This window comes from Apostichopus japonicus, chromosome 16 (assembly GCF_037975245.1).
Source record: "Apostichopus japonicus isolate 1M-3 chromosome 16, ASM3797524v1, whole genome shotgun sequence".
NCBI classification, from domain to species: domain Eukaryota; kingdom Metazoa; phylum Echinodermata; class Holothuroidea; order Aspidochirotida; family Stichopodidae; genus Apostichopus; species Apostichopus japonicus.
Genome location: NC_092576.1, coordinates 34,334,680 through 34,613,632, shown reverse-complemented (window position 1 = coordinate 34,613,632; position 278,953 = coordinate 34,334,680). Strand labels below are relative to the sequence as shown.

Sequence of the window (278,953 nt, the reverse complement as noted above, 5' to 3'; positions counted from 1 at the left end):
TGACTTATGGTTCTCACTCATAAATTCACCAGGTGAGTGGTTCCTTATAATCGTTCTTGTTCAATAAATATGATAAATTATGATACTATGAATCTTAAAGTTATGCAATTATCGGAGGAAACGTTTTGTTGCAGAAATAACAACAACAGAAAAAATACTAAGCGAGTAAAATGTTGGAAGATTTGGTACAAACATGCATTGACAAGAAGACAATCGTCAGCATTTCAAAGGCGATAGTAATTAAAATTGTCAACAATCCATATCATCAAGCGCTTGCTCAATTTCAACCATGTTTCGTCACGGTCATTTCAGTTATAATAGTAAACTGCGATTGTTACTTATTTCACTGTTTGTGCATGAACAATTAAAATTGTGCGTTTTCTTTTATCATGTTTAGTAGACTAAAGGAAAACAAATTGTTAGGTAAGTTTTATACTCTGATTTTTAATTGAGCAATCTTGCCAAGAGAATATTGGTGATGAGTGTCGGTTATTAATCATATTTTCACTATAAAAATTTGACTTTTAACAAAAGTAACAGTTCAGTTTGAATAAAAATAGATCAGCAATTGAATATGTTCTTTTCATTGGACATTCACATTTTAGTTGGAAGTAATGCTGGGGCACAGTTCTCTGTTATTGTTTTGTTTTGTATGCACGTGACATCATATGAATATTAAATAACAGTGTTTTAAACAACTTTACAACTGTAATAGTTTTACTACAACTCTGCAAAGACAAGAAGTGTTAGCCCATTGGTTAACGCCGGTGCCTTCTAATCATAAGGTCCCCAGTTCGAGTCACTCCAAGATTAATGTATGCCGTCCAGTTACAGAGTTGTTGACAATTGGAAATTCATATCCATAGACGTTAAAAATGATTCTAAGATAATGACTTTGGTCAGCTTGCGGCTTTGATAAGCCAATGAGGCTTCTTTGCAAGTTCCTGCTTGCAGGGGGAAGTAAAATACATACTTCAAAAATCGTCTTTGAAAGTCAAACATTAGTCGATATATGCTGATAAGTTAGGACATAAAATATGGAATTCAAGTGCCATTAAAAAATTAATATTTAATTATAGACACGCTGTTTCTCTCGCAAACCATGTTGACTCGTGTCTATATTCAATGTAAAACGTACTGACAGCTTATAAATTGTTGAATTTTCAAGGAAGTTGCTGTAAAAGAAGATATGAAACAGTAACATCATACTTCCCCTTTCACATTAATAATGCTTCATTGTTTAATTTTTTTAATTTACAATTTAGCCTGTTTTCATTTTCATTCATTGCTTGTCACGTTAAAGTGAGTTAACCGTATGAAAAAAGGTGCAGGCTTATATCATGTGCTTTATCTTCCAATTTTGTTTTTGACTTCCCTATCTGTTGCTTACACATGTTCCTGATTCAAATAAGTTTGAGATTTTGGTTCATTGACAATATTAGGTAACATTAACAATATATATATATATATATATATATATATATATATATATATATATATATATATACATATATATATATATATATATCTCACATACCCTAGCTTCAAGACAATGTCACAAATTGAAGAGGGATAATGTCACGCAAAGAGTTAAGTCTTCTGGTGAAACCCAACTTGAAACCTCAAAAAGAACCAGGTCTCGCAGATTCCGTCGGAAAGAGATACAGACCGCATGCAACACCACCAAAAGTGCAGTTGTTACCATTGATTGCCAACTCTCGGCAGGAGAAACAAACCTACTCTCCAAAGGTCTAAATTTTTGCCCTAAACCACGGCAAGTAAACGCTCAGAAACTTTCTCTTGACCTAAATCTGTTCTATCGACGCTTACGTCTCCGTGAATTTTTTGCCGACGAAAATGGCAATAACACCACGCAAGAAACCAACGACTTGCATTCCAATTTTAAGCCAAAAAGCTCGTGGAATCCACCCAAGGCCCATTGTGCGCCTCTTGAATCATTTATTTCGGCCATTGAAGAGGATGTCAAAACACACACCTCCGCCCCAGACTTCCGCGACAATCTCAACAAAACTGAGAGACAGGCCATTCATGAACTGCGGAAGCGCGATGACATTGTCATCAAGCCATCCGACAAGGGTTCTGCAATTGTCGCTATGGGCAAACAATTCTACAGAGAGGAAGCCAACAGACTACTCGGCAACCCTCAACACTACAAACTCCTGGATTCTGATCCAACTCAAGAAATCACACAAAACGTGAAAAGAGTCATCCAAAAGATAGTCTCTAACGGTTCCATTGACCGCAAGTTAGGCCAAAACCTCCTGGAAAACGACCCAAAACCTGGTCGCTTTTATTTTCTGCCTAAAATTCACAAAGAAGGCAATCCCGGGAGGCCCATAATATCGGGTAATGGCACAGCGACTGAAAAAATTTCCAAATTCGTGGATCTCCTCATCCAACCTCTCGTTTCGGCCCTACCGTCCTATGTGCAGGACACTACGGATTTCATCCGGAAAATTGGGGAAATAAAAAATCTTCCCTTATCTTCTCTGTTAGTTACCTTGGATGTGTCTTCGTTATACACAAATATCCCTAACGAAGAGGGCATTTCGGCCTGCACAAAAGCATTCAAACCGATACGTGGCAAAACCCCCACGAAGAAAGAATTGGCCGAATTAATGCAACTTATCTTGACCAACAATAATCTGGTATTTGGCAACAAACACTACCTCCAAATTCATGGCACCGCAATGGGTACCAAAATGGCACCGTCTTTTGCCAACATCTTTATGGGAAACCTCGAGAAAGAATTTTTATCTCGACAAAACTTGAAACCACACACGTGGTTACGTTACATTGACGATATCTTTATGATATGGACCCATGGTGAGGCTAATCTAAAACTCTTCATTGATGACATAAACTCGTTTCATCACACTATCAAATTCACTGCTGATTTTTCTGGACATGGCGTTCACTTTCTGGACACCACCGTGACCCTACAAAATGGTTCACTCAAAACAGACTTGTTCAATAAACCTACGAACAAGCACAACTACCTCTTACCAAGCAGTTGCCATCCACGTCACTGTACCAGAAATATTCCGTACAGTCAAGCGTTGCGCATTCGACGCATTTGCTCCTCTGAAGTCGATTTTGATTCACGCACTAAAGAACTGTCACAACACCTCCTAAACAGACAGTATTTTCGGGGTACTATTGAAAATGCCATCAAAAAGGCTAAAAGCAAACCCCGTACCGAAACATTGACGTACAAAACTCGTCAAACCAGTTCCAAAAGGGTACCATTGGTTACTGAATTCCACCCTGGTCTCCCACCACTGGCTAATATCATTCAGAAGAATTTTCACCTACTTCAAGGTACCGAACGCCTGAAATCAGTATTCCCAGAATTACCTGTCATCGCTTTTAAAAGACCCAGCAACCTACGGGATATCTTAGTTCGGGCATCCTTTCGGGATGACACCCCATTAGGGGAAAGCAAAACAGAAAATACAGGATCATCGCCCTGTACACAAAATTGCAAAACGTGCTTACTTGTCGATTCGACCGGGGCCTTTCAGAGCAACCAAACCAAACGCACGTTCCAAATTCGGCACAAAATTAACTGCCTATCCAAAAATGTCATTTACCTCATCTACTGCAATATTTGTAACTTACAATACATTGGAGAGTCAAAAAACACTCTTAGAATGAGAATGACACAACATAGATCGGCGATCAAAACAAAAAAGATCAACCAACCTGTTGCAAATCACTTCAATCTCCAAAATCATTCAATTGAGAATTTGCGTGTTATTGCCATTGACCAGAACGATTCTTGGACAGATAAATCTAGGAAAGCGAAAGAAAATTTCTGGGAACTAAACCTAAAGACCACGGCACCATTCGGTTTAAACATCAGAAACGATTTGCCGTCCCAGATAAACCAAAACAATTCCTTTACAATTACGACGGAATCGGATTAAAATAATCCGACGCGGATTAAAATAATCCGAATTTCTAAAACTTCTGCTCTATTCAGCAGAAATCAGTAAGTCGCTTTGCCTTTACAACCATGCCGACATCTTCTCTATAAAACAGTTTCAATTCCTGCTACTCCTTGTCACTTTCGGTGATCATGCACTGAAGAAGAGCTAGTTTTGCTCGAAAGCTCTGCAAAAACCAAACATTGGCTGTTTTACTTCCAATCACTTACCTAATTCAATTATTGTATCTCACTCGAGATCCAGCCTTTCTCTAAATGCAGCATAGTTGTTTAACAGTTTTTCCGTTATTCCTATATATATATATATTAATATATATATATACATACATACATAAAAATATATATATACATACATACATAAAAATATATATACATATGTATTCCGGCTTGCTTTGAAATCACTTTCTGTAGCCGTCAAAATACGTTGGAATAAATACTATCATGACAAAGACGCAATGCCCAGTTAGGGTTGTCCGAATATGAAAGTTGGGGGTGTCCGTACATACAGCGGGGGCCTGGGCTCAAATCCCGGTAGAGACTGGAAGTTTGTTCACTGTTTTGGAGTTTTCAACTTATTACAATTTCAGTTATAGATAAATATTCCTTTTCATTTGTCATTTATTTCCAAGTCATTTAACAGATTCGGTTCAATGTATCGCTTTCGAGGTCCTGCGCTAGGAATGAAAATGATTTCGAGTTGGATAGCACCATGTTTGATATATAGAGTAAGGCAAATTACGTCACTAAAAACAGAACTATAGTATTGTTCAATACAGGTGACAAATTCGAACCTCTGGACGTACTGGACGTATAGATATATTTATCACATATTTATATAAAATATATATATATATATATATATATATATATATTTATATATATATTCTAAAACAGAGCGATCATCAGACAACTTTGAATATGGTATGAGTAACAGGAGAATCCTGACAGACTACCCCACCTTTAAATTGATGAGTTGTGACAAACAGTACGCAGTCTACCCATATTGATAGCCAATACACAAGCATTACCCGAAAGTTCCAATCTATTTTCTAAAACAGTACTAATTTTCAATTATGGGTCATTTGTTATTTATCTGCCATATATGACACGTCGTGGTGAGGGTCTTAGTCTTTTTTATGTTATCATTTTAATAGAATCTCTAAAATGAAGATTGCCTTTAGTCTGTTATTTCTGATATTGGTGACGGAAAATAGTGCCGTGACTAACGACGCAGAAGAAGGCTACGATATATATCGTCTGAAACCAATGGTAAAGGTTTTCTTGTATTTCTAAAATTTACACGTGACCATTCATTTTTCTTGCTAACTCAATTATATTTTCAGTGAATAATATACATATGCTTTTGATATGTTATACACAACATGGTAACAATTATTAAAATTGTTGTTTTTAAGTTAATATTTAATGTGATTTTAAGCAAACCTGAATGAAAGTTAATTACTTCAAAATGGGTGCTGGTAATCGGCAAAATACACATGAGTACAGTTCCTGTGATATCTTGGAAGCTAGGGATATTCAATGGTCGTTCTGAGGGAGTGCAAAGTCGCCGAAAATAAACATTTATTTTAATATCACATGACTCGAATATATGTTTTTTTTTCAGCATACCTTCCCCTTAAAAATAAAGTAAATATATATCACGTTTCAATAAATACCAAATCTCGATAAAATTGCAAAACATAATTACCTATACGGAGTGCATGATACTTTGATTTGTCAATCTTTAGAACTACCATATGCTTGCGGTTCCAAAGGAATCTGTAGATGTAACGAAACGAGGAAAGGTTATAGTGTTGATTGTTCTAGAAGAAAACTGCATAACTTGTCACTGGTTATTCCATCAAATGTTACATTTGCGTAAGTACGTCTACCTCTCTAATGGTTTCTTCAGCGAAAGTAATTCTACATCTTTAATGGTTAATTATTATTCAACTCATTCAAACTCTCCAGAAATTAAAAGAAACATGGATAGTAACTGCATACATGGTACGTTATACATAATGTAATAACCCCACACAGACCAGTTTATGGAATGGTTGACAATCAACAATTTATTTGAATAAATGGTGAAAAAAGGGACTTATCAGCTAAGGTAGGATTCGATCCCTGTCTGTGTCACAGACCGAAGTCCGTATCACTCGACTACAGTGACTTTACTGGTGTGTGAAAGCGTATAAACTGGCTTCTTATAACTACCGATGAGGGCGTATCACCCAGTGCTATGATTGTACAAAATACACCCCTGTTGTATATGTGTGTGGGTGTATTAATTTTGTCGGAATAATATTCTAAAAGTATATGTGGTTTTTATTTATTAAGAATCACTTGTTTGTAGTCTTTAAACATCAATACATCTTTGTAGCAAATACAAAACATTTTGTTCTGCATTATTATTAATATATGATGATGCATTTCTTATTACACTGTTCATCTCTTATCAGCTGAATATACATACCATAACCTAAAACTTTCACAAAAGTAAAAGGATAGAGGTGTCCGTATTCATTTACCTGTTTTCTAATGTCTCAACAGTGACTTCTCTAGAAACTACCTCAGTTTGATTCCAAAGGACACCTTCAGATTGACCACCTCTCTTAACCTGTTGTAAGTTACTGTTTCCTTGTCTGATTTATATCTTAACAATATATTAGTTCTGTGTTTCCTTCAACAACAACTACAAAATTATTGCCTTTTCACCCGTTTTTCATGCCTTTATTATTTTTAAACTGTTAAAGGTATGCACTCGTTAATCACTTGAAAATGATGTGTGTAATAACTTATTAACACGTGTCAGTTGCTGCTGAGAAGGACCTATTTTTAAACGGAAAAGACCAAACACACAATCCTCTGCATAATGATTGACTGGACTAACCAGACATCTCTAAAGGTTTCGTCAGCATTTCGTTCACATATTTACAACAAGCGGATGACAGTTTACTTTAAAACGCTGAAAAGCTGTCATTTGACCCATCTAACCAAGGTACACTCACTAGTCAGACATTTAGGGACATTTGCTTTGACTCCTCACCAGCCATTCGTAAAATAGTCTTTGGGTAATGAATTAGTATGTTAGTATTTTTTTTCCACAGTAGCATCTGCTGACAGGTCTATCATGTGTTACGGTTTTATAGCACACTTCAGTTTATACTGATTAACGGCTTTGTGTTATCCAAAAAAAAAAAGAGCAACAGTCAATAAAAAGTTAGTACCAGTTTCGTAGAATAACAATGAACGTTTCTTTCCTTCACAACTAATAAAACAAATGCTATTCAAATCCAAACAATGTTTGAGAGAGAAAGTGCGATAATTATTTAATAAAAAAAGCGTGAAACCTGTCAACAGTTATCTTACTTTTCATTAATCTTTCAACGTTTGATTATTATAGTGTCTCATCCCACTTAAGTTGATTCATCATCTATTACAAACCGTTCCTAACAATAACATATATTATAAAACATGATTACATGGTGTGAAGATGATCAAGATGATGATGATGATGATGATGATGATGATGATGATGATGATGATGATGATGATGATGATGATGATGATGATGATGATGATGATGATGATGATGATGATGATGATGATGATGATGATGATGATGATGATGATGATGATGATGATGATGATGATGATGATGATGATAATGACGACGACGACGATGACGATGACGATGTTTTGTAAATAGTTTAGTTAATTGCATGCTGGCTGATATCTGCAATGTCACTCTCTTTATTATTTTTATTGTGGAACATCATAATCGTTTTGATATCACAGAATTTTTTTCTAATGACTTCGATACTCTACACGTGTTACGGTTTTATAACACACTTCAGTTTATACTGATTAATGGCTTTGTGTTATTCACAGTACAAACGTATCAAGCAATTTACAGTGGCCTCTCTTAACGTGGCATAGGCTTCTTTACAGATGTGCAAGTGATTTGTCATTGGTGGTATTGGGTTTATAAAAAAAAGAGCAACAGTCAATAAAACGTTAGTAACAGTTTCGTAGAATAACAACGAATGTTTCTTTCCTTCACAACTTATAAAACAAATGCAATTCAAATCCAAACAGTGTTTGAAGTGAAACCTATCAACGGTTGTTTTACTTTTCATTAATCTTTCAACGTTTTGCTATTATAGTGTCTAATTCCACTTTAGTTGATTCATCATCTATACAAACCATTCCTGACAATAACAAAATATACCCAATGCACAACGGATCTGACAGTACTGTTGGTAGTGGTAATAACCAGTATTTGTATTTTAGCTGAACATATGTACGAATTAGTTTAAACCAGTATTGTTGAAATTCCTCTGCAGAAATATTTCAAGAAACAAGATATCAGAGCTTCACGAGGAAACATTCTATGACACAACCCAGCTAACAGCCTTGTAAGCATACTCTCGTTACATTTATTAAATTTTAAAGTTGTCTTCTTTTTTTGTATATTCATAACAGCATCTAACTTTATTTTGGTTTACTTCATTACTTAGTATTAATGATACCACAATTAAATGATAATGTATCTTGACAGCTCTTTATTTACTGCTAAAAGTAGTATACAATCATGTATAATTTAATTTAAGCTATTCATGACTATAATTGGTTTATCTTTAATATTTAACATATGTCATGATGTTTCAAAGTTGTTGTCAGCCTAAATGCTTGTAATAATTTTTTGTCTTCTTTCTATCTCATTTGATTAGTTAATGATTTGGTATAGCTAACGACTAATGATTACAATTTTGTTACGCCTTTGAGAACAAACCAAATACATGATTTTCAATTTAAATTGATAGCATTATAGAATAGTAAGACATATTTAACTCTGCTACTAAGAGCACCTAACACGGATATTTGGTAACATAACAAGATTAGAATTAAATTGACTATGCAATACATGTTTTTATTACTATATAAACTGTTTTAACCCATACTTATTGCTTAATTAGTGTTGATTGCATATATGGTATGTTCTTTGGAAGGTAATATGGATTTCTATCATCGTTACATATCATTTTTACAGTTTGTTTCCATTTTCTTTTACAAAGACATATCAACTACAACGTCTTGACGAAATTACCCACAACAATTTTCAAGAAACTTATACATTTGTCTTTGTTGTAAGTAAATATTAAGGAAATTGCTTGCTGGCAGATATCTGTTATATCACTCTCTTAATTATCATTTTATTTTGGAACATCATATACGTTTTGAGGTAGGACCCCAACGTAGATAAAAGACACCAACACATGTGCTGAATATTCAACAAGTTGCGACACTTTTCTAATGCTAATGTTGTACTAAACTCATGTTTCAAAGCATTCGTATTGACAGTATGCACAGTTCCTAACATTTATCTGGAATTATATATATATATATATATATATATATATATATATATATATATATATATATATATATATATATATATATATATATATATATAATATAATGTAACGAAATCCACGTTTACTCCGAAAGAAAACATTATTAGAGAAAACCAGAGAAATTAGATATGACTCATAATTGACAAATAAGGAGTAAGTTTTAGAAAATATATTGGAATATTCGAGGCAATTAAAATACATTTTACGTTTTTTTAGAGAATGACTATGAAGATTGAAATGTTCGGAAACTGGGAATCCTGCAAAATTATCACGAATAGATTTGTTTGTGAACGTAAAGAAATCGATTGGATCTTTCGTATTAAGTCTCACATCACCGGCCTCAACAAAGACTTGGGACCCCTTAACAACTATCAGTTCTACAAGCATATATAATCCGTTCTTTGCTCCTTAATCCGCTTCCTGTATAGTCATGGTTTATTTGGTTTTAATTCCATCACTGCAACTTACACTTATCTAGCGTCATACTTTCATTGTGTCACATTTTGTACTTCTCATTCGACTGCCAAGTATTGCTGACGAAGGTCCCAGGGGGACCAATTATGAGTCATATCTTATTTCTCTGGTTTTCTCTAATAATATATATATATATATATATATATATATATATACATATATATATATATATATATATATATGTGTGTGTGTGTGTGTGCTGGTGTTTGTGTGTGTGTGTGTGTTTATAAAAACATCTTTAATATTGAAATACAATACCGAAAATGACACAATCGACGAAATTTCACAATCCTAATTATATAAAATAGATCAATGATACTGATCATGATCGTGATCATCGCCATTGTCATGATAATTATAATAATAACGATATTTATAAAAATTATAGCGATTATTATGACGACGATGATGATGAAGGTGATTATAATGATAATGATCGCCGATATCACAGACACATTTGCTAATGAATTCGATACTCTGTCTAAAGTGAGTGGTTTAAAATATCAACATTAATCAAACTGACACTGTAATTTAATGATAAATGTTTGTCTTTCTAGGGATTTGTCGTATAACAACCTGAAGAGTCTACCGAAAGGACTTTTTGATAACACTACAAGCTTGAAATTGTTGTGAGTTATTTAATAAGCTTCATTATTCAGGATTAACAAAATATTCCTGAGATATTATCATAGTAATCGATTCGTCACTTGGATATAATCTACAAGTTAATATCACTTGATATGTCACAGCAGGTATGATGGACTAACAAATAACAAAGTAAGCGAGACCGAAAGATAGATATAGATATATATATGTATATCTATATATATATATATATATATATATATATAATATATATATAAATATATATATATATATCTATATATATATATATATTTATATATATAAAAATATATGAGTTTATGCATTTTCGAAAAAAAGTTTTGTTACTTGTAAGTCTATCATATCTGCATTGAAAAATCTAGTAATATTAACTATCAGAATTTTATTTTTCAAAGTGAAGTATTGATTACTATGAGAATATCTCAGGAATGTATTCGTCAGCCTAAATGCTTGCATTATTTCTCATTTTATCTTTTTTATTTGATTATTGAGTGAAATATTAAAGCTAACAACAATAATATTTACGATTTTGCTACGCCTATAAGAAAAAAAAACCAACAACATGCTTTGCTAATTTGAATTTGATTGCATCCGAAAAGGGTAAGACATTTAACTCTGTCTTTGTGCTACTGAAAGCACCGAACACAGATATTTCCTACCATAACAAGATTAGGAGCGAGTTGACTATGCAATATATGTTTTTTTTATCAATATAACAACTATTTTCAACACATATTTATCACTTTATTAGTGATGATTGTATTCATTGTATGTTCTGTGTGAGGTTATATGGATTTCTGTCATGGTAACATACAATTTTGTTCCTTTCTTTACTTAGATATATCAACGACAACCTCTTGACGCAATTACCCAAAAACATTTTCCAGAAACTTGTACATTTGTCTACCTTGTAAGAAAATATTAAGTAAATTGCATGCTGGCAGATATCTGTAATGCCACTCTCTTTATTTTTATTGTCGAACATCTTATACGTTTTGATGTAGAACCGCGAATTTAGAAAGGAAATATACCAGCACATGTTCTTAATATTCAGCAACCTTGCGGACCTTTTCAAATAATAATACTTCACTAAACTCTTGATAAAATCAGTCGTATTGGCAATATGAACAGATCATATCATTTATCTGATAAAAAAACATGTTACTCGAACTGCTCATACTAACAATACAAGTTCTTTGAATTGGTATATAAAAGTAGAGATTAGAACAAATAAGGACACAATTGGGTGTTAATATCAAATGAGAGGTAAAAGTAATTAACTTTTTATGAAGCTTTAAGACCAAAGTATGTAAATATGCTCATAACATGCGCAAGAAATTGCATTTAAGTGAATACTTTGTATCTTAATCATTTTAGGAGGTTGTGTTATAACAACATCAAAGAGCTCTCAGAAGACATCTTCAATGGAAATTCGAACCTTAAAGAACTGTGAGTAACCTACTTCAATATATATATATATATATATATATATATACATATATATATATATATATATATACAAACATATATATACATATATAAATAGATATATATATATATATTAATATAAATGAACATCGTAATGAGTTGGAAAATCAAGAACAGTGAAAAAAATTTCAGCCTCCACTGGGATTTTATACATATGATAATGATAAAGAATATGATAATGATAATAATTATGATAAAAACAATGATAATGACAATGATAATCATGATGAAATTATGATGATCACCGATATTACAGAAACATTTTGCTAATAATTCCGATGCTCTGCTCACATCGAATTGTTTGTAATAACTATGTGGAACACACTTACACTGTCAATTAATGACAAATGTTTCTTTTACTCAGGGATTTGTCGTATAACAGTCTGACGAGTCTACCGAATGGAATTTTTGATAACACTACAAAATTGAAATTTGTGTGAGTTATTTACTAAATTTAAGTATATTTGATTCTGCATTTGTGCTCTATTTAGTGTAGGGAAAGAGACTGATGGAGAGAAAATATAGTTATGCTATAGTAATTTGCTCAAAGTCTCAACAAAACCCAAGAAAAGGGAAAATTAACACGTGTTACCGTGCATTTCGAATCATTTGATTTGATTTATTTTGTTTTTTTCACGTGCAAATATACATACAAATATACATACAAAAAATCATAATAAATCAAAATAAATAAGAGTAAGAAAGACAGCGATAAAAGACACAAAACATGTGCGCATGTTCTGCATACGTATATCTGGTACTCAATTTCACCAGACACATAACAGTTAGCGGTTTCAGGTCCACGCTCTCTTCACCTCTCTCTTTTCTCTGATGCTCATTTTTATGGTTTGCCTGCAACTATCATTAACGCATAACGATGACTTAGATAACACTGTTACTACAGTTATAACTGTTTTAAGTTAAAAGTCTTGCTTCAATGCCATGTTTGAAATTTTCTTACGATTTTAATACAGTAATCACTGCTCATTAGTTACTTGTCTCATCCACACGCCCGGTACATTGTACACATCACACACCTATACCCACCAAATGTGAGCCTGGTTAATTCTACACACCAGCACATATACTCACTAAATGTGAGCCCTGCAAATAGTACATACCAAACACCTATACTGAAGGAAAAAAGAAACCCTCGTAGCTGGTCAATATTAACAAATGTAGAAGGTACCTCAGAAATTCTTGACATAACAATCACAATGATGTTGAAATATTAGAGAGCGGACGCGTTGTTCAAGTAGAAGGTATTCAATTGCCATTCACTCCGGGCGTTCTTCGTCAGATTTAGATATTATAGCAGACTCTGTAGTAAATTTAAAATAATTTGTAACATTCCATTGATGAATCGCTTAGCAACATTCAATTGATGAATCGCTTAGCAACATTCTATGATTTTCTTTCTCTGACAGGTCAATTTGCAACACCCAAATAACACATCTCCCGCCGGACTGTTTTCGACAAATTGAAGCTTTGAAAGTTTTGTAAGAAACAGGAAAAGGAAACAAGAAGTCGTTTAAAATTAAAACATCATAGGGTTCTTCTTTATTCCTTTGAAAATATTATTTTTCACAATTTATTTGTAATGCAAGCGATATCTGGGTACCTGTGTACAATGTGTTAAATAACACATCGTGAAGGGAAATGCAAGAAATGAAAACAAAAAAACTTATATGTGTCTACTAGGTCAAAGTTTTGAAATGATTAAAACAGAACTCATGACTGTTAGATCTTTCAGAGGTACCTAGATGTACATTACTTTTATACCATGTTTAAAATAACAATTAATCTTTTACACTAATTTTCGTACTTGCTTTGTACAATTATTATGTAAGTTCCATTTGGACAAATATCATATCTGGTGGCACCGCATGAAAATGTGATTATGGTGGCTAATTTGTTGATGGTTAGGTCGTATTAAATTGTTTCTCCTTTTGTCATTTCAGAAAACTACATGAAAATGAATTGACAACATTTTCGAAATCTATGTTTGCTAAAAATATTTCGTTAACACACTTGTGAGTACTTCAATGTCTAAGAACTAACAGTAAGCATTGTTGTATACACGTGATGTTGCCACTAGTTTCTGACTTCCTGCTATCAGGTATTTAATGATTGTAGATGATTTACACAAGGCTTGTTATTTCATATATAAAATATCATACAAATATGCGGTATATTAAATTAATACACATGCACACATCATCTTCTCTTCGATATATTTAAGCTTCCAATGCCTTTTCGATTGGTAATGCACCAGTATTTTCAACGCAAAGTTTGATATCAGCATATATGTACATACATACAATGTGCTCAAAATGTTGAAAAATGTACAAGGAAGTTGGACATTGATAATGATTAGCAGTAGTGGTTCTCGATTTGTTTTGACATGTGTGCATACTAAGAAGTTTTTTTCCCAATCCTTGAAACGAATGTTAATTTTGGTGTCTTTATCTTCCAACAGAGATTTGTGTGATAACAATATAGCACGACCAACTGCGGACTTCTTCCCCGAGACTAAAAGATTGTAAGACAGTAGTTTTAGCTGTGTATCTATATTACTCCATTTATGTGAAATGTAAATATTGCGTCATTCCTATAAACTAACATACTGTAAAACCCACATATGACTAACTGTCTCACTGAGAGATCTAAAAGTGGTAAAATATAATTGCCTGCTGCTAATTAGCGAGATAGTATAATATGTGTCACAGGGATGTTTAATCCACGCATAGAGAAATTTGTGTCAGACAAGGATTGTTTGCCTTATACTCTTGTAGTTCATACCTTGTTAAACCTTTTCGCCTATTCATATCACATTGACTGATACGTTGCCATCAGCATGTACCTGATCTAAAAGTGTCCAAATGTCTAACGAAGTTCACACGGTAACAAACAGCGGTGCACACTTATCTTTTCGATTATGTTGTTATGAGGGATGCTTAAGAATAACAGGAGCACAGATACTGTTGTATATTACGTTGATGATAGTCATTGTATTTAACAGCACTGTGTGTTACAGATTCACTTTTCTCATGGAAATATTGTTTGCAATAATCGTTATCACAATATAAAATGACGCACCTCTTTACAACTAGGGCAAATAACATATTCCTTCGGTTTACCTCTTTCTCTTAATTTTAAAATGCTTGTTTCAAATAACATAGCCTACATACCGGAAGGCATGTTTCAATCTCTCAAAAATCTGAGCGACATGTGAGTAATAATATCTTACAAACTCTTTGTGCACTTGTTTACTTATTGCTGCTGCTGCAATTATCTTTATCTAACTTTTACCAAACACATTTGTTTTTCGACAGATACCTTTCAAACAATAAAATTGAAACTCTATCGAATACCTCATTGCTTGGTTTGAACCTTGTTCACCACATGTAAGTTCTACCAGCTGTTTGCTTTATAAGGTTTCATTTTCATATTTAACAAAATTCGGTTGTCTATATTTGAAATAGGCAAATCATTAATATTACCCAATATTACACAAACTAATATATTGCGATCTTCCTTGAAGATTTCACAAGAATTATAATATTGAGACCTTCTTCACAAGAAATGTACTCATTATTTCGTTTAGAACCTTTTATGGAAACAATCTTTCATCTCTTCCCGCCGGGCTGTTCGCGACAATCAACTTGACATTCAGTTTGTAAGTTCAGTGTATATTTGATTCATTGCGGCAACTGGTGAGCGTAATGTCCAATGTATTATTATCTTTCTTAGCAGAGAAAAATATTATCGACCACTGTTGACATTTACTCGCAGTAAATGTTAATTGCACTTTATATTTTCTTTGGGCTTAAAAAATGATCGTGTGCGAATATTACTAGTAAAAATGTATTCTTCCATGTGTTAGTTGTGATGACACCGTTAAGCAGTAGTTACTTTTCACAGATGAGTGGTGTCTCCTTACAACAGTGCAATACATATATGTACTCTTAGCTCCTATAAATCGTATTTCTTTTTCATTTTTTCGAATATTCAGGGACTTGTCGAACAATAGTCTATCGATAATTCCGAGGGGACTCTTCAGTGCTTACGGTGGAAATCACGGGCTGTTGATATTACAACTGCATAGAAATAATCTTACTTTTCTATGGAATGATACTTTCCAGGGATTAGGCAGTTTAGCATACCTGTAAGAATTCAACGCTATCATGATTTTATACCAAATGGATCGTTGTAAGCTAGTCTCTTTAGACATAGTTGAAAAGACACACACATATAAGTTTTTCAAGTTTTTCTTAAGTGATATATTTAGTACTATGGAACACACATTTAGCAGATCATCAAATACGTTCTTCACTAAAAGATTTCGTAACGCTTTCTGACAGAATACTATATGTTAGTTGCCGTAGTTTGAAGTTTCAAAGTTTGTATATTACTAAGGATCGTTGGGCTCCGCTACCACATTCATTATTTTGAACACGGTTGCTTAAGGAATTTACAAGAGTGGTATTGGATGAAATGCCCGTACATGTTATTTACTCTCATCTGCCTGCAAGATAAATGGATGCTTCCACAGTAATCATTTTCTATTATGTTTTTGCAGAGTTCTTAACAGGAACCTAATTCATTCCATCGCAGAACGAGCCTTTTTGGGCACAAATCTCACATGTTTGTAAGTAAACTTTATTTTTCTGTACATCTAAGCTTTAGACGAGTGCTGCAAAATCCTTGTAAAGTTATGAATTATTAACGTTATTGATCTCTAATACAGATACCTGGTTGCGAATAACATCTCGAATGTTTCCAACAACTCGTTTGCTCTCGAAAACATTCATATGTAAGTATACACGTGCTTGGGAACAAACAGAGTTTCACAATGTTTATTATATGTAAACGTTTTAATATAATTTAAAGTTTTATCCCAAGTCCTATGACAAAGGTGACACGCGTTAACGGGTCGTTGATACCTGAATTTATACTATAACTAACTGGTTGTACATTATTGATAGTTGACATTTATTGATTACAAAAAAAAAAACTATATTCGAATGACACTGTTATCTTCCATAAATATTAATAATATTTTATTATGGAATGTAATGATGGTTGCATTGTTTATAATTTACAACTCGTATCACATTGTTCATTTACTTAATTAAAAGCGGGATTTCTCTTGAAATCCCTTCCCTGTAAAGCTGTTTGATTTGTAAACGATGAAACTGATGTGTGGTTCTTAGTTACTCGGTATTGCATTCACTGTGGCTTCTGACTTACATTCCAACGAACAATGACTATTAGGGATCGCCATAAACTAAGGACTGGATAGCTCAGTTGGGAGAGGACAGGATTACTTACTTGAAATCATAGGTTCGAATCCCTTTCAAGCCAAAGCATTTCCTAGGCAATTTTCCGATGTTCATATACTTTGTAATTGATTACATGGGGACATATGACATATTTTACTACAATAATATTCTAATGAGGAGTACATACACCATATGATTATACCCGATAATATCTGTATGGAAGTTACGATGTGTGTTTTTATATTCCATAGCCACTTGTACAAGAACAAGATCCTGAATATTTCCCAAGTAGCGCTGGACGGAGTTGGAAATGGAAGCACCTTGTGAGTGCTTTAAACATGTATCAGCTTGATCATATCATTGTTTAATACATTTTTCTTTACAATTCAATTTTTGTTCTTTATTCTAAAATCAATACATATTTTCTCAGGAACCTTATTCGAACGACAAAAGTAAAGAAGTATAAAAAAAAATCATCTGAGATAAATCTGCAGACATGCTCAAGACGATTCATTGTATGTTAATGAAACAGAGCACTATCTTGTGCTACGAAATATGAGAGGGCTTCTTTTTTTTGTCTTGTTAAGATATATGAACTGCAACCAACTAGGGAGACTACCTTTGTCTACAAACGACAATATGTAAGTTTTATTCGCTTTCTCAGTGTCTTTGGTTCACTTTTGCATTATCTTTGAAAGGGAATTGAAGGCAGCACGCAATCATAATCCTAATTGTTGATGTGAACATAGGTTTTACAATGGAAGCACTTCTTGATCCCAAGAACTAATCTAAAATTTAGCACCGACTTTTTGAAAGTTGAGAATTGTGCCGTTGGCGCTCATTGGGGTTGATTGAACAAAATCGCTGGAGATCGCCATAGATAGTGTCTTTGGTTTAATTTTAATTGTTTTATCTTACCCTTTCTCCTAACATATCAATATCATCAAAACATAAAAGCCGGTTCCCAAGTTTATAGATATATGCGTAATTTTTGTTGACAATACAGAAAATTATTTGCCAAATATTTACTAAACATGTTCACTAGTACATATCATTTATAAATCGAAGGAAGCAATGATCTTAGCATAGTAAAAGACAATTTTCTAATATCAAGAAAAGCACTTCCTGCCTGATTTTTATCCCATTTTACTGATTTTCTAAGTATCGTCTAAGCATGCACTGGTCTACATTTTCAGAGTTATCAATAATTCATTACATGTAACGTTAGTCTTAAGTCTAAGTTTTAAGCTCATGTACTTCAAATATCATTTAATTCAAGCTGAGCAAGTATGCACACAGTTCTTAACATGCCACTAAGGACTGGAGATGTACTAATATTACCCCAATTTTCAAAAAGGGTGATAAGTCTAAGCTCTGTTATTATAGGCCCGTTAGTTGCACTAGTGTTGTTTTTAAGGTCATGGAGTCTATTTTTAAAAAGTCTATGGTCTGTCACTTCAGCAGTCAGTCTTTGATCAGAGAGTCTCAACATGGCTTTGTCAAAAAAGGTCTTGTCTCACTAAATATCCTTGAGTTTATGGAAGATGTAACAAGCTCACTCAATAGGCAGAAGTCTGTAGATGTAGTGTTACTGGATTTCCAGAAGGTCTTTGATAAAGCTCCCCACCAGCGTCGTTTACTTAGGTTGAAGAGCATGGGTGTCAATGGGAATTTATTGTCTTGGGTCGGGAATTGGCTTGGTAATACGGAACAGAGGGTGGTAATTAAAGGCTGTGCTTCTTCTTGGCAGGACGTTACTAGTGGGGTTCCACAAGGGTCTGTATTGGGTCCCTTGTTGTTTGTTGCCTATATAAATGACATCGACGCAGATATTTTGTGTACAGCTAAGAAGTTTGCTGATGACACCAAATTGTATTCTGAGGTATCTTCCAAAAGCGATTCTGAGAAGTCTCAAACGGATTTGGATAACATTTTTGTGGTCTCAGGGGTGGCAAATGCTTTTTAATATTGACAAATGCAAGTTAATGCACATTGGTGGTAGCAACCAAAAGTTTCAATACAATTTTAATGGTGTGGAGTTACAGGAGGTCTCTATTGAGAGAGACCTAGGTATCTACATTGACTAAACTCTGCAACCTTCTAAATATTGCCTTGAAGCTGCTAAAAGAGGTTATAGGGTTTTAGGTATGATCAAGATGAATTTCAGTTTTCTGAAAGAGGACATCGTAGTTAGGCTTTATGAGCAGTTGGTTAGGCCTCATCTGGAGTATGCTGTGCAGGTTTGGAACCCATATTTTGCTAAGGATAAGGATGTACTTGAAAAGGTCCAGAGGAGGGCTACTAGGATGATTAGTTCCTTAAAGAGTGTTCCTTATAACAGGCGGTTACAACTGTTGAATCTCACCACAGTGGAGCTTAGGGGGTTACGTGGGACTTGATCCAGGTTACCAAGATTGTGTTTGGTTTCGACAGTTTATCCTTTACCGACTTTTTCATAATTGCTAACAGTAGTTGTACCATAGGTCATTGTCTTAAACTCCAAAAGTCACATAGTAGGATTAATATTCTAATAGGGTTGTGAATGAGTGGAATGGTTTGCAAGTAGTGTCAATGGGTTTAAGAATGCTTTGGACAAGCACTTAAAGCATTGTTATTGGGACTGAGTGTTTGTGTCTTCGGTTTTTTTATTTTCTCTCTTTATGGTCCTTGATTGGGACTTAAGTGTCCCGCCTGATCCTTTTTTCTACTAAACTAAACTAAACTAAACTAAACTAAACTAAACTAAACTAAACTAAACTAAACTAAACTAAACTAAACTGAACTGAACTGAACTGAACTGAACTGAACTGAACTGAACTGAACTGAACTGAACTGAACTGAACTGAACTGAACTGAACTGAACTGAACTGAACTGAACTGAACTGAACTGAACTGAACTGAACTGAACTGAACTGAACTGAACTGAACTGAACTGAACTGAACTGAACTGAACTGAACTGAACTGAACTGAACTGAACTGAACTGAACTGAACTGAACTAAACTGAACTAAACTAAACTAAACGATTATGCGGAATGATAACATTGTAACATAAATAAACAACATTGACATAAAATTAACATCATAAATTAAAAGATGACATTCACATCCTCCCACTCTGTCTGTTTCCTTCGTTTTTCTTCTCTCATTATAGCATATGTGTCAACGATGAAACTTTTCCCTCTTTGGAATTTCCTTCGAAAGGTACTTTTGCATTGTTAGTGTCATCCTATGAGAAGCAAGGCTTCGAATGCCAAAATATTGGTAAAGGCATGAGTGAATGTAGACCATGTCCAACGGGTACACTTGGTGGAGGATTTCGCAAGAAGTGTAGAGGCTGTCCGAAAGGTGCCGTAAACATTTGAATTTCAATCTAAAGTTCATTCTAACCAATTATAAAGCCATTTAGTCCCACTTACCCGCTTCTTGTGTCTTAGATATGACGTATATCATTTATTTCATTTTGTGTGAGGTAAATTCTCCTTTTTTTATTTTTATAGATGAGCATGTTATTTTGTATCAAGTATAAAAATCACTTCGTTTCCTAAACAGCTGACTAACTTATAATATCTTCTAATGCCCTGCACTTAAAGACATTTTTCAAAATTAAGATGCTAGATCGACTAAATGATCTTCCATTCTAGTTCAATTACTCTACCCCGAACTTAAATCAATCTCTGCATTTTTACGATTAGGTGGATTTTACCAAGACGAAATAGGAAGCATTGAATGCAAAACCTGTAACGATGGAAATTTTGTAGAAAAAGGCAGCGGTTCTTCTTTAGTCCAATGCAAAGTTTGCCCTGAAGGAACGGACAAAAATGTATCCGCTGGCTATCGAGCTTGTGTATGTAAACAAAATTACGCTCGAAAGCATCGGTTTGGGGAATGTTTTCTTTGTATTGCCGACGGCTTAAATTGTTCTGAAGATTACATATCAATTTTACCCGGCTTTTACTGGAACTGGTCTTTTCCGAATACAAAACCAGATCAGTACTTGAAATTTGTGAAGAATCTAGAAACTAAGACCGACGACTATGATAACACAACGATGCAGTATGGATACTCTATGCCGTTTGTTTATCGTTGTCCTCGAAATAGGAGTTGTGACAGTAAAGACGGTCTTCCAATGTATGGTAACGACAACTGTGCTGCTGGTTACACCGGTTGGATGTGTACCAAATGTCGATCGGGATATTATTCGGTTCTGAGTTCCTGTCATCCTTGTCCCAGTAAATTATGGGTGCTGGTAGTGTTCCTTTTTGTTGTTCTCTCGTGCGTTGCTCTACTTTCGTTCATTGTCTGGAAGAAAAACAAGATAAGCAACCAAAGATCTGTGATTGACAAGCTATCGTCAAGAATAAAGATTGTTCTCGGCTTTTATCAAGTGATTGGTGATTTATTCGAGACTTTCCACAACGTACAATGGCAAGGTCCTCTATTAATTTTCGGTGAATTTCTATCAATGGTAGTTGCAGATTTCTTTCAAGTCTTTGTTCGTCCTCAATGCATCAATGAACAATTTGAGATAAATCCTTTGCTTCAGTTTACAATTGTTCTAATATTTCCAGTTGCATTAGTCATCACGTACCTTTATCTAAGTTGTACAGTCTATTTCATATCAAAGTGCGGATTCTTCTCACTCACTCTTCGACAAAGGGCCAAACAGACAGTTTCAAAGCTGTTCACCTTAGTTGTCCTTGTGCTGTTTGTGACGTACACACCAACTTGCAATTCCATTTTCGCGGTATACCCAGCAGCGTGCTCTACGTTCAAATTATACAGCGTCGGCAATGAGTCCATAACTCTTCTTCGAGCAGATTACGGCATCAATTGTAAAGATCTTGACTCCTATCATGTTGCGGCATACATTGCTACAGCGGTGTACGTTGTTGGGTTTCCATTGTCGCTGTTGATTTTGCTACGAAAATATCATTCCAAAGGCAAACAGGCTACAACTTATGCCGATTTCGATTGCAGTTATGGTGGCTCTATTGACGAAACCACTCCACTGGTCACCGGGACCGAAAGGAGAAAATATGACTCCCCAGTTTGGTTCAGTTTTCTCTGTGAGAATTACAAGAGTCAGTTTTGGTACTGGGAGGTCATTGAGTTGACCAGGAAGGTCACACAGACTGTGATGGTTACACTGCTTGGATGGCATAACTCATTGACACAGCTCTCAACCATCGGGATGTCGGTTCTGTTTCTGACTCTTCATGCTAAATACAGTCCAATGAAAAACAAATTTGAACAGAGGTTACAGGTAAGTCCAGATAAGCAAAGCCATGTCACCATCTTCGTTGCATTATCATTCAGATGTTATAATTACTAACATCAAATCTTTTATGAAATTGATTCAGTGTAATGAACACGGAACACGGATAATAATAATAATGATGATGATGATGATGATGATGATGATGATGATGATGATGATGATGATGATGATGATGATGATGATGATGATGATGATGATGATGATGATGATGATGATGATGATGTTGATGATGTTGATGATGATGATGATGGTGATGATGATGATGATGATGATGATGATGATGATGATGATGATGATGATGATGATGATGATGATGATGATGATGATGATGATGATGATGATGATGATGATGATGATGATGATGATGATGATGATGATGATGATGATGATGATGATGATGATGATGATGATGAATACTAAAAGGCCCTTAGGCCCCTTACCAAACCCAAAAATAAAAAAAGAAAAGAATAAAAAAAACAGAGAAATCAAAGGAGTAAAAAGTCTAGAAAACACATAAACGAAAAATAAGCAGTATGTTAACTACGAACACAAAAAATTAAAAACACGAGAAGATTGTACAACAGACCAAAACCTATAAAAAAAAGGATAAGCACAAAAAATAGAGTTGTACAAGTAAAAGTTTAGATAAAAAACAAGTATAACACAGTAGCTATATATATGAAGTAATATTTGGTCTTGAATGTAGGCTAAATAACTTTATTCATTCGTTCATTTGTCTCGAAAGTATTTCAAATATGTTCTTTTCTAGTATCACTGTCAGTAAAAAAAAGAAGGAAACTATAAATGGAATATATGTTAAATATGAAGTTTATAGACACAATACCTCAAATTTCATATAACAACTAGTAAGTGAGCATTCTTTGTATTGATTACATTTTGGTTCCTAGTTCTTCATTTGTCATCAAAAAAATAGTCAGTGAACAGTCATTATATTGATTAAATCTTGATTTCATTGCAGTTTTTTTCTTTGGCTGCGATATTTATAAATATCATGATTGTGTCTGTACGAGTGAGCTCCGAATACGGTACAGCAATATATACTGGTCTCTTTGTTCTCGATATTTTTATCATATTTATCGTCTCAGGTGAGTAATGTTTAAATAAATGTCAACATAACCCAATCACATTGAAACGAGCTCTGAGTGTGTTTTCGGTCTGAAAGTAATTTGCCCTGTAACCTTAAAGTGAAATCAAGGAATCGAACACATATTCCATTGGTAATAATGGATAGTATCGTTATATTTCTTCTTTGTCGGAGGCTAATTCATATGCATTAAGAAATGCATGTTGCATTCGATATCGTCATAACATTTCCATGATACAATGTACAAGTGTGTTTGATTGTTATCTTATTTAGACACTCCGACCATTCTTGAAAGAAAAAAAAAAACATAATGTTGCTCCTGCTTTTCTATAACAGCCGAGTTTTTATTAAATCTTTTTGTCAAGTGTAAATCTTGTCGCCACGTGGTATTATTTTTCTCAAACTAAAGTTCCAACACGCGCTAGGGCTGCTAACACACATCTGCGTGCTGCAAATACAATTGTCCATTACGTTGAGTAACATTGAAGAATACAAAGTTTAAAACAGAGTTTTTACATTTTGAGAACTGTGTTATTTGATTGGAGATCATTCTTTAGTGCATTCTGAGACAACTTCTGTTGAAAAGAAAATATCGTGTTATGATATCGGACATTCATTTTTCTTTATAATTACAGCTGAGGCACTCCTTCTAATCATCCGATTCCTCGCTCGAAACTTTAAACGTTCTAACAGTGATTAACAACGACGTTTCTAAACTGATGACTAATAAGGCTCATGCATATCTGTATTTTAAATAAGATGTATATATTAGCATTGACCACAGTTTGTAGAAATATTCAAACCAACATATCACCATGGGAGAGAAATGGTCACTCTCCGTGAGATGTAGAGGCCTTTTGAATGGCTGTCTTTGCATTTCATGTACCTCCAAGTGCACTGTTAGAAAATGGTTAGTTTTTGCAACAATTCTATACGTACACACGCCCATTTTTCAAATAAATAGTTAAATATTTAGTAAAATATGATGTACTCGAACACTTTCTATAAAGTCAGTTGTAGAGAACATACGTCAGAAATAGAACTTTGAAAATAACTGTATATATCTATATTGGGCTGGCTTTACGGAAAACATCTGTACATACATTTTACTTTGTAAGACTGTGTATAATTATAGTTGTTTCATTTAGCATACATGGTAGAACCTGCACGTTGAGACCAGTCTCTACATTATTACACTAGCCTATATATAGCCTATGGCGCCAAAACATTTCCTGTAATATAATGTTTACCCACTAACCTGTATGCAATTCACTCTATATAACACTATATATCTATATGGAAAAATTTACAAATGTATATGTGAAATATGGTAAGAAGACGTCTAAAGATGAAAATCTGCAGTTAACCAAGGCGAGGAAAACAATTTCACTCGGATCTTTTTTTATCATTTCTGGTGACAGATCACCGTTTATTAAGTCGTGTAATTCAGAAACTGTTATCACAAATCTTATCGTAAGGAGAACTCTTTTTCATGTTTAATAACGTCTTCACGGAAATTATAAATCCGTTAAATGGTCATTTTCGCTATTAAATATACATGACGGCATCCGGATAAATTTAATTATTTCCTGGTAAGAATCAAATTCTCATGTGACGTAGACCCTTTCCTTTACTGCATTTCTTCGCCAATGGACCCTGTTGGATCTTCAACATTAGAGCTTGTGTTTCATATAATATATCAATGTACCCTGTTGGATCTGAAACACAAGTGCGTGTGTTTCATTTAATACATCACTGGAGCCTGTTGGATCAGAAACATGAGAGCGTGTGTTTCATTAAGTATAACACTGGTACCTGTTGAGTATGCAGCATGAGAGCGTGTGTTTCATTTAATACATCGCAGGAGCCTGTTGGATCTGAGATATGAGGACGTGTGCTTTACTAATTATATCACTGTTCACTGTTGGATCTGAAACATGAGAGCGTGTGGTTCCTTTAATACATCACCGCACCATATTTATATATTAAGGAAGAATCCCCTATCTTTACCGAAATGGTTAGTCTTCTGCTTAGGCAACATCAAATCTCATTTCGAATACTTAAACATTAACTAAATTGTATCCACGTTTATTATTCGTTGTATCATTGGGATAATGCTGTTAACATAGAAATATTTGTATATACAATAGTCAAACATTGTCGAATTTCACAATTACTGACCTGCAGAGCGTTTGCCTACGATTCAATTCTGTCTTTTTGATCATGCTTTTTACCGTACTTGCTGTGAGTTAATCTGAATGAAAGATATAGCAAAGCTTTGCTAATTAAATCGTCACTTCTTTTACACTCTCATAATGTAATTATAATTAATGCTAAGTCGTCTTGCTTAACTATTCATTATTAAGTAGATCAATATAGTACACTTGATACCCAATAAATTTAACCAGTCAAGAAACAATTTCTTTTCAATGATTCTACTCATCTTTGTGTTAACCTTCTTATAAATGCATGTATAATATTGTCTTCTACACGTTCTTCCTCCGAAGGACACTAAATAGCTTAATTGAATCAAAATTAGAAATGTTGATACCGTTTAAACATTCCTAATAAAAGCCACAGGAATAAAATTCCGTGTCCCACATACACAATGGACAAACCTTTCAGAGGGGAGATTTTTTGAAAAGAGACCAGAGCTTATTAACTGCTCAATCGGTAGTTACTTTATGAAAGTCAGAAAACCTAATACTGACATAAAGAAAAGTAGGTCATTTAAGAGAAAATGACGTTTGAAAGTATAACCAAGCCCCCCCCCCCAAGAAACATGTGAAACGATTGAATAAATATGTGGCTTGATGATATAATAATAGACTTGCTAAAGTCTTTGAACTTGCATGTCATTGCCAGTAATGAAAAAATGAGTAATCGGCAGGTGAAATTAGGACTTCAGAAACTTCAGAAAACAAATGGTATACACGATATCATAGCAAAAGCTGGATTCCTATGATTTCCTAATGCTACCGACTTGAAATTTGAGTAAATCATTTCTCATAGCTCTCTTCTACCCTTTTTTTCTCCACACCTTTCTGTCTTTGTCCTTCTCCAGCTGATTCCCTACCCCCTTTCCTTAATCCTCTCGTTGTCCCTCCACTGTTTATCTCCTACCTCCCCTCTTCCCCTGTTGGCTTCGTTTTTTCTTCTCTCCATCCCTTGTCTACTAATCCCCTTACATCAATCTCTGTGTATTCACCATGCCCATTAACATGTCTGTATTCTGTGCGTGTTTTTGTCCCTTTTGTTACTGTTACTTGTCATTTAGCCTCTTAGTAAGATCCTGCAAGGATCGAAACGTTCGGCCAACTTACGTTTACACACTAAATCATTTTCTTTAAGGGAAGATAGTCGGGGCTTAGCCAAACGTACAGCATTTAACTTCTTATATGCTTTAGCTTACTGACATAAAACAGTGCCTGCTTCATATATTTATATGTGTAACTTTTGAAATACACATCTCTTTGTTATAGACCTATTGTTACAAGCATGCAATGAATTATGCAACGAGACTAGGATAATTATGTTCCATGACCTGTTTGCGATAAAGACAGTCAATGTTTACATCCTTCACAGCTTTCGAGAAGACAAGAATATACTTTGCCGAGATCCTACCAAGGATTATGACAATGGAAACGTCAAAAATGGAGTTGTTGGTGTAAGGGGTAGGCTGAGGCGCACGCCCCTTCCATAATCCTCGATCCGTCGATGGCTACCCTGTGTATATGTAATAGGGATCAGCGCTGTTATTATGTCACTGTTCCTCTTTCTCTTCCCGGTGTCTTGGCGTTTTTCTTCTGTTCCCTCCTTTTCTCATTTTTCTCTTTCTTCTCTTTCTTTTCCCTTCCTTCCTCTCCTTCCTTTTCCCCCTCTTTTTCCCTTTTTTCTTTCTCTTTTTTTCTCTCCTCTTTTTCTTACCCGGGGGGGGCGCCCCTAACGCCCCCTGGATACGCGCCTAGTATTGACCGCAGCTGTATGTACTAACTGTACACTAGTGTCTAATTACCGACGGTAGCAAATTGTGTGTATTTTCTGGGATCGATGGTGATGTTTAACACTTTTGCTTCACCTTATTCGAAACTAGGTCAAATTACCGGCATTAGACGTTTCTTTTGCGCGAGTCTTCACACCCTTTAAGAAAGCCTAAGTCATTACTTCAGCTTTATCATATTTTAGTCTATTAATATATCTACAATTATGTACAAATATGCAACACAGCCCCCATTTGCAACATTTTCCCAACGATTTACACTTATGGCATAAGCAGTATGGCCATAGCCAGTAATCTGAGTTTTGAGATAGGCCAAAGCCTTCTCAGTCTAGCCAATATGTTCTGGACGGTAACTCTATCTATAGGCTATTCAAATTTACTTAAAGGGTGTGAAGAATCGCGCAAAAAGAAACGTCTAATGCCGGTAATCTGACCTAGTTTCGAATGAGGTGTAACAGAAGTGGTAGACACCACCATCGATCCCACAAAATAAGCACATAGCTTGCTACCGTCGGTAATTAGACACTAGTGTAAAATTAAGTCAGTACATACAGCTGCGGTCAATATACCCACAGCACAATGTACAAACGAGACATCGATGAACATCTCAGATCCAGCTAAAGATTACACGTTATCACGTTTCATTACTGGCTGCATTTTGTAGCGACACGAACAAAACGTCACTTGCAAGCAACAGTAAGATAACTTTTTCAGATGGCCGCGCGGTTTGGGGCGAGTCTTCAATGTCTTTTACTGTGATTTTAAGGCCAAATGACATGCACTTACCATGTTCGGACAAAGGTTTGTAGGAAAAACGACACACTGAAGACATTAATCGTGGTAACATATCACTCATTTGATGACTGTGACTGAATGTATACATGCATCGAACTTTGTGTACTATTACTTCATAAGGTGGGATATTTTGAACTGCATAAACTGCTACATACTTTTCAACATTAACATTTAATTGAGAAATGCATCCATGCACATACCAATATGGAAGTATAACACAAAAACAGGTGTTTGTGTGAACCGGGGGGAGGGTGAGGGGCTGCCTTTTCACATTATTTTCCTTGGACAACTATGACAATCTCACGGTAAAATAATACAAACAAGTTAAATGTTTATTATGTTCTTTGCAGATACCGGAAATGACACTTTCAAAGACATTAATACTTACATAAAACAATCCACTTACTCGAGTCAGTAGAAGAAAGAAAAAAGTTTTCAAAGTTATTTCGTGATTACTAGATTCACTTATATCTCTCTTAAGTCATTGGTAGAAAGACTCATGCAAAGTTCCAGTGATTAGCATTAGTCTTTGATTTTAACTTTTCAATTATAATTGTAGGTCTGGAGAGAGTTATCTACCAGAAAGTTAACGACGTCCGAGGCTTCCCCAAAAAAACATCTACAGTACTGGTTCCCTTTGTCCGCGAAAGGTCTTTTCTTACACCTTTCCATCACTGGTGACACACATAACTCGTCCGCATGTCGCAAATGACGACTAAATATTTAACACTCTATCTGAATATGTTTCGATCTAAATAGCATAATTCGTAGGGCAAGACCATGTGGCAATGATTTTTTTTCTTTCATATATGAAAGTTACTTTTGGTTTCTGAAAGTAGCTGTCTGAAGCTCATTCAGCTAATAATGATTAGCCAGCTGTATGCTTGCATTGTGGTTATCCACACAGGTAAATTACTAATTTACTAACATTGGATCACTGTAAACAGTTTAGTTTACGCCTATATAGCTATCGTAATAGTAATCGGTGTTGCATCTCAAGTTTTAGTTATATAATACCATAGTTATTTAAAAGTATTTCCGAGGACATCAGGAATCGTGCTTGTATCTGCTTGTATCATGTGAGGGTCTTCAATAAATAAAAAATCAATAAAAAATCAGGCAGGACCCAACACACCCTTTGTTTGAACACTAGATTTACAACCGCTCTGGATTGCGTTTACGCCCACCACGCTATAGATTATCATGTGTGCCTAATTCTATCCATATATTTAATTCAAAAGTGAGAAGATAAGTTTTTTATTTTAGGACTTGCTGTATATATGTTTGTATTACTGTATGTATATCGTAGTCTATTGATACTTATACTATTGCTTTTCTTATTTCCTTTTAGTCTTTTTCGTTTACGACCTGTGGAAAGCCGAATTTCCGATTGTGGACAATAACCAGTTCTGTTTTTTTTTTACAGTTTTGTGTTTTACAGTTTTACTTTCTAACAATACCTAGGGGCAACTGATGACCCTTCTGAATCTAATCCTTCCTGATCAATTGGATTATAGTGTTGTATAGGTTGTCCACAAGACAGTTGAATGAATATCGGAATAGATTCACACAATGTTTGCTCCAGAATAGATATTGCGAATCGTTGTGAGCTTTGGGTTAATCGTGTCCTTTGGGTTCATAATAGGTCATGGTGAAGTTCTGTAACACGTCTTTCGTATAACACACTGTCGAACCTATACAGACTTAACAGCTTCGGCTTTTATTTCAGCACATATTTCACTTGTTGGAGCGGTGATTTCCAAGAGTGGAGGATCGGGATCTAGTGGGAGTGTGGGGGGGGGGGTAGTTCCATCCATACCCGTAGCTTGTTACTCAAACGTATAAGCACTGTGGAGGAAGCAATCTTTGCATCATAACATTTCGTTCTTGTTTTGTCCGACCTTTATTGTGTTTCGAACGAAAGTAAATTTCCATTGTGCTTTTGTTGTCGACATCATATCTTTCACTTTCGTAGAAAACAGTGTCCAGTAGCTGTCATCGCTTCGATAAACAGTATGTCAGTCGAGAAAAGAAAGGGGAAGAAAAGTGGAAAATATATCAAGGAGGATACATCAGTATATGTATCCTTGTCAAAGGAATGTTGAATTTCCTTTCACGAGTTGCGGTAACAAGCTACAATACCTTTATCACCACATCGAGACCCGCCTTCAAGTATCAAGTGTCCATCGTGTGCCTCCGTGAAAGGTAAGTTTAAATGGGATATTCACACGATAAGTGTTTTACTTTCGCTAAGCATATGTTACTATACCACTCATTAGTGCATGTGTTGGATCTGCGAGAGCATTTTTTGTATGACTTATGGTTCTCACCAGGTGAGTGGTTCCTGATAATCGTTCTTGTTCAATAAACATTATAAATTATGATACAATGAATCTTAAAGTTATGGAATTATCGGAGTAAACGTTTTGTTGCAGAAATAACAACAAGAGAAAAAAATACTAAGCGAGCAAAATGTTAGAAGATTTGGTAAAAACAGGCATTATAAAGAAGACAATCGTCACGTTTTCAAAGGCGATAGTAATTAAATTTGTCAACAATCCATCTCATCAAGCGCTTGCTCAATAAACAACCATGTCTCGTCACGTTCATTTCAGTTATAATAGTAAACTGCGATTGTTTCTTATTTTATTGCTTGTGCATGAACATAAATATATTGTGCGTTTTATTTTATCATGTTAAGTAGACTAATGTAAAACAAATTGTTAGGTAAGTTTTATACTCTGATTTTAAATTGAGCAATCTTGCTAAGAGAATATTGGTGACGAGTGTCGGTTATTTTTCATAGTTTCACTATAAAAATGTGACTTCTAACAAAAGTAACAGAACAGTTTGAATAGCAATAGATCAGCAATTGAATATGTTCTTTTCATTGGACATTCACATTTTAGTTGGAAGTAATGCTGAGGGATAGTTATCCGTTATTGTTTTGTTTTGTATGCACGTGACATCATATGAATATTCAATAACAGTGTTTAAAACAACTTTACAACTGTAACAGTTTTACTACCACTCTGCAAAGACAAGGAGGGTTAGCTCAATGGTTAACGCCGATGACTTCCAATCATAAGATAGTTCGAGTCACTCCAAGATTAATGTATGTCGTCAGTTACAGAGTTGTTGAAAATTGGCAATTCATAATCATAGACGTAAAGTATGAATCTAAGAGACTGACTTCGGTCAGCTTGCGGCTCTGATAAGCCAATGAGGCTTCTTCGCAAATTCCGGATCGCAGGAGGATCTCAACTACATACTTCAAACATCGTCTTTGAAAGTTAATCATTAGTCGATATCTGCTGATAATTAAGACCATATTTAGTATATAACTCAAGTGCCATTACTTAATAATTAAAGATCACGCCTTTTTTTCAAACCATGTTGACTCGTGTCTATATTCAATGTATAATGTACTGACAGCTGATTAATCTAGAATGAATTTTCAAGGAAGTTGCTGTAAAAGAAGATATGAAACAGTAACATCATACTTCCCCTTTCACATGATCAATGCTTCATTGTTTTACTCTTTTATTTTTTATCCACCATTTAGTCTGTTTTCATTTTCGTTAATTGCTTGTCACGCTAAGGTGTTATAAACGTATGAAAAATTAGATGCAGGTTTATATGATGTGCTTTATCTTTCAATTTTGTTTTCGACTCCCATTCTGTTGCTAACACACATTGCTGATTCAAAGAAGTTAATGGTTCATTGTTATAGATAAATATTCATATTCATTTGTCATTTATGTACAAGTCATTTAACAGATTCTGTTTAAAGTATCTCTTTCGAGGTCCTGCTTTAGTAATGACAATGATTTGGAGTTGGATAGCATCATGTTTTATGTCTAGAGTAAGGCAAATTACGTCACTAAAAACAGAACTAGTATTGTGTAATACAGGTGACAAATGCACACAGTGGCATTGCGACCTTTCTTACCGGTTTCGAACCCCTGGACGTACAATATATCTTTGGACACACACAATAGATACATATATATGTATATATATATATATATATATATATATAAATAAATAAATATATATATATATATATATATATATATATTATTAGAGAAAACCAGAGAAATAAGATATGACTCATAATTGACAAATAACGAGTAAGTTTTAGAAAATATATTGGAATTTTCGGTCACCCTGGGACCTTCGTCAGCAACACTTGGCAGTCGAATGAAAAGTACAAAATGTGACACAATGAAAGAATGACGCTAGATAAGTGTAAGTTACAATAATGGAATTTAAACCGAATAAACCATGACTATACAGGAAGCGGATTAAGGAGCAAAGAACGGATTACATATGCTTGTAGAACTGATAGTTGTTAAGCATATGCTTGTAGAACTGATAGTTGTTAAGGGGTCCCAAGTCTTTGTTGAGGCCGGTGATGTGAGACTTAATACGAAAGATCCAATCGATTTCTTTACGTTTACGTTCAGTGGTTGATTTGAAGTTCCAGGCAATTAAAATACATTTTAGTTTTTTTTTTAGAGAATGACTATGAAGATTGAAATGTTCGGAAACTGGGAATCCTGCAAATTATTATGAATAGACTTTTTGTGAGTATTAAAACGTAAGCGGAACCGTGAGCCTGTTTCACCTACATAATTGCCCTCTTTGCAAAGTACACAATAGAAAATGTAAATAACATTAATAGAATCACAAGCGAGGGAAGGGGGTCTTAGACTAAAGTCAACATTTAGAATCTTGACCACGGTGCCTGGGGTAATATGGGGACATATATAGCATCTAGGTTTACAGCAAGGAAAATATATATATATATATATATATATATATGTATATATATATATATATATATATATATATATATATAAGATATATCCACAAGAAAAAATGGGGGGAAAATGATACTTTCATTTCCAACTTTATTACTTAGAACGTTAAGTCGGTTACAATATATTTCGAGCGTTAACACGGCTGTTCTTCAGTTGTGCTAATGAAATGGAAGAAACTAGAACTTATTGGTATTTAGCTTAGCATGTATAGTCCTAAAAGAGAGATCCCTGTTGAGCCCATTGTTGTGTGTGTCGAGGCGTTTTTAGTTCCCGGGTGCTTCGTTCATGAACGGTTTTGAAGAAGCCGTATAGAATGACAAATTTGAAATCAGATAAGTTGTGATTGGGGAGATTAAAGTGTTCAGCAACAGGGAAACCTGGATTATTTTCGCGGATACTTAGTTTGTGATTATTGAAGCGAAGTCTGAACTTAGTGCTGGTTTCGCCAATATAGGTGACCTGGGGGCACTTGCAACAATATAGGAGGTAGATGACATTGCTGAGTCGCAACCAAATCTACCAGGTCTCAGAGTAGTGCCTGAGGCCCGGTGGAAGAAAGCGGGGGGGGGGGAGGTGTCGAGGTGTGTGCACACCAAGCATCTAGGTTTGTTACAGGGGATGTTACCACTGTTAGGCTCATTATACTGGGTGGGGCGAGATTCGTGCGAACCAGCACTGAGCGGATGTTACGTGGTTGTCTATACCATGTCCATGTCCATTGTCCAATATATTTTCTAAAACAGTACTAATTACCAATTATGAGTCAATTGTTATTTATCTGCCTTATACGACACGACGTGGGTGAGGGTCTTAATCTTTTGTATGTTATCATTTTTATAGAATCTCCAAAATGAAGATTGCCTTGAGTCTGTTATTTCTGATATTGGTGACGAAAAATGGTGCCGTGACTAACGACGCAGAAGAAGGCCACGATATACCGTGTGAAACCAACGGTAAGGTTTCCTTCTTTTATTTCCAAAGTGTAAATGTGCCCATTCATTTGTCTCGCTAACTCAATTATATTTTCTGTGAATAATATACATATGTTTTTAATATGTTATACACAACATGGTAACATCTTTAAAATAGTTGTTTTAAGTTAATATTTAATGTGATTTTAAGCAAACCTGAATGAAAGTTAATTACTGCAAAATGGGTGCTGGTAAACGGCAAAATACACATGAGTACAGTTCCTGTGATATCTCGGAAGCTAGGGATACTCAATGGTCGTTCTAAGGGAGTGCAAAGTCGCCGAAAATAAAAATGTATTTTAATATCACATGACTCAAATATATGTGTTTTTCAGCATACCTTCCCCTTAAAAATAAAGTAAATAGATGTCACGTTTCAATAAATACCAAATCTCGATAACATTGCAAAACATAAATTACCTATACGGAGTGCATGGTATATTGATTTGTCAATCTTTAGAACTACCATATGCTTGCGGTTCCAAAGGAATCTGTAGATGTAACGAAACGAGGAAAGGTTATAGTATTGATTGTTCTAGAAGACAACTGCACAACTTGTCACTGGTTATTCCATCAAATGTTACTTTTGGGTAAGTACCTTTACTCTTTTATGGTTACTTCACCGTAAATACTTCTAAATCTGTAATGGTTAATTATTATTTAACTCATTCAAACTCTCCAGAAATTAAAAGCAACATGGATAGTAACTGCATACATGGTACATTATACATAATGTAATAACCCCACACAGATCAGTTTATCGAATGGTTGACAATCAACAATTTATTTGAATAAACGGTGAAAAAAGGGACTTATCAGGCTAAGGTAGGATTCGATCCCTGTCTGTGTCACAGACCGAAGTCCGTATCACTCGACTACAGTGACTTTACTGGTGTGTGAAAGCGTATAAACTGGCTTCGTATAACTACCGATGAGGGCGTATCATCCAGTGCTACGATTGTACAGAATGCACCCCTGTTGTATATGTGTGTGTGTGTGTATTAATTTTGTCGGAATAATATTCTAAAAGTATATGTGGTTTTAATTTATTAGGAATCACTTGTTTGTAGTCGTTAAACATCAATACATCTTTGTAGCAAATACAAAAACATTTTGTCCTGCATTATTATCAATATATGATGGTGAATTTCTTATTACACTGTTTATCTCTTATGAGCTGCATAAACATACCATAACCTAAAACTTTCAAGATAGTATAAGGATAGAGGTGTCCGTATTCATTTACATATTTTATAATGTCTCAACAGTAACTTCTCTAGAAACTACCTCAGTTTGATTCCAAAGGACACCTTCAGATTGACCACCTCTCTTAACCTGTTGTAAGTAACTGTTTCCTTGTCTGATTTATATCAAAACAATATACTAGTTCTGTGTTTCCTTCAACAACAACTACAGTATTTTTGCCTCTCCAGCCGTTTTTCATGCCTTAATTAGTTCTAAACTGGTAAATGTATGCACCCGTTAATCAGTTAAAATTAATGTGTTTAATAACTTCTTAACATGTGTTAGATTTATGACCAGTTGCTGCTGAGAAGGAGTTATTTATAAACGAAAAAGACTGAACATAAAATCCGATGCATAATGATTGACTAGACAAACCGGATTTCTCGAAAGGTTTTGACAATATTTCGTCCACATATTAACAGCAAGCGGATGACACTTTACTGTAAAACGCTGAAAATATGCCATTTGAACCATCTCACCAAGGTACACTTAATAGTCAGAAATTTGGGGACAGTTGCTTTGACTCATAACCAGTCATTCGTAGAACAGTCTTTGGTTAATGAATTCGTATGTTAGTATTTTTTCCACAGTAGCATCTGCTGATAGGTGTAACACGTGTTACGGTGTTATAACACACTTCAGTTTATACTGATTAACGGCTTTGCGTTATTCACAGTAGAAACGTACCAATCAATTCATTGGGTGGCCATAGGCGTACGGGGCCATTTCGCTTTGGGGGGATAGGAACTTTTGTGCCCGAAATTTTCCGTGACACTATCTAAGCGGAGCGCCAACATCGGTTGGCGCGTAGCGTACCAGAATGTTTTTGGCAAAATATGCCTCTCAGATTGCCGGAAATGGCACTTCTGAGGCCTTACAAGTTGCATCTAAACATTCATTATTTTATAATCTCACGTTTAGAAATTTATACTTCCCCAAAATTTGGTAAATTAGAAGAAGAAAAAATGGTAACATCACTTTGACGGGGAAAACTAGGACAGTATATTATTTAACTCCTATTTAGTTACGGTATTTATTATTTTAACACAGTACTCAGCTACCCCAGAAAAACAAACATTGTTCAACGACACGTAGGCGGGAAAAATGTCGCTGTGTCGGGTGAGACTGCGATTTGTCTCAAGTATAAAAAATAGCAAAGTAGATGATAAACCTGTACTTTTAGGCTCGTAGGCACCCACCCCCCACCATCTATGAAAAAGAAAATGTTTGTTATATACACTCATGTCTGGGATGTCCAGGTATACAGTTGACTAGTTAGAAAAAAATGTTTACTGCGGGTTTTTTTTTCACTTCAGAGACTGCTAATCTCCATGCATGATTGTCACCACGATTGTGAGCGGCGTTCCCTGTTAATAATTTTGGGCGATAGTGCAAAAAGCGTGGTAGCCCAGATGAGCTGCGCTTACGGTGGTGTTACACGGAAATATTCGGGCATCATGATGCTAAATAAAAAAAGGGCCTATATTAATACTAATTTCACAAAACAAATAAAACTGAACGCTCTCCACGGAATCTTCGGGCAAAAATATGAAAAAGATTCGGGGAAGCTACTACATATTTATATATATATATTTTTTTCTCCTCTTAGCCTGCCCGAATTTTTCAGGACTTTTGCCCGAATTTCTCGTCCTCTGGAAATTTGGGGGAGGGGGCAGTCTGCCCCTGCCCCCCGCCTCGTACGCCTATGTGGGTGGCCTCTCTTAACGTGGCATAGGCTTCTTTACCGATGTACAAGTGATTTGTCATTGATGGTATAGGTAATATCACAAAAGAGCAACAGTCAAGAAAAAGTTAGCACCAGTTTCGTAGAATAACAACGAATGTTCTTTCCTTCAAAACTAGTAAAACATCTGCAATTCAAATCCAAACAACATTTGAAAGAGAAAGTACAATAACTTTTTCATCACAACAACCGTGAAACCTGTCAACAGTTTTTTTTTTCTTTCCATTAATCTTTCAACGTTTTGTTATTATAGTGTCTAATCCCACTTAGGTTGGTTCATCATCTATGACAAAACATTCCTGACAATAACACAATTAACCCAGTGTACAACGGATCTGGCAGTACTGTTGGTAGTGGTAAAAACTAGTATTTGTATATCAGCTGAAAATATAAGCGAATTAATTTAGTGTTATGGAGTTAAATCAGTATTGTTAAAATTCATCGACAGAAATATTTCAAGAAACAAGATATCAGAGCTTCACGAGGAAACATTCTATTACACAACCCAGCTAACAGCCTTGTAAGCATACTCTCGTTACATGTATTGCATTTTAAAATTGTTTTTATTTTACACTCATGACAGCATCTAACTTTATTTTGGTTTACTTCATTAATTAGTATTAATTATACCACTATTAAAAATGATACTATATATATATATATATCTTGACAGTTCTTTATTTAGTGTTAACAGTAGTAGACAATCATGTTTAATATAATTTAAGCTATTCATGACTATCATTGGTTTATCTTTGATATTGAACATATGTTATGATGTTTGGTATATATATATATATACACATATATATACACATATATATTATCAATATATATATATATGCGAAACTTCTTTTTCCCCATGAATGTTCTCTTTTCTTTCGGTTTCGTTGACGTTATTTGTAAGTCAATTATATCTGTTTTGTCAAATCTAGTGATATAAACTAGCAGATTGTTTCAAAGTGAAGAATCGATTATTTAGAATTAGAATATATCAGGAATGTATTCGTCAGCCTAAATGCTTGTAATATGTCTTGTCTTATTTCTATTTTATTTGATTAGTTAATGATTTGGTATAGCTAAAGACTAATGTTTACGATTCTGCTACGCCTTTGAGAACAAACCAAACACATGATTTTCTATTGAAATTGATAGAATCATAGAAGAGTAAGACATATTTAACTCTGCTACTAAGAGAACCTAACACGGATATTAGTGAATCGCCTATGCAATACATGTGTTTTATTACTATAAAAACTGTTTTATAACCCATACTTATCACGTAATTAGTGTTGATTGCATATATGTTGATTGCATCATTTTTACATTTTTTTTTCTACTTTTTTACCGAGATATATCAACGACAACGTCTTGACGAAATTACCCACAACAATTTTCAAGAAACTCGTAAATTTGTCTATTTTGTAAGTAAATATTAAGGAAATTGTTTGCTGGCAGATATCTGTAATGTCATTCTCTTTTTATAATATATTTTGATTGTAGAACATCGTTTTCGTTTCGATGTAGGACCCCGCATGTAGGAAATAATTAGATAACAAAACATGTACTGCATATTCAGGAAGTTGTGAACCTTTTCAAATGATAATTTATTCTCTAAACTCATGTTTCAAAGCACTCGTATTGGCAGTATGAACAGTTTCTAACATTTATCTGATAAAAACATGTTATTCATACGGCTAATACTAAACGGTACAAGTGTTTTGAATTGGAAAATGAAAGTAGAGATTATAAAGGGAAAAAATGTCCTAACTGGGTGGCAATTTCATTTAAGTGAAGTCTTTGATTCATACTCTTTTTAGGAGGTTGTGTTTTAACACTATCAAAGAGCTCCCAGAAGACATCTTTAATGGAAATTCGAACCTTAAACTCTTGTGAGTAGCCGACATATATCTGAAGATTTTTTGTTGTTTAGGGAATTGTGGTACATTCTAGTGTCTTTAATTTGAACATAAGACATGAACCGTTTTAATATGCTAGCATATTTATTCCATTGCGAACTTTATCCAATATGAAAAAAAAATCTAAACTTTAAGATTTCCGTCCATTTACCTTAGTAAACCCAGAAGACGATACTGTGCAGACTAGCACATAGAGTTAATTCTTATTCGAAAGTTCATTTAAGCAGCACATGCATATGTCATTAAATTGCCTCATGACAGGTCGAATGTTAGCTGTCACTGCCTCATCAAATCATGTGAATTATTATCCAAATGCATTTAAAACCAACCTGAAAAAGATCAGTATGACTCATTGCCTAATATATTTGGTGTGTATTAGATATAGGATAATTCGAAATGCTGATATACTTTTAAAAAGTTATATAATCTTGACAATATTGGATCTTTATTTGACATGATGGCACTGAAGTGGGCATTGTAATCATTATTAAAACGGTCATTTAGAAGTTAATTTTCGTCAATATAATAATTTTTAGTAGTAACTTAGTAAATTCTTTCTCATAGTTCACATTCTGTTATTTAAAAATATTCCACATTTTATTATTAATATAATGTTAATATAAAATGTTATTATATAATGTTATAATATTCCACATTATATAACATCCGATATCCGCAGAGTTGGATAGCAGTTCATTGATGCTGTATCACAGCAACATAAACCATTAGCTGACGAAGAAGTAAACTTTTTATTGACAAACAATGACGAAACCCCTTGACGGTAGTAAAACTCTTTCAAAAACAGATGTGCTTTTGTGTTTCACAGTAGGCAACGATATTGATTTCTACACACAAGAGTCATTACTTTACCAATGTCATTATGCTCTTTATGCGGATACGCCACTGAATTTCACTACCCATTGTTTTGATGTATCGCTATTTCTTACAGAAACCTTTACAACAATAAGTTGACAGCGGTCCCTGAAAATATTTTTCAGAATCTTAGCCAATTGTCTACCCTGTAAGTAAATAAGTAAAGTACGGGTAAAACTGATTCCCCATCATTTTTTTTGTAAGCAACATCATACACTAACTTATAATAGTTTGACTAGTCACTATTTATTTCTGTATTTCAATCACACTTTCGGGTCACACGCAATTGTGTAACTCATTTAACACTATGAGCAATATCAGAGGTATGGACACACACTTTAGCAAGGAATTCGGAGCTGGAAGTGTACCAACAACATTTAAAGACAAAAAACCTCAAATAAAAAAACTAGTGCAGGATTACTTGACATGAATTTCGACACATATCCTAGCCCAGATAAGGGGGAAGGGGCCGGGGAGGGGAGGGATTGACAGTAGTCTATAAGGAATGAAGACGGCGCCCTTGTGTACCAGCCTATCTTTGCGTCTATAAATGAATATCAGCACATGTTGACAGTATAACTGCTATCAAAATGTAACCATTAAATATCTAAAATAGGACATAGCATTATTTTCTTTTCATTGTCCCAACTATCTGAAATAATTAGTTCAACATTATAGTGAATAACCTTGTGTTAAAGTTATAAATGATCCATTCGCCATTTGAAAAAGTAGCTTCTTGTACGTTAGTATTGATAGCTGGAATTTGGAAAGTAATAACTAGTTTCTTGCAGAAATTCAATTATTTTCTATCAGTAATCTAAAAGTCTTGTAACATACATGTTAGTGTTGTTATAAATTATTAAGTGCACTAATTTGCCATATATGCTATTTTTTGAAGTTTCGTATTAAACTATCACTTTTCATTTCAGGAAGTTGTCATTCAATAACATTAGATTGCTTCCAGAGGGACTCTTCACCAGAACGTCACATTTGAAAACCCTGTGAGTACAAGTCGCGTAATGCATACTGTAGTTCATTCGTAGGTTGAAACATATTTAACTCTTCCTTTGTGCTACTTAAAGCACCGAACAAAGGAATTTCCTAACATTACAAGCTTAGGAGCGAGTTGACTATGCAATACATTTTTTTTATCACTATAAAAGCTGTTTTTAACCCATACTTATCACTTAATTAGTGTTGATTGCATATATGATATGTCGTTAGTGTGGTAATTTGGATTTCTATCATGGCAACATACATTTGAACATTTTGTTTCCATTTTTTACTAAGATATATCAGCGACAACTTCTTGACGCAATTACCCACAAACATTTTCCAGAAACTTGTTCATTTGTCTACCTTGTAAGTAAATCTTAAGTAAACTGCATGCTGGCAGATATCTGTAATGTCACTCTCTTTATTATTATGTTTTATTGTGGAGCATCGTATAGGTTTTGATGTAGGATTCCGAATGTAGACAAAAAGGATACCAACACATATACTGAATATTATTATATTTAATAAGTTGCGACACTTTTCTAATGCTAATGTTGTACTATACTCATATATATATATGTATATATATATATATATATATATATATATATATATATATATATATATATATATATATATATATATATATATATATATATATATATAAACATCTGTAATGTTTAAATATAATACCGAAAATGACAAAATCTACGATATTTTGCAGACATTGTAATTGTTTTTAACTACATAAATGATAATGATCATGATCATCGTCATTGTCATGATCACTGTAATAATAACGATAATGATGAAAATGATAGCGATAATAATAGCGATCATGATAATGAAACAGATAACGATAACTACAGCAACAGAGACATTGACAATGATAATGAAAATCACGATGATCACATATATCATCAAAAACAAATACTATCATATGATAATGATCATAATAATGGTGATGATGATGATGATTACGATGGCAATGATGATGATGATGATGATGATGATGATGATGATGATGATGATGATGATGATGATGATGATGATGATGATGATGATGATGAAGACGACGACGACGTCGATGACGATGACGACGATGACGACGATAATGACGATAAAGACGACGATGATGACGACGACGACGATGACTATGATGGTGATTATGATGGTGTTGCCAATGTCATAGAAACATTTGCTAATGATTTAGATACTCTGTTTAAAGCGAGAGGTTTGTAATATCAACAATGAACAAACTGATACTGTAATTTAATCAAAAATGTTTTCTTATCTAGGGATTTGTCGTATAACAACCTGACGAGTCTACCGACAGGACTTTTTGATAACACTACACGCTTGAAAACTTTGTGAGTTATTTGAGAAGCTTCCGTATTCAGGATGACGAAGTTATTCCTGAGATATTATCATAGTAATTCGTTTCGTCACTTTGAAGCAATCTGCTAGTTATATATCACTAAATGTGTCAAAGCAGGTATATATATATATATATAGTATATATATATATATACATTTTCGAAAAAAATCTTTCTTTCAATATCTTTTGTCTTTCTTTAATATAACACTGTTCTCTAACATGACAAGATTAAGAGCGAGTTGACTATGCAATAAATGAATGCTTTTTTTATGAATATATTTGAACCCATACATATCCATATATATGACAATGATATTATATGATATGAAATGATATGATATGATATGATATAATATGCTGTGATATGATATGATATCGAAAATGATAATGATAATGATGATGATGATGATGATGATGATGATGATGATGATGATGATGATGATGATGATGATGATGATGATGATGATGATGATGATGATGATGATGATGATGATGATGATGATGATGATGATGATGATGATGATGATGATGATGATGATGATGATGATGTTAATGAGAGTTATAGTGATAGCGATAGTGATAATGATATTTATAATGACAATGATACTGATAATGATAATGAAAATTATAATGATGATAATCATGATGAAGGTATAATGATCGCCGATAGCACGGAAACATTTGCTAATGATTCCGATGCTCTATTCACATCGAATGGTTTGTAATAACAACAATGTTTGCTTTGCTCAGGGATTTGTCGTATAACAATCTGACGAGCCTACCGAAGGGAATTTTTGATAACACTACAAATTTGAAAATTGTGTGAGTTATTTAATAAGTTAAGTATATTTTGATTTTGCATATGTGCTCTATTAAGTGTAGAGAAAGAGACTGATGGTGAGAAAATATAATAATGTTATAATAATTTGCTCAAAGTCTCAACAAAACCCAAGAAAAGTGAAAATTAACACGTGTCAAGGTACATTTGGAATCATAATAAATAAATGTACGAAAGACAGCGATAAAAAACAAAACATGTGCGCATGTTCTGCATATGTATATCTGGTACACAATTTCACCAGACACATAACAGTTAGCGGTTTCAGGTCCACGCTCTCTCCACCTCTCTCTCCATCTCTCTTTTCACCGATGCTCATTTTCATGGTTTGCCTGCAACTCTCATTAACGCATAACGATGACTTAGAAAACACGGTAGCTACAATTATAACTATTTTAGGCTAAAAGTCTCGCTTCAATGCAATGTTTGAAATTGTCATACTATTGTAATACAGTAATCACTGCTCACTAGTTACTTGTCTCATCCACACGCCCGATACATTCTACACACCTAACACCTATACCCACCAAATGCGAGCCTGGTTAATTCTACACACCAGCACATATTCTCACTAAATGTGAGCCCTGCAAATAGTACATACCAAATACCTATACTGAAGGGGAAAAAAGAATCCCTCGTAGCTGGTCAATATTAACAAATATAGACGGTATCTCACATATGTGCTCTATTTAGTGTGGGGAAAAAGACTGATGGAGAGAAAATATAATTATGTTATAGTAATTTGCTCAAAGTCTCAACAAAACCCAAGAAAAGGGAAAATTAACACGTGTTACCGTACATTTGGAATCATACTAAATAAGAATACGAAAGACAGCGATAAAAAACAAAACATGTGCGCATGTTCTGCATACGTATATCTGGTACTCAATTTCACCAGACACATAACAGTTAGCGGTTTCAGGTCCACGCTCACTCCACCTCTCTCTCTCTCTTTCTTTTCTCTGATGCTCATTTTCATGGTTTGCCTGCAACTCTCATTTACGCATAACGATGACTTAGATAACATTTTAACTACAGTTATAACTGCTTTAAGTTAAAAGTCTTAATTCAATGTCACTTTTGAAATTTCCATAGGAGTTTAATACAGTAATCACTGGGCACTAGTTACTTGTCTCATCCACACGCCCGATCTTCTACACACCAAGCACCTATACCCACCAAACGTGAGCCTGGTTAATTTAACACACCAAACAACTTTACTCACCAAATGTGAGCCCGGTAAATACTTCATACCAAACACCTATACCCACCAAATGTGAGCCCGGTAAATACCAAACACCTATACCCACCAAACGTGAGCCTGGTTAATTCTACACACCAGCGCATATACTCATCAAATGTGAGCCCATTAAATACTACACACTAGCACATATACTCACTAAATGAGAGCCCGGTAAATTCTACTCACCAAACACCTATACTTACCAAAGGAAGAATACCCTCGTAGCTGGTCGATATTAACGGTACGACCAGTGTGAGAATTTCTTGACATAGCAATCACAATTGATGCAGTAAATTTAAAATAATTTGTAACATTCCATTGATGAATCGCTTAGCAACATTTTTTATGATTTTCTTTCTCTGACAGGTCAATTAGCAACAACCATTTAACACGTTTCCCGCCGGACTGTTTTCGAAAACTTGAAAATTTGAGCGAATTGTAAGAAACAGGAAAAGGAAACAAAAAGTCGTTTAAAATTAATTCCTAATAGGGTTCTTCTTTATTCCTTTGAAAATATGATTTTTTTACAATTTATTTGTATAGTAAGCGATACATGGGTACCTGTGTAAAGTGTGTTAATTAACACAGTGTGATGATCGTGAAGGGAAATACAAGAAATAACAAAAAAAAAAAAACTTATATGTTGGTCAACGTTTTGAAGTGATTAAAACATAACTTATGACTGTTAGATATTTCAGAGTTGTACCTAGAGGTACATTTATTTAATACCATCATAAAGAAACATTACTTTAACATAACAATTACATCTTTTACATTAATTTTCGTTCTTTTTTAACAATTATTCTCTAAATTCCATTTGGACAAATATCATATTCTGGTGGCACCGCATGAAAATGTTATTATGGTGGCTAATTTGTTGATGGTTAGGTCGTATTAAATTGTTTCTCCTTTTTGTCATTTCAGAATCCTACATGAAAATGAATTGACAACTTTATCGAAATCTATGTTTGCTGAAAATGTTTCCTTAGAACACTTGTGAGTATTTCAATGTTTAAGTACTAACAATAAGCATTGTTGTATACAGGTGTTGTTGCCACCAATTACTGAATTCCTGCTATCAGGTATTTAATGATTGTAGATGATCACATATGGCTTGTTATTTCATATATGAAATATGATATAAATATGCGGTAAAGTAAATTAATACACATGCACGCATCATGTTCTCTTCAATATATTTAAGCTTCCACTGGCATTTTCGAATGGTAATGCACCAGTATTTTCAACGCAAAGTGTGATATCAGCATGAATGAGCTCAGAATGTTGGAAAATATGTGTAAAGAAGATGGATATTGATAATGATTAGAAGTAGTGGTTCTCGATTTTTTTTGACATGTTTGCAAACTAAGAAGTTTTTTCCCAATCCTTGAAACGAATGTCAATTTTGTTTTCTTCATATTCCAACAGAGATTTGTGTGATAACAATATAGCACGACCAACAGCGGACTTCTTCCCAGAGACTAAAAGATTGTAAAACAGTAGTTTAAGCTGTATATCCATAATTCCCCATTAATGTTAAATGTAAATATTGCGTCATTGTTATAAAATAACATACTGTAAAACCTACATATGACCAAATGTCTCACTAAGAGATCTAATAGTGGTAAAAGATAATTGCATGCTGCTAATTAGCGAGATAGTATAATATGTGTCACAGGGATGTTTAATCCATGCAAAGAGAAAGTTGTGTTAGACAAGGATTGTTTGCCTTATACTCTTGTAGTTCATACCTTGTTAAACCTTTTCGCCTATTTATATCACATTGACTGATACGTTACCATCATGTACCTGATCTAAATGTGTCCAAATGACTAACGAAGTTCACACGGTAACAAATAGCGGTGCCCACTTATCTTTTCGATTATGATGTGATGAGGGGTGTTTCAGAATAACAGGAGCACAGATATTGTTGTATATTACGTTGATGATAGTCATTGTATTTAACAGCACTGTGTGTTACAGATTCACTTTTCTCATGAAAATATTGTTTGCAATAATCATTATCACAATATAAAATGACGCACCTCTTTACATCTAGGACAAATAACATATTCCTTTGGTTTACCTCTTTCTCTTAATTTTAGAATGCTTGTTTCAAATAACATAGCCTACATACCGGAACGCATGTTTCAATCTTTCAAAAATCTGAGCCAAATGTGAGTAATAACATCTTAACTCTTTGTGCACTTGTTTACTAATTGCTGTTGCTGTAATTATCTTTATATAACATTTACTAAACACATTTGTTTTTCGACAGATACCTTTCAAAAAATAAAATTGAAACTCTATCGAATACTTCATTGCTTGGTTTGAACCTTGTTCACCACATGTAAGTTCTACCAGCTGTTTGCTTTATAACGTTTCATTTTCATATTTAACTAAATTCCGTTGTCTATATTTGAAATAAGAAAATCATTACTGCTACTCAATTTTACACGAACTAATATTTTGCGATCTTCCTTGAAGATTTCACAAGAATTATAATACTGCGACCTTCTTCACAAGAAATATTCTCGTTATTTCGTTTAGAACCTTTTATGGAAACAATCTTTCATCTCTTCCCGCCGGGCTGTTCCAGACAATCAACTTGACATTTAGTTTGTAAGTTCAGTGTGCATTTGATTCCTTGTTGCTTTTGGTGAGCGAAATGCCCAATGTATTATCATATATCTTAGCAGAGAAATATATTATCGACTACTGTTGACATTTACTCGCAGTAAATGTTAATTGCACTTTATATTTTCTTTGGGCTTAAAAAATGATCGTGTGCGTAAAGTACTAGTAAAAATGTACTCTTGTGTTAGTTGTGGTGACACCGTTAAGCAGTAGTTACTTTTCACTGTTGAATGGTGTCTCCTTACGACAGTGCAATACATATATGTACTCTTAGCTTCTATAAATCGTATTTTTTTCATTTTCTCGAAATTTCAGGGACTTGTCGAACAATAGTTTATCGATAATTCCGAGGGGACTCTTCAGTGCTTACGGTGGAAATCACGGACTGATGATATTACAACTGCAGAGAAATAAGCTCACTTGTCTATGGAATGATACTTTCCAGGGATTAGGCAGTTTATCATACCTGTAAGAATTTCAACGCTATCATGATTTGATACCAAATGGATCGTTGTGTGCTAGTCTCTTTAGACATGATTGAAAAGACACCGACATATCAGTTTTCCAGTGATATATTTAGTGCTATGGAACACACTTTTAGCAGATCATCAAATACGTTCTTCACTAAAAGATCTCGTAACGCTTTCTGACAGAATACTATATTTTAGTTGCCGAAGTTTGAAGTTTCAAAGTTTGTAGATTACTAAGGATCGTTGGGCTCCACTACAACATTCGTTAGTTTAAACATGATTCCTTCATGAATTTACACGGGTGGTATTAGATGAAATTCCCGGACATGCTATTTACTCTCATCTGCCTGCAAGATAAATGGATGCTTCCATAGTAATCATTTTCTATTATTTTTTTGGCAGAATTCTTAACAGGAACCTTATTCATTCCATCGCAGAACGAGCCTTTTTGGGCACCCATCTCAAATGTTTGTAAGTTAACGTTATTTTTCTGTATATCTAAGCTTGAGACGAGTGCTGCAAAATCCTTGTAAAGTGATGCATTTTTAACGTTATTGTTTCTCTAATAAAGATACCTGGTTGCGAATAACATCTCGAATGTCCCCTACAACTCGTTTGCTCTCAAAAACATTGATATGTAAGTATACACGTGCTTGGGAAAAAACAGATTTTCACAATGTTTATTACATGTACACGTTTTAATATAATTTAACGTTTTATCTCAAGTCCTATGACAAAGGTGACACGCGTTAACGGGTCGTTGATACCTGAATTTATACTATAACTAATTGGTTGTACGCAGTTTGCTTTATCACTTACACATACATTTATTGATGACAAAAAAATATATATATATTCGAATGACGCTGTAATCTTTCATAAATGTTAATAATATTTTATAATGGAATGCAATGATGGTTGCATTGTTTATAATTTTCCAGCCGTATCATATTGTTCATTTACTTAATTAAAAGCGGGATTTCTCTTGAAATTCCTTCCCTGTAAAACTGTTTAATTTTTATACGATGAAACTGTTGTGTGGTCCTTAGTTACTCGGTATTGAATTCACTGTGGCTTCTCACTGGCATCCCAATTAACAATGACTATTAGGGATCACCATCAACTAAGGACTGGATAGCCCAGTTGGTAGAGGCCAGGGTTACTTACTTGAAATCAAAGGTTCGAATCACTTTCAAGCCAAAGTATTTCCTAGTCCATTTTCCGATGTTCATATACTTTTTTATTGATTACATAGAGATACATGACATATTTTACTGCAATACTATTCTAATGAGAAGGAGCACATACAACATATGATCATACCCGATAATGTCTGTATGGAAGTTACATTGTGTGTTTTTATATTCCATAGCCACTTGTACAAGAACAACATCCTGAATTTTTCACAAGTAGCGCTGAACGGAGTTGGAAATGGAAGTACCTTGTGAGTACTTTTTAAACATGTATCTGCTTGATCATATCTTTGTTAAATACATTTTTCTTTTACAATTCAATTTTTGTTCTTTATTCTAAAATCAATACATATATTCTCAGGAACCTTATTCGACCGACAAAAGTAAAGAAGTATAATAAAAATCATCTGAGATAAATCAGACATGCTCAAGACGATTCATGCGAAATATGAGAGAGCTTTTTTCTTTTTTTGTCTTGTTAAGATATATGAACTGCAACCAATTAGGGAGACTACCTTTGTCTACAAACGGCAATATGTAAGTTGTATTAGCTTTCTTAGTGTCTTTGGTTTACTTTTTAATACATTATCTTAAAAGGGAATTGAGGGCAGCACGCAATCATAATCCTAATTGTTGATGTGAACATAGGCTTTACAATGGAAGCACTTCTTGATATCAAGAACTTATCTAAAATTTAGCACCGACATTTTGAAAGTTGAGAATGGTGCCGTTGGCGCTCATTGAGGTTGATTGAACAAAATCGCTGGAGATCGCCATTAATAGTGTCTTTGGTTTAATTTTAAGTGTTTTATCTTTACCCTTTCTCCTAACATATCAATATCATCAAAACATAAAAAGCCGGTTCCCAAGTTTATAGATATATGCATAATTTTTGTTGTCAATACAGACATTTTTTTTGCCAAATATTTACTAAACATGTTCACTGGTACATATCTTTTATAAATCGAAGGAAGCAATGATCTTAGCATAGTAATAGACAATTATAATATTAAGAAAAGCACTTCCTGCCTCATTTTTAGCCCATTTTACAGATTTTCAAAGTATCTTCTAAGCATGCACTGGTCTACACTTTCGAAGTTATCAATAATTCATTACATGTAACGTTAGTCTTAAGTCTAAGTTTTAAGCTCATGTACTTCAAAAATATCATTTAATTCATGCTGCACATTGGTTTACAATAATTGGATGTGCAAGAAGAGTAACACTATTTCCCTAAGCTACAAATGTATTTCGCTCCTACAGAAATATTCATTGAAAACCACTTTGTATAAGCGTATACGTTTCTCTTGGCAACTTAATAAAATCCACTTTATAGATAGGTTCTTGTTAAAAGAAACTTGTCATCAAAGAGACAAAACTAGAGCTATCATGCCATTTCTCATTTCTATGCTCTGAGCAAGTGTGCACACAATTCTTTACATGTCACTAAGGACTGGAGATGTGCTAATATTACCCTAATTTTCAAGAAGGGTGATAGGTCTAAGCCCTGTATTTATAGGCCCGTTAGTCTCACTAGTGTTGTTTGTAAGGTCATGTAGTCTATTGTTAAAAAGTCTATGGTCTGTCACTTCAGCAGTTAGTCTTTGATCAGAGAGTCTCAACATGGCTTTTGTCAACAAAGGTCTTGTCTCACTAATATCCTTGAGTTTATGGAAGATGTAACAAGCTCACTAAATAGGCAGAAGTCTGTACATGTTGTGTTCCCGGATTTCTAGAAGGCCTTTGACAAAGTTCCCCACCAGCGTCTTTTACTTAGGCTGAAGAGCATGGTGTCAATTGGAATTTACTGTCTTGGATCGGGTATTGGCTTGGTAATAGGGAACAGAGGGTGGTAATTAAAGGCTGTGCTTCTTCTTGGCAGGACGTTGCTAGTGGGGGTTCCACAAGGGTCTGTATTGGGTCCCTTGTTGTTTGTTGCCTATATAAATGACATCGACGCAGATATTTTGTGTACGGCAAGTTTGCTGATGACACCAAATTGTATTCTGGGGTCTCTTCCAAAAACGATTCTGAGAAGTTTCAAACGGATTTGGATAAGATTTTTCGTGGTCTCAGGGGTGGCAAATGTTTTTTAATATGGAGCACATTGGTAGTAGTAACCAAAAGTTTAAATACAATCTTAATGGTGTGTAGTTACAGGAGGTCTCTGTTGAAAGAGACCTAGGTATCTACATTGACTCATCTCTGCAACCTTCTAAACATTGTCTTGAATCTGCTAAAAGAGGCAATATGGTTTTAGGTATGATCAAGAGGAATTTCAGTTTTCCGAAAGAGGACATCGTAGTTAGGCTTTATAAGCAGTTGGTTAGGCCTCATCTGGAGTATGCTGTGCAGGCTTGGAACCCATATTTTGCTAAGGATAAGGAAGTAATTGAAAAGGTCCAGAGGAGGGCTACTAGGATAATTAGTTCCTTAAAGAGTGTTCCTTATTACAGGCGGTTACAACTGTTGAATCTCACCACACTGGAGCTTAGGAGGTTACGTGGGGACTTGATCCAGGTTATCAAGATTGTGTATGGTTTCGGCAATAATTTTTACCGACTTTTACATCTTTGCTAACAGTAGTTGTACCACAGGTCATTTTCATGAACTCCAAAAGTCACATAGTAAGATTAATATTCGGCATACCTTTCTTTTCTAATAGGGTTGTGAATGAGTGGAATGGTTTGCCTGAGAAAGTTGTACTTGCAAGTAGTTTCAATGGGTTTAAGAATGCTTTGGACAAGCACTTTAAGCATTGTAATTTGGTCTGAGTGTTTGTGTCTTCGGTATGTTATTCTCTCTCTTTATGGTCCTTTATTGGGACTTAAGTGTCCCACATGATCCTCTTTTCTACTAAACTAAACGAGTATGCGTAATGATTATATTTTAACATAAATAAACAAAATTGACATTATAAAATGAACATCATAAATTAAAAGATGACATTCAAATCTTCCACTCGGTCTGTTTCCTTCGTTTTTCTTCTCTCTTTATAGCATATGTGTCAACGATGAAACTTTTCCCTCTTTGGAATTTCCTTTGAAAGGTCCTTTTGCATTGTTAGCGTCATCCTTTGAGAAGCAAGGTTTCGAATGCCAATATATTGGTAAAGGCATGAGTGAATGTAGACCATGTCCAACGGGAACACTTGGTGGAGGATTTCGCAAGAAGTGTAGAGGCTGTCCGAAAGGTGCCGTAAACATTTGAATTTCAATCTAAAGTTCATTCTAACCAATTATAAAGCCATTTAGTCCCACTTACCCGCTTCTTGTGTCTTAGATATGACGTATATCATTTATTTCATTTTGTGTGAGGTAAATTCTCCATTTTTTTTATTTTTATAGATGAGCATGTTATTTTGTATCAAGTATAAAAATCACTTCGTTTCCTAAACAGCTGACTAACTTATAATATCTTCTAATGCCCTGCTCTTAAAGAAATTTTTCAAAATTAAGATGCTTGATCGACTAAATGATCTTCCATTCTAGTTCAATTACTCTACCCCGAACTTAAATCAATCTCTGCATTTTTACGATTAGGTGGATTTTACCAAGACGAAATAGGAAGCATTGAATGCAAAACCTGTAACGATGGAAATTTTGTAGAAAAAGGCAGCGGTTCTTCTTTAGTCCAATGCAAAGTTTGCCCTGAAGGAACGGACAAAAATGTATCCGCTGGTTATCGAGCTTGTGTATGTAAACAAAATTACGCTCGAAAGCATCGGTTTGGGGAATGTTTTCTTTGTATTGCCGACGGCTTAAATTGTTCTGCAGATTACATATCAATTCTACCCGGCTTTTACTGGAACTGGTCTTTTCCGAAAACAAAACCAGATCAGTACTTGAAATTTGTGGAGAATCTAGAAACTAAGACCGACGACTATGATAACACAACGATGCAGTATGAATACTCTATGCCGTTTGTTTATCGTTGTCCTCGAAATAGGAGTTGTGACAGTAAAGACGGTCTTCCAATGTATGGTAACGACAACTGTGCTGATGGTTACACCGGTTGGTTGTGTACCAAATGTCGATCGGGATATTATTCGGTTCTGAGTTCCTGTCATCCTTGTCCCAGTAAATTATGGGTGCTGGTAGTGTTCCTTTTTGTTGTTCTCTCGTGCGTTGTTCTACTTTCGTTCATTGTCTGGAAGAAGAACAAGATAAGCAACCAAAGATCTATGATTGACAAACTATCGTCAAGAATAAAGATTGTTCTCGGCTTTTATCAAGTGATTGGCGATTTATTCGAGACTTTCCACAACGTACAATGGCAAGGTCCTCTATTAATTTTCGGTGAATTTCTATCGATGGTAGTTGCCGATTTCTTTCAAGTTTTTGTTCGTCCTCAATGCATCAATGAACAATTTGAGATAAATCCTTTGCTTCAGTTTAAAATTGTTCTAATATTTCCAGTTGTATTAGTCACCACGTACCTTTACCTAAGTTGTGCAGTCTATTTCATAGCGAAGTGCGGATTCTTCTCACTCACTGTTCGACAAAGGGCCAAACAGACAGTTTCAAGGCTGTTCACCTTAGTTGTCCTTGTGCTGTTTGTGACGTACACACCAACTTGTAATTCCATTTTCGCGGTATACCCAGCAGCGTGCTCTACGTTCAAAATATACAGCGTCGGCAATGAGTCCATAACTCTTCTTCGAGCAGATTACGGCATCAATTGTAAAGATCTTGACTCCTATCATGTTGCGGCTTACATTTCTACAGCGGTGTACGTTGTTGGGTTTCCATTGTCGCTGTTGATTTTGCTACGAAAATATCATACCAAAGGTAAAAAGGCTACAACTAATGCCGATTTCGATTGCAGTTATGATGGCTCTATTGACGAAACCACTCCACTGGTCACCGGGACCGAAAGGAGAAAATATTACTCCCCAGTTTGGTTCAATTTTCTCTGTGAGAATTACAAGAGTCAGTTTTGGTACTGGGAGGTCATCGAGTTGACCAGGAAGGTCACCCAGACTGTGATGGTTACACTGCTTGGATGGCACAACTCATTGACACAGCTCTCAACCATCGGGATGTCGGTTCTGTTTCTGACTCTTCATGCTAAATACAGTCCAATGAAAAACAAATTTGAACAGAGGTTACAGGTAAGTCCAGATGAGCAAAGCCATGTCACCATCTTCGTTGCATTATCATTCAGATGTTATAATTATTAACATCAAACAGCAAAAGCCTACCCTAGGTACATTTCGTTTATGAAATTGATTCAGTATAATGAACAATAATGAATAATAATAATAATAATAACAATAATAATAATAATAATAATAATAATAATAATAATAATAATAATAATAATAATAATAATAATAATAATAATAATAATAATAATAATAATAATAATAATAATAATAATAATAATAATAATAATAATAATAATAATAATAATAATAATAATAATAATAATAATAATAATAATAATAATAATAATAATAATAATAATAATAATAATAATAATAATAATAATAATAATAATAATAATAATAATAATAATAATAATAATAATAATAATAATAATAATAATAATAATAATAATAATAATAAATGAGTTCTTAATATGGCGCCAAATACTAAAAGAGTATTTCAAATATGTTCTTTTTTAGTATCACTGTCAGCAAAAGGAATAAGGAAACTAAATTGAATATATGTTAAATATTAAGTTTACAGACACAATACCTCAAATTTCATATAACAATTAGTAAGTGAGCATTCTTTGTTTTGATTACATTTTGGTTCCTAGTTCTTCATTTGTCATCTAAAAAAAAGTCAGTGAACATTCATTATATTGATTACATTTTGATTTCATTGCAGTTTTTTTCTTTGGCTGCGATATTTATAAATATCATGATAGTGTCTGTACGAGTGAGCTCCGAATACGGTACAGCAATATATACTGGTCTCTTTGTTCTCGATATTTTCATCATATTTATCGTCTCAGGTGAGTAGTTTAAATAAATTTCAGCAAAACCCAATCACATTGAAACGAGCTCTGAGTGTGTTTTCGGTCTGAAAGTAAATTGCCCTGTAACCTTAAAGTGAAATCAAGGAATCGAACACATATTCCATTGGTAATAATGGATAGTATCGTTATATTTCTTCTTTGTCGGAGGCTTATTCATATGCATTAAGAAATGCATGTTGCATTCGATATCGTCATAACATTTCCATGATACAATGTACAAGTGTGTTTGATTGTTATCTTATTTAGACACCCCGACCATTCTTGAAAGAAAAAAAAACCCATAATGTTGCTCCTGCTTTTCTATAATAGCCGAGTTGTTGTTAAATCTTTTTGTCAAGTGTAAATCTTGTCGCCACGTGGTATTATTTTTTCTCAAACTAAAGTTCCAACACGCGCTAGGGCTGCTAACACACATCTGTGTGCTGCAAATACAATTGTCCATTACGTTGAGTAACATTGAAGAATACAAAGTTTACAACAGAGTTTTCGCATTTTGAGAATTGTGTTACTTGATTGGAGATCATTCTTTAGTGCATTCTGAGACAACTTCTGTTGAAAAGAAAATATCGTGTTATGACATCGGACATTCATTTTTCTTTATAATTACAGCTGAGGCACTGCTTCTAATCATCCGATTCCTCGCTCGAAGCTTTAAACGTTCTAACAGTGATTAACAACTACGTTTCTAAACTGATTACTAATAAGGCTCATGCATATCTGTATTATAAATAAGATGTATATATTAGCATTGACCACAGTTTGTAGAAATATTCAAACCAACATATCACCGTGGGAGAGAAATGGTCACTCTCCGTGAGATGTAGAGGCCTTTTGAATGGCTGTCTTTGCATTTCATGTACCCCCAAGTGCACTGTTAGAAAATGGTTAGTGTTTGCAACATTTCTATACGTACACAGGCCCATTTTTCAAATAAATAGTTAACTATTTAGTAAAATATGATGTACTCAAACACTTTCTATATAGTCAGTTATAGAGAACAAACGTCAGAAATAGAACTTTGAAAATAACTGTATATATCTTTATTTGGCTGGCTTTACGGAAAACATCTGTACATACATTTTACTTTGTAAGACTGTATATTATTATAGCTGTTTCATTTAGCATACATGGTAGAACTTACACGTTGAGACCAGTCTCTACATTATAACACTAGCCTGTATATAGCATATGGAGCCAAACCATTTCCTGTAATATAATGTTTACCCAGTAACCTGTATGAAATTCACTCTATATAACACTATATACCTATATGGAAAAAAATTACAAAGGTATATGTGAAATATGGTAAGAAGACGTCTAAAGATGAAAATGTGCAGTTAACCAAGGCGAGGAAAACAATTTCACTCGGATCTTTTTATATCATTCCTGGTGACAGATCACCGCTTATTAAGTCGTGTAATTCAGAAACTGTTTTCCCAAATCTTATCGTAAGGAGAACTCCTTTTCATGTTTAATAACGTCTTCACGGAAATTATAAATCCGTTAAATGGTCATTTTCGCTATTAAATATACATGACGGCATCCGGATAAATTTAATTATTTCCTGGTAAGAATCAAATTCTCATGTGACGTAGACCCTTTCCTTTACTGCATTTCTTCGCCAATGGACCCTGTTGGATCTTCAACATTAGAGCTTGTGTTTCATATAATATATCAATGTACCCTGTTGGATCTGAAACACAAGTGCGTGTGTTTCATTTAATACATCACTGGAGCCTGTTGGATCTGAAACATGAGAGCGTGTGTTTCATTAAGTATAACACTGGTACCTGTTGAGTATGCAACATTGGAGCGTATATTTCATTTATTACATCGCAGGAGCCTGTTGGATCTGAGATATGAGGACGTGTGCTTTACTAATTACATCACTGGTCACTGTTGGATCTGAAACATGAGAGCGTTTGTTTCATTTAATACATCACCGCACCATATTTATATATTAAGGAAGAATCCCCTATCTTTACCGAAATGGTTAGTCTTCTGCTTAGGCAACATCAAATCTCATTTCGAATACTTAAACATTTACTAAATTGTATCCACGTTTATTATTCGTTGTATCACTGGGATAATGCTGTTAACATAGAAATATTTGTATATACAATAGTCAAACATTGTCGAATTTCACTATTATTGACCTGCAGAGCGTTTGCTTACGATTCAAATCTGTCTTTTTGATCATGCTTTTTACTGTAATTGCTGTGAGTTAATCTAATTGATAGGTGTAAGCTTTGATAATTTAATCGTCACTTCTTTTACACTCTCATAATGTAATTATAATTAATGCAAAGTCGTCTTGCTTAACTATTCATTATTAAGTAGATCAATATAGTACACTTGATACCCAATAAATTTAACCAGTCAAGAAACAATTTCTTTTCAATGATTCTACTCATCTTTGTGTTAACCTTCTTATAAATGCATGTATAATATTGTCTTCTACACATACTTCCTCCGAAGGAAATTAAATGGCTTAATTGAGTCAAAATTAGAAATATTGATACCGTTTAAACATTCATATAAAAGCCACAGGAATAAAATTCCGTGTTCCACATACAAAATGGACAAACCCTTCAGAGGGGAAGTATTTTTTGAAAAAAAAAACCTAGAGCTTCTTAACTGTTTAATCAATAGTTACTTTGTGAAAGTCAGAAAACCTAACACTGACATAACTGAAAAAATAGACAAAGTAAGAGAAATGACATTTGAAAGTATACACAAGCCCTCACCCCAAGAAACTTGTAAAAACGATTGAATATATATATGGCTGGATGATAAACTAATAGACTTGCTTAAGTCTTTGAACTTGCATGTCATTGACAGTAATGAGAACATGAGTAACAGGCAGATGAAATTAGTAGAAGACAAGGATATACTTTGCCGAGATCCTACCAAGGATTATGACATTGGAAACGTCAAAAATGGAGTTGTCGGTGTAAGGGGTAGGCTGAGGTGCACGCCCCTTCCGAAATCCTCGATCCGTCACTGGCTACCCTGTGTATACATAATAGGGATCAGCGCTGTTATTATGTCACTGTCCCTCTTTCTCTTCCCGGTGCCTTGGCGTTTTTCTTCTGTTTCCTCCTTTTCTCTATTTCTCTATTTCTCTTTCTTATTTTTCTTTTCCCTTCCTTTCCTTCCTTTTCCCCCTCTTTTGCCATATTTCCTTCTCATTTTTTCTCTCCTCTTTTGCTAACCCGGAAGCGCGCCCCCAACACCCTCCTGGATACACGCCTGGTATTGACCGCCGATGTATGTACTGACTGTCCACTAGTGTCTAATTACCGACGGTAGCAGATTATGTGTATTTTCTGGGATCGATGGTGGTGTTTAACACGTCCGTTACACCTCATTCGAGACTAGGTCAAATTACCGGCATTAGACGTTTCTTTTGGCGCGAGTCTTCACACCCTTTAAAGATGAACGGTAGTGATTTTCAGCATTGACAAAAAAATGCGATTTTATTCAAGAGTATTCTAGTTGGTTTCCGTTTTACACATGTGAAAATTCAAGTCAATCCGATGTTGGAAAAGGCTGAAAAAACATTCCTAAACTCTTTGATTTTTTAAACAAAAATGCGCCTTTTCGCGAAAAGCGATATGGTGATCACGTGATCTACAGTGACCCGTCATTATGATGATAACAAAGTGAGCTCGGCGTAGTGTTCTTCAGCCGTGTGCACTGAGTGTGTAAGTTTAGTTGCAACCTTCTCTCTATTGGACTCGCTAAACAACCTAAACCAGGGTGATGCAACAGAAAGAATGTGGACTCTACAATAAGTTTTTTTTTTTATCAAATTTCCAAGCGTATGTATGCTCGAGAGAAACAAAACATCGTGTAAGTATTACTTACGGTAGCGCACACTGTCACTAATGTTTGAACAGTGTGAAAGTACCGTTTGCGGACCTACGTGAAGTTGGGCTCGAATAGGATTCCTCCTGAAGCCCAAACCACGAGACATGCATGTGAATAAACGCAATAGGAATTGCATGTAGTGCGAAAATCGTTAGAGCTAGACTAACCACTCAATTGAGTGCAAATGCGGTTGTATTTCAGGCTCAGTGGAACATATCAAAACCACTCATTTGAAGAAAGCACTTTTGAAACATAGGCACTTAATCTCTCAACACGCCAAATTATCCAAATTGTTTTTCAAAAGAACCGATTCTAGCTTACGAAAGGGCCCAAAATCCATTTACTTGTTAACTCAGGGTTTCTTACTAACGAAGAATCAGCTGACTCTCAAGGTTCACACGAAGCTCTTTTAGATGCTCTTATAGCTGCACTATGAGTCCATAAAAACTCGTGTACAGATAATAGATGCATTTTGAGAACGAGACGCCCAGACCGAATATAAAATATTCAAAGGCTACTACTGATGAAGCTCCTCCTATAAAGTTTGAGAGCAGAAACCGGTCTAGTTGGCCATAAGAACCTACGCTAGTCTCTCCTACTATCAACAGTACACTCAATTCATCTAATACGTGCAATTATGTTTCACCATGAGGAGCAAGCTATAAGTTCATGTTCCTCGGGCCCTCCCTTAAAAATACTTCAGGTTCTTGGTGATTTTGTTGCGTTAGATAGTGTAAAACCGCCTACACCCCCTTTCATTATGTTAAACCATAACGAGCATGCTATAACTTCATGTTCCTCGGGCGCTCCCAAATTCCAAATTCCTAAATTCGTATCAATTACGGAGACGAAAAAACGACGTTTTAATTCCCTTTTTTTATAACTTTTCGGTGTGCTATTTGAAAAAAAAATATGTTGCTTGGTAACATATAAACTATATTATATATAAACAGGAGATTTTTTTTCTGTCACTATCGTTCTACTTTAAGTAAGCCTAAGTCATTACTTCACCTTTATCATATTTCAGTCTATTAATTTATCTACAATTTTACAAATATGCAACACAGCCCCCATTTGCCACATTTCCCCCAACGATGTACATTTGGCAACTTATGGCATAAGCAGTTTGGCCATAGCCAATAATTTGAGTTCTGAGATAGGCCAAAGCCTTCTCAGTCTAGCCAGATGTGTTCTGGGCGGTAACTCTATCTATAGGCTTTTCAAATATACTTGAAGGGTGTGAAGAATCGCGCAAAAAGAAACGTCTAATGCCGGTAATCTGACCTAGTTTCTAATGAGGTGTAACAGAGGTGGAAGACACCACCATCGATCCCAGAAGACAAACACGCAGCTTGCTACCGTCGGTAATTAGACACTAGTGTAAAATTAAGTCAGTACATAAAGCTGCGGTCAATACCCACAGCACAGTATACAAACGAAACAGCGATGAACATCTCAGGTCCTGCTTAATATAACAAGGTATCACGTTTCATTACTGTCTGCATTTTGTAGCGACACGAACAAAACGTCACTTACAAGCAACAGAAATTTAACTTTTTCAGATGGCCGCACGCGGTTTGGGGAGAGTCTTCAATGCCTTTAAGGACTGCAATTCGGATCATATCATTGTACCTGGGGGAAAATATTTACACATTGTAATTATATAAATTGGGTAATTTTTGTCAATAGGGACCCAAGTATTGACAGATAGGTATTGAAATGAGGTTTTAATTTTTTTTTATTTTTTATAATTGAGCTAATTGGATATGTAAATATGCAAATTAGGTCATGATACATACACGATACTTTCCTTTGCCCATTTGAAATTATTTTGATGAAATCTGCTGGACTTTTGATAGTTTGATGAATTAAATACAGGTAATTTTATTAGTAACATGTAATTTGATGTCTAAATGTGAGGAATATGACTGATTTTTTGACGATTTGTTAAATTTTCATTCGCGAATAAATTATAATATTTTACAGGCTACCAAATTTAGGGTTTAAATCAAAGTAATGGTCTCCATACTGGTCAAGGGCTCTTCTGGAGTGATAAGTAGAGTATGTTGTTTATCCACATCATATTTGGCACCTCAGATGTTGCTTTAACTGGAGCAAGGGTCTAATAAAAGGCTAAGTAGTACGCGCCTAATTCCAAATTTGTACAAACAATACACAAAAAAGGGAAACAAATTGCTTTGATTTTTGAAATGTCTTATTCAAGCATAAAAAACAGTTCATTCCCCTCCCTTCAATTATATCTACTACCGGGTTGCCAACCCCTCCCCTTCCCCCTCCTTCCAAACTACTTGACCTGCATGTAATACAATGGTATGGAAGTCATGCGTAACGATGAGTTATATAGGCCTATTGCACTACTAAAGTACATGTATACACAATACATACAGTGTGGCTTACCATATCAGGATTGCATCGTCAGAATCTTCTTCAGATTCAGCGATGTCGTCATCCTCCAAGGATGGATGGTCAAATTGCCATAAAAGAAGGTCTAACGCCTCTTAGTAGTATTTAGCCATGATATTACGTGAGTGATAGCGTTTACCCAACGCTAAACGACCGGTGTGAAGTTAGATACTTATTCCCCGTTCCTCGTTCGATATTCGCGTATGAGTAACTGAGCTAGCTATTCAGTTACGTGTTCGACAATGGTATCGACGTAACACCTCTGGCAAGACAAAAGCTTCTTACAAGATCTTCAACATTTGGTCGTGGAAAGAGGTTTTATCAATAGCCCATGGGTCATATGAACTCTAACGACTATGTGGAAGGGTACCATAATGCATCTTGCCCGGTCCAAATAGTTCTTGACCAACTAAAATGACCACTACTTCATCAGTTCTTAAATTAATGTAACTGGACCAGAAAAAAAATCACTTTAGGCCCTAATCAAGACTAGCACGCCTTGGACCACCTTACCAATGGGTCATATGAATTCTTGACACATTGTAGAAGGATACCATAATGCGTCTTGCACGGTCCAAAGAGTGCTTGACCAATTAAAATGACCATTAAATCAACATTTTTTTAAATAAATGTAACGGGAACTGAACTAAAAACATTTGGGCCCTAATCAAAACCAGCACGCCTTGGACCGCTCATCTAATAGGTCAGAGGAAGTCTAAGGACATTGTAGAAGGGTAGCATAATGCGTCTTGTCCGGTCCAAAGAGTGCTTGACCAATTTAAATGACAACTAAATAATTACCTTTTCAATGAGTGAAACGGGACCACGAAAAAGCTTTGGGCCCTCATCCATGCAGCACGCCTTGGACCACCAAACCGATGGTTAACATGAACTCTAAGGACATTGTAGAAGAGTACCACAATGAGTCTTGCCCGGTCCAAAGAGTGCTTGACCAATTTAAATGACCACTAAATCAATACTTCTTTAATAAGTGTAATTGGACCACGAAAAAGCTTTGGGCCCTAAATCCATGCAGCACGCCTTGAATCACCAAACCGATAGTAAAAATGAACTCTAAGGACATTGCATAAAAGTACCATAATGCGTCTTGCCCGGTCCAAAGAGTGCTTGACCAATTTAAATGACCACTAAATCATTACTTCTTTAATTAGTGTAACGGGACCACGAAAAAGCTTTGGGCCCTTATCCATGCAGCACGCCTTGGACCACTTAACCAATGGGTAAAATTAACTCCAAGGAAATTATAGAAGAATACCACAATGCGTCTTGCCCGGTCCAAAGCGTGCTTGACCAATTTAAATGACCACTAAATCATTACTACATCATCGAGTGTAACGGGACCACGAAAAAGCTTTGGACCCTAATCCACGCAGCACGCCTTGGATCACCAAACCGATGGTTAACATGAACTCTAAGGACATTTTAGAAGATTACCATAATGCGTCTTGCCCGGTCCAAAGAGTGCTTGATCAATTAAACTGACCAATTTAAATCATTACTTCTTAAATGAGTGAAACGGGACCACGAAAAAGCTTTGGGCCATAATCCATGCAGCACGCCTTGGACCACCAAACCGATGGTTAACATGAACTCTAAGGACATTGAAGAAGAGTACCACAATGCGTCTTGCCCGGTCCAAAGCGTGCTTGACCAATTTAAATGACCACTAAATCATTACTACATCATCGAGTGTAACGGGACCACGAAAAAACTTTGGGCCCTAATCAAAGCAGCACGCCTTGGATCACCAAACCGATGGTCAACATGAACTCTAAGGACATTGTAGAAGAGTACCATTATGCGTCTTGCCCGGTCCAAAGAGTGCTTGACCAATTAAACTGACCATTAAATCATTACTTCTTAAATGAGTGAAACGGGACCACGAAAAAGCTTTGGGCCCTAATCCAAGCAGCACGCCTTGGACCACCAAACCGATGGTTAACATGAACTCTAAGGACATTGAAGAAGAGTACCATAATGCGTCTTGCCCGGTCCAAAGTGTTCTTGACCAATTAAACTGACCACTAAATCATCACTTCGTTAATGAATGTAAATCGACCTGCAAAAATCTTTAGGCCCCAGTCAAGACCAGCACGCCTTGGACCACCTAACCAATAGGTCACAGGAAGTCCAAGAACATTGTAGAACGGTACCATAATGCGTCTTGCCCGGTCCAAAGAGTGCTTGACCAATTTAAATGACCACTAAATTATTACTTCGTTAATGAATGTTAATGAACCTGCAAAAATGTTTAGGCCCCAGTCAAGACCAGCACGCCTCGGACCACCCAACCAATTGGTCATATGAATTCTAAGGACATTGTTGAAGAGTTCCATAATGCTTCTTACCCGGTCCAAAGAGTATTTGACCAATACAATCGACTAATGCATAATCATTATTTAGTACATTCATCAATATCTTCTTTTTTGAATTTCAACTCTACGTCTGTACCAGTGTGGTGATACAAAACAAAAGCAACACCTTTGGCTCACAAGTTTAATGCTAATTGGTGCTTTACAATCATCAGCATACAAAGTTTCTTTCCCATTCCGAAGAAACACAAGCGCACTCTTTTTTTTTTTTTGGGGGGGGGGGGGGACCTTAGCGCAACTACATTTTCAGAATGAAGTGATTTCTGTAGACTGGCAACGAACTGAAAACGTTTTTGTTTTAATTATTCGTAATTCATAGACCTTAATTTTATTTCTTTTATTCATTTCACCCGTCAACCCTTCACATATTTACAGATTTAAAGAACAGAGAAGTGTTCTTGCCTCTCTTCTTGAAAGTGGTTTTGAACGCTTTAACCCCCTTTGTTGATTCTGAAAGATTCCACTCCTACATTCTAGAGCTGACTATGGCGCTATAAACAGACAATCAGTCATCTCGGGTCAAGCGGAGATAAACTGACTTTAATAGTTTATTTAGCAAAATAGTCTTCAAATGAAATAGGTCTACCCAGACATATATTTTATGCCGAAATCCCTTTCTGATTTATTTATGATCTCCATTAGCCATAGTTGGTAATGAACCATCCAAGTTACCCTATGGTGCCATTCTATGCATTTTGATTTTATCGTGTTCCCATGCATGTGCTTGTTCTTTCTCTTAGCGATTTTTCAATAGAAAGTGTCTCTTGGAGTGTAGAAGGAAGATCCACCATAAGAAGTCTCACTAGGTTTATTCCAACTAAACATATACCAGAGTTAGTGTGATATTTTAGTTGATTTCCTTACATTAAGTTCTACCTAAATATTAATTATAACGTCCATAATCTAGCCAGGGACGTCGCTAGAGGGGGTGTGGGGTGTCTCACCCCCCCCCCCAATCTTAGTAAAACTGACGATAGTTGGAAAATTTTAGTGCGACAGTCGGAATTTCCGACTGGCGCACTCTAAATTTCAAATATTCTTGTAGTGACCAAAAATTTTCGGTCAAATTTGTCCTTGAATCAGTCATATTTACTACGATTTCCTTGTCACAATGAGAAATTGTATGTCGCGATCTCTATACTCCACCATACAAAACTTCGTATGATTTTGAATACTCTAAAAAAAATGCCTAATAGAACTTCTGCACAACATATACGATTAAAACGCTCAATGCTAATCTACGGAAGCTTAAAAATGCCATCAACATAAGAAAAACTTTGCCCCATATGGTGAAATTTTTCTGTAAATTGTTTAGATAGCAAGATAAAATGTTATCAATAAAACAGAAAAATGTTGCATTGCTTACTTGCTTTAAATAAGTAATTGAACAATTTTGTGAAAAATGTTTAATTGAAAACTAATCAAATCTCGTCAATTAGTCATTTTTTGCTGCAAAATGTTCAATTGTTCACTTCATTCCATATGAGCAATTGAAAAATTTTCTGAGAAATGTTTAATTGACAACTTATCTTATCTCGTCAATTGGACATTTTTGGCAAAATGTTCAATTGTTCACTTCATTCCAATTGAGCAATTGAAAAAAATTCTGCAAAATGTTTAATTGACAACTTATCGTATAACGTCAACTCAACATTTTTCTGCAAAATGTTTAATTGTTCACATCATTCCAAATGCTCAGTTGGAATGAAGTGAACATTTTTTTTTCATTCATGTGAGTGATAAATAGCCCCACCCCACCCCCAAGAAAATAATATTAAGCGCGCTAGGAAAAAGCACTGTATTTTTGGGTAATTCACTATGTCGTCGGATATAATTTGTTGAAAAAAAGTTTCCCCTTCGTTACATTAACATAGCTTTTTTAGTCAGTAATCTATGTAGCTTATCAAGCAGATAACTTGTACTCAGTTGCTTACTCGCTTAACCAGAGTGATTAATAAGTTTGTGAAGTGAGGGCCAGTGGTACAAATGTACCGAGAAAAGTTTGGAACAAAAGTGCAGTCGCGAAAGATAGGGTGTCTGACTGACACTGATCGTATCGTTGACGAGTATAGTGCCGGGGGGGGGAGGGGTACAAGGCAGCAGTCGGAATTTTCTGGCTCCAAAACCCATCCAGTTGGAATTTCAGCCACTAAACCCCCGATCATCAGGCCTTAGCTACGTCCCTGAATCTAGCTATACAAATTTTACACAATACACAAAACACATTCAATCCATTAGCAAAAGTGCTAGATTTAAGGTCAATTTCGCGTTTGCTAATTTAAGTTAAAATTACACTTTTTAATCACTTACAATTGTATTTAATTAATGTATTAATTCTTCGGTAAATATCAATTAGGCTATATGCTGAGTCAATTATGGAAGTATAGAAGTCAAGAGAAATATTATATGCTTAATATCCACCCACCCCCCCCCTCCCCATTTATTCTCTGATTGGATTGAAATGTACTTGCAGAAGAGAAATTTTCATACCAAATTACTTTAATCTGGTAGAATAGATACACTTTTACCAATCTATGTGCAAAGATGTTCCATACACTATTACTCAATACTTCACAAGATAAATTTGAATGAGCGGAATAAAGGACCATGCGTTCTGATTGTAATTGAATGATTCATTCAGGATGTTTCCTTTTCTCTCGTAAAAGAGCGCTTGAACATGAGGCTCGAACTAATTGATACCGATGAACAAGCTGACTGCCTACCGTCATTTAACGTCCATGGAATTAACTTTAAAAGGCTGAGAGTTCATATTAATCATAGCGTGATTGCTCCCTTGCGTCGAACCATTAAAATTGATAGATAACTGAAATAATCTGCAGCATGTTGACAGTTTAACTGCTTTTTAGCATTTGTATTCCCAAATGAATGAAATATCGGAATATCTTTCCTTCTACGAATGTCTCTGACCCACGTTAGGAGAGTTAAAGTGATATTGTTCAATGTTTGAACGTTACTGCATGTACCATTAATTCATGGTACTTGGTAGGCCTATATAGGGGATGGTTTATTTCTTTGATTGTTTGTCCGGCTGTAAGCTTCATAAGCTTCATTGGGCTATCATGACAGTGCATGCCTGCTACAAGCCTGCTACAGCCTTGCTACGGCCTTGCTACAGCCCTAAAAAGATGCTGTCGCTTTATGCCATCGTGTTCAAATATCTGCCACATTGCAATTTTTCCCTTTTGATTAGGCTGAAATTTCGTAAGTGATTTGAGTAAGTTAAAGTGTTATATGCTAACATATCGATGAATTCGGAAGTCATTTAGAGGCTTTCTTAAATTGTAAAAACTTTCCGACAGAATTTGGCCATGTATACAGACATGCTGCCATTAATTGGAATGCACTTAAAACGAGTTCTCTCATTTTCAGTCCTTGAGGGTCCAAAGTGCAATTTGTAATGATACCGGTTGACACTAAACGCACGATACATAACATATGAGATGGACACTCATTTAAGAAGTGATGATGTAGTGGTCATTTAAATTGGTCAAGCACACTTTGGACCGGGCAAGACGCATTATGGTACTCTTCTACACTGTCTTAAAAAATCATATGACCCATCGGTTAGGTGGTCCAAGGCGTTCTGGTCTTTATTAGGGCCCAAATGCTTTATATTCGTGATCCTGTTACATTCACTTAAGAAGTGATTATGTAGTGGGCATTTGAATTGGTCAAGCATTCTTTGGACCGGGCAAGACGCATTATGGTACTCTTCTACAATGTCCTTAGAGTTCATGTTAACCATCGGTTTGGTGATCAAAGGAGTGCTGCATGGATTAGGGCCCAAATGCTTTTTATGCGTGATCCAGTTACACTCATTAAAGAAGTAATGATTTAGTGGTCATTTAAATTGGCCAAGCACTCTTTGGACCGGGCAGGACGTTTAATGGTACCCTTCTACAATGTCCTTGGACTTTCTATGACCCATTGGTTATGTGGTCCAAGGCGTGCTGGTCTTGACTGGGGCCTAAAAATGTTTGCAGGTCCATTTACATTCATTAACGAAGTGATGATTTAGTGGTCAGTTTAATTGGTAAAGCACACTTTGGACCGGGCAAGACGCATTATGGTACTCTTATGCAATGTCCTTAGAGTTCATGTTAACCATCGGTTTGGTGATCCAAGGCGTGCAGCATGGATTAGGGCCCAAAGTTGTTTCGTGGTCCCTTTACACTCATTGAAGAAGTAATGATTTAATGGTCATTTAAATTGGTCAAGCACTCTTTGGACCGGGCAAGACGCATTATGGTACTCTTCTACAATGTCCTTAGAGTTAATGCAACCCATTGGATAGGTGGTCTAAGGCGTACTGCGTGGATTAGGACCCAAAGCTTTTTCGTGGTCCCGTTACACTCATTTAAGAAGTAATGATTTAATAGTCAGTTTAATTGATCAAGCACTCTTTGGACCGGGCAAGACGCATTATGGTACATTTCTACAATGTCCTTAGAGTTCATGTTGACCATCGGTTTGGTGATCCAAGGCGTGCTGCTTTGATTAGGGCCCAAAGTTTTTTCGTGGTCCCGTTACACTCGATGATGTAGTAATGATTTAGTGGTCATTTAAATTGGTCAAGCACGTTTTGGACCGGGCAAGACGCACTGTGGTACTCTTCTATGATTTCCTTGGAGTTCATGTTAACCATCGGTTTGGTGGTCCAAGGCGTGCTGCATGGATAAGGGCCCAAAGCTTTTTCGTGGTCCCGTTACACTCATTAAAGAAGTAATGATTTAATGGTCAGTTGAATTGTTCAAGCACTCTTTGGACCGGGCAAGACGCATTATGGTACTCTTCTACAATGTCCTTAGAGTTCATATTAACCATCGTTTTGGTGATCCAAGGCGTGCTGCATGGATTAGGGCCCAAAGCTTTTTTGTGGTCCCGTTACACTCATTAAAGAAGTAATGATTTAGTGGTCATTTAAATTGGTCAAGCACGCTTTGGACCGGGCAAGACGCATTATGGTACCCTTCTACAATGTCCTTAGAGTTCATGTTAACCATCGGTTTGGTGGTCCAAGGCGTGCTGCATGGATTAGGGCCCAAAGCTTTTTTTGTGGTCCCGTTTCACTCATTAAAGAAGTTATGATTTAGTGGTCATTTAAATTGGTCAAGCACGCTTTGGACCGGGCAAGACGCATTCTGGTACCCTTCTACAATGTCCATAGAGTACATGTTACTGATTGGTTAGGTGGTCCAAAGCGTGCTGCATGGATTAGGGCCCAAAGCTTTTTCATGGTCCAATTACACTCATTAAGGAAGTAATGATTTAATGGTCATTTAAATTGGTCAAGCACTCTTTGGACCGGGCAAGACGCAATATGGTACTCTTCTACAATGTCCTTAGAGTACATGTTACCCATTGGTTAGGTGGTCCAAGGCGTGCTGCATGGATTAGGACCCAAAGCTTTTTCGTGGTCCCGTTTCACTCATTAAAGAAGTAATGATTTAATGGTCATTTAAATTGGTCAAGCACTCTTTGGACCGGGCAAGACGCATTATGTTACCCTTCTACAAGGTCCTCAGACTTCCCATGACCCATTTGTTGGGCGGTCCAAGGCGTGCTGGATTTGATTAAGGCGCAAATGTTTTTATTTCAGTTCCCGTTACATTTATTTTAAAAAAATGTTGATTTAATGGTCAGTTTAATTGGTCAAGCACGCTTTGGACCGGGCAATACGCATTATGGTATCCTTCTACAATGTGTTAAGAATTCATATGACCCATTGGTAAGGTGGTCCAAGGCGTGCTAGTCTTGATTAGGGCCTAAAGTAATTTTTTACATTAATTTAAGAACTGATGAAGTACTGGTCATTTTAGTTGGCCAAGAACTATTTGGACCGGGCAAGATGCATTATGGTACCCTTCTACATAGTCATCGGAGTTCATATGACCCATGGGCCATAGATAAACCCTCTTTCCACGACCAAATGTTGAACATCTTGTAAGAAAGCTTTTGTCTTGCCACAGGTGTTACGTCGATACAATTGTCGAATACGTAACCGAATAGGCAGCTCAGTTACTCATTCGCGAATATCGAACGAGGAACGGGGAATAAGTATCTAACTTCACACCGGTCGCTAAACGAAGCGTTTCAACTGTGGTTGACCGAAATTCGATGCCATAAAAATGCTCGAGTTGAATTTCTAGGGATTATTCACAAAGTGGAGGCGCTATTGCTAAATTGTTTCTATGTAGCCTAGCGTTTCAGTGTGGCGCTTCTGGAGAGCTAAACATGTTCTCTGGCGGGTGAGGCATTCGGAAGAAATATTTTCGGAAATCTGAACGTGTTTTGGCCCTAACGTAGACCGAAACACGTTATTTTTGACATATTTTCCCCAAGTACAGAGCCATCTCTCCACATATGTCTGCGAGGCGCTTGATTTGGGTCCTTGTATGTCTTATCTAGTTGTAGTCGGGTTAGTTGATTAAAGGTTTTCACTGTTCTCACGATTTTTTTGCAGAAAAAAAAAGTAAAAAACGACCGCTTTTTTAACGTAAACAAATCTGCGAAAAAAATCCATGTGACCCCCTCGGATGAAGGTTGTTTATTGATGCAGGCTGTCTTATGTGCAAAATGTAGCTATGGGAAGCTCCCTAGTGTATTCCTATCTCAAGTAATGATTTTCTAAAATCATGGTTTTTAAGTGTCCACATATGAAACAATCGGCAGTGTAGGATATGATTTTAAGGCTTAATTACATGCACTAACCATGTTCGGACAAAGGTTTGTATGTAAAACGACACACTCAAGATATTACTCGTGCTAACATCTCACTCATTTGATGACTGTGACTGAATGTAAACATGCATCGAACTTTGTTTACTACTACTTCAAAAGGTAAGATATTTTGTCCTGCATAAACTGGTGACACACATAACTCGCCCGCATGTCGCAAATGAAGACTAAATATTTAACACTCTATCTGAATCTGTTTCGATCTAAATAGCGTAATTCGTAGGAAAACACTATGCGGCAATGATTTTTTTCTAAATATGAAAGTTACTTTTGGTTTCTGAAAGAAGCTGTCGCAAACTCATTCAGCCAATAATGATTAGCCAGTTTTATGCTTTGAATGGTGGTTAATCACACAGGTAAATTACTTATTTGCCTAACACTAGATCAACCAGCAATGCAGTTTTCTGCTGTACACAGTTTAGTATATGCCTAATATGTCTATCGTAATATTCATCAGTATTTCCTCTCAAGCTTTAGTATAATACCAGAGTTTTTCTAAAAGTATATCCACGGACATCATGAATCTCAAACTTATTTGTATACGTTGTGGAGTCTTCGAATAGATATGTGATATGTATCAGTGAGGCTAAAGACTTTTAGGTGAGGCAGTTAATGAATACTGAGATCAGAACGTCAATAACCAGTTCTGTTTTGAACAGTGTTGTGTTTTACAGTTTTACTTTCTAACAATACTTGGGGGCAACTGTTTACTCTTCTGAATCTAATCCTTCCTGATTAATGGGATTATTGTGTTGTGTAGGTTGTCCGCAAGAAAGTTGAATTAACATCGGAATGGATTCACACACTGTTTGATCCAAAGTAGATATTGCGACTCGTTCCCAGCCAGCAGTCATAATTGGGCCTCAAATCGGGCCAAATCGGGCTGCCAAATGGGCCATAATTGGGAAGAACAATTGGGGCCCATTCAGATTTGTCATTCCGCTCCACACAGGTCTCAAATCGGGACAAACAGATTGGGGCCAACAAGAGGCCCAAACTGGTACCAGTTGGGCCAGACTGATTGGGGCCCGAACCAATCCCATACGTGGACCTACCGGGTCAGCTCTCTGAGCCCAATCGTTTTGGTCCACACAGAGCCCATACTGTGCCAAATCAGGCTAACTACATGGGGGTCAAATTGACCCATTTCGGGCCCAGTTGACTATGCTTGACCCAAGTGAAATCCACACTGAGCCCAACTTGGCCAACTGTGTGGTCCAAATGTTTAGCCCAGCTGGTTCACTGTGGCCCTTAAAATAGTTCAGTTATCTACAGGTTCACCACCTCTCAGCATTCAGGAAAGTGGCTGAAGGCCAAGTTTCAATTACGACCATGGGATGGGGACGTAAAATAACAGTCCTGGGAGCATGCAGGAAGTGTTTGTACGTTTGTCTCAGCGTGAAAGTGTAGTCGCCGCTATCATCCAAAGGACGAGAGAAGAGCTGGATATAGCTTGGTTGCACTTGTGTCCCAAATATTATAGCAGCTTGTTGAATGGGGGTCAATAACACTTGAACCGTTCATGAACTGTCGTGGTACAGCAAAATTGAATTGCCTCAGAAAAAAAAATCCAAATGAAAATAAAAGTATTCATGTCTACATTCATTGAAATATATTTCCCAAGAAGACAACGATGAAATCTAAACAATAATTTATAAACTCCATAAGTACATTTAATTTTAAAGAAAAACATGAAACTCTCAGAACTAAAACTATATGCATTTTTATCGGAGGGAACATTTTGGCATTTGGAGAAACAATAGAATGTCCAGGCAAACCCTGCAAATGTTAACGATGAGGGCAAGATGCTATATATTGCACATACTTATGCATTGCAAATACAATGCAAATGTTGCTCAGGACCAACAGTATGTATGCTAGATCATCCTCTGGATCAAATGGAATCATAAAAACATGAACTCATTTAAAATCGTGACAGAAAACTAAACTTTTACATTTTCTGGCAATGCTTTATGACAAGATTATTGCATAGGTTATTTAAAATATTGCTACAGTAAATATGTCACACACACAAATGTAACGTTTTGAATTTTTCCAACGACAAATGGTTTCTGTAAGTGGTTCAAAACTGCAAAGAAGTTGGAAATGTTGAAGTTAAATCTGTCATCAAAATATAAAAAAACACATAAGCAACTGTTCAAAGAAGAAAACCATGCCATCATACTGTCAATAATATGTACAATTTTCATCTGGTAATTTGATAACTATCTCCAAAACTTCCAAACATATTCATGTGGGGTTTCTGCTACTGATAGAAGAAATTTTGATCTATAGCCTATGTAGTTTCATTCAGTGTTGGACTATCTTTTAATTGTGTATATCGGATAATGCAGGTATCATCAGTAGCGCAGCTAGGGATATTGGTCAATGAGGACAAGATTGATCTGTAGGAGCGCTTTCGACACTATCTAAGCGGAGCGCCACCGCAGGTTGACGCGGAGCGTAAAGCAATTTTTTAGTAAAGATACTTCCTAGTTCGCCGGAAATGACCCTTTCCTGGTGTTGCTAATTTGCAAATAAAGGAGGAATAAATAGGTTTTCTTCGCCAACAAAATGTGACAAAGATCAGAGAGCGCAATAAAAAAAAGTAAATAATCGCGAATAAGTAAAAAGTTGTAAAAAAAAAGTAGTAGCTGAAAAGGGCGTCAGCAGTCCATTTGATTCTGTCAAGAGGCGGGGGGTGGGGGCAAGGTTGCATCTGCCCTACTGACTGTATGGACGCTTCGCCACTGAATATCACATGATATCCTATAAGGGCTGTAGAATTCTTCTTCTATCATTCCTCCTGAGGTCGGTCTGGTTGCCTTTGCCTCCGTACATTTCTGTTAACATCCCTGTTTCGAGCTCTACTCAACCACTTTGATACGGCCTTTCGCCCCCTGTCTCTTAGTTCCAGACGTTGCATCGCTCTTTTTTAAAGCTCCTACGACTTGGAACAGCTTTGTTCCTCCAAATGCTACCCTTTTATTGCACCCAATGAAGTTTGTTTGTAATGCCAGCTGTGTGTCCATGATGTACGTCCTTATCCGCTTCGTCGCTTCCTGGACAGTTCTGCCTCCCAAATCTGCTAGACAGTTTCCCTGGAAGAAAGAAAAGACAACAAATGTATGACAAAGTAAGTGTCATCTTGTTTTAACATAGGATTTTTTTAAAGTTAATTTGTCTGCTCTCGAAGCCTCGCAGTTCCCTCAACAAATTCCCCAGCCAGGTATTTTTATAGACAAAATGTTCAAGTCATGAATGTGGATAGTTCAGTTGGACTACTGAACAAAAGGTTGTCAGTTTGAATCACAGATCGCAAAGCTTTTCTGTTGTACTCTAGTTCTAGGCATTTTATTTTCACGGCTCCTCTCTACCCAGGTACTAAATGGGAACCTGCAAATAACTTGTAATTATACACAGACATATCCATATCCAGGGGGTAGCAGGGTCACATGTGTATTGCAGTGATCTGCGTGGCACTATTGAGCTGGTGAGAAATCATGTTATGCCAACAATACTGAGAAAAAAAATATTCAAAGATGCTCAGTTCAGGCAAAAAACAGACACATAACTCATAATTCTAGTGAAAGTAGGGATGAAGCATAAAAATGTTCGAGTATATATGTTTGGAGTATATGTTTAGAGTCTAGACCCATCTGCAGTTGTCCTGTAATGGAAAGCAAAGGGAAAACAAACAATTCCCAGAGAGGAATCATGGTTAATGTCAATTTGGTATAGTTCCAGTGGACGAACATGAGACCGAGGACCTCGCCATTCTACCGCCGCTGCCATCTCTACTTCTAGAGATGCAAAGAGGGTACCGTATGGCACTCCTGTCAGCCAGACTGTAAAATATTCAAGTTTGCATGCACCTCTCCAAGGCTCCAAATTTAATAATTGGGTAAGTTTGGTTAATTATTAGTTAGCTTCTCAGTTACTTAAGGGTAGCCCACTTCTAGAAAATATGATTAGCCATGGTGCCTCAATATTACCAACTGAAAACTGCGAGATACCGTAACCAAAGACTTGGTCTTTCCTTGGTCTCTCCATTCTTAACACTCGAGGTAGAATAGTTTTATATATAAATATCCACATCACAAAGTGTGATGTGATACCGCTTAAAATTAACCCCGATAAACCCTTATCACGCTAGCCGAGATGAGCCTGCAGGTACATCCAAATACTTGTTGAAGCACAGCTCGTAACTTACAGTAGAGACAAATAACTGCCACGTCTGGTCATGCCCATTGATGGCCTGTACTTCTCCATTGTCGATAGCTCTCGCCATGTCTGTGATGAGGGTTACATGAGCACCATCCAACCAATGCAGTCTAAAGTTCTGTCACCTGTTCTTTATCATTTTAATTACTGTTAACAATTATACGTGCAATGCCTGTGATGCAATTAAAGATGAATGCACTCACCAACCCAGTTTGGAATGCTGGGTCAGCCAACTTCTCTTCATATGGAGTCAACTCCGCGGTAGGGTAAAATCTTGGGCACTGGTTCTTCCTTCCTTCTTTCTTGAGCAAATTCTTCAACAGGCCTTCATGAACTCATTGGGTCTCTCTTATATCCTCGAGAAGTCTAAGGCCTTTTTGCAAGAAGGCCTTGTTAGTGGTCGGCCCCTCGTGGCAACTGATTTGGGGTAGCTGTGGCCCCACTCTTGTGCGAGGGGTGGTCGTGACTGGTGTGAGAGGGGTGATCCCGACTGGTGTGCAAGGGAGAGGTTGTAGTGAAGGTGTTGAGGTGAGGATGTCGGTGGTCAGTGTAGGTGGTGTCGGCGATGAGTGCAGTCTACTGCAAGGTGGCATTGTTACACCCTGCGATTGGGGGGGGGGGTGGGGACTCCTTCTGTGAGGACGATTTCTTCCGTTACTTCGATTTCACAGGAGAGTCAACTTCGCTTACCTCGCTGTCTGCGGTAAGGTACATTGTGGAAAAAAAAAAGAAGGAACAGTTGGTATGAAATGAGATGGGTATATATTCGAACCATAAATGTGGATACCATGGCAGGAATTAGTTATTGGCTCAGTGCCCGGGGCTCTTTTTGGACTGATTAGCTAATATTTGCCCTCCAAATGATCTATAAACATATGGGCAATTTCGCCCCCCCCCCTGACTCTACTCTTGAGGGCTATTCAACCGCGTCGGAACGTTTGAAATGTTGGTGGGGCCAACCCAATTAGGTACGTATAGGGTCATTCCATATCAAATCACCATATATTGGAGTATGTTGTAGTTCGACATATTTGAAAAATTCCCAAATCATTTTTATGACTGGTACACAATGTAATAAGCATATTTTAAAAATTTCAGTTGCATTACTTCACAATTGGCCGATTTATCACACTTTGAAATTCCGCAATTTGTCGCCACCGTGGCATTTTGGCATTTTCTTGAATTTTGAGGTCTCATTTCTCAGCAATTAAACATCTTACTACCTTTCTATTACAGATGCAGATAGAGTCTATCCCATAGAACAGGAATATAAATATAAGGCTACAAAAATATTGTCTTGTGGACTTAGGTCAACTTAAAAGTATCAAAATATTCGATTTTTGTTCTTTTCACTACAAAATGTGTTATTTTTAGTGATGTATTGCTACTTAACCATTGCTACGGGTACTTGATTCTTTCAGAGGTTATTATGTCTGGTATAAACAATACATAATAAGGATACAATGCTTTCATGTAATTTATTTGCAAGTTGTGCAACTCTAAATGTTCTATTTCATGCTGCGATTAAGCATGAGGAAGTGTCTCAGATTTTTCTCTTTCTTGCTTAGGCCTAGACAGATTTAGGGTTTTGAATATTTTGTGCAGGGAATATGCTTAAAAGGAATTTATCTTGAATTTCTATGAGTTTCATGACCAGTGTTGTGATAGTTTTTAGAAAAGAAGCAAAAATCGGCAAAATTTGAGGTTTTTCCTATGCAACCTAAGTAGGGCCTAGGCCTACCCTAGTATAGTAATACCATTCATTTTAGTGTGACCTATACCATAAAACTTTAGGCCCTGGCCGCCTAGCATATCAAAGGGACTAGGCGAGATTGGCAAAATTGGTGCCATGAACGGAAGCTAATTCATCCCATTTATTTTTTGGCGAGTTACCAATGTTAATGATCGAGCGAGTTTCGTTTTCATAACGCTAGGCCTACACAATCAAGTAACACTAACAGTAACAACATGGCCTGATGCAATTTCTCTAGCCCTATCAAATCCAAACATTTCGATGAGTTATTTCACCCAAATGAGTCACAAACTCACAAAATAAATTGTTCCAAAAAAACTCACGTAGTACCAACTCCTTTCGAAGTAAATGATTGAATTATGAATCATATTTCCATGAAATTCGTTTTTCGCTTTTCGGAATCGGAAAGCGTTCTCGATTATTTTTTTAGCTTTCTCAGTTCTTGCCGTAGAATGTGCGATACCAATCAATCGTATGTTCGTGACCGATCAATCAAATGTTCGGTACCGATCAATCGAATGAGCGGTATCGATCAAATGAATGTTCGATACCGATCAAAAGAATGTACTATACCGATCAATCGAATGTGTGTTACCGATCAATCGAATGTACAGTATTGATCAATCAAATGTGCGATATCGATCAATCGAATGTGCAGTACGGATCAAAAGAATGTGCGATACCGATCAATCGAATGTTCGGTACCGATCCATCGAATGTGTAGTACCGATCAATCGAATTTGAGGTACCGATCAAGCGAATGTTCGGTACCGATCAATGGAATGTGCGGTACCGATCAATGGAATGTTCCGTAGCGGTTAATCGGTTGTTTTGTACCGATCAATCGAATTTGCGGTACCGATCAATTGTATCTGCCGTAGCGATCAATCGAATGTTCGGTACTGATCAATGGAATGTGCGGTACCGATCAATCGATTGTTCCGTACTGGTCAATGGAATGTGCGGAACCGATCAATCGAATATGCGATACCGATCAATCGAATGTGCGGTATTCTTCAAACGAATCTGCGACACCTTTCAATCGAATGTATGTAATGGTGACAAGTGACAAGTAGAGAGTACTTGGATCGCGCGTGCTATACGGAATGGCGGCAAAAAAAAACGCGCCTAATTCGGAAAGCAGTGTTGCCAGTTGGCATTGCCATAACGATAGTGCAGTGTGAAAATGAGATATATACATTGAAATTGGTCAGCCTAAAGAGTGAAGCCCAGGGGCGTACCGTACGGGGCGGGGGTGTTCGTGAGTTCGTCGGTAAAATCAAATATACTGATGACCTTCTTTTTTTTTCTTGTCACGTTTTAGGCTATCATTCTTACCAATTTAACATATTTTTTGCAGACTAGCCTCATATTTTCGAGCGAGATTGCTAACAATTAATTTTGGTAAGTTTGGGCTCGTACAACCCCCCCCCCCGCCCCACTTCCAGTCAAAATATTCACAGAACGCCCTTGGTGAAACCGTAGTAATATATGTTTGGTACTCAGTAAAACAAAACTAGGACACTTACTACCTTCAACATTAAAGAGCGGTATAGAGCACCATTTTAATCCCTATGTTCAGAGCTGGATAATACATATTATAATATAATGTGCTATATGCACTAAGTGGATGGCTGGACGACATTTTGGTGGATATGGGTTTGGTGCAACGCCACATATCTACTAGACTTCATTATAAACGCCACGCCAACAGCAATTCCTAACTCTGTAGCGAGGCTAAACACGTAATCGAAAACCTAGGTTAAGTAATTATCAAAGTTTTATCAGTAATCAATTATGTGTCGGTTTATGGTCGAGCAGATAACGGGGGTGGCATGTGAAGTAGGTTCCGGGTTCGATGGATTTTTCAACCAAGATCCATCTACAGTTATCCCATCTGAAATGACTTTCTAAATTGAAAAGATTCCATATTTGAGTTAAACATGTTGAATTGCCACTCGACGTAAAAGTTGTAATCAATAAACCCTTACCGATTTCCCGCACATTTGTGGTCGTTTTAGCGTCGTAAAAAATAACTGCTGAATATTAATCTTATTATTATTACCATTTGCAACTTAGAGAAACACACAGCAAAACGAAAGTAAATACGAAACAAGCTGAAGACGAGTTCACCTAGTGATCTGACAGTTGAAAAATGAAACGACTCCGTAAAACGAAAGCAAACGGACAGATACATCTGGTGGAGTGATAAACTTGTAAACTTGTAATATATGTTTATTATTCGTTTGATTCTGTCGCTTAACTGCTTTGTTATTTATATTATACGATTGGTTGGTAGGTACAGATATGTACGCATTCTTAGGCTCTAAGACATTTTACGTGTTGTTCACATATTTCTAATTTGGATACAGGTTGAAGGCAAATTAGAATTGTTCTTCGGCGCCAAAGTTGCAGAATCGAACCGTGACCGGGTAGTATGCAGTTCTCAAGTTTCATAGAGATTGTCAATGTCTGTCTTACCAGTCTTGTACACGTTTATCATATTGTTTCCTTATGCATGTGTCTTTTGTTTCCTTGTGGCTAAAGTGAGAGCCATCAGCGGTACAGTTGTCCGTGAGTAATTCTATTTTCTCCGTTTAAACACTGAAACCAAAGAAAAAGCGGCTTACATGTCTGATAGTTTTGAAATATCCAGGGTACTTTTGTTAGCAAACCATTACATTTCCAGCTTGATTAATATCTTGATATTTTTGTATCGAACAGCTTACGGTTTGGTGTTGTTAACACATCGCTGTTATCAAATACCACTGCTTACAATGTACATATTTGTGCCAGAGAAGTAACACATTATAAATTGCAGTGAAAGAAAAAGAGGGTGAGGAGGAATACGTTACTTACGTTTTAATCCAACGAGAGCGGTTTCCTTTTTGAAATGAATATGTAAGTTAATATCGCTAAAAGAAACTAGTTATTATGACAGAGTTATACTTCATTGATAAATATATGAGTGACGAGGTCATATTTTATTACGTGAGAATATATACAGGGAGTATAGACATAAAGTACATCTGTCTGGGTAAGTTATGGACATTATTATTTCAAAATGAAAGTATTCATTTTGCTGGTTCCATGTAATTATTTGTTTTGAAGTTGTTATCCAAAGTATACTGCATGAGCAGCTGCGGCGGCAAGTGATAATTGCCCACATTTACGTAGTCAGTTGCCGGTTTAAATTGTAAAACTCCTTGCAGGTGCCTTTGTACTTAAAAATTGCTGCGGAGTAAAACAAATATATCAAAATCTACCAATTGGGTATCAATACAAATGTCAAATGAAAGTGTAACTCCACTTCCAGGCTCTTCGAAATCGCTACAAGAGACGATAATTTAGTATCCTGCTCCTGAATTATTGGACTAGATGAATATCAATAAAAAGTAGCAATGTTTAAATCACGATCCGATATTTTAGTTAACTTAAATGTACCTAATGTTGACCGATGTATCACCCATAATTGCACGTTTAATTCATATGTTGATGAAGTATGTGGGAATAGGGGTGCTACATAACCTTCGGCTCCAATGACCCAACGGTAATCCCCCTCATAAGTTTATAGCATGAGTCATTTTACCCTTGATCTTTTCAGGGAAATTCCTTTCCTCACCACCTTTGAAATCCTGTGCACGCTACTGTTGTGAAGGTTAATTTTATTTTCTTGCACCGTGTCTGCCTAAATGAATAGATACGTTAACGTGGAGACTAGTTTAAGTCGTGTAACAGTACATCATCATATAAACCACGTTACCTTACTTACTCATGTTCTTTGTTTCTTTACTGTCTGGCGACCAGATCCCCATTACGATGTGTCAAGAGTAGCATTATATGCGTAGTTAATGGTCAACGTTACGGTGATTGCCCTGGTTGGTGTAACTAAATAGTACGTGTACTAATACACTACCAAACCCAATAACACCTAGTATACCGTTGTTAAATACATACAATATGCATTGTAGCTACTTATGGCGGACGTACAGCACTGAAAAGTTGCACGATTTTAAAGTGACGTAAACATGTAGCTTTTTGATCCCTTTTCCGGTCACGTCACTGTACATGGGGTATTTACACAATTGTTGAAATTAGAATGACCATTTAGGTATTTTCAAATCGCATTAGATGAGCACTAAAAGGACCACTGAAATCATATTTTTTGCTTTCATAATAGGTCAACTCGTACTAGCGACCGTACACAGTTGTACCCGTAATGACACTGTAAGCTAGTGTCGGCTACTTAGACAAGCCTATTTAAGTTTGAGTGACTCGTAACAATTGCGTTCATTAACTTGTTGAATAAACTCATTTTGAAAGTTGACAGCACAGTCTCGAAGACAATTGTGGCTATACTCATTCATCTTTCTAATTGAACTCTTCTAATTGGGTGTTCTTTTTTACAAATATATTGTTTAAGTCTGCAGTAATAAAAGTTGTTGATGGTTTGAAGTATTTTTATTTCATTTAAACAATCATCGAGCAGTCGATTTAACCACTTTTTTTTCATGAGATACGACCATTTTGTGTAAAATAACAAGTATGTTTACAAATAGAAGCTATTTTGGGAAAACGTGGTCATAAACTAACAGCCCTTTACGATATAGGATATCGTTTTTTCCTCTTAAGCACCTTCTAATATTAAAATAAATGCGTTTTTCTATCGAAGGAGCAAAAATATAGCGTTAATCACAACAACTTGTATCAAATCAAACTAATATGCCTACTACTAGAAAACGTTTCAATTATGAGGTATCGTCCTTATTGTTAGTTTAATCAGTATTAATTGATCATTTGAATGCGCATTTATACATGTATTGTGCATATAACTATCAAAAATCAATGGTACGACGGATTACCGATCTCTTGTTAGTTAGGTCTACATCAACGATGTTCCTTGTTAACTATATTAAACTCTTGCTCGCAGTTTTCCTGGAATCAGTGGGCCCTACACTGCTTGTTTACAAGACCTACATACATGATGATGACACTCTCCTCAGCTTGCTTTGCGTTGCAACCAAAACATTTATCTCAAATAGTATAAATATGTCAGTTACTTGCTTGTATTTGCAGTATACATTTTTAGGCCCTAAGTGTCAGTAGCTAGCATTTCATATATACGTTCTATCGACAAATATATGTAGTCTCTAAGAGAATAGTCAGAAAGTCACATTCATATCGCCTTACCTAAAGCCACCTACAACACAAATATGTGCTAAACACTTGAAACCAATTTGACTTCCCACGCTGTACAAATGTAAAAAGAAACGACGTAACAATTAAAACCAGGATATGATCCTGTTTTCTCCATTTCAACACTTAAACTTTTCAGTTAAAATAAGGAAATATATTGGTTATTGTGTTCAAATTATTCTACCTCTTTGAATTTTATAGGGCGATAGCGAAATATACAGTATATATTCGCTTTCGCTCACCGTTTAATATTCTCAAAATGATTTCATTTTTAAAGCTATTTATAACCTCTTCATTTTGTTCCTTTAACATCTGGTCATTTAACCCAAAACACTGCAATTAAAGCTGAAAAGTGCAATAACAGATTACCTTGTCATAGTCAGGCTTTCTGTTTCGCAATGATACAGTAGTATCTTGCCTTTCGGTAAATGTGTATCTAATTCGAGGCTCACCTGCTATTGTAATGCAAATATTCAGTGCCAGATTATGGGGCACCAAAGATTTCACTACTGAAGAGAGCTGTTGGTAACAAATGCGGCTTGGATGGTTGTGTGTTAGTAACGACGAGCCTTGAATCTAGCTATTACATGCAAAGAATAACACATAGTAAACGAGTGTAGAACGAGCGCTGAGAAGATTTTGTAATGTATTACTACAGGCAGCCACGCTAGAGACAAAACATCGGGTTGAAGCCCTCAATAATAGGTTGAATCACATCTACTTAAACGAAAATAGTTACAAGCGAGGTCTCGATACCAAAGTGGATTTCTATAACAAAACAAAGTAAAGTGTATGAAAGACGAATACAAGGCATACAAAGACGACCATAATCTGCGGAGCTGATACAAACTATTCAGAACCAGAGCAATGACTGATTCACAAGTATCGAGATCTGATTCAGCTAAACTGGTGAGCAGACGTCACGTGACCCCTGTATATACAGAAATAGAGGGCGATGTATAAAATGACCAACGGCAGCACAATATCTTATGGAATATTTCATCTGCCGCTTATAAAGTGATTTCTAAAATCCGATGTGACAGTGCACTGTTCATGTTCAATGTTGAAGTGAAATGTTAAAGTAAAAGCTCACTAAAGGTTCCACAAAAGATAAACAGTCAACATAAATAATTTATTTACCACAAGTTAATGAATTTAAATAAATTACTAGTTAATATATATTCAATATCCTATTAACAATGGTTTTTAGCCATGACTATTATTTTACCTAAAGTAACTTAATTTATAATACTTTACAAATCCTATACTAAATACCTCACAACCTGGCTGTAACAAAACAACAGTAATTATGCTGTGTCTGGTGAACATAATATATGAAATGAAGGATGAAAAGCAAGAAATGAAGATGTATTATGGGCCCTTTACAGGGGTATAGAATGCTAGTAAAAAATGAGTAAGTAAATGAGGTAATTATCTCGGATGATTATCTAAAGAGTTGCATTGGTTGGGAAGAAAGCGAAAAACCGGGAGAAAACAAACAATAGATATAATTTCAAAAGTTGAACTTAGCCAAATATACAACGCTAGCATAACTGTAAACTTAATTTTGTTTTTCGGTGAACTACATTTATATTCACTGTATACCAAACTTACATCGAAACTCCTTACTTTCTGGACAAAGTACTCCTGCATTTTCCCGCGCCATCGGCGCTCAACTCACAAAAACTACCACCAAATAAACCGTAGCCTTCAATTGGCAGCCAGTCTAGCCAGCTCCGTCTGACCAGATCCGGTGCCTTGGCCTGGTCATTCAAACCATATGACTTGCACTGTTAAGAGCAATTCGACATCGCAGGTTTGTTTACGTGACAGTGGCACTCGCTCAGCTCACATTGAATTTTTTCTCCCGATTTGGTGAGGACGGTTCTTTTTAATCCCTCTGAGACTACACTTTCCATCCCTCGTACGTCTGGAAAGGGTTTTTCCTTCTCTCGTGTTCGGCCGTAGCGTAGCGTGCTTCGGCGAAATCCCTCATTATTGTCTAGTGTGGGAGTTCGTCGGTCTTGCCTCGGGTGCGAGTTGTGCTTTTGTTCCCCACCCCCCCCCACCCCACACTGCTCGGGTTAGATGGTCTTTTCGAGCCCCTTTGAGGCCTCCCTTGCTGAGCGGAGCATTAGCGGTTTCGTTCCGGCTTTTCTTGGGCCTCGCGTTTGGCTTGTTTGTCCTCTACGACCCCTTCTCGAACCGTTTGGTCTGTGGTTGTTGCTCCGTTGTACGTGCTGTATGCAGGTTTGGGTTACATATTTACTTGGTTGTACATATGCCTTTAGGCTGTTTAGCACTGTAGAACTGTGTTCCGGGGCTTTGGGTCACGCGACCCTTGTTCGAGCGCTCTAGAGCTCTGCCAAAGATATGCTGAACACGTAATCCTTCTATGCTACGGAAGCTTTGGGGAACCTTTCTCAATTGACCTTCGGGCCTGCTTTTGTTCTGCCCAAGTTTTGAAGGTCCACGCGCTCTTTTTGGTGGAGAACTCTAACATTGGCCCCGTCTCTTCCTCATTGGGACCCGGGTTTCGGTTTGGTTCAGAAATTTCCCTAGAGTGAACCTCTAGTTAGGCCTCCACTGGAGTCTCTTGGCCTTTCCCCTCAATCTGAAAGTAGGGGGGCTCGAATATAGTCCGTCGGAAATTTTTACGGTAGTTTTTGGCCCATAACTCCTGAAAGAATGCTCCTATATGTGTGGTTGCTGAATTGCTCTACTTGTTGGCTGTACTGCTACATCCACTGAGGTACCATAGGAGTTCTTCCGAGGCACGAACATGAGGTCTGGTCCCGCTGCTTCTCCGCCTCAATGGAGAGACTTTGTTGTTTGGAGGTTTTTCCCCCTGTTATTAAAGTACGTCACTACAGTTGTCTAATAACGTTTATATTGTTGTTCTTTCAGATCGCAGAAAGCGCTCACGACGTAGTCCCGTAGATGTCGTTTGAAGTAGTGGAGGCCTCGGGCTACTAACTCCATCTTCAGTGCGTTGATATGCAACTCCCGCCAGGCGGGCTCCCACTCCCCCAGCCATCGTTAGGGCACGCTCCTTAACCATGTAATGAAGGTTTCGAAGAGATAGAGGGGAAGTTCTTATGTTCCCGACATCGGCGTCCGAACACCTAGTTCTCTTTCGAGCTGTAGCAGTCCAACTGTGAGGCGAAAGAATGGGATCACGTCCACGAGGCTGACCATGAGCCCACTGGCCCTAAGCAAAAGCCTCGCCATGCAGGTCCAAAATTTGACGCGCAATTCTCCTTTTTAGGTGTTTGTGACCCTATCCGAAAATGGCATTAGTGTGCGGAAGTGCGGCAATCGCCATTCCGGGGATCGGCGCAAGATAAAACAATCGTTTCCAAGCATCCTCCTTCACCCAGAGTGCCCTGTCCAACTTCGTAGGGAAGAAATTCTACCTCCTTTAAAGGACCTCTACCCGTTCAAAGCAAATCGAAGCTGGGGTCGTCCACTGGTGCTTTATTTGTAGTGCGAAGCATGGATGACGACTCAGGTGCCGAGGTCTCTGCCGGAGGTTCTCCAAAACCCAATCACTGCTTGAAGATAGCCGCGGCCTTCGCAATGAGGTCAGGTGTGAGGTAGAATCTCTGTGCTCCACCTATTCCTTCGAGTCGGTTCCGGGTGACCGGACGTACTCGAAATCTCGAGTCGGTTGTCATATTTCCAAGAAGGACACTTAGGCCTAGATTTCCGGCTCGTCTAGTGCAAGAGAAGAAAGGATACTCGGGACCCGCGACCCGTTCGACGGGACTAGTTGGTCCTGTGCCAAAGGCAGAATTGATTCGGCAACCATCGCTACTACCCGGTCTGATGCCAGCTAGGGCGCTGTCACGCGGGCTTGGTGTTCCTCTGGGATGGGAGGGGGTGGGAGGCTTACGTGAGTTGTGAGAGTGGCCACGTAAACGTGGTCGAGCGGGAGTTGCAGCCGTTGGCATTGGGCCTACAACCAGGCCTCTGTCTCCTTCAAATCCACCTAGTCCACCTAGAGCAAGATCTGTACTGTAGTCAAATTACGTGCTCGTCCCAAGCACGACCGAAACGGAAAAGCAAACAGGTCGCGCACTTGATGTTGCTTCTTCCGTCCTTTGACATCGCTTCATGTAAAAAAATGGAAAAATGCAGAAGTCGGAAAGAAACGAACAAGAACGCCACTCGTATAAACCAAGTAAACACGGAAGGAAAGGTTCCCGTGAGACGGGCTATTGCCTATTTTCTGCCGGTGAGATGAAGAAAGTAAGAGCCGGACATACCCCGACGGGTTAAAGCTTATCTTTCCGGAGGAGAGCCTTGGAAGGGGCGACACGAAGTCCCCTAGTAGAGCATAACCCCCGCAAATCATGGGAGGGAAGAACTAAACACAAACAATAATACAAGTATTACACGAAATGCAATATCTGCATAGCTACGGTACAACACGTAAATCTAGCATGGTGCTTCGCACAATCGGTACACGTGTAAAACCGTAATACACAAAGTGGGCGTAATCCTTATGAAAAATACGAGACAGAAAACTGTCAAAATCAAGAGGATACTTAGCAGTGACTTGAAGAATCTGGTTGCAAACTTTGTTCGTCAGTCACAAGCAGTAGGATTCGCACAAGAAAACGTCAGTGAAGGTGAAGGTGTATATGAAAACGCAGTAAATATACACACGATAATATAGTGTGCGGTGACCTGTAGGAGAGGTCACCGAGAGCGCAGTGCTAAATTGTCAGCAGCGGTGTCTTGGTAGACTAGGAAAGTGCGTTAGTGTTGTAGGAGACATGTAACCGAAATAATGTGTACATATGGAAAGAACATTCACTCATTTAAATTAGTCATTCAATCCGTATATATTTGTTTGCAATTACCAGTCCAAAGATAAGAATAAAACGTTTACCTTGGTATTCAATTCCTGTCAAAGATCACATATTGAAAAGCATATCTCCATCCACATCAGCTTAAACTTTGATTCGTGTTGTTAGAATTGGTGTTCCCAGAAAGCTCATCACTGACAACGTAAGCCAAGATTGTTAAGTTCATTTAAACTTAAGATATTATAAAGCAGGCTGTGGAAGCAAACCCAGTCCCAAATTGTATTTCTCTCCTATTGCACGTGTCATGAACCGGTGTAATTAAATAAATTTAATTATTCAATTAATTAGTTCATCATGTGTCTGCTTCTTACACATGTTCAGTACATTCCTGCTGTGCTCTGCATTGTATGTGTTTACACAGGTGTCTTTTTTAGTGTTACTTCCTATAGGCAACACCAACATCAATTTAACCAAGATATACATTTACATCAAGTTTTGACGTGTCGGATGACATATGATTATGACAATTTAAGGAGAATTAAGAGACATTTTAACTCTAATATGAATAAGAAATATTTAAATCGCTCAGGAAAACATTGAAGACCTAAACAATAACGTCCGCAATTTCTTGAATGTATTTCTACAACTAGTTAAATTATAGGTTCATTTCTGGTCAGTTCAATAACAGACGGGTAATTTACAACAAACTCTACGATATATATCCTTTACGGTGCATTATGTATTCCCCTTATATTTTTTAAGGAGGTTAACATCATCATGTCTCTGGTTAAATATCATTTCCACTGTTATTACAAGATTGTGCTGTTACGTTGGAATGCGAGAGGTCTCGATAATTAATTTTTAACGAGACACAAGCCTGGGTTCGTTTCCGTAAGGAACACAGACAAATTGACGAGTCTAGAGAATTTGAATGAGAACGTATACTATATTGGACAATGGAGTCTGAACCAACAACAAGTGGTAATTACAAATATACAATAAATTACTCACAAACTTAACAAGATAGGATACACTTTAAAACACGCTGGTCTCTTCCAACGGCGATATCCTTCAGCGGCCACGACCTTGATGACGATGATTCTCGGTCCGTTGTACCGCGAAATTTACTGGTCCTCGACGAAGTTTCTCGCGATCCCAGAAACAGCAGTCACCTTCTTTCCGGCGATGCTCCAAAATAGAAGACGGACTTCCAGCCACAAATCGAGTGAAGCACAAGTCGAACTTTTCGCCGACTAAATATTACCAGAGTCAGTCCAAAATCAGCTTTATAGCCACCAACTCCTGGCGTAACGAACTTCCTCAACGGAGACAGAAATTCTTCACCTTCTCCGTAATAAAGACTGGAAAACTGTTTTTCACAGCAAAGTCCTCTTCAAACTTCTGAATGGAAGTGCAGAATCAATCTTGGTATCGATATCTCAATCCCTCAGAAATTACTGGCAGTTGAGCACTGACGAAATATAGTGGAATGGTATCATATGTGTCGTCGCTTGTATTCGTTCAGAAACTGAGAAACTCTCCGATCTGGGAGGGATTTTATACGATTCGCCATGTCAAGAATCATCTAGATCTTTCTCGATACACTTGACCCAGTTTATCTATTCTTGGAAGTCCTTTGCATATCTCGCGAACATTCCAGAGAATCCACGAAGATGTGTGCACAGCGGCGCAACGGGACTTCACGTAAACCGACGTTAACCCGAGACCAGCGCGTCATCATAAGGAATATACCACAACAATCGTGTATTGCTCATTACATAAATAACATCCTGACGTTAACCCGACCTAATTTCTCAAATATTGATGGTCACGTAGGCCATTTGAAATACTTTCTATATAATAACATTAGGTTCCTCACTAGCAGTAACTAGCGTTAGGCTACAATTGGCCCTCGTAACAGTGCTAACAAATACTCGTATTTGTGTTGTTGAAAGTAGCATTGTATACATACAGCAGTTATCTTATAATTCCCATGTGAATTTAACCGCCAACCTCTTCCCTGACAGGCCCTTCTATCACTAGTAGAGGCAAGCCATTGCGTCACTAGATTTCTTTATGATTTTTTTTCAAAAGTGTGTTATTTAATTATTTTATTTACGTGGCTTGTCAGTCGTCTGCTATATATATAATATTTCACCCAGAGTAACCTCCATGGTATAAAATAAGTAATACATATCATATGAATCTACGGATGGTTGCGTCGTTCAACTACTCTATTATGTGGTGTTAGATCTATAGCTACTTAAGTAAGAATCGTATTATGTATATATATATATATATATATATATATGTATAAATATATATAAATATATATATATATATTTATTTATTTATTTATATATATGTATTTATATAATAATACATATATATGATACAAGCGATACTATGATCTGTTGACAAAAGTCTAAAATAATGTAATCTGTTTTAGCAATCAGGTGCATAGTTTTGTCATATTTATAAATAAAGTTTAAAATAAAGACTGTTAGCAAACTGCTTATCTACTAGAAAGCCTGTGTAATAGAATGTGTAAAAGTAAGTTGGCCTGACGTTTCGATCCTAGCTGGATCGTCTTCAGAGGAATCAAGCCTGACGTTCGATCCTAGCAGGATCATCTTCGGAGGAATGAAGGAATGCTAGGATCAAAACGTCAGGCCAACTTACTTTTACACATATTTATAAATAGCTTGAATCAAAATATCTCATTAAATGTGTCCTTAAATACTAATACTGATTAAATCCAACCTTTCACTTCTACCCGTTTTTTTTTAACTTCCTCTTTTTGTGGACCCAAAGCGGGCCATACATGAGGGCTAACCTGCTCAAAAACCGAGTCTGTCCCAAATGGACCACTACATTAATGAATTAACTGTTGTCAAGGATTGGTGGCCTAGGGACGAACTAAGCTTTCCAAAGCAAAAAAAAAGCATGTGTTGAACATCTCATTAATTTTTTGAAGTATGTTAACCAGAGGAGCCAAACTGTATTGTGTCCAAATGGGCAATGAGTGCGCTAGCCCTGGCCCAGCTAGGGACCAATTAAACTTAGTGAAACCCAATTGGGCCCCAACTGGGCCTGCTTGCTGTGTTGTGAGCTTTGGATTAGTCGTGTCCGTGGGGTTCATAATAGGTCACGGTGAAGTTTAGTAACACGTCTTTCGTATAACACACTGTCGGGACTATACAGACTTAACGGCTTCGGCTTTTATTTCAGCACATCTTTCACTTGTTGGAGCGGTGATTCCCAAGAGTGGAGGGTCGGGATCAAGTGTGTGTGTGTTGGGGGGAGGGGTTCTTCCATCCATACCCGTAGCTTGTTATTCAAACGTATATTCACTGTGGAGAAAGCACTCTTAGCGTCATAACATTTCGTTCTTTTTTTTGCCTGACCTATATCGTGTTTCGAATGAAAGTACATTTTCATTGTTTCTTTTGTTGTCGACATAATATCTTTCACTTTCGGAGAATACAGTGTGCAGTAGCTGTCATCGCGTCGATATATGCCAGTCGAGAAAGGAAAAGGGGAAGAAAAGTGAAAATAATCAAGGGGGAGACATCAGTGTATGTATCTTTGTCAAAAAAATGTTGAATTTCCTAACGAGTTGAGGCAACAAGCTACACTATCTGTATCACTACATCGATATCCGCCTTCAAGTAACAAGTGTCCATCTTAAGTGCTTCCTTCAAAGGTAAGTTTAAATTGGATGTTCACATAATAAGTGTTTTACTTTCGCTAAGCATATGTTAATATACCATTCATCAGTGCATGTGTTGGAACTGCGAGAGCATTTATTGTATGACTTATGGTTCTCACTCATAAATTCACCAGGTGAGTGGTTCCTTATTATCTCTCTTGTTCAATAAACGTTATAAATTATGATACTATGAATAGTCAGCATTTCAAAGGCTATAGTTAATTAAATTGTCAACAATCCCTCTCATCAAGCGCTTGCTCAATAAACAACCATGTCTCGTCACGGTCATTTCAGTTATAAAAGTAAACTGCGATTGTTACTTATTTCATTGTTTGTGCATGAACAAATGTATTTTGCGTTTTCTTTTATCATGTTTAGTAGACTGAAGTAAAACAAATTGTTAGGTAAGTTTTCTACTCTGATTTTAAATTGAGCAATCTTGCCAAGAGAATATTGGTGATGAGTGTCGGTTATTTATCATATTTTCACTATAAAAATTTGACTTTTAACAAAAGTAACAGTACAGTTTGAACAACAATAGATCAGCAATTGAATATGTTCTTTTCATTGGACATTCACACTTTAGTTGGAATAATGCTGGGACATAGTTCTCCGTTATTGTTTTGTTTTGTATGCACGTGACATCATATGAATATTAAATAACAGTTTTTTTTAACAACTTTACAACTGTAATAGTTTTACTACAACTCTGCAAAGACAAGGAGGTTAGCTCAATGGATAACGCCGGTGCCTTCCAATCATAAGGTCCCCAGTTTTAGTCACTCCAACATTAATGTATGCCGTCCAGTTACAGAGTTGTTGACAATTGTCAATTTGTAATCATAGACGTAAAATATGAATCTAAGAGACTGCCTTCGGTCAGCTTGCGGCTCTGATAAGCCAATGAGGCTTGTTCGCAAATTCCGGATTGCAGGAGGATCTCAACTACATACTTCAAAAATCGTCTTTGAAAGTCAATCAGTCGATATCTGCTGATAATTTAGACCATATTTAGTTTAGAACTCAAGTGCCATTACTTAATTAATTAAAGATCACGCCGTTTTTTTCTTCAACCATGTTGACTCGTGTCAATATTCAATGTATAACGTACTGACAGCTTATTAATCGTTAAATGTTCAAGGAAGTTGCTGTAAAAGAAGATTTGAAACAGACATCATACTTCCTCTTTCACTTGATTAATGCTTAGTTGTTCAACTTTTTTATTTTTTATCCACAATTTAGTCTGTTTTCATTTTCGTTCATTGCTTGTCACGCTAAGATGTTATAACCGTATGAAATAAATGCAGGTTTACATCATGTGCTTTATGTTTCAATTTTGTTTTAGACTTCCCATCTGCTGCTTACACACATTGCTGATTCAAAGAAGTTAGAGATTTGGGCTCATTGCCAATATCAGGTTACATTGGCAACATATCTGTATTCCGGCTTGCTTTGACATCACTTTCTGTAGCCGTCAAAATTCGTTGTTAATTTTGTTTTTTGTAAAAAAGAGACACAATGCCTTGTTGGGCTTGTCCGAACATAAAAGTTGGGGGTGTCCGTACATGCAGCGGGAGGCCTGGGTTCAAATCCCGGTGGAGACTGGAAGTTTGTTTACTGTTTTGAATTTTCAACTCATTACAATTTCAGTTATATATACATATTCATATTCACTTGTCATTTATTAACAAGTCAAGTCATTAACATTTAATAAATTCTGTTCAAAGTATCATATTCATGGTCCTGCCTTAGTTATGAGTGACAATTGATTTCGAGTGTGATAACATCAAGTTTGATCTCCAGAGTAAGGCAAATTACGTCACTAAAAACAGAACTGTAGTATTGTTCAATACAGGTGACAAATGCCGACAGTGGAATTGCGACCTTCCTTACCGGTTTCGAACCTTTGGGCGTAAAATATATCTCTGGACCACACACAGTATATATATAGTTACATATACAGTTTTTTTTTTATATAGTTATATATAGTGACACATATATATATATATAGTGATCAATAATGATATATATAGTGATATATATATAGTTATATATATTTATAAACTGTATATATATGTATATATACATATATATATATGTTAATATATATATATATATATATATATATATATACATATATATATATGTGTATGTGTGTGTATGTATATGTATATATTCTACAACAGAGCGATCATCAGACAACTATCAACGTGTTATGAGTAACTACAGGAGAATCTTACCACAAAATCGGTGAGTTGTGACAAACAGTACGCAGTCTACCCATGTTGATAGCCAATACACAAAAATTACCCGAAAGTTCCATTTTTTTTTAAAAAACAGTACTTATTGTCAATTATGAGTCACTTGTTATTTATCTGGCTTATATGACACGTCATGTGTGAGATTCTTAGTCTTTTGTGTATTATCATTTTTATAGAACTTCCAAAATGAAGATTGCCTTGTGTCTGTTATTTCTGATATTGGTGACGAAAAAATGTGCCGTGACTAACGACGCAGAAGAAGGCCACGATATACCGTGTGAAACCAACGGTAAGGTTTTCTTTTATTTCCAAAGTGTAAATGTGCCCATTCATTTGTCTCGCTAACTCAATTATATTTTCAGTGAATAATATACATATGTTTTTAATATGTTATACACAACATGGTAACATCTTTAAAATAGTTGTTTTAGGTTAATACTTAATGTGATTTTAAGCAAACCTGAATGAAAGTTAATGACTGGAAAATTGGTGCTGGTAAACGGCAAAATACACATGAGTACAGTTCCTGTGATATCTCGGAAGCTAGGGATACTCAATGGTCGTTCTGAAAGTCGCCGAAAATAAAAATGTATTTTAATATCACACGACTCGAATATATGTTTTTTTCAGCATACCTTTCCCTTAAAAATAACGTAAATAGATGTCACGTTTCAATAAATACCAAATCTCGATAAAATTGCTAAACATAAATTACCTATACGGAGTGCATGATATTTTGATTTGTCAATCTTTAGAACTACCACATGCTTGCGGTTCCAAAGGAATCTGTAGATGTAACGAAACGAGGAAAGGTTATAGTATTGATTGTTCTAGAAGACAACTGCATAACTTGTCACTGGTTATTCCATCAAATGTTACTTTTGCGTAAGTACGTCTACCTCTTTAATGGTTACGTCAGAGTAAGTAATTCTACATCTTTAATAGTTAATTATTATTTAACTCATTCAAACTCTCCAGAAATTAAAAGCAACATGGATAGTAACTGCATACATGGTACGTTATACATAATGTAATAACCCGACACAGATCAGTTTATCGAATGGTTGACAATCAACAATTTATTTGAATAAACGGTGAAAAAAGGGACTTATCAGGCTAAGGTAGGATTCGATCACTGTCTGTGTCACAGACCGAAGTCCGTACCACTCGACTACAGTGATTTTACCGGTGTGTGTGAAAGCGTATAAACTGGCTTCGTATAACTACCGATGAGGGCGTATCACCCAGTTATACGATTGTACAAAATGACCCCTGTTGCATATGTGTGTGTATTAATTTTGTCGAAATAATATTCTAAAAGTATATGTGGTTTTAATTCATTAGGAATCACTTGTTTGTAGTCGTTAAACATCAATACATCTTTGCAGCAAATACAAAACATTTTGTCCTGCATTATTATCAATATATGATGATGAATTTCGTTTAACACTGCTTATCTCTTATGAGCTGAATAAACATACCATAACCTAAAACTTTGAAGATAGTATAAGGATAGAGGTGTCCGTATTCATTTACATATTTTATAATTTTTCAACAGTAACTTCTCTAGAAACTACCTCAGTTTGATTCCAAAAGACACCTTCAGATTGACCACCTCTCTTAACGTGTTGTAAGTAACTGTTTCCTTGTCTGATTTATATCAAAACAATATATTAGTTTTGTGTTTCCTTCAACAACAACTACAGTATTTTTGCCTCTCCAGCCGTTCTTCATGCCTTAATTAGTTCTAAACTGGTAAAGGTATGCACCCGTTAATCGATTAAAATTAATGTGTTTAATAACGTCTTAACATGTGTTAGATTTATGACCAGTTGCTGCTGAGAAGGAGTTATTTATAAACGAAAAAGACTGAATATAAAATCCTATGCATAATGGTTGACTAGACTAACCGGACTTCTCTAAAGGTTTTGACAATATTTCGTGCACATATTAACAGCAAGCGGATGACACTTTACTGAAAAACGCTGAAAATATGCCATTTGAACCATCTCACCAAGGTACACTTACTAGTCAGACATATGGGAACAGTTGCTTTGACTCATAACCAGTCATTCGTAGAACAGTCTTTGGGTAATGAATTCGTATGTTAGTATTTTTTTCCACAGTAGCATCTGCTGATAAGTGTAACACGTGTTACGGATTTATAACACACTTCAGTTTATACTGATTATCGGCTTTGTGTTATTCACAGTACAAACGTATTAAGCAATTTACATTGGGTGGCCTCTCTTAACGCGCCATAGGCTTCTTTACAGATAAAAACGTGATTTGTCATTGGTGGTATAGGGTTTATAAAAAAAAGAGCAACAGTCAATGAAACGTTAGTAACAGTTTCGTAGAATAACAAGGGATGTTTCTTTCCTTCACAACTAATAAAACAAATGCAATTCAAATCGAAACAATTTGACGACGATGATGATGAAGATGATTATAATGATAATGATCACCGATATCACAGACACATTTGCTATTGAATTCGATACTCTGTCTAACTTGAGTGGTTTAAAATATGAACATTAAACAAACTGACACTGTAATTTAACGATAAATGTTTGTCTTTCTAGGGGTTTGTCGTATAACAACCTGAAGAGTCTACCGAAAGGACTTTTTGATAAAACTACAAGCTTGAAATCTTTGTAAGTTATTTAATAAGCTTTCGTTATTCAGGATGACGAAAACATTCCTGAGATATTCTCATAGTAATCGATTCGTCACTTTGAAATAATCTACAAGTTAATAACACTAGATATGTCACAGCAGGTATGATGGACTAACAAATAACAAAGTAAGCGAGAACGAAAAAGATATATATATATATTTATATATTTATTTATCAAATATGTAAATTTATGAATTTTCGATAAAAATCTTTCTTTCCATAACTGTTCTTTTTCTTTCGGTTTCGTTTATTTTGTTATTTGTAAGTCTATCATATCTGCATTGAAAAATCTAGTGATATTAACTAGCAATTTTTTTTCAAAGTAAATAATTACTTATTACTATGAGAATATCCCAAGAATGTTTTCGTCATCCTAATGCTTGCAATAATTTCTTTTTCTTTTTCATTTGATTAATGGATGATTTATTATAGAAAACGACTAATATTTACGATTTTGTTACGTCTATAAACCAAAACCAAACCATGCTTTGCTGTTGAATTTGATTGCATCCGAGAAGGGTAAGACCTATTTAACTCTGTCGTTGTGCTACTGAAAGCACCGAACACAGATATTTCCTAACATAACAAGATTATGAGCGAGTTTACTACGCAATACATGTATTTATCAAAATAACAACTATTTTCAACACATATTTATCACTTAATTAATATTGATTGTGTATAGTGTATGTTCTGTTTGAGGATATATGGATTTCTGTCATGGTAACATATATTTTGTACATTTTTGTTCCAATTTCTTTATTTAGAAGTGTCAACGACAACTTCTTGGCGCAATTACCCCAAAACATTTTCCAGAAACTTGTACATTTGTCTTTGTTGTAAGTAAATATTAATAGTAATGTCACTCTTTTTATTATTATTTTTCATTGTGGAACATCGTAATCGTTTGATATCACAGAAATATTTGCTAATGATTACGATACTTTGTCCTAAGCGAGTGGTTTGTAATATCAATACGGAACAAACTGACACTCCAATTTGATGATAAATGTTCTTTTTCTGTGTTTTTTGGATAGGGATTTGTCGTATAACAACCTGACGAGTCTACCGAAAGGACTTTTTGATAAGACTGAAAACTTGACATCTTTGTGAGTTAATTAATAAGCTTTCAGTATTCAGGATGACAAAAACATTCCTGAGATATTCTCATAGTAATCGATTCGTCACTTTGAAATAATCTTCTAGCTCATGTCACTAGATAAGGCACAGCAGATATGATGGACTTACAAATAACAAAGTAAACGAAACCGAAAGAAATATATATACATATATATATATATAAATATATATACTTTTTATATATATTCGAAATATCTTTCTTTCCATAACTGTTCTCTTTCTTTCGGTTTCGTTTATTTTGTTACTTCTAAGTCCATCATATTTGCATTGAAAAATCTAATGATATTAACTACCAGATTTTTATTTCTCAAAATGAAGAATCGATTACTACGAGAATATCTCAGGAATGTATTCTCAATATTTCTCGTTTTTTTTTTCTTTTTCATTTGATTAATGAGTTAATTAGTATAGCTAACGATAATAATATTTACGATTTTGAAACGCCTATAAGAAAAAAACATGCTTTGCTGTTGAATTTGATTGAATCCGATAAGTGCAAGACTTATTAACTCTGTCTTTGTGCTTCTAAAAGCACCGAACACAGATATTTCCTAACATAACAAGATTATGAGCGAGTTGACTATGCAGTACATGTTTTTATCAATATAACAACTTTTTTCAACACATATTTATCACTTTATATATTGTATGTTCTTTGTGAGGATATATGGATTTCTGTCATGGTAACATATATTTTTTACATTTTGTTCCATTTTTTACTTAGATATATCAACGACAACTCCTTGACGCAATTACCTACAAACATTTTCCAGAAACTTGTAAATTTGTCTGTGTTGTAAGAAAATATTTAATAAATTGCACGCTGGCAGATATCTGTAATGCCACTCTCTTTCTTTTTATTGTCGAATATCGCATACGTTTTGATGTAGGACCCCGAACTTAGAAAAATAAATTTACCAACACATGTTCTAAATATTCATCAAGTTGCGAACCGTTTCAAATGATAATACGTCACTAAACTTATGTTAATAGCAGTCGTATTGACAATATGAACAGATCATAACATTTATTTGATAAAAAATCATGTTACTCGTACTGCTCATACTAACAATACAAGTGCTTTGAATTGGTGTATAAAAGTAGAGATTAGAACAAAGAAAGACACAATTGGGTGTAATATCGAAAGTAATTAACTTTATATGAAGCTGTAATACCAAAATATATAAATATGCTCATACCATGCGCAGGAAAAAAACATTTAAGTGAATACTTTGTATCTTAATCATTTTAGGAAGTTGTGTTATAACAACATCAAAGAGCTCTCAGAAGACATCTTCAATGAAAATTCGAACCTTAAAGTATTGTGAGTAACCTACATCAATATATATATTTATACATACATACTTATATATACATATATATATATATACATATACATATATATATATATATATATATATATATATATATATATATATATATACATATATATATATATATATATATTTATATATATATAAACATCAATACTGTTGAAATATAACACCGAAAAATGAAACAATCGACGTTATTTTGCAGACAATGTAATTGAAAATGATAATGATTATGAGTATCATCATGATCTTCATCATCATCATAATAATGATAATGATAATGATGATGACAATGATAATCATGATAATGATAATCATGATGAAGTGATAATGATCGCCGATATCACATAAAAATTTGCTAATGATTCCGATGCTCTGTTCACATCGAATGATTTGTAATAACAATGTGGGACACACTGACACTGTCATTTAATGACAAATGTTTCTTTTACTCAGGGATTTGTCGTATAACAATCTGACGAGTCTACCGAAAGGAATTTTTGATAACACTACAAAATTGAGATATGTGTGAGTTATTTACCAAGTTAAGTATATTTTGATTTTGCATATGTGCTCTATTTAGTGAGGAAAAGAAAGAAAGAAAGAGACTGATGGAGAGAAAATATGCTTATGTTATAATAATTTACTCAAAGCCTCACTAAAACCCAAGAAGAGTGAAAGTTAACACGTGTTACCGTACATAGGGAATCATAATAAATAAGGGTACTTACGACAGCGATAAAAAACAAACATGTGCGCATGTTCTGCATACGTATATCTGGTACTCAATCTCACCAGAAACATAACAGTAAGCGACTTATAGGTCCAGGCTCTCTCCATCTCTCTCTCTCTTTTCACTGATGCTCATTTTTATGGTTTGCCTGCAACTCTCATTTACGCATAACGATGACTTAGATAACATTGTTACCACAGTTATAACTGTTTTAAGTTAAAGGTCTTGCTTAAATGCCATGTTAGAAATTTTCATACCATTTTACTACAGTAATCACTGCTCATTAGTTACTTGTCTCATTCACACGCCCGGTATATTCTACACACAAATCACCTATACCCACCAAATGTGAGCCTGGTTAATTCTACACACCAGCACATGTACTCACTAAATGTGAGCCCGGTAAATACTACATACCAAACACCTATACTCACCAAAAGAAGAAACCATCGTAGCTGGTCAATATTAACAAATGTAGAAGGTACCTCACAAATTCTTGACATAACAATCACAATTATGTTGAATTATTAGAGAGCGGACGCGTTGTTCAAGTAGAAAGTATTCAATTGCCATTCACTCCGGGCGTTCTTCATCAGTTTTATATATTATAGCAGACTCTGTAGTCAATTTAAAATAATTTGTAACATTCCATTGATGAATCGCTTAGCAACATTCTATGATTTTCTTTCTCTGACAGGTTAATTAGCAACAACCATATAACACATTTTCCGCCGGACTGTTTTCGACATATTGAAGCTTTGAGCGATTTGTAAGAAACTGGAAAGGAAACAAGAATCGTTTAAAATTAAAACCTCATAGGGTTCTTTCTTATTCCTTTGAAAATATTATTTTTCACAATTTATTTGTATTGCAAGCGATATCTGGGTACCTGTTTAAAATGAGTTAAATAACACAGTTTGATGATCGTGAAGGGAAATGCAAGAAATAAAAAAAAAACTTATACGTGTCTACTAGGTCAAAGTTTTGAAATGAATAAAACACAACTCATCACTGTTAGATCTTTCAGAGTTGTACATTACTTTTATACCATGATATAGAAACTTCGTTTAAAATAATAATTAAATCTTTTACACTAATTTTCGTACTTGTTTTGTACAATTATTATTTAAGTTCCATTTGGACAAATATTATATACTGGTGGCACCGCATGAAAATGTGATTATGGTGGCTAATTTGTTGATGGTTAGGTCGTATTAAATTGTTTCTCCTTTTGTCATTTCAGAAAACTACATGAAAATGAATTGACAACATTTTCGAAATATATGTTTGCTAAAAATATTTCGTTACACCACTTGTGAGTATTTCAATGTCTAAGAACTAACCGTAAGCATTGTTGTATAGAAATGATGTTGCCACCAATTACTGACTTCCTGTTATCAGGTATTTAATGATTGTAGATGATCACACAAGGCTTGTTATTTCATATATGAAATATCATATAAATATGCGGTAAAGTAAATTAATACACATGCACGCATCATGTTCTCTTCAATATATTTAAGCTTCCAATTCATTTTCGAATGGTAATGCACCAGTATATTCAATGCAAAGTTCGATATCAGCATGAATGTGCTCAGAATGTTGAAAAATGTGCAAAGAAGATGGACAATTATAATGATTAGCAGTAGTGGTTCTCGATTTTTGTTTTGACATGTTTGCAAACTAAGAAGTTTTTTCCCAATCCTTGAAACGAATGTCAATGTAAGTGTCTTTATCTTCCAACAGAGATTTGTGTGATAACAATATAGCACGACCAACTGCGGACTTCTTCCCCGAGACTAAAAAATTGTGAGAGAGTAGTTTAAGCTGTGTATCTATATTTCTCCATTAATGTGGAATGTAAATATTGCGTCATTCTTATAAAATAACATACTGTAAAACCTACATATGACTAAATGTCTCACTAAGAGATCTAATAGTGGTAAAAGATAATTGCCTGCTGCTAATTAGCGAGATAGTATAATATGTGTCACAGGGATATTTAATCCACGCAAAGAGAAAGTTGTGTCAGACAAGGATTGTTTGCCTTATACTCATGTAGTTCATACGTTGTTAAACCTTTTAGCTTATTTATATCACATTGACTGATACGTAACCATCAACATATACCTGACGTAAATGTGTCCAAATAACTAACGAAGTAACAAACAGCGGTGCACACTGTATCTTTTCGATTATGATGTTATGAGGGATGCTTAAGAATAAACGGAGCACAGATACTGTTGTATATTACGTTGATGATAGTCATTGCATTTAACAGCACTGTGTGTTACAGATTCACTTTTCTCATGAAAATTTTGTTTGCAAAATCATTATTACAATATAAAATGACGCACCTCTTTACATCTAGGACAAAAAAACATATTCCTTCGGTTTACCTCTTTCTCTTAATTTTAGAATGCTTGTTTCAAATAACATAACCTACCTACCGGAAGGCATGTTTCAATCTTTCAAAAATCTGAGCGACATGTGAGTAATAACATCTTAAAAACTCTTTGTGCACTTGTTTACTTATTGCTGTTGCTGTAATTATCTTTATCTTACATTTACCAAACACACTTGTTTTTCGACAGATACCTTTCAAACAATAAAATTGAAACTCTATCGAATACTTCATTGCTTGGTTTGAACCTTGTTCACCACATGTAAGTTCTACCAGCTGTTTGCATTATAAAGTTTCATTTTCATATTTAAACTAAAATCGGTTGTCTATATTTGAAATAAGCAAATCATAACTATTACCCAATATTACACAAACTAATACACTGCGATCTTCCTTGAAGATTTCACAAGAATTATAATATTGAGACCTTCTTCACAAGAAATGTACTCATTATTTCGTTTAGAACCTTTTATGGAAACAATCTTTCATCTCTTCCCGCCGGGCTGTTCGAGACAATCAACTTGACATTCAGTTTGTAAGTTCAGTGTATATTTGATTCATTGTTGCATCTGGTGAGCGCAATGTCCAATGTATTAGTATTAATCTTAGCAGAGAAATATATTATCTACTACTGTTGACATTTGCTGGCAGTAAATGTTAATTTCACTTTATATTTTCTTTGGGTAAAAAAATGATCGTGTGAGTATATTACAAGTAAGAATGTATACTTCCATGTGTTAGTTGCAGCGACACTGTTAAGCACTACTTACTTTTCACTGTTGAGTGTTGTCTCCTTACGACAGTGCAATAAATTTATGTACTTTTAGCTCCTATAAATCGTATTTCTTTTTCATTTTCTCGAATATCCAGGGACTTGTCGAACAATAGTTTATCTGTAATTCCGAGGGGACTCTTCAGTGCTTACGGTGGAAATCACGGGCTGTCGATATTACAACTGCAGAGAAATAAGCTAACTTGTCTATGGAATGATACTTTCCAGGGTTTAGGCAGTTTAGCATACCTGTAAGAATGTTAACGCTATCATGATTTGATACCAAATGGATCGTTGTGTGATTGTCTCTTTAGACATGGTTGCAAAGACACCGACATATAAGTTTTCCAGAAGTAATATATTTAGTGCTATGGAACACACTTTTAGCAGATCATAAAATACGTTCTTCACTAAGAGATCTCTTATCGCTTTCTGACAGAATACTATATTTTAGTTGCCGTAGTTTGAAGTTTCAAAGTTTGTAGATTACTAAGGATCGTTGGGCTCCACTACCACATTCGTTAGTTTAAACATGATTGCTTAAGGAAATTACACGAATGGTATTAGATGAAATGCCCGTACATGTTATTAGCTCTTATCTGCCTGCACGATGAAATGGATGCTGCCACAATAATCATTTTCTATTATGTTTTTGCAGAATTCTTAACAGGAACCTCATTCATTTCATCGCAGAACGAGCCTTTTTGGGCACAAATCTCACATGTTTGTAAGTAAACGTTATTTTCTGTACATGTAAGCTTTAGACGAGTGCTGCAAAATCCTTGTTAAGTGATGAATTTTAAACGTTATTGTTTATCTAATACAGATATCTGGTAGCGAATAACATCTCGAATGTTTCCAACAACTCGTTTGCTCTCGAAAACATTGATATGTAAGTATACACGTGCTTAAAAAACAATTTTATTACATGTAAACGTTTTAATATAATTTAACGTTCCATCTCAAGTATGACAAAAGTGACACGCGTTAACGGGTCGTTGATACCTGTATTTATACCTTAATTAACTGGTTGTACGCAGTCTGCTTTATCAATTGCACATATATTTATTGATGACAAAATAGAAACTATTTTTGTATGACAGTGTAATCTTTTCGTAAATGGTAATAATATTTTATTATGGACTATAACGATGGGTTGTTTGCTATAGGAAGGGAATTTGTACATAATGAAATTTATTCGATTCCCGTTCTAGCCATACATTCTACTCTTTCGCATTATTTATAATTTACAAGTCGTATCACATTGTTCATTTACTTAATTAAAAGCGGGATTTCTCTTAAAATCCCTTCCCTGTATAGCTGTTTGATTTTTATACAATGAAACTGATGTGTGGTCCTTAGTTATTCGGTATTGGATTCAATGTGGCTTCTGACTGGCATCCCAATGAACAATGACTATTAGGGATCGCCATCAACTAAGGATTGGATAGCTCAGTTGGTAGAGGGCAGGGCTACTAACTTGAAATCATAGGTTCGAGTCACTTTCAAGCCAAAGTATTTATTAGTCAATTTCCGATGTTCATATACTTTGTAATTGCTTACATGGGGGCATACGACATATTTTACTGCAATAATATTCTAATGAAAAGGAGCACATACACCATATGATTATACCCGATAATGTCTGTATGGAAGTTACGATGTGTGGTTTTATATTCCATAGCCACTTGTACAAGAACAACATTCTGAATATTTCACAAGAAACGCTGAACGGAGTTGGAAATGGAAGTACCTTGTGAGTGCTTTAAACATGCATCAGCTTGATCATATCTGTGTTTAATACATTTTTCTTTTGAAATTCAATTTCTGTTCTTCATCCAAAAATCAATACATATTTTCGCAGGAACTTTATTCGACCGACAAAATTAATGAAGTATTAAAAAAAAAAGCATCTTCGATATTGCATTGAAACATGTCAAAAATGGACATGCTGAAGACGGTTCATTGTATGTTAATGAACAGAGAGCTATCTTGTTTTAAAGAATATGAGAGAGCTTTTTTTTTCTTGTTTAGATATATGAACTGCAACCAATTAGGGAGACTACCTTTGTCTACAAACGGCAATATGTAAGTTTTATTCGCTTTCTTAGTGTCTTTGGTTCACTTTTGCATTATCTTTAAAAGGGAATTGAAGGCAGCACGCAAAATCATAATCCTAATTGTTGATGTAAACATAGGCTTTACAATGGAAGCACTTCTTGATCCCAAGAACTTATCTAAAATTTAGCACCGACCTTTTGAAAGTTGAGAATTGCGCCGTTGGCGCTCATTGAGGTTGACAGAACAAAATCGCTGGAGATCGCCATATATATTGTCTTGTGTTTTATCTTTACCCTCTCTCCTAACATATCAATATCATCAAAACATAAAAGCCGGTTCCCAAGTTTATAGATATATGCAGAATTTTCGTCTTCAATACAGAAAATTATTCGCAAAATATTTACTAATCATGTTCACTGGTACATATCATTTATAAAAGATATAGATCTTAGCATAGTGAAAGACAATTCTAATATTAAGAAAAGCACTTCCTTTTGTTTTATTCATCCTATTTTACAGATTTCTAAGTATCTTTTAAACATGCACTGGTCAACAAATTCGAAGTGATCAATAATTCATTACATGTAACGTTAGTCTTCAGCCTAATTTTTAAGCTCATGTACTTCAAATATAATTTAAATCATGCTGCACATTAGTTTACAATAATTGGATGTGCAAGAAGAGTAACACTATTTCCTTAAGCTACAAATGTATTGCGTACTTACATGAATATTCATTGAAAAGCACTTTGTATAAGCGTATACGTTTCTCTTGGCAACCTAATGAAATCCACTTTACAGATAGGTTCTTGGTAAAAGATATTGTCATCAAAGGGGCAAAACTAGAGCTATGATTCCATTTCTCATTTCTATGCTCATAGCAAATGTGCACAGAGTTCTTAATATGTCATTTGTATGCGGATGATTATATTGTAACATAAATAAACAACATTGACATCATAAAATAACAATCATTAATTAAAAGATGACATTCAAATCCTCTCACTCTGTCTGTTACCTTTGTTTTTTCTTCTCTAATTATAGCATATGTGTCAACGATGAAACTTTTCCCTCTTTGAAGCTTAAAAAACCTTTTAAAAGGTTAGAGCCATCCTTTGAGAAGCAAGGCTTCGAATGCAAATATATTGGTAAAGGCATGAGTGAATGTAGACCATGTCCAACGGGTACACTTGGTGGAGGATTTCGCAAGAAGTGTAGAGGCTGTCCGAAAGGTGCCGTAAAGATTTGAATTTCAATCTAAAGTTCATTCTAACCAATTATAAAGCAAATTAAGTCCAATTTACCCGCTTCTTGTGTCTTAGATATGACATATATCATTTATTTCATTTTGTGTGAGGTAAATTCTCAAGTTTGTTTTAATTTTTTTTTTATAGATGAGCATGTAAGTTTACATCAAGTAAAATAATAACTTCGTATCATTAACAGCTGACTAACTTATAATATCTTCTAATGCTCTGCTCTTAAAGACATTTTTCAAAATTAAGATGCTTGATCCACTAAATGATCTTACATTCTAGTTCAATTACTCTACCCAGAACTTAAATCAATCTCTGCATTTTTTTGATTAGGAGGATTTTACCAAGACGAAATAGGAAGCACTGAATGCAAAACCTGTAACGATGGAAATTTTGTAGAAAAAGGCAGCGGTTCTTCTTTAGTCCAATGCAAAGTTTGCCCTGAAGGAACGGACAAAAACGTATCCGCTGGTTATCGAGCTTGTGTATGTAAAGAAAATTACGCTCGAAAGCATCGGTTTGGGGAATGCTTTCTTTGTATCGCCGACGGCTTAAATTGTTCTGAAGATTACATATCAATTCTACCCGGCTTTTACTGGAACTGGTCTTTTCCGAATACAAAACCAGATCAGTATTTGAAATTTGTTAAGAATCTAGAAACTAAGACCGACGACTATGATAACACAACGATCCAGTATGAATACTCTATGCCATTTGTTTATCGTTGTCCTCGAAGTAGGAGTTGTGACAGTAAAGACGGTCTTCCAATGTATGGTAACGACAACTGTGCTGCTGGTTACACCGGTTGGATGTGTACCAAATGTCGATCGGGATATTATTCGGTTCTGAGTTCCTGTCATCCTTGTCCCAGTAAATTATGGGTGCTGGTAGTGTTCCTTTTTGTTGTTCTCTCGTGCGTTGCTCTACTTTCGTTCATTGTCTGGAAGAAGAACAAGATAAGCAACCAAAGATCTATGATTGACAAACTATCGTCAAGAATAAAGATTGTTCTCGGCTTTTATCAAGTGATTGGCGATTTATTCGAGACTTTCCACAACGTACAATGGCAAGGTCCTCTATTAATTTTCGGTGAATTTCTATCGATGGTAGTTGCAGATTTCTTTCAAGTTTTTGTTCGTCCTCAATGCATCAATGAACAATTTGAGATAAATCCTTTGCTTCAGTTTAAAATTGTTCTAATATTTCCAGTTGTATTAGTAATCACGTACCTTTACCTAAGTTGTACAGTCTATTTCATATCGAAGTGCGGATTCTTCTCACTCACTGTTCGACAAAAGACCAAACAGACAGTTTCGAAGCTGTTCACCTTAGTTGTCCTTGTGCTGTTTGTGACGTACACACCAACTTGTAATTCCATTTTCGCGGTATACCCAGCAGCGTGCTCCACGTTCAAAATATACAGCGTCGGCAATGAGTCCATAAGTCTACTTCGAGCAGATTACGGCATCAATTGTAAAGATCTTGACTCCTATCATGTTGCGGCATACATTGCTACAGCGGTGTACGTTGTTGGGTTTCCATTGTCGCTGTTCATTTTGCTACAAAAATATCATTCCAAAGGCAAACAGGCTACAGCTAATGCCGATATCGATTGCAGTTATGGTGTCTCTATTGACGAAACCACTCCACTGGTCACCGGGACTGAAAGGAGAAAATATTACTCCCCAGTTTGGTTCAATTTTCTCTGTGAGAATTACAAGAGTCAGTTTTGGTACTGGGAGGTCATCGAGTTGACCAGGAAGGTCACCCAGACTGTGATGGTTACACTGCTCGGATGGCACAACTCATTGACACAGCTCTCAACCATCGGGATGTCGGTTCTGTTTCTGACTCTTCATGCTAAATACAGTCCAATGAAAAACAAATTTGAACAGAGGTTACAGGTAAGTCCAGATAAGCAAAGCCATGTCACCATCTTCGTTGCATTATCATTCAGATGTTATAATTATTAACATCAAACAGCAAAAGCCTACCCTAGGTACATTTCGTTTATGAAATTGATTCAGTATATTGAGCACGGATAGTAATAATAAAAATAATAATAATAATTATGATTATTAATAGTAATAATAATCATAATCATAATAATAATAATAATAATAATAATAATAATAATAATAATAATAATAATAATCATAATAATAATAATAATAATAATAATAGTAATAATAATAATAATAATAATAATAATAATAATAATAATAATAATAATAATAATAATAATAATAATAATAATAATAATAATAATAATAATAATAATAATAATAATAATCATAATCATAATAATAATAATAATAATAATAATAATAATAATAATAGTAATAATAATAATAATAATAATAATAATAATAATAATAATAATAATAATAATAATAATAATAATAATAATAATAATAATAATAATAATAATAATAATAATAATAATAATAATAATAATAATAATAATAATAATAATCATAATCATAATCATAATCATAATCATAATCATAATCATAATAATAATAATAATAATAATAATAATAATAATAATAATGATAATAATAATAATAATAATAATAATAATAATAATAATAATAATAATAATAATAATAATAATAATAATAATAATAATAATAATAATAATAATAATAATAATAATAATAATAATAATAATAATAATAATAATAATAATAATAATAATAATAATAATAAATAAGTTCTTAATATGGCGCCAAATACTAAAAGGCCCTTAGGCCCCTTACAAACCTAAAAATAAAAATATAAAAAGACAGAGAAATCAAAGCAATAAAAAGTCTAGAAAACACATAAACGAAAATTAAGCAGTGGGTAAACTACGAACACAAAATTCTAAAAACACGAGAAGACTGTACAACAAACCAAAACCTATATATATAAAAAAGGATAAGCACATAAAATAGAGTTGCAAAAGTTTAGATAAAAAACAAGTATAACGCAGTCGCTTTATATATGAAGTAATATTTGGTCTTAATTGTCGGCTAACTAACTTTATTCATTCGTTCATTTGTCTTTAAAGTATTTCAAATATGTTCTTTTTTAGTATCACTGTCAGTAAAAGAAGAAGGAAACTAAATGGAATATATGTTAATTATGAAGTTTATAAAAACAATACCTCAAATTTCATCTAGCAACTAGTAAGTGAGCATTCTTTGTATTGATTACATTTTGGTTCCTAGTTCTCCATTTGTCATCTAAAAAATAGTCAGTGAACATTCATTATATTGATTAAATTTTGATTTCATTGCAGTTTTTTTCTTTGGCTGCGATATTTATAAATATCATGATAGTGTCTGTACGAGTGAGCTCCGAATACGGTACAGCAATATATACTGGTCTCTTTGTTCTCGATATTTTCATCATATTTATCGTCTCAGGTGAGTAGTTTAAATAAATTTCAACAAAACCCAATCACATTGAAACGAGCTCTGAGTGTGTTTTCGGTCTGAAAGTAATTTGCCCTGTAACCTTAAAGTGAAATCAAGGAATCAAACACATATTCCATTGGTAATAATGGATAGTATCGTTATATTTCTTCTTTGTCGGAGGCTTGTTCATATGCATTAAGAAATGCATGTTGCCTTCGATATCGTCATAACATTTCCATGATACAATGTACAAGTGTGTTTGATTGTTATCTTATTTAGACGCTCCGACCATTCTTGAAAGAAAAAAAAGATGAATGTTGCTCCTGCTTTTCTATATAGCCGAGTTGTTATTAAATCTTTTTGTCAGGTGTAAATCTTATCGCCTCGTGGTATTAATTTTCTCAAACTAAAGTTCCAACACGCGCTAGTTCTGCTAACATACATCTGCCTGCTGCAAATACAATTGTCCATTACGTTGAGTAACATTGAAGAATACAAAGTTTAGAAAAGAGTTTTTGCATTTTGAGAATTGTGTTGCTTGATTGGAGATCAGTCTTTAGTGTTATGACATCGGACATTCATATTTCTTTATAATTACAGCTGAGGCACTGCTTCTAATCATCCAATTCCTCGCTCGAAGCTTTAAACGTTCTAACAGTGATTAACAACGACGTTTCTAAACTGATTACTAATAAGGCTCATGCATCTCTGTATTATAAATAAGATGTATATATTAGCATTGACCACAGTTTGTAGAAATATTCAAACCAATATATCACCGTGGGAGAGAAATGATCACTCTCCATGAGATGTAGAGACCTTTTGAATGGCTTTCTTTGCATTTCATGTACCTTCAAGTGCACTGTTAGAAAATGGTTTCTCTTTGCAACAGTTCTATACGTACACACGCCTATTTTTCAAATAAATTGTTAAATATTTAGTAAAATATGATGTACTCAAACACTTTCTATATAGTCAGTTGTAGAGAATTTCACTTGGCTCTTTTTATATCATTCCTGGTGACAGATCACCGCTTATTAAGTTGTGTAATTCAGAAACTGTTATTCCAAATCTTATCGTAAGGAGAACTCTTTTTCATGTTTTATAACGTCTTCACGGAAATTATACATCCGTCAAATGGTCGTTTTCGCTATAAAATATACATGACGACATCCGGATAAATTTAATTATTTCCTGGTAAGAATCAAATTCTCATGTGACGTAGACCCTTTCCATTACTGCATTTCTTCGCCAATGGACCCTGTCGGATCTTCAACATTAGAGCTTGTGTTTCATATAATATATAAATGTACCCTGTTGGATCTGAAACACGAGAGTGTGTGTTTTATTTAATAAATCACTGGAGCCTGTTGGATCTGAAACATGAGAGTGTGTGTTTCCTTTAATACATCACTGGAGCCTGTTGAATCTGAAACATGAGAGCTTGTGTTTCATATAATATATCAATGTACCCTGTTGGATCTGAAACACGAGTGCGTGTGTTTCATTTAATACATCACTGGAGCCTGTTGGATCTGAAACATGAGAGCTTGTGTTTCATATAATATATAAATGTACCCTGTTGGATCTGAAATGTTTCTTTTAATACATCACTGGAGCCTGTTGGATCTGAAACATGAGAGCTTGTGTTTCATATAATATATCAATGTACCGTGTTGGATCTGAAACACGAGAGTGTGTGTTTCATTTTACCGTTGGATCTGAAACATGAGAGCGTGTGTTTCATTTAGTATAACACTGGTACCTGTTGAGTATGCAGCATGAGAGCGTGTGTTTCATCTAGTATAACACTGGTACCTGTTGAGTATGCAGCATGAGAGCGTGTGTTTCATCTAATACATCGCAGGAGCCTGTTGGATCTGAGATATGAGGACGTGTGCTTTACTAATTACATCACTGGTCACTGTTGGATCTGAAACATGAGAGCGTGTTTCATTTAATACATCACCGCACTGTATTTATATTTCGTTTATTATTCGTTGTATCATTGGGATAATGCTGTTAACATAAAAATATTTGTATATACAATAGTCAAACATTGTCGAATTTCACAATAACTGACCTGCAGAGCGTTTGCTTACGATTCAGTTCTGTCTTTTGGAGCATGCTTTTTACGTTACTTGCTGTGAGTTAATATGAATGAAAGTTATAGCAAAGTTTTGCTAATTAAATCGTCACTTCTTTAAACTCTCATTATGTAATTATAATTAATGCAAAGTCATCTTTCTTAACTATTCACTATTAACTAGATCAATATAGTACGAACGTTTACCACTTGATTCCCAATAAATACACCCAGTCAAGAAACAATTTCTTTTCAATGATTCTACTCATCTTTGTGTTAACTTTCTTATAAATGCATGTATAATATTGCCTTCCATCCATGCCTTCCCATCCTTCCTCCGAAGGACACTTATTGAGTCAAAATTATAAATTTTCATACCGTTTAAACGTTCCTAATAAAAGCCACAGGAATATAATTTCGTGTCCCACATACACAGTGGACAAACCTTTAAGAGGGGATTTTTTTTTTTTAAAGACCAGAGCTTCTTAACATCTCAGTTGGTAGTTACTTTGTGAAAAGTCAGAAAACCTAACACTGGCATTAAAGGAAAATAGGTCATAAGAGGACTCTGTGACAATATTAACGTGAATTACAATTTAAGAGAAACTGACATTTGAAAGTAAGACCAAGCCCCCCCCCCCCCGAAACATGTGAAACGATTGAATAAATATGTGGCTTCATGATATACTAGTAGACTGGCTAAAGTCTTGAACTTGTATGTCATTGACAGTAATGACAAAATGAGTACAAAGCAGGTGAAATAAGGACTTCAGAAACTTCAGGAAAAAGTTATTTATACCTTATCATAGAAAAGGCTGGATTTCTTACAATGCTACCGATTTGAAATTTGAGTAAATCATTATCCGTAAGAGGAGATAGTGAGGGGCTTAGTCAAACGTACAGCATATAACTTCTTATAAGCTTAAGCTAACTGACATATAACAGTGCCTGCTTCCTATATTTATATTGCAACGTTTGAAATACACATCTCTTTGTTATAGACCTAACATTACAAGCATACAATGAATAATGCAACGAGACTAGGATAATTATGTTCCATGGCCTGTTTGCGATAAAGACAGTCAATGTTTACATCCTTCACAGCTTTCAAGAAGACAAGAATATACTTTACGAGATCCCACTAAAAATTATGACAATAGTTCGAATGAATTGAATGAGAAAAGTTATACGAGCAATGGAAGTTTGAATGTTACAGAATCGTATCCATTTATCTGATAGACATAAAGTTAAATACATGTTTGGCATATTACATTTATGCACATTAGATACAATCAACCTCTCGTTTCATTTGATTCATTCCCAAACATTTCCATTGTTCATCCATGTCAGTCTGTTAATAAACGTTAGGTATGCAAACACATTTCTGAGACTCACATTTTCATTCCTAACTGTTGTTGTAGTGGTTGGTAATCGACGATTGTAAATCTCGGGACACTATAATGCTGTTGAAAGTGCAATATAATAAAACCACAACAAATTATGGAAGGTATATGGCGTGCTTTCGCTAATCTACCATTAAAACTACAATACTTGACTACGTTGAAGTCATACAGTTTACTTCATAATGACCCCAAACAATGAACTGTATTAGAAAATATTTCATGCTTGCTCGTATCCTTCCTTTCCAATTCCACTTTCAATCTCATCAGAATCGTCATCAGTACGAGATTAAACAGTGTACACAAATTGAATAGATCACGTCACGTGACTATATTCACTATAGCCTTACACTATATAATCTTTGAAAAAAGTGAACTTACAAAAACTGTTTGCAGTCAACAAAGAGTGCGCTAGATAGATTCTTAATAATCCAACATGATCATTATTATGTTAAACCTTTTTTATTGTTGTTGCTGAACTCACGCTTGCACGACTTCAACCGGTTTATGGTTACTTTGGATTAAGACTCTAGTACCTATGTTCAGCATTTAAGCTGCAAATGTGACTACGTAGTGGAGTGTCGTTGTGTCAGTTCTAATTCAATACTTTCATGCAGCAATACACTCTATTAAAGTTACCCAATCTAAAAATACCCGGTAGTATATTCAATTCGCATATTTAATTATAAATATGTATTCGTGTGGGAGATAATGGTGTGAGTGGTGTCATTTTGTCAACGAGAGATGTAAAAGAAACATCAGAAGTTATAAACATATTATCAAATTCTTGATTATACATTTGACTGTATAGTTTAATAAAAAATATGGTGTGACACTGTCCATAATGTGCATGTTTTCCGTCCGATTTATATTTTTAAATCTTTCTCTTTTGCGACAATTTTGAGAACCAACTTGATAAAAGGTAAACAACATAATGTTCATTTCATTGTCGGGAACTCATTTTGCTAGTACAAGGAATTCATCTGAATGAGTCAGCACTGTCCCGTGGTGTATCCCTAGTTGAAAAGTGAGCCGGGCAGGAACATTCCACTGCCAACAGCCTTAGCTATCTGTTCATGCTCCTTCGCCTTTACATATATTTCTTTAGCAATCAAAAGGAAAAGTACGATGAGCTATTAGCTCAATTAACGACATCCCCAGACGTCAAGAGGTGGATAATTAACAATACAATGCACTGCTGTGAGATTTTCAGTTTCAGTCATTTTCAACTGCAATCAACCGTCACGCAGTATAGTTAGTATAGAAGTAGTTTCACCTTCATTCCATTTAAATCCTTTATCGCATGATTCTATTTTTTGTTTCGAAAGACAAGGAACTTTCATGTTGAGGTGGGTGCCAATTGTACAGCATAAATTGCCGCTCAGCCTATCTTGCAGAGAGTCACTATTTGTCCGTAGACACTAAGGTCTTCTGTTGCTGATGGGGTTCACAATTTGCGTAAGTAAAAGTCGTTGTATCTTGAAAATCGTATGGGTGACATACGTCACTCGCTTATGTTATGATTGTAAAGGATTCTAGTGTGCAAATCTGATATTTATTTACTTTTTATATAACAATAACTCTACGAAATTATATTTATACAGGTTACAAGAATCTGATAAGTAACTGATATTGACATAAAACGTGATCGTTAGTAATGACAATTACTTTGAACACCAATTCACATTTATATTCAGGATAAATCAGGATATTAGACCAAAACTTTTGTTAACCCTTAGTAGATCAATTGCAACATCTTAACCTTCCCAGCCATACCATTAACGAAATGTCCCTACAGGGGATTGAATCCTTAGGTAGCCGTCCTGACCTAGTACGAATCAGCAGAGGGAGGCTCTGGATGCAACGCCTTCGTACCATTCAACCTTATGATCATGAGCTGAACATTCAGGAAGGACATGACTAACTTTTCCTCTGTTCCCTACTCCGTCTCCCCTTTCTCCCCCCCCCCCTTTCACTCATCTTCTCACAGCTCTCTTCCCCTCCTTTTTTTCTCCACACCTTTCTGTCTTTGTCCCTCTCCAGTTTATTCCCTACCCTTTTCCTTTAATTCTCCCTTTGTCCCTCCACAGTTTATTTCCTTCCTCTCCTCTTCCCCTCTTGCTTTCTTCTCACCATCCGTTGTCCACTTATAATCCCCTTTCATCCATCTCATTGTGTTCACCGTGCTCATTAACCTGTCTGTATTCTGTGCATGTTTTTGTCCCCTCTGTTACTGTAACTTGTCATTTAGCCTCTGAAGAAGATCCTGCTAGGATCGAAACGTCAGGCCAACTTACTTTTTCACATTCTATTACACAGGCTCTCTAGTGGATAAGCAGTTTGCTAACCGTTTTATTTTATTTAGATCAATTGCTAACAGAAGTAAGTTATTTGCAGGGTCAATTTGCTGTACAAGGTAAACTTTCGTGGTTAGAGTGTGTAAAGCGCGCATGTTATTGTTTGTTTCTTTCTTTCTTTTGCAATATGTTATTCATGCTAAACTAACCTTGATGGAATAAACATGGCAAACACATGACCTAAAGTGTGTTTTGTAATATGAATATTTGTCAATGCACAAAGATTATATTTATTCCCTATTTTTTTTTTGGGGGGGGGGGGTTAGATTCGTAAACTGTATGTAGTACGCCATGCAATCGTCTTACTGTGCTATTCAGTCTGTAATTGATGGCAATGGAACCTGTAAGAAACGGATGTCAATTGTAATATTGATGACCTTATTTTATAATTACCATTTCAAGCCTGGCTATAAATATTTTCCAACGTGTTCTCTGATATGATTTGCAGCATGATATTATGTCATATTTCCAATTCAATGATTGAAAAGATATGCTCTGCTGATATTCTAACTTTAATTTATTGTTAAATTTTTCATAGAGAACAAATGACTCTCATTGTCTAGTTCTTTTGTAAAATTAATTAATTTTCTTCGAATGATATAATTTAACGTTTCTCTGTCTCCAATATGCTTCTTCTAAAAGCGTTTATTTTATTTTACATTATTTGGTCATACGAGAAAAAAAAAGATGATTTTTAAATAGCGCAGGGAGTTTACGTTGTTACGATACTTTCATTTTCAGAGTGAAGCTTCAAGGAGGCTGATCATAGCGGTTTCCTTTTTACTTCTTCACAGCGAAATACTCAAAAGCTATGAAGGTATTTTATATGCTAAGAAGTATAATATTAACCTTTATAAAGTGTCAAGTGTAATTTTATTTTATCATTTTATACAGGCTATGTCTACAAAGAAACGAAGTAAAGACCTAAGTTAAACTTTTATGACATACACTTTCTATATATTCGTGAGATGTTCTCTTGTTCTAATTTTTATGATTGTTTCATAAGAAAAAAAAACTTTGCTGATTGCCTATGTCAAAAAACGAATCAGCAATTCAGCAAATTAAAGGGACACAACAAATCTATCACCCCTCTAGACATTGCCTTAGATCTTTCTTGTAAGGTTATTATGGCATAAAAACACTAATTTAACACAACGTCAGAAGTCCTCAGTGTCCGGTGTATATTAAAAACCCCTATCATTTTCAGTTCAGAACAAGGGTTATTATTATTAGCAAGCAACGTCTGGTATCATTCAACCTGTTCTTTCACATGTCATAATTATGTCCATAGTTCGTGGAGCGATTCTATGTGGAGGCGATGCGAAATGTACTTGTCGCAAAACTAACAAGTACTATGAAATGGACTGTAGTAATAAAAGCCTGGGTAACTTTCCGACGAATATACCGTCAAACGTTACTAAGATGTAAGTTTTGAAGAAACAGTGTGCGTACGGCATTTCATATTTCATGCGAGGAAAGTTATTGTCCCAAAACGACCCAGAGAAGGTCACGGACTATTATTGGAAACGACAGATTGTTTTGACAGCCAATTGACCAGCAGTGTTAAATTGATGATAACAAAAGTGATTCCACGTGAACAATTCATTACCAATTTCAACCATTAAAAACATAACAATATAACAACATGATAAAACAACATAACAACGTTATACCTTATTTGCAATTATAATCACTTTCTTCTACCTCATTGTATTTTGCAGTGAAATGTGTTATAGACAACACAATATGTATGCCTACTTTGTTATAGCTATGCTTTTTAGTTTTGTTTCATATTGTTGCTATTATTTTTATTTATTTCAGAAACTTTACAGTGAATAATTTGAAGTTTATTCCTAAAGATGCTTTCATGAACCAGTTGAATTTAAAAGACTTGTAAGTAGTAAACATATAAACTTTATGATATCGTCGTAAGCAAACATAAGTGAAAACATTAACAATCAATGTCTCCTACATTAGACGTCATACCGATAGTAATGTTTTCTCTTTAGATTTTTACAGAGAAATATGATTGAGATTATATCCGACGGTGCCTTTAATTTCAACTCAAAAATGAAAGTAATGTGAGTAACTGAGACATGATTAAAATCCATTACATTTTCAATTTGTAAGTCATGATAATATATAATAAAATAATCCTGCGAACCTCTCTGCAACTGGAATTGTTTATTAGTTTACATTGTACAAAATGATTTAGGTTGTTGATCTAAATTTATTTAAAAACTATGATGAAGACTTTTTAAAGAAAATTTATGACGTCAAAAGCTCCTAGGACCATCTATAACTACATTTGACCAGAAAACATATCATTTCCGATAGCTCACCCACAGCATATTGTCTATATATACAACTATACTTATCTCATCATAATAAGAACTAGTTTTGTGTGAATGTGATATTAATCTAACTACAGTCTGTACTGTAACATACCTGTACATACCAATTGAGATCGCAAGAATTGTTCCAAGTGATATGTTTGTATTATTAATGAGCTGAATGACTTAATATTTCGTGCGCCAAAAGTATACTATCTTATACATTGATTGGTAAGATGCTCTACAGCGAGCTGTAATATAAAATGTTATTTTTGTTAATACAACATAATATTACTTGATATAAATGCATGAGGAATTATTCTCGAAAATTCTTCATATAAGCTGCTTATTTCTTCTCATTGTCACCGTAAGTTTGGTAAAGTCAATGAAACAACATGAACTAGTTATCCTTCCATGTTAGTCGTGAAAAATGTATAAGAATGTAGTCGCAAAATATTTCGATTCTTTAAATTTTGGCAACAACACATTTAATGTAAAGTTTTGATTTCATTTTGAGTGAAACATTGTACCTAATTCCACGATTCCACAAGAACAGTTTTTTTTTTTATATACCTAAAGTTTCCTTAATTGGTTAAACGTTACACCAGGAGTCTGCTAGAAGTAAAGCTAAGTGGCGCAATTTGATCCTTTTGGGTATTTAGGTTGAAATTAGACTTTTAGATTGAACGTTAAATTTAACAGTGAAATGCGTTTCTTGTGTTAGTTACTTATTAAGTTTTGGAGATCTTTCACCAGTATTTTGTTTCTATATCTTACAGAGACATGACGAATAATACACTGAGTCATCTACCTGGGAAGATATTTTGGAAGACAACAAACTTGGCAACACTGTTCGTTCACTGCTTCTGCAACTGTTGCATAACATGACTAAACCAAAATAGTCAGAAAGCACTTCTTAACTTTTTTTTTAAATTCAAATGTATTGTAGAAGCGACAGACAGCATATCTGGGACTTTTCTGTACTTTAAAATTTAATAAATTAAGTAATACTTTTGTAGATTTATACATGTAATATGACTATAATTATAATCCATATGGTTACACATGAAGTATCTCGATATTACAAACGCAACAAATAAAAAACAAATAGGCTATATTATGAGTTGATTTCTGACAAACTTTGTTAATGAATTTTTGCTTTCATGGCTGAAGTTTTTTTTTTCATATTTCGTATACACTTCGATTAACAATATTCGTTCAATGTAAAAATGTAAAGTTTTTTGTTTGATTATCTATCTCCCTGTACAGGAAATTGTCAGAAAACGAGTTAAACTTTCTACCGGATGAACTACTACATAAAACCCCGAATCTGAAGGAATTGTTAGTAATATAACTTAAAATAACCCAAGGATGCAGCATTTGTATATTAAAACCTTAATGAGCTATGCACCCGATAATTTATATTGACGAGTATCTATATTATTATTTCATATCCTACTTTTATGTTAAGAAATATAATTTCTTAAACAACTAATTATTTCAACGTTCCTTTTGTTTTACAGACAGTTATCGCGAAACAAACTACAGGATCTTTCTGAAAATATTTTCATGAATCTGAAGCATCTTGTAACAATGTAAGTTACAAAATAATACCTTCATCTTACAAATCCATACGTCAATGTGAATGTAAAGAGGGGTTTACTAAAAATAATAAAATAAAATAAAGTAGTTTGTTTTTACTGCCAATATGGGTAGTGTATATTGTCGAGAAAACAAACCAATATAACGAATATTTCTGATTTCGCACTTCGATTGTTCTTTTACCCTTTCTATCCCTATTTATCCCGTTTTTTTATTCATTTTTTCAGTATCCTTTCGAGAAACTTTATTCATACTCTACCGCCCAAGATATTTTCCTCGTTATCATCTGTTGAGACACTGTAAGTAGCTTTTATTTCGAATGCGTTTAACTTATTTAGTAGAGAGAAAGTCGACACTATATTTGTAATAATAATAATAATAATAATAATAACAATAATTGATTTTCTCGGCAGTGTTAGATTGCAGTTAATTGAATGCATGAATGTGATTATAAATGTTGATTGTATTACAAAACAGTTTACGTCTAAACAAATATGGTAACACTATAGATTCTAAAACAAACAAAATCAAAAGTGACATAACGATTACAGGAATAAGTTGAATGTTTGAATATTATTTTCAAATACACCTACATTTTCTAATACTTATTTTTTTTTCTTTATCTAAACTCAGGAAAATTTCTCGGAATCAAATTAGCAGTTGTGATGAAAACACTTTCTCTTCAAACAAAATTTTGGCCGACGTGTACGTTAACTTCCTAAAATAACAATGCATTCATTGATGATTGTTTCCTTGCATATGTTACAAATATATATTGTTTTACTATTATTATTATATATAATTTTTTTTTGGGTGGAAAATGTATACAATAGTAACGTATCTCTAAGAACTTTTTTTTATGACAAAACAACTATATAAGAAAAAATAAAGACCGAGAAAAATTCATTCAGAGCTATAACTTTGCGGCTTATAATTTCCTTTTCTACAGTCAAGTATGTGTAAATTGAGACTGATTGAGTAAAGTTTTATTACCTAAATTCTGCATTTTATAAGTATCATAACCTGGTTGTTAACACATTAAAGTTGTTAACACATTGGTAATTTGTTCGTCTTACATGTGACGGTTCAGTCATATTCTTGTTCCTGAGTGATCTATTCAACAAGAAAAGGAATGTTCCTGAAAAGTACTTTCCTCCTTAAACTAAAGCGTTTAGAAACTAAATATTATTAGGTGTTCGTGTGTTTGAAGATTTTGTTTCAGTCAATTAAGGTCTGCTAATAGTTTTAGCTGACAACATTTTCGAATTTAAAATAAAAGAGCAAATTGTTACTTTAATTTGTTGGGGATGCAACGTTTTGCTTTATCCCACAGAGACATTTCTCACAACTACATTAGCAAGCTTCCGGATAGAATCTTCCACCAAAATGCAAAGTTGGTTACTCTGTAAGTATCCCATGTAAAATTTGATAAAATATTCAGTTGATTACAACACCGTACGGAACCACTCGCTTTCCCATTTATTGTCTAATTTCTTATCGATCCTCTTACTTTTAACAGGGCACCAGTTTAAAATCGCACCTTGTTTAGTATGCGTTAGATCATACTACATCATTACTAGATACAGAGAGGCAAAGAAACTACCTCCTCTCGAGTAAAATACACTTTGTGTGGTCTTGTATAGTTCATTTATAATATTGTATTACAATACCTCGAACGACTAAGTTTGTTAAAAGTTACATATTTTGCAAATTGTCATAACTGAACTGTTAAGTGACCTCATAATATTATGAATTCAACAATTACAACAAATCAAACAACAAATTCAACATTGTAACAGTATGAAATATTTCAGTATTTTAAGTCATGCGCTAGGAGAATAACAATTATTAATTTTGTGACTTCTTCATTGATCCGACCAAAAATGTTTTTTTTTTTCTCGAATCCTTCTACACTTTAATGATCATTTTCCTTGAACCTTTGAGCCAATGAATTAAAAAATCAACATACAAGAACTTCTGAAGCAGTGGATTAATAGATCAACCTATACAAGGGGTATACAAATTTGTTTGTCCCTTCCTTGACATTGATCATAAATAACATTTAACGTTGCTTGCTTTCCCAACAGAGATATTTCGTTCAATGGTTTAACATACCTGCCCAAAAACTTAATAACGAAATGTACTAACCTACGGAACTTGTAAGTATTAAATCTAATAGTATCATGCACAAGAGTAGCGTGTACAATATTTCAGGGATGCGACGGGGGGGGGGGTGGGTCCAAATGTCTTCAAGTGGTATAGATAGTGACATGACACTGTAAGGTTAGAAAAGGTTTGACCTGCAATGGAGTAGTCTGGTGTGCATTAAAACTACAAATGATGTCTGTAAGTTTGATATCTAAAAGAATGGTTGTTCTCATAAATACTTTCGGGTTTTTCGTGTATGGGGAAAGAGACGGGGAACACCCATCCGTTTCTATCCAAAGGTACGGAGGGCTGGTCTGTCCTTCCGGACTGAAATTAAATGAATTCCGACTGAACGGTTTTATCCCCCGACTGATAATGGAAGTACGGGGACCCGGAGACCCTACCTCTCACCCCTTTTTACAAATAATTCATGCTCGAACGAAAATCTTTTGCTGTGATATTAATATTGAGGAACATCTCATTAAAAATTAACTTAATTTCAATATCGTTTCGCGTCTAGCCATATTGCAGAAAATCAGCTGTCTTCAATTCCTGAAGGTTTCTTCCGGGCTTCACCAAATATATCGCTTTTGTACGTATCAGGCCTATTTATGTTACTACCGACATCTGAGTGTTCTTTAATGTACATTGTTTAAATTGTAACTATTGATATTTTAACAAGTGAAATAAAGAAAAACGATAACGTTTCTCGGAAACAAGGTATATCCATCAAGATTTATTTTTCATTGAATTCTGAATTATTTACTGAAGGAGCCAACATATCTTTTGCTGACAATTTATAAACAGAAATATAAAATGTCCTAAACGTAGTACTTCTGATAACTTCATCTCCAACTGTTATTTTTCCTCATTCTGTATCATTGTGGTAACTAGCTATAGCTTTCCACACATTCTACCTCACATTCTACCTCACATTTAAGTATATATATATATATATATATATATATATATATATATATATATATATATATATATATATATATATATATATATATATATATATATATATATATATATATATATATATATATATATATATATATATATATACATTTTTTTTTTTTTATAAATATATTTATATTTATTTAAAAGTAATATTCCATACTCTGTACTTTCTATTTGCTCTCACAGGAGTATGTCAGGGAATAGATTTCACACCCTTACTAAGGAATCGTTCTCTGGGCTCAAATCTCTGCATTATTTGTGAGTACGATACATTTACTATATCATATTTATGTGTTGTTATAAACATAGTTTCACAAATTAATATATACAGCTCCTTATAAGTTATAGAAGTAGCTTAATATACACCGTATGATATGGTCATGCTTAAAAAGTAACAGAATATAATATAGTAGCCTCTTTACAGGGGAAACTGGCAGTTACAAAGGCCACGCCAGGAACGGCCAATTTGCACATTTTCGACATTGTCGACAATGAGACGACATGGCCTCGCCTCCTGATGTCCTTTCAATGTCATTATTGAAAAATGGTATACGGTACTGAACAATGCTTGAACTTAAATGGAAATAACCAAAAGTATGTAACAAAACTTGCGTCCTACACATCGGCGTTGAGAAGGAGGGTAGTGAGGCATTTGAGCCCCAATATCCCAGGCCCTTGGTCATAGAGCGATCAACCGAATAGTCAGTCATAACAAACATTTATTGAAGAAAAAATATTACCATATATAACGAGCTATGAATCTTTTTATTGTTTAAATTTATTTTTTTAATCGGTGAATCTATTCGCATGTTGAGATCGACACTGATCAAAATAGTTGGGAATAATTTCCGTTCCTCTATTTCAATATCAATGTGCACTTAAAGAGATGTCGATAGAAGATAATAATGGATAGAAAAGAACTTATACGGCTTAGGATATGATAAACATTGGTGGAGTCATTCATGGTGTGATGTTATTTTTTACAATGGTAAAAACAAACTGCTTTGCTCTGGTTACATATTTTGAAGAAGCATACGCGCCCATTTAAATCAGTTGATTTCATTTATTATCCCGAATTAAAAAAACGTATAGGAAAAACTGTAAAGTTTGTTCATCGTCCAAGACATTTCCATTAGACATGAACGATTATTGCAGCGAGGGCTCATGCTAGTAGTTAACGTACCCCTTTAAACAAACTCTCTGAAGTGCGTGAAGAATAATCCTTCATACTGTTGAACAAGCTCATAATTGCTCTAACAACATGAGTCATAATTACCTTCACACATACACCGAAAATTGTGTGTATGTATGTGAGTTTGGGTGAGTATGTGGATGGTTCTTTATTATGTATTTATTAATTATGCTGATTTTTTCCTTTCAGGGATTATTCTACGTTTCAAGCCCTCAATAATTACAAATACTTCTTTTCCCTTATATTTTGCGCTTTCCATGCATACTCTCCGTCCTCTAGTGCTAAAAAAATAATAATTGCAGGAATTTGTCTATTCGTTAACTATTTTACAATCAATTATTGTTTGTTTCACTTTCTGCAGCTCTCTGACTAGGAATAAAATAACAACCTTACCAGCAGATATCTTTAGCGAATTGCAGATCAATCATTTCTTGTAAGGAAGTTGCAACTTCAGTTGTATTTTGTATGTATGATTGTGTACTTAATCAACATACAACATTGGAACTGAATATTTTAAAAGTTTCTATTTTAAATAGCAAATATTGAAATAACTAAATTATATAGTTGAGTATCGCTTAGCATGGTGAATGCCTGGTTGCCCAAATCAACGATAAAATATTCTCCCATTATAAGATACTAGTTGTAAGATTCAGCGTTGTTGTGAAATAGTATGTACGTTCTTAAGAGGTTAACAGGAAAACATAAACGAGCTTTAAGAATGTTACAAATGTGTTACACTAATGTTACACAATTGTTACACAATGTTCACAATGTTAAACGGTTCATAAGTGCTTATATATTGTTCAATATAGAACGTGACAAGCTAAATATGAACATAATAACACTTTTTCATCGCTTTGATCCTATTTATTCTGATACTTTATTAGAGACTTATCAAGTAACCAGATAACTGAGATTCCAGACGGGCTTTGGAAAACAACTGGAAAGGACCATAACATACAATTTCTGCTTCTTCAGAGAAATAACCTCACGCAACTTACGAACACCACCTTTGAAGGTTTGAAAACCCTGCAGCAAATGTAAGCACAATTTTTAGAAACACTTCAACTACAATTCATTTGTGGACTTAACACTGTAATACATAAATTGTGTACAGTGGTGTTACTTTGGGTGCGTTTAAGTAGCATTGAAGCAATGAAAGTAAACAAGAAATGTTTTAACCATTACATATTAGTCTTCGGTAATTTTTATGACTATTGTTTTTTATTTTGCAGTTTAGAAGATTATATATATATATATATATAGATATATATATATATATACATATATATATATATATATATATATATATATGTGTGTTTGCGTAAGGTGGTTTACGGGGACCCGCATGTGACAACACACCTTCGCTATGGGGACTGTGAACATTGTGGGGACCTGTATCAGGTCCCCATAATGTTTTGCTAATAAAAAACTTATTTTGCATGTTTTAGATGAAAATAAGGATTTTTAATTTTTTTTAATTTTTTCTTCTTTCTTGAAAATTTTTCAACACACATTGTGGGGACCTATGGTATTTTTGAAGAGCGCCCCCCAAAATGTGTAACTCTATGTACAAATAGTATACAGAAAATTCAAAAGCCAGGCTCTGGTTACCAAAGCCACATTTCAAGGGCGCAGGCTGGTGTTAGCCTGGCAAAGAGGGGGGCATGCCTTTTTTCAGGAAAGTGGAACTCGGTTTCAAAGAGCAAGTACATGTATTTACTCACATCATTAGATCCATCAATTGTATAACCGGCTTAGGGTTGGATAGAGCTTTTAGTATGAAAAGGAGTTTTTTTAGGGATTTATAAGAATTTTTTAGTGCAGGGTGGGGTGGGGTGGGGAGGGGAGGGGGCATGGTGGCAATAATGCAAGCACCATTTTTGGTTGGCAAGCAGTGTATGGAGAAGGCTGTTGCTAAAATATGATCCCAGATTGCATGAAAATGGTATGTACTTCCCAACATTGTTTGCATCTATGCATTCTTTTGTCTGGGAGTTCATGTTTTAGAAGTTTACACCTCCATAAACAAATATAAATAGTTGGAAAGATTTCACTTAGGCTTACTAGTAGGTAATAATTGTGAATTGACCATTTGTCAATATCAATATACAAAAGCATGATACAGCCTCCTGAAATAGTAGCCATAGCCTGTATATGCTGAAGGTAATCCATATGGGGGATTTTGACGTAAATTAATTGTTAGAACTCTTTTTTCTTCAGGGTTACAGAATAGCCTATGTAATAATATAAGAGATTTTCATAGTTTAAATACTCTCTTTCACCTAAATTTGACATACTCCTTAAGAGTTCTGTACATGCAAGTACAGAATTTATTGAAAGCAAGTTCCAGGTATTCATGTATGACGAATTCAGATAAAGCATATTTTGAGTATGGACAGAATTTGGCACCTGAGCCATCTAGCGATTCCTATCAAGATCTGTCAACTTGTCACAATGCTAAACTGGTAAGTATAAATTTTATTGCTTCAGAACTATATCTGTACAAGTAATGTTGCTGTTGTAATCACTGTTTACTTTTTAGCAATTTAAAATTACACTTTAGAAGTTGCACAATGATGACTACTATTTCTAATAACATGTTTATGCTATTTATGCAGGCTTCATGCTAATTGTTAAAACCTGCAGTTACAATTGGTGGCAGATATATACTTTACATGATTGGCATAAAAGCTTTGTATTCACATAGGCTCAATGGGAATATAAGATACAACAAAATAGAACAGAGGTTCGGTGGTTCTGTGACACTCTACTAGGCAAGAAATTGCATTCCTTCCAACCGAGATAATTTGTTTTTATTTCACTTCAAATTGTGCCATATATACGGTTTTCTGTAACACTTTAATGACAAGTAGTGTTATATGCTATGATGATTGCTCTTCACCCTGGATTTCATTCCAGCAGTTGCAACTCCTATTGTTTAATTAATGTGGTATTATTTATCTTAATCCTAATTGCCCTCATGGAGATACAAGGAATGTACCACAGAAAGTTTGTAATATCTTGACATGGACATTTTCTTTATTTCTTCATATTTAGATCAAACAACTTCCACATCATCAAGGGAAAAGGAATTTTTTGTTCACTATATAGCTAAGGCAAGAAGCAGGTAAGTTCAGGGCATGCATACTACTCCGTAAATATGCATCAAAGTAATGCATTTATATCCCAGAGAGTATAACATCTTTAATAATATCAAACAATTCAAAGCTTTGATATTACTCTAAAATGGTAAACTGTTTAATCTTGAATAAGGTCAGTGTAGAAAATTACCTTGTCTAACTTTTACCGGCTACCTCCCATATGTGAAACCATTATGTTGGGCAAGGGGGGAGGGGGGGGGATGGTGAGGGGGCAACTGGGAAAGCAGGTATGTATGTTAGCGCTGTCATTCGCATAGCATATTTGAAAGCATAGGATTTTATGTGAATTCATCCTTGTTGAATGGGATGGAGGGTCGGTGGGGGGGGGGGGGGAAGGGGTGGATCCAAGTGACTTGGCTGCCCTCTTGGACATAATTTGCTTTTATCCCTGCTACATAAAGTTTGATATATCTTGAAAATTACAGATTGTACACTATCACACTATCTAGCTCATTGCATGGGGCAGTTGGTGTCGGTTACTATGGAATCAGGTACCATATACAGGGTTAGACCTCCATGATGCCCTAATATTGTGATATTATGTATAAATAATGTTTTGATGTCATTCCACTAGTTGATTGGGAATGAGGGGTGGGGATGATTGGAAAGCCCTAATCAGAATATATATGCTGTTGCATGTGCTGTATTCATACAATTTGATATATCATAGAGAAAATAGGGATGTACACTGTTATGGCTTTCTCATATTGTTCCAGAAAGATTTTTTTACCATTTCCAACAGCATAGATTAAGGTGACGTATATTAAATGTAATGTAGAATGTCTTTTTTTTCAACTATTAGGGTCCCCATAATGTGTGTGAGAATTTAATGACCAGTCTAATATTAATTTTTGACCATCTTATTTCCACCGTTTCAAAGTTTCGATGTCATTCCAAATTGGTAAACTGCTTAGACTCAAATACATCAGTGTAGAAAATTACCTTGTACAACTTTTACAGGCTCCACCCATATGCGGATCCATCATGTGGAGCAGTTAGGGGTTGCATGGGGGGGGGGTTGCTGTTTTTTTTTACCATTTCCAACATCATAGATTGAGGTGATGTAGGTTTGAGATCTCATTAATATCAAATATTTGAAAGCATAGGATTTTATGTGTATTCATCCTTGTTGAATGGGATGAAGGGTGGGGAGGGGGTGGGTCCAAGGGGCTTGGCAGTAGACTATTTGCTTTTATCCCTGCTAAATAAAGTTTGATATGTCTTGAAAATGACAGATTGTACACTATCTAGCTCATTGCACGGAGCAATTGGTGTGGGTTACTATGGAATCAGGTACCGTATACAGGGTTAGACCTCCATGATGCCCTAATATTGTGATAATATGTCTAAATAATGTTTTGATGTCATTCCACTAATTGAGTGGGAATGAGGGGTGGGGATGATTAGAAAGTCCTGTTAAGAATATACACTGTTGCATATGCTACATTCAAACAATTTGATCTATCTTAGAGAAAATATGGTTGCACACTGTTATGGTTTTCTCCTAATTGTTCCAGAAAGATTTTTTACCATTTCCATCACCACAGATTAAGGTGATGTATGTTGAATGCTAGGTAAAAGTTTATATATATTTCCAACTTTTACGGTCTCCATAATGTGTGCGAGAATTTAATGAACAGTCTAATATTAATTGTTGACAATTGTATTTCCACCATTTCAAAGTTTCGATGTCATTCCAAATTGGTAAACTGCTTAGACTCAAATACATCAGTGTAGAAAATTACCTTGTACAACTTTTACAGGCTCCACCCATATGTGGATCCATCATGTGGTGCAGTTAGGGATTGGGGGGGGGGGGTTGCTGGTTTTTTTTTTACCATTTCCAACAGCATAGATTGAGGTGATGTACATTAAATGCTAGGTAAAAGGTTTTTTTATTCCAACTTTTAGGGTCCCCATAATGTGTGTGAGAATTTAAGGAACAGTCTAATATTAACTTTTGAAAATCTTATTTCCACCAATTCAGAGTTTCAATGTCATTCCAAATTGGTAAACTGCTTAGACTCAAATACATCAGTGTAGAAAATTACCTTGTACAACTTTTACAGGCTCCACCCATATGTGGATCCATCATGTGGTGCAGTTAGGGGTGGGGGGGGGGGTTGCTGGTTTTTTTTACCATTTCCAACAGCATAGATTGAGGTGATGTATATTAAATGCTAGGTAAAAGGTTTTTTTTCCAACTTTTAGGGTCCCCATAATGTGTGTGAGAATTTAAGGAACAGTCTAATATTAACTTTTGAAAATCTTATTTCCACCAATTCAGAGTTTCAATGTCATTCCAAATTGGTAAACTGCTTAGACTCAAATACATCAGTGTAGAAAATTACCTTGTACAACTTTTACAGGCTCCACCCATATGTGGATCCATCATGTGGTGCAGTTAGGGGTGTGGGGGCGGGGGTTGCTGTAGAGGGCAACTGGGAATGCAGGTACATAGGTTTGAGATCTCATTAATATCAAATATTTGAAAGCATAGGATTTTATGTGTATTCATCCTTGTTGAATGGGATGGAGGGTGGGGAGGGGGTGGGTCCAAGGAGCTTGGCAGTAGACTATTTGCTTTTATCCCTGCTAAATAAAGTTTGATATGTCTTGAAAATGACAGATTGTACACTATCTAGCTCATTGCACGGAGCAATTGGTGTGGGTTACTATGGAATCAGGTACCGTATACAGGGTTAGACCTCCATGATGCCCTAATATTGTGATAATATGTCTAAATAATGTTTTGATGTCATTCCACTAATTGAGTGGGAATGAGGGGTGGGGATGATTAGAAAGTCCTGTTAAGAATATACACTGTTGCATATGCTACATTCAAACAATTTGATCTATCTTAGAGAAAATATGGTTGCACACTGTTATGGTTTTCTCCTAATTGTTCCAGCAAGATTTTTTACCATTTCCATCACCACAGATTAAGGTGATGTATGTTGAATGCTAGGTAAAAGTTTGTATATTTTTCCAACTTTTACGGTCTCCATAATGTGTGCGAGAATTTAATGAACAGTCTAATATTAATTGTTGACAATTGTATTTCCACCGTTTCAAAGTTTCGATGTCATTCCAAATTGGTAAACTGCTTAGACTCAAATACATCAGTGTAGAAAATTACCTTGTACAACTTTTACAGGCTCCACCCATATGTGGATCCATCATGTGGTGCAGTTAGGGATTGGGGGGGGGGGGTTGCTGGTTATTTTTTACCATTTCCAACAGCATAGATTGAGGTGATGTAAATTCAATGCTAGGTAAAAGGTTTTTTTATTCCAACTTTTAGGGTCCCCATAATGTGTGTGAGAATTTAAGGAACAGTCTAATATTAACTTTTGAACATCTTATTTCCACCAATTCAGAGTTTCAATGTCATTCCAAATTGGTAAACTGCTTAGACTCAAATACATCAGTGTAGAAAATTACCTTGTACAACTTTTACAGGCTCCACCAATATGTGGAACCATCATGTGGAGCAGAAGGGGGAGGGGGGGTAGCAACTGGGAAAGCAGGTTTGAGCTCTCATTAGGATCAAATATTTGAAAGCATAGGATTTTATGTGAATTCATCCTTTTTGAATGGGATGGAGAGTCGGTGGGGGGGGGGGGGGGATGGATCCAAGTGACTTGGCTGCCCTCTTGGACATAATTTGCTTTTATCCCTGCTATATAAAGTTTGATATGTCTTGAAAATTACAGATTGTACACTATCTAGCTCATTGCACGGAGCAATTAGTGTGGGTTACTATGGAATCAGGTACCGTATACAGGGTTAGACCTCCATGATGCCCTAATATTGTGATATTATGTCTAAATAATGTTTTCATATCATTCCACTAGTAGAGTGGGAATGAGGGTGGTTATGATTGGAAAGCGCCATTAAGAAAATACGCTGTTGCATATGCTACATTCACACAATTTGATATATCTCAGAGAAAATATGGTACATGTACACTGTTGTGGTTTTCTCATATTGTTCCAGAAAGATTTTTTTACCATTTCCAACAGCATAGATTAAAGTGATGTATATTAAATGTAATGTAGAATGTTTTTTTTTTCAACTATTAGGGTCCCCATAATGTGTGTGAGAATTTAATGAAGTCTAATATTAATTTTTGACCATATTATTTCCACCGTTTCAAAGTTTCGATGTCATTCCAAATTGGTAAACTGCTTAGACTCAAATACATCAGTGTAGAAAATTACCTTGTACAACTTTTACAGGCTCCACCCATATGCGGATCCATCATGTGGTGCAGTTAGGGGTCCAGGGGTGGGGGTTGCTGTAGAGGGCAACTGGGAATGCAGGTACATAGGTTTGAGATCTCATTAATATCAAATATTTGAAAGCATAGGATTTTATGTGTATTCATCCTTGTTGAATGGGATGGAGGGTGGGGAGGGGGTGGGTCCAAGGGGCTTGGCAGGAGACTATTTGCTTTTATCCCTGCTAAATAAAGTTTGATATGTTTAGAAAATTACAGATTGTACACTATCTAGCTCATTGCACGGAGCAATTGGTGTGGGTTACTATGGAATCAGGTACCGTATACAGGGTTAGACCTCCATAATGCCCTAATATTGTGATATTATGTCTAAATAATGTTTTCATATCATTCCACTAGTTGAGTGGGAATGAGTGGTGGAGATGATTGGAAAGCGCTATTACGAAAATACGCTGTTGCATGTGCTACATTCATACAATTTGATATATCTCAGAGAAAATATGGTTGTACACTGTTAGGGTTTTCTCCTATTGTTTGAGGAAGATTTTTTGACCATTTCCAACAGCACAGATTAAGGTGTATAAAATGATTTTATTTTTTTTTTCAACTTTTAGGGTCCCATTATGTATGTGAGAATTTAATGAACATCTACCATTAATTTTTGACCATCTTATTTCTACCATTTCAAGATTTCCATGCCATCCCAAATTGGTAAACTGCTAAGACTCAAATACATCAGTGTAGAAAATTACCTTGTACAACTTTTACAGGCTCCACCAATATGTGGAACCATCATGTGGAGCAGAAAGGGGGAGGGGAGGGGGTAGCAACTGGGAAAGCAGGTTAGAGCTCTCATTAGGATCAAATATTTGAAAGCAAAGGATTTTATATGAATTCATCCTTTTTGAATGGGATGGAGGGTCGGTGGGGGGGGTGGATCCAAGTGACTTGGCTGCCCTCTTGGACATAATTTGCTTTTATCCCTGCTACATAAAGGTTGATATGTCTTGAAAATTACAGATTGTACACTATCTAGCTCATTGCATGGGGCAGTTCAAGGTGTGGGTTGCTATGGAATCAGGTACCGTATACAGGGTTAGACCTCCATAATGCCCTAATATTGTGATATTATGTCTAAATAATGTTTTCATATCATTCCACTAGTTGAGTGGGAATGAGGGGTGGAGATGATTGGAAAGCCCTGTTAAGAAAATACACTGTTGCATATGCTTCATTCACACAATTTGATATATCTCAAAGAAAATAGGGTTGTACACTGTACTGCAACTGGGAAAGCAGGTTTGAGCTCTCATTAGGATCAAATATTTGAAAGCATAGGATTTTATGTGAATTCATCCTTGTTGAATGAGATGAAGGGTCAGTGGGAGGGGGGGGTGGATCCAAGTGACTTGGCTGCCCTCTTGGACATAATTTGCTTTTATCCCTGCTACATAAAGTTTGATATGTCTTGAAAATTACAGTTTGTACACTATCACACTATCTAGCTCATTGCATGGGGCAGTTGGTGTCGGTTACTATGGAATCAGGTTCCCGTATACAGGGTTAGACCTCCATAATGCCCTAATATTGTGATATTATGTCTAAATAATGTTTTCATATCATTCCACTAGTTGAGTGGGAATGAGGGGTGGAGATGATTGGAAAGCCCTGTTAAGAATATACACTGTTGCATATATGCTTCATTCACACAATTTGATATATCTCAAAGAAAATAGGGTTGTACACTGTACTGCAACTGGGAAAGCAGGTTTGAGCTCTCATTAGGATCAAATATTTGAAAGCATAGGATTTTATGTGAATTCATCCTTGTTGAATGAGTTGAAGGGTCAGTGGGGGGGGGGTGGATCCAAGTGACTTGGCTGCCCTCTTGGACATAATTTGCTTTTATTCCTTCTACATAAAGTTTGATATGTCTTGAAAATCACAGTTTGCACACTATCACACTATCTAGCTCATTGCATGGGGCAGTTGGTGTCGGTTACTATGGAATCAGGTACCGTATACAGGGTTAGACCTCCATGATGCCCTAATATTGTGATATTATGTCTAAATAATGTTTTCATATCATTCCACTAGTTGAGTGGGAATGAGGGGTGGAGATGATTGGAAAGCGCTGTTGAGAAAATACGCTGTTGCATATGCTACATTCATACAATTTGATATATCTCAGAGAAAATAGGGTTGTACACTGTTAGGGTTTTCCCCTATTGTTTGAGGAAGATTTTTTTACCATTTCCAACAGCATAGATTAAGGTATATTAAATGATAGTTAATTTTACTTTTGTTTTCAACTTTTAGGGTCCCATTTATGTATGTGAGAATTTAATGAACATCTACCATTAATTTTTGACCATCTTATTTCCACCATTTCAAGGTTTCCATGCCATCCCAAATTGGGAAACTGCTCAATCTCAAATATATCAGTGTAGAAAATTACTTTCTCCAACTTTTACATTCACCACCAATATGTAGAACCATCATGTGGAGCAGATAGGGGGAGGAGGGTAGGGGGGTAGCAACTGGGAAAGCAGGTTATAGCTCTCATTAGGATCAAATATTTTAGAGCATAGGATTTTATGTGAATTCATCCTTGTTGAATGGGATGGAGGGTCGGTGGGGGGGGGGGGGGGATGGATCCAAGTGACTTGGCTGCCCTCTTGGACATAATTTGCTTTTATCCCTGCTATATAAAGTTTGATATGTCTTGAAAATTACAGATTGTACACTATCTAGCTCATTGCATGGGGCAGTTCAAGGTGTCGGTTAGTATGAAATCAGGTACTGTAGACAGGGTTAGACCTCCATAATGCCCTAATATTGTGATATTATGTCTAAATAATGTTTTCATATCATTCCACTAGTTGAGTGGGAATGAGGGGTGGAGATGATTGGAAAGCCCTATTGAGAAAATACACTGTTGCATATGCTACATTCATACAATTTGATATATCTCAGAGAAAATATGGTTGTACACTGTTGTGGTTTTCTCATATTGTTCCAGAAAGATTTTTTTACCATTTCCAACAGCACAGATTAAGGTGCATTATAGATAGGTAATTTTTCTTTTGTTTTCAACTTTTAGGGTCCCATTATGTATGTGAGAATTTAATGAACATCTACCATTAATTTTTGACCATCTTATTTCCACCATTTCAAGGTTTCCATGTCATCCCAAATTGGTAAACTGCTTAGACTCAAATACATCAGTGTAGAAAATTACCTTGTACAACTTTTACAGGCTCCACCAATATGTGAAACCATCATGTGGAGCAGAAAGGGGGAGGGGACGGGGGGGGGTAGCAACTGGGAAAGCAGGTTAGAGCTCTCATTAAGATCAAATATTTGAAAGCATAGGATTTTATGTGAATTCATCCTTGTTGAATGGGATGGAGGGTCGGTGGGGGGGGGGGTGGATCCAAGTGACTTGGCTGCCCTCTTGGACATAATTTGCTTTTATCCCTGCTACATAAAGTTTGATATGTCTTGAAAATTACAGATTGTACACTATCTAGCTCATTGCACGGAGCAATTGGTGTGGGTTACTATGGAATCAGGTACCGTATACAGGGTTAGACCTCCATTATGCCCTAATATTGTGATATTATGTCTAAATAATGTTTTCATATCATTCCACTAGTTGAGTGGGAATGAGGGGTGGGGATGATTGGAAAGCGCTATTGAGAAAATACGCTGTTGCATATGCTACATTCATACAATTTGATATATCTCAGAGAAAATATGGTTGTACACTGTTAGGGTTTTCTCCTATTGTTTGAGGAAGATTTTTTTACCATTTCCAACAGCACAGATTAAGGTATATCAAATGATAGGTATTTTTTTTTTTTTTTCAACTTTTAGGGTCCCATTATGTATGTGAGAATTTAATGAACATCGCTACCATTAATATTTGACCATCTTATTTCCACCATTTCAAGGTTTCCATGCCATACCAAATTGGTAAACTGCTTAGACTCAAATACATCAGTGTAGAAAATTACCTTGTACAACTTTTACAGGCTCCACCAATATGTGGAACCATCATGTGGAGCAGAAAGGGGGAGGGGAGGGGGGGGTAGCAACTGGGAAAGCAGGTTATAGCTCTCATTAAGATCAAATATTTGAAAGCATACGATTTTATGTGAATTCGTCCTTGTTGAATGGGATGGAGGGTCGGTGGGGAGGGGGGGTGGATCCAAGTGACTTGGCTGCCCTCTTGGACATAATTTGCTTTTATCCCTGCTACATAAAGTTTGATATGTCTTGAAAATTACAGATTGTACACTATCACACTATCTAGAAAATACGCTGTTGCATATGCTACATTCATACAATTTGATATATCTCAGAGAAAATATGGTTGTACACTGTTAGGGTTTTCCCCTATTGTTTGAGGAAGATTTTTTTACCATTTCCAACAGCATAGATTAAGGTATATTAAATGATAGTTAATTTTACTTTTGTTTTCAACTTTTAGGGTCCCATTTATGTATGTGAGAATTTAATGAACATCTACCATTAATTTTTGACCATCTTATTTCCACCATTTCAAGGTTTCCATGCCATCCCAAATTGGGAAACTGCTCAATCTCAAATATATCAGTGTAGAAAATTACTTTCTCCAACTTTTACATTCACCACCAATATGTAGAACCATCATGTGGAGCAGATAGGGGGAGGGGAGGGGAGGGGGGTAGCAACTGGGAAGGCAGGTTAGAGCTCTCATTAGGATCAAATATTTTAGAGCATAGGATTTTATGTGAATTCATCCTTGTTGAATGGGATGGAGGGTCGGTGGGGGGGGGATGGATCCAAGTGACTTGGCTGCCCTGTTGAACATAATTTGCTTTTATCCCTGCTATATAAAGGTTGATATGTCTTGAAAATAACAGATTGTACACTATCTAGCTCATTGCATGGGGAAGTTCAAGGTGTCGGTTACTAATGGAATCAGGTACCGTATACAGGGTTAGACCTCCATTATGCCCTAATATTGTGATATTATGTCTAAATAATGTTTTCATATCATTCCACTAGTTGAGTGGGAATGAGGGGTGGGGATGATTGGAAAGCCCTATTGAGAAAATACACTGTTGCATATGCTACATTCATAGAATTTGATATATCTCAGAGAAAATATGGTTGTACACTGTTGTGGTTTTCTCATATTGTTCCAGAAAGATTTTTTTACCATTTCCAACAGCACAGATTAAGGTGCATTATAGATAGGTAATTTTTCTTTTGTTTTCAACTTTTAGGGTCCCATTATGTATGTGAGAATTTAATGAACATCTACCATTAATTTTTGACCATCTTATTTCCACCATTTCAAGGTTTCCATGTCATCCCAAATTGGTAAACTGCTTAGACTCAAATACATCAGTGTAGAAAATTACCTTGTACAACTTTTACAGGCTCCACCAATATATGGAACCATCATGTGGAGCAGAAAGGGGGAGGGGACGGGGGGGGGGTAGCAACTGGGAAAGCAGGTTATAGCTCTCATTAAGATCAAATATTTGAAAGCATACGATTTTATGTGAATTCATCCTTGTTGAATGGGATGGAGGGTCGGTGGGGGGGGGGGTGGATCCAAGTGACTTGGCTGCCCTCTTGGACATAATTTGCTTTTATCCCTGCTACATAAAGTTTGATATGTCTTGAAAATTACAGATTGTACACTATCTAGCTCATTGCACGGAGCAATTGGTGTGGGTTACTATGGAATCAGGTACCGTATACAGGGTTAGACCTCCATTATGCCCTAATATTGTGATATTATGTCTAAATAATGTTTTCATATCATTCCACTAGTTGAGTGGGAATGAGGGGTGGGGATGATTGGAAAGCGCTATTGAGAAAATACGCTGTTGCATATATGCTACATTCATACAATTTGATATATCTCAGAGAAAATATGGTTGTACACTGTTAGGGTTTTCTCCTATTGTTTGAGGAAGATTTTTTTACCATTTCCAACAGCACAGATTAAGGTATATAAAATGATAGGTAATTTTTTTTTTTTTTTTCAACTTTTAGGGTCCCATTATGTATGTGAGAATTTAATGAACATCGCTACCATTAATATTTGACCATCTTATTTCCACCATTTCAAGGTTTCCATGCCATACCAAATTGGTAAACTGCTTAGACTCAAATACATCAGTGTAGAAAATTACCTTGTACAACTTTTACAGGCTCCACCAATATGTGGAACCATCATGTGGAGCAGAAAGGGGGAGGGGAGGGGGGGGTAGCAACTGGGAAAGCAGGTTATAGCTCTCATTAAGATCAAATATTTGAAAGCATACGATTTTATGTGAATTCGTCCTTGTTGAATGGGATGGAGGGTCGGTGGGGGGGGGGGTGGATCCAAGTGACTTGGCTGCCCTCTTGGACATAATTTGCTTTTATCCCTGCTACATAAAGTTTGATATGTCTTGAAAATTACAGATTGTACACTATCACACTATCTAGCTCATTGCATGGGGCAGTTGGTGTCGGTTACTATATGGCATCATGTACCGTATACAGGGTTAGACCTCCATAATGCCCTAATATTGTGATATTATGTCTTAATAATGTTTTCATATCATTCCACTAGTTGAGTGGGAATGAGGGGTGGAGATGATTGGAAAGCGCTATTGAGAAAATACGCTGTTGCATATGCTACATTCATACAATTTGATATATCTCAGAGAAAATAGGGTTGTACACTGTTAAGGTTTTCTCCTATTATTTGAGAAAGATTTTTTTACCATTTCCAACAGCATAGATTAAGGTGCATTAAATGATAGGTAAATTTATTTTTGTTTTCAACTTTTAGGGTCCCATTATGTATGTGAGAATTTAATGAACATCTACCATTAATTTTTGACCATCTTATTTCCACCATTTCAAGGTTTCCATGTCATCCCAAATTGGTAAACTGCTTAGACTCAAATACATCAGTGTAGAAAATTACCTTGTACAACTTTTACAGGCTCCACCAATATGTGGAACCATCATGTGGAGCAGAAAGGGGGAGGGGAGGGGGGGGGTAGCAACTGGGAAAGCAGGTTATAACTCTCATTAAGATCAAATATTTGAAAGCATACGATTTTATGTGAATTCGTCCTTGTTAAATGGGATGGAGGTTCGGTGGGGGGGGGGGGGTGGATCCAAGTGACTTGGCTGCCCTCTTGGACATAATTTGCTTTTATCCCTGCTACATAAAGTTTGATATGTCTTGAAAATTACAGATTGTACACTATCCCACTATCTAGCTCATTGCATGGGGCAGTTGGTGTCGGTTACTATGGAATCAGGTACCGTATACAGGGTTAGACCTCCATAATGCCCTAATATTGTTATATTATGTCTAAATAATGTTTTCATATCATTCCACTAGTTGAGTGGGAATGATGGGTGGAGATGATTGGAAAGCGCTATTGAGAAAATGCACTGTTGCATATGCTACATTCATACAATTTGATATATCTCAGAGAAAATAGGGTTGTACACTGTTAGGGTTTTCTCCTATTGTTTGAGGAAGATTTTTTTACCATTTCCAACAGCATAGGTTAAGGTATATTAAATGATAGTTAATTTTATTTTTGTTTTCAACTTTTAGGGTCCCATTTATGTATGTGAGAATTTAATGAACATCGCTACAATTAATTTTTGACCATCTTATTTCCACCATTTCAAGGTTTCCATGCCATCCCAAATTGGGAAACTGCTCAATCTCAAATATATCATTGTAGAAAATTACTTTCTCCAACTTTTACATTCACCACAAATATGTAGAACCATCATGTGGAGCAGATAGGGGGGAGGGGAGGGGAGGGGGGGTAGCAACTGGGAAAGCAGGTTAGAGCTCTCATTAGGATCAAATATTTTAGAGCATAGGATTTTATGTGAATTCATCCTTGTTGAATGGGATGGAGGGTCGGTGGGGGGGGGGGGGGATGGATCCAAGTGACTTGGCTGCCCTGTTGAACATAATTTGCTTTTATCCCTGCTATATAAAGGTTGATATGTCTTGAAAATAACAGATTGTACACTATCTAGCTCATTGCATGGGGAAGTTCAAGGTGTCGGTTACTATGGAATCAGGTACCGTATACAGGGTTAGACCTCCATTATGCCCTAATATTGTGATATTATGTCTAAATAATGTTTTCATATCATTCCACTAGTTGAGTGGGAATGAGGGGTGGGGATGATTGGAAAGCCCTATTGAGAAAATACACTGTTGCATATGCTACATTCATAGAATTTGATATATCTCAGAGAAATATGATTGTACACTATTGTGGTTTTCTCATATTGTTCCAGAAAGATTTTTTTACCATTTCCAACAGCATAGATTAAAGTGATGTATATTAAATGTAAAGTGGAATTTTTTTTTTCAACTCTTAGGGTCCCCATAATGTGTGTGAGAATTTAATGAAGTCTAATATTAATTTTTGACCATCTTTATTTCCACCGTTTCAAAGTTTCGATGTCATTCCAAATTGGTAAACTGCTTAGACTCAAATACATCAGTGTAGAAAATTACCTTGTACAACTTTTACAAGTTCCACCCATATGTGGATCCATCATGTGGTGCAGTTAGGGGTGCGGGGGTTGCTGTAGAGGGCAACTGGGAATGCAGGTACATAGGTTTGAGATCTCATTAATATCAAATATTTGAAAGCATAGGATTTTATGTGTATTCATCCTTGTTGAATGGGATGGAGGGTGGGGAGGGGGTGGGTCCAAGGGGCTTGGCAGGAGACTATTTGCTTTTATCCCTGCTAAATAAAGTTTGATATGTCTTGAAAATTACAGATTGTACACTATCTAGCTCATTGCATGGGGCAGTTGGTGTCGGTTACTATGGAATCAGGTACCGTACACAGGGTTAGACCTCCATAATGCCCTAATATTGTGATATTATGTCTAAATTATGTTTTCATATCATTCCACTAGTTGAGTGGGAATGAGGGGAGGAGATGATTGGAAAGCGCTATTGAGAAAATACACTGTTGCATATGCTACATTCATACAATTTGATATATCTCAGAGAAAATAGGGTTGTACACAGTGTTAGGGTTTTCTCCTATTGTTTGAGGAAGATTTTTTTAGCATTTCCAACAGCATAGATTAAGGTATATTAAATGATAGTTAATTTTATGTTTGTTTTCAACTTTTAGGGTCCCATTTATGTATGTGAGAATTTAATGAACATCTACCATTAGTTTTTGACCATCTTATTTCCACCATTTCAAGGTTTCCATGCCATCCCAAATTGGGAAACTGCTCAATCTCAAATATATCAGTGTAAAAAATTACTTTCTCCAACTTTTACATTCACCACCAATATGTAGAACCATCATGTGGAGCAGATAGGGGGGAGGGGAGGGGAGGGGGGTAGCAACTGGGAAAGCAGGTTTGAGCTCTCATTAGGATCAAATATTTGAAAGCATAGGATTTTATGTGAATTCATCCTTGTTGAATGAGTTGAAGGGTCAGTGGGGGGGGGGGGGTGGATCCAAGTGACTTGGCTGCCCTCTTGGACATAATTTGCTTTTATTCCTTCTACATAAAGTTTGATATGTCTTGAAAATCACAGTTTGCACACTATCACACTATCTAGCTCATTGCATGGGGCAGTTGGTGTCGGTTACTATGGAATCAGGTACCGTATACAGGGTTAGACCTCCATTATGCCCTAATATTGTGATATTATGTCTAAATAATGTTTTCATATCATTCCACTAGTTGAGTGGGAATGAGGGGTGGAGATGATTGGAAAGCGCTGTTGAGAAAATACGCTGTTGCATATGCTACATTCATACAATTTGATATATCTCAGAGAAAATATGGTTGTACACTGTTAGGGTTTTCCCCTATTGTTTGAGGAAGATTTTTTTACCATTTCCAACAGCATAGATTAAGGTATATTAAATGATAGTTAATTTTACTTTTGTTTTCAACTTTTAGGGTCCCATTTATGTATGTGAGAATTTAATGAACATCTACCATTAATTTTTGACCATCTTATTTCCACCATTTCAAGGTTTCCATGCCATCCCAAATTGGGAAACTGCTCAATCTCAAATATATCAGTGTAGAAAATTACTTTCTCCAACTTTTACATTCACCACCAATATGTAGAACCATCATGTGGAGCAGATAGGGGGAGGGGAGGGGAGGGGGGTAGCAACTGGGAAGGCAGGTTAGAGCTCTCATTAGGATCAAATATTTTAGAGCATAGGATTTTATGTGAATTCATCCTTGTTGAATGGGATGGAGGGTCGGTGGGGGGGGGGATGGATCCAAGTGACTTGGCTGCCCTGTTGAACATAATTTGCTTTTATCCCTGCTATATAAAGGTTGATATGTCTTGAAAATAACAGATTGTACACTATCTAGCTCATTGCATGGGGAAGTTCAAGGTGTCGGTTACTATGGAATCAGGTACCGTATACAGGGTTAGACCTCCATTATGCCCTAATATTGTGATATTATGTCTAAATAATGTTTTCATATCATTCCACTAGTTGAGTGGGAATGAGGGGTGGGGATGATTGGAAAGCCCTATTGAGAAAATACACTGTTGCATATGCTACATTCATACAATTTGATATATCTCAGAGAAAATATGGTTGTACACTGTTGTGGTTTTCTCATATTGTTCCAGAAAGATTTTTTTACCATTTCCAACAGCACAGATTAAGGTGCATTATAGATAGGTAATTTTTCTTTTGTTTTCAACTTTTAGGGTCCCATTATGTATGTGAGAATTTAATGAACATCTACCATTAATTTTTGACCATCTTATTTCCACCATTTCAAGGTTTCCATGTCATCCCAAATTGGTAAACTGCTTAGACTCAAATACATCAGTGTAGAAAATTACCTTGTACAACTTTTACAGGCTCCACCAATATATGGAACCATCATGTGGAGCAGAAAGGGGGAGGGGACGGGGGGGGGGGGTAGCAACTGGGAAAGCAGGTTATAGCTCTCATTAAGATCAAATATTTGAAAGCATACGATTTTATGTGAATTCATCCTTGTTGAATGGGATGGAGGGTCGGTGGGGGGGGGGGGGTGGATCCAAGTGACTTGGCTGCCCTCTTGGACATAATTTGCTTTTATCCCTGCTACATAAAGTTTGATATGTCTTGAAAATTACAGATTGTACACTATCTAGCTCATTGCACGGAGCAATTGGTGTGGGTTACTATGGAATCAGGTACCGTATACAGGGTTAGACCTCCATTATGCCCTAATATTGTGATATTATGTCTAAATAATGTTTTCATATCATTCCACTAGTTGAGTGGGAATGAGGGGTGGGGATGATTGGAAAGCGCTATTGAGAAAATACGCTGTTGCATATATGCTACATTCATACAATTTGATATATCTCAGAGAAAATATGGTTGTACACTGTTAGGGTTTTCTCCTATTGTTTGAGGAAGATTTTTTGACCATTTCCAACAGCACAGATTAAGGTATATAAAATGATAGGTAATTTTTTTTTTTTTTTTCAACTTTTAGGGTCCCATTATGTATGTGAGAATTTAATGAACATCGCTACCATTAATATTTGACCATCTTATTTCCACCATTTCAAGGTTTCCATGCCATACCAAATTGGTAAACTGCTTAGACTCAAATACATCAGTGTAGAAAATTACCTTGTACAACTTTTACAGGCTCCACCAATATGTGGAACCATCATGTGGAGCAGAAAGGGGGAGGGGAGGGGGGGGGTAGCAACTGGGAAAGCAGGTTATAGCTCTCATTAAGATCAAATATTTGAAAGCATACGATTTTATGTGAATTCGTCCTTGTTGAATGGGATGGAGGGTCGGTGGGGGGGGGGTGGATCCAAGTGACTTGGCTGCCCTCTTGGACATAATTTGCTTTTATCCCTGCTACATAAAGTTTGATATGTCTTGAAAATTACAGATTGTACACTATCACACTATCTAGCTCATTGCATGGGGCAGTTGGTGTCGGTTACTATATGGCATCATGTACCGTATACAGGGTTAGACCTCCATAATGCCCTAATATTGTGATATTATGTCTTAATAATGTTTTCATATCATTCCACTAGTTGAGTGGGAATGAGGGGTGGAGATGATTGGAAAGCGCTATTGAGAAAATACGCTGTTGCATATGCTACATTCATACAATTTGATATATCTCAGAGAAAATAGGGTTGTACACTGTTAAGGTTTTCTCCTATTATTTGAGAAAGATTTTTTTACCATTTCCAACAGCATAGATTAAGGTGCATTAAATGATAGGTAAATTTATTTTTGTTTTCAACTTTTAGGGTCCCATTATGTATGTGAGAATTTAATGAACATCTACCATTAATTTTTGACCATCTTATTTCCACCATTTCAAGGTTTCCATGTCATCCCAAATTGGTAAACTGCTTAGACTCAAATACATCAGTGTAGAAAATTACCTTGTACAACTTTTACAGGCTCCACCAATATGTGGAACCATCATGTGGAGCAGAAAGGGGGAGGGGAGGGGGGGGGGGTAGCAACTGGGAAAGCAGGTTATAACTCTCATTAAGATCAAATATTTGAAAGCATACGATTTTATGTGAATTCGTCCTTGTTAAATGGGATGGAGGTTCGGTGGGGGGGGGGGGTGGATCCAAGTGACTTGGCTGCCCTCTTGGACATAATTTGCTTTTATCCCTGCTACATAAAGTTTGATATGTCTTGAAAATTACAGATTGTACACTATCCCACTATCTAGCTCATTGCATGGGGCAGTTGGTGTCGGTTACTATGGAATCAGGTACCGTATACAGGGTTAGACCTCCATAATGCCCTAATATTGTTATATTATGTCTAAATAATGTTTTCATATCATTCCACTAGTTGAGTGGGAATGATGGGTGGAGATGATTGGAAAGCGCTATTGAGAAAATGCACTGTTGCATATGCTACATTCATACAATTTGATATATCTCAGAGAAAATAGGGTTGTACACTGTTAGGGTTTTCTCCTATTGTTTGAGGAAGATTTTTTTAGCATTTCCAACAGCATAGATTAAGGTATATTAAATGATAGTTAATTTTATTTTTGTTTTCAACTTTTAGGGTCCCATTTATGTATGTGAGAATTTAATGAACATCGCTACAATTAATTTTTGACCATCTTATTTCCACCATTTCAAGGTTTCCATGCCATCCCAAATTGGGAAACTGCTCAATCTCAAATATATCATTGTAGAAAATTACTTTCTCCAACTTTTACATTCACCACAAATATGTAGAACCATCATGTGGAGCAGATAGGGGGGAGGGGAGGGGAGGGGGGTAGCAACTGGGAAAGCAGGTTAGAGCTCTCATTAGGATCAAATATTTTAGAGCATAGGATTTTATGTGAATTCATCCTTGTTGAATGGGATGGAGGGTCGGTGGGGGGGGGATGGATCCAAGTGACTTGGCTGCCCTGTTGAACATAATTTGCTTTTATCCCTGCTATATAAAGGTTGATATGTCTTGAAAATAACAGATTGTACACTATCTAGCTCATTGCATGGGGAAGTTCAAGGTGTCGGTTACTATGGAATCAGGTACCGTATACAGGGTTAGACCTCCATTATGCCCTAATATTGTGATATTATGTCTAAATAATGTTTTCATATCATTCCACTAGTTGAGTGGGAATGAGGGGTGGGGATGATTGGAAAGCCCTATTGAGAAAATACACTGTTGCATATGCTACATTCATAGAATTTGATATATCTCAGAGAAATATGATTGTACACTATTGTGGTTTTCTCATATTGTTCCAGAAAGATTTTTTTACCATTTCCAACAGCATAGATTAAAGTGATGTATATTAAATGTAAAGTGGAATTTTTTTTTTCAACTCTTAGGGTCCCCATAATGTGTGTGAGAATTTAATGAAGTCTAATATTAATTTTTGACCATCTTTATTTCCACCGTTTCAAAGTTTCGATGTCATTCCAAATTGGTAAACTGCTTAGACTCAAATACATCAGTGTAGAAAATTACCTTGTACAACTTTTACAAGTTCCACCCATATGTGGATCCATCATGTGGTGCAGTTAGGGGTGCGGGGGTTGCTGTAGAGGGCAACTGGGAATGCAGGTACATAGGTTTGAGATCTCATTAATATCAAATATTTGAAAGCATAGGATTTTATGTGTATTCATCCTTGTTGAATGGGATGGAGGGTGGGGAGGGGGTGGGTCCAAGGGGCTTGGCAGGAGACTATTTGCTTTTATCCCTGCTAAATAAAGTTTGATATGTCTTGAAAATTACAGATTGTACACTATCTAGCTCATTGCATGGGGCAGTTGGTGTCGGTTACTATGGAATCAGGTACCGTACACAGGGTTAGACCTCCATAATGCCCTAATATTGTGATATTATGTCTAAATTATGTTTTCATATCATTCCACTAGTTGAGTGGGAATGAGGGGAGGAGATGATTGGAAAGCGCTATTGAGAAAATACACTGTTGCATATGCTACATTCATACAATTTGATATATCTCAGAGAAAATAGGGTTGTACACAGTGTTAGGGTTTTCTCCTATTGTTTGAGGAAGATTTTTTTAGCATTTCCAACAGCATAGATTAAGGTATATTAAATGATAGTTAATTTTATGTTTGTTTTCAACTTTTAGGGTCCCATTTATGTATGTGAGAATTTAATGAACATCTACCATTAGTTTTTGACCATCTTATTTCCACCATTTCAAGGTTTCCATGCCATCCCAAATTGGGAAACTGCTCAATCTCAAATATATCAGTGTAAAAAATTACTTTCTCCAACTTTTACATTCACCACCAATATGTAGAACCATCATGTGGAGCAGATAGGGGGGAGGGGAGGGGAGGGGGGTAGCAACTGGGAAAGCAGGTTTGAGCTCTCATTAGGATCAAATATTTGAAAGCATAGGATTTTATGTGAATTCATCCTTGTTGAATGAGTTGAAGGGTCAGTGGGGGGGGGGGGATCCAAGTGACTTGGCTGCCCTCTTGGACATAATTTGCTTTTATTCCTTCTACATAAAGTTTGATATGTCTTGAAAATCACAGTTTGCACACTATCACACTATCTAGCTCATTGCATGGGGCAGTTGGTGTCGGTTACTATGGAATCAGGTACCGTATACAGGGTTAGACCTCCATTATGCCCTAATATTGTGATATTATGTCTAAATAATGTTTTCATATCATTCCACTAGTTGAGTGGGAATGAGGGGTGGAGATGATTGGAAAGCGCTGTTGAGAAAATACGCTGTTGCATATGCTACATTCATACAATTTGATATATCTCAGAGAAAATATGGTTGTACACTGTTAGGGTTTTCCCCTATTGTTTGAGGAAGATTTTTTTACCATTTCCAACAGCATAGATTAAGGTATATTAAATGATAGTTAATTTTACTTTTGTTTTCAACTTTTAGGGTCCCATTTATGTATGTGAGAATTTAATGAACATCTACCATTAATTTTTGACCATCTTATTTCCACCATTTCAAGGTTTCCATGCCATCCCAAATTGGGAAACTGCTCAATCTCAAATATATCAGTGTAAAAAATTACTTTCTCCAACTTTTACATTCACCACCAATATGTAGAACCATCATGTGGAGCAGATAGGGGGGAGGGGAGGGGAGGGGGGTAGCAACTGGGAAAGCAGGTTAGAGCTCTCATTAGGATCAAATATTTTAGAGCATAGGATTTTATGTGAATTCATCCTTGTTGAATGGGATGGAGGGTCGGTGGGGGGGGGGATGGATCCAAGTGACTTGGCTGCCCTGTTGAACATAATTTGCTTTTATCCCTGCTACATAAAGTTTGATATGTCTTGAAAATTACATATTGTACACTATCACACTATCTAGCTCATTGCATGGGGCAGTTCAAGGTGTCGGTTACTATGGAATCAGGTACCGTATACAGGGTTAGACCTCCATTATGCCCTAATATTGTGATATTATGTCTAAATAATGTTTTCATATCATTCCACTAGTTGAGTGGGAATGAGGGGTGGAGATGATTGGAAAGCGCTATTGAGAAAATACACTGTTGCATATGCTACATTCATACAATTTGATATATCTCAGAGAAAATAGGGTTGTACACTGTTAAGGTTTTCTCCTATTATTTGAGAATGATGTTTTTACCATTTCCAACAGCATAGATTAAGGTGCATTAAATGATAGGTAAATTTATTTTTGTTTTCAACTTTTAGGGTCCCATTATGTATGTGAGAATTTAATGAACATCTACCATTAATTTTTGACCATCTTGTTTCCACCATTTCAAGGTTTCCATGTCATCCCAAATTGGTAAACTGCTTAGACTCAAATACATCAGTGTAGAAAATTACCTTGTACAACTTTTACAGGCTCCACCAATATGTGGAACCATCATGTGGAGCAGAAAGGGGGAGGGGAGGGGGGAGGGGGGTAGCAACTGGGAAAGCAGGTTATAGCTCTCATTAGGATCAAATATTTGAAAGCATAGGATTTTATGTGAATTCGTCCTTGTTGAATGAGATGGAGGTTCGGTGGGGGGGGGGGGTGGATCCAAGTGACTTGGCTGCCCTCTTGGACATAATTTGCTTTTATCCCTGCTACATAAAGTTTGATATGTCTTGAAAATTACAGATTGTACACTATCCCACTATCTAGCTCATTGCATGGGGCAGTTGGTGTCGGTTACTATGGAATCAGGTACCGTATACAGGGTTAGACCTCCATAATGCCCTAATATTGTTATATTATGTCTAAATAATGTTTTCATATCATTCCACTAGTTGAGTGGGAATGAGGGGTGGAGATGATTGGAAAGCGCTATTGAGAAAATGCACTGTTGCATATGCTACATTCATACAATTTGATATATCTCAGAGAAAATAGGGTTGTACACTGTTAGGGTTTTTTCCTATTGTTTGAGGAAGATTTTTTTAGCATTTCCAACAGCATAGATTAAGGTATATTAAATGATAGTTAATTTTATTTTTGTTTTCAACTTTTAGGGTCCCATTTATGTATGTGAGAATTTAATGAACATCGCTACCATTAATTTTTGACCATCTTATTTCCACCATTTCAAGGTTTCCATGCCATCCCAAATTGGGAAACTGCTCAATCTCAAATATATCAGTGTAGAAAATTACTTTCTCCAACTTTTACATTCACCACAAATATGTAGAACCATCATGTGGAGCAGATAGGGGGGAGGGGAGGGGGGTAGCAACTGGGAAAGCAGGTTAGAGCTCTCATTAGGATCAAATATTTTAGAGCATAGGATTTTATGTGAATTCATCCTTGTTGATTGGGATGGAGGGTCGGTGGGGGGGGGGATGGATCCAAGTGACTTGGCTGCCCTGTTGAACATAATTTGCTTTTATCCCTGCTATATAAAGGTTGATATGTCTTGAAAATAACAGATTGTACACTATCTAGCTCATTGCATGGGGAAGTTCAAGGTGTCGGTTACTATGGAATCAGGTACCGTATACAGGGTTAGACCTCCATTATGCCCTAATATTGTGATATTATGTCTAAATAATGTTTTCATATCATTCCACTAGTTGAGTGAGAATGAGGGGTGGGGATGATTGGAAAGCCCTATTGAGAAAATACACTGTTGCATATGCTACATTCATAGAATTTGATATATCTCAGAGAAATATGATTGTACACTATTGTGGTTTTCTCATATTGTTCCAGAAAGATTTTTTTACCATTTCCAACAGCATAGATTAAAGTGATGTATATTAAATGTAAAGTGGAATTTTTTTTTTCAACTCTTAGGGTCCCCATAATGTGTGTGAGAATTTAATGAAGTCTAATATTAATTTTTGACCATCTTTATTTCCACCGTTTCAAAGTTTCGATGTCATTCCAAATTGGTAAACTGCTTAGACTCAAATACATCAGTGTAGAAAATTACCTTGTACAACTTTTACAAGTTCCACCCATATGTGGATCCATCATGTGGTGCAGTTAGGGGTGCGGGGGTTGCTGTAGAGGGCAACTGGGAATGCAGGTACATAGGTTTGAGATCTCATTAATATCAAATATTTGAAAGCATAGGATTTTATGTGTATTCATCCTTGTTGAATGGGATGGAGGGTGGGGAGGGGGTGGGTCCAAGGGGCTTGGCAGGAGACTATTTGCTTTTATCCCTGCTAAATAAAGTTTGATATGTCTTGAAAATTACAGATTGTACACTATCTAGCTCATTGCATGGGGCAGTTCAAGGTGTGGGTTACTATGGAATCAGGTACCGTATACAGGGTTAGACCTCCATAATGCCCTAATATTGTGATATTATGTCTAAATTATGTTTTCATATCATTCCACTAGTTGAGTGGGAATGAGGGGTGGAGATGATTGGAAAGCGCTATTGAGAAAATACACTGTTGCATATGCTACATTCATACAATTTGATATATCTCAGAGAAAATAGGGTTGTACACTGTTAGGGTTTTCTCCTATTGTTTGAGGAAGATTTTTTTAGCATTTCCAACAGCATAGATTAAGGTATATTAAATGATAGTTAATTTTATGTTTGTTTTCAACTTTTAGGGTCCCATTTATGTATGTGAGAATTTAATGAACATCTACCATTAGTTTTTGACCATCTTATTTCCACCATTTCAAGGTTTCCATGCCATCCCAAATTGGGAAACTGCTCAATCTCAAATATATCAGTGTAAAAAATTACTTTCTCCAACTTTTACATTCACCACCAATATGTAGAACCATCATGTGGAGCAGATAGGGGGGAGGGGAGGGGAGGGGGGTAGCAACTGGGAAAGCAGGTTAGAGCTCTCATTAGGATCAAATATTTTAGAGCATAGGATTTTATGTGAATTCATCCTTGTTGAATGGGATGGAGGGTCGGTGGGGGGGGGGGGATGGATCCAAGTGACTTGGCTGCCCTGTTGAACATAATTTGCTTTTATCCCTGCTACATAAAGTTTGATATGTCTTGAAAATTACAGATTGTACACTATCACACTATCTAGCTCATTGCATGGGGCAGTTCAAGGTGTCGGTTACTATGGAATCAGGTACCGTATACAGGGTTAGACCTCCATTATGCCCTAATATTGTTATATTATGTCTAAATAATGTTTTCATATCATTCCACTAGTTGAGTGGGAATGAGGGGTGGAGATGATTGGAAAGCGCTATTGAGAAAATGCACTGTTGCATATGCTACATTCATACAATTTGATATATCTCAGAGAAAATAGGGTTGTACACTGTTAAGGTTTTTCATATTATTTGAGAATGATGTTTTTACCATTTCCAACAGCATAGATTAAGGTGCATTAAATGATAGGTAAATTTATTTTTGTTTTTTAGGGTCCCATTATGTATGTGAGAATTTAATGAACATCTACCATTAATTTTTGACCATCTTGTTTCCACCATTTCAAGGTTTCCATGTCATCCCAAATTGGTAAACTGCTTAGACTCAAATACATCAGTGTAGAAAATTACCTTGTACAACTTTTACAGGCTCCACCAATATGTGGAACCATCATGTGGAGCAGAAAGGGGGAGGGGAGGGGGGAGGGGGTAGCAACTGGGAAAGCAGGTTATAGCTCTCATTAGGATCAAATATTTGAAAGCATAGGATTTTATGTGAATTCGTCCTTGTTGAATGGGATGGAGGTTCGGTGGGGGGGGGGGGTGGATCCAAGTGACTTGGCTGCCCTCTTGGACATAATTTGCTTTTATCCCTGCTACATAAAGTTTGATATGTCTTGAAAATTACAGATTGTACACTATCCCACTATCTAGCTCATTGCATGGGGCAGTTGGTGTCGGTTACTATGGAATCAGGTACCGTATACAGGGTTAGACCTCCATAATGCCCTAATATTGTGATATTATGTCTAAATAATGTTTTCATATCATTCCACTAGTTGAGTGGGAATGAGGGGTGGAGATGATTGGAAAGCGCTATTGAGAAAATGCGCTGTTGCATATGCTACATTCATACAATTTGATATATCTCAGAGAAAATAGGGTTGTACACTGTTAAGGTTTTCTCCTATTATTTGAGACAGATTTTTTTACCATTTCCAACAGCATAGATTAAGGTGCATTAAATGATAGGTAAAGTTATTTTTGTTTTCAACTTTTAGGGTCCCATTATGTATGTGAGAATTTAATGAACATCTACCATTAATTTTTGACAATCTTATTTCCACCATTTCAAGGTTTCCATGTCATCCCAAATTGGTAAACTGCTTAGACTCAAATACATCAGTGTAGAAAATTACCTTGTACAACTTTTACAGGCTCCACCAATATGTGGAACCATCATGTGGAGCAGAAAGGGGGAGGGGAGGGGGGGGGTAGCAACTGGGAAAGAAGGTTATAACTCTCATTAAGATCAAATATTTGAAAGCATAGGATTTTATGTGAATTCGTCCTTGTTGAATGGGATGGAGGTTCGGTGGGGGGGGGGGGGGGATCCAAGTGACTTGGCTGCCCTCTTGGACATAATTTGCTTTTATCCCTGCTACATAAAGTTTGATATGTCTTGAAAATTACAGATTGTACACTATCTAGCTCATTGCATGGGGCAGTTCAAGGTGTCGGTTACTATGGAATCAGGTACCGTATACAGGGCTAGACCTCCATTATGCCCTAATATTGTTATATTATGTCTAAATAATGTTTTCATATCATTCCACTAGTTGAGTGGGAATGAGGGGTGGAGATGATTGGAAAGCGCTATTGAGAAAATGCACTGTTGCATATGCTACATTCATACAATTTGATATATCTCAAAGAAATATGGTTGTACACTATTGTGGTTTTCTCATATTGTTCCAGAAAGATTTTTTTACCATTTCCAACAGCATAGATTAAAGTGATGTATATTAAATGTAAACTAGAATTTTTTTTTTCAACTCTTAGGGTCCCCATAATGTGTGTGAAAATTTAATGAAGTCTAATATTAATTTTTGACCATCTTATTTCCACCGTTTCAAAGTTTCGATGTCATTCCAAATTGGTAAACTGCTTAGACTCAAATACATCAGTGTAGAAAATTACCTTGTACAACTTTTACAAGTTCCACCCATATGTGGATCCATCATGTGGTGCAGTTAGGGGTGCGGGGGGGGGGTTGCTGTAGAGTTCAACTGGGAATGCAGGTACATAGGTTTGAGATCTCATTAATATCAAATATTTGAAAGCATAGGATTTTATGTGTATTCATCTTTGTTGAATGGGATGGAGGGTGGGGAGGGGGTGGGTCCAAGGGGCTTGGCAGGAGACTATTTGCTTTTATCCCTGCTAAATAAAGTTTGATATGTCTTGAAAATTACAGATTGTACACTATCTGGCTCATTGCATGGGGCAGTTCAAGGTGTGGGTTACTATGGAATCAGGTACCGTATACAGGGTTAGACCTCCATAATGCCCTAATATTGTGATATTATGTCTAAATTATGTTTTCATATCATTCCACTAGTTGAGTGGGAATGAGGGGTGGAGATGATTGGAAAGCGCTATTGAGAAAATACACTGTTGCATATGCTACATTCATACAATTTGATATATCTCAGAGAAAATAGGGTTGTACACTGTTAGTGTTTTCTCCTATTGTTTGAGGAAGATTTTTTTAGCATTTCCAACAGCATAGATTAAGGTATATTAAATGATAGTTAATTTTATGTTTGTTTTCAACTTTTAGGGTCCCATTTATGTATGTGAGAATTTAATGAACATCTACCATTAGTTTTTGACCATCTTATTTCCACCATTTCAAGGTTTCCATGCCATCCCAAATTGGGAAACTGCTCAATCTCAAATATATCAGTGTAAAAAATTACTTTCTCCAACTTTTACATTCACCACCAATATGTAAACCATCATGTGGAGCAGATAGGGGGGAGGGGAGGGGAGGGGGGGTAGCAACTGGGAAAGCAGGTTATAGCTCTCATTAGGATCAAATATTTTAGAGCATAGGATTTTATGTGAATTCATCCTTGTTGAATGGGATGGAGGGTCGGTGGGGGGGGGGTGGATCCAAGTGACTTGGCTGCCCTGTTGAACATAATTTGCTTTTATCCCTGCTACATAAAGTTTGATATGTCTTGAAAATTACATATTGTACACTATCACACTATCTAGCTCATTGCATGGGGCAGTTCAAGGTGTCGGTTACTATGGAATCAGGTACCGTATACAGGGTTAGACCTCCATTATGCCCTAATATTGTTATATTATGTCTAAATAATGTTTTCATATCATTCCACTAGTTGAGTGGGAATGAGGGGTGGAGATGATTGGAAAGCGCTATTGAGAAAATGCACTGTTGCATATGCTACATTCATACAATTTGATATATCTCAGAGAAAATAGGGTTGTACACTGTTAGGGTTTTTTCCTATTGTTTGAGGAAGATTTTTTTAGCATTTCCAACAGCATAGATTAAGGTATATTAAATGATAGTTAATTTTATTTTTGTTTTCAACTTTTAGGGTCCCATTTATGTATGTGAGAATTTAATGAACATCGCTACCATTAATTTTTGACCATCTTATTTCCACCATTTCAAGGTTTCCATGCCATCCCAAATTGGGAAACTGCTCAATCTCAAATATATCAGTGTAGAAAATTACTTTCTCCAACTTTTACATTCACCACAAATATGTAGAACCATCATGTGGAGCAGATAGGGGGGAGGGGAGGGGGGTAGCAACTGGGAAAGCAGGTTAGAGCTCTCATTAGGATCAAATATTTTAGAGCATAGGATTTTATGTGAATTCATCCTTGTTGAATGGGATGGAGGGTCGGTGGGGGGGGGGGGATGGATCCAAGTGACTTGGCTGCCCTGTTGAACATAATTTGCTTTTATCCCTGCTATATAAAGGTTGATATGTCTTGAAAATAACAGATTGTACACTATCTAGCTCATTGCATGGGGAAGTTCAAGGTGTCGGTTACTATGGAATCAGGTACCGTATACAGGGTTAGACCTCCATTATGCCCTAATATTGTGATATTATGTCTAAATAATGTTTTCATATCATTCCACTAGTTGAGTGAGAATGAGGGGTGGGGATGATTGGAAAGCCCTATTGAGAAAATACACTGTTGCATATGCTACATTCATAGAATTTGATATATCTCAGAGAAATATGATTGTACACTATTGTGGTTTTCTCATATTGTTCCAGAAAGATTTTTTTACCATTTCCAACAGCATAGATTAAAGTGATGTATATTAAATGTAAAGTGGAATTTTTTTTTTCAACTCTTAGGGTCCCCATAATGTGTGTGAGAATTTAATGAAGTCTAATATTAATTTTTGACCATCTTTATTTCCACCGTTTCAAAGTTTCGATGTCATTCCAAATTGGTAAACTGCTTAGACTCAAATACATCAGTGTAGAAAATTACCTTGTACAACTTTTACAAGTTCCACCCATATGTGGATCCATCATGTGGTGCAGTTAGGGGTGCGGGGGTTGCTGTAGAGGGCAACTGGGAATGCAGGTACATAGGTTTGAGATCTCATTAATATCAAATATTTGAAAGCATAGGATTTTATGTGTATTCATCCTTGTTGAATGGGATGGAGGGTGGGGAGGGGGTGGGTCCAAGGGGCTTGGCAGGAGACTATTTGCTTTTATCCCTGCTAAATAAAGTTTGATATGTCTTGAAAATTACAGATTGTACACTATCTAGCTCATTGCATGGGGCAGTTCAAGGTGTGGGTTACTATGGAATCAGGTACCGTATACAGGGTTAGACCTCCATAATGCCCTAATATTGTGATATTATGTCTAAATTATGTTTTCATATCATTCCACTAGTTGAGTGGGAATGAGGGGTGGAGATGATTGGAAAGCGCTATTGAGAAAATACACTGTTGCATATGCTACATTCATACAATTTGATATATCTCAGAGAAAATAGGGTTGTACACTGTTAGGGTTTTCTCCTATTGTTTGAGGAAGATTTTTTTAGCATTTCCAACAGCATAGATTAAGGTATATTAAATGATAGTTAATTTTATGTTTGTTTTCAACTTTTAGGGTCCCATTTATGTATGTGAGAATTTAATGAACATCTACCATTAGTTTTTGACCATCTTATTTCCACCATTTCAAGGTTTCCATGCCATCCCAAATTGGGAAACTGCTCAATCTCAAATATATCAGTGTAAAAAATTACTTTCTCCAACTTTTACATTCACCACCAATATGTAGAACCATCATGTGGAGCAGATAGGGGGGAGGGGAGGGGAGGGGGGTAGCAACTGGGAAAGCAGGTTAGAGCTCTCATTAGGATCAAATATTTTAGAGCATAGGATTTTATGTGAATTCATCCTTGTTGAATGGGATGGAGGGTCGGTGGGGGGGGGGATGGATCCAAGTGACTTGGCTGCCCTGTTGAACATAATTTGCTTTTATCCCTGCTACATAAAGTTTGATATGTCTTGAAAATTACAGATTGTACACTATCACACTATCTAGCTCATTGCATGGGGCAGTTCAAGGTGTCGGTTACTATGGAATCAGGTACCGTATACAGGGTTAGACCTCCATTATGCCCTAATATTGTTATATTATGTCTAAATAATGTTTTCATATCATTCCACTAGTTGAGTGGGAATGAGGGGTGGAGATGATTGGAAAGCGCTATTGAGAAAATGCACTGTTGCATATGCTACATTCATACAATTTGATATATCTCAGAGAAAATAGGGTTGTACACTGTTAAGGTTTTTCATATTATTTGAGAATGATGTTTTTACCATTTCCAACAGCATAGATTAAGGTGCATTAAATGATAGGTAAATTTATTTTTGTTTTCAACTTTTAGGGTCCCATTATGTATGTGAGTATTTAATGAACATCTACCATTAATTTTTGACCATCTTGTTTCCACCATTTCAAGGTTTCCATGTCATCCCAAATTGGTAAACTGCTTAGACTCAAATACATCAGTGTAGAAAATTACCTTGTACAACTTTTACAGGCTCCACCAATATGTGGAACCATCATGTGGAGCAGAAAGGGGGAGGGGAGGGGGGAGGGGGGTAGCAACTGGGAAAGCAGGTTATAGCTCTCATTAGGATCAAATATTTGAAAGCATAGGATTTTATGTGAATTCGTCCTTGTTGAATGGGATGGAGGTTCGGTGGGGGGGGGGGGGGTGGATCCAAGTGACTTGGCTGCCCTCTTGGACATAATTTGCTTTTATCCCTGCTACATAAAGTTTGATATGTCTTGAAAATTACAGATTGTACACTATCCCACTATCTAGCTCATTGCATGGGGCAGTTGGTGTCGGTTACTATGGAATCAGGTACCGTATACAGGGTTAGACCTCCATAATGCCCTAATATTGTGATATTATGTCTAAATAATGTTTTCATATCATTCCACTAGTTGAGTGGGAATGAGGGGTGGAGATGATTGGAAAGCGCTATTGAGAAAATGCGCTGTTGCATATGCTACATTCATACAATTTGATATATCTCAGAGAAAATAGGGTTGTACACTGTTAAGGTTTTCTCCTATTATTTGAGACAGATTTTTTTACCATTTCCAACAGCATAGATTAAGGTGCATTAAATGATAGGTAAAGTTATTTTTGTTTTCAACTTTTAGGGTCCCATTATGTATGTGAGAATTTAATGAACATCTACCATTAATTTTTGACAATCTTATTTCCACCATTTCAAGGTTTCCATGTCATCCCAAATTGGTAAACTGCTTAGACTCAAATACATCAGTGTAGAAAATTACCTTGTACAACTTTTACAGGCTCCACCAATATGTGGAACCATCATGTGGAGCAGAAAGGGGGAGGGGAGGGGGGGGGGGTAGCAACTGGGAAAGAAGGTTATAACTCTCATTAAGATCAAATATTTGAAAGCATAGGATTTTATGTGAATTCGTCCTTGTTGAATGGGATGGAGGTTCGGTGGGGGGGGGGGGATCCAAGTGACTTGGCTGCCCTCTTGGACATAATTTGCTTTTATCCCTGCTACATAAAGTTTGATATGTCTTGAAAATTACAGATTGTACACTATCTAGCTCATTGCATGGGGCAGTTCAAGGTGTCGGTTACTATGGAATCAGGTACCGTATACAGGGCTAGACCTCCATTATGCCCTAATATTGTTATATTATGTCTAAATAATGTTTTCATATCATTCCACTAGTTGAGTGGGAATGAGGGGTGGAGATGATTGGAAAGCGCTATTGAGAAAATGCACTGTTGCATATGCTACATTCATACAATTTGATATATCTCAAAGAAATATGGTTGTACACTATTGTGGTTTTCTCATATTGTTCCAGAAAGATTTTTTTACCATTTCCAACAGCATAGATTAAAGTGATGTATATTAAATGTAAACTAGAATTTTTTTTTTCAACTCTTAGGGTCCCCATAATGTGTGTGAAAATTTAATGAAGTCTAATATTAATTTTTGACCATCTTATTTCCACCGTTTCAAAGTTTCGATGTCATTCCAAATTGGTAAACTGCTTAGACTCAAATACATCAGTGTAGAAAATTACCTTGTACAACTTTTACAAGTTCCACCCATATGTGGATCCATCATGTGGTGCAGTTAGGGGTGCGGGGGGGGGGTTGCTGTAGAGTTCAACTGGGAATGCAGGTACATAGGTTTGAGATCTCATTAATATCAAATATTTGAAAGCATAGGATTTTATGTGTATTCATCTTTGTTGAATGGGATGGAGGGTGGGGAGGGGGTGGGTCCAAGGGGCTTGGCAGGAGACTATTTGCTTTTATCCCTGCTAAATAAAGTTTGATATGTCTTGAAAATTACAGATTGTACACTATCTGGCTCATTGCATGGGGCAGTTCAAGGTGTGGGTTACTATGGAATCAGGTACCGTATACAGGGTTAGACCTCCATAATGCCCTAATATTGTGATATTATGTCTAAATTATGTTTTCATATCATTCCACTAGTTGAGTGGGAATGAGGGGTGGAGATGATTGGAAAGCGCTATTGAGAAAATACACTGTTGCATATGCTACATTCATACAATTTGATATATCTCAGAGAAAATAGGGTTGTACACTGTTAGTGTTTTCTCCTATTGTTTGAGGAAGATTTTTTTAGCATTTCCAACAGCATAGATTAAGGTATATTAAATGATAGTTAATTTTATGTTTGTTTTCAACTTTTAGGGTCCCATTTATGTATGTGAGAATTTAATGAACATCTACCATTAGTTTTTGACCATCTTATTTCCACCATTTCAAGGTTTCCATGCCATCCCAAATTGGGAAACTGCTCAATCTCAAATATATCAGTGTAAAAAATTACTTTCTCCAACTTTTACATTCACCACCAATATGTAAACCATCATGTGGAGCAGATAGGGGGGAGGGGAGGGGAGGGGGGTAGCAACTGGGAAAGCAGGTTAGAGCTCTCATTAGGATCAAATATTTTAGAGCATAGGATTTTATGTGAATTCATCCTTGTTGAATGGGATGGAGGGTCGGTGGGGGGGGGGGGTGGATCCAAGTGACTTGGCTGCCCTGTTGAACATAATTTGCTTTTATCCCTGCTACATAAAGTTTGATATGTCTTGAAAATTACATATTGTACACTATCACACTATCTAGCTCATTGCATGGGGCAGTTCAAGGTGTCGGTTACTATGGAATCAGGTACCGTATACAGGGTTAGACCTCCATTATGCCCTAATATTGTTATATTATGTCTAAATAATGTTTTCATATCATTCCACTAGTTGAGTGGGAATGAGGGGTGGAGATGATTGGAAAGCGCTATTGAGAAAATGCACTGTTGCATATGCTACATTCATACAATTTGATATATCTCAGAGAAAATAGGGTTGTACACTGTTAGGGTTTTCTCCTATTATTTGAGAAAGATTTTTTTACCATTTCCAACAGCACAGATTAAAGTTAATAAAGTGTATTAAATGATAGGTAATTTTATTTTTGTTTTCAACTTTTAGGGTCCCATTATGTATGTGAGAATTTAATGAACATCTACCATTAATTTTTAACCATCTTATTTCCACCATTTCAAGGTTTCCATGTCATCCCAAATTGGGAAACTGCTTAATCTCAAATATATCAGTGTAGAAAATTACCTTGTACAATTTTTACAGGCTCCACCCATATGTGGATCCATCATGTGGGGCAGTTAGGGGTTGGGGGAATGGGGTTGCTGGGTTGTTTTTACCATTTTCAACAGTATAGATTGAGGTGATGTATATTCAATGCTAGGTGAAAGTTTTTTTTTCAACTTTTAGGGTCCCCATAATGTGTGTGAGAATTTAAGGAACAGTCTAATATTAACATTTGAACATCTTATTTCCACCAATTCAGAGTTTCAATGTCATTCCAAATTGGTGAACTGCTTAATCTCAAATACATCAGTGTAAAAAATTACCTTGTACAACTTTTACAGGCTCCACCCATATGTGGATCCATCATGTGGAGCAGTTAGGGGTGCGGGGGGGGGGGGGCAGGTTGCTGTAGAGGGCAACTAGGAATGCAGGTACATAGGTTTGAGATCTCATTAATATCAAATATTTGAAAGCATAGGATTTTATGTGTTGAATGGGATGGAGGGTGGGGTGGGGGTGGGCTGGGCAGGAGACTATTTGCTTTTATCCCTGCTAAATAAAGTTTGATATGTTTAGAAAATTACAGATTGTACACTATCTAGCTCATTGCACGGAGCAATTGGTGTGGGTTACTATGGAATCAGGTACCGTATACAGGGTTAGACCTCCATAATGCCCTAATATTGTGATATTATGTCTAAATAATGTTTTCATATCATTCCACTAGTTGAGTGGGAATGAGGGGTGGAGATGATTGGAAAGCGCTATTACGAAAATAGTACCGTACACAGGGTTAGACCATGCATACAAACCTTCTCTACATTTGGGGGACCATTACGTTGGCACATTTTGAACAGTACATTGGGGGACTGATTTGTGTCCTCTCAATAAATGTGGGACTTTCTGTCACACACCTTCAAAATACAAGTTCTATGATAGTGATGAAATGGAAACTGACCAGGCAGTTCTATTTTCCACATGTATATTCTTATCATTTATATCTGAATTTAACATAATAAAATTATACATTATAAAAAGTACATCAAAAGTGAGTCCGGTACCCCGAATATTGTGTGTTTCCTTATTTCAGATATTACTGTTCCATTGTGGTATAAGCCAGTAAAATTCTTTCTTATAATTCACTCCTCAAACAAAATCAATATTAATAGAATATGAAAACTTGAATAAATTGAAATTGACTGTGAATATTACCAACTAACTAACAGTGCAAACAATTGCATACCTCAATATTCTCATGCCAAATTAATATACTGAAATTGACTGTGAATATATGCATGTGATTTACTATGTGTACATATGCTTACCTCGATAAGGCGAACTTGGTCCAAATACTTTTGTGTGTTACTGTAGTATAACCATTTTAATCGATGATAACATACACTGAGCTTAAACATGTGTTTGTATTGAAAACAAGTCTTTGAACAAAAAATTCCAACTTTTACTTCATATTTCAGACAAAAAACAGTGCACCTTATATAACTCTTGATATACAGTACAGTGTGTGGGGGTACTGCATTTTATTTTGGAGTACTGTTTTAAGTTTGGTGTCCTTGTATGTGATAATCTGAAATGAAAAATCAAGTTACTTGCTATGACTGAGCTCAAATATGTGTTTTTTGTTGTTAACAAATCTTTAAACTAAACTTTTCCAACTTTAACTTCTAATTTTAGAGACAAAACTAGCACAACTATCTTGATATACGGTACAATTTGGGGTACTGTTTTCAGTTTGGAGTACTAGGTTGTGGAAAATTTGCACAAGTCTGAGCTCAAACATGTGTTTTGTATGTATTGAACCAAAAAAAAAACAAAAACACATATTTGAGCTCATATTTGGCCTAATGACAGTCCAAACACTGACCATGTTCTCAATTGTATTTATACATACCACTTTAGTACACATGTAGTGTCTCTGGGAATGTTCTGTCCATCAAGGATACAAAAAGAAAGCATTAATTCTCCTTTTTGAACCCAGGGATGCCATCATAATTTGGGGATTATTTTGCACGTGGATGTCTCATTTTTTATTTAAATTTTCGACCATGAATGAGCCTGAACCTATTACACAGTGTAGTGTTTAGCAGGTTACATAGAAGGTGCCGGGTGAATCACTCGTATAACAAGGATAGTATCATACCAATGAATGCCTACATAAAGTATATATATAGTTTGATAACATGACCACTGAAGATTATGGGATTCACTTCAAAATTCCCTCTTTAGCGGCATGTGGCCTATCACATAGCTATAAACCTGGTTTTTGAAAATCAAAATATTCCCATACACTGTTTGTCAGTCTTCAATCTCAGCATCGGGCATAAATCTGATGTCCCTTTAACCACGCCTGTTGTATGTGTTTTTCATAGTTAACATCAATAATGCCCTACAAAACTCAGAATCACTATCATATCTACAGCATTTATTTATCAGCCTAGGAACTACAGCAGAGCTCTCCAATGCAAAAAATTATGGTTAAAGTTCTCTTGATTTCTAAAGCTACATATAGATGTTAAACACACCTAACTGCATGCAATAATCTCTAATCTGTTCTGTCACCTCTATGTTCCAACACTACATATACATATATGTCGATTTTACATCAGTATGCAGGGGCGTATCCAGGATTTTCTAACCCGGGGGGCGCGAATGACTATCTAAGCGGAGCGCCACCATCGGTCGGCGCGCAGCGTACAAGAAAATTTCTCGTTTTGACACCCCCCCAGATCACCGGAAATGGCACATCTCGGGCTTGAAAATGACCCACTAGATGTTCACTTTTGCCTGAGTCAATCAAGTATTTTCCCAATTTCCATCCATAACCTTTTTGAAGATTGTCACCAGTCACACATCATGTTCGACCTCATCGCATCTCCTGTGGATCATTGCTTTTGTAGGTGATTCTACGTCGCGGCCCACAATACCCGTCAGTCCCACTTTTCAAGGTTTTAAGCCCATTATTCGTTCAGAATTTGAAAATTCACACTTCTCGTGAAATAAATTCACTTCAAAACATACCCAAAATGTTGCACAAAATTTTATTTATGGACAGCCAATACAGAAAAACCTTCAACCCCTAACAGACCGGTCAAAATTGCGCGAGAAGATGGAAGATTGTTAGGAATGTTGGTCAGGGAAAGTTCGAAAATTCAGACACAGTTAATTTATTGGTGCATGGGCGCAGATCAGTCGTGGATAATGGTGGGGACGCGTATCTGTTCTCTGATACTATCTAAGCGAAGCGCGACCATGGGTTCGCGCGTAGCGTACAATAAATTTTTGGCAAATATACCCCCCAGATCACCGGAAATAACACTTCCCAGACCCAATGATGCTCCCAAGCCTCCTTAAGTTTTAGATCTCATGGCTTAGAAATTTAGTTTGGGGAAATGCATGGGCATCAACAGAAAAAAATCAGGGGACAAATAATCCAAGTAGAATTTTGTATACGATGGGTCTGGTTTCGTAACTCATCGGGAAGCGATTAGAGGGGTGGGCATAGGGTTGTGGGGCGCACGTTTTCATGCAGGTGGGAACAATCTCAAGAAGTAATGTGTGCGTCCGCCCCCCCCCCCCCGCCGGCAATGATACACCTTTGGATCCACTACATGATATTAGCAGGAAATGTGCTCAATTCTCAAATCGCATGCGGAATTTTTTATTTTTAGATTCATTGTATGAGTTACGGTACTAGGGGTGGGGTAACACTTAGCATTAAGTTCGCATTGTATAACATTTTATCTCTGGATCACAGTGTTGCATCGAAGGACATATGTCTAGTGCAGTTCGCATATAGATCCTGGGCTAATACCGAAATGCGTCATGTTCCCCGACGACATAGGCGTACGGGACCATTTCAGTTTGGGGGGCAGATCTTTTTGTGCCCGAAAGTTCCCGTGACACTATCTAAGCGGAGTGCCACCATCGGTTGGCGCGTAGCGTACAAGAAAATTTTTGGCACGCAATGCCTCTCAGATTGCCGGAAACAGCACTTCTGAGGCCTTGAAAGTTGCATCTAGACATTCTTTATTTGATAATCTCTCGTTTTAGAAATTTACACTTCCCCAAAAATTTGGTAAATTAGAAGAAGAAAAATAGTGTACATCACTTTGAAGGGGAAAAATGGGACAGTATATTTTTTAAGCTCCTATTTAGTTACCTTATTTATTATTTTAACATAGTACTCAGCTACCTCCAGAAAAACATACATTGTTCAACGACACGTAGGCGGGATAATGTCGCTGTGTCTGGTGAGACTGCAATTTTAACAAAGAATATGATAAACCTGTACTTCTAGGCTTGTAGGCACCCCCCCCCCCACCATCCATGAACAAGAATACGTTTCTTATATACACTCATGTTGGGATGTCCAGGTCAAGGGCGACGGAAGCACTTTTAATCTTGGGGGGGGGCACCGACATCAAAGGGCACTTTGCAGATATTCGATTGGACTGATGCAGCCTTATATTTAGTACCCTTTATAACTCTTATTGTATTATCTTATTTGTGTAAACACATCACTCCATCAACGCCCCCTCCCCCCCCCCAAAGGAAAATATGCATACTAGCACTGCAATATCCAATGCGCAAATTGGGAAACAAAGAACAAGTTTTCTTTTGAGACAAAATGAGGTGAAATCATGCTAGTTGCTAATGTAAGAATCTTCCGAATTAGAGTTTTTCTCTTGTTAATATCTAAACAAATCTTTTCCATTTGAAATAGCTTTGAGCTTGACCCACAGAAATTCATTAAAAGTCACAGGCTTAGCCAGGATTTGCAAAGTTGTATGCACGACTATCTGAGCGGAGCGCCACCATCGGTTGGCGCGGAGCGTACTAGAAAATTTTTGGTTTTACAAACCCCTCAGATGGCCGGAAACGGCCCTTCCCGAGTGTTCATTCTGGTTCCCTGGCCTCTTGCTAACTTGAGGCACCTCAATTTTTATGTAGAAAAAAGGCACATTTTTAACCTGAGGTAAAGTGGGGGGCACGTGCCCCCTGTGCCCCCCGGTTCCTCCGCCCTTGGTCCAGGTATACAATTGACTAGTTAGAAAAAAAATTGATCGTGCAAAAAGCGTGGTAGCCCAGATGAACTGCGCTTACGGTGGTGCCGGGCAAAAATTTGAAAAAGATTCGGGCAAGCTACTGCATATTTATATACATATATATATTTCCAGAGGACAAGAAATTCGGGCAAAAGTCCTGAACAATTCAGACAGCCTAAGAGGAGAAAAAAAATATATATATATATATTTTTTTTCTCCTCTTAGACTGCCCGAATTTTTCAGGACTTTTGCCCGAATTTCTTGTCCTCTGGAAATTTGGGGGGGGGGGCAGTCTGCCCCCCTGCCCCCCCCCCCCGCCTCGTACGCCTATGCCCGACGACTAAGTCGAGTTCAAGACCAGCCACAATTGGTTTCATAACACAAATTTACAATTGTTTAAGGCGTCCATACATACACACGCGCCATGATATACTATATATAGCATATATATATATATATATATATATATATATAAACATTAGTGAGAGAGGAAAATGGAAACGTCAAATATGGAGTTGTTGGTGTAAGGGGTAGGCTGAGGCGGACGCCCCTTCTCGATCTGTCACTGACTACCGTGTGTATATAATAGGGATCAGTGCTGTAATTATGTCACTGTTCCTCTTTCTCTTCCCGGTGTCTTGGGGTTTTTCTTCTGTTCCCTCCTTTTTCTCCTTTCTCTCTTTCTTCTTTTTCTTTTCCCTTCCTTCCTCCTCTTTTTCCCCCTTTTTTTTTTCCTTTTTTCTTCTCTCTTTTTTTCTCTCTTCTTTTTCTTACCTGGGGGGCGCGTGCTCCCACACCCCCCTGGATACCTCCTGGATACGCGCCTGGTATGTCAATTGCCCACGATTTGATACTGAGAGCCTACCATAAAGACCTAGCTAGCTCAGTTATACTTTACAACAGAGGTCATAAATATTTCATCAGCTGTTTTTATTTTCAAGGAGAGTATAGTGAATTGTAAATGGACTATGTATGTACCCAAAGCCTATAGTTTTACTGTAAGATGACTGCCAGGCTTTGGTTTCTGAGGTTAGCTTGAGAGACAGATAGGTTAGGGGTATGATAAATAGTACAGTAGAAGCCAAAGTAGCTCACTGATAATGTGATGTGATGTGAAAAGTGGATTTGGTCACTCAAGGCTGCATAAGACCCACTAGTAGCAGCTCCTTATGACCAAGTTTCAATAATGTACAATGTATGATGAGAGGGAAGGGGGAAAGGAACCTGATGATGAAACCTATTCAACCATACTCTTGTCCTTTATATTCATTTTTTTTTGTAATCTCATGAACAGGCATTTTGGTTAATGGTTTGTCTGAACTACTGTAACTGAACTAACTGAATCAGCTGCGTGGTGACTAAACAGCCCCTTCCAGACAAGGAACATTGCAACTTTTTCTCTTCTTATAACTTCCTTTTGCCACAGTTTGGTCCATGTGCAAGATAAGGTGTCACCTGTATTGGGGGTCTTTCAGGGAATTCTGGGGTCCAAACCCGACAACTGAAGTTGAGGTGACAAACTACAGGATAAAGCTTGCTTAACTGGTATAACACACAATATGGTCATAGAGGCTCCCATACTATGTCTAGTTTGCTTAGTACATAATTACATACAGTTTGCTTAGCCTGGGAAGTTGCTACAGACTTGCTTGGCACATTCACCAGCTAAAACTTATAAAAAAAATGTGTTAATCCTGCATTTTTTGCTTCTGCTCAAAGCTAAGCTGGTTGACTATAGGCCTAGAGCTACTACAATCCCTATTCCTTGGAAATTTAAACAAAATGAAATGTTCATGGTCCATTAACTTAATTTCAACATTTCATCCCTGCAATACATGTTCACCTGTTACAACATAGCCACACTGCAAGCATAGGCTATACACATGCATATGATGACTTAACACATTGTTATTGTTTGCACTGTGTGAATATAAACTGTATGAAAAGGCCTGAAGTAGCTGATGGTCACTGAGTGTGTTGTGAGTATGGCCAAGGTCATACTAATGCAGAGGTGTTATTACCTTGGAGGTCAGTTAAGTGATCAGCTGAAAGAGGGCAAAGATTCTACAGGGATATGTTCTCTGTGCTACATATGGCATGGAGAGAAACCTATTTGTGTTCGAAGACATACACCCATAGCTCCCAACTCTTGAGAAGGCAAATGCGGGTCCATGCCATGAATCGCCGTTCTGGGGGAGGGTTATAAGGGGAGGGGGTGTCCCCCCTTTTGAATTCTTTTGTCACCCAATATTTTCTGAGAAATATGCATTTTTTTTGTGTGTAACATCAATAAATTGAATAGTAGGGGATAATTCATTCTTCCCATGGCATGAAAATGTTCGCTGCTCACCCCAATGAAAAGAAATATAGGCTAATTTGTGGTTCAAATGATGCTGTAAAGGAGGTTTTATACTCTATTATGCTGGTGACATCCCTATGTTCCGACGTCTCTATGTTCCGACAAATTGTTTGGACTCTAATTTTTTTGACCCAAATTTTTTCGGACCCAATTTTTTTTTGGAGACTCAATATTTTTGGTCCCCCATTTTTCGGACCAAATTTTTTGGGGGACTTAATTTTTTGGGCCCCAAATTTTTTGGGACCCAATTTTTTTTTGGGGGGGCTCAATTTTTTTGGACCAACATTTTTTCTAACCTACCTTTTTGGGGACACAATTTTTTGGACGCACCAAATTTTTTTCAGGAAAAAAAGGGCCCAAAGTTTGTTATGACCCAAATAGTGCTTGTGACCGAAAATTGCTTGTGACCCGAAATTTAATTGTTTGTACTCAAATTTTTTGGGACCAAAATCAGTTTGGTCAAAAAAAATTTTGGTCTGAAAAAAGTTGGTCCGAAAACATGTTGGTGTCAAAAATTTTGGTCCAAAAAAAAATTGGTCATAAAAATATGTTGGTCTAAAATAATTTTGGTCCGAAAAAAGTTGGTCCGAAAACATGTTGGTCAACAATTTTGGTCCAAAAAAATTGAGTCCGAAAAAATTTGGGTAAAAAAAATTAGAGTCCAAAAAAATTGTCGGAACATAGAGACGTCGGAACATAGAGATGTCGGAACATAGAGACGTCGGAACCTAGAGACGTCGGAACATAGAGATGTAACCATTATGCTAAATGCTAAAGAAATGATGGTTGCTAAGTCAAAATTTGATGCATTTTTTTTTGTATACTTGACAATGACAATGCGGGTTTTTCGGACGCTTGCGCGGGTCAGCGGGTTTGGGTGTTAGAATGTGGGTCCAACCCGCGAAATGAGGGTCAGTTGGGAGCTCTGTACACCTACCCTGAATGCACTCAAATGGACTGTTTTAGTCACTATGACAGCATCGATCTTCACAAATGCAATTATTACTGCTCACTTAAGCCAAGTAGGGTGCACACAAATCATTCCTACGCCCATTTATGAGATATGTGCAACTATAATTCAAAGAGTATAATTCAAAGATAGCATGGAATTAGCCGCGCATTTAGCTCACTGATATAGACCACCTCATCCCATGTTTTCCCAAGTATTGACCTTAACTTTTCAGTATTTTGCAAGGTATACCAAGTTTGTGTAATGCCAATTTAAGACCAGTTTCCTACTCACGCATTGAAAAGACTAGCTAGGTACCCTCAACGTTTTCTTTTTCCGAATTTCCATCAGTGTTTTCCAATAGTGGATGAGATAACTTTGTATATACTTTGATGCACCCTGCACACATTACTCAACAGTGTAACTGGTTCTAATACTAATGTGTGTTTCTGTAATATACATGCATTGCTTCAATACAATGAATTTCAAACATAACTCTCAAATGAACTGGTATATGATAAAAACAATTTCAGAAAGAAGTCAAAGATATGTGTACATGTTAACTTTTCAGTATTTTGCAAGGTATACCAAGTTTGTTGTAATGCCAATTAAAGACCAGTTTCCTACTCACGCATTGAAAAGACCAGCTAGGTAACCTCACCGTTTACTTTTTCAGAATTCCATCAGTGTTTTCCAAAAGGGATGAGATAACTTAGCATATACTTTAATGCACCCTTCATTATTCAAAATTATGATTGTACCTTTAAAATAGACACAGTAGTAATGCAGTTTATATAGGTTTCATGATATCTTGACAAAATAAGAAATTCATGTCAGTGATTAAAAATGTGAGCTGTCTGCACACATACCTCAATAGGGGGACTGGTTCTAATACTAATGTGTGTTTCTGTAATATGTATGCATTGCTTGAATACAATGAATTTCAAAAATAACTCTCAAATGTACTGGTATATGATAAAGACAATTTCATACTCATGTGTGTTTCTGTAATATGCATGCATTGCTTGAATACAATGAATTTCAAAATTAACTCTCAAATGTACTGGTATATGATAAAAACAATTTCAGAAAGAATTCAAAGATATGTGTACATGAGATAACTTTGTATATACTTTGATGCACCCTTCAATATGCAAAAGTTATTGTATCCTTAAATTAGATCCAGTAGTAATGTAGTTTTAAAAGCGTTCCTGTTCCCACAGACTTTTACCTCATATTTCAGACAAGAAACAGCACACCCTATATCAATCTTGATCTACAGTATAGTGTGTGGGGGCACTGATTTTTATATTGGAGTATTGTTTTAACTTTGGAGTCCTTTTATGTGAATATTGGAAGTGGCAACTCAAGGTAGTTTCTATGTCTGAACTTGAATATGTGTTTTTTATTGAAAACAAGTCTTTGAATTAATATTTTTCAGCCTTTACATCTTATCTCAGACAAGAAACTAGCCAACCTACATAAATCTTGGTAAACAGTATAGTGTGTGGGGGTACTAGCAATAGCTCTAACCTACATATAGCTGCTTTCTTAGTTTCCCCCTGCAGCAACCCCCCCCCTTATTGCCCCACATGATGGCTACACCCACATATAGGTGGAGCCTGTAAAAGTTGGACAAGGTAATTTTCTACGCTGATGTATTTGGTCTGACCCTGTATACGGTACCTGATTCCATAGTAACCCACACCACTTGCCACATGCAATGATCTAGATAGAGTGATAGTGTACAAACTGTAATTTTCAGGACATATCAAACTTTACGTAGCAGGTAGAAAAGCAAATAGACGACAGGGGCGTAGCCAGTATGTAGCACTGTAGGCCCGGGCCTACAGGGCGTAGCCAGTATGTAGCACTGTAGGCCCGGGCCTACAATTTTTTTGGCCAAGTTCAAATCCATAAGCTTGCTGGACGAGTTTAAGAGTCTAGACAGGAAAAACTATTGAAATGAACGTAGCAAGAATATGGCTAACTTAGGTGACCTATTCTTCTGTCATCTAGGCTGTCATTTCTATCGCGTGCCGTTCATGCAACACTCTACCCGCCGAAAAAGACTAGGATCCGATCTTGTCAGTTTTCATCTAGTTAAGACTAACCATTATTAACCATGCCAATAGCTTCGGCAACTGCTGAAAGGTCTTTCAGCGCAATGCACAGAATAAAAATCTACATGGGTTCTACAATGAATGAAGAGAGACTCAGCGGTTTGGCACTCATGCACATCCACCAGTGGCATAGCCAAGGGGGGCGTGGAGGGGGCGACATCCCCCATGAAAGCTTGTCGCCCCCAGTCGCCCTCCCACTGGGATTTTGGGTCTCGAAAAAATTACATGTGCGAAAAATATATCATTGGTATGAATGGTCTCGAATCTCCATGATGACCACTCATGAAAGACCCTTCGACCGCAGTCGCACATGCAGTCGTGGCGGATAGCTTCCCTCGCCTATAGTAAGTCCGGGGACATGTTGGGACATCGTTCCTATAGGCCTATATCTGAGGCCCTGGGGTCATTCCTTGACCGACTTGGTGCAATATAATGTTCCCATTTCGAAGTAAATTTATTCACAGATTGTATGTTGTCATGGGTTCGAACAAATGAGGGTATTCTATCCTGAAACATAGGGCAAAATGGGGCTGGGGTTTCCAGTTCGCCGCATTATTTGTCAACTTGCACTGGATTCTAATGTTGATGTCAATTGGAATTGCTAATAACAGAAATAATCCACCAAAAATTAAGGCCGCATGAACTTTATTGCAGATTTCCTGAGTGACGAATTTGTAATTTTCTCCCGAAATCACGCAACTAGATGGCTGCTATCCAGCCTGGCAAGTGCCATCTCCAGCGATCTGGCAGATATTGAAATCTGAAATTTTCTTGGTACGCTGCGCGCCAACCGATGGTGGCGCTCCGCTTAGATAGTACTTGCGGCCGGAATACTCGAATCAATTACGCCCCCCACCTTTCAAATCGGATTCACCACCCTGCTTACAAGGCTTGGGAAGTGTTATTTCCGACGATCTAGGAGGCCTTTAGCTAAATTGTTTAGGTACGCTGCGCGCCAACTCATGGTGGCGCTCCGCTTAGATAGTAACAACACGCCCTTCCAGGAAATGGTCAAGCCCCCCAGTGCCCCCCCCCCCACTGAAAAAATCCTGGCTACGCCACTGACATCTACAGAGACTTTGCAATTGACGTTGATGCTGTGCTGAAGAAATTTGCATCAGATGGCTCTCGCCTTCGGATAGCTCTCGCCTTCTCTTATTAGGCTAATTTAAACATTTACTAGTTACAGTTGTATCAAAGACAATTACTGGCTATAGTTGTATGAAAGACATTTCTGGCCTATCTTTGTATCTACAAGTATCAGAAGTTGAAAAGTAAGACTACTCTGTACATGTACAATGCTAATTTTAAATACATTATGTAGTATTGCATTACGTACTATTTTAACTCGTTTGTTTTTAGGTTTAAAAGTGATATTGAATGAGGTGTCTCAAGTTATCATGAGACCAGGGAATCAGAATGAACACTCGGGAAGGGCCGTTTCCGGCCATCTGGGGGGTTTGTAAAACCAAAAATTTTCTTGTACGCTCCGCGCCAACCGATGGTGGCGCTCCGCTCAGATAGTCGTGCCTACAACTTTGAAAATCCTAGCTACGCCCCTGGACGACCAATAGGGCAGCCAAGTCAATTGGACACCCCCCACCCCTCCCCGACCCTCCATCCCATTCAACAAGGATGAATACACATAAAATCCTATGCTTTCAAATATTTGATCCTAATGATAGCTCTAACTTACATATAGCTGCTTTCCCAGTCTCCTCCTCCAGCAACCCCCCCCCCTCCCTTTTGCCCAACATTATGGTTCCACATATGGGTGGAGCCTGTAAAATTTGGACAAGATCATTTTCTACACTGATGCATTTGAGATTAAGCAGTTCATCAATTTGGAATGACATCAAAACTTTGAAACGGTGAAAATAAGATGGTCAAAAATTAATATTAGACTGTTCATTAAATTCTCACACACATTGGGACCCTAATAGTTGAAAAAAAACCCTTCTACTTTACATTTAATATACATCACCTTAATCTATGCTGTTGGAAATGGTAAAAAAATCTTTCTCAAAAAATAGGAGAAAGCCATAACAGTGTACATCCCTATTTTCTCTATGATATATCAAATTGTATGAATACAGCACATGCAACAGCATATATATTCTGATTAGGGCTTTCCAATCATCCCCACCCCTCATTCCCACTCAACTAGTGAAATGACATCAAAACATTATTTATACATAATATCACATTATTAGGGCGTTATGGAGGTCTGACCCTGTATACGGTACCTGATTCCATAGTAACCCACACCACTTGCCACATGCAATGATCTAGATAGAGTGATAGTGTACAAACTGTAATTTTCAGGACATATCAAACTTTACGTAGCAGGGAGAAAAGCAAATAGACGACCAAGAGGGCAGCCAAGTCAATTGGACCCCCCCTCCCCCTCCCCGACCCTCCATCCCATTCAACAAGGATGAATACACATAAAATCCTATGCTTTCAAATATTTGATCCTAATGATAGCTCTAACCTACATATAGCTGCTTTCCCAGTTTCCCCCTTCAGCAATCCCCCCCCCCCCCTTTTGCCCAACATTATGGTTCCACATATGGGTGGAGCCTGTAAAAGTTGGACAAGATCATTTTCTACACTGATGCATTTGAGATTAAGCAGTTCATCAATTTGGAATGACATCAAAACTTTGAAACGGTGAAAATAAGATGGTCAAAAATTAATATTTAAGACTGTTCATTAAATTCTCACACACATTGGGACCCTAATAGTTGAAAAAAAACCCTTCTACTTTACATTTAATATACATCACCTTAATCTATGCTGTTGGAAATGGTAAAAAAATCTTTCTCAAAAAATAGGAGAAAGCCATAACAGTGTACATCCCTATTTTCTCTATGATATATCAAATTGTATGAATACAGCACATGCAACAGCATATATATTCTGATTAGGGCTTTCCAATCATCCCCACCCCTCATTCCCACTCAACTAGTGAAATGACATCAAAACATTATTTATACATAATATCACATTATTAGGGCGTTATGGAGGTCTGACCCTGTATACGGTACCTGATTCCATAGTAACCCACACCACTTGCCACATGCAATGATCTAGATAGAGTGATAGTGTACAAACTGTAATTTTCAGGACATATCAAACTTTACGTAGCAGGTAGAAAAGCAAATAGACGACCAATAGGGCAGCCAAGTCAATTGGACACCCCCCACCCCTCCCCGACCCTCCATCCCATTCAACAAGGATGAATACACATAAAATCCTATGCTTTCAAATATTTGATCCTAATGATAGCTCTAACCTACATATAGCTGCTTTCCCAGTTTCCCCCTCCAGCAACCCCCCCCCCTCCCTTTTGCCCAACATTATGGTTCCACATATGGGTGGAGCCTGTAAAAGTTGGACAAGATCATTTTCTACACTGATGCATTTAAGATTAAGCAGTTCATCAATTTGGAATGACATCAAAACTTTGAAACGGTGAAAATAAGATGGTCAAAAACTAATATTAGACTGTTCATTAAATTCTCACACACATTATGGGGACCCTAATAGTTGGAGAAAAAAAAACATTCTACCTTACATTTAATATACATCACCTTAATCTATGCTGTTGGAAATGGTAAAAAAAATCTTTCTCAAACAATAGGAGAAAGCCATAACAGTGTACATCCCTATTTTCTCTACAATATATCAAATTGTATGAATACAGCACATGCAACAGCATATATATTCTGATTAGGGCTTTCCAATCATTCCCACCCCTCATTCCCACTCAACTAGTGGAATGACATCAAAACATTATTTATACATAATATCACATTATTAGGGCGTTATGAGGGTCTGACCCTGTATACGGTACCTGATTCCATAGTAACCCACACCACTTGCCCCATGCAATGATCTAGATAGAGTGATAGTGTACAAACTGTAATTTTCAGGACATATCAAACTTTACGTAGCAGGTAGAAAAGCAAATAGACGACCAATAGGGCAGCCAAGTCAATTGGACACCCCCCACCCCTCCCCTACCCTCCATCCCATTCAACAAGGATGAATACACATAAAATCCTATGCTTTCAAATATTTGATCCTAATGATAGCTGTAACCTACATATAGCTGCTTTCCCAGTTTCCCCCTCCAGCAACCCCCCCCCCTCCCTTTTGCCCAACATTATGGTTCCACATATGGGTGGAGCCTGTAAAAGTTGGACAAGATCATTTTCTACACTGATGCATTTGAGATTAAGCAGTTCATCAATTTGGAATGACATCAAAACTTTGAAACGGTGAAAATAAGATGGTCAAAAACTAATATTAGACTGTTCATTAAATTCTCACACACATTATGGGGACCCTAATAGTTGGAGAAAAAAAAACATTCTACCTTACATTTAATATACATCACCTTAATCTATGCTGTTGGAAATGGTAAAAAAAATCTTTCTCAAACAATAGGAGAAAGCCATAACAGTGTACATCCCTATTTTCTCTACAGTATATCAATTTGTATGAATACAGCACATGCAACAGCATATATATTCTGATTAGGGCTTTCCAATCATCCCCACCCCTCATTCCCACTCAACTAGTGGAATGACATCAAAACATTATTTATACATAATATCACATTATTAGGGCGTTATGAGGGTCTGACCCTGTATACGGTACCTGATTCCATAGTAACCCACACCACTTGCCCCATGCAATGATCTAGATAGAGTGATAGTGTACAAACTGTAATTTTCAGGACATATCAAACTTTACGTAGCAGGTAGAAAAGCAAATAGACGACCAATAGGGCAGCCAAGTCAATTGGACACCCCCCACCCCTCCCCTACCCTCCATCCCATTCAACAAGGATGAATACACATAAAATCCTATGCTTTCAAATATTTGATCCTAATGATAGCTCTAACCTACATATAGCTGCTTTCCCAGTTTCCCCCTTCAGCAATCACCCCCCCCCCCCTTTTGCCCAACATTATGGTTCCACATATGGGTGGAGCCTGTAAAAGTTGGACAAGATCATTTTCTACACTGATGTATTTGAGATTAAGCAGTTCATCAATTTGGAATGACATCAAAACTTTGAAACGGTGAAAATAAGATGGTCAAAAACTAATATTAGACTGTTCATTAAATTCTCACACACATTATGGGGACCCTAATAGTTGGAGAAAAAAAAACATTCTACCTTACATTTAATATACATCACCTTAATCTATGCTGTTGGAAATGGTAAAAAAAATCTTTCTCAAACAATAGGAGAAAGCCATAACAGTGTACATCCCTATTTTCTCTACAATATATCAAATTGTATGAATACAGCACATGCAACAGCATATATATTCTGATTAGGGCTTTCCAATCATTCCCACCCCTCATTCCCACTCAACTAGTGGAATGACATCAAAACATTATTTATACATAATATCACATTATTAGGGCGTTATGAGGGTCTGACCCTGTATACGGTACCTGATTCCATAGTAACCCACACCACTTGCCCCATGCAATGATCTAGATAGAGTGATAGTGTACAAACTGTAATTTTCAGGACATATCAAACTTTACGTAGCAGGTAGAAAAGCAAATAGACGACCAATAGGGCAGCCAAGTCAATTGGACACCCCCCACCCCTCCCCTACCCTCCATCCCATTCAACAAGGATGAATACACATAAAATCCTATGCTTTCAAATATTTGATCCTAATGATAGCTGTAACCTACATATAGCTGCTTTCCCAGTTTCCCCCTCCAGCAACCCCCCCCCCTCCCTTTTGCCCAACATTATGGTTCCACATATGGGTGGAGCCTGTAAAAGTTGGACAAGATCATTTTCTACACTGATGCATTTGAGATTAAGCAGTTCATCAATTTGGAATGACATCAAAACTTTGAAACGGTGAAAATAAGATGGTCAAAAACTAATATTAGACTGTTCATTAAATTCTCACACACATTATGGGGACCCTAATAGTTGGAGAAAAAAAAACATTCTACCTTACATTTAATATACATCACCTTAATCTATGCTGTTGGAAATGGTAAAAAAAATCTTTCTCAAACAATAGGAGAAAGCCATAACAGTGTACATCCCTATTTTCTCTACAGTATATCAATTTGTATGAATACAGCACATGCAACAGCATATATATTCTGATTAGGGCTTTCCAATCATCCCCACCCCTCATTCCCACTCAACTAGTGGAATGACATCAAAACATTATTTATACATAATATCACATTATTAGGGCGTTATGAGGGTCTGACCCTGTATACGGTACCTGATTCCATAGTAACCCACACCACTTGCCCCATGCAATGATCTAGATAGAGTGATAGTGTACAAACTGTAATTTTCAGGACATATCAAACTTTACGTAGCAGGTAGAAAAGCAAATAGACGACCAATAGGGCAGCCAAGTCAATTGGACACCCCCCACCCCTCCCCTACCCTCCATCCCATTCAACAAGGATGAATACACATAAAATCCTATGCTTTCAAATATTTGATCCTAATGATAGCTCTAACCTACATATAGCTGCTTTCCCAGTTTCCCCCTTCAGCAATCACCCCCCCCCTTTTGCCCAACATTATGGTTCCACATATGGGTGGAGCCTGTAAAAGTTGGACAAGATCATTTTCTACACTGATGTATTTGAGATTAAGCAGTTCATCAATTTGGAATGACATCAAAACTTTGAAACGGTGAAAATAAGATGGTCAAAAACTAATATTAGACTGTTCATTAAATTCTCACACACATTATGGGGACCCTAATAGTTGGAGAAAAAAAAACATTCTACCTTACATTTAATATACATCACCTTAATCTATGCTGTTGGAAATGGTAAAAAAAATCTTTCTCAAACAATAGGAGAAAGCCATAACAGTGTACATCCCTATTTTCTCTACAATATATCAAATTGTATGAATACAGCACATGCAACAGCATATATATTCTGATTAGGGCTTTCCAATCATTCCCACCCCTCATTCCCACTCAACTAGTGGAATGACATCAAAACATTATTTATACATAATATCACATTATTAGGGCGTTATGAGGGTCTGACCCTGTATACGGTACCTGATTCCATAGTAACCCACACCACTTGCCCCATGCAATGATCTAGATAGAGTGATAGTGTACAAACTGTAATTTTCAGGACATATCAAACTTTACGTAGCAGGTAGAAAAGCAAATAGACGACCAATAGGGCAGCCAAGTCAATTGGACACCCCCCACCCCTCCCCTACCCTCCATCCCATTCAACAAGGATGAATACACATAAAATCCTATGCTTTCAAATATTTGATCCTAATGATAGCTCTAACCTACATATAGCTGCTTTCCCAGTTTCCCCCTTCAGCAATCCCCCCCCCCCCTTTTGCCCAACATTATGGTTCCACATATGGGTGGAGCCTGTAAAAGTTGGACAAGATCATTTTCTACACTGATGTATTTGAGATTAATCAGTTCATCAATTTGGAATGACATCAAAACTTTGAAACGGTGAAAATAAGATGGTCAAAAATTAATATTAGACTGTTCATTAAATTCTCACACACATTATGGGGACCCTAATAGTTGGAAAAAAACCTTCTACTTTACATTTAATATACATCACCTTAATCTATGCTGTTGGAAATGGTAAAAAAATCTTTCTCAAACAATAGGAGAAAGCCATAACAGTGTACATCCCTATTTTCTCTATGATATATCAAATTGTATGAATACAGCACATGCAACAGCATATATATTCTGATTAGGGCTTTCCAATCATCCCCACCCCTCATTCCCACTCAACTAGTGAAATGACATCAAAACATTATTTATACATAATATCACATTATTAGGGCGTTATGAGGGTCTGACCCTGTATACGGTACCTGATTCCATAGTAACCCACACCACTTGCCCCATGCAATGATCTAGATAGAGTGATAGTGTACAAACTGTAATTTTCAGGACATATCAAACTTTACGTAGCAGGTACAAAAGCAAATAGACGACCAATACGGCAGCCAAGTCAATTGGACACCCCCCACCCCTCCCCTACCCTCCATCCCATTCAACAAGGATGAATACACATAAAATCCTATGCTTTCAAATATTTGATCCTAATGATAGCTCTAACCTACATATAGCTGCTTTCCCAGTTTCCCCCGTCAGCAATCCCCCCCCCCTTTTGCCCAACAATATGGTTCCACATATGGGTGGAGCCTGTAAAAGTTGGACAAGATCATTTTCTACACTGATGCATTTGAGATTAATCAGTTCATCAATTTGCAATGACATCAAAACTTTGAAACGGTGAAAATAAGATGGTCAAAAATTAATATTAGACTGTTCATTAATTCTCACACACATTGGGACCCTAATACTTGAAAAAAAAAACCCTTTGACATTACATTTAATATACATCACCTTAATCTATGCTGTTGGAAATGGTAAAAAAAATCTTTCTCAAACAATAGGAGAAAGCCATAACAGTGTACATCCCTATTTTCTCTATGATATATCAAATTGTATGAATACAGCACATGCAACAGCATATATATTCTGATTAGGGCTTTCCAATCATCCCCACCCCTCATTCCCACTCAACTAGTGAAATGACATCAAAACATTATTTATACATAATATCACATTATTAGGGCGTTATGGAGGTCTGACCCTGTATACGGTACCTGATTCCATAGTAACCCACACCACTTGCCACATGCAATGATCTAGATAGAGTGATAGTGTACAAACTGTAATTTTCAGGACATATCAAACTTTACGTAGCAGGTAGAAAAGCAAATAGACGACCAATAGGGCAGCCAAGTCAATTGGACACCCCCCACCCCTCCCCGACCCTCCATCCCATTCAACAAGGATGAATACACATAAAATCCTATGCTTTCAAATATTTGATCCTAATGATAGCTCTAACCTACATATAGCTGCTTTCCCAGTTTCCCCCTCCAGCAACCCCCCCCCCTCCCTTTTGCCCAACATTATGGTTCCACATATGGGTGGAGCCTGTAAAAGTTGGACAAGATCATTTTCTACACTGATGCATTTGAGATTAAGCAGTTCATCAATTTGGAATGACATCAAAACTTTGAAACGGTGAAAATAAGATGGTCAAAAACTAATATTAGACTGTTCATTAAATTCTCACACACATTATGGGGACCCTAATAGTTGGAGAAAAAAAAACATTCTACCTTACATTTAATATACATCACCTTAATCTATGCTGTTGGAAATGGTAAAAAAAATCTTTCTCAAACAATAGGAGAAAGCCATAACAGTGTACATCCCTATTTTCTCTATGATATATCAAATTGTATGAATACAGCACATGCAACAGCATATATATTCTGATTAGGGCTTTCCAATCATCCCCACCCCTCATTCCCACTCAACTAGTGAAATGACATCAAAACATTATTTATACATAATATCACATTATTAGGGCGTTATGGAGGTCTGACCCTGTATACGGTACCTGATTCCATAGTAACCCAGTACTTGCCACATGCAATGATCTAGATAGAGTGATAGTGTACAAACTGTAATTTTCAGGACATATCAAACTTTACGTAGCAGGTAGAAAAGCAAATAGACGACCAATAGGGCAGCCAAGTCAATTGGACACCCCCCACCCCTCCCCGACCCTCCATCCCATTCAACAAGGATGAATACACATAAAATCCTATGCTTTCAAATATTTGATCCTAATGATAGCTCTAACCTACATATAGCTGCTTTCCCAGTTTCCCCCTCCAGCAACCCCCCCCCCCTCCCTTTTGCCCAACATTATGGTTCCACATATGGGTGGAGCCTGTAAAAGTTGGACAAGATCATTTTCTACACTGATGCATTTGAGATTAAGCAGTTCATCAATTTGGAATGACATCAAAACTTTGAAACGGTGAAAATAAGATGGTCAAAAACTAATATTAGACTGTTCATTAAATTCTCACACACATTATGGGGACCCTAATAGTTGGAGAAAAAAAAACATTCTACCTTACATTTAATATACATCACCTTAATCTATGCTGTTGGAAATGGTAAAAAAAATCTTTCTCAAACAATAGGAGAAAGCCATAACAGTGTACATCCCTATTTTCTCTCTAATATATCAAATTGTATGAATGTAGCACATGCAACAGCATATATTCTGATTAGGGCTTTCCAATCATCCCCACCCCTCATTCCCACTCAACTAGTGGAATGACATCAAACCATTATTTATACATAATATCACATTATTAGGGCGTTATGAGGGTCTGACCCTGTATACGGTACCTGATTCCATAGTAACCCACACCACTTGCCCCATGCAATGATCTAGATAGAGTGATAGTGTACAAACTGTAATTTTCAGGACATATCAAACTTTACGTAGCAGGTAGAAAAGCAAATAGACGACCAATAGGGCAGCCAAGTCAATTGGACACCCCCCACCCCTCCCCTACCCTCCATCCCATTCAACAAGGATGAATACACATAAAATCCTATGCTTTCAAATATTTGATCCTAATGATAGCTCTAACCTACATATAGCTGCTTTCCCAGTTTCCCCCTTCAGCAATCCCCCCCCCCCCTTTTGCCCAACATTATGGTTCCACATATGGGTGGAGCCTGTAAAAGTTGGACAAGATCATTTTCTACACTGATGTATTTGAGACTAAGCAGTTCATCAATTTGGAATGACATCAAAACTTTGAAACGGTGAAAATAAGATGGTCAAAAATTAATATTAGACTGTTCATTAATTCTCACACACATTGGGACCCTTATAGTTGAAAAAAAAAAACCTTTGACATTACATTTAATATACATCACCTTAATCTATGCTGTTGGAAATGGTAAAAAAAATCTTTCTCAAACAATAGGAGAAAGCCATAACAGTGTACATCCCTATTTTCTCTATAATATATCAAATTGTATGAATACAGCACATGCAACAGCATTCTGAATAGGGTTTACCAATCATCCCCACCCCTCATTCCCACTCAACTAGTGGAATGATATCAAAACATTATTTATACATAATATCACATTATTAGGGCGTTATGAGGGTCTGACCCTGTATACGGTACCTGATTCCATAGTAACCCACACCACTTGCCACATGCAATGATCTAGATAGAGTGATAGTGTACAAACTGTAATTTTCAGGACATATCAAACTTTACGTAGCAGGTAGAAAAGCAAATAGACGACCAATAGGGCAGCCAAGTCAATTGGACACCCCCCACCCCTCCCCTACCCTCCATCCCATTCAACAAGGATGAATACACATAAAATCCTATGCTTTCAAATATTTGATCCTAATGATAGCTCTAACCTACATATAGCTGCTTTCCCAGTTTCCCCCTTCAGCAATCCCCCCCCCCCCTTTTGCCCAACATTATGGTTCCACATATGGGTGGAGCCTGTAAAAGTTGGACAAGATCATTTTCTACACTGATGCATTTGAGATTAAGCAGTTCATCAATTTGGAATGACATCAAAACTTTGAAACGGTGAAAATAAGATGGTCAAAAACTAATATTAGACTGTTCATTAAATTCTCACACACATTATGGGGACCCTAATAGTTGGAGAAAAAAAAACATTCTACCTTACATTTAATATACATCACCTTAATCTATGCTGTTGGAAATGGTAAAAAAAATCTTTCTCAAACAATAGGAGAAAGCCATAACAGTGTACATCCCTATTTTCTCTATGATATATCAAATTGTATGAATACAGCACATGCAACAGCATATATATTCTGATTAGGGCTTTCCAATCATCCCCACCCCTCATTCCCACTCAACTAGTGAAATGACATCAAAACATTATTTATACATAATATCACATTATTAGGGCGTTATGGAGGTCTGACCCTGTATACGGTACCTGATTCCATAGTAACCCAGTACTTGCCACATGCAATGATCTAGATAGAGTGATAGTGTACAAACTGTAATTTTCAGGACATATCAAACTTTACGTAGCAGGTAGAAAAGCAAATAGACGACCAATAGGGCAGCCAAGTCAATTGGACACCCCCCACCCCTCCCCGACCCTCCATCCCATTCAACAAGGATGAATACACATAAAATCCTATGCTTTCAAATATTTGATCCTAATGATAGCTCTAACCTACATATAGCTGCTTTCCCAGTTTCCCCCTCCAGCAACCCCCCCCCCTCCCTTTTGCCCAACATTATGGTTCCACATATGGGTGGAGCCTGTAAAAGTTGGACAAGATCATTTTCTACACTGATGCATTTGAGATTAAGCAGTTCATCAATTTGGAATGACATCAAAACTTTGAAACGATGAAAATAAGATGGTCAAAAACTAATATTAGACTGTTCATTAAATTCTCACACACATTATGGGGACCCTAATAGTTGGAGAAAAAAAAACATTCTACCTTACATTTAATATACATCACCTTAATCTATGCTGTTGGAAATGGTAAAAAAAATCTTTCTCAAACAATAGGAGAAAGCCATAACAGTGTACATCCCTATTTTCTCTACAATATATCAAATTGTATGAATACAGCACATGCAACAGCATATATATTCTGATTAGGGCTTTCCAATCATCCCCACCCCTCATTCTCACTCAACTAGTGGAATGACATCAAAACATTATTTATACATAATATCACATTATTAGGGCGTTATGAGGGTCTGACCCTGTATACGGTACCTGATTCCATAGTAACCCACACCACTTGCCCCATGCAATGATCTAGATAGAGTGATAGTGTACAAACTGTAATTTTCAGGACATATCAAACTTTACGTAGCAGGTAGAAAAGCAAATAGACGACCAATAGGGCAGCCAAGTCAATTGGACACCCCCCACCCCTCCCCTACCCTCCATCCCATTCAACAAGGATGAATACACATAAAATCCTATGCTTTCAAATATTTGATCCTAATGATAGCTCTAACCTACATATAGCTGCTTTCCCAGTTTCCCCCTTCAGCAATCCCCCCCCCCCTTTTGCCCAACATTATGGTTCCACATATGGGTGGAGCCTGTAAAAGTTGGACAAGATCATTTTCTACACTGATGTATTTGAGACTAAGCAGTTCATCAATTTGGAATGACATCAAAACTTTGAAACGGTGAAAATAAGATGGTCAAAAATTAATATTAGACTGTTCATTAATTCTCACACACATTGGGACCCTTATAGTTGAAAAAAAAAAAACCTTTGACATTACATTTAATATACATCACCTTAATCTATGCTGTTGGAAATGGTAAAAAAAATCTTTCTCAAACAATAGGAGAAAGCCATAACAGTGTACATCCCTATTTTCTCTATAATATATCAAATTGTATGAATACAGCACATGCAACAGCATTCTGAATAGGGTTTACCAATCATCCCCACCCCTCATTCCCACTCAACTAGTGGAATGATATCAAAACATTATTTATACATAATATCACATTATTAGGGCGTTATGAGGGTCTGACCCTGTATACGGTACCTGATTCCATAGTAACCCACACCACTTGCCACATGCAATGATCTAGATAGAGTGATAGTGTACAAACTGTAATTTTCAGGACATATCAAACTTTACGTAGCAGGTAGAAAAGCAAATAGACGACCAATAGGGCAGCCAAGTCAATTGGACACCCCCCACCCCTCCCCTACCCTCCATCCCATTCAACAAGGATGAATACACATAAAATCCTATGCTTTCAAATATTTGATCCTAATGATAGCTCTAACCTACATATAGCTGCTTTCCCAGTTTCCCCCTTCAGCAATCCCCCCCCCCCCCTTTTGCCCAACATTATGGTTCCACATATGGGTGGAGCCTGTAAAAGTTGGACAAGATCATTTTCTACACTGATGTATTTGAGATTAAGCAGTTCATCAATTTGGAATGACATCAAAACTTTGAAACGGTGACAATAAGATGGTCAAAAATTAATATTAGAATGTTCATTAAATTCTCACACACATTATGGGGACCCTAATAGTTGGAAAAAAAACCTTCTACTTTACATTTAATATACATCACCTTAATCTATGCTGTTGGAAATGGTAAAAAAATCTTTCTCAAACTATAGGAGAAAGCCATAACAGTGTACATCCCTATTTTCTCTATGATATATCAAATTGTATGAATACAGCACATGCAACAGCATATATATTCTGATTAGGGCTTTCCAATCATCCCCACCCCTCATTCCCACTCAACTAGTGAAATGACATCAAAACATTATTTATACATAATATCACATTATTAGGGCGTTATGAGGGTCTGACCCTGTATACGGTACCTGATTCCATAGTAACCCACACCACTTGCCACATGCAATGATCTAGATAGAGTGATAGTGTACAAACTGTAACTTTCAGGACATATCAAACTTTACGTAGCAGGTAGAAAAGCAAATAGACGACCAATAGGGCAGCCAAGTCAATTGGACACCCCCCACCCCTCCCCGACCCTCCATCCCATTCAACAAGGATGAATACACATAAAATCCTATGCTTTCAAATATTTGATCCTAATGATAGCTCTAACCTACATATAGCTGCTTTCCCAGTTTCCCCCTCCAGCAATCCCCCCCCCCCTCCCTTTTGCCCAACATTATGGTTCCACATATGGGTGGAGCCTGTAAAAGTTGGACAAGATCATTTTCTACACTGATGCATTTGAGATTAAGCAGTTCATCAATTTGGAATGACATCAAAACTTTGAAACGGTGAAAATAAGATGGTCAAAAATTAATATTAGGCTGTTCATTAATTCTCACACACATTGGGACCCTAATAGTTGAAAAAAAAACCCTTCTACTTTACATTTAATATACATCACCTTAATCTATGCTGTTGGAAATGGTAAAAAAATCTTTCTCAAACAATAGGAGAAAGCCATAACAGTGTACATCCCTATTTTCTCTATGATATATCAAATTGTATGAATACAGCACATGCAACAGCATATATATTCTGATTAGGGCTTTCCAATCATCCCCACCCCTCATTCCCACTCAACTAGTGAAATGACATCAAAACATTATTTATACATAATATCACATTATTAGGGCGTTATGGAGGTCTGACCCTGTATACGGTACCTGATTCCATAGTAACCCACACCATTTGCCACATGCAATGATCTAGATAGAGTGATAGTGTACAAACTGTAATTTTCAGGACATATCAAACTTTACGTAGCAGGTAGAAAAGCAAATAGACGACCAATAGGGCAGCCAAGTCAATTGGACACCCCCCACCCCTCCCCGACCCTCCATCCCATTCAACAAGGATGAATACACATAAACTCCTATGCTTTCAAATATTTGATCCTAATGATAGCTCTAACCTACATATAGCTGCTTTCCCAGTTTCCCCCTTCAGCAATCCCCCCCCCCCCCTTTTGCCCAACATTATGGTTCCACATATGGGTGGAGCCTGTAACAGTTGGACAAGATCATTTTTTACTCTGATGTATTTGAGATTAAGCAGTTCATCAATTTGGAATGACATCAAAACTTTGAAACGGTGAAAATAAGATGGTCAAAAATTAATATTAGACTGTTCATTAAATTCTCACACACATTATGGGGACCCTAATAGCTGGAAAAAAACCCTTCTACTTTACATTTAATATACATCACCTTAATCTATGCTGTTGGAAATGGTAAAAAACATCTTTCTCAAACAATAGGAGAAAGCCATAACAGTGTACATCCCTATTTTCTCTATAATATATCAAATTATATGAATACAGCACATGCAACAGCATATATATTCTGATTAGGGCTTTCCAATCATCCCCACCCCTCATTCCCACTCAACTAGTGGAATGACATCAAAACATTATTTATACATAATATCACATTATTAGGGCGTTATGAGGGTCTGACCCTGTATACGGTACCTGATTCCATAGTAACCCACACCACTTGCCCCATGCAATGATCTAGATAGAGTGATAGTGTACAAACTGTAATTTTCAGGACATATCAAACTTTACGTAGCAGGTAGAAAAGCAAATAGACGACCAATAGGGCAGCCAAGTCAATTGGACACCCCCCACCCCTCCCCTACCCTCCATCCCATTCAACAAGGATGAATACACATAAAATCCTATGCTTTCAAATATTTGATCCTAATGATAGCTCTAACCTACATATAGCTGCTTTCCCAGTTTCCCCCTCCAGCAATCCCCCCCCCCTCCCTTTTGCCCAACATTATGGTTCCACATATGGGTGGAGCCTGTAAAAGTTGGACAAGATCATTTTCTACACTGATGCATTTGAGATTAAGCAGTTCATCAATTTGGAATGACATCAAAACTTTGAAACGGTGAAAATAAGATGGTCAAAAATTAATATTAGGCTGTTCATTAATTCTCACACACATTGGGACCCTAATAGTTGAAAAAAAAACCCTTCTACTTTACATTTAATATACATCACCTTAATCTATGCTGTTGGAAATGGTAAAAAAATCTTTCTCAAACAATAGGAGAAAGCCATAACAGTGTACATCCCTATTTTCTCTATGATATATCAAATTGTATGAATACAGCACATGCAACAGCATATATATTCTGATTAGGGCTTTCCAATCATCCCCACCCCTCATTCCCACTCAACTAGTGAAATGACATCAAAACATTATTTATACATAATATCACATTATTAGGGCGTTATGGAGGTCTGACCCTGTATACGGTACCTGATTCCATAGTAACCCACACCATTTGCCACATGCAATGATCTAGATAGAGTGATAGTGTACAAACTGTAATTTTCAGGACATATCAAACTTTACGTAGCAGGTAGAAAAGCAAATAGACGACCAATAGGGCAGCCAAGTCAATTGGACACCCCCCACCCCTCCCCGACCCTCCATCCCATTCAACAAGGATGAATACACATAAACTCCTATGCTTTCAAATATTTGATCCTAATGATAGCTCTAACCTACATATAGCTGCTTTCCCAGTTTCCCCCTTCAGCAATCCCCCCCCCCCCTTTTGCCCAACATTATGGTTCCACATATGGGTGGAGCCTGTAACAGTTGGACAAGATCATTTTTTACTCTGATGTATTTGAGATTAAGCAGTTCATCAATTTGGAATGACATCAAAACTTTGAAACGGTGAAAATAAGATGGTCAAAAATTAATATTAGACTGTTCATTAAATTCTCACACACATTATGGGGACCCTAATAGCTGGAAAAAAACCCTTCTACTTTACATTTAATATACATCACCTTAATCTATGCTGTTGGAAATGGTAAAAAACATCTTTCTCAAACAATAGGAGAAAGCCATAACAGTGTACATCCCTATTTTCTCTATAATATATCAAATTATATGAATACAGCACATGCAACAGCATATATATTCTGATTAGGGCTTTCCAATCATCCCCACCCCTCATTCCCACTCAACTAGTGGAATGACATCAAAACATTATTTATACATAATATCACATTATTAGGGCGTTATGAGGGTCTGACCCTGTATACGGTACCTGATTCCATAGTAACCCACACCACTTGCCCCATGCAATGATCTAGATAGAGTGATAGTGTACAAACTGTAATTTTCAGGACATATCAAACTTTACGTAGCAGGTAGAAAAGCAAATAGACGACCAATAGGGCAGCCAAGTCAATTGGACACCCCCCACCCCTCCCCTACCCTCCATCCCATTCAACAAGGATGAATACACATAAAATCCTATGCTTTCAAATATTTGATCCTAATGATAGCTCTAACCTACATATAGCTGCTTTCCCAGTTTCCCCCTTCAGCAATCCCCCCCCCCCTTTGCCCAACATTATGGTTCCACATATGGGTGGAGCCTGTAAAAGTTGGACAAGATCATTTTCTACACTGATGTATTTGAGATTAAGCAGTTCATCAATTTGGAATGACATCAAAACTTTGAAACGATGAAAATAAGATGGTCAAAAATTAATATTAGACTGTTCATTAAATTCTAACACACATTATGGGGACCCTAATAGTTGGAGAAAAAAAACCTTCTACTTTACATTTAATATACATCACCTTAATCTATGCTGTTGGAAATGGTAAAAAAATCTTTCTCAAACAATAGGAGAAAGCCATAACAGTGTACATCCCTATTTTCTCTATGATATATCAAATTGTATGAATACAGCACATGCAACAGCATATATTCTGATTAGGGCTTTCCAATCATCCCCACCCCTCATTCCCACTCAACTAGTGGAATGACATCAAAACATTATTTATACATTATATCACATTATTAGGGCGTTATGAGGGTCTGACCCTGTATACGGTACCTGATTCCATAGTAACCCACACCACTTGCCACATGCACTGAGCTAGATAGTGTGATAGTGTACAAACTGTAATTTTCAAGACATATCAAACTTTACGTAGCAGGTAGAAAAGCAAATAGACGACCAATAGGGCAGCCAAGTCAATTGGACACCCCCCACCCCTCCCCTACCCTCCATCCCATTCAACAAGGATGAATACACATAAAATCCTATGCTTTCAAATATTTGATCCTAATGATAGCTCTAACCTACATATAGCTGCTTTCCCAGTTTCCCCCTTCAGCAATCCCCCCCCCCCCTTTTGCCCAACATTATGGTTCCACATATGGGTGGAGCCTGTAAAAGTTGGACAAGATCATTTTCTACACTGATGTATTTGAGATTAAGCAGTTCATCAATTTGGAATGACATCAAAACTTTGAAACGGTGAAAATAAGATGGTCAAAAATTAATATTAGACTGTTCATTAATTCTCACACACATTGGGACCCTAATAGTTGAAAAAAAAAACCTTTGACATTACATTTAATATACATCACCTTAATCTATGCTGTTGGAAATGGTAAAAAAAATCTTTCTCAAACAATAGGAGAAAGCCATAACAGTGTACATCCCTATTTTCTCTATAATATATCAAATTGTATGAATACAGCACATGCAACAGCATATATATTCTGATTAGGGTTTACCAATCATCCCCACCCCTCATTCCCACTCAACTAGTGGAATGATATCAAAACATTATTTATACATAATATCACATTATTAGGGCGTTATGAGGGTCTGACCCTGTATACGGTACCTGATTCCATAGTAACCCACACCACTTGCCACATGCAATGATCTAGATAGAGTGATAGTGTACAAACTGTAATTTTCAGGACATATCAAACTTTACGTAGCAGGTAGAAAAGCAAATAGACGACCAATAGGGCAGCCAAGTCAATTGGACACCACCCACCCTTCCCCTACCCTCCATCCCATTCAACAAGGATGAATACACATAAAATCCTATGCTTTCAAATATTTGATCCTAATGATAGCCCTAGAACCTACATATAGCTGCTTTCCCAGTTCCCCCCCAGCAACATCCCCCCCCTTTTGCCCCACATGATGGTTCCACATATGGGTGGAGCCTGTAAAAGTTGGACAAGATCAATTTCTACACTGATGCATTTGAGATTTAGAGCAGTTCATCAATTTGGAATGACATCAAAACTTTGAAACGGTGAAAATAAGATGGTCAAAAACTAATATTAGACTGTTCATTAAATTCTCACACACATTATGGGGACCCTAATAGTTGGAGAAAAAAAAACATTCTACCTTACATTTAATATACATCACCTTAATCTATGCTGTTGGAAATGGTAAAAAAAATCTTTCTCAAACAATAGGAGAAAGCCATAACAGTGTACATCCCTATTTTCTCTACAATATATCAAATTGTATGAATACAGCACATGCAACAGCATATATATTCTGATTAGGGCTTTCCAATCATCCCCACCCCTCATTCCCACTCAACTAGTGGAATGACATCAAAACATTATTTATACATAATATCACATTATTAGGGCGTTATGAGGGTCTGACCCTGTATACGGTACCTGATTCCATAGTAACCCACACCACTTGCCACATGCAATGATCTAGATAGAGTGATAGTGTACAAACTGTAACTTTCAGGACATATCAAACTTTACGTAGCAGGTAGAAAAGCAAATAGACGACCAATAGGGCAGCCAAGTCAATTGGACACCCCCACCCCTCCCCGACCCTCCATCCCATTCAACAAGGATGAATACACATAAAATCCTATGCTTTCAAATATTTGATCCTAATGATAGCTCTAACCTACATATAGCTGCTTTCCCAGTTTCCCCCTCCAGCAATCCCCCCCCCCCTCCCTTTTGCCCAACATTATGGTTCCACATATGGGTGGAGCCTGTAAAAGTTGGACAAGATCATTTTCTACACTGATGCATTTGAGATTAAGCAGTTCATCAATTTGGAATGACATCAAAACTTTGAAACGGTGAAAATAAGATGGTCAAAAATTAATATTAGGCTGTTCATTAATTCTCACACACATTGGGACCCTAATAGTTGAAAAAAAAACCTTCTACTTTACATTTAATATACATCACCTTAATCTATGCTGTTGGAAATGGTAAAAAAATCTTTCTCAAACAATAGGAGAAAGCCATAACAGTGTACATCCCTATTTTCTCTATGATATATCAAATTGTATGAATACAGCACATGCAACAGCATATATATTCTGATTAGGGCTTTCCAATCATCCCCACCCCTCATTCCCACTCAACTAGTGAAATGACATCAAAACATTATTTATACATAATATCACATTATTAGGGCGTTATGGAGGTCTGACCCTGTATACGGTACCTGATTCCATAGTAACCCACACCACTTGCCACATGCAAAGATCTAGATAGAGTGATAGTGTACAAACTGTAATTTTCAGGACATATCAAACTTTACGTAGCAGGTAGAAAAGCAAATAGACGACCAATAGGGCAGCCAAGTCAATTGGACACCCCCCACCCCTCCCCGACCCTCCATCCCATTCAACAAGGATGAATACACATAAACTCCTATGCTTTCAAATATTTGATCCTAATGATAGCTCTAACCTACATATAGCTGCTTTCCCAGTTTCCCCCTCCAGCAACCCCCCCCCCCCTCCCTTTTGCCCAACATTATGGTTCCACATATGGGTGGAGCCTGTAAAAGTTGGACAAGATCATTTTCTACACTGATGCATTTGATATTAAGCAGTTCATCAATTTGCAATGACATCAAAACTTTGAAACGATGAAAATAAGATGGTCAAAAATTAATATTAGACTGTTCATTAAATTCTAACACACATTATGGGGACCCTAATAGTTGGAGAAAAAAAACCTTCTACTTTACATTTAATATACATCACCTTAATCTATGCTGTTGGAAATGGTAAAAAAATCTTTCTCAAACAATAGGAGAAAGCCATAACAGTGTACATCCCTATTTTCTCTATGATATATCAAATTGTATGAATACAGCACATGCAACAGCATATATTCTGATTAGGGCTTTCCAATCATCCCCACCCCTCATTCCCACTCAACTAGTGGAATGACATCAAAACATTATTTATACATAATATCACATTATTAGGGCGTTATGAGGGTCTGACCCTGTATACGGTACCTGATTCCATAGTAACCCACACCACTTGCCACATGCACTGAGCTAGATAGTGTGATAGTGTACAAACTGTAATTTTCAAGACATATCAAACTTTACGTAGCAGGTAGAAAAGCAAATAGACGACCAATAGGGCAGCCAAGTCAATTGGACACCCCCCACCCCTCCCCTACCCTCCATCCCATTCAACAAGGATGAATACACATAAAATCCTATGCTTTCAAATATTTGATCCTAATGATAGCTCTAACCTACATATAGCTGCTTTCCCAGTTTCCCCCTTCAGCAATCCCCCCCCCCCTTTTGCCCAACATTATGGTTCCACATATGGGTGGAGCCTGTAAAAGTTGGACAAGATCATTTTCTACACTGATGTATTTGAGATTAAGCAGTTCATCAATTTGGAATGACATCAAAACTTTGAAACGGTGAAAATAAGATGGTCAAAAATTAATATTAGACTGTTCATTAATTCTCACACACATTGGGACCCTAATAGTTGAAAAAAAAAACCTTTGACATTACATTTAATATACATCACCTTAATCTATGCTGTTGGAAATGGTAAAAAAAATCTTTCTCAAACAATAGGAGAATGCCATAACAGTGTACATCCCTATTTTCTCTATAATATATCAAATTGTATGAATACAGCACATGCAACAGCATATATATTCTGATTAGGGTTTACCAATCATCCCCACCCCTCATTCCCACTCAACTAGTGGAATGATATCAAAACATTATTTATACATAATATCACATTATTAGGGCGTTATGAGGGTCTGACCCTGTATACGGTACCTGATTCCATAGTAACCCACACCACTTGCCACATGCAATGATCTAGATAGAGTGATAGTGTACAAACTGTAATTTTCAGGACATATCAAACTTTACGTAGCAGGTAGAAAAGCAAATAGACGACCAATAGGGCAGCCAAGTCAATTGGACACCACCCACCCTTCCCCTACCCTCCATCCCATTCAACAAGGATGAATACACATAAAATCCCAAATATTTGATCCTAATGATAGCTCTAACCTACATATAGCTGCTTTCCCAGTTTCCCCCTTCAGCAATCCCCCCCCCCCTTTTGCCCAACATTATGGTTCCACATATGGGTGGAGCCTGTAAAAGTTGGACAAGATCATTTTCTACTCTGATGTATTTGAGATTAAGCAGTTCATCAATTTGGAATGACATCAAAACTTTGAAACGGTGAAAATAAGATGGTCAAAAATTAATATTAGACTGTTCATTAAATTCTCACACACATTATGGGGACCCTAATAGTTGGAAAAAAAACCTTCTACTTTACATTTAATATACATCACCTTAATCTATGCTGTTGGAAATGGTAAAAAAAATCTTTCTCAAACAATAGGAGAAAGCCATAACAGTGTACATCCCTATTTTCTCTATGATATATCAAATTGTATGAATACAGCACATGCAACAGCATATATATTCTGATTAGGGCTTTCCAATCATCCCCACCCCTCATTCCCACTCAACTAGTGAAATGACAACAAAACATTATTTATACATAATATCACATTATTAGGGCGTTATGGAGGTCTGACCCTGTATACGGTACCTGATTCCATGGATAGTAACCCACACCACTTGCCACATGCAATGATCTAGATAGAGTGATAGTGTACAAACTGTAATTTTCAGGACATATCAAACTTTACGTAGCAGGTAGAAAGCAAATAGACGACCAATAGGGCAGCCAAGTCAATTGGACACCCCCCACCCCTCCCCGACCCTCCATCCCATTCAACAAGGATGAATACACATAAAATCCTATGCTTTCAAATATTTGATCCTAATGATAGCTCTAACCTACATATAGCTGCTTTCCCAGTTTCCCCCTCCAGCAACCCCCCCCCCCGTCCCTTTTGCCCAACATTATGGTTCCACATATGGGTGGAGCCTGTAAAAGTTGGACAAGATCATTTTCTACACTGATGCATTTGAGATTAAGCAGTTCATCAATTTGGAATGACATCAAAACTTTGAAACGGTGAAAATAAGATGGTCAAAAATTAATATTAGACTGTTCATTAAATTCTCACACACATTGGGACCCTAATAGTTGAAAAAAAAAACCTTTGACATTACATTTAATATACATCACCTTAATCTATGCTGTTGGAAATGGTAAAAAAAAAATTCTCAAACAATAGGAGAAAGCCATAACAGTGTACATCCCTATTTTCTCTATGATATATCAAATTGTATGAATACAGCACATGCAACAGCATATATATTCTGATTAGGGCTTTCCAATCATCCCCACCCCTCATTCCCACTCAACTAGTGAAATGACATCAAAACATTATTTATACATAATATCACATTATTAGGGCGTTATGGAGGTCTGACCCTGTATACGGTAGCTGATTCCATAGTAACCCACACCACTTGCCACATGCAATGATCTAGATAGAGTGATAGTGTACAAACTGTAATTTTCAGGACATATCAAACTTTACGTAGCAGGTAGAAAAGCAAATAGACGACCAATAGGGCAGCCAAGTCAATTGGACACCCCCCCACCCCTCCCCGACCCTCCATCCCATTCAACAAGGATGAATACACATAAAATCCTATGCTTTCAAATATTTGATCCTAATGATAGCTCTAACCTACATATAGCTGCTTTCCCAGTTTCCCCCTCCAGCAACCCCCCCCCCCGTCCCTTTTGCCCAACATTATGGTTCCACATATGGGTGGAGCCTGTAAAAGTTGGACAAGATCATTTTCTACACTGATGCATTTGAGATTAAGCAGTTCATCAATTTGGAATGACATCAAAACTTTGAAACGGTGAAAATAAGATGGTCAAAAATTAATATTAGACTGTTCATTAAATTCTCACACACATTGGGACCCTAACAGTTGAAAAAAAAACCTTTGACATTACATTTAATATACATCACCTTAATCTATGCTGTTGGAAATGGTAAAAAAATCTTTCTCAAACAATAGGAGAAAGCCATAACAGTGTACATCCCTATTTTCTCTATGATATATCAAATTGTATGAATACAGCACATGCAACAGCATATATATTCTGATTAGGGCTTTCCAATCATCCCCACCCCTCATTCCCACTCAACTAGTGAAATGACATCAAAACATTATTTATACATAATATCACATTATTAGGGCGTTATAAGGGTCTGACCCTGTATACGGTACCTGATTCCATAGTAACCCACACCACTTGCCACATGCAATGATCTAGATAGAGTGATAGTGTACAAACCGTAATTTTCAGGACATATCAAACTTACGTAGCAGGTAGAAAAGCAAATAGACGACCAATAGGGCAGCCAAGTCAATTGGACACCCCCCACCCCTCCCCTACCCTCCATCCCATTCAACAAGGATGAATACACATAAAATCCTATGCTTTCAAATATTTGATCCTAATGATAGCCCTAGAACCTACATATAGCTGCTTTCCCAGTTCCCCCCAGCAACATCCCCCCCCTTTTGCCCCACATGATGGTTCCACATATGGGTGGAGCCTGTAAAAGTTGGACAAGATCAATTTCTACACTGATGCATTTGAGATTTAGAGCAGTTCATCAATTTGGAATGACATCAAAACTTTGAAACGGTGAAAATAAGATGGTCAAAAATTAATATTAGACTGTTCATTAAATTCTCACACACATTATGGGGACCCTAATAGTTGGAGAAAAAAAAACATTCTACCTTACATTTAATATACATCACCTTAATCTATGCTGTTGGAAATGGTAAAAAAAATCTTTCTCAAACAATAGGAGAAAGCCATAACAGTGTACATCCCTATTTCTCTACAATATATCAAATTGTATGAATACAGCACATGCAACAGCATATATATTCTGATTAGGGCTTTCCAATCATCCCCACCCCTCATTCCCACTCAACTAGTGGAATGACATCAAAACATTATTTGTACATAATATCACATTATTAGGGCGTTATGAGGGTCTGACCCTGTATACGGTACCTGATTCCATAGTAACCCACACCACTTGCCACATGCAATGATCTAGATAGAGTGATAGTGTACAAACTGTAACTTTCAGGACATATCAAACTTTACGTAGCAGGTAGAAAAGCAAATAGACGACCAATAGGGCAGCCAAGTCAATTGGACACCCCCACCCCTCCCCGACCCTCCATCCCATTCAACAAGGATGAATACACATAAAATCCTATGCTTTCAAATATTTGATCCTAATGATAGCTCTAACCTACATATAGCTGCTTTCCCAGTTTCCCCCTCCAGCAATCCCCCCCCCCCTCCCTTTTGCCCAACATTATGGTTCCACATATGGGTGGAGCCTGTAAAAGTTGGACAAGATCATTTTCTACACTGATGCATTTGAGATTAAGCAGTTCATCAATTTGGAATGACATCAAAACTTTGAAACGGTGAAAATAAGATGGTCAAAAATTAATATTAGGCTGTTCATTAATTCTCACACACATTGGGACCCTAATAGTTGAAAAAAAAACCTTCTACTTTACATTTAATATACATCACCTTAATCTATGCTGTTGGAAATGGTAAAAAAATCTTTCTCAAACAATAGGAGAAAGCCATAACAGTGTACATCCCTATTTTCTCTATGATATATCAAATTGTATGAATACAGCACATGCAACAGCATATATATTCTGATTAGGGCTTTCCAATCATCCCCACCCCTCATTCCCACTCAACTAGTGAAATGACATCAAAACATTATTTATACATAATATCACATTATTAGGGCGTTATGGAGGTCTGACCCTGTATACGGTACCTGATTCCATAGTAACCCACACCACTTGCCACATGCAAAGATCTAGATAGAGTGATAGTGTACAAACTGTAATTTTCAGGACATATCAAACTTTACGTAGCAGGTAGAAAAGCAAATAGACGACCAATAGGGCAGCCAAGTCAATTGGACACCCCCCACCCCTCCCCGACCCTCCATCCCATTCAACAAGGATGAATACACATAAACTCCTATGCTTTCAAATATTTGATCCTAATGATAGCTCTAACCTACATATAGCTGCTTTCCCAGTTTCCCCCTCCAGCAACCCCCCCCCCTCCCTTTTGCCCAACATTATGGTTCCACATATGGGTGGAGCCTGTAAAAGTTGGACAAGATCGTTTTCTACACTGATGCATTTGATATTAAGCAGTTCATCAATTTGCAATGACATCAAAACTTTGAAACGGTGAAAATAAGATGGTCAAAAATTAATATTAGACTGTTCATTAATTCTCACACACATTGGGGACCCTAATAGTTGAAAAAAAAAACCCTTTGACATTACATTTAATATACATCACCTTAATCTATGCTGTTGGAAATGGTAAAAAAAATCTTTCTCAAACAATAGGAGAAAGCCATAACAGTGTACATCCCTATTTTCTCTATAATATATCAAATTGTATGAATACAGCACATGCAACAGCATATATATTCTGATTAGGGCTTTCCAAACATCCCCACCCCTCATTCCCACTCAACTAGTGGAATGACATCAAAACATTATTTATACATAATATCACATTATTAGGGCGTTATAAGGGTCTGACCCTGTATACGGTAGCTGATTCCATAGTAACCCACACCACTTGCCCCATGCAATGATCTAGATAGAGTGATAGTGTACAAACTGTAATTTTCAGGACATATCAAACTTTACGTAGCAGGTAGAAAAGCAAATAGACGACCAATAGGGCAGCCAAGTCAATTGGACTCCCCCACCCCTCCCCTACCCTCCATCCCATTCAACAAGGATGAATACACATAAAATCCCAAATATTTGATCCTAATGATAGCTCTAACCTACATATAGCTGCTTTCCCAGTTTCCCCCTTCAGCAATCCCCCCCCCCCCCGTCCCTTTTGCCCAACATTATGGTTCCACATATGGGTGGAGCCTGTAAAAGTTGGACAAGATCATTTTCTACTCTGATGTATTTGAGATTAAGCAGTTCATCAATTTGGAATGACATCAAAACTTTGAAACGGTGAAAATAAGATGGTCAAAAATTAATATTAGACTGTTCATTAAATTCTCACACACATTATGGGGACCCTAATAGTTGGAAAAAAAACCTTCTACTTTACATTTAATATACATCACCTTAATCTATGCTGTTGGAAATGGTAAAAAAAATCTTTCTCAAACAATAGGAGAAAGCCATAACAGTGTACATCCCTATTTTCTCTATGATATATCAAATTGTATGAATACAGCACATGCAACAGCATATATATTCTGATTAGGGCTTTCCAATCATCCCCACCCCTCATTCCCACTCAACTAGTGAAATGACATCAAAACATTATTTATACATAATATCACATTATTAGGGCGTTATGGAGGTCTGACCCTGTATACGGTACCTGATTCCATGGATAGTAACCCACACCACTTGCCACATGCAATGATCTAGATAGAGTGATAGTGTACAAACTGTAATTTTCAGGACATATCAAACTTTACGTAGCAGGTAGAAAGCAAATAGACGACCAATAGGGCAGCCAAGTCAATTGGACACCCCCCACCCCTCCCCGACCCTCCATCCCATTCAACAAGGATGAATACACATAAAATCCTATGCTTTCAAATATTTGATCCTAATGATAGCTCTAACCTACATATAGCTGCTTTCCCAGTTTCCCCCTCCAGCAACCCCCCCCCCCCCCGTCCCTTTTGCCCAACATTATGGTTCCACATATGGGTGGAGCCTGTAAAAGTTGGACAAGATCATTTTCTACACTGATGCATTTGAGATTAAGCAGTTCATCAATTTGGAATGACATCAAAACTTTGAAACGGTGAAAATAAGATGGTCAAAAATTAATATTAGACTGTTCATTAAATTCTCACACACATTGGGACCCTAATAGTTGAAAAAAAAACCCTTTGACATTACATTTAATATACATCACCTTAATCTATGCTGTTGGAAATGGTAAAAAAAAATTCTCAAACAATAGGAGAAAGCCATAACAGTGTACATCCCTATTTTCTCTATGATATATCAAATTGTATGAATACAGCACATGCAACAGCATATATATTCTGATTAGGGCTTTCCAATCATCCCCACCCCTCATTCCCACTCAACTAGTGAAATGACATCAAAAAATTTATTTATACATAATATCACATTATTAGGGCGTTATAAGGGTCTGACCATGTATACGGTACCTGATTCCATAGTAACCCAAACCACTTGCCACATGCAATGATCTAGATAGAGTGATAGTGTACAAACCGTAATTTTCAGGACATATCAAACTTACGTAGCAGGTAGAAAAGCAAATAGACGACCAATAGGGCAGCCAAGTCAATTGGACACCCCCACCCCTCCCCTACCCTCCATCCCATTCAACAAGGATGAATACACATAAAATCCTATGCTTTCAAATATTTGATCCTAATGATAGCCCTAGAACCTACATATAGCTGCTTTCCCAGTTCCCCCCCCCCAGCAACATCCCCCCTTTTGCCCCACATGATGGTTCCACATATGGGTGGAGCCTGTAAAGTTGGACAAGGTTATTTTCTACACTGATGTATTTGAGATTAAGCAGTTCCCCAATTTGGAATGACATCAAAACTTTGAAACGGTGAAAATAAGATGGTCAAAAATTAATATTAGACTGTTCATTAAATTCTCACACACATTATGGGGACCCTAATAGTGAAAAAAAACTTTGACATTACATTTAATATACATCACCTTAATCTATGCTGTTGGAAATGGTAAAATAAATCTTTCTCAAACAATAGGAGAAAGCCATAACAGTGTACATCCCTATTTTCTCTCTAATATATCAAATTGTATGAATGTAGCACATGCAACAGCATATATTCTGATTAGGGCTTTCCAATCATCCCCACCCCTCATTCCCACTCAACTAGTGGAATGACATCAAACCATTATTTATACATAATATCACAATATTAGGGCGTTATGGAGGTCTGACCCTGTATAGGGTACCTAATTCCATAGTAACCCACACCACTTGCCACATGCAATGATCTAGATAGAGTGATAGTGTACAAACTGTTATTTTCAGGACATATCAAACTTTACGTAGCAGGGAGAAAAGCAAATAGACGACCAATAGGGCACGCAAGTCAATTGGACACCCCCCACCCCTCCCCGACCCTCCATCCCATTCAACAAGGATGAATACACATAAAATCCTATGCTTTCAAATATTTGATCCTAATGATAGCTCTAACCTACATATAGCTGCTTTCCCAGTTTCCCCCTCTAGCAACCCCCCCCCCCCACCTTTTGCCCAACATGATGGTTCCACATATGGGTGGAGCCTGTAAAAGTTGGACAAGGTAATTTTCTACACTGTTGTATTTGAGATTAAGCAGTTCACCAATTTGGAATGACATCAAAACTTTGAAAAGGTGAAAATAAGATGGTCAAAAATTAATATTAGACTGTTCATTAAATTCTCACACACATTATGGGGACCCTAATAGTTGGGAAAAAAACCTTCTACTTTACATTTAATATACATCACCTTAATCTATGCTGTTGGAAATGGTAAAAAAAATCTTTCTCAAACAATAGGAGAAAGCCATAACAGTGTACATCCCTATTTTCTCTATAATATATCAAATTGTATGAATGTAGCACATGCAATAGCATATATTCTGATTAGGGCTTTCCAATCATCCCCACCCCTCATTCCCACTCAACTAGTGGAATGACATCAAAACATTATTTATACATAATATCACAATATTAGGGCGTTATGGAGGTCTGACCCTGTATAGGGTACCTAATTCCATAGTAACCCACACCACTTGACATATGCAATGAGCTAGATAGAGTGATAGTGTACAAACTGTAATTTTCAGGACATATCAAACTTTACGTAGCAGGGAGAAAAGCAAATAGACGACCAATAGGGCAGCCAAGTCAATTGGACCCCCCTCCCCCTCCCCGACCCTCCATCCCATTCAACAAGGATGAATACACATAAAATCCTATGCTTTCAAATATTTGATCCTAATGATAGCTCTAACCTACATATAGCTGCTTTCCCAGTTTCCCCCTTCAGCAATCCCCCCCCCCCTTTTGCCCAACATTATGGTTCCACATATGGGTGGAGCCTGTAAAAGTTGGACAAGATCATTTTCTACACTGATGCATTTGAGATTAAGCAGTTCATCAATTTGGAATGACATCAAAACTTTGAAACGGTGAAAATAAGATGGTCAAAAATTAATATTAGACTGTTCATTAAATTCTCACACACATTGGGACCCTAATAGTTGAAAAAAAAACCTTTGACATTACATTTAATATACATCACCTTAATCTATGCTGTTGGAAATGGTCAAAAAAATCTTTCTCAAACAATAGGAGAAAGCCATAACAGTGTACATCCCTATTTTCTCTATAATATATCAAATTGTATGAATGTAGCACATGCAATAGCATATATTCTGATTAGGGCTTTCCAATCATCCCCACCCCTCATTCCCACTCAACTAGTGGAATGACATCAAAACATTATTTATACATAATATCACAATATTAGGGCGTTATGGAGGTCTGACCCTGTTTAGGGTACCTAATTCCATAGTAACCCACACCACTTGACATATGCAATGAGCTAGATAGAGTGATAGTGTACAAACTGTAATTTTCAAGACATATCAAACTTTACGTAGCAGGGAGAAAAGCAAATAGACGACCAAGAGGGCAGCCAAGTCAATTGGACCCCCCCTCCCCTCCCCGACCCTCCATCCCATTCAACAAGGATGAATACACATAAAATCCTATGCTTTCAAATATTTGATCCTAATGATAGCTCTAACCTACATATAGCTGCTTTCCCAGTTTCCCCCTTCAGCAATCCCCCCCCCCCTTTTTGCCCAACATTATGGTTCCACATATGGGTGGAGCCTGTAAAAGTTGGACAAGATCATTTTCTACACTGATGCATTTGAGATTAAGCAGTTCATCAATTTGGAATGACATCAAAACTTTGAAACGGTGAAAATAAGATGGTCAAAAATTAATATTAGACTGTTCATTAAATTCTCACACACATTGGGACCCTAATACTTGAAAAAAAAAACCTTTGACATTACATTTAATATACATCACCTTAGTCTATGCTGTTGGAAATGGTCAAAAAAATCTTTCTCAAACAATAGGAGAAAGCCATAACAGTGTACATCCCTATTTTCTCTATGATATATCAAATTGTATGAATACAGCACATGCAACAGCATATATATTCTGATTAGGGCTTTCCAATCATCCCCACCCCTCATTCCCACTCAACTAGTGAAATGACATCAAAACATTATTTATACATAATATCACATTATTAGGGCGTTATAAGTGTCTGACCCTGTATACGGTACCTGATTCCATAGTAACCCACACCACTTGCCACATGCAATGATCTAGATAAAGTGATAGTGTACAAACCGTAATTTTCAGGACATATCAAACTTACGTAGCAGGTAGAAAAGCAAATAGACGACCAATAGGGCAGCCAAGTCAATTGGACACCCCCCACCCTTCCCCTACCCTCCATCCCATTCAACAAGGATGAATACACATAAAATCCTATGCTTTCAAATATTTGATCCTAATGATAGCCCTAGAACCTACATATAGCTGCTTTCCCAGTCCCCCCCAGCAACATCCCCCCCCCCTTTTGCCCCACATGATGGTTCCACATATGGGTGGAGCCTGTAAAGTTGGACAAGGTTATTTTCTACACTGATGTATTTGAGATTAAGCAGTTCCCCAATTTGGAATGACATCAAAACTTTGAAACGGTGAAAATAAGATGGTCAAAAATTAATATTAGACTGTTCATTAAATTCTCACACACATTATGGGGACCCTAATAGTGAAAAAAAAACTTTGACATTACATTTAATATACATCACCTTAATCTATGCTGTTGGAAATGGTAAAATAAATCTTTCTCAAACAATAGGAGAAAGCCATAACAGTGTACATTCCTATTTTCTCTCTAATATATCAAATTGTATGAATGTAGCACATGCAACAGCATATATTCTGATTAGGGCTTTCCAATCATCCCCACCCCTCATTCCCACTCAACTAGTGGAATGACATCAAACCATTATTTATACATAATATCACAATATTAGGGCGTTATGGAGGTCTGACCCTGTATAGGGTACCTAATTCCATAGTAACCCACACCACTTGACATATGCAATGAGCTAGATAGAGTAATAGTGTACAAACTGTTATTTTCAGGACATATCAAACTTTACGTAGCAGGGAGAAAAGCAAATAGACGACCAATAGGGCACGCAAGTCAATTGGACACCCCCCACCCCTCCCCGACCCTCCATCCCATTCAACAAGGATGAATACACATAAAATCCTATGCTTTCAAATATTTGATCCTATTGATAGCTCTAACCTACATATAGCTGCTTTCCCAGTTTCCCCCTCTAGCAACCCCCCCCCCCACCTTTTGCCCCACATGATGGTTCCACATATGGGTGGAGCCTGTAAAAGTTGGACAAGGTAATTTTCTACACTGTTGTATTTGAGATTAAGCAGTTCACCAATTTGGAATGACATCAAAACTTTGAAAAGGTGAAAATAAGATGGTCAAAAATTAATATTAGACTGTTCATTAAATTCTCACACACATTATGGTGACCCTAATAGTTGGAAAAAAACCTTCTACTTTACATTTAATACACATCACCTTAATCTTTGCTGTTGGAAATGGTAAAAAAATCTTTCTCACACAATAGGAGAAAACCATAACAGTGTACATCCCTATTTTCTCTCTAATATATCAAATTGTATGAATGCAGCACATGCAACAGCATATATATTCTGATTAGGGCTTTCCAATCATCCCCACCCCTCATTCCCACTCAAGTAGTGGAATGACATCAAAACATTATTTATACATAATATCACAATGTTAGGGCGTTATGGAGGTCTGACCCTGTATACGGTACCTGATTCCATAGTAACCCACACCACTTGCCACATGCAATGAGCTAGATAGTGTGATAGTGTACAAACTGTAATTTTCAAGACATATCAAACTTTACGTAGCAGGTAGAAAAGCAAATAGACGACCAAGAGGGCACGCAAGTCACTTGGGCCCCCCCACCCCTCCCCGACCCTCCATCCCATTCAACAAGGATGAATACACATAAAATCCTATGCTTTCAAATATTTGATCCTAATGATAGCTCTAACCTACATATAGCTGCTTTCCCAGTTTCCCCCTCCAGCAACACCCCCCCTTTTGCCCCACATTATGGTTCCACATATGGGTGGAGCCTGTAAAAGTTGGACAAGGTAATTTTCTACACTGTTGTATTTGAGATTAAGCAGTTCACCAATTTGGAATGACATCAAAACTTTGAAACGGTGAAAATAAGATGGTCAAAAATTAATATTAGACTGTTCATTAAATTCTCACACACATTATGGTGACCCTAATAGTTGGAAAAAAACCTTCTACTTTACATTTAATACACATCACCTTAATCTTTGCTGTTGGAAATGGTAAAAAAATCTTTCTCACACAATAGGAGAAAACCATAACAGTGTACATCCCTATTTTCTCTACAATATATCAAATTGTATGAATACAGCACATGCAACAGCATATATATTCTGATTAGGGCTTTCCAATCATCCCCACCCCTCATTCCCACTCAACTAGTGGAATGACATCAAAACATTATTTATACATAATATCACATTATTAGGGCGTTATGAGGGTCTGACCCTGTATACGGTACCTGATTCCATAGTAACCCACACCACTTGCCACATGCAATGATCTAGATAGAGTGATAGTGTACAAACTGTAACTTTCAGGACATATCAAACTTTACGTAGCAGGTAGAAAAGCAAATAGACGACCAATAGGGCAGCCAAGTCAATTGGACACCCCCACCCCTCCCCGACCCTCCATCCCATTCAACAAGGATGAATACACATAAAATCCTATGCTTTCAAATATTTGATCCTAATGATAGCTCTAACCTACATATAGCTGCTTTCCCAGTTTCCCCCTCCAGCAATCCCCCCCCCCCTCCCTTTTGCCCAACATTATGGTTCCACATATGGGTGGAGCCTGTAAAAGTTGGACAAGATCATTTTCTACACTGATGCATTTGAGATTAAGCAGTTCATCAATTTGGAATGACATCAAAACTTTGAAACGGTGAAAATAAGATGGTCAAAAATTAATATTAGGCTGTTCATTAATTCTCACACACATTGGGACCCTAATAGTTGAAAAAAAAACCTTCTACTTTACATTTAATATACATCACCTTAATCTATGCTGTTGGAAATGGTAAAAAAATCTTTCTCAAACAATAGGAGAAAGCCATAACAGTGTACATCCCTATTTTCTCTATGATATATCAAATTGTATGAATACAGCACATGCAACAGCATATATATTCTGATTAGGGCTTTCCAATCATCCCCACCCCTCATTCCCACTCAACTAGTGAAATGACATCAAAACATTATTTATACATAATATCACATTATTAGGGCGTTATGGAGGTCTGACCCTGTATACGGTACCTGATTCCATAGTAACCCACACCACTTGCCACATGCAAAGATCTAGATAGAGTGATAGTGTACAAACTGTAATTTTCAGGACATATCAAACTTTACGTAGCAGGTAGAAAAGCAAATAGACGACCAATAGGGCAGCCAAGTCAATTGGACACCCCCCACCCCTCCCCGACCCTCCATCCCATTCAACAAGGATGAATACACATAAACTCCTATGCTTTCAAATATTTGATCCTAATGATAGCTCTAACCTACATATAGCTGCTTTCCCAGTTTCCCCCTCCAGCAACCCCCCCCCCTCCCTTTTGCCCAACATTATGGTTCCACATATGGGTGGAGCCTGTAAAAGTTGGACAAGATCGTTTTCTACACTGATGCATTTGATATTAAGCAGTTCATCAATTTGCAATGACATCAAAACTTTGAAACGGTGAAAATAAGATGGTCAAAAATTAATATTAGACTGTTCATTAATTCTCACACACATTGGGGACCCTAATAGTTGAAAAAAAAAACCCTTTGACATTACATTTAATATACATCACCTTAATCTATGCTGTTGGAAATGGTAAAAAAAATCTTTCTCAAACAATAGGAGAAAGCCATAACAGTGTACATCCCTATTTTCTCTATAATATATCAAATTGTATGAATACAGCACATGCAACAGCATATATATTCTGATTAGGGCTTTCCAAACATCCCCACCCCCCATTCCCACTCAACTAGTGGAATGACATCAAAACATTATTTATACATAATATCACATTATTAGGGCGTTATAAGGGTCTGACCCTGTATACGGTACCTGATTCCATAGTAACCCACACCACTTGCCCCATGCAATGATCTAGATAGAGTGATAGTGTACAAACTGTAATTTTCAGGACATATCAAACTTTACGTAGCAGGTAGAAAAGCAAATAGACGACCAATAGGGCAGCCAAGTCAATTGGACACCCCCACCCCTCCCCTACCCTCCATCCCATTCAACAAGGATGAATACACATAAAATCCCAAATATTTGATCCTAATGATAGCTCTAACCTACATATAGCTGCTTTCCCAGTTTCCCCCTTCAGCAATCCCCCCCCCCCCGTCCCTTTTGCCCAACATTATGGTTCCACATATGGGTGGAGCCTGTAAAAGTTGGACAAGATCATTTTCTACTCTGATGTATTTGAGATTAAGCAGTTCATCAATTTGGAATGACATCAAAACTTTGAAACGGTGAAAATAAGATGGTCAAAAATTAATATTAGACTGTTCATTAAATTCTCACACACATTATGGGGACCCTAATAGTTGGAAAAAAAACCTTCTACTTTACATTTAATATACATCACCTTAATCTATGCTGTTGGAAATGGTAAAAAAAATCTTTCTCAAACAATAGGAGAAAGCCATAACAGTGTACATCCCTATTTTCTCTATGATATATCAAATTGTATGAATACAGCACATGCAACAGCATATATATTCTGATTAGGGCTTTCCAATCATCCCCACCCCTCATTCCCACTCAACTAGTGAAATGACATCAAAACATTATTTATACATAATATCACATTATTAGGGCGTTATGGAGGTCTGACCCTGTATACGGTACCTGATTCCATAGTAACCCAGTACTTGCCACATGCAATGATCTAGATAGAGTGATAGTGTACAAACTGTAATTTTCAGGACATATCAAACTTTACGTAGCAGGTAGAAAAGCAAATAGACGACCAATAGGGCAGCCAAGTCAATTGGACAACCCCCACCCCTCCCCGACCCTCCATCCCATTCAACAAGGATGAATACACATAAAATCCTATGCTTTCAAATATTTGATCCTAATGATAGCTCTAACCTACATATAGCTGCTTTCCCAGTTTCCCCCTCCAGCAACACCCCCCCCCTTTTGCCCCACATTATGGTTCCACATATGGGTGGAGCCTGTAAAAGTTGGACAAGGTAATTTTCTACACTGTTGTATTTGAGATTAAGCAGTTCACCAATTTGGAATGACATCAAAACTTTGAAACGGTGAAAATAAGATGGTCAAAAATTAATATTAGACTGTTCATTAAATTCTCACACACATTATGGTGACCCTAATAGTTGGAAAAAAACCTTCTACTTTACATTTAATACACATCACCTTAATCTTTGCTGTTGGAAATGGTAAAAAAATCTTTCTCACACAATAGGAGAAAACCATAACAGTGTACATCCCTATTTTCTCTACAATATATCAAATTGTATGAATACAGCACATGCAACAGCATATATATTCTGATTAGGGCTTTCCAATCATCCCCACCCCTCATTCCCACTCAACTAGTGGAATGACATCAAAACATTATTTATACATAATATCACATTATTAGGGCGTTATGAGGGTCTGACCCTGTATACGGTACCTGATTCCATAGTAACCCACACCACTTGCCACATGCAATGATCTAGATAGAGTGATAGTGTACAAACTGTAACTTTCAGGACATATCAAACTTTACGTAGCAGGTAGAAAAGCAAATAGACGACCAATAGGGCAGCCAAGTCAATTGGACACCCCCACCCCTCCCCGACCCTCCATCCCATTCAACAAGGATGAATACACATAAAATCCTATGCTTTCAAATATTTGATCCTAATGATAGCTCTAACCTACATATAGCTGCTTTCCCAGTTTCCCCCTCCAGCAATCCCCCCCCCCTCCCTTTTGCCCAACATTATGGTTCCACATATGGGTGGAGCCTGTAAAAGTTGGACAAGATCATTTTCTACACTGATGCATTTGAGATTAAGCAGTTCATCAATTTGGAATGACATCAAAACTTTGAAACGGTGAAAATAAGATGGTCAAAAATTAATATTAGGCTGTTCATTAATTCTCACACACATTGGGACCCTAATAGTTGAAAAAAAAACCTTCTACTTTACATTTAATATACATCACCTTAATCTATGCTGTTGGAAATGGTAAAAAAAAAATTCTCAAACAATAGGAGAAAGCCATAACAGTGTACATCCCTATTTTCTCTATGATATATCAAATTGTATGAATACAGCACATGCAACAGCATATATATTCTGATTAGGGCTTTCCAATCATCCCCACCCCTCATTCCCACTCAACTAGTGAAATGACATCAAAACATTATTTATACATAATATCACATTATTAGGGCGTTATGGAGGTCTGACCCTGTATACGGTACCTGATTCCATAGTAACCCACACCACTTGCCACATGCAAAGATCTAGATAGAGTGATAGTGTACAAACTGTAATTTTCAGGACATATCAAACTTTACGTAGCAGGTAGAAAAGCAAATAGACGACCAATAGGGCAGCCAAGTCAATTGGACACCCCCCACCCCTCCCCGACCCTCCATCCCATTCAACAAGGATGAATACACATAAACTCCTATGCTTTCAAATATTTGATCCTAATGATAGCTCTAACCTACATATAGCTGCTTTCCCAGTTTCCCCCTCCAGCAACCCCCCCCCCCCTCCCTTTTGCCCAACATTATGGTTCCACATATGGGTGGAGCCTGTAAAAGTTGGACAAGATCGTTTTCTACACTGATGCATTTGATATTAAGCAGTTCATCAATTTGCAATGACATCAAAACTTTGAAACGGTGAAAATAAGATGGTCAAAAATTAATATTAGACTGTTCATTAATTCTCACACACATTTAGGACCCTAATAGTTGAAAAAAAAACCCTTTGACATTACATTTAATATACATCACCTTAATCTATGCTGTTGGAAATGGTAAAAAAAATCTTTCTCAAACAATAGGAGAAAGCCATAACAGTGTACATCCCTATTTTCTCTATAATATATCAAATTGTATGAATACAGCACATGCAACAGCATATATATTCTGATTAGGGCTTTCCAAACATCCCCACCCCTCATTCCCACTCAACTAGTGGAATGACATCAAAACATTATTTATACATAATATCACATTATTAGGGCGTTATAAGGGTCTGACCCTGTATACGGTACCTGATTCCATAGTAACCCACACCACTTGCCCCATGCAATGATCTAGATAGAGTGATAGTGTACAAACTGTAATTTTCAGGACATATCAAACTTTACGTAGCAGGTAGAAAAGCAAATAGACGACCAATAGGGCAGCCAAGTCAATTGGACACCCCCACCCCTCCCCTACCCTCCATCCCATTCAACAAGGATGAATACACATAAAATCCCAAATATTTGATCCTAATGATAGCTCTAACCTACATATAGCTGCTTTCCCAGTTTCCCCCTTCAGCAATCCCCCCCCCCCCCCGTCCCTTTTGCCCAACATTATGGTTCCACATATGGGTGGAGCCTGTAAAAGTTGGACAAGATCATTTTCTACTCTGATGTATTTGAGATTAAGCAGTTCATCAATTTGGAATGACATCAAAACTTTGAAACGGTGAAAATAAGATGGTCAAAAATTAATATTAGACTGTTCATTAAATTCTCACACACATTATGGGGACCCTAATAGTTGGAAAAAAAACCTTCTACTTTACATTTAATATACATCACCTTAATCTATGCTGTTGGAAATGGTAAAAAAAATCTTTCTCAAACAATAGGAGAAAGCCATAACAGTGTACATCCCTATTTTCTCTATGATATATCAAATTGTATGAATACAGCACATGCAACAGCATATATATTCTGATTAGGGCTTTCCAATCATCCCCACCCCTCATTCCCACTCAACTAGTGAAATGACATCAAAACATTATTTATACATAATATCACATTATTAGGGCGTTATGGAGGTCTGACCCTGTATACGGTACCTGATTCCATGGATAGTAACCCACACCACTTGCCACATGCAATGATCTAGATAGAGTGATAGTGTACAAACTGTAATTTTCAGGACATATCAAACTTTACGTAGCAGGTAGAAAGCAAATAGACGACCAATAGGGCAGCCAAGTCAATTGGACACCCCCCACCCCTCCCCGACCCTCCATCCCATTCAACAAGGATGAATACACATAAAATCCTATGCTTTCAAATATTTGATCCTAATGATAGCTCTAACCTACATATAGCTGCTTTCCCAGTTTCCCCCTCCAGCAACCCCCCCCCCCCCCGTCCCTTTTGCCCCACATTATGGTTCCACATATGGGTGGAGCCTGTAAAAGTTGGACAAGATCATTTTCTACACTGATGCATTTGAGATTAAGCAGTTCATCAATTTGGAATGACATCAAAACTTTGAAACGGTGAAAATAAGATGGTCAAAAATTAATATTAGACTGTTCATTAAATTCTCACACACATTGGGACCCTAATACTTGAAAAAAAAACCTTTGACATTACATTTAATATACATCACCTTAATCTATGCTGTTGGAAATGGTAAAAAAATCTTTCTCAAACAATAGGAGAAAGCCATAACAGTGTACATCCCTATTTTCTCTATGATATATCAAATTGTATGAATACAGCACATGCAAGAGCATATATATTCTGATTAGGGCTTTCCAATCATCCCCACCCCTCATTCCCACTCAACTAGTGAAATGACATCAAAAAATTTATTTATACATAATATCACATTATTAGGGCGTTATAAGGGTCTGACCATGTATACGGTACCTGATTCCATAGTAACCCAAACCACTTGCCACATGCAATGATCTAGATAGAGTGATAGTGTACAAACCGTAATTTTCAGGACATATCAAACTTACGTAGCAGGTAGAAAAGCAAATAGACGACCAATAGGGCAGCCAAGTCAATTGGACACCCCCACCCCTCCCCTACCCTCCATCCCATTCAACAAGGATGAATACACATAAAATCCTATGCTTTCAAATATTTGATCCTAATGATAGCCCTAGAACCTACATATAGCTGCTTTCCCAGTTCCCCCCCCCCCAGCAACATCCCCCCTTTTGCCCCACATGATGGTTCCACATATGGGTGGAGCCTGTAAAGTTGGACAAGGTTATTTTCTACACTGATGTATTTGAGATTAAGCAGTTCCCCAATTTGGAATGACATCAAAACTTTGAAACGGTGAAAATAAGATGGTCAAAAATTAATATTAGACTGTTCATTAAATTCTCACACACATTATGGGGACCCTAATAGTGAAAAAAAACTTTGACATTACATTTAATATACATCACCTTAATCTATGCTGTTGGAAATGGTAAAATAAATCTTTCTCAAACAATAGGAGAAAGCCATAACAGTGTACATCCCTATTTTCTCTCTAATATATCAAATTGTATGAATGTAGCACATGCAACAGCATATATTCTGATTAGGGCTTTCCAATCATCCCCACCCCTCATTCCCACTCAACTAGTGGAATGACATCAAACCATTATTTATACATAATATCACAATATTAGGGCGTTATGGAGGTCTGACCCTGTATAGGGTACCTAATTCCATAGTAACCCACACCACTTGCCACATGCAATGATCTAGATAGAGTGATAGTGTACAAACTGTTATTTTCAGGACATATCAAACTTTACGTAGCAGGGAGAAAAGCAAATAGACGACCAATAGGGCACGCAAGTCAATTGGACACCCCCCACCCCTCCCCGACCCTCCATCCCATTCAACAAGGATGAATACACATAAAATCCTATGCTTTCAAATATTTGATCCTAATGATAGCTCTAACCTACATATAGCTGCTTTCCCAGTTTCCCCCTCTAGCAACCCCCCCCCCACCTTTTGCCCAACATGATGGTTCCACATATGGGTGGAGCCTGTAAAAGTTGGACAAGGTAATTTTCTACACTGTTGTATTTGAGATTAAGCAGTTCATCAATTTGGAATGACATCAAAACTTTGAAAAGGTGAAAATAAGATGGTCAAAAATTAATATTAGACTGTTCATTAAATTCTCACACACATTATGGGGACCCTAATAGTTGGGAAAAAAACCTTCTACTTTACATTTAATATACATCACCTTAATCTATGCTGTTGGAAATGGTAAAAAAAATCTTTCTCAAACAATAGGAGAAAGCCATAACAGTGTACATCCCTATTTTCTCTATAATATATCAAATTGTATGAATGTAGCACATGCAATAGCATATATTCTGATTAGGGCTTTCCAATCATCCCCACCCCTCATTCCCACTCAAGTAGTGGAATGACATCAAAACATTATTTATACATAATATCACAATATTAGGGCGTTATGGAGGTCTGACCCTGTATAGGGTACCTAATTCCATAGTAACCCACACCACTTGACATATGCAATGAGCTAGATAGAGTGATAGTGTACAAACTGTAATTTTCAGGACATATCAAACTTTACGTAGCAGGGAGAAAAGCAAATAGACGACCAAGAGGGCAGCCAAGTCAATTGGACCCCCCTCCCCCTCCCCGACCCTCCATCCCATTCAACAAGGATGAATACACATAAAATCCTATGCTTTCAAATATTTGATCCTAATGATAGCTCTAACCTACATATAGCTGCTTTCCCAGTTTCCCCCTTCAGCAATCCCCCCCCCCCCCCTTTTGCCCAACATTATGGTTCCACATATGGGTGGAGCCTGTAAAAGTTGGACAAGATCATTTTCTACACTGATGCATTTGAGATTAAGCAGTTCATCAATTTGGAATGACATCAAAACTTTGAAACGGTGAAAATAAGATGGTCAAAAATTAATATTAGACTGTTCATTAAATTCTCACACACATTGGGACCCTAATAGTTGAAAAAAAAACCTTTGACATTACATTTAATATACATCACCTTAATCTATGCTGTTGGAAATGGTCAAAAAAAATCTTTCTCAAACAATAGGAGAAAGCCATAACAGTGTACATCCCTATTTTCTCTATAATATATCAAATTGTATGAATGTAGCACATGCAATAGCATATATTCTGATTAGGGCTTTCCAATCATCCCCACCCCTCATTCCCACTCAACTAGTGGAATGACATCAAAACATTATTTATACATAATATCACAATATTAGGGCGTTATGGAGGTCTGACCCTGTATAGGGTACCTAATTCCATAGTAACCCACACCACTTGACATATGCAATGAGCTAGATAGAGTGATAGTGTACAAACTGTAATTTTCAAGACATATCAAACTTTACGTAGCAGGGAGAAAAGCAAATAGACGACCAAGAGGGCAGCCAAGTCAATTGGACCCCCCCTCCCCCTCCCCGACCCTCCATCCCATTCAACAAGGATGAATACACATAAAATCCTATGCTTTCAAATATTTGATCCTAATGATAGCTCTAACCTACATATAGCTGCTTTCCCAGTTTCCCCCTTCAGCAATCCCCCCCCCCCCCCTTTTTGCCCAACATTATGGTTCCACATATGGGTGGAGCCTGTAAAAGTTGGACAAGATCATTTTCTACACTGATGCATTTGAGATTTAGCAGTTCATCAATTTGGAATGACATCAAAACTTTGAAACGGTGAAAATAAGATGGTCAAAAATTAATATTAGACTGTTCATTAAATTCTCACACACATTGGGACCCTAATACTTGAAAAAAAAAACCTTTGACATTACATTTAATATACATCACCTTAATCTATGCTGTTGGAAATGGTCAAAAAAATCTTTCTCAAACAATAGGAGAAAGCCATAACAGTGTACATCCCTATTTTCTCTATGATATATCAAATTGTATGAATACAGCACATGCAACAGCATATATATTCTGATTAGGGCTTTCCAATCATCCCCACCCCTCATTCCCACTCAACTAGTGAAATGACATCAAAACATTATTTATACATAATATCACATTATTAGGGCGTTATAAGTGTCTGACCCTGTATACGGTACCTGATTCCATAGTAACCCACACCACTTGCCACATGCAATGATCTAGATAAAGTGATAGTGTACAAACCGTAATTTTCAGGACATATCAAACTTACGTAGCAGGTAGAAAAGCAAATAGACGACCACTAGGGCAGCCAAGTCAATTGGACACCCCCCACCCTTCCCCTACCCTCCATCCCATTCAACAAGGATGAATACACATAAAATCCTATGCTTTCAAATATTTGATCCTAATGATAGCCCTAGAACCTACATATAGCTGCTTTCCCAGTCCCCCCCAGCAACATCCCCCCCCTTTTGCCCCACATGATGGTTCCACATATGGGTGGAGCCTGTAAAGTTGGACAAGGTTATTTTCTACACTGATGTATTTGAGATTAAGCAGTTCCCCAATTTGGAATGACATCAAAACTTTGAAACGGTGAAAATAAGATGGTCAAAAATTAATATTAGACTGTTCATTAAATTCTCACACACATTATGGGGACCCTAATAGTGAAAAAAAAACTTTGACATTACATTTAATATACATCACCTTAATCTATGCTGTTGGAAATGGTAAAATAAATCTTTCTCAAACAATAGGAGAAAGCCATAACAGTGTACATTCCTATTTTCTCTCTAATATATCAAATTGTATGAATGTAGCACATGCAACAGCATATATTCTGATTAGGGCTTTCCAATCATCCCCACCCCTCATTCCCACTCAACTAGTGGAATGACATCAAACCATTATTTATACATAATATCACAATATTAGGGCGTTATGGAGGTCTGACCCTGTATAGGGTACCTAATTCCATAGTAACCCACACCACTTGACATATGCAATGAGCTAGATAGAGTAATAGTGTACAAACTGTTATTTTCAGGACATATCAAACTTTACGTAGCAGGTAGAAAAGCAAATAGACGACCACTAGGGCAGCCAAGTCAATTGGACACCCCCCACCCTTCCCCTACCCTCCATCCCATTCAACAAGGATGAATACACATAAAATCCTATGCTTTCAAATATTTGATCCTAATGATAGCCCTAGAACCTACATATAGCTGCTTTCCCAGTCCCCCCCAGCAACATCCCCCCCCCCTTTTGCCCAACATGATGGTTCCACATATGGGTGGAGCCTGTAAAGTTGGACAAGGTTATTTTCTACACTGATGTATTTGAGATTAAGCAGTTCCCCAATTTGGAATGACATCAAAACTTTGAAACGGTGAAAATAAGATGGTCAAAAATTAATATTAGACTGTTCATTAAATTCTCACACACATTATGGGGACCCTAATAGTGAAAAAAAAACTTTGACATTACATTTAATATACATCACCTTAATCTATGCTGTTGGAAATGGTAAAATAAATCTTTCTCAAACAATAGGAGAAAGCCATAACAGTGTACATTCCTATTTTCTCTCTAATATATCAAATTGTATGAATGTAGCACATGCAACAGCATATATTCTGATTAGGGCTTTCCAATCATCCCCACCCCTCATTCCCACTCAACTAGTGGAATGACATCAAACCATTATTTATACATAATATCACAATATTAGGGCGTTATGGAGGTCTGACCCTGTATAGGGTACCTAATTCCATAGTAACCCACACCACTTGACATATGCAATGAGCTAGATAGAGTAATAGTGTACAAACTGTTATTTTCAGGACATATCAAACTTTACGTAGCAGGGAGAAAAGCAAATAGACGACCAATAGGGCACGCAAGTCAATTGGACACCCCCCACCCCTCCCCGACCCTCCATCCCATTCAACAAGGATGAATACACATAAAATCCTATGCTTTCAAATATTTGATCCTATTGATAGCTCTAACCTACATATAGCTGCTTTCCCAGTTTCCCCCTCTAGCAACCCCCCCCCCCCACCTTTTGCCCCACATGATGGTTCCACATATGGGTGGAGCCTGTAAAAGTTGGACAAGGTAATTTTCTACACTGTTGTATTTGAGATTAAGCAGTTCACCAATTTGGAATGACATCAAAACTTTGAAAAGGTGAAAATAAGATGGTCAAAAATTAATATTAGACTGTTCATTAAATTCTCACACACATTATGGTGACCCTAATAGTTGGAAAAAAACCTTCTACTTTACATTTAATACACATCACCTTAATCTTTGCTGTTGGAAATGGTAAAAAAATCTTTCTCACACAATAGGAGAAAACCATAACAGTGTACATCCCTATTTTCTCTCTAATATATCAAATTGTATGAATGCAGCACATGCAACAGCATATATATTCTGATTAGGGCTTTCCAATCATCCCCACCCCTCATTCCCACTCAAGTAGTGGAATGACATCAAAACATTATTTATACATAATATCACAATGTTAGGGCGTTATGGAGGTCTGACCCTGTATACGGTACCTGATTCCATAGTAACCCACACCACTTGCCACATGCAATGAGCTAGATAGTGTGATAGTGTACAAACTGTAATTTTCAAGACATATCAAACTTTACGTAGCAGGTAGAAAAGCAAATAGACGACCAAGAGGGCACGCAAGTCACTTGGGCCCCCCACCCCTCCCCGACCCTCCATCCCATTCAACAAGGATGAATACACATAAAATCCTATGCTTTCAAATATTTGATCCTAATGATAGCTCTAACCTACATATAGCTGCTTTCCCAGTTTCCCCCTCCAGCAACACCCCCCCCTTTTGCCCCACATTATGGTTCCACATATGGGTGGAGCCTGTAAAAGTTGGACAAGGTAATTTTCTACACTGTTGTATTTGAGATTAAGCAGTTCACCAATTTGGAATGACATCAAAACTTTGAAACGGTGAAAATAAGATGGTCAAAAATTAATATTAGACTGTTCATTAAATTCTCACACACATTGGGACCCTAATAGTGAAAAAAAACCTTTGACATTACATTTAATATACATCACCTTAATCTATGCTGTTGGAAATGGTAAAAAAAAATCTTTCTCAAACAATAGGAGAAAGCCATAACAGTGTACATCCCTATTTTCTCTATAATATATCAAATTGTATGAATGTAGCACATGCAATAGCATATATTCTGATTAGGGCTTTCCAATCATCCCCACCCCTCATTCCCACTCAACTAGTGGAATGACATCAAAACATTATTTATACATAATATCACAATATTAGGGCGTTATGGAGGTCTGACCCTGTATAGGGTACCTAATTCCATAGTAACCCACACCACTTGACATATGCAATGAGCTAGATAGAGTGATAGTGTACAAACTGTAATTTTCAGGACATATCAAACTTTACGTAGCAGGGAGAAAAGCAAATAGACGACCAAGAGGGCAGCCAAGTCAATTGGACCCCCCTCCCCCTCCCCGACCCTCCATCCCATTCAACAAGGATGAATACACATAAAATCCTATGCTTTCAAATATTTGATCCTAATGATAGCTCTAACCTACATATAGCTGCTTTCCCAGTTTCCCCCTTCAGCAATCCCCCCCCCCCTTTTGCCCAACATTATGGTTCCACATATGGGTGGAGCCTGTAAAAGTTGGACAAGATCATTTTCTACACTGATGCATTTGAGATTAAGCAGTTCATCAATTTGGAATGACATCAAAACTTTGAAACGGTGAAAATAAGATGGTCAAAAATTAATATTAGACTGTTCATTAAATTCTCACACACATTGGGACCCTAATAGTTGAAAAAAAAACCTTTGACATTACATTTAATATACATCACCTTAATCTATGCTGTTGGAAATGGTCAAAAAAATCTTTCTCAAACAATAGGAGAAAGCCATAACAGTGTACATCCCTATTTTCTCTATAATATATCAAATTGTATGAATGTAGCACATGCAATAGCATATATTCTGATTAGGGCTTTCCAATCATCCCCACCCCTCATTCCCACTCAACTAGTGGAATGACATCAAAACATTATTTATACATAATATCACAATATTAGGGCGTTATGGAGGTCTGACCCTGTATAGGGTACCTAATTCCATAGTAACCCACACCACTTGACATATGCAATGAGCTAGATAGAGTGATAGTGTACAAACTGTAATTTTCAAGACATATCAAACTTTACGTAGCAGGGAGAAAAGCAAATAGACGACCAAGAGGGCAGCCAAGTCAATTGGACCCCCCCTCCCCCTCCCCGACCCTCCATCCCATTCAACAAGGATGAATACACATAAAATCCTATGCTTTCAAATATTTGATCCTAATGATAGCTCTAACCTACATATAGCTGCTTTCCCAGTTTCCCCCTTCAGCAATCCCCCCCCCCCTTTTTGCCCAACATTATGGTTCCACATATGGGTGGAGCCTGTAAAAGTTGGACAAGATCATTTTCTACACTGATGCATTTGAGATTAAGCAGTTCATCAATTTGGAATGACATCAAAACTTTGAAACGGTGAAAATAAGATGGTCAAAAATTAATATTAGACTGTTCATTAAATTCTCACACACATTGGGACCCTAATACTTGAAAAAAAAAACCTTTGACATTACATTTAATATACATCACCTTAATCTATGCTGTTGGAAATGGTCAAAAAAATCTTTCTCAAACAATAGGAGAAAGCCATAACAGTGTACATCCCTATTTTCTCTATGATATATCAAATTGTATGAATACAGCACATGCAACAGCATATATATTCTGATTAGGGCTTTCCAATCATCCCCACCCCTCATTCCCACTCAACTAGTGAAATGACATCAAAACATTATTTATACATAATATCACATTATTAGGGCGTTATAAGTGTCTGACCCTGTATACGGTACCTGATTCCATAGTAACCCACACCACTTGCCACATGCAATGATCTAGATAAAGTGATAGTGTACAAACCGTAATTTTCAGGACATATCAAACTTACGTAGCAGGTAGAAAAGCAAATAGACGACCACTAGGGCAGCCAAGTCAATTGGACACCCCCCACCCTTCCACTACCCTCCATCCCATTCAACAAGGATGAATACACATAAAATCCTATGCTTTCAAATATTTGATCCTAATGATAGCCCTAGAACCTACATATAGCTGCTTTCCCAGTCCCCCCCAGCAACATCCCCCCCCCCTTTTGCCCCACATGATGGTTCCACATATGGGTGGAGCCTGTAAAGTTGGACAAGGTTATTTTCTACACTGATGTATTTGAGATTAAGCAGTTCCCCAATTTGGAATGACATCAAAACTTTGAAACGGTGAAAATAAGATGGTCAAAAAATAATATTAGACTGTTCATTAAATTCTCACACACATTATGGGGACCCTAATAGTGAAAAAAAAACTTTGACATTACATTTAATATACATCACCTTAATCTATGCTGTTGGAAATGGTAAAATAAATCTTTCTCAAACAATAGGAGAAAGCCATAACAGTGTACATTCCTATTTTCTCTCTAATATATCAAATTGTATGAATGTAGCACATGCAACAGCATATATTCTGATTAGGGCTTTCCAATCATCCCCACCCCTCATTCCCACTCAACTAGTGGAATGACATCAAACCATTATTTATACATAATATCACAATATTAGGGCGTTATGGAGGTCTGACCCTGTATAGGGTACCTAATTCCATAGTAACCCACACCACTTGACATATGCAATGAGCTAGATAGAGTAATAGTGTACAAACTGTTATTTTCAGGACATATCAAACTTTACGTAGCAGGGAGAAAAGCAAATAGACGACCAATAGGGCACGCAAGTCAATTGGACACCCCCCACCCCTCCCCGACCCTCCATCCCATTCAACAAGGATGAATACACATAAAATCCTATGCTTTCAAATATTTGATCCTATTGATAGCTCTAACCTACATATAGCTGCTTTCCCAGTTTCCCCCTCTAGCAACCCCCCCCCCACCTTTTGCCCCACATGATGGTTCCACATATCCCAGACGAAAATAATTCCTGGCTTTTAAGCAAGAGTCAAGAAAACACCGGTTTTCCCTGGATATCCAAGCTTTATTCCTGCCTCAGGTAGCCAGGAAAAGCCAGGACTTTGAAAGTCCAGCCTTTTCCTGGCTTCACCCAGCCTAACAAGTCCACACTAGGCAGGAAAAGCGAGGGCAATGCTGTCCTGGCTAGGCAGGAAAAGCCAGGACTTTGAAAGTCCAGCCTTTTCCTGGCTTCACCCAGCCTAACAAGTCCACACTAGGCAGGAAAAGCGAGGGCAATGCTGTCCTGGCTAGGCAGGAAAAGCCAGGATTTTGAAAGTCCAGCCTTTTTCCTGGCTTCACCCAGCCTCACAAGTCCACAATAGGCAGGAAACGAGAGTGGAATGCTGTCCTGGCTAGGCAGGAAAAGCCAAGCTTGCCTTTTACCCAGTATTAGCTAGTTGTAAGATGGTCAGCTCTTACATAAAGTTTTCTTTTGTACCATAGTTTTACTTGTTTATTAGTGCAGTGCTCACTGTACAGAGGGCTATACATTTGTACAGTATATTTGTAAGTTGTTTTGTGGTCAGGGGATTAAGATTTCTCTCTTCTGGGTTGCTAAGCAACTATCTTTGTTCTTCCTGGAAATTAGCTCTCACAGGAAAAGGGGTCTGTGTATATATATTATAGGGACAAAAGAGTTTTGTGAGGGTATAAGGGAGTTAGGCAGTTGGCCATGAGTATTGGAGCAAGACAGTTGCAAAAGAGGAGAAATATAGTTTTAATGCTGGATAGTTTGTTTTAAACCTTAATTTACAAAATCAAGTTACTGTAGTCCTTATTATTTTTTGGAAGGAGTAATATTCACCAGACAGTCTGGCACGCATTTTACTATAAAGGACATTATTTACTATAAAGGATATTATTTACTTAGAGGATATTATTTTACCGTAAAGGATATTCTGGGACACCATTTGTTTAACTGACATTATTTTACTGCAAGGATACCCTGGGACACTATTGCTTATTAATTAAAGGATACTATTTTGTTGGGATTGGACATTTATCATACAATTTATTCTGTTCAACTATACTGATGTCGTGGAAGTTGTTCTTCCTGGAAATTAGCTCTCACAGGAAAAGGGGTCTGTGCATATATATTATAGGGACAAAAGAGTTTTGTGAGGGTATAAGGGAGTTAGGCAGTTGGCCATGAGTATTGGAGCAAGACAGTTGCAAAAGAGGAGAAATATAGTTTTAATGCTGGATAGTTTGTTTTAAACCTTAATTTACAAAATCAAGTTACATGTAGTCATTATTATTTTATGGAAGGAGTGATATTCACCAGACAGTCTGGCATGCATTTTACTATAAAGGACATTATTTACTATAAAGGATATTATTTACTTAGAGGATATTATTTTACCATTTGGATATTCCAGGACACCATTTGGTTAACTGACAGTATTTTACTGAAAGGATACCCTGGGACACTATTGCTTATTAATTAAAGGATACTATTTTGTTGGGATCGGAAATTTATCATACAATTTAATCTGTTCAACTATACTGATGTCGTGGAAGATCTGTACCTGATGTCACCAGCACGCCAACTCACCAGAACAGATTTATAAATTAAGTGTATTTACTTTAACATTTGGGTGCACCTCACGACTCTAAGTCATTTGATTTAATTCTTTGACTGGGCCCAGATCAGCTGTATATTGTTTGTTATTCATAATTATAATTTATTTTGATCCAATCCAGTTGAGTGTTCCATTTTTATGTGTCTTGTTCTGTGTTTGGTCATCACACCAAACCCAGAGTTCTCTGATCAAGAACAAACATTTATTTTCAGTGGCTAACACCCTTACATATAATTCATGATTTTAAGTTATGAAAATTTCCTATACCACAAACACACTTAAACCTCCTATAAGCTAAAAGTAACTGCCAACTAGCCAGCAAGATAATTTATATAGGGTAAGCATGGACACCTGGCTTTTCCGGGGTAATCCTGGGTATGTATACCTGGCTTTTCCTGGCTCCTCACTGATATAAACAGGGACCTGGCTTTTCCTGGGTAATCCTGGGTGTGCATACCAGGCTTTTCCTGGTTTTTCCTGGCTCTTCACTCACACACTAGAGACCTGGCTTTTCCGGGGTAAACCTGGCTTAACCATCCAGGCTTGTCCGGCCTTTACCTGGCTCTTCACTCACACAATAGAGACCTGGCTTTTCCGGGGTAAACCTGGGTTAACCATCCAGGCTTGTCCGGCCTTTACCTGGCTCTAAATGAGTTATATAAACCAGGCTTTACCGGGCTTTAACTGTCCGAATTACCATTTTCAAACCCAGGAATTTCCCTGGATTTCCCTGGGTTAAATCCAGGCTTTTCCTGGCTTATATTCCAGGGAATTCCAGGGTTTTCCTGCCTTAAATTCGTCTGGGATGGGTGGAGCCTGTAAAAGTTGGACAAGGTAATTTTCTACACTGTTGTATTTGAGATTAAGCAGTTCACCAATTTGGAATGACATCAAAACTTTGAAAAGGTGAAAATAAGATGGTCAAAAATTAATATTAGACTGTTCATTAAATTCTCACACACATTATGGTGACCCTAATAGTTGGAAAAAAACCTTCTACTTTACATTTAATACACATCACCTTAATCTTTGCTGTTGGAAATGGTAAAAAAATCTTTCTCACACAATAGGAGAAAACCATAACAGTGTACATCCCTATTTTCTCTCTAATATATCAAATTGTATGAATGCAGCACATGCAACAGCATATATATTCTGATTAGGGCTTTCCAATCATCCCCACCCCTCATTCCCACTCAAGTAGTGGAATGACATCAAAACATTATTTATACATAATATCACAATGTTAGGGCGTTATGGAGGTCTGACCCTGTATACGGTACCTGATTCCATAGTAACCCACACCACTTGCCACATGCAATGAGCTAGATAGTGTGATAGTGTACAAACTGTAATTTTCAAGACATATCAAACTTTACGTAGCAGGTAGAAAAGCAAATAGACGACCAAGAGGGCACGCAAGTCACTTGGGCCCCCCCACCCCTCCCCGACCCTCCATCCCATTCAACAAGGATGAATACACATAAAATCCTATGCTTTCAAATATTTGATCCTAATGATAGCTCTAACCTACATATAGCTGCTTTCCCAGTTTCCCCCTCCAGCAACACCCCCCCCCCCTTTTGCCCCACATTATGGTTCCACATATGGGTGGAGCCTGTAAAAGTTGGACAAGGTAATTTTCTACACTGTTGTATTTGAGATTAAGCAGTTCACCAATTTGGAATGACATCAAAACTTTGAAACGGTGAAAATAAGATGGTCAAAAATTAATATTAGACTGTTCATTAAATTCTCACACACATTGGGACCCTAATAGTGAAAAAAAACCTTTGACATTACATTTAATATACATCACCTTAATCTATGCTGTTGGAAATGGTAAAAAAAAATCTTTCTCAAACAATAGGAGAAAGCCATAACAGTGTACATCCCTATTTTCTCTCTAATATATCAAATTGTATGAATGTAGCACATGCAACAGCATATATTCTGATTAGGGCTTTCCAATCATCCCCACCCCTCATCCCCACTCAACTAGTGGAATGACATCAAAACATTATTTATACATAATATCACAATATTAGGGCGTTATGGAGGTCTGACCCTGTATAGGGTACCTAATTCCATAGTAACCCACACCACTTGACATATGCAATGAGCTAGATAGAGTGATAGTGTACAAACTGTAATTTTCAAGACATATCAAACTTTACGTAGCAGGGAGAAAAGCAAATAGACGACCAAGAGGGCAGCCAAGTCAATTGGACCCCCCCTCCCCCTCCCCGACCCTCCATCCCATTCAACAAGGATGAATACACATAAAATCCTATGCTTTCAAATATTTGATCCTAATGATAGCTCTAACCTACATATAGCTGCTTTCCCAGTTTCCCCCTTCAGCAATCCCCCCCCCCCCCTTTTTGCCCAACATTATGGTTCCACATATGGGTGGAGCCTGTAAAAGTTGGACAAGATCATTTTCTACACTGATGCATTTGAGATTAAGCAGTTCATCAATTTGGAATGACATCAAAACTTTGAAACGGTGAAAATAAGATGGTCAAAAATTAATATTAGACTGTTCATTAAATTCTCACACACATTGGGACCCTAATACTTGAAAAAAAAAACCTTTGACATTACATTTAATATACATCACCTTAATCTATGCTGTTGGAAATGGTCAAAAAAATCTTTCTCAAACAATAGGAGAAAGCCATAACAGTGTACATCCCTATTTTCTCTATGATATATCAAATTGTATGAATACAGCACATGCAACAGCATATATATTCTGATTAGGGCTTTCCAATCATCCCCACCCCTCATTCCCACTCAACTAGTGAAATGACATCAAAACATTATTTATACATAATATCACATTATTAGGGCGTTATAAGTGTCTGACCCTGTATACGGTACCTGATTCCATAGTAACCCACACCACTTGCCACATGCAATGATCTAGATAAAGTGATAGTGTACAAACCGTAATTTTCAGGACATATCAAACTTACGTAGCAGGTAGAAAAGCAAATAGACGACCACTAGGGCAGCCAAGTCAATTGGACACCCCCCACCCCTCCCCTACCCTCCATCCCATTCAACAAGGATGAATACACATAAAATCCTATGCTTTCAAATATTTGATCCTAATGATAGCCCTAGAACCTACATATAGCTGCTTTCCCAGTCCCCCCCAGCAACATCCCCCCCCCTTTTGCCCCACATGATGGTTCCACATATGGGTGGAGCCTGTAAAGTTGGACAAGGTTATTTTCTACACTGATGTATTTGAGATTAAGCAGTTCCCCAATTTGGAATGACATCAAAACTTTGAAACGGTGAAAATAAGATGGTCAAAAATTAATATTAGACTGTTCATTAAATTCTCACACACATTATGGGGACCCTAATAGTGAAAAAAAAACTTTGACATTACATTTAATATACATCACCTTAATCTATGCTGTTGGAAATGGTAAAATAAATCTTTCTCAAACAATAGGAGAAAGCCATAACAGTGTACATTCCTATTTTCTCTCTAATATATCAAATTGTATGAATGTAGCACATGCAACAGCATATATTCTGATTAGGGCTTTCCAATCATCCCCACCCCTCATTCCCACTCAACTAGTGGAATGACATCAAACCATTATTTATACATAATATCACAATATTAGGGCGTTATGGAGGTCTGACCCTGTATAGGGTACCTAATTCCATAGTAACCCACACCACTTGACATATGCAATGAGCTAGATAGAGTAATAGTGTACAAACTGTTATTTTCAGGACATATCAAACTTTACGTAGCAGGGAGAAAAGCAAATAGACGACCAATAGGGCACGCAAGTCAATTGGACACCCCCCACCCCTCCCCGACCCTCCATCCCATTCAACAAGGATGAATACACATAAAATCCTATGCTTTCAAATATTTGATCCTAATGATAGCTCTAACCTACATATAGCTGCTTTCCCAGTTTCCCCCTCTAGCAACCCCCCCCCCACCTTTTGCCCCACATGATGGTTCCACATATGGGTGGAGCCTGTAAAAGTTGGACAAGGTAATTTTCTACACTGTTGTATTTGAGATTAAGCAGTTCACCAATTTGGAATGACATCAAAACTTTGAAAAGGTGAAAATAAGATGGTCAAAAATTAATATTAGACTGTTCATTAAATTCTCACACACATTATGGTGACCCTAATAGTTGGAAAAAAACCTTCTACTTTACATTTAATATACATCACCTTAATCTTTGCTGTTGGAAATGGTAAAAAAATCTTTCTCACACAATAGGAGAAAACCATAACAGTGTACATCCCTATTTTCTCTCTAATATATCAAATTGTATGAATGCAGCACATGCAACAGCATATATATTCTGATTAGGGCTTTCCAATCATCCCCACCCCTCATTCCCACTCAAGTAGTGGAATGACATCAAAACATTATTTATACATAATATCACAATGTTAGGGCGTTATGGAGGTCTGACCCTGTATACGGTACCTGATTCCATAGTAACCCACACCACTTGCCACATGCAATGAGCTAGATAGTGTGATAGTGTACAAACTGTAATTTTCAAGACATATCAAACTTTACGTAGCAGGTAGAAAAGCAAATAGACGACCAAGAGGGCACGCAAGTCACTTGGGCCCCCCACCCCTCCCCGACCCTCCATCCCATTCAACAAGGATGAATACACATAAAATCCTATGCTTTCAAATATTTGATCCTAATGATAGCTCTAACCTACATATAGCTGCTTTCCCAGTTTCCCCCTCCAGCAACACCCCCCCCTTTTGCCCCACATTATGGTTCCACATATGGGTGGAGCCTGTAAAAGTTGGACAAGGTAATTTTCTACACTGTTGTATTTGAGATTAAGCAGTTCACCAATTTGGAATGACATCTAAACTTTGAAACGGTGAAAATAAGATGGTCAAAAATTAATATTAGACTGTTCATTAAATTCTCACACACATTGGGACCCTAATAGTGAAAAAAAACCTTTGACATTACATTTAATATACATCACCTTAATCTATGCTGTTGGAAATGGTAAAAAAAAATCTTTCTCAAACAATAGGAGAAAGCCATAACAGTGTACATCCCTATTTTCTCTCTAATATATCAAATTGTATGAATGTAGCACATGCAACAGCATATATTCTGATTAGGGCTTTCCAATCATCCCCACCCCTCATCCCCACTCAACTAGTGGAATGACATCAAAACATTATTTATACATAATATCACAATATTAGGGCGTTATGGAGGTCTGACCCTGTATAGGGTACCTAATTCCATAGTAACCCACACCACTTGACATATGCAATGAGCTAGATAGAGTGATAGTGTACAAACTGTAATTTTCAAGACATATCAAACTTTACATAGCAGGGAGAAAAGCAAATAGACGACCAAGAGGGCAGCCAAGTCAATTGGACCCCCCCTCCCCCTCCCCGACCCTCCATCCCATTCAACAAGGATGAATACACATAAAATCCTATGCTTTCAAATATTTGATCCTAATGATAGCTCTAACCTACATATAGCTGCTTTCCCAGTTTCCCCCTTCAGCAATCCCCCCCCCCTTTTGCCCAACATGATGGTTCCACATATGGGTGGAGCCTGTAAAAGTTGGACAAGATCATTTTCTACACTGATGCATTTGAGATTAAGCAGTTCATCAATTTGGAATGACATCAAAACTTTGAAACGGTGAAAATAAGATGGTCAAAAATTAATATTAGACTGTTCATTAAATTCTCACACACATTGGGACCCTAATACTTGAAAAAAAAACCTTTGACATTACATTTAATATACATCACCTTAATCTATTCTGTTGGAAATGGTAAAAAAATCTTTCTCAAACAATAGGAGAAAGCCATAACAGTGTACATCCCTATTTTCTCTATGATATATCAAATTGTATGAATACAGCACATGCAACAGCATATATATTCTGATTAGGGCTTTCCAATCATCCCCAACCCTCATTCCCACTCAACTAGTGAAATGACATCAAAACATTATTTATACATAATATCACATTATTATTAGGGCGTTATAAGGGTCTGACCCTGTATACGGTACCTGATTCCATAGTAACCCACACCACTTGCCACATGCAATGATCTAGATAGAGTGATAGTGTACAAACCGTAATTTTCAGGACATATCAAACTTACGTAGCAGGTAGAAAAGCAAATAGACGACCAATAGGGCAGCCAAGTCAATTGGACACCCCCCACCCCTCCCCTACCCTCCATCCCATTCAACAAGGATGAATACACATAAAATCCTATGCTTTCAAATATTTGATCCTAATGATAGCCCTAGAACGTACATATAGCTGCTTTCCCAGTCCCCCCCCAGCAACATCCCCCCCCTTTTGCCCCACATGATGGTTCCACATATGGGTGGAGCCTGTAAAGTTGGACAAGGTTATTTTCTACACTGATGTATTTGAGATTAAGCAGTTCCCCAATTTGGAATGACATCAAAACTTTGAAACCGTGAAAATAAGATGGTCAAAAATTAATATTAGACTGTTCATTAAATTCTCACACACATTATGGGGACTCTAATAGTGAAAAAAAAAACTTTGACATTACATTTAATATACATCACCTTAATCTATGCTGTTGGAAATGGTAAAATAAATCTTTCTCAAACAATAGGAGAAAGCCATAACAGTGTACATCCCTATTTTCTCTCTAATGTATCAAATTGTATGAATGTAGCACATGCAACAGCATATATTCTGATTAGGGCTTTCCAATCATCCCCACCCCTCATTCCCACTCAACTAGTGGAATGACATCAAACCATTATTTATACATAATATCACAATATTAGGGCGTTATGGAGGTCTGACCCTGTATGGGGTACCTAATTCCATAGTAACCCACACCACTTGACATATGCAATGAGCTAGATAGAGTGATAGTGTACAAACTGTAATTTTCAAGACATATCAAACTTTACGTAGCAGGTAGAAAAGCAAATAGACGACCAAGAGGGCACGCAAGTCACTTGGGCCCCCCCACCCCTCCTCGACCCTCCATCCCATTCAACAAGGATGAATACACATAAAATCCTATGCTTTCAAATATTTGATCCTAATGATAGCTCTAACCTACATATAGCTGCTTTCCCAGTTTCCCCCTCTAGCAACCCCCCTCACTTTTTGCCCCACATGATGGTTCCACATATGGGTGGAGCCTGTAAAAATTGGACGAGGTAATTTTCTACACTGATGTATTTGAGATTAAGCAGTTCACCAATTTGGAATGACATCAAAACTTTGAAACGGTGAAAATAAGATGGTCAAAAATTAATATTAGACTGTTCATTAAATTCTCACACACATTGGGACCATAATAGTAAAAAAAAAAACCTTTGACATTACATTTAATATACATCACCTTAATCTATGCTGTTGGAAATGGTCAAAAAAATCTTTCTCAAACAATAGGAGAAAGCCATAACAGTGTACATCCCTATTTTCTCTCTAATATATCAAATTGTATGAATGTAGCACATGCAATAGCATATATTCTGATTAGGGCTTTCCAATCATCCCCACCCCTCATCCCCACTCAACTAGTGGAATGACATCAAAACATTATTTATACATAATATCACAATGTTAGGGCGTTATGGAGGTCTGACCCTGTATACGGTACCTGATTCCATAGTAACCCACACCACTTGACATATGCAATGAGCTAGATAGAGTGATAGTGTACAAACTGTAATTTTCAAGACATATCAAACTTTACATAGCAGGGAGAAAAGCAAATAGACGACCAAGAGGGCAGCCAAGTCAATTGGACCCCCCCCTCCCCCTCCCCGACCCTCCATCCCATTCAACAAGGATGAATACACATAAAATCCTATGCTTTCAAATATTTGATCCTAATGATAGCTCTAACCTACATATAGCTGCTTTCCCAGTTTCCCCCTTCAGCAATCCCCCCCCCCCCCTTTTGCCAAACATGATGGTTCCACATATGGGTGGAGCCTGTAAAAGTTGGACAAGGTAATTTTCTACACTGATGCATTTGAGATTAAGCAGTTCATCAATTTGGAATGACATCAAAACTTTGAAACGGTGAAAATAAGATGGTCAAAAATTAATATTAGACTGTTCATTAAATTCTCACACACATTGGGACCCTAATACTTGAAAAAAAACCTTTGACATTACATTTAATATACATCACCTTAATCTATTCTGTTGGAAATGGTAAAAAAATCTTTCTCAAACAATAGGAGAAAGCCATAACAGTGTACATCCCTATTTTCTCTATGATATATCAAATTGTATGAATACAGCACATGCAACAGCATATATATTCTGATTAGGGCTTTCCAATCATCCCCAACCCTCATTCCCACTCAACTAGTGAAATGACATCAAAACATTATTTATACATAATATCACATTATTATTAGGGCGTTATAAGGGTCTGACCCTGTATACGGTACCTGATTCCATAGTAACCCACACCACTTGCCACATGCAATGATCTAGATAGAGTGATAGTGTACAAACCGTAATTTTCAGGACATATCAAACTTACGTAGCAGGTAGAAAAGCAAATAGACGACCAATAGGGCAGCCAAGTCAATTGGACACCCCCCACCCCTCCCCTACCCTCCATCCCATTCAACAAGGATGAATACACATAAAATCCTATGCTTTCAAATATTTGATCCTAATGATAGCCCTAGAACGTACATATAGCTGCTTTCCCAGTCCCCCCCCCAGCAACATCCCCCCCCTTTTGCCCCACATGATGGTTCCACATATGGGTGGAGCCTGTAAAGTTGGACAAGGTTATTTTCTACACTGATGTATTTGAGATTAAGCAGTTCCCCAATTTGGAATGACATCAAAACTTTGAAACCGTGAAAATAAGATGGTCAAAAATTAATATTAGACTGTTCATTAAATTCTCACACACATTATGGGGACTCTAATAGTGAAAAAAAAAACTTTGACATTACATTTAATATACATCACCTTAATCTATGCTGTTGGAAATGGTAAAATAAATCTTTCTCAAACAATAGGAGAAAGCCATAACAGTGTACATCCCTATTTTCTCTCTAATGTATCAAATTGTATGAATGTAGCACATGCAACAGCATATATTCTGATTAGGGCTTTCCAATCATCCCCACCCCTCATTCCCACTCAACTAGTGGAATGACATCAAACCATTATTTATACATAATATCACAATATTAGGGCGTTATGGAGGTCTGACCCTGTATGGGGTACCTAATTCCATAGTAACCCACACCACTTGACATATGCAATGAGCTAGATAGAGTGATAGTGTACAAACTGTAATTTTCAAGACATATCAAACTTTACGTAGCAGGTAGAAAAGCAAATAGACGACCAAGAGGGCACGCAAGTCACTTGGGCCCCCCCACCCCTCCTCGACCCTCCATCCCATTCAACAAGGATGAATACACATAAAATCCTATGCTTTCAAATATTTGATCCTAATGATAGCTCTAACCTACATATAGCTGCTTTCCCAGTTTCCCCCTCTAGCAACCCCCCTCACTTTTTGCCCCACATGATGGTTCCACATATGGGTGGAGCCTGTAAAAATTGGACGAGGTAATTTTCTACACTGATGTATTTGAGATTAAGCAGTTCACCAATTTGGAATGACATCAAAACTTTGAAACGGTGAAAATAAGATGGTCAAAAATTAATATTAGACTGTTCATTAAATTCTCACACACATTGGGACCATAATAGTAAAAAAAAAAAACCTTTGACATTACATTTAATATACATCACCTTAATCTATGCTGTTGGAAATGGTCAAAAAAATCTTTCTCAAACAATAGGAGAAAGCCATAACAGTGTACATCCCTATTTTCTCTCTAATATATCAAATTGTATGAATGTAGCACATGCAATAGCATATATTCTGATTAGGGCTTTCCAATCATCCCCACCCCTCATTCCCACTCAACTAGTGGAATGACATCAAAACATTATTTATACATAATATCACAATGTTAGGGCGTTATGGAGGTCTGACCCTGTATACGGTACCTGATTCCATAGTGACCCACACCACTTGCCACATGCAATGAGCTAGATAGTGTGATAGTGTACAAACTGTAATTTTCAAGACATATCAAACTTTACGTAGCAGGTAGAAAAGCAAATAGACGACCAAGAGGGCACGCAAGTCACTTGGACCCCCCCCCCCCCAACCCTCCTCGACCCTCCATCCCATTCAACAAGGATGAATACACATAAAATCCTATGCTTTCAAATATTTGATCCTAATGATAGCTCTAACCTACATATAGCTGCTTTCCCAGTTTCCCCCCCCCAGCAACCCCCCCCCCGCCTTCTGCCCCACATGATGGTTCCACATATGGGTGGAGCCTGTAAAGTTGGACAAGGTTATTTTCTACACTGATGTATTTGAGATTAAGCAGTTCACCAATTTGGAATGACATCGAAACTTTGAAACGGTGAAAATAAGATGGTCAAAAATTAATATTAGATTGTTCATTAAATTCTCACACACATTATGGGGACCCTAATAGTAAAAAAAAAAAACCTTTGACATTACATTTACTATACATCACCTTAATCTATGCTGTTGGAAATGGTCAAAAAAATCTTTCTCAAACAATAGGAGAAAACCATAACAGTGTACATCCCTATTTTCTCTCTAATATATCAAATTGTATGAATGTAGCACATGCAATAGCATATATTATGATTAGGGCTTTCCAATCATCCCCACCCCTCATTCCCACTCAACTAGTGGAATGACATCAAAACATTATTTATACATAATATCACAATGTTAGGGCGTTATGGAGGTCTGACCCTGTATACGGTACCTGATTCCATAGTGACCCACACCACTTGCCACATGCAATGAGCTAGATAGTGTGATAGTGTACAAACTGTAATTTTCAAGACATATATCAAACTTTACGTAGCAGGTAGAAAAGCAAATAGACGACCAAGAGGGCACGCAAGTCACTTGGACCCCCCCCCCAACCCTCCTCGACCCTCCATCCCATTCAACAAGGATGAATACACATAAAATCCTATGCTTTCAAATATTTGATCCTAATGATAGCTCTAACCTACATATAGCTGCTTTCCCAGTTTCCCCCCCCCCAGCAACCCCCCCCCGCCTTCTGCCCCACATGATGGTTCCACATATGGGTGGAGCCTGTAAATGTTGGACAAGGTAATTTTCTACACTGATGTATTTGAGATTAAGCAGTTCACCAATTTGGAATGACATCGAAACTTTGAAACGGTGAAAATAAGATGGTCAAAAATTAATATTAGATTGTTCATTAAATTCTCACACACATTATGGGGACCCTAATAGTAAAAAAAAAACCTTTGACATTACATTTACTATACATCACCTTAATCTATGCTGTTGGAAATGGTGAAAAAAAAAAATCTCAAACAATAGGAGAAAGCCATAACAGTGTACATCCCTATTTTCTCTCTAATATATCAAATTGTATGAATGTAGCACATGCAACAGCATATATTATGATTAGGGCTTTCCAATCATCCCCACCCCTCATTCCCACTCAACTAGTGGAATGACATCAAAACATTATTTATACATAATATCACAATATTAGGGCATTATGGAGGTCTGGCCCTGTATAGGGTACCTAATTCCATAGTTACCCACACCACTTGACATATGCAATAATCTAAATAGAGTGATAGTGTACAAACTGTAATTTTCAGGACATATCAAACTTTACGTAGCAGGTAGAAAAGCAAATAGACGACCAAGAGGGCACGTAAGTCACTTGGACCCCCCCACCACTCCTCGACCTTCCATCCCATTCAACAAGGATGAACACACATAAAATTCTATGCTTTCAAATATTTGATCCTAATGATAGCCCTAGAACCTACAAATAGCTGCTTTCCCAGTTTCACCCTCCAGCAATCCCCCCCCCTCCCTTTTGCCCCACATGATGGTTCCACATATGGGTGGAGCCTGTAAAAGTTGGACAAGGTTATTTTCTACACTGATGTATTTGAGATTAAGCAGTTCACCAATTTGGAATGACATCGAAACTTTGAAAAGGTGGAAATAAGATGGTCAAAAATTAATATTAGATTGTTCATTAAATTCTCACACACATTATGGGGACCCTAATAGTTGGAAAAAAAAACCTTTGACATTACTTTTAATATACATCACCTTAATCTATGCTGTTGGAAATGGTGAAAAAAAAAAATCTCAAACAATAGGAGAAAGCCATATCAGTGTACATCCCTATTTTCTCTATAATATATCAAATTGTATGAATACAGCACATGCAACAGCATATATATTCTGATTAGGGATTTCCAGTCATCCCCACCCCTCATTCCCACTCAACTAGTGGAATGACATCAAAACATTATTTATACATAATATCACATTATTAGGGCGTTATGGAGGTCTGACCCTGTATACGGTACCTGATTCCATAGTAACCCACACCACTTGCCACATGCAATGATCTAAATAGAGTGATAGTGTACAAACTGTAATTTTCAGGACATATCAAACTTTACGTAGCAGGGAGAAAAGCAAATAGACGACCAATAGGGCAGCCAAGTCAATTGGACACCCCCCACCCCTCCCCGACCCTCCATCCCATTCAACAAGGATGAATACACATAAAATCCTATGCTTTCAAATATTTGATCCTAATGATAGCCAAGAACCTACATATAGCTGCTTTCCCAGTTTCCCACTCCAGCAACACCCCCCCCCCCTTTTGCCCCACATGATGGTTCCACATATGGGTGGAGCCTGTAAAAGTTGGACAAGGCTATTTTCTACACTGATGTATTTGAGATTAAGCAGTTCATCAATTTGGAATGACAACAAAACTTTGAAACGGTGAAAATAAGATGGTCAAAAATTAATATTAGACTGTTCATTAAATTCTCACACACATTATGGGGACCCTAATAGTAAAAAAAAAAACCCTTTGACATTACATTTAATATACATCACCTTAATCTATGCTGTTGGAAATGGTCAAAAAAATCTTTCTCAAACAATAGGAGAAAACCATAACAGTGTACATCCCTATTTTCTCTCTAATATATCAAATTGTATGAATGTAGCACATGCAATAGCATATATTCTGATTAGGGCTTTCCAATCATCCCCACCCCTCATTCCCACTCAACTAGTGGAATGACATCAAAACATTATTTATACATAATATCACAATATTAGGGCGTTATGGAGGTCTGACCCTTTATAGGGTACCTAATTCCATAGTAACCCACACCACTTGACATATGCAATGAGCTAGATAGAGTGATAGTGTACAAACTGTAATTTTCAGGACATATCAAACTTTACGTAGCAGGGAGAAAAGCAAATAGACGACCAAGAGGGCAGCCAAGTCAATTGGACCCCCCCACCCCTCCCCGACCCTCCATCCGATTCAACAAGGATGAAGACACATAAAATCCTATGCTTTCAAATATTTGATCCTAATGATAGCCCTAGAACATACATATAGCTGCTTTCCCAGTTTCCCCCTCCAGCAACACCCCCCCCTTTTGCCCCACATGATGGTTCCACATATGGGTGGAGCCTGTAAAAGTTGGACAAGGCTATTTTCTACACTGATGTATTTGAGATTAAGCAGTTCATCAATTTGGAATGACAACAAAACTTTGAAACGGTGGAAATAAGATGGTCAAAAATTAATATTAGACTGTTCATTAAATTCTCACACACATTGGGACCCTAATAGTAAGAAAAAAAACCCTTTGACATTACATTTAATATACATCACCTTAATCTATGCTGTTGGAAATGGTCAAAAAAATCGTTCTCAAACAATAGGAGAAAACCATATCAGTGTACATCCCTATTTTCTCTCTAATATATCAAATTGTATGAATGTAGCACATGCAACAGCATATATTCTGATTAGGGCTTTCCAATCATCCCCACCCCTCATTCCCACTCAACTAGTGGAATGACATCAAAACATTATTTATACATAATATCACAATATTAGGGCGTTATGGAGGTCTGACCCTGTATAGGGTACCTAATTCCATAGTTACCCACACCACTTGACATATGCAATAATCTAGATAGAGTGATAGTGTACAAACTGTAATTTTCAGGACATATCAAACTTTACGTAGCAGGTAGAAAAGCAAATAGACGACCAAGAGGGCACGTAAGTCACTTGGACCCCCCCACCCCTCCTCGACCTTCCATCCCATTCAACAAGTATGAACACACATAAAATTCTATGCTTTCAAATATTTGATCCTAATGATAGCCCTAGAACCTACAAATAGCTGCTTTCCCAGTTTCACCCTCCAGCAACACCCCCCCCCCCTCCCTTTTGCCCCACATGATGGTTCCACATATGGGTGGAGCCTGTAAAAGTTGGACAAGGTTATTTTCTACACTGATGTATTTGAGATTAAGCAGTTCACCAATTTGGAATGACATCGAAACTTTGAAAAGGTGGAAATAAGATGGTCAAAAATTAATATTAGATTGTTCATTAAATTCTCACACACATTATGGGGACCCTAATAGTTGGAAAAAAAAACCTTTGACATTACTTTTAATATACATCACCTTAATCTATGCTGTTGGAAATGGTGAAAAAAAAAATCTCAAACAATAGGAGAAAGCCATATCAGTGTACATCCCTATTTTCTCTCTAATATATCAAATTGTATGAATGTAGCACATGCAACAGCATATATATTCTGATTAGGGCTTTCCAATCATCCCCACCCCTCATTCCCACTCAACTAGTGGAATGACATCAAAACATTATTTATACATAATATCACATTATTAGGGCGTTATGGAGGTCTGACCCTGTATACGGTACCTGATTTCATAGTAACCCACACCACTTGCCACAAGCAATGATCTAAATAGAGTGATAGTGTACAAACTGTAATTTTCAGGACATATCAAAACTTTACGTAGCAGGGAGAAAAGCAAATAGACGACCAATAGGGCAGCCAAGTCAATTGGACACCCCCCACCCCTCCCCGACCCTCCATCCGATTCAACAAGGATGAATACACATAAAATCCTATGCTTTCAAATATTTGATCCTAATGATAGCCCTAGAACATACATATAGCTGCTTTCCCAGTTTCCCCCTCCAGCAACACCCCCCCCCTTTTGCCCCACATGATGGTTCCACATATGGGTGGAGTCTGTAAAAGTTGGACAAGGCTATTTTCTACACTGATGTATTTGAGATTAAGCAGTTCATCAATTTGGAATGACAACAAAACTTTGAAACGGTGGAAATAAGATGGTCAAAAATTAATATTAGACTGTTCATTAAATTCTCACACACATTGGGACCCTAATAGTAAGAAAAAAAACCCTTTGACATTACATTTAATATACATCACCTTAATCTATGCTGTTGGAAATGGTCAAAAAAATCTTTCTCAAACAATAGGAGAAAACCATATCAGTGTACATCCCTATTTTCTCTCTAATATATCAAATTGTATGAATGTAGCACATGCAACAGCATATATTCTGATTAGGGCTTTCCAATCATCCCCACCCCTCATTCCCACTCAACTAGTGGAATGACATCAAAACATTATTTATACATAATATCACAATATTAGGGCGTTATGGAGGTCTGACCCTGTATAGGGTACCTAATTCCATAGTAACCCACACCACTTGACATATGCAATGAGCTAGATAGAGTGATAGTGTACAAACTGTAATTTTCAGGACATATCAAACTTTACGTAGCAGGTAGAAAAGCAAATAGACGACCAAGAGGGCACGTAAGTCACTTGGACCCCCCCCACCACTCCCCGACCCTCCATCCCATTCAACAAGGATGAATACACATAAAATTCTATGCTTTCAAATATCTGATCCTAATGATAGCCCTAGAACCTACAAATAGCTGCTTTCCCAGTTTCCCCCTCCAGCAACACCCCCCCCCCTTTTGCCCCACATGATGGTTCCACATGTGGGTGGAGCCTGTAAAAGTTGGACAAGGTTATTTTCTACACTGATGTATTTGAGATTAAGCAGTTCACCAATTTGGAATGACATCGAAACTTTGAAAAGGTGGAAATAAGATGGTCAAAAACTAATATTAGACTGTTCATTAAATTCTCACACACATTATGGGGACCCTAATAGTTGGGGAAAAAAAAAAAACATTCTACTTTACATTTAATATACATCACCTTAATCTATGCTGTTGGAAATGGTGAAAAAAAAAATTTCTCAAACAATAGGAGAAAGCCATAACAGTGTACATCCCTATTTTCTCTATAATATATCAAATTGTATGAATGTAGCACATGCAACAGCATATATATTCTGATTAGGGCTTTCCAATCATCCCCACCCCTCATTCCCACTCAACTAGTGGAATGACATCAAAACATTATTTATACATAATATCACAATATTAGGGCGTTATGGAGGTCTGACCCTTTATAGGGTACCTAATTCCATAGTAACCCACACCACTTGACATATGCAATGAGCTAGATAGAGTGATAGTGTACAAACTGTAATTTTCAGGACATATCAAACTTTACGTAGCAGGGAGAAAAGCAAATAGACGACCAAGAGGGCAGCCAAGTCAATTGGACCCCCCCACCCTCCCCGACCCTCCATCCGATTCAACAAGGATGAATACACATAAAATCCTATGCTTTCAAATATTTGATCCTAATGATAGCCCTAGAACATACATATAGCTGCTTTCCCAGTTTCCCCCTCCAGCAACACCCCCCCCCCTTTTGCCCCACATGATGGTTCCACATATGGGTGGAGCCTGTAAAAGTTGGACAAGGCTATTTTCTACACTGATGTATTTGAGATTAAGCAGTTCATCAATTTGGAATGACAACAAAACTTTGAAACGGTGGAAATAAGATGGTCAAAAATTAATATTAGACTGTTCATTAAATTCTCACACATATTGGGACCCTAATAGTAAGAAAAAAAAAACCTTTGACATTACATTTAATATACATCACCTTAATCTATGCTGTTGGAAATGGTCAAAAAAATCTTTCTCAAACAATAGGAGAAAACCATATCAGTGTACATCCCTATTTTCTCTCTAATATATCAAATTGTATGAATGTAGCACATGCAACAGCATATATTCTGATTAGGGCTTTCCAATCATCCCCACCCCTCATTCCTACTCAACTAGTGGAATGACATCAAAACATTATTTATACATAATATCACAATATTAGGGCGTTATGGAGGTCTGACCCTGTATAGGGTACCTAATTCCATAGTAACCCACACCACTTGACATATGCAATGAGCTAGATAGAGTGATAGTGTACAAACTGTAATTTTCAGGACATATCAAACTTTACGTAGCAGGTAGAAAAGCAAATAGACGACCAAGAGGGCACGTAAGTCACTTGGACCCCCCCACCACTCCCCGACCCTCCATCCCATTCAACAAGGATGAATACACATAAAATTCTATGCTTTCAAATATCTGATCCTAATGATAGCCCTAGAACCTACAAATAGCTGCTTTCCCAGTTTCCCCCTCCAGCAACACCCCCCCCCCTTTTGCCCCACATGATGGTTCCACATATGGGTGGAGCCTGTAAAAGTTGGACAAGGTTATTTTCTACACTGATGTATTTGAGATTAAGCAGTTCACCAATTTGGAATGACATCGAAACTTTGAAAAGGTGGAAATAAGATGGTCAAAAACTAATATTAGATTGTTCATTAAATTCTCACACACATTATGGGGACCCTAATAGTTGAGAAAACAAAAACATTCTACTTTACATTTAATATACATCACCTTAATCTATGCTGTTGGAAATGGTGAAAAAAAAATTTCTCAAACAAAAGGAGAAAGCCATAACAGTGTACATCCCTATTTTCTCTATAATATATCAAATTGTATGAATGTAGCACATGCAACAGCATATATATTCTGATTAGGGCTTTCCAATCATCCCCACCCCTCATTCCCACTCAACTAGTGGAATGACATCAAAACATTATTTATACATAATATCACATTATTAGGGCGTTATGGAGGTCTGACCCTGTATACGGTACCTGATTCCATAGTAACCCACACCACTTGCCACAAGCAATGATCTAGATAGAGTGATAGTGTATAAACTGTAATTTTCAGGACATATCAAACTTTACGTAGCAGGGAGGAAAGCAAATAGACGACCAATAGGGCAGCCAAGTCAATTGGACCCCCCCTCTCCCCTCCCCGACCCTCCATCCCATTCAACAAGGATGAATACACATAAAATCCTATGCTTTCAAATATTTGATCCTAATGATAGCCCTAGAACCTACATATAGCTGCTTTCCCAGTTTCCCCCTCCAGCAACACCCCCCCCCTTTTGCCCCACAAGATGGTTCCACATATGGGTGGAGCCTGTAAAAGTTGGACAAGGTTATTTTCTACACTGATGTATTTGAGATTAAGCAGTTCATCAATTTGGAATGACAACAAAACTTTGAAACGGTGGAAATAAGATGGTCAAAAATTAATATTAGACTGTTCATTAAATTCTCACACACATTGGGACCCTAATAGTAAAAAAAAAAACCCTTTGACATTACATTTAATATACATCACCTTAATCTATGCTGTTGGAAATGGTCAAAAAAATCTTTCTCAAACAATAGGAGAAAACCATATCAGTGTACATCCCTATTTTCTCTCTAATATATCAAATTGTATGAATGTAGCACATGCAACAGCATATATTCTGATTAGAGCTTTCCAATCATCCCCACCCCTCATTCCCACTCAACTAGTGGAATGACATCAAAACATTATTTATACATAATATCACAATATTAGGGCGTTATGGAGGTCTGACCCTGTATAGGGTACCTAATTCCATAGTAACCCACACCACTTGACATATGCAATGAGCTAGATAGAGTGATAGTGTACAAACTGTAATTTTCAGGACATATCAAACTTTACGTAGCAGGGAGAAAAGCAAATAGACGACCAAGAGGGCAGCCAAGTCAATTGGACCCCCCACCCCTCCCCGACCCTCCATCCGATTCAACAAGGATGAATACACATAAAATCCTATGCTTTCAAATATTTGATCCTAATGATAGCCCTAGAACATACATATAGCTGCTTTCCCAGTTTCCCCCTCCAGCAACACCCCCCCTTTTGCCCCACATGATGGTTACACATATGGGTGGAGCCTGTAAATGTTGGACAAGGTAATTTTCTACACTGATGTATTTGAGATTAAGCAGTTCACCAATTTGGAATGACATCAAAACTTTGAAACGGTGAAAATAAGATGGTCTAAAACTAATATTAGACTGTTCATTAAATTCTCACACACATTATGGGGACCCTAATAGTAAAAAAAAAAAAACCTTTGACATTACATTTACTATACATCACCTTAATCTATGCTGTTGGAAATGGTAAAAAACATCTTTCTCAAACAATAGGAGAAAGCAATAACAGTGTGCATCCCTATTTTCTCTCTAATATATCAAATTGTATGAATGTAGCACATGCAACAGCATATATTCTGATTAGGGCTTTCCAATCATCCCCACCCCTCATTCCCACTCAACTAGTGGAATGACATCAAAACATTATTTATACATAATATCACAATATTAGGGCGTTATGAGGGTCTGACCCTGTATACGGTAACAAATTCCATAGTAACCCACACCACTTGACATATGCAATGAGCTAGATAGAGTGATAGTGTACAAACTGTAATTTTCAGGACATATCAAACTTTACGTAGCAGGTAGAAAAGCAAATAGACGACCAATAGGGCAGCCAAGTCAATTGGACACCCCCCACCCCTCCCCGACCCTCCATCCCATTCAACAAGGATGAATACACATAAAATCCTATGCTTTCAAATATTTGATCCTAATGATAGCTCTAACCTACATATAGCTGCTTTCCCAGTTTCCCCCTCCAGCAACCCCCCCCCCCCTCCCTTTTGCCCAACATTATGGTTCCACATATGGGTGGAGCCTGTAAAAGTTGGACAAGATCAATTTCTACACTGATGCATTTGAGATTAAGCAGTTCATCAATTTGGAATGACATCGAAACTTTGAAACGGTGAAAATAAGATGGTCAAAAACTAATATTAGACTGTTCATTAAATTCTCACACACATTATGGGGACCCTAATAGTTGGAGAAGAAAAAACATTCTACCTTACATTTAATATACATCACCTTAATCTATGCTGTTGGAAATGGTAAAAAAAATCTTTCTCAAACAATAGGAGAAAGCCATAACAGTGTACATCCCTATTTTCTCTACAATATATCAAATTGTATGAATACAGCACATGCAACAGCATATATATTCTGATTAGGGCTTTCCAATCATCCCCACCCCTCATTCCCACTCAACTAGTGGAATGACATCAAAACATTATTTATACATAATATCACATTATTAGGGCGTTATGAGGGTCTGACCCTGTATACGGTACCTGATTCCATAGTAACCCACACCACTTGCCACATGCAATGATCTAGATAGAGTGATAGTGTACAAACTGTAATTTTCAGGACATATCAAACTTTACGTAGCAGGTAGAAAGCAAATAGACGACCAATAGGGCAGCCAAGTCAATTGGACACCCCCCACCCCTCCCCGACCCTCCATCCCATTCAACAAGGATGAATACACATAAAATCCTATGCTTTCAAATATTTGATCCTAATGATAGCTCTAACCTACATATAGCTGCTTTCCCAGTTTCCCCCTTCAGCAATCCCCCCCCCCTTTTGCCCAACATTATGGTTCCACATATGGGTGGAGCCTGTAAAAGTTGGACAAGATCAATTTCTACACTGATGTATTTGAGATTAAGCAGTTCATCAATTTGGAATGACATCGAAACTTTGAAACGGTGAAAATAAGATGGTCAAAAACTAATATTAGACTGTTCATTAAATTCTCACACACATTATGGGGACCCTAATAGTTGGAGAAGAAAAAACATTCTACCTTACATTTAATATACATCACCTTAATCTATGCTGTTGGAAATGGTAAAAAAAATCTTTCTCAAACAATAGGAGAAAGCCATAACAGTGTACATCCCTATTTTCTCTACAATATATCAAATTGTATGAATACAGCACATGCAACAGCATATATATTCTGATTAGGGCTTTCCAATCATCCCCACCCCTCATTCCCACTCAACTAGTGGAATGACATCAAAACATTATTTATACATAATATCACATTATTAGGGCGTTATGAGGGTCTGACCCTGTATACGGTACCTGATTGCATAGTAACCCACACCACTTGCCACATGCAATGATCTAGATAGAGTGATAGTGTACAAACTGTAATTTTCAGGACATATCAAACTTTACGTAGCAGGTAGAAAAGCAAATAGACGACCAATAGGGCAGCCAAGTCAATTGGACACCCCCCACCCCTCCCCTACCCTCCATCCCATTCAACAAGGATGAATACACATAAAATCCTATGCTTTCAAATATTTGATCCTAATGATAGCTCTAACCTACATATAGCTGCTTTCCCAGTTTCCCCCTTCAGCAATCCCCCCCCCCCCTTTTGCCCAACATTATGGTTCCACATATGGGTGGAGCCTGTAAAAGTTGGACAAGATCATTTTCTACTCTGATGTATTTGAGATTAAGCAGTTCATCAATTTGGAATGACATCAAAACTTTGAAACGGTGAAAATAAGATGGTCAAAAATTAATATTAGACTGTTCATTAAATTCTCACACACATTATGGGACCCTAATAGTTGGAAAAAAACCTTCTACTTTACATTTAATATACATCACCTTAATCTATGCTGTTGGAAATGGTAAAAAAAATCTTTCTCAAACAATAGGAGAAAGCCATAACAGTGTACATCCCTATTTTCTCTATGATATATCAAATTGTATGAATACAGCACATGCAACAGCATATATATTCTGATTAGGGCTTTCCAATCATCCCCACCCCTCATTCCCACTCAACTAGTGAAATGACATCAAAACATTATTTATACATAATATCACATTATTAGGGCGTTATAAGTGTCTGACCCTATTACGGTACCTGATTCCATAGTAACCCACACCACTTGCCACATGCAATGATCTAGATAGAGTGATAGTGTACAAACCGTAATTTTCAGGACATATCAAACTTACGTAGCAGGTAGAAAAGCAAATAGACGACCAATAGGGCAGCCAAGTCAAATGGACACCCCCCACCCCTCCCCTACCCTCCATCCCATTCAACAAGGATGAATACACATAAAATCCTATGCTTTCAAATATTTGATCCTAATGATAGCCCTAGAACCTACATATAGCTGCTTTCCCAGTCCCCCCCAGCAACATCCCCCCCCCTTTTGCCCCACATGATGGTTCCACATATGGGTGGAGCCTGTAAAGTTGGACAAGGTTATTTTCTACACTGATGTATTTGAGATTAAGCAGTTCCCCAATTTGGAATGACATCAAAACTTTGAAACGGTGAAAATAAGATGGTCAAAAATTAATATTAGACTGTTCATTAAATTCTCACACACATTATGGGGACCCTAATAGTGAAAAAAAAAACTTTGACATTACATTTAATATACATCACCTTAATCTATGCTGTTGGAAATGGTAAAAAAATCTTTCTCAAACAATAGGAGAAAGCCATAACAGTGTACATCCCTATTTTCTCTATGATATATCAAATTGTATGAATACAGCACTATGCAACAGCATATATATTCTGATTAGGGCTTTCCAATCATCCCCACCCCTCATTCCCACTCAACTAGTGGAATGACATCAAAACATTATTTATACATAATATCACAATATTAGGGCGTTATGGAGGTCTGACCCTGTATAGGGTACCTAATTCCATAGTAACCCACACCACTTGACATATGCAATGATCTAGATAGAGTGACAGTGTACAAACTGTAATTTTCAGGACATATCAAACTTTACGTAGCAGGGAGAAAAGCAAATAGACGACCAATAGGGCAGCCAAGTCAATTGGACCCCCCCTCTCCCCTCCCCGACCCTCCATCCCATTCAACAAGGATGAATACACATAAAATCCTATGCTTTCAAATATTTGATCCTAATGATAGCTCTAACCTACATATAGCTGCTTTCCCAGTTTCCCCCTTCAGCAATCCCCCCCCCCCCCTCTTTTGCCCAACATTATGGTTCCACATATGGGTGGAGCCTGTAAAAGTTGGACAAGATCATTTTCTACTCTGATGTATTTGAGATTAAGCAGTTCATCAATTTGGAATGACATCAAAACTTTGAAACGGTGAAAATAAGATGGTCAAAAATTAATATTAGACTGTTCATTAAATTCTCACACACATTGGGACCCTAATAGTTGAAAAAAAAAACCTTTGACATTACATTTAATATACATCACCTTAATCTATGCTGTTGGAAATGGTAAAAAAATCTTTCTCAAACAATAGGAGAAAGCCATAACAGTGTACATCCCTATTTTCTCTATGATATATCAAATTGTATGAATACAGCACTATGCAACAGCATATATATTCTGATTAGGGCTTTCCAATCATCCCCACCCCTCATTCCCACTCAACTAGTGGAATGACATCAAAACATTATTTATACATAATATCACAATATTAGGGCGTTATGGAGGTCTGACCCTGTATAGGGTACCTAATTCCATAGTAACCCACACCACTTGACATATGCAATGATCTAGATAGAGTGACAGTGTACAAACTGTAATTTTCAGGACATATCAAACTTTACGTAGCAGGGAGAAAAGCAAATAGACGACCAATAGGGCAGCCAAGTCAATTGGACTCCCCCTCTCCCCTCCCCGACCCTCCATCCCATTCAACAAGGATGAATACACATAAAATCCTATGCTTTCAAATATTTGATCCTAATGATAGCTCTAACCTACATATAGCTGCTTTCCCAGTTTCCCCCTTCAGCAATCCCCCCCCCCCTTTTGCCCAACATTATGGTTCCACATATGGGTGGAGCCTGTAAAAGTTGGACAAGATCATTTTCTACTCTGATGTATTTGAGATTAAGCAGTTCATCAATTTGGAATGACATCAAAACTTTGAAACGGTGAAAATAAGATGGTCAAAAATTAATATTAGACTGTTCATTAAATTCTCACACACATTATGGGGACCCTAATAGTTGGAAAAAAAACATTCTACTTTACATTTAATATACATCACCTTAATCTATGCTGTTGGAAATGGTAAAAAAAAATTCTCAAACAATAGGAGAAAGCCATAACAGTGTACATCCCTATTTTCTCTATGATATATCAAATTGTATGAATACAGCACTATGCAACAGCATATATATTCTGATTAGGGCTTTCCAATCATCCCCACCCCTCATTCCCACTCAACTAGTGAAATGACATCAAAACATTATTTATACATAATATCACATTATTAGGGCGTTATGGAGGTCTGACCCTGTATACGGTACCTGATTCCATAGTAACCCACACCACTTGCCACATGCAATGATCTAGATAGAGTGATAGTGTACAAACTGTAATTTTCAGGACATATCAAACTTTACGTAGCAGGTAGAAAGCAAATAGACGACCAATAGGGCAGCCAAGTCAATTGGACACCCCCCACCCCTCCCCGACCCTCCATCCCATTCAACAAGGATGAATACACATAAAATCCTATGCTTTCAAATATTTGATCCTAATGATAGCTCTAACCTACATATAGCTGCTTTCCCAGTTTCCCCCTCCAGCAACCCCCCCCCCCCGTCCCTTTTGCCCAACATTATGGTTCCACATATGGGTGGAGCCTGTAAAAGTTGGACAAGATCATTTTCTACACTGATGCATTTGAGATTAAGCAGTTCATCAATTTGGAATGACATCAAAACTTTGAAACGGTGAAAATAAGATGGTCAAAAATTAATATTAGACTGTTCATTAAATTCTCACACACATTGGGACCCTAACAGTTGAAAAAAAACCCTTTGACATTACATTTAATATACATCACCTTAATCTATGCTGTTGGAAATGGTAAAAAAATCTTTCTCAAACAATAGGAGAAAGCCATAACAGTGTACATCCCTATTTTCTCTATGATATATCAAATTGTATGAATACAGCACTATGCAACAGCATATATATTCTGATTAGGGCTTTCCAATCATCCCCACCCCTCATTCCCACTCAACTAGTGGAATGACATCAAAACATTATTTATACATAATATCACAATATTAGGGCGTTATGGAGGTCTGACCCTGTATAGGGTACCTAATTCCATAGTAACCCACACCACTTGACATATGCAATGATCTAGATAGAGTGACAGTGTACAAACTGTAATTTTCAGGACATATCAAACTTTACGTAGCAGGGAGAAAAGCAAATAGACGACCAATAGGGCAGCCAAGTCAATTGGACCCCCCCTCTCCCCTCCCCGACCCTCCATCCCATTCAACAAGGATGAATACACATAAAATCCTATGCTTTCAAATATTTGATCCTAATGATAGCTCTAACCTACATATAGCTGCTTTCCCAGTTTCCCCCTTCAGCAATCCCCCCCCCCCCCCCTTTTGCCCAACATTATGGTTCCACATATGGGTGGAGCCTGTAAAAGTTGGACAAGATCATTTTCTACTCTGATGTATTTGAGATTAAGCAGTTCATCAATTTGGAATGACATCAAAACTTTGAAACGGTGAAAATAAGATGGTCAAAAATTAATATTAGACTGTTCATTAAATTCTCACACACATTATGGGGACCCTAATAGTTGGAAAAAAAACATTCTACTTTACATTTAATATACATCACCTTAATCTATGCTGTTGGAAATGGTAAAAAAAAAATTCTCAAACAATAGGAGAAAGCCATAACAGTGTACATCCCTATTTTCTCTATGATATATCAAATTGTATGAATACAGCACTATGCAACAGCATATATATTCTGATTAGGGCTTTCCAATCATCTCCACCCCTCATTCCCACTCAACTAGTGAAATGACATCAAAACATTATTTATACATAATATCACATTATTAGGGCGTTATGGAGGTCTGACCCTGTATACGGTACCTGAAGTAACCCACACCACTTGCCACATGCAATGATCTAGATAGTGTACAAACTGTAATTTTCAGGACATATCAAACTTTACGTAGCAGGTAGAAAGCAAATAGACGACCAATAGGGCAGCCAAGTCAATTGGACACCCCCCACCCCTCCCCTACCCTCCATCCCATTCAACAAGGATGAATACACATAAAATCCTATGCTTTCAAATATTTGATCCTAATGATAGCTCTAACCTACATATAGCTGCTTTCCCAGTTTCCCCCTCTAGCAACCCCCCCCCCCTTTTGCCCCACATGATGGTTCCACATATGGGTGGAGCCTGTAAAAGTTGGACAAGGTAATTTTCTACACTGTTGTATTTGAGATTAAGCAGTTCACCAATTTGGAATGACATCAAAACTTTGAAACGGTGAAAATAAGATGGTCAAAAATTAATATTAGACTGTTCATTAAATTCTCACACACATTGGGACCCTAATAGTGAAAAAAAAAAACCCTTTGACATTGCATTTAATATACATCACCTTAATCTATGCTGTTGGAAATGGTAAAAAAAAATCTTTCTCAAACAATAGGAGAAAGCCATAACAGTGTACATCCCTATTTTCTCTATGATATATCAAATTGTATGAATGTAGCACATGCAACAGCATATATTCTGATTAGGGCTTTCCAATCATCCCCACCCCTCATCCCCACTCAACTAGTGGAATGACATCAAAACATTATTTATACATAATATCACAATATTAGGGCGTTATGGAGGTCTGACCCTGTATAGGGTACCTAATTCCATAGTAACCCACACCACTTGACATATGCAATGAGCTAGATAGAGTGATAGTGTACAAACTGTAATTTTCAGGACATATCAAACTTTACGTAGCAGGGAGAAAAGCAAATAGACGACCAATAGGGCAGCCAAGTCAACTGGACACCCCCCACCCCTCCCCGACCCTCCATCCCATTCAACAAGGATGAATACACATAAAATCCTATGCTTTCAAATATTTGATCCTAATGATAGCTCTAACCTACATATAGCTGCTTTCCCAGTTTCCCCCTCCAGCAACCCCCCCCCCCCCGTTCCTTTTGCCCAACATTATGGTTCCACATATGGGTGGAGCCTGTAAATGTTGGACAAGATCATTTTCTACACTGATGCATTTGAGATTAAGCAGTTCATCAATTTGGAATGACATCAAAACTTTGAAACGGTGAAAATAAGATGGTCAAAAATTAATATTAGACTGTTCATTAAATTCTCACACACATTGGGACCCTAATAGTTGAAAAAAAAACCCTTTGACATTACATTTAATATACATCACCTTTTCTATGCTGTTGGAAATGGTAAAAAAATCTTTCTCAAACAATAGGAGAAAGCCATAACAGTGTACATCCCTATTTTCTCTATGATATATCAAATTGTATGAATACAGCACTATGCAACAGCATATATATTCTGATTAGGGCTTTCCAATCATCCCCACCCCTCATTCCCACTCAACTAGTGGAATGACATCAAAACATTATTTATACATAATATCACAATATTAGGGCGTTATGGAGGTCTGACCCTGTATAGGGTACCTGATTCCATAGTAACCCACACCACTTGACATATGCAATGAGCTAGATAGAGTGATAGTGTACAAACTGTAATTTTCAGGACATATCAAACTTTACGTAGCAGGGAGAAAAGCAAATAGACGACCAAGAGGGCAGCCAAGTCAACTGGACCCCCCCCCTCCCCCTCCCCGACCCTCCATCCCATTCAACAAGGATGAATACACATAAAATCCTATGCTTTCAAATATTTGATCCTAATGATAGCTCTAACCTACATATAGCTGCTTTCCCAGTTTCCCCCTTCAGCAATCCCCCCCCCCCTTTTGCCCCACATTATGGTTCCACATATGGGTGGAGCCTGTAAAAGTTGGACAAGATCATTTTCTACTCTGATGTATTTGAGATTAAGCAGTTCATCAATTTGGAATGACATCAAAACTTTGAAACGGTGAAAATAAGATGGTCAAAAATTAATATTAGACTGTTCATTAAATTCTCACACACATTATGGGGACCCTAATAGTTGGAAAAAAAACATTCTACTTTACATTTAATATACATCACCTTAATCTATGCTGTTGGAAATGGTAAAAAAAATTCTCAAACAATAGGAGAAAGCCATAACAGTGTACATCCCTATTTTCTCTCTAATATATCAAATTGTATGAATGCAGCACATGCAACAGCATATATATTCTGATTAGGGCTTTCCAATCATCCCCACCCCTCATTCCCACTCAACTAGTGGAATGACATCAAAACATTATTTATACATAATATCACAATGTTAGGGCGTTATGGAGGTCTGACCCTGTATACGGTACCTGATTCCATAGTAACCCACACCACTTGCCACATGCAATGAGCTAGATAGTGTGATAGTGTACAAACTGTAATTTTCAAGACATATCAAACTTTACGTAGCAGGTAGAAAAGCAAATAGACGACCAAGAGGGCACGCAAGTCACTTGGGCCCCCCCACCCCTCCCCGACCCTCCATCCCATTCAACAAGGATGAATACACATAAAATCCTATGCTTTCAAATATTTGATCCAAATGATAGCTCTAACCTACATATAGCTGCTTTCCCAGTTTCCCCCTCTAGCAACCCCCCCCCCCTTTTGCCCCACATGATGGTTCCACATATGGGTGGAGCCTGTAAAAGTTGGACAAGGTAATTTTCTACACTGTTGTATTTGAGATTAAGCAGTTCACCAATTTGGAATGACATCAAAACTTTGAAACGGTGAAAATAAGATGGTCAAAAATTAATATTAGACTGTTCATTAAATTTTCACACACATTGGGACCCTAATAGTAAAAAAAAAACCTTTGACATTACATTTAATATACATCACATTAATCTATGCTGTTGGAAATGGTAAAAAAAATCTTTCTTAAACAATAGGAGAAAGCCATAACAGTGTACATCCCTATTTTCTCTCTAATATATCAAATTGTATGAATGTAGCACATGCAACAGCATATATTCTGATTAGGGCTTTCCAATCATCCCCACCCCTCATTCCCACTCAACTAGTGGAATGACATCAAAACATTATTTATACATAATATCACATTATTTGGGCGTTATGGAGGTCTGACCCTGTATACGGTACCTGATTCCATAGTAACCCACACCACTTGCCACATGCAATGATCTAAATAGAGTGATAGTGTACAAACTGTAATTTTCAGGACATATCAAACTTTACGTAGCAGGGAGAAAAGCAAATAGACGACCAATAGGGCAGCCAAGTCAATTGGACACCCCCCACCCCTCCCCGACCCTCCATCCCATTCAACAAGGATGAATACACATAAAATCCTATGCTTTCAAATATTTGATCCTAATGATAGCCCTAGAACCTACATATAGCTGCTTTCCCAGTTTCCCCCTCCAGCAACACCCCCCCCCCCCCTTTTGCCCCACATGATGGTTCCACATATGGGTGGAGCCTGTAAAAGTTGGACAAGGTTATTTTCTACACTGATGTATTTGAGATTAAGCAGTTCATCAATTTGGAATGACAACAAAACTTTGAAACGGTGGAAATAAAATGGTCAAAAATTAATATTAGACTGTTCATTAAATTTTCACACACATTGGGACCCTAATAGTAAAAAAAAAAACCTTTGACATTACATTTAATATACATCACCTTAATCTATGCTGTTGGAAATGGTAAAATACATCCCTATTTTCTCTCTAATATATCAAATTGTATGAATGTAGCACATGCAATAGCATATATTCTGATTAGGGCTTTCCAATCATCCCCACCCCTCATTCCCACTCAACTAGTGGAATGACATCAAAACATTATTTATACATAATATCACAATATTAGGGCGTTATGGAGGTCTGACCCTGTATAGGGTACCTAATTCCATAGTAACCCACACCACTTGACATATGCAATGAGCTAGATAGAGTGATAGTTTACAAACTGTAATTTTCAGGACATATCAAACTTTACGTAGCAGGGAGAAAAGCAAATAGACGACCAAGAGGGCAGCCAAGTCAATTGGACCCCCCTCCCCCTCCCCGACCCTCCATCCCATTCAACAAGGATGAATACACATAAAATCCTATGCTTTCAAATATTTGAACCTAATGATAGCCCTTGAACCTACATATAGCTGGTTTCCCAGTTTCCCCCTCCAGCAACACCCCCCCTTTTGCCCCACATGATGGTTCCACATATGGGTGGAGCCTGTAAAAGTTGGACAAGGTTATTTTCTACACTGATGTATTTGAGATTAAGCAGTTCACCAATTTGGAATGACATCGAAACTTTGAAAAGGTGGAAATAAGATGGTCAAAAATTAATATTAAGCTGTTCATTAAATTCTCACACACATTATGGGGACCCTAATAGTTGAGAAAACAAAAACATTCTACTTTACATTTAATATACATCACCTTAATCTATGCTGTTGGAAATGGTGAAAAAAAAATTCTCAAACAATAGGAGAAAGCCATAACAGTGTACATCCCTATTTTCTCTATAATATATCAAATTGTATGAATACAGCACATGCAACAGCATATATATTCTGATTAGGGCTTTCCAATCATCCCCACCCCTCATTCCCACTCAACTAGTGGAATGACATCAAAACATTATTTATACATAATATCACAATATTAGGGCGTTATGGAGGTCTGACCCTGTATACGGTACCTGATTCCATAGTAACCCACACCACTTGCCACATGCAATGATCTAGATAGAGTGATAGTGTACAAACTGTAATTTTCAGGACATATCAAACTTTACGTAGCAGGGAGAATTGCAAATAGAAGACCAATAGGGCAGCCAAGTCAATTGGACAGCCCCCACCCCGCCTCGACCCTCCATCCCATTCAACAAGGATGAATACACATAAAATCCTATGCTTTGAAATATTTGATCCTAATGATAGCTCTAACCTACATATAGCTGCTTTCCCAGTTCCCCCCTCAGCAACCCCCCCCCCGCCTTCTGCCCCACATGATGGTTCCACATATGTGTGGAGCCTGTAAATGTTGGACAAGGTTATTTTCTACACTGATGTATTTGAGATTAAGCAGTTCACCAATTTGGAATGACATCAAAACTTTGAAACGGTGAAAATAAGATGGTCAAAAATTAATATTAGACTGTTCATTAAATTCTCACACACATTATGGGGACCCTAATAGTAAAAAAAAAAACCTTTGACATTACATTTAATATACATCACCTTAATCTATGCTGTTGGAAATGGCAAAAAAATCTTTCTCAAACAATAGGAGAAAGCCATAACAGTGTACATCCCTATTTTCTCTATGATATATCAAATTGTATGAATACAGCACATGCAACAGCATATATATTCTGATTAGGGCTTTCCAATCATCCCCACCCCTCATTCCCACTCAACTAGTGGAATGACATCAAAACATTATTTATACATAATATCACAATATTAGGGCGTTATGGAGGTCTGACCCTGTATAGGGTACCTAATTCCATAGTAACCCACACCCCTTGACATATGCAATGAGCTAGATAGAGTGATAGTGTACAAACTGTAATTTTCAGGACATATCAAACTTTACGTAGCAGGTAGAAAAGCAAATAGACGACCAAGAGGGCACGCAAGTCACTTGGACCCCCCCACCCCTCCCCGACCCTCCATCCCATTCAACAAGGATGAATACACATAAAATCCTATGCTTTCAAATATTTGATCCTAATGATAGCTCTAACCTACATATAGCTGCTTTCCCAGTTTCCCCCTCCAGCAACACCCCCCCCCTTTTGCCCCACATGATGGTTCCACATATGGGTGGAGCCTGTAAAAGTTGGACATGGTTATTTTCTACACTGATGTATTTGAGATTAAGCAGTTCACCAATTTGGAATGACATCGAAACTTTGAAAAGGTGGAAATAAGATGGTCAAAAACTAATATTAGATTGTTCATTAAATTCTCACACACATTATGGGGACCCTAATAGTTGGAAAAAAAAAACCTTTGACATTACTTTTAATATACATCACCTTAATCTATGCTGTTGCAAATGGTGAAAAAAAAAATTCTCAAACAATAGGAGATAGCCATATCAGTGTACATCCCTATTTTCTCTCTAATATATCAAATTGTATGAATGTAGCACATGCAATAGCATATATTCTGATTAGGGCTTTCCAATCATCCCCACCCCTCATTCCCACTCAACTAGTGGAATGACATCAAAACATTATTTATACATAATATCACATTATTAGGGCGTTATGGAGGTCTGACCCTGTATACGGTACCTGATTCCATAGTAACCCACACCACTTGCCACATGCAATGATCTAAATAGAGTGATAGTGTACAAACTGTAATTTTCAGGACATATCAAACTTTACGTAGCAGGTAGAAAAGCAAATAGACGACCAAGAGGGCACGCAAGTCACTTGGGTCCCCCCACCCCTCCCCGACCCTCCATCCCATTCAACAAGGATGAATACACATAAAATCCTATGCTTTCAAATATTTGATCCTAATGATAGCCCTAGAACCTACATATAGCTGCTTTCCCAGTTTCCCCCTCCAGCAACACCCCCCCCCTTTTGCCCCACATGATGGTTCCACATATGGGTGGAGCCTGTAAAAGTTGGACAAGGTTATTTTCTACACTGATGTATTTGAGATTAAGCAGTTCATCAATTTGGAATGACAACAAAACTTTGAAACGGTGGAAATAAAATGGTCAAAAATTAATATTAGACTGTTCATTAAATTTTCACACACATTGGGACCCTAATAGTAAAAAAAAAAACCTTTGACATTACATTTAATATACATCACCTTAATCTATGCTGTTGGAAATGGTAAAAAAAATCTTTTTCAAACAATAGGAGAAAGCCATAACAGTGTACATCCCTATTTTCTCTCTAATATATCAAATTGTATGAATGTAGCACATGCAATAGCATATATTCTGATTAGGGCTTTCCAATCATCCCCACCCCTCATTCCAACTCAACTAGTGGAATGACATCAAAACATTATTTATACATAATATCACAATATTAGGGCGTTATGGAGGTCTGACCCTGTATAGGGTACCTGATTCCATAGTAACCCACACCACTTGACATATGCAATGAGCTAGATAGAGTGATAGTGTACAAACTGTAATTTTCAGGACATATCAAACTTTACGTAGCAGGGAGAAAAGCAAATAGACGACCAAGAGGGCAGCCAAGTCAATTGGACCCCCCTCCCCCTCCCCGACCCTCCATCCCATTCAACAAGGATGAATACACATAAAATCCTATGCTTTCAAATATTTGAACCTAATGATAACCCTTGAACCTACATATAGCTGCTTTCCCAGTTTCCCCCTCCAGCAACACCCCCCTTTTGCCCCACATGATGGTTCCACATATGGGTGGAGCCTGTAAATGTTGGACAAGGTTATTTTCTACACTGATGTATTTGAGATTAAGCAGTTCACCAATTTGGAATGACATCGAAACTTTGAAAAGGTGGAAATAAGATGGTCAAAAATTAATATTAAGCTGTTCATTAAATTCTCACACACATTATGGGGACCCTAATAGTTGAGAAAACAAAAACATTCTACTTTACATTTAATATACATCACCTTAATCTATGCTGTTGGAAATGGTGAAAAAAAAAAATCTCAAACAATAGGAAAAAGCCATAACAGTGTACATCCCTATTTTCTCTATACTATATCAAATTGTATGAATGTAGCACATGCAACAGCATATATTCTGATTAGGGCTTTCCAATCATCCCCACCCCTCATTTCCGCTCAATTAGTGGAATGACATCAAAACATTATTTATACATAATATCACAATATTAGGACGTTATGGAGGTCTGACCCTGTATACGGTACCTGATTCCATAGTAACCCGCACCACTTGCCACATGCAATGAGCTAGATAGTGTGATAGTGTTCAAACTGTAATTTTCAAGACATATCAAACTTTACGTAGCAAGGAGAAAAGCAAATAGACGACCAAGAGGGCAGCCAAGTCAATTGGACCCCCCCCCACCCCTCCCCGACCCTCCATCCGATTCAACAAGGATGAATACACATAAAATCCTATGCTTTCAAATATTTGATCCTAATGATAGCCCTAGAACATACATATAGCTGCTTTCCCAGTTTTCCCCTCCAGCAACACCCCTCCCCATTTTGCCCCACATGATGGTTCCACATATGGGTGGAGCCTGTAAAAGTTGGACAAGGAAATTTTATACACTGATGTATTTGAGATTAAGCAGTTCACCAATTTGGAATGACATCAAATCTTTGAAACGGTGAAAATAAGATGGTCAAAAATTAATATTAGACTGTTCATTAAATTCTCACACACATTATGGGGACCCTAATAGTTGGAAAAAAAACCTTCGACATTACATTTAATATACATCACCTTAATCTATGCTGTTGGAAATGGTAAATAAATCTTTCTCAAACAATAGGAAAAAGCCATAACAGTGTACATCCCTATTTTCTCTATACTATATCAAATTGTATGAATGTAGCACATGCAACAGCATATATTCTGATTAGGGCTTTCCAATCATCCCCACCCCTCATTTCCGCTCAATTAGTGGAATGACATCAAAACATTATTTATACATAATATCACAATATTAGGACGTTATGGAGGTCTGACCCTGTATACGGTACCTGATTCCATAGTAACCCGCACCACTTGCCACATGCAATGAGCTAGATAGTGTGATAGTGTTCAAACTGTAATTTTCAAGACATATCAAACTTTACGTAGCAAGGAGAAAAGCAAATAGACGACCAAGAGGGCAGCCAAGTCAATTGGACCCCCCCCCACCCCTCCCCGACCCTCCATCCCATTCAACAAAGATGAATACACATAAAATCCTATGCTTTGAAATATTTGATCCTAATGATAGCTCTAACCTACATATAGCTGCTTTCCCAGTTTCCCCCTCCAGCAACCCCCCCCCAACTTCTGCCCCACATGATGGTTCCACATATGGGTGGACCCTGTAAATGTTGGACAAGGTAATTTTCTACACTGATGTATTTGAGATTAAGCAGTTCACCAATTTGGAATGACATCAAAACTTTGAAACGGTGAAAATAAGATGGTCAAAAATTAATATTAGACTGTTCATTAAATTCTCACACACATTGGGACCCTAATAGTTGAAAAAAAAACCTTCTACATTACATTTAATATACATCACCTTAATCTATGCTGTTGGAAATGGTAAAAAAAATTCTTTCTCGAACAATAGGAGAAAGCCATAACAGTGTACATCCCTATTTTCTCTATAATATATCAGATTGTATGACTTTTGTACACTGTCGTGCTGGAGATGGTTGGGAAAGTGACATAGGAGCCCTATTTAGACCATTTTATGTAGCAAATGCTACATTTCTGTAGTTTGATATGTCTTTGAAACTACAGATTGTACACTGTTTTGAAGTTCATTGCATGGGGCAGGTGGAATGGGCCCATGGGGAATCAGGTACTTCATACTTTGAGTACTTTATTCAGGGTTTGACATTTCATAATGGCCTAATATTCCAATGTTATGTCTATTTAATGCTTTGATGTCATTCCACTTGTTGATTGGAAATGGGGGATAAGGTGACTTGACCACCCAATTAAGCTATATGCTGTTGCATATGCTAGATCTATAAAGTTTGGCATGCCTTGGAAAGTACACTACCTTTTAACCTTTTCCCCTATTCTTTGTCAAATATTTTATCATATTCTCACATAGATATTGTTTTTCTGCTCTCTTACAGACAAGGGCTGGCTGGCTGGCACAGTACTATCATATAAATGCTCAAGTTGGTATATCAAGGCTGCTTGATTCCATATTATATAATGTTGTGTTGGGACCTCCGGATATGCAATAAACATGTTCTTGGATTTTGTCAGCTGGGTTGGTTTCAAGCAAACAATTCTTGCATAGTGGATATGTCAGCACTATAGCAACAGATCATACTGATTGGTGAAGTTCAGCTCTATGCACAATATTCATTTCAGAGAATCTTTGTTTCTTGTGTTCAGTTCTTTGATTATCATACATTTTGGAGACCATTGAGCACATTGTATTATATCACCATGCATTGATCTTGATATTATATTGATGAGTTATTTATTAAACTGAGATGGTATGTGTTTGAGGAGTTTTAATACTAAAGAATATATTATGATGCAAGAGAAAGGCATAATTAGAAAATTTACAAAACATTTGTGAACATCATGCTTTGTCAATGTGACAGGAAGATTAGCTATGATGAAATATAATATATACCATACCATATTATACCAGTGAAAATTATACTTTTTTAAAGATAAAGTGATGTACTGTTGATATTTGTCTTGAAACAGTTCCATATGTATGGACAAATCTGTTGCAATGTAGGATGCAACATATGACAAGAATTGAATAAAATTCTACTCTACTCTACTTCCTCTACAATATCTGTAATATCCTCTCTATGTTTCCACACAGTTGTATAAAAGTTCTTCTTTGGGTTTTTTTTGTGCTACTATTTTACAGGGCACGAAGGGTGTTGTTTTGGCTGTGTTTTTTCCAAGGAGGAAGGTGGATTACCCCCCTCCCCCCTGGTTCCCCACCTTCACCTTATGCTGAAATTATCCCCCTATTTTGAATCAAATTGAGTCAAGTGGTGATGCCAACCAACATGGAGTGTTTGAACAGCAGCTTGGTTTTGAACTGTTATTTAGGTAAACAGTTCAATTAAATGTTTCCTGTGTGGGAGAGGACAAAGGTGCCCACTTAAGGCTTTAAAAAGTTGGCCAGTATTGTTATCCTATATTTACCATTGCATTCTTTCAAAATTGCATGGAATTAAAATTTGAGGGATGTATCAGGAAATAAGTTCCATATGCAACAAACCAATATATGGCATCCTTCCATGACAATTGTGAAATGCCAGATATCTTGTTCAATCATTATGCCTCCTCCTCCTCCACTCCCCCCCCCCCTTCCTCCACCCCAGAAATTACTACCAATAACACTATGGAATATAATTACATTGGTAATGATTGAAATTATGTGGCTTGAAGTTTTTTTTTTTTCATTTTTCGATATCAACCTTTCTGCAAAAACTATAATGTGTCCCTAACGATCATTATTTGAAGTAACACACTGTTTTCCCCATCATACCCCCTTCGGCATCCCAGGAATGGATAAAGCACACTTCGATCATGAACAGTTAGAAGTAGTGCTTCTCAAATGATATCCAGCTGATACCAGTTTCAAACAAGTCTGTGGCCAACTCACTTGTCATGTGTGAAGTAATTTTTCCCTTATCACCCCCCCCTTCCCCTTCCCCATGATATACTGACAATGGAACAGAAGCATGCTACATTGATTATGATTGAAATAACAAACTTCCAGTGAGGTCCCCATAAACCAATTCAGTGTGTGTTAAGTCAGTAGTGAGTCCCCACAAGTAATGTGGAATGTCTTGTATAGTAACACTATAACAAAAGTAAATAAAAACATAAATAATCCCTAACTTAATTTTGGATGGAAAGGTCATTACAAATTCAAAGTTTGAAGCCTCTGTGATCATTGTAACTAACGGTCCCCATAATGATAGCCAAAAGGTTGAGTCCCCGTAAACCACCTTACGCCTGTATGCGTGTGTGTGTGTGTGTGTGTGACAGTGGGGTAATGAATATGACATAATTACGTAGGCGGGAGGGTTAATTAAAGCAAAAATACAGTACTTTTATGTAATAATTAGTTTAATTTTCTTATTTCTCCTTTCTGTCGTTGTATAGCTTCCTTAACAACAACTTTATTCGGATTATTAAAGGAAATACGTTCAATAACACAGGTGCTCAGTTTATGTAAGTAAAATAATAATAATAGTTGATATATTTTCAGGATTACTCTGTTTTGCTGATTTATAACCTTTACAAGGACATGATATTGTATAAAAAATAACTTATGACAGCTCTTTATTTTTTACTTGAAAGCATCTGAGTAATGCACATTTGCACTGAAAACTGAAAGTGTCGGTTGTAGCTAAAAACACACACATGTGTTACTGGTAAAAGTTTGTTCAAAATTTATGTCAGTATTTCCTGGTTTCGTAACATAAGTTAGCTTACGTTATTTTTACCGTTCCTATTCAAAAAAAGATCAATGAACATTTAACTGCGCATTTACAAAAACCCTTTTGATTTAACTGTTTATTTAACTTTAAACACGTGGTCGATATGGTATGATATATATATATATATATATATATATATATATATATATATATATATATATATATATATATATATATATCATACTAATAATATAATGCTAAACTAATTGAAGACAATCTATGACAATTGTTTTCAAAAATAACTGCCATAGTGAGAGCAAACTTAACTTTAGAATGTTACACTTTTATATTTAATTTTATAAAATTTAGATTTTTGTTGTAAGTTGTCTACTGAGTAGCCATACTAAAATACTGCTATGTAAGTATCGAATTAATGCAGCAACTTAATCAACATTATATTGTATATTGAATAACAGTTGATGTGGCTTTTGATTTTACATCATTTAATATGCCAATAACAATAACAACCGACGATCTTTTTCCTCCAACGGCAGATATCTATTTGAAAACAGATTAACGAAACTGGTAAATGACTCTTTTGGAGGAGGGACTGTTAAGTCAATGTACGTAAACCAAAATACAAACATTGTTCCATTTTATCACAGATATATGATATCAACTGGTATGAATATGCTATCTCAATCAACCAGTTCAGGAAACACATACTATGTTCGTTTTAAATGACTTAACATCGCTCGCAATAAAACATTGTGATCTACTCATATACACTTGTTCCGCACTTCCTTATTAAAATTTCTAGTACTTTGTATTTCTTGGTACATGGTCTTGTTTTTTTAAATTATTCTGTCCTGTTATAACATTGTTATATTTCAGTCACCTGTACAAAAACTACATAGAAGAGATCACAGGGCCAGCCCTACGTGGTATTGGCAATGCAACGATGTAAGTATCATTAAAAAATGAAAAGATAAATAAAAACACAAGAAAATTGTACTCGTCAGACACGGCCTACCAACTTTTGAAACATATATTGTAATTGAATATTAAAATTACTAGATTTTTCAAACAATAAGTAATTAAATCGTCTTTATACAGATATTAATAGACAGCAATCGATAAAGGAATCTGTTGCATGTTTGCAAACATCATTACCTGTTGCACCAGGACTTTGCGTCATATTGAAAGTAAACTCAACTATGTTTACACAAGGACGGAACGTAATTTGAAGACGATAGTTTTCTTGTTAATTAAAGAGGGTTCCGTAGTGTCAGTCAATTTCCGTCAAACTCGAACATCTTGTTCATATCTCGCAATGTAATTTGATGGCAGTGTATTTTACGATAGAAATATTACAAATTAAACTATCTTGATAAACTTCTGTTTTTTCGACGTTCTCACAACCAAGGATAGATTATCATTGTTATCATTTGATTTTTGTGAACAGGTATTTGACTTGTGCTCATTTAGAACATCTTCCATGGTACAGGAAAAATGTATCAGGGTAAGTGGTTATTGACATGTAGAAAATACACAACTCTTCCATCTGTTACCTATGCGATATTCTAGGTCAATGGTGACATCAAATGTTATTCTATGTTTTATCGATGTATTCAGAACACCTGCACAGTATTACAGATACTTTCGAATCATATTAATGCCATCATTTTTGTTTACTTTGTAGAGTCTGTGTTCATAACGAGTTTGTACCAAAGATGACGTTTAAAAGAAATTCGGCTATCCTGGCTACATTTTTCAAAAAGCTAGGGTTTCTTTGTGAGAAAAAGTCTAAAAATGTCACATGTAGTCCTTGCAAGCCAGGTCATTATGGAAATGGTTTCGGGGAATGTATGACCTGTCCAAGGGGTGAGTAGATTTTGACAGCAGCCTCGAATGAGGGTTGATATTGAGGAAGATGATCATGAAAATTACGAAGATTATAATGTGGTGATGATTACATCGATCGAATTCAAGATCATTATTGAAGTAAATACCCAAGTGGCTGTAAACTGTGTGCAAACCTATATGAAACAGGTCGTAATTAATCTCTTAAACAGGTGGATTTTATCAGGACGAGATTGGAAGCGAGGAGTGTAAACATTGTAGCAGCGGTAATTATGTCTTACAGGGTAATGGTTCTTCTGCATTGGACTGTAAAACGTGTCCAGAAGGAACAGATCATACTAGGCATGCTGGTTTCAGAGCTTGTTTCTGTAAAAGGAATTATACCCGCATCGACCGATTTGGATTATGCACGTTCTGCTTACACACAGGCTTGAACTGTTCTAATGACTTTAAAAGTCTGTTACCCGGTTACTATTGGAATTGGTCTTTTACTGGTATGAACGTTTCACTCTACTCTAGCCTCGTCAAAAATCTTCTCACACTGAATGATAGTTATGATCTATCGACGACTAAGTACATCTACAAAATGCCCAGAGCCTTCAAGTGTCCGAGACCCGAAAGCTGCGAAAACAACTACAGTTATACACCGAATAAAATCAATGGTAATTGCCGAAAAGGATACAGAGGATGGCTTTGCAGTAAATGTCAAAATACATATTACTCTGTTTTGCAATATTGCTTTCCCTGTCAATCAAAATGGTTGGTTATTTTTGAGATGATATTAACTCTCTCGCTGTGCCTCTTGATTATCATCTTAGTCATCTGGCAAAATACGAAAGAGAGGGAATCAGACAGCAGATTGTTCGTGGACAAACTTTCTTCACGTATGAAAATTTTCCTTGGCTTTTATCAGGTGGTTGGAGAACTTTACGAGAGCATCCACATTGTTAGTTGGGGTGGACCACTACGCTACGTAGGAGAATCCATTTCATTTATCGCCCTCAGTGTATTGAAGGTTACTGTCCGACCTCAGTGCCTCAGCACTCGGTTGTTATTTGATCCAATCACTCGATTCAAAATTGCCGTGCTCCTTCCAATAGCAATTATTGTAGTTTCCGCTGTGATATATCAAGTTTTCAAAATATACTTTAAGTTTTTCAGTACAGATGAAAGTGCAGAAATTATGACGAAACTGAAGAAGATCAAATCCAAGTTACATACTTACGTACTTCTCGTCCTCTTTGTAACGTACCAACCAACTTGTGATGCTATTTTTGAGATCTATCCCGGTTCGTGCGACATCTATCGTGTAGACCAAGAAGGTAACATTACAATTTCACTCCTTCGAGCTGACTATGATATTAATTGTGGAAGCATTGCTCAATACCAAGCTGAAGCCTACATTGCCACCGCTCTGTATGTAATAGCCTTCCCTTTCTTCCTTTTGATCCTGCTCCGCAAACATTGTCGGAAGCCATCCACGGAAAAGGCTAAGGGTATTAACAGCTCAAATTTGAATGAAGAAACCCCCCTGATTAATAGCAGTCAGAAGCATCGTCAAAACATTCCCTCCTGTTTGAATTTTCTTTGTGAAAATTACAAGGATAAATTTTGGTTCTGGGAGATTTTGGAGATGGGTAGGAAGGTTGGACAGACGATGTTCATTACACTTCTTGGTTGGGGAGACGCTTTGACGAAACTATTCACCATCGGTACATCGGTTCTGTTCTTGGCTCTTCATGTGAAGTTCTCTCCTATGAAAAGTCGATTTGAACAACATCTTCAGGTAAAATTGCATATACATTATATATCAAAATTATGTTTTTTTTTATTCTTGCTCATTTTAAAACATATCATACCAAAACATAATTATTGTTAATCGCTCCTTTTTTACTTGATATGAAGAAGCCTTTTTACCTTAAAGTTATTTGGGAAGTGGTAGTTGGGCACAGGCAATAAATACAAGCTATTTGTAATATTAAAATTATAGTCAAATATGATAATATTCCGAAGTATTGTTAACGAGTAGTTACTTAATATTTTAGCAAAGACGAGTATGAATATTTAATAAAATGTTTGTCCTTCACAGCTGTTTTCGCTCACTGCAATATTCCTCAATATCTTGGTAGCAGCAGTTCATCTGCCCGTTCAATATCAAGCAACCCTTTCCACGTTACTTATATTACTCGATATTGGAGTCGTCCTTGCTGTAGCAGGTATGTGTGAACATTGACTTTTAGCTTGTTCCAATGTTCTGCGCAGTAAAGGTGTATACGTGTGTGTGAGGAAGAAGGATTATGAATTGTTCACGACAGATTTTGTGGACCTCCCCCCCCCCCCACGTCTCTGGACCATTCGCCAAACTGCCGATGGAATGTTGGGATCATTTTGAGAAAAAAATATTCAAAAGTTAACTTCCAGTTCAACGTTCTTCATGTTTTTGTATATCACATATAGATTGCATCTTGCATTTCTTTCCAGGTGAGGTTGTCTTGGTCCTGGTTCGCATCATTCGAAGGAAACTTTGGCCTGGAATTTAATCTGATATGGCTTTTGTTCTTCCATCAGTAAGTCTAACAAGGCAAATAGCTAACCCGTGGAGAGACTTGGATACGCTCAATCATGACAAATTTTAACATTATTGTATAAACAATTTATATTAATTTTGTGTTTCCATACTATAAATTTCTATTTGTTTTCCTTCCATAGTGTAAATTGTTAATGGTAACTAAACGATAAAAATGCAACCCTGTTTGTCTACAGACTTTTACGTCCCTTACTATGCAGCATTTACTTATATGTAAAACTCATGTGGTATTTTGAATTGAACTGAAATTATATTTTTCAGATAACTATTATTGAAATTAGCATAGACATCCTTATGACCAAAATACTTGTAATTACTAATTCTTAAGTGAGTACTCTGATTATATCATTTGACAGAATTGACGAGAGTTAAAGTTTGAAGTAAATACAGTTCCGTATTATGTTTTCCTTTGTTGAACAACACTCAGTGTGAATTATTGACATTAATTATTATATTTGTGATGTAAGTCTCTGTTTTTGTTAACAAAATGTTAAAGTAGGCAACATGACTGTGTACCATATTTTCAACATATTTGAATCTACATCGCGGGATGGAATGTTTTTCGAAGAAAAATAATAGAACTATTTTGTAATTAAATTAATGAAAGAAGTTCATATTTAATATAGTCTGGAGGAGTTGTAGAGGTATAGATTTTCAGGTTTACTTACTTAAAGCAGAAAGATCACCCCTACTTGACAATGTAATAAATTCGATCAGTCTTTCTCAAAAATGTTTTGCGATATGTATTTACACTTCGTGTAAAAGTCAAAGCAACTCGATGGGATTAAAGCTACCTGAATTCTCTAGTTAATGATTAAACGTTACACCTCTACTCCATAACAGACAACTTGATATGTACATAGTTTTACTTTAACTTTATTATGCCATTGTGCCTTTCTTGTTAACTTCTCTAGTTGAGAGCAATTAACATTCAAATAACACTAGTCTAATGTACGATTTCTCATTTGTCATTTAAATATTTGAGCTTTTTGAATTATACAAAGCTGTTATAGAGAGCATCACATATTTACACATTGTAAAATATGCATATCCAAAAGGAAATTGAATAGATCAGTCGAATTATACGGCAGTCTTGTGTTTATGTTTATTAAATTTTTAAAAACAAAGTCATGCTGATGTTATTATTAATGAATCCTTACATAATTGTGTTTAAGTAACGATATTGTTCATTCCGTTATCAGTTTCAATCATCTCTGATGTTATTATCTGAGACAAAACATAACGATACCCATCAATAAATATGGTTATCACACGTCTATTTATCCCAGGACATGCCCTCTTAGTACTGGCTTTACGTTAGTGTTTAAACAGATTTATATTACTGCTTACAGTATCCGGATTTTAAATATGGTCTTATATAAGTCTGCCAAATGTGACCAATTTTGCCTTTCAGTATAGCATAAATTGGGTAATGTAATCCATTCCTCTTTTAAATGAAGTTTAAGTGCGTTCTATAATTTCAGAAAAAGAAGTTTTAACTTAGAAGTCCATAATTAAATCGTTATATACAACATCAGAGAAGTTCGGACGCCTCGCACCCTGACCTTACCACTACCACCATTAAATAAACGAACTGGGTCAAATAACTGTTTTAAAACTAGCTAAACCTAGCCTGATTACAGGATGCCATTCAACAGCATACTGACTACATTTGTATGATATCTACTAATAAACAAATCTAAAAGATATAAATATACATTACAACTATTTCTTCGGTAACGGTTATGTTAATTAAATATATTATTCAACGGTTAAATTCGTATTTCCGCTAAAAGATATCGGAGGTTGTTCGAATTAATAAGAAATCCATACAAAGATTAAGAGGTAGCATGCGACTAAACTGCAGCACTATTCTCTGATGACTGCTGACTTGTGCCGCTTTGGAGACAACCAGAGTGTCAGTGGGGAAATGACTGCAAAAAGGAAGCCACATTTGCTAAGGTTTCTAGCTAATATTTTCTTTTGAGAGGAGCTCAATTTCGCGAATGAAAATAAATTAATATTAATAGCTAAGTGATAGATTCATTTTTCCGGTTAAGTATTCTACAATTCGTTTTTACGATAATATCTCCCTTTATACATTGCTCTAAATATTATACTGACTTCTAATTTATAGTTTTCTTCGTGAGAATGGTTCAATAAGAGTCTTATACAACTTACATTTCCTTAATGTTATAAATCATCGCAAATATCTTGTCTGCGATAGATAGCACGAAATTCATGCTGTTTTATTATTGATAATTGCAAACCAAATAATACTGACAAATACCGCCAAATATTTATAAATTAAAAGCTTGCAATTTCAAATGAATATCATATTGTTGTATTAGAACATACACACTGCGAGACCATTGGAAAATTCATGTAAATGTTATTGCTAGCAGGAGTAAAGTAACTCTACGTATTTAGCTTAAATTATATAAATCATATAATAAACAATTGTCTTGGAAATTCTCATTGCATGAATTTTAACCATTTAAAATTAATAGATTCGATCCATGCGAAATCTTATATTGGCGCGTATTTAGAAGGGGGCGTTGGGGGCGCGCCCTGCGGGTAAGAAAAAAAGGAGAGTAAAATAAGAGTTAAAAAAAGGAAAAAAGAGGGGGAAAGAGGAGGAGGGAGAGGAAGGAAGGGAATTGAAAAAGAGAAAAGGAAAGAGAAGAAGATAAACGCCAAGACACCGGGAAGAGAAAGAGTGACAGTGACATAAATACAGCGCAGAACCCTATTATATACACAGTTTAGCCAGTGACGGATTTCGGATTTCGGAGGGGTTTGCGCCTTACCCTACCCTTTACACCGACAACTCCACTTTTGACATTTCCATTTTCATATCTCACTAATGAATATATGTATATTATTATATATGGTCTATAATAACGCGCGTGTGTGTGGACGCCTTAAACAATTGTAATATTGTGATATGAAAGCAAATGTGGCTGGTCTCGAACTCGACCGAGTCGTTAAGTAACATTACGCATTCCGAAATAAGACCAGGATCAATATGCGAACTGCACTAGACATATTTCATTCGATGCACCCAACTCGCCATCCAGAGATAAAATGCTATACACTCAGACCTGAATGCTAATTGTTACCCAAACCTAGTTTCAGGGCTTGTACAATGGATCTAAACATAAATTCCGCATGCGATTGGAGAATTGAGCACATCTCATTTGAATATCATGGAGTGTATCCAAGGACGTATCATGGGGGAGGGGGGGCTGCACCCATCACTTCTTGAGGTTGGTCTATCTGCATGAAATCGCGCGCCCCACAACCCTACGCCCCATCCTTCTAATCGCTTCCCGATGAGTTACGAAACTGAATTAATTACCTTCGCCCGTAGTACCAAGACCTTGACAAAATCCGTCAACACACCACTTCATCGATAATAAGTGATCGGGTTGTATATTAGTGACGTCGTGCACTGACCTACATGGAGTGTGAACACTCACGATTTTGCAATTTACCAAGACCAGGCTCCGAAAAATCCGAAGAAATCCCAAAGACACTGTAGTGTGTGGATATCTAGTAATATCGATAGCGATATCTAGGGGTGAAAATCCCAAGATCTTCCCTAAGCTGAAGGCAGATAGAGAATTAAAGCCTTCAGTGTGTAATGAACTTGAAACTGTGCGTCTTTTGAAATGAAAGTGTGGCATTGCACAATAAACAGATAAAAGTTATTTATTTCAGTCTCATTTCAAATATTCGAATTTGTAAAGCAAACAGCAGATATCACATTATATCAGTGAGCATGAATATGGCGTTGCAGCATGAGCAGCCTCTAAACTGTATTTGTGTATAGTTTTCGGTTTCGGAAATATTAGTTTTTTTTTTTTCATGTCCTCCAACGAAGTTTTATAGTAGCCGTTAAAAGAGGTTTAATATTTGTAGACCAATAAATTAACTGTGTCGGAATTTTCAAAAAATTCCCTGACCAACATTCCTTAACACATTTCCCTCTACTCGTGCAATTTTGACGGGTCTGTTAGGGGTTGAAGTAGGTTTTTTTCTTTATTGGTTGTCTGTGGATGAAATTCTGGCGTATTTATTTACAAGAAATGTGAAGTTTCGAATTCTGAACAAATAATGGGTTAAAAACCTTGGGAAGTGGGGCTGACGGGTATTGTATTATTATACAAAAGCAATGATCCACATGAGATTCGATGCGTTGGGGTCGAGTATGATGTGTGACTGGTGACAATCTTCAAAAGGGTTATGGATGGGGGGGGGGGGAACTGTTGGGAAATACTTGTTTCTGAAGAACAAATATAGATCTGGTTGGACATTTTCAAGCCCGAGAAGTGCCATTTCCGGTGATCTGGGGGGTTATCAAAACCCCAAAAATGTTCTTGTGCGCTGCGGGCCAACCGATGGTGACGTTCCGCTTAGAATAGTATGGGTATGTTTTGAAGAATTTATTTACGAGAGATGTAAAGTTTCAAATTCTGAACAAATATTGAGTTAAAACCTTGAAAAGTGGGACTGACGGGTATCGTGGGCCGCGACGTAGAATCACAAAAAAGTCAATGATCCACAGGTGATGCGATGAGGTCGAGCAAGATGTGTGACTGGTGACTAACTCCAGAAAGGTAATGGATGGGTAAATATGGGTAAAATTTTGGGAAATACTTGGTTCTCAGGCAAAGTGTAGATCTTGTTGAACATTTTGAAGCCCCGGAAGTGCTATTTCCGGTGATCTGGGGGTTATCAAAAAAAAAAATCTTATACGCTGCGCGCCAACTAACGTTGGCGCTCCGCTTAGAATAGTAATTCCCCTCCTTGACACGCCCTTGTTATATATTATTATGGCTGGGATTATCTGTTTCATATAGCTTCAACGCTGATGAATAGGAATATAAAACCAAATATTCCATACACAGCGACAACAAAGTTAGAATCAGCAGATTGAAAATATATGGTGAGACATGTTAATTCGATTTCTGAATTGTTCTAAAATATATCAAGGGCGTAATGTTATTAATTTGTCTGAATTTCGATCTTAAAATGAAATTATAGAATGCAATTAACAGTCAGTTAACAACATTTAATAGTCCTTTATATTTTTATTTGTTTTCTTGGTCCTTTTTCTACAGAGAAAATGGTAACTGAAATCTTCCAAAATGTGCAAAATAAATAATAATTATCATAAATTAAATTTATATAACGCTTAATACAGCGCTTTAAAAAGTAGGAAAGAGACAGTGGAAACCAAGTACAAAAATAGAAGCTAGGAATCAAACATAAATGTTATAAGTTGTCTCTTAAAACATTACAGGGGTGGGAGAGTCACGAACGTGAAATGGGAGTTTGATCCAAAGAGAAGGTGAAGCGACAGAGAATGAACGATCGCCATAACGCGTGAGTGCAGGTACGTAGACCAGGATTTAATTACAAATGCGCATGATAGGAAGAGCGAAGCGTAACTGTAGTTGACCGACGCAAAAGGGAAAGAAAGTCAGTGATATATTGAGTAGCAAGCCCGTTGATCACTTTGTAGGTGAGAGTAGATCTCAAACTGGGTGTGCTGAGAGATGGGAAGCCAGTGCAATGAACGTAGTACAGGAGTGATGTGATCAACTTTTCAGTGAGTGAGACTAGGCGCGCAGCAGCGTTCTGAATTCTCTGAAGGGGAGCTATATGCAAATTGACAATAACTGTTGCAGTAATCCAGAAAGAAGGAAACAAAAGCTTGAACCAGTCATTCAGTTGAGCCTTCACCTAGATACCTCCTGAATTTACCAATTTTGTATATACCATACGCAGCTAAACGACAACTGTTCTGAATATAGTTTTGCAAACGAGTTTATCGTCAAGCAATACACCAAGATCACGTGCATTTTCGGAAGGCACTGTATTTGTGCCTACAGTGAGGTCAGATAGGTTACTCGAATTTCTAAAATGGAAAGGGAGGGAACTTGGTTGACTTCGGCCTTTGAATCGTCAATGAGTAAACTGATGTAAGTACACCATTGCTTGATGTCAGCGATACAATTGTAGATACTGGTTAGACATGCATTATGATCATTTTGTTTTATGATCATGTAAAGCTGCGTATCGTCAGCATACATACGGGTTGAACACCCTTATGTGAATCGATAAGATTAATTAAAGGACGAGTATACAAATAAATCCAAATGGTCCAAGGACAGACCCTTGTGTAGCCCTCAATGTATTGATGTAAGCAGACGAAAGAGAATCATTTACGACGATAGTTTGCTTTCGGTCTTTAATATAGGACTCAAGCAAATTGATAGAAATACCGTAGCTACGCTGCAATATTTAAAGACGATTTGATAGTCAATCGTGTCGAAAGCTGACGAGAAGTCAAGCAAGACGACGACAGCCTCAAGACCTTTATCAATAGCAAAAAGCATATTATTGTATATTTTGATGGGAGCAGTCTCAGTAGAGGGGAAACTACGATATGCGGATTGCATCATAGAGAATAGCCCACAGTCGTGTAAATAAATTTGCAATCGTGCAGTAGCAATTTTCTCTTAAAGGTCAAGTGACACGTAACAGATTTCCGTCAAACTTACACAAATTGAAAAGCTACATATCAAAACCCTATATTCCAAATTTGGAGTTCCGCAATTGTTTCTTTGCTGTTTTAATTACGTTAATAACCAAGCTAATTCCGTAAGATAATGACGTCACGGGGGGGAACCGCCAATGTTACCAAAGCTAGATATGCCTAATATGCTAACCGAGATCAAAGCCGTAAACAATACGTCACGAACAGTAAAAAAAATATCAGATGAGAATGGGTGCACAACAGTACAATAAAGTTTCGTGTTCGTCAAACACTGTATACAGCGATAGCTTAGTACCAGTGCACACAGCCAGCCTAACTGCACTCTAAAAACTGAAGTGCTAATTTAGTAGCTCCAACACGGTGCTAGTCATCAATTAGCACTTTAAGAGCTAGTATCTAAACCTTCAAGTGTTAAATAACTTGCACCATACCAAAGTGCTATCGCCGTAGTTGTGATGCACTGCACTTATTAAGTGCTGAAAGTTTCGTATTAACTTTTGATTGGCTGAAGGCGGTGACGTCAGTAACATGCAACAACGCTATTGGTTATAACCAAATAGTTGCATATCGCATCGCTAGACGTGACAACTGACGAACGTTCCAACGGCAGACGTAAGTTTCTGAATTGAAATCTGTGAATATTCTCCAGAGTAAGGAAATTTTGAAAGCTGATATGGCGACCTTTAATGAAATTTGAGTGATCATTCATGTTTTCAATAACCTAGCTTTGCTGATGACGTCGGGAATTCCCTTGAAATAATTGCTCTGTCGACGTCTTAGTGATGGTAGCCTACCACTGATTTCATAGGTCTATTCACGTATGTAAATGCCAAATGCGCTCTGATATAACATTAGGCTATGCCAAGTTTATGATTGGGCGTTTATAGGCCTAGCCTACCTCCTTATTGTAACATTTATAAGGCCTAACTTTATGGCCGCCAATGGGTGATTCGATTGAGGTGTGCTACTGGTACTACAGTTTACTATGTTTGCACAAGTGGCCATCACACAGTCTTAACATATAAGAGAGGCAGGCCCAATGCAATAAGTATTGGTATTGGTTTAGGCCTATATGCCAATGCCTAAAGAATACGAGCCGATGGCCGCTACACGACCACAAGAAAACGTTTAGGAAGGCCTGCCAACCCATATTACGCTTTGAATTTGTGGTAGCCTAGCCTAGGCCTAACAGTATTGTGGTAACAGGCCTAACGTTGGTGTTGTTAATGTTACTTTGCAGTGTAAGGTCTGTGTATGATTGCCAACTACAAAATGAAGTAGCCTACAAAGTACAAGTACAAACCATACTTCACAGTCATTCTCATACATTATTCAGGTTTAAAGAAAAATTAAAGTTAATGTAAACATAAAATAATGATCAGAGTAATTGTATACATCCTATTCTTATTTGACCTTGATAGTGTTTCCCATAATTCATGCATCGCTTAATGTTGTGTACCCTAATGTTTGCCTTGTTTGCACCTATCAAGGAAGGCCTACTATAGGTATGTTTTCCTTTTGAAATGATGACTCCCAATGTAAATATGCTTCATTTAAGATGTTCTGTCATGAAAAGTGAAGAATATAGGTAGGCTAAATTTTCCAATAAATTTGAAAAAAATTTTGGTGAAACTTTAAACATGCTTGTTTTGGATCAAATCTGTTTATAGACTCAAGCTTTTGCAGAAAAATGAAAGAAACCTGACATGTTTTGGGATTCATCGCATGTTTTCTTGTTTTATTCTTGTACTTGTAGATTTCGCAAGACTTTGAGCAGATGTATGGAGATCAGGTCGCCAATAACTTTTTGATGAAATGTGGGGAACATTCCCGCCTCATTTGGAAGTACATAGCATGTAGTACCAACTCAGCTCTGTGGGACCTTCAGTTTGAATTTGAAGAAACAGAAAATTCTGAGGGTATGTTTAAAAAAAGTGCTAACATTTTGTAGTCATGTGACTCTCATTGTGCAAGTTCAGTCAAGTTTTCTGTAGTGAATATTTGGTATGTTAGCTCTATAAAAGACTGCTATAGGTAAAATCATGTACAAAAAAGTGGCAATGCTGTTAACAGATTGTCTGGTACCCAACTTTCTTTAAACATACATGGAAGAAATGAATGAAAGTGATTAAACTGAAACTGAATTACATTCCAATCTAGATTTTGAAGAAGACTTAAGTTCTGACACCATCGATGCTGGTGGGAGTTTATATGATTGGTGGGCATCTACCTGTCTAACGATAGTTCATTAAGTGGTATTATCTCCTGCAGTCTTATGTGAATTTTCAAGTACTGAAGCTAACTTGGCTAAACTGATCCATGGGAGGGGACCCATCACAAATGTATCCAAAAATTGAGGTCAAAGATCATTTAAGTGTCAATTCAGGCTGCAGCGTGTGAATCAAAAATAGCCAGATCATTATCAGATTGCTCGCAAATTGTTGAAATCAGTGGATTAAAACTTGTATCCAGATTTCAGATCAAAGGTTATAACTATTGGGTCTAAATTTGTAGCCAGTTCTTAGGCCCATGCACTAAAATTGACTAAGCTGGCAATCCTGTTCAGTTTTGCTTTAATTCCAGCTGTGGAGTAAGGGTAAACTGAAGGAAATTTGTTTCTTGAGCCACGTACTGTTAAAGCGGTGTGGGTGGAGGGGTGTGTTATTATTCTAGAAACATTCTAGAACCAATGTTGTAGGTCTGGTGGTGTAGGGTTGTACCTGTATAGCCACTTGCTTGGTTCATTCATTGATACAAGTTACTGTACCACTTGATGCCTTAGTTTCCTCCATCCAAGAGTGTATTCAATAAGCAAAAGTATTAATTTCCTGGCCTAACCAATTTCAATTATAGAAGCATCCCAGAAATCCTTTCAGTCTTTCACCATATTTATTTTAGTGACTTTGAAAAGACCTATGACTGTGAAATTGACACAGGCCTTTGTAATTTGGGTTCAGTGGACATAAAAGTATATCAGAATAATGTGTTTTTTTTTTATCTTGGCTACATGTAATTTGTATATTGCAATTTCTAGAGCAAGTAGTAGGAACAAACAATTACTAACTGACACGTCACACTATTTTGTTGACATATACATCTGTTTTGTTGAGATATGTAATCTGTTTTTATGTTTTTCACTATTAAGAAACTTTTTATTTTCTTCTTTAGAACATGCATCCATGTACGGTCTGTTTGCTTTGGTTCACCTATTGCCGTCTTTCAACACAAGGAAAAATGGAAAATGCAGTCGAGATGACAATGTCCGTTTCTTCATCGCCTGACAACCAGTAAGTTGTTTTGTGTGTTGAGTGGGAAAGATCTGCCCAAATTCACGCAGAGTGATCATTCTTTAGCCATTTGAGCCTAGAGGATATTGGTGCTGACATTCTGTCCTCTAGGCCTCAGCCCCTTGGCTCAATCTGCGCTGGGCAGTCCAGGTAGGTGCTCTTATTAAATGTGTCTTTCCTTCAGGAGATAAGAGTCAACCACATAAAACTATCTGATACAGATGTGGGTCAATGTAGACTATTCTGTACCTGAGCCAGATAATCCTTTATTATATATCAAGTTATACCTGCATATCTTTTTAGCTGGTTAGATATTAACATGGATTTTATATTTGGTTAAAATATGGCACTAGCCAGGCAGCAGTTCAGGCAAGATACATAATAGTACGGTAAGTGATGCAAGCAGGATGTGAACCAATTGTCACCCAGACTAGTTGAAGTTTTCAGAGGTTACTAGAGAAATTGGCACTATTTTGGAAGTTAATGCTTGCTTAATTTATTTTCTTCTTAGATCGGCACAAATGTGGAAGAATATGCAAAGAAAAGCCAACTCAGCAGAAAACAGCCACACCTCCTGGCCATTGGAAGCAATGTGACTGACTTGCAGCAGTTTTTTTTTGTAGTTCTGGATGGAGTTGCCCTACCTGTTTCCAGGCAAGCATGTGGAATTGTAGCAGCTACAGATATTTTAATGAAAATTCATTATGTTTTTAATGTAGCATATGCGGTGCAGCTCACAGATTTCTACACCTTTATCCAAACTGTGTTGTATGGCATACCCCTATCAGGTCAAAAGATAAGTAATCATGTTAAGGAGATAAGGATTGCTTTGCAAAATGTGGAGTAGAGACTGTTCACAGTTAAGTTTAAAAGCATTAAGGAAATTTTGTTGCAAGCATGTCTTAAAATTTATTCGTTTTAATTACTAGCATTACAGTAATCTCTTTCAAGATTTCTCTTAACGTTTCTTAAGTTACAATGGCCATTTTGTAGTAGAAAAACATGCCGTATGTTTTTACTTTGGGATCAATGTTTCAATTCTAGTAATCCTTTAGAGCTCAGTATGTACGTACCTATTATATAAAGTGTAGTTGGATTTTTGACATTAACAGAAATATAAGGCCTACAACACAGGGTTAACAAATACAAAACTGAACACTAGACAACTTAGACCCACATATATCTCTAAAATCATCTCCAGATGAACCTGGTTATGATGGATAAACTCAGGTTTTGACCAGTTATTCAGGTTGTACGGTTGATGATTTAAGTTTGGGCTTATAAAAATGGGAGGGATACTGCTTGCACCAGATCTCAGCCACAGCCACTCACACAAATTACTCATTAGTAATTAATGACTCACAATATGTCAGGTACTTGCTCGCCCTTCGGGAGCGTAGGTTTACCTAACTTAGTCTTGATTGGGTGTTGTCACTGTTAATTTTATCATGTTTTAAAACATTCATTCAGACTGTTAGATGTTATTCAGTGTTATGTTTCAGTTTAATTTTGCCCCATTTGGGGATCAAGTTGGTGTTATTTTCATTTGACATCATTAAAAGAGTGGAGTGAATAGGTTTGAAGGTGTTGTCCAAAATAAGGGACCATGGGAACAAAGCCTCATTGGGTGGTCAAAAATGTTTTGTTTTTTTTAATTTAATTTTTGTCCAATCTGAGATCTTTTCCAGTTGGAATCTGGATTTTACTGGATTTTAGGGGTGCATAGTCCCATCTCCTGTAAATATCACTCGGTACTAATACAGAAAATTAATATCATGTTTGAAAATTGTAACATCCATGGCTAAATGTAAACATAAAGTTAGGCTAGAACACTATGCATGGATATACTCTAGCACTTCTGGTCAACAGCCTTAACTTTTTATAGTAACCAAAGGGTTTAGCTGAGACACTTAAGGTAATCCGTCTACACTATAAGTCTAACTTATGAATTTTTATTTCTCAAGTACAGGAAGCAATAAAAGGAAGAAAGAAAAGAAAAAATGTGTTCCCTTTTATTTCAGTCAGGAGATGCTGTGTTTTGACCTATGCATTCCATATTTTGCAAGTGATACAGATTAATTAGGATTTGCACTTACAGGTGCTATATTTGCTCTTTCCAGTGCTGGTGGTAGCACTTAAAGTGCGGGACTGTTGTAGCACTTTTCAGGTGCTTGTATAGTTAGCACTTTTGAGAGTGCTGTTTATAGCACTTAGGGTGCTGTCCCTCTCAGGGCTCTTGGGACGTGCTGTAAAATAGCACTCTATGTGCTGTTTTCAGCACTTTGGTTTTTAGAGTGTGCCTAAGTACAGATTGGTTTGGACCTTCGAGCGAATCTTGCGAATCTATGTGTGCAGTGCGCTCTTCACCAGTTAAAGTTTCGATTCCTATCGCCTATCCGCGCAACTTGGACTTGGAACACCAACAGCTCGCCGTCTACAAGACAATGCCGTTCCTTCTCTATTTGGAGAAAGTATCTTCAAATCTCGAGGAGATATAGAAACAAGTAGACCAGTAGTTGCGAAGCTGGATCGGAAAAGAGTAAGTGTATTTTCTGGCCTAGGCCTACTACAACAAGGACTAACTTGGTATTATTACTAACTTACAGTAGGCTAATTCTTATAATTTCGTTCAGTTAGTTAGGCCCTAAATTAGGTACGGCGACGATAAAGTTAGGCGTAGGCTAGGGCTATATTAACTTTTATCTGTGGTACATCATGAAAAATCCAGAATAACAAGCATGAGATGTTTACATGTCATTTTGCCCAATATTATAATGTGATCCCACCTATCTATATACTCAGAGTCATAGCTCATATGTTTCACAGTAAATGACATCCTTATATTTTGCCATTTTTGTTGGTAGGGCTGCAATTTTTGTTACAAGAGAAAACGCTTGTGACAGGTACTTTCAAACATATCAAACTGCTTTCTTAAATGAACTTTCATAACTTCCTTGTTATTTTCTTTCCCAATTTTCAATACTTAGATTAATCTAGAAGCTGTTCCCCAACCAACTGCAGTGAAAATAAAGGCAGGATTCTGAAGAATGTACATCTCCATCTAAAGGTAGCATGATCTTATAGATATGTGCTTGATATTACCGAAAAACAGTTGGGAAACGGGGGAGGGAAGGGTGGTGACAGGCGTTAAAGATTTAAGTAGTCAGTTTTGAACGGGATACAAGGAATCTGCACCAGTAAAACATCGAGGCATGTATATGGGGGGCAAGCTACCAGACAAAATGGAGGCAGCAGTATTTCGGCCGAAAGGTCCCCATAAATAGGCTTTAATAGAGTGATGGATGGGGAGGGGGGTGGGGGAGAAAATGTGGTACAGAAGTGTAAGCTAGGGTAATACAAGGAAGAATGGAAAACTTTCATACATCTATAGAGTATTCTATAGCAGAAGTGAGTACAGAGGCCAAAATTTTAGAAACAGTACTCGTTGAAAGCAAAAAAGCAATTAAAACTGCACATCGGGCAGGCTGACTAGGGGATAATATACATTGTATTTTATCCATCATATCCGCCTGCCTGACGAGAGTGGTTGAGGAGGCTATACCTGATGGCTTCACAGGAAAATATAAAGGCTACATCTATAGTTACTGAGAGAAGGGAGATTACATTGTAGTTATACTATATGAAACCAAGCTGTAGTCATTTGCAATGCTCATGGTGTGAGTGGCCCATATTTTTGCAGCCACATAAAGCAGGAGGATATGCTCTCACTCAGAAAAGATATGTGAACCATCTAGGCAGCTGACCCCTGTCCAAGAGCAGCCTACTGTATGTGTGTGGTATAATAAGCGTTTATTCTAATTTTCAGTGAATGTAACACATGTATGTAGAAGTCCAGTGTTCACTGGTCCCCTACCACCATTGACGTTGTTGACTGGACCAACAGAGACAAGAACACCATCAAAGCAACCAGGGCCATCTCACAGTGGCGATGATGGTCCGTCTGCTGCTGTGGCTCCACATCGGGATACACCGAAAAACCGCCAGGTAGTCCGGATTACTCTCCGTCAGTTAATTCATCTGTACTTGACAAAGATGACGATTCAAGGTAATTTTCAAGATTGATAGTAGATTAGTCTGGAAAATCAATTGGTGCCATAACTTTCTGGAAAGATGATCATTATTAATTTTGACACCAACACTGTGGGGTAGTCTGGAATATGTGGTGAGGCCATCAGTCTTTACTTCAATTAGCATATACATACTGTATCTGGTAGAGTTGTCACAGCTGTATGTGAACAAGAAATAAAGGCACAAACAAGTAGTTGGATTTAACAGAGTATATTATATCTTCACTTGGCTGGATATCTGCTACTGAATACAAATGGTGAAAGTTGCATCTTATACACTCTTTTACCATGGATTACAAGGGGATGAGACAGGATGTTACTCTGTCCACGTGTTTACTTTACTACATAAACAGTGGTTAAGCTACTGAGACAATGACCACACATCCTGCTGAAGATTACATAATCCATAATATTAGGTGCACAAACAGGTGTAGGGTTTTTGCTGTAATCAGTAAAAAATATATTGGAATTGTTCAGGCACAAGTTGTCAGGTGAAACCTGACCCATGTATCCACACCAATTGAGGTGTACTCAGCTGTCGCCTTAGTTGGGCATCCAAAGACTTGACTAACAACTGTGCCATGCCTATTGACCGAAATGGAGTGATTGGAATGCCTCTATCTAAATGGTATGTTTTTATGAACTATTATTATATTATTCTTCATATCTTTACTATTCTACAGATTATGTATGGGAACTTCTTGACTGCTTGCAACAACTTCTGCAGAAGTGGAACTCTGGGAGAGGAGTGTCCTGTTCCTGTCAGAAAAGAGCCCCTACCACTTGCAAGCTCCTATGTTCATCCGAACAATGAGGATGTCATAGAACAACACCGAAGCAGATTTCAAAAGCTTTGCTGAAGTACTGTAGTTGATGGCCTCCCAATTTCTAATTTTGTTTCATTGGGGAGCAATCGACTCTGTGAATCGTCTGTTCACATGATGTTTTGGCACAGCTGCAGAGCAGTGTTAATTAACAGGTCGCTACCAGCCTTTAGGGAAGTTGCTAAAGTTTTATATTAAAGTTTTACTTACATCTGGTTTCCATTGTAACTAACTAAATGATAACATTATATTTAAAAAAAAGTTCCAATGACAAGTATTCCTCTCTAGAGAGCTTTGACTTCATAAATATAAATTTCATGCTGAATTACTATTTGTATGCAACTTTGGTGTTTCAAACATGTTGCCAATTTTTTGTTTTTCTCGAAAAGAGTTGACAGAAATTTGCTGTTTGTTCCCCGCATGGGATAAAATGTGATTTTTATTATCCCATTTATGATCAAGTAATCTTGATATTCCATGGATTAATGAACAATTTCAGATTGATTCTTATTACACTTTTATTAAAATGAAAGCCTAAACTCTCCAGATCCCATTGACATAGTGGTTTAGGGTACTTTATTCAAACTATTCTTCTGTTTTAACCTAGTATATTTGAGATTCCAATCATCCAGATTTTGTTGGCAGGCTACTAGAAGTGACAGCTTTGCTTACAAGAGAGAATACATACAAAAAATTAACTTGAGTTTTTATTATTTAGTACTGTTATGTACTTTCCAAACTTGAAAATGTAAAATTTCATCCAAGATTGTAGTTAATACCATGAACCAGAAAAATGTAAGCTGGAATTCCAAAATGTTCACCATTCAGCCACAAAACAGACAGGACTGAACCCTGTTTCTATAAAACTTTGCAGAAATGATACTATGACTTGGCATAAACAGTCCACATTCTCACAGTCTTGATAATTTAAATCCTTCATACTGTTCAGATGGTAAAGCTTCTCTAATCCTCCTTACTGCATAGGATGGGAGACAACACAAATCTCCTTCCCTAAAAACTGCTAGCTCATCCGTGCAAGTTGTCTGTATGCTGTGTGTCTGTATTTCCTGTAAAATAATCATATGAAAACCAGCTATAAAAGATGAAGACACACAAAAGCTTGGTAGCCATCTGGGGACGTCAATTTTAAAATAAATTTCTATATGATTTCCAGAATTTGCTTGGCCCCTAAATCTGCCTCCCCTAAAGTAAGCCTAGCTATGCCATTTATACAAACTGATCATTGTATCTCGGGGACTAAAATTTGTAAATGGATCGTGCACAAGCATGGTGGACATTTTTTGTGTGGCATTTGGTTCCATGGCTGTGTTAATGACTACTATGTCAGTCAGCATGATAAGGGTTAACCTCAAGGGCATTACACCACTTTTTGGACAAAATGGCCTAATCAGAAGCAGGTTTTGAACATGGTGCACAAATTTTCTTGATCTAAAACTATATCTTAATGTTATTCCTTTCACAATAAAACAAAACTATGAATACACTCTCTGTATTGTTACATCTTTCAACAGCAGGTCAGAGCAATGAATAAAGGTATACAACAAAAATTATGTAGTCTATACTTACTCTTGGATCCTGTTTTCCTATGCACGTCCACCATACTGTTGACGGTACATGTAGTAGGCTGTCTGAAGGAACAATGGGTTCAGGCACATAGCTTCAAAACCTGGGTGT

At 36.9% G+C, this 278,953-nt stretch overlaps 4 protein-coding genes and 2 long non-coding RNA genes across 18 annotated transcripts; all 6 read left to right on the top strand.

Moving 5' to 3' along the window:
- Nucleotides 1-5,723: 5,723 nt before the first annotated feature.
- On the top strand, nucleotides 5,724-26,049 carry LOC139982395 (uncharacterized). The gene is made up of 22 exons (XM_071995214.1): nucleotides 5,724-5,848; nucleotides 6,524-6,595; nucleotides 8,320-8,391; nucleotides 9,052-9,123; nucleotides 10,422-10,493; nucleotides 11,327-11,398; nucleotides 11,866-11,937; nucleotides 12,341-12,412; nucleotides 13,404-13,475; nucleotides 13,938-14,009; nucleotides 14,456-14,518; nucleotides 15,312-15,383; nucleotides 15,584-15,655; nucleotides 15,992-16,144; nucleotides 16,559-16,627; nucleotides 16,727-16,792; nucleotides 17,513-17,584; nucleotides 17,849-17,902; nucleotides 20,415-20,608; nucleotides 20,956-22,526; nucleotides 23,521-23,647; nucleotides 24,282-26,049. The coding sequence occupies exons 10-22, from the start codon at nucleotides 13,978-13,980 to the stop codon at nucleotides 24,344-24,346; spliced, it is 2,610 nt and encodes an 869-aa protein (XP_071851315.1). The 5' UTR covers nucleotides 5,724-5,848; nucleotides 6,524-6,595; nucleotides 8,320-8,391; nucleotides 9,052-9,123; nucleotides 10,422-10,493; nucleotides 11,327-11,398; nucleotides 11,866-11,937; nucleotides 12,341-12,412; nucleotides 13,404-13,475; nucleotides 13,938-13,977; the 3' UTR covers nucleotides 24,347-26,049.
- Nucleotides 26,050-30,335: 4,286 nt separating this feature from the next.
- Nucleotides 30,336-57,135, top strand: LOC139982389 (uncharacterized). 3 transcript variants are annotated; one of them, XM_071995185.1, is made up of 27 exons: nucleotides 30,336-30,646; nucleotides 34,108-34,220; nucleotides 34,699-34,828; nucleotides 35,507-35,578; nucleotides 37,676-37,747; nucleotides 38,577-38,648; nucleotides 39,045-39,116; nucleotides 40,093-40,164; nucleotides 40,946-41,017; nucleotides 41,307-41,378; nucleotides 42,311-42,382; nucleotides 43,141-43,212; nucleotides 44,838-44,909; nucleotides 45,396-45,467; nucleotides 45,900-45,962; nucleotides 46,577-46,648; nucleotides 46,750-46,821; nucleotides 47,022-47,093; nucleotides 47,424-47,576; nucleotides 47,981-48,049; nucleotides 48,150-48,215; nucleotides 48,951-49,022; nucleotides 49,255-49,308; nucleotides 51,771-51,964; nucleotides 52,314-53,884; nucleotides 54,609-54,735; nucleotides 55,369-57,135. In XM_071995185.1, exons 1-27 carry the CDS (start codon nucleotides 30,540-30,542, stop codon nucleotides 55,431-55,433), a joined length of 3,792 nt encoding a protein of 1,263 aa, XP_071851286.1. In that variant the 5' UTR covers nucleotides 30,336-30,539; the 3' UTR covers nucleotides 55,434-57,135. The 3 variants fall into 3 exon arrangements, with proteins under 3 accessions (XP_071851286.1, XP_071851288.1, XP_071851289.1); XM_071995188.1 differs by lacking the exon at nucleotides 30,336-30,646 and adding an exon at nucleotides 30,679-30,774; XM_071995187.1 differs by lacking the exon at nucleotides 49,255-49,308.
- Nucleotides 57,136-89,514: 32,379 nt separating this feature from the next.
- Nucleotides 89,515-109,525, top strand: LOC139982388 (uncharacterized). Of its 10 annotated transcripts, none has more exons than XM_071995176.1 (28): nucleotides 89,515-89,901; nucleotides 90,289-90,311; nucleotides 91,253-91,515; nucleotides 92,094-92,157; nucleotides 92,345-92,457; nucleotides 92,924-93,053; nucleotides 93,727-93,798; nucleotides 94,754-94,825; nucleotides 95,616-95,687; nucleotides 95,886-95,957; nucleotides 96,713-96,784; nucleotides 97,241-97,312; nucleotides 97,779-97,850; nucleotides 98,753-98,824; nucleotides 99,299-99,370; nucleotides 99,802-99,864; nucleotides 100,474-100,545; nucleotides 100,650-100,721; nucleotides 100,923-100,994; nucleotides 101,330-101,482; nucleotides 101,890-101,958; nucleotides 102,058-102,123; nucleotides 102,916-102,987; nucleotides 103,266-103,319; nucleotides 104,336-104,523; nucleotides 104,881-106,451; nucleotides 107,834-107,960; nucleotides 108,552-109,525. In XM_071995176.1, exons 3-28 carry the CDS (start codon nucleotides 91,473-91,475, stop codon nucleotides 108,614-108,616), a joined length of 3,642 nt encoding a protein of 1,213 aa, XP_071851277.1. In that variant the 5' UTR covers nucleotides 89,515-89,901; nucleotides 90,289-90,311; nucleotides 91,253-91,472; the 3' UTR covers nucleotides 108,617-109,525. The 10 variants fall into 10 exon arrangements, with proteins under 10 accessions (XP_071851277.1, XP_071851275.1, XP_071851278.1 ...); XM_071995174.1 differs by having other exon boundaries at nucleotides 90,286-90,311; XM_071995179.1 differs by having other exon boundaries at nucleotides 89,516-89,901; nucleotides 91,253-91,324.
- A 3,319-nt stretch (nucleotides 109,526-112,844) lies between these two features.
- LOC139982387 (uncharacterized) lies at nucleotides 112,845-263,576 on the top strand. Of its 2 annotated transcripts, XM_071995172.1 has the most exons (24): nucleotides 112,849-112,895; nucleotides 114,536-114,611; nucleotides 115,086-115,218; nucleotides 115,616-115,687; nucleotides 115,804-115,875; nucleotides 116,907-116,978; nucleotides 117,397-117,468; nucleotides 117,651-117,722; nucleotides 117,957-118,028; nucleotides 118,363-118,434; nucleotides 119,063-119,134; nucleotides 119,817-119,888; nucleotides 120,398-120,469; nucleotides 121,030-121,101; nucleotides 122,397-122,468; nucleotides 122,923-123,075; nucleotides 257,764-257,832; nucleotides 258,596-258,664; nucleotides 258,936-259,004; nucleotides 259,507-259,563; nucleotides 259,744-259,925; nucleotides 260,117-261,690; nucleotides 261,994-262,120; nucleotides 262,386-263,576. In XM_071995172.1, the coding sequence occupies exons 1-24, from the start codon at nucleotides 112,878-112,880 to the stop codon at nucleotides 262,442-262,444; spliced, it is 3,450 nt and encodes a 1,149-aa protein (XP_071851273.1). In that variant the 5' UTR covers nucleotides 112,849-112,877; the 3' UTR covers nucleotides 262,445-263,576. The 2 variants fall into 2 exon arrangements, with proteins under 2 accessions (XP_071851274.1, XP_071851273.1); XM_071995173.1 differs by lacking the exon at nucleotides 261,994-262,120 and having other exon boundaries at nucleotides 112,845-112,895.
- Nucleotides 124,245-256,599, top strand: LOC139983594 (uncharacterized). Its single transcript, XR_011798759.1, has 2 exons — nucleotides 124,245-125,165; nucleotides 255,747-256,599. It is a non-coding gene; the product is annotated as an uncharacterized lncRNA (long non-coding RNA).
- Nucleotides 263,577-269,382: 5,806 nt separating the features above from the next.
- LOC139983633 (uncharacterized) lies at nucleotides 269,383-274,602 on the top strand. The gene is made up of 4 exons (XR_011798778.1): nucleotides 269,383-269,877; nucleotides 270,816-270,978; nucleotides 272,228-272,346; nucleotides 272,858-274,602. It is a non-coding gene; the product is annotated as an uncharacterized lncRNA (long non-coding RNA).
- Nucleotides 274,603-278,953: the final 4,351 nt, after the last annotated feature.

What these genes read in the sequence shown, in the direction of transcription:
- LOC139982387 (XM_071995172.1), top strand. An exon ending in TACAGGAAAAATGTATCAGG is followed by an intron (nt 259,564 to 259,743) that starts GTAAGTGGTTAT and finishes TTTACTTTGTAG; the next exon opens with AGTCTGTGTTCATAACGAGT. An exon ending in GATTTGAACAACATCTTCAG is followed by an intron (nt 261,691 to 261,993) that starts GTAAAATTGCAT and finishes TGTCCTTCACAG; the next exon opens with CTGTTTTCGCTCACTGCAAT.
- LOC139982388 (XM_071995177.1), top strand. Translation starts at nt 91,473, where the DNA reads ATGCAGCGGGAGGCCTGGGTTCAAATCCCGGTGGAGACTGGAA. An exon ending in ATTGAAGCTTTGAGCGATTT is followed by an intron (nt 98,825 to 99,298) that starts GTAAGAAACTGG and finishes TTGTCATTTCAG; the next exon opens with AAAACTACATGAAAATGAAT. An exon ending in TTAGGCAGTTTAGCATACCT is followed by an intron (nt 101,483 to 101,889) that starts GTAAGAATGTTA and finishes ATGTTTTTGCAG; the next exon opens with AATTCTTAACAGGAACCTCA.
- LOC139982389 (XM_071995185.1), top strand. Translation starts at nt 30,540, where the DNA reads ATGTTGAATTTCCTTTCACGAGTTGCGGTAACAAGCTACAATACCTTT. An exon ending in ACTACACGCTTGAAAACTTT is followed by an intron (nt 42,383 to 43,140) that starts GTGAGTTATTTG and finishes TGCTTTGCTCAG; the next exon opens with GGATTTGTCGTATAACAATC. An exon ending in TTAGGCAGTTTATCATACCT is followed by an intron (nt 47,577 to 47,980) that starts GTAAGAATTTCA and finishes TTTTTTTGGCAG; the next exon opens with AATTCTTAACAGGAACCTTA.
- LOC139982395 (XM_071995214.1), top strand. Translation starts at nt 13,978, where the DNA reads ATGTTTGCTAAAAATATTTCGTTAACACACTT. An exon ending in ATCAACTTGACATTCAGTTT is followed by an intron (nt 15,656 to 15,991) that starts GTAAGTTCAGTG and finishes TCGAATATTCAG; the next exon opens with GGACTTGTCGAACAATAGTC. An exon ending in GGCACAAATCTCACATGTTT is followed by an intron (nt 16,628 to 16,726) that starts GTAAGTAAACTT and finishes TCTCTAATACAG; the next exon opens with ATACCTGGTTGCGAATAACA.